Here is a 221,099-nt window from a genome sequence, read left to right as displayed (position 1 = left end):
ACTTAAAACAATAACTTGATATTTGAAAAATGATCAATTTCAACAAATAAACATAAATGATTTTATCCATTCCCCTCTTTTCTGAATGCAAAAATGCGGTACAATTAAATGGGGTGTGTCACCCTCCTGTACCTTACCCAAGTGGGCATTATTCATGGTGTAAACCTTGGCAGTTAGTGTCAGCATAATATCCATCTATTGAAGGCATCAGTCAGTACTGATCCTGTCCTTATCCAGATATATTTACATAGGCACCCCTTCTACCTCTCCACTTTTCTATTGTCCCCATCCCTATTTGCAATCCCATCCTTTGCCATGTTTTCTCTGAGCTCTCTGACCTTCTGCTCTCTGAATCCAGGTGATCAGTCATCGGGAAAGGTCTCCGCTTCATCCCCTTACAGCCCTGCCTCAATGAATTGAGATCTAGGCCCAGTGCCAAGCTTCCCCCATCATCATCGCCCCTGCACCCACTTTTTTGGCCAGAAGTTCCCCGACTGTACAGTGGACCCTTTCTTCCATCTTCAGAATTCCCATTCCACCTGTACTGTTCCCTCTAGCTACTTACCCTCTCTAGATCTTTTATTGGGAATTGCCAGGGTGTCATCAGCTCTATCAATTTTTCTACTCTGCACACACATTCTGGCTTAACCGAACCCTCCAAACTTACAGCACTCTGTTCTCAGGTCCAACCCTAAGATTTTCATTAAACCTGCCAACAAGGGTGTTGTTGGTCAGCAGACCTACCTCTGCCTTTGAGAGGCTGAATGTCAACTCTCTGACTTCCTGCCTCCCCCTGGAACATGGCCCCACCACCAAACATCCAGGCATAATTTCCCAGACTGTTACTAACCTCACCTCCTTCAGATACCTTTGCTCCACAACCTCCAATCTCAGTCTTCCAACTCAGCACAGCCCGCCTTTCCCTCTTTCCCAAGATCCACAAAGCCCTGGTAGAGCCATCAGTTTAACCTGTTCTTGCCTCATGGAACTAATTTTTTCTTATCTCCAGGGCTAGTTGCAGCTCCTGAAAACAGAGAAAAATCCCCTTCCGCCCAACTTCTTACATATGCCCATCAGTTGATGGGGCCATTCACTGCGGGGGGAAAAAATCCACATTCGTATCAGAATGACAATTCCCAACACACTTTAATATCAAAATTATTTTATTTTCTGTTACATCAAAGTTTAAATCCAACATTTCTTTCAAGCGTAAATGAAAAGGCATCAGCTACATTTCCCAGGTAGGCAGAAACTGCAGGGTGTACCTTGTCTGAATTCGCCCCACCCCACCAGGCTGTTTCTTTTTCATGATTGTTCCTGAGGTCTTCGACCCCTTTAGGCATTCTCGCCAGTTGGCATACACCAGCCAAGAACCATGGAGCTTCAAAGACTTTGCATGGTTGTCTTGCGTTCCAGAGCTTGTGAAGAAGCTGGTGGTTGTCTGTAAGCAGCAATGCTTTCCTCCATCGTTGTCCTTCAGCTGTCTGGCTTCCCGGAATGTGGCATGCTATTGAGAAGAGGGCTGCTGTTGAGTGGTGGGCAGACATGGAGAGGAAAAGTCACTGGAGCCTGCTGATGATCACTGCACGCAGGTTACACTGATTTTTCCACATCTTATTCACAGCCTCATTGGTAAAATTTGCATCAAATGCCTGTAGACCTGCATGTGAGTCTTCAATGTGCTTGAAAGTAGTGCAGCCCACTGTGGGGTATCTGGAAAATAAATTGCAATCAGATATGGAGCTCAGCTTGGAAATCACAGAATGGTTACAGCACACAAGGAGGGCATTCGGTCTGCTGACGCTGTGCCAGCTCTCTGGAAGGGAATTTCAGCTAGCTCCACTAACCCACCCTTTCCCTGTAGCCCTGCAATTCTTTTTCTCTTTTGAAAGGCACAGTTGAATCTCAGGCAGTGTTTTCCAGACACTAACTACTTGCTGCATTAAAAATGGTTTTCCTCAACTTGCTTTTAGTTCTTTTACCATCCACCTTAAATCAGTGTCCACTCATTCCCGACCCCTCCATTAACGGGAAGTTTCTCCCTATCTACTCTGTCCAGACCCCTCATGATTTTGAACAGCTCTCTCAAATCTCCTCTCGATCTTTTCTACTCAAAGGAGAATAACCCCAGCTTCTCTAATCTATCCTCGAACTGAAGTTCCTCATCACTGGAATTATTCTCGGGCATCTATTCTGCACACTTTCAAACCCTTCTCCAGTGTGGTGCCTAGAATTGGACACAATGCTCCAGTTGAGTCCGAACCAGTGGTTTTCTAAAGGTTCGCCATAACTACCTTGTTTTTGTACTCAATTTATGCCCCTATTTATAAAGCCCAGTATCCCATGCACTTTATTACTTGCTTTCTCAGCCTGCCGTGCCTTCTTTAATGAACTGCACACATGTACACCCTGGTCTCGCTGCTCCCGCATCCCTTTGAGAAATGTATCCTTTGTTTTAAATTGCCTTTAAGAGGAAAGTTCTCATGTTCTATAATCTCCCAGAATAGGCGGGGGTATCCTGAACTACTGCTAACCTCTAACTTTGACCTTGCCAGGGAGTTCACTGTCTTGAATAATGGGGGTGGGACCCGCATCAGCAAAAAAATTGGTTAGCTGCATTCTGCGGTGGAGACAGGGACAAGGATGGGGGTATTGCGGGGAGAGAATTTGCAGGGGACAGTGGTGGGGTGGAAAAGTAGGAACGGGACAACCTCAGGGATTGGGGGCGAAGGAAAGGGGGCAAAGGAACTGGGTGTATGGGTGTGGGAGTGGGGTGGGTGGGAACAGGGAAGAGGACCGGGGGGGGGCCAGGAGGGGGAAGGAATCCGGGGGAGGGGAGTGGGCGAACAAGAGAGGGAGAGTGTCCAGAGGCAAATGAGAGAGGAAGAGAAAAAACAAAAATAAAAATACCTGGAAAAACTCAGCAGGTCTGGCAGCATCTGTGGAGAGGAACACAGTTAACGTTTCGAGTCTGTATGACTCTTCAACAGAACTAAGTAAAAATAGAAAAGAGGTGAAATATAAGCTTATAAGTGCCTAGTCGGAAGAAGAGATGCTGTTCCTCCAGTTTGCGTTGAGCTTCACTGGAACAATGCAGCAAGCCAAGGACAGACATGTGGCCATGAGAGCAGGGTGGAGTGTTGAAATGGCAAGCGACAGGGAGGTCTGGGTCATGCTTGCGGACAGACCGAAGGTGTTCGGCAAAGCAGTCACCCAGTCTGCGTTTGGTCTCTCCAATGTAGAGGAGACCGCTTTGGGAGCAGTGAATGCAGTAGACTAAATTGAGGGAAGATAAAAACAAAAAGCTAAAAGCTACTGCGGATGCTGGAAATCCAAAACAAAATAAAAACAGAATTACCTGGAAAAACTCAGCAAGTCTGGCAGCATCGGCGGAGAAGAAATCAGTCAACGTTTCGAGCCCTCATGGCTCTTCGGCAGAACTGAAGCATAGTTTCAACAAGGGAGAAATATAAATTGGTTTAAGGTGGGTGGGGGGGAAGAGACACATTGAGGGTGTGGTGTGAGCAGATAATCAAAAGATGTCAGAGACAAAAGGGTCAAAGAGGTGTTGAAGGTGGTGGTCTTTGTCTGAGAAAAGTGCTAATTAAGAATGGAAAACAGGATATTCAAAGTACAGCTCTAGTGGGGGTGGGGTGGAAAGACTAAAGGTTTTAGTTTTAGATTTAAAAATAATGGAAATAGGTGGGGAAAGAAGAATCTATATAAATTATTAAAAAAAAAGGCGGGTGAAAAAAGATGCAACACCTGCCCCTTCACTTCCTCTCTCCTCACCGTCCAATGGCCCAAACACTCCTTTCAAGTGAAGCAGCATTTCACTTGCATTTCCCCTAACTTAGTCTACTGCATTCGTTGCTCCCAATGCGGTCTCCTCTACATTGGAGAGACCAAACGCAAACTGGGCGACCGTTTTGCGGAACACCTGCGGTCTGTCCGCAAGAAAGACCCAAACCTCCCTGTCGCTTGCCATTTTAACACTCCACCCTGTTCTCTTGCCCACATGTCTGTCCTTGGCTTGCTGCATTGTTCCAGTGAAGCCCAACGCAAACTGGAGGAACAGCACCTCATCTTCCGACTAGGCACTTTACAGCCTTCTGGGCTGAATATTGAATTCAACAACTTTAGATCTTAAACTCCCCCTCCCCCCATCCCCACCCCGTTTCTTTCCCCCCCCACCCGCCTTTTTTTTAAATAATTTATATAGATTCTTCTTTCCCCACCTATTTCCATTATTTTTAAATCTAAAACTAAAACCTTTAGTCTTTCCACCCCACCCCCACTAGAGCTGTACTTTGAATATCCTGTTTTCCATTCTTAATTAGCACTTTTCTCAGACAAAGACCACCACCTTCAACACCTCTTTGACCCTTTTGTCTCTGACATCTTTTGATTATCTGCTCACACCACACCCTCAATGTGTCTCTTCCCCCCCACCCACCTTAAACCAATTTATATTTCTCCCTTGTTGAAACTATGCTTCAGTTCTGCCGAAGAGCCATGAGGGCTCGAAACGTTGACTGATTTCTTCTCCGCCGATGCTGCCAGACTTGCTGAGTTTTTCCAGGTAATTCTGTTTTTATTTTGTTTTAAATTGAGGGAAGTGCAAGTGAAATGCTGCTTCACTTGAAAGGAGTGTTTGGGCCCTTAGACGGTGAGGAGAGGGGAAGTAAAGGGGCAAATGTTGCACCTTCTGCGGTTGCATGGGAAGGTGACGTGGGAGGGGGGTTGAGGCAGGACACGGTGCATGTGGAGGTGACGTCACCACGCAAGAGTCTGTATGCGGTGGTCAACGTGGAGTTCCTTGCTGCGTGATGGCGTCACGGCGGGCTACGCAACGGCCATTTCGGAAACGCCCTGGCAAAGGGCAATCCCGGTGACGTCACTGAACAAATTGCGCCTGCGCAGATCCTTCCCGGCGCCTGGTCGGGGGGTGTGTTTGGGGGCGGCGCGTGTCACGTGGCTTGAGGCAACCGATTGATCGCGCGCCCCGACCAATGGCGTGGGAGGTCGTAGGGGAAGGGTGAGAGTTGAACGCTGGGCTGGAGGAGGAGAAGGGGGGGGGTGGTTGGTGTTAACGGCAGCGGAGAGTTTGCCCTCCCTCGGGGGTTGGAGCCTGGAGCTGGATGGAGGCCGCTTGGTTTTAAAGCTGGCCGCGTGAGTTTTTCGCTCCTCAAAAGCCGGGGTAACCGCGATGGCGGCCAACGAGGAGCAGACGGTGAGCAGGGCCGGGGGCTGGGGGCCGGGGGCCGTGTTTAACAGGCTGTGCCGGAGAGCGAGGGACCTGTGGATCGGGGGGGGGGGGGAGGGGGGGGCGCGCGGAAAGTGGGCGGTTATGAGAGCGGAGAAACTGGGTGGCTCTGTCCAGCCTTGTGGCGGCTTTAAGAGGGGAGGGGGTTCCTGAGGGAGGCAGGAATTTGACACCTGGGCAAACGTGCCCGAGCCCATGACTAAAGGTGTTGAAGGTTGAGTCTTTGTAAACTAATGGCCCCGGTCATTGGAAATGATGAAGCTACCGGGCATCAGCCAGGAATGTGAATGTTGAGGTTTTCTTATTCCTTACCATATAGTGGAGGGGTAGCATTGACAACTCTGTGACAGTATGGAGCTGGAGAAGCATTGGGGTAGGTGTGTTGTACATTTTCACGCTTGTCTCAGTACAAATGCTGCTCCTGAGACTGGTGTATTGACGCATAGGACATTTGAAATGCAATAAATTTGGCCTATTAAATGCGCTATACTCACAGCGTACGTCGGTGATTATTATCCTACCAACGGAAATAGATTGCTGATCCACTTTTACTGTTGAGTCAAAATCCTGAACTCCCAACCTGATACCACTGTAGAAATATCTTTACCACATAGGCTGGAGCAGTACAAGAAGAAAGCTCTATGATGACCACCTTCTAGGAGACAATTCGGAATGAGTAATAAACGTTGGCCTAGCCAGTGCAAGAAGGCGACTCTATGATGACCACCTTCTAGAAGACAATTTAGGATGGGTAATAAATGTTGGCCTAGCCAAAGATGCCCAAACCCTGTGAGTGAATAAATGAAAATACATAATGGGCATATATAGTAAAAGTCTCCGTGTGCGTGTGTCTCTCTGACTGTTTGAAACCTATCAAAAATATTTGGATCACATGGAAATTGAGTTAATATAGCTCTTTCATTTTCTGCATTATTCTTTACTATTCCTGAAGTGAAGGACCCATTAAACTACATTCTGTATTTGAGGGTTCCAGAAATTCTACTCTTTATTCATAAAAGCAAAAAACTGCAGATGCTGGAAATCCAAAACAAAAATGAAAATACCTGGGAAAAACTCAGCAGGTCTGGCAGCATCTGCGGAGAGGAACACGGTTAACGTTTCGAGTCCGTATGACTCTTCAACAGAACTAAGTAAAAATAGAAGAGAGGTGAAATATAAGCTGGTTTAAGCGTGGGGGTGGGGGTGGGGGTGGTGGGGGGGGGGTGGAGACAGGTAGAGCTGGGTAGACGGCCAGTGATAGGTAGAGATAACCAAAAGATGTCATGGACAAAAGGACAAAGAGGTGTTTAAGGCGATGATATTATCTAAGGAATGTGCTAATTAAGAGTAGAAAGCAGGACAAGCAAGGTACAGATAGCCCTAGTGGGGGTAGGGTGGGGTGAAGGAATCGAACTAGGCTAAAAGGCAGAGGTAAAACAATGGATGGAAATACATTTAAAAATAATGGAAATAGGTGGGATATTGGAAAAAGGTGGGGGGGGGGGGGGTCGGAAAGGGGGTGGGGACGGAGGAGAGAGTTCATGATTTAAAATTGTTGAACTCAATATTCAGTCCGGAAGGCTGTAAAGTGCCTAGTCGGAAGATGAGGTGCTGTTCCTCTGGTTTGCGTTAAGCTTCACTGGAACAATGCAGCAGGCCAAGGACGGACATGTGGGCATGAGAGCAGGGTGGCAAGCGACAGGAAGGTCTGGGTCATGCTTGCGGACAGACCGAAGGTGTTCTGCAAAGCAGTCACCCAGTCTGCGTCTGGTCTCTCCAACGTAGAGGAAACTGCATTGGGAGCAACGAATGCAGTAGACTAAATTGAGGGAAGTGCAAGTGAAATGCTGCTTCACTTGAAAGGAGTGTTTGGGCCCTTGGACGGTGAGGAGAGGGTAAGTAAAGGGGCAGGTGTTGCACCTTCTGCGGTTGCATGGGACGGTGCAGTGGGAGGGGGTTGAGGTGTAGGGGGTGATGGAGGAGTGGACCAGGGTGTCCCGGAGGGAACGATCCTTGCCGAATGGCGCCAGGGGTGGTGAAGGGAAGATGTGTTTGGTGGTGGCATCATGCTGGAGTTGGCGGCAATGGTGGAGGATGATCCTTTGAATGCGGAGGCTGGTGGGGTGATAAGTGAGGACAAGGGGGACCCTATCATGTTTCTGGGAGGGAGAGGAAGGTGTGAGGGCAGATGCGCGGGAGATGGAACGGACACGGTTGAGGGCCCTGTCAACCACCGTGGGTGGAAAACCTCTGTTAAGGAAGAAGGAAGACATGTCAGAGGAATTGTTTTTGAAAGTGGCATCTTCAGAACAGATGCGACGGAGGCGAAGGAACTGAGAATGGGATGGAGTCCTTACAGGAAGCGGGGTGTGAGGAGCTGTAGTCGAGGTAGCTGTGGGAGTCGGTATGCTTGTAAGGGATATTGGTGGACAGTCTATCACCAGAAATTGAGACAGAGAGGTCAGGGAAGGAAGGGAAGTGTCAGAGATGGACCATGTGAAAATGAAGGGGGAGTAGAAATTGGAAGCAAAATTAATAAATTTTTCCAGGTCCAGACAAGAGCATGAAGCAGCACAGAAGTAATCATCAATGTACCGGAGAAAGAGTTGTGGGAGGGGGCTGGAGTAGGACTGGAACAAGGAATGTTCCACATACCCCATAAAGAGACAGACATAACTGGGGCCCATGCGGGTACCCATAGCCACACCTTTTATTTGGAGGAAGTGAGAGGAGTTTAAGGAGAAATTGTTCAGTGTGAGAACAAGTTCAGCCAGACGGAGGAGAGTAGTAGTGGATGGGGATTGTTCGGGCCTCTGTTCGAGGAAGAAGCGGAGAGCCCTCAGACCATCCTGTTGGGGGATGGAGGTGTAGAGGGATTGGACGTCCATGGTGAGGAGGAGGTGGTTGGGGCCAGGGAACTGGAAATTGTTGATATGATGTAGGGTGTCAGAGGAATCACGGATGTAGGTGGGTAGGGACTGGACAAGGGGAGAGAGAATGGAGTCAAGATAGCAAGAACTGAGTTCCGTGGGGCAGGAACAGGCTGACACGATCGGTCTGCCGGAACAGTCCTGTTTGTGGATTTTGGGTAGGAAGTAGAAGTGGGCCGTCCGAGGTTGGGGGACTATGAGGTTGGAAGCTGTGGAAGGAAGATCTCCAGAGGAGATGAGGTCAGTAAGAGCCCTGGAAACAATGGCTTGATGGTCAGTGGTGGGGTCATGGTCCAGGGGGAGGTAGGAGAAAGTGTCTGCGAGTTGACGTTCAGCCTCTGCGAGGTAGAGGTCAGTGCGCCAGACAACAACAGCACCACTCTTGTCAGCAGGTTTGATGACAATGTCAGGGTTGGACCTGAGAGAACAGAGTGCAGCAAGTTCAGTGAGAGACAGGTTAGAGTGGGTGAGAGAAGCAGAGAATTTGAGACGACTAATGTCATGCCGACAGTTCTCAGTGAAAAGATCAAGAGAAGGTAAGAATCCAGAGGGAGGGGTCCAGGTGGAGGGAGAATATTGGAGGCGGGCAAAAGGATCCGTTGAACGGGGAGAGGACTCCTGCCCAGAGAAGTGAGCACAGAGACGAAGGCGGCGGAAGAAGAGTTCAGCATCGTGCCGAGCCCGAAATTCATTGAGATGAGGGCGTAAGGGTATAAGTCCTTTGCTGAGCACTGAACGTTCAGCATCGGAGAAGGGAAGGTCAGGGGGTATGGTGAATACACAGCCAGGGCTGGGATTGGAAGAGGGGATGGGGACAGAGGGACAGGCAGGGGTGGAGGGTCCTGGATGGGTGTTGGTGTCGATGAGTTGTTGGAGCTTGCGTTCCTTTGCACCTGAAAGAAAGGGACAAAGTTTCTTGCTGAGGCGTCGGATGAGACGAAGAATAAAATGAAACTGGGGGCACGTGCAGCTTAGAAAAAGGGTGCGGCGGTGCTGCTGGAGGGAGCGGTCGAGTGTGTTCATATGGAGCGCATGGCACTGAGTGTGGATCTCAGAATGCGACGAGAACAGCAGTCCGAGGAGCATTGTATGTCCCAGAGATACCTGTAATCCTGGGTGGGTTCGAAACATGAGGGATGGAACTTCAGTTGAAATCCACTTGGGGTAAGTCGGAGACGGAGACAGTCACTGAGGAAGAAAATATGGCTGTGAAAGCGGGTTTTAGTAAACACCTTGTCAAACACCAGGGGAGAAATGGAAAGCAATGAAGGTGAACAAGGCAAAAGAGAGATACGGAAATCCTGTCGGAGAGAAGAGCAATACTTCAAGGTAGGCATTCCTTGAAGAGAAGTGGCAGTCAATTAAACACTAAGATAAAAGCAAAAAACTGCAGATGCTGGAAATCCAAAACAAAAATAAAAATACTTGGAAAAATTCAGCAGGTCTGGCAGCATCTGCGGAGAGGAACACAGTTAACGTTTCGAGTCCGTATGACTCTTCAACAGAACTAAGTAAAAATAGAAGAGAGGTGAAATATAAGCTGGTTTAAGGGTGGGGGGTGGTGGGAAAGGTAGAGCTGGATAGAGGGCCAGTGATAGGTGGAGATAACCAAAAGATGTCATAGACAAAAGGACAAAGAGGTGTTGAAGGTGATGATATTATCTAAGGAATGTGCTAATTAAGGGTAGAAAGCATGGCAAGCAAGGTACAGATAGCCCTAGTGGGGGTGGGGTGGAGGAATCGAAATAGGCTAAAAGATAGAGATAAAACAATGGATGGAAATACATTTAAAAATAATGGAAATAGGTGGGATATTGGAAAAAGGGGGGGGTGGGGATCGGAAAGGGGGTGGGGATGGAGAAGTGAGTTCATGGTCTAAAATTGTTGAACTCAATATTCAGTCCGGAAGGCTGTAAAGTGCCTAGTCGGAAGATGAGGTGCTGTTCCTCCAGTTTGCGTTGAGCTTCACTGGAACATTGCAGCAGGCCAAGGATGGACATGTGGGCATGAGAGCAGGGTGGAGTGTTGAAATGGCAAGCAACAGTGAGGTCTGGGTCATGCTTGCGGACAGACCGAAGGTGTTCTGCAAAGCGGTCACCCAGTCTGCGTTTGGTCTCTCCAATGTAGAGGAAACCGCATTGGGACCAACGAATGCAGTAGACTAAATTGAGGGAAGTGCAAGTGAAATGCTGCTTCACTTGAAAGGAGGCATTATTCATGATTCCTCAGATACTGAAGCAGTCCGTGTCCACAAGCAGTAAGACCAAGACAGCCTTCAGGCTTGGTCTGATAAGTGGCAAGACTGATGGGGCAGTAATTGACTGGGTTGGATTTGTCCTGCTTTGTGGACAGGGCATACCTGACCAATTTTCTACATTTCTGGGTAGATGTCAGTTTTGTTGCTGTACTGAAACAACTTGGCTATGGGCGCAGCTCAATCTGGAGCACAAACCTTCATTACTATTGCTGGAATGTTGTCAGGGCCCATAACATTTGCAGTATCCAGTACCTTCAGTTGTTTCGTGATATCATTGCTTATGCACATACTGCTGCACATCCAGGAAACTTGCGACAAAAGCAAAATGCAACAGTTGCTGATAATTTGAAATAAAAACAGAAAATGCTGGAAATACTTAGCAGGCCTGGCAGTAACTGTTTAGAGAGGAACAGTTAATGCTTCAGGTCATTGACTTCTGGTCAGAACTTATGATCTCGCTTGTTCTAGCATTCTTTCAGATGAAATTAGATTTGCATTTAATTATCTAATCTGAGTAGGGTATCAGGAGATCACATCGAAATATAAAGTGCTTTCCTCTCTGCTTTAATGACCTTATAACTGGCTTTGGTTTTTTTCTTTCAGATGGAGCTTGAAGCTCTTCGCTCCATTTATGAAGGAGATGAATGTTTTAAGGAACTTAGTCCAGTATCTTTTCAATACAGGGTGAGTTATAGTAAGCCATTTGGTGCAAATACATTTGGTGCACTTGAGTTTGCATTGATTAGCATTGAAGTTAATGTTTTTGCACTTCGGAGTATTATACCTCAGAATTCTATGTGAGTGATGTAGGAGCATTAGGGATTAACTCATTTGCAGAGCAGACTTTCCCTGTGGTATCCACATGTGCAATGGTGTTCTGAATTATAGGAAGCTAAAATGCACAATATACACAATGTATTTGTCAGCAGATTGATCTTGAAGCCAGGTTGTGATTGATAGGCTCAGAGGCATCTTCTTCCTCTAAGACGTTTGTGGTGCAGTTTTATTACAGTTATTGACTCTTTCTCAAAACATGTAACTTTTTCCCCCAAAACTTGCCATGGAAATTTGGCACAGCCGTTTGAGACACGGGATAAATTTGAGCATTGTCACCAGGGCAATAAACTTAGTGAAACAATTTGCTCATATGTTGGAGGGGATCAGCTCCACCGTGTTGTCACTCAGATGACGAGGTTGGAATTCCACCTTCCCCCTTGTGCCCCTTGTTTTCTGAAAAAAGGAAGCCAGATGTAACTTTTGACTTAGAGTAATGATAGTTGCAAAATAAATGACTAGAGGCGATTGTTGAATGTTTGAAGGAGATGTATCCAATGTATTCAATAGTCAACTATAAAGTATGTTGTATTTAGAATGTCTTCCCTTCTCTGCCAATACTGAATCACAGAATCACAGTGCAGAAGAGGCCCTTCGGCCCATCGAGTCTGCACCGACACGTGAGAAACACCTGACCTACCTACCTAATCCCATTTACCAGCACTTGGCCCATAGCCTTGAATGTTGACTGCTTTTAACCTTTTGTTTGTTTTTCTATTTTATTTTAGGTAGGTAACCTTGGCGACCCTAAAGCCTTTCTGCTAGAAATTTCATGGCCTGAAATGTATCCAGAACTGCCCCCAAACATATCATTGAATGCATTCTTCAACAATAGCATGTAAGAGTTCTAATTCTATTTATCAGAAAATGCTGGATAATTATTTTATCCTCCTTGCAATTTTAAAGAGATCTGTAATTAATTGATTTGTAAATTAAAATCCAACTTTATTCTTTGAATACAAGTGCTCTGTATTTAAGATTTCTGTAATTTAAAAAAAAATCACATAACACACACCTTTTGGTACAAGATCTCTTTCAGTTTGATTCTGCCTAAAATCAAATTGGTAAGGCAAATTGTGTTTAACTAACTTGCTAGAGTTTTTTAATGAGGTAACAGAAGGCTGATGAAGGTAATGCTGTTGATGTGGTGTACATGAACTTCCAGAAGGCATTTGATAAAGTGCTGCACACAGACTTGTGGGCAAAATTTTAGCTCATAGAATAAAAAGGACAGTAGCAACCTGGGTATGGAATTGACTGAGTGACAAGGCACAGAGAGTAGTGAGGAAGGTTTGTAGTGGAGTTCCCCAGGGGTCAGTGTTGGGACCTTTGCTCTTCCTGATGTATATTAATGACCTAAACCTTAGTGTAAAGGGCACAAATTTCAAAATTTGTGCATGATATGAAACTTGGAAGCATTGTGAACTGTGAGGAGGATAGCGTAGAATTTCAAAAGGACATAGACACATTGTTGGGATGGGCAGACAGGTGGTAGATGAAATGTAATGCAGAGAAGTGTGAAGTGATTCATTTTGATAAGAAAAATTCAGAGAGAGACACAATATAAAATAAAGGGTACAACTCTAAAGGGGTTGCAGGAGCAGAGAGACCTGGGTGTATATGTACATCATTAAAAGTGTCAGAATCGGTTGAGAGAGTGGTTAATAAAACACACAGTATCCTAGACTTTATTAATAGGGCATGGAGTATAAAAGCAAGGAAGTTATGTTAAACTGGTTTGACCTCAATTGGAGTATTGTATACAGTTCTAGGCAGCACACTTTAGGAAGGATGTGAAGGCATTAAAGAGAGTGCAGAAAAGATTCATGAAAATAGTTCCAGGGATGAGGAACTATGCATATATAGATTGGAGAAGTTGGCACTGTTTTCCTTGTAGAAGAGAAGGTTGAGAAGAGATTTGATAGCGGTATTCAAAATCATGAGGATTCTGGATAGAGTTGATAGGGAGGAACTATTCCCATTGATGGTAGGATCAAGGACAAGAGGCCTCAGATTTAAGATAATTGGCAAAACAAACAATGGCCTCATGAGGAAAAATGTTTTCACATAACGAGTGGTTAAGATCTGGAACTCACTGCCTGAGAGTGTGGTGGAGGGAGATTCAATCAAGGCATTCAAGAGGGAATTGAATTCTTATCTGAAAAGGAAGAATGTGCAGGATTATGGAGAGAAGGCAGGAGAGTAGCACCAGGTAAATTGCTCCCATGGACAGCTGGCGCAGACATGATAGGCTGAAGGGCCGTTCCCTGTGCTGTAAGTATTCTGTGATTCTATAATGCCAGACTTTGTTGAGCTATTTTTGATGTGCCATAGGACTGTCCCAGAAAGGTGCCTCAGAGCCAACCTATAAAAGAAAGCCTAAACAGAGAAGTTAATGCAAACTTAGCTAAGACAGCTAATAAACTAACACTAATTCCCATACTTTTACCCTATGTACATTGTGGCAAAAACAGTTGACCATGAAGCTTTAATTAAAAGTCTTATTTTTTTCTCCCCCCTCCCCCTCGCCAGCCCGAATGAAAGCAAGACTTTGCTTCGCTAGCTGTTCCATTATTAATGACCTATGTTTCACCTAATACTTTTAGTTGGAAAGTTCCAATTAGATAGGTAAAGAACTGGTACAATGTATTGGATCATATTTTTCAGTAAAACTGGCAACTAAAGTTTTAACCACACTCGGTTCCTCGTTTTGGTAATCAATCTGGTTACATCTTTTTTGTTGTGTTTGTGTGCTCTTCAGTTCTTCATCAGTAAAGCAGAATATATTAGCCAAGCTGCATGAACAGGTTGAAGCAAACCTGGGGACGGCCATGGTGTACACACTCTTTGAATGGGCTAAAGAGAACCAAGAGCAGCTCATGGAAAATCACCACCCAAAAGTTAATGCAGTGGTAAGTCTGATATTAAGAATGTTCTAACTTTGAGATGCTTAATTCCTAAGTGTTCCGTTTCTACTGAAATGCTGCATTTTGAATTTAATCATTTGAATTGTGACTATGCAGCTTCAATATAAGGAAACTATTGTGCATTCATGTTCATAGTTGAATTAATATTAAAATTTAATTTGTTTTGAAATACCTTCAAGATATTTAAACCTTTTTGAATCTTGAATGTTGTCTTCTGTTAGTCACCTCTTCAGGCAGTCACACCACTTAGGATAGGGTCCCCTGATTTGGACAGTGGTCAGGGACAGGAGGGTGTGACTGCGAGTGAGGAAGGTAAGGGGATCCAGAGGGCAGGAGCCTCAGTCTTTGCAATTGTCCATTGGGTTTGAGGTGTTTTCAGCTTGTTTGGATGAGAGTGGGGGCTACAGGGTGGATGAGCAAACCAACCATGGCACCGTGGTACAGGGAGCCATTCAACTAGGGGGAGAAAAAAGGTAGAAGTAGTAGGGGACAGTATAGTGAGGGGGATTGACACCCTTCTCTGTAGCAAAAAACAAGAGTCCAGATGGCTATGTTACCTGCCCAGAGCCAGGGTTCAGGACATCTCCTCAGGGCTGAAGAGGAACTTGCAGTGCGAGGGGGAGGATCCAGTTGTCATGGTCCATGTAGGTACCAATGGCATAGGTAGAACTAAGAAAGAGGTTCTGTATAGTGTATGAGGAGCTAGGCACTAAATTAAAAAGCAGAGTATCAAAGGTAATAATCTCTGGATTATTACCTAAACCACGTGTAAATTAGCATAGGGTACATAAAATTAGAGAGGTGAGTACGTGGCTCAAACACTGGTGTGGGAGAAATAGGTTCTGGTTTATGGGCACTGGCACCAGTACTGAGGAAAGTGGGGGCTGCACTGCTGGGACGTTCTATACCTTAACTGTGCTGGGACTGGTGTTCTAGCAAGCCATATAGATTTCTAGACTCTAAAGGCGTCAAGGGGTATGGGGACAGAGCGGGAGCATGGAGTTGAGATAGAGGATCAGCCATGATCATGTTGAATGGTGGAACAGGCTTGAAGGGCCGAATAACCTACTCCTGCTTCCATTTTCTATGTTTCTAACTAGGGACATAGAGAGTTTTAAACTAAATAGTGGGGGCAAAGAATCAAATTTGGAACATTTGGTAAATCAAAGAGTAGAGAAAAGACAAGAGAGACAGGTATGAATGTGGGAAATGATAAACAGACCATGAAAGGGAGTACAAATCTATGACTAAATCAGAGATAAGGCTAGAGGTTACAAAAATAATAAAAGGACAAAAAAACTGAAGGCTCTATCTAAATGCATGTAGCATTAAAAAAAAAACAGATGAACTGAGAGCACAAATAAAAATAAATATGTACAATCTGATAGCCATTACAGAGAGATGGCTGCAGGTTGACATAGATTGAGACCTGAATATGGAAGGGTACATGATATTTAGGAAGGACAGGAAGTCAGGAAAAGGTGGAGGGGGTGGCTGCAGGTTGTAACCAAGTTAGCTGGCATTTTAACATGAACAAACAAACTTGCATTTACATAGTGTCTTTCATGACCTTGGGATGTCCCAAAACACTTCATAGCCAGTGATATCCTTTTGAAGTGGGGTCACTGTTGTAGTTTGGGAAACAGCGCCCAATCTGAATGCAGCAGAGTCCCATAAACAGTATTGATGTAAATTATGAGATCTGTTTTCAGATGTGTTGGTTGAGGGATAAATGTTAAGCAGGAACAGAATGCCTCTACTCTTTTTGAAAAGTGCCACAGGATCTTTTATGAATCATTTAGCCAAATGATTGATATTCAGTCAGCTGTTTCCAGGCATAAAATACTTATAGCTACAAGAATAGTTCCTCTGTACTATATGTTCTGTTACAGAAGAGGTTAAAATGATTAGCGTAAAAATATTGAATTTAAGCCAATGTATATTTTTGGGGTTCCCTACAGACCATATCAGTGACTGAAAATACTGTAACATCTAATACTTCTGTGGCTAAGAAAAAGGAGAAAAAAGAACAGCTGTCAAAATCCCAAAAGAAGAAATTGGCTGATAAGACAGGTTTGGAATATTGCTTTGAAGGCTTAAAATTAGTAACTGCTGTGTGCATACAAATGAATGAAGCTAAGACTGTGCAGCCTTTTTCGCTTCCCCTGCAATGCAAAAGGGTGGGGCCAAGATGTTTTGATGTACGGTATTCTGGTTATCTAAGGTTATCTATGGGGGAGGCGATGACCGCGTGGTATTGTCGATGGACTAGTAACCCAGAGACCCAGGGTAATGATCTGTGAACCCGGGTTCGAATCCCGGCACAGGATGGTGGAATTTGAATTCAATAAAAACCTGACTAAATGGGATAGATTTCGAACAGATCTAGCAACTCAAGACCATGAGGCGCTGTGGTCAATCAGCAGCAGAATTGTACTCGAACACAATCTGTAACCTCATGGCCTGGCATATCCCCCACCCCACCATTACCATCAAGCCAGGTGATCAGCCCTGGTTCAATGAAGAATGCAGGAGGGCATGCCAGGAGCAGCGCCAGGCATACCTAAAAATGAGGTGCCAACCTGGTGAAGTTGTAACACAGGATTACTTGCGTGCCAAACAGCATAAACAGCAAGTGACAGAGCTAAGCAACCCCACAACCAATGGATCAGATCAAAGAACAAGAACAAAGAAAAGTACAGCACAGGAACAGGCCCTTCGGCCCTCCAAGCCTGTGCCGATCATATTGCCTGTCAAACTAAAACATTTCAGGGTCCATATTCCCATCCTATTCATGTATTTGTCAAGCTGCCTCTTAAACACCACTATCGTACCTGCTTCCACCACGTCCTCTGGCAGCGAATTCCAGACACTCACTACCCTCTGCGTAAAAAACTTGCCCAGCACATCTCCTCTAAAGTTTTCTCCTCTCACCTTAACTCTATGTCCCCTAGTAATTGACTCTTCCACCCTGGGAAAAAGGTTCTGACTATCTACTCTGTCCATGCCACTCATAATTTTGTAAACTTCTATCAAGTCGCCCCTCAATCTCGGTCGCTCTAGTGAGAACAATCCGAGTTTCTCCAACCTCTCCCCATAGCTAATAACCTCCAGACCAGGCAGCATCCTGGTCAACCTCCTCTGCACCCTCTCCAATACCTCCATATCCTTCTGGTAATGTGGCGACCAGAATTGCACGCAATATTCCAAGTGTGGCCTAACCAAGGTTCTATGCAGCTGCAGCATGACTTCCCAGCTTTTATACTCAATATCCCTGCCGATGAAGGCAAGCATTTCATATGCCTTCCTGACTACCTTATCCACCTGCGTTGCCACTTTCAGTGACCTGTGGACCTGTACACCCAGATCCCTCTGCCCGTCGATGCACTTAAGGGTTCTGCCATTTACTGTATAATTCCTACCTGTATTAGACCTTCCAAAATGCATTACCTTGCATTTGTCCGGATTAAACTCCCATTTACCATTTCTCCGCCCAAGTCTCCAACCGATATATATCCCGTTGTATCCTTTGACAATCCTCTTCACTATCTGCAACTCCTCCAACTTTAGTGTCGTCTGCAAATTTACTAATTAGCCCAGTTACATTTTCCTCCAAATCATTTACATATACTACAAACAGCAAAGGTCCCAGCACTGATCCCTGCGGAACACCACTAGTCACAGCTCTCCATTCAGAAAAGCACCCTTCCACTGCTACCCTCTGTATTCTATGACCAAGCCAAATATTCATTTGGCCAGCTCACCTCTGATCCCGTGCGACTTTACCTTCTGTACCAGTCTGCCATGAGGGACCTTATCAAAGACCTTACTGAAATCCATGTAGATAACATCCACTGCCCTTCCATCATCGATCATCTTTGTCACTTCCTCGAAAAACTCGATCAAGTTAGTGAGACACAACCTCCCCTTCACAAAACCATGCTGCCTCTCACTAATACGCCCATTTGCTTCCAAATGGTAGTAAATCCTGTCATGAAGAATCTTCAATAATTTCCCTACCACTGACGTAAGGCTCACTGGCCTGTAATTTCCTGGATTATCCCTGCTACCCTTCTTAAACAATGGAACAACATTGGCCATTCTCCAGTCCTCTGGGACCTCACCCGTAGCCAATGAGGATACAAATATTTCTGTCAAAGCCCCAGCAATCTCCTCCCTTGCCTCCCTCAGTACTCTGGGGTAGATTCTATCTGGCCCTGGGGACTTATCCACCTTAATATTCTTCAAGACGCCTAACACCACCTCTTTTTTGATCTCAACATGATCCAGGCTATGTACACACTCTTCCCTAGACAAATCGATCGCTAAGTCCTTCTCTTTGGTGAATACTGATGAGAAGTACTCATTTGGTATCTCTCCCATTTCTTCTGGCTCCACACACAGATTCCCACCTCTGTCCCTGAGTGGGCCTACCCTTTCCCTGGCTACCCTCTTGCTTTTTACACATGTATAAAAGGCCTTGAGATTTTCCTTAATCCTGGTTGCTAATGACTTTAAGTTCTGCAGTCCTGCCACATCCAGTCGTGAATGGTGGTGGACAATTAAACAACTCACTGAGGAGCACAGCACATCAGTGCAAAAGATAAGGCCCGGCATATTCCCCAACCTACCTTCAGCCAGAAGTGCCGAGTGAATGATCCATCTCGGCCTCCTCCGGAGGTCCCCAGCATCACAGATGCCAGTCTTCAGCCAATTTGATTCACTCCACGTGATATCAAGAAACAGCTGAAGGCACCGGATACTGCAAAGGCTATGGGCTCTGACAATATTCCGGCAATAGTACTGAAGACTTGAGCTCCAGAACTTACCGCGCCCCCAGCCAAGCTGTTCCAGTACAGCTACACCACTGGCATCTACCCAGTTATGTGGAAAATTGCCCAGATATGTCCTGTACACACAAAGCAGGACAAATCCAACACAGCCAATTACCACCCCATCAGTCTACTCTCGATCATCAGTGAAGTAATGGAAAGGGTCATCAACAGTGCAATCAAGTAGCATTTGCTTAGCAATAATCTGCTTGCTGACACCCAGTTTGCATTCCGCCAGGGCAACTCAGCTTCTGACCTCATTACAGCTTTGGTTCAAACATGGACAAAAGAGCTGAACTCCTGAGGTGAGGTGAGAGTGACTGCCCTTGGCATCAAGGCAGCATTTGACTGAGTGTGGCATCAAGGAATCCTAGCTAAACTGGAGCCAATGGGAATCAGGGAAAACTCTCCGCTGGTTGGAGTCATACCTAGTACAAAGGAAGATGGTTGTGGTTGTTGGAGGTCGGTCACTTCAGCTCCAGGACATCACTGCAGGAGTTCCTCAGAGTAGTACCCTCAGCCCAACCATCTTCAGCTGCTTGATCAATGACCTTCCTTCCATCATGAGGTCAGAAGTAGGGATGTTCGCTGATGACTGCACAATGTTCAGCACCATTCGTGACTCCTCGGACACTGAAGCAGTGCATGTCCAAATGCAGCAAGACCTGGACAATATCCAGGCTTGGGCTGACAAGTGGCAAGTAACATTGGCACCACACAAGTGTCAGGCAATGACCATCTCCAATAAGAGAGAATACAACCATCGCCCCTTGATGTCCAATGGTATTACCATCGATGAATCCCCCACGATCAACATCTTGGGGGTTACCATTGACCAGAAACTGAACTGGACTAGCCATATACATACTGTGGCTACAAGTGCAGGTCAGAGGCTAGCAATCATGCGACAAATAACCCACCTCCTGACTCCCCAAAGCCTGTCCACAATCTACAAGGCATAAGTCAGGAATGTAATGGAATACTTCCCACTTGCCTGGATGAGTGCATCTCCTGCAATACTCAAAAAGCTTGACACCATCCAGGACAAAGCAGCCCGCTTGATTGGCACCACATCCACAAACATTCACTCCCTCCACCACCGGCGCACAGTAGCAGCAGTGTGTACCATCTACAAGATGCACTGCAGGAATTCACCAAAGCTCCTTAGACAGCACCTTCCAAATCCACAACCACTACCATCTAGAAGGGCAAAAGCAGCAGCTAGTTGGGAACACCATCACCTGGAAGTTCCCCTCCAAGTCACTCACCATCCTGACTTGGAAATATATCGCCGTTCCTTCACTGTCGCTGGGTCAAAATCCTGGAACTCCCTTCTGTTAGGTGTTCACTATAGGTGTGCCTACACCTCATGGACAGCAGCAGTTCAAGAAGGCAGCTCACCACCACCTTCTCAAGGGCAACTAGGGATGGGCAATAAATGCTGGCCCAGCCAGCGAAGCCCACATCCCATGAATGAATTTTTTAAAATGCAGCATTTCTCCACTGTTACGATCATTATCTTATGTCAAGTAACACAATTCACCCTTTCCTTCTCTAAAGGACACAATGAAGCAGGTGGGTTTTTACCACAAATCTGTAGCTTCAAGGTCACTTTTCTCCTTCTTGATTTATTTAAATAATGGAATTTAAATTCCATAGCTGCCATGGTTGGATTTAACTCATGTCTTCAGATCACTGGTCCGGTAGCAAAGCCATCGTGGCCTCATAGCTTTTCGAGCAACTTGTTGCTCCTTAATTTCCCTCTTGGTTTGTTTTTTTTAAATAGCCTCTCTCTCAGCCTTCACAGAGATAGAAAAGGTTTCCAACACCAAGGTATGAAGTGTCCCTCTCAATAGCTTGACATGATTTAAAGATTTAGATCTCTGGGAAATATTTCTTATCAATTGCACCAAGCTTTACAATTAAATTCGCCTGGCAGTGTTTGGGAAGGAGAATTGGGTCCTGGTCTCCACTCATCCTTGTTGATCCATGCTGACAGAGAGATTGGGTGAAACCAGGATTGGTCTTGGTTTTGATGCTTCCAAAGTCAAATAGCTGACTGCTTGCTATTGAAGGCTCACACACAAATCATAGCCAAAAGTTGACTGGAATCCATGGTCAGTAGCCCAGGAAAGAGCGGTGGGAGGAAATTGATGTGGAAGAAACAAATGCTCCTCTTTGAATCTAATGCTAAGGAATTTTAAAAAAATTTTCTACTAGATAACCGAGGGGAATTGCCACGTGGATGGAATTGGGTGGATGTCATTAAGGTAAACTTTGACTTTTTTTTTGTAAAGCTCAATGATTTGAGGCACATAATACCTGGTAACAGTCTGACTGTATTTTAGTGCACAGAAGCTTCATCAGATATGATCACAGTTGTAATTATTTTGAAAGATTTAAAGGAAATCGTCTTGCCCTAAAAGGATTTGCAAATTGATATCACGCGTTTCGATTGCTAACAAGCTTTTCCATTTTCTCTCAAATAAAATCTGCTGATGCTTGATGGATGACTTTGTTCTGGCAAATACAGCATGTAAGTATTTTTTTTTTAATTTTAAAACCTCCCCCACCACCCACCCATACAGAGTATTTTGTGCAAGGCAGATTTCATTAACTGAGCCGACTGTTGGACATACCCAGTCAACTGTGAATAAGTGATACTGTATCCAGTAAAATTTGACTTTGCAGTGAAGGATGGATAAATTGTCGGTTTGTATATTTCTTATTTGGAATGAAGCCCGTCAAACATGTGATTTAAGTCCCTGGTTGAATGTACCTCACCCCCATGGATTACGGGTGGAAATTCCTCCCCACCTCACCAAAGTTTCTCTTTTCGGTTGCTTGCCTTACCCAAATTTTTTTCCGCTACTGATCAAGCCCCACTTCCCATATTTTCTTTCTTATGCCCTCCCGCAATTTGCCTTCGACTCCATGTCAAGTGACTCCTTATCTTCAGTTACTTTATCCTTCACCAAAATACCTAGTCCCATGCAACAACTTCTCTGTACTTTTATCTTAACTCATTTCATGAAGCTGCACTTCTGCCTTAGAATTAGTGCTGCTATTTTTCGGGAATGCAAAAGGGGGCATTGCTGCGTTCTTTTTAAAAAAGGCAGTCTGAAAGTCAATGAAGAAAGTTTAGGGTTAGCAATAATTTCAAGTCGAAAGGAGGTTGTGTCTAGCAAATTCAGTGGCTTACTATTAAGATCATGAGAAATGGGAGCAGGAGTAGGCCGTTCGGCTCATCGAACCTGCTCAGCCATTTGATAAGATCATGACTGTTCTGATTGTGGTCTTGTCTCCGTTTTCCTGCCCATACCCCATAACCCTTAACTCCCTTGCCGTTCACAAATCTGTAACTCGGCCTTGATTATATGCAATGACCCAGCCTCCACGGCTCTCTGTGGAAGAGAATTCTGAAGACTAACGGCCCTCCTGAGAGAAGAAATTCCTCTTCATCTTAGTCTTAAATGGGAGACCCCTTATTTCTAAACTGTGACCCCTAGTTCTAGATTCCCCCATGAGAGGAAACATCTTTCCAACATCTACCTTTTCTGCCCCCTCAGAATCTTATGTGTTTCAATAGGATCACCTCTCATTCTTCTGAACTCCAATGAATATAGGCCCAACCTGCTCAATGTTTTCTCATAAGACAACACCTTCACACCAGGAATCAGCAGAGTGAACTTTATCTGAATTGCTTCCAATGCAAGTATATCTCTCCTTAAGAAGCCCAAAACTGTACGCTGAGATGAGGTCTTGCTTTTATACTCCATCCCCCTTGCAATAACGGGCAACATTCCATTTGCCTTCTTAATTACTTGTTGTACCTGCATGCTAATTTTTTGTGATTCATATACGGGGACACCCAGATCCTTTGTACTGAAGCATTTTCCAGTGTCTCTCCATTTAAATAATAATCTGCCATACTATTCTTCCTGTCAAAGTGGACAAGCTCACATTTTCCTGCATTGCACTCCATCTGCCAATTTTTTGCCCACTCACTTAACGTATCTATATCCCTTTGTATCCTCCTCACAGCTTGCTTTCCTGCCTATCTTTGTGTGGTCAGCAAATTTGGCTACGATACAGTACGTCCCTTCATCCAAGTCATTAGTATAGATCAGAAATAGTTGAGGTCCCAGCACTGATCCCTATAACTCCACTAGGTATAGTTTGCCAACCTTCAACAGCACCTTCCAAACTCCCGACCTCTACCACCTAGAAGGACAAGAGCAGCAGGTGCATGCAAACATCATCACCTGCAAGTTCCCCTCCCAGTCTCACACCATCCTGACTTGGAATTATATCGCCGTTCCTTCAATGTCACTTGGTCAAAATTCTGGAACTCTCTCCCAAACACCATATGGACTGCAGCGGTTCAAGAAGACAGCTCACCATCACCTTCTCAAGGGAAATTGGGGATGGGCAATATAAATGCTGGTCTAGTCAGTGACACCCACATCCTGTGAAAGAATTTTTTTAAATCCCGACTCTGTTTCCTGTCAGTTAGCCAATCCTCTATCCTTGCTATTATATCAGCCACAACACCATGAGCCTCTTATCTTGTGCAGTGACCTTTGATGTGGCACCTTATCGAATACGTTTTGGAAATCCAAGTACACCACATCTACAGGTTCCCCTTTATTCACCTTGCTTGTTATATCCTCAAAGAACTCTAATAAATTTATCAAACACAATTTCTGCCTAATTATATTATGATTTTCTAAATGTCCTGCCGCTACCTCCTAAGAAATGGATTCTAGCACTTTCCCAATGACAGATTTTATACTATAAAGCCTGTAGTTTCCTGCTTTCTGTCTCCCTCCTTTCTTGAATAGCGGTGTTACATTTGTAAGTAAAATTTAAGTAAATTCAGATTTTTATCACCTGAAAATTGAGTTACATGTTAAAAGCAGTTTTGGAAACTGATTCACAAGCCTCTATAATATTCTGGTTTCATTTCCTATTTTGGGAATAGAATAATATATATTGTACTATTTATTTTATTCTTTCTTCCCCAGTTGAGCAAAACTGGCAGCAAGGATGATGACTAACCCAAATTTATGGATTGGTGTGAACCTAGAATGTCAGATTTATTTTGCTGGAGCACATTCATTTCCCGTGTTTGTGTGGAAAACCTCTTTGGAAAAATTACAGCATCTGTTTGGTATGAAATCATTGTGGGTTTTGTTTTTACTCGACAGACTATCTGCACATTTCAATGGCAATTGATGCACTAAATCTGACAGTCAACTGGGTCTGTCCACTTACAAAGCAAAATAAAAAATATAGAATAACTTGAGGTCCTACTAAGTTGGACACACGGTAACAGATTGCTTTATTGCACATATTTCTTGTGGAGTATACCTCTGTTAAAATCATGTTTTGAATTATAAAGCCATGGTTTAATATTTTCCCGAGCAGCATGGTTAAGATGGTGACCTATCTGCAATCATGCTAACTGTTATGCTATTTTAACGAGGGTATTATGGACTGTACCTCTTTTCCTCACTCCCCCTTTTGATATCCTGAAGTATCATCATGAGGAAATCAACCGGAAATATTTAGGATTTTAATAAAGCTTTTAATATTTGTTATCGCATGGACTCTTATTATAAAGCAGGAAAAATTTCCCACACATGCGTATGTGACCTGTGCAGTAAGGGAGAGATCATGGATGTTACCTACCTAGATTTCAGGATCATATTTGACATAGTCCATAGCCAATCAGTTAGTCAGGAAAATTGTTAAAATGGATTGACGAATGGTTGGCAGGCAACAATGAATAGTAGTGCATGCCTACATGTCTGGATGCCAGTTACTTACTAGTGGAGTGACGCAAGTTTCAGTACGGGATCTTCTAAATGATTTTCAGAAAGGATTTGCGGCTGGGGTGTCAAATTTTAAATCCATGCCAAATTGGCAGCGATCATAAATGATGAATATCCAATGTTCAAAAGGATTTTGAAAAGCTTGATCAATGTCCAGAGAAATATCAGATACAATTCCATGGATTCAGTTGCAAAGTTAAGATTTAACAGAGGGAAAGTTGACGTGGATTATGAGGAAAGATATGAAGACAGGCCTTGGACTAGGGGTTTTAGTGACCAGATCATTAAGATCTATTAGCATAATGTTCCCAGGCTGTTGGAAAGCAAACCAAGATTGTTAGGAAGCATAGCATGGGTAGAAGTATAAATCCAGAAAAGTCAACTTAAAACTCTATTTGGCCCTGATGAGATACAAATTGTATATAATGCAGCCGATCATGTTGTGAAACATGGCAGTCAGGCCCACTTAATCGCGGGAGTGGCCGCACATCAGTCTCCCATCAGTGGGAAAACTGCCTGCAATTAATTTGGAGGCGGGAATGGGCCCATGGGAGAAACTTACCCACTTTCAGCAGGTTGTCAATTAGGCTTATTATTGACACCACTTATCCATGAGCCCAGCGGAATTTAGTGGTGGCTTGGGGATTACATGCAAGTGGCACGGCTTTCCTGTGCCTCCAGAAGGCTGCCAGGCAAACCCTGTCAAAGGCACTCAATGTCTGATCGAGGGAACCAGCATTGGGAAGGGGATAGCCATTGAAAGTCACCCCGCTCCTATCCTGGCCTCCAACCCCTTCTCATTGGCCAGCAGCTATGGGAAGTTGGGTGGCGGGGGAGAGGTGGAGTGTGGATTTCTGACCTCCTGGGTCCTAAATTCAGAAGAAGGTTCAGCTCTGACCTGTTAATTTGGTCAGGTTTCCCTTTTAGAAGCCACACAGTCTTTCTCTGGTTCTCCAGCCGATGAACGGGACCCACTTCACTTATGTTAAATTCCACCCCACATCCAGAGTATTGTGTGCCGTTTTGGTCTTCCTGCTATTCAGTTATTGTGGGCATAGTTGTACAGAGAGGCTATGCAACTAATCCCAAAAATTAAGGGAATGCCATATGAGGAAAGATTTGACTGCCTTAGGTCTTTTCTCTCTCAAAACAATACTAAGTGAGAATTTGATGGAAGTGGTAATAATAGACCGATCAGGGACTCTGACATTTGAGCTTTTGTTTGCTGGTCATCATCCCACTCTTGGCCCGAAGTGCCCAATTCTTTTTCTTTTACAAAGAATGACATTTTACATCCCCATGCTGCAAAAGTTAAACTTCTACTTGTCTTTGAATTCACCAAAGCAGCAAAGCTTGGATCACCTCTGAATTGAAGTCTTTCATCCGTGAACATCAAAGGCACCTTCACACCGGAGACTCCCAGGAGTGGAAGGAGAACTGTAATAACGTACAGCATGCCACTTCAAATGCAAAAGCTGCTTCTATCTTGACCAGATTATGCAGTTGAAGAAGGATAATCCGTCATTGTGGTATCAAACTAATGACGTCATCTGCCCAGTCCTCTCAGCGTATTGCAGTTCCTACTGGAGATCAGTCCCAGCCGCTCTTCAACACCAATATCATTCATAAATACTTCACAGGGGTTGCTGGTGACATGACATCTCTGAACTTTTCCCAGTTACTGACAATTTTACCAGCGAGAGAGCTTTCTGTTATCCAACTGTGGGAAGTCTATTGAGAGCTCTTGAGAGTTAAACCTGGAAAGTTAGCTAGTCCAAATGGAATTCCAGCCAAATGAAAGTTTATCCAAGTCTTTGCCTGGGAGTTTAGTGTTCCGTTATGCAATGTCTTGAATGCTTCTTTTATCTTTGAATGCTTACCACAGAAAGTAGTTGAGGCCAAAACATTGTACGTTTTCAAGGAGTTAGATATAGCTCTTGGGGTGAAAGGAATCAAAGGATTTGGGGAGAAAGCGGGAGCAGGCTGTTGAGTTGGATGATCAGCCATGATCATGATGAATGGCAGAGCAGGCTCGCAGGGCCAAATGGCCTACTCCTATTTTCTATGTTTTTCCGAGGGAATAATTCAACGTCATTGGAAGCGAGCAATTCTTGTTTGTGCTGAAACAACAACCAGCAGCATTGGACAAACTACATCTGTAGTTTTACAGCCACAAAACCCCAGTGAAGATTTACTTCTGTCTCAACATCAAGGTTTCTTGCTTGGGTTTTCTTCTGGTGGACTGCTGAGGATTCACTAAATGCTTTTCTTCAGCTGGTATCTCTTCCTGAGACACCCAAAAAACACAATCTAAGCTCACTATTACTTCAACTTCAGCGCAAACACATGATTCCCTGAACTTAGTTCCCCAGCAGGCTTGCAGGATTTCTTATGTGAGAGATTATACCTTCAGCCTGCAATCTCTGGTATACACACACTAACTGATTGCTCTTCTGTATTTCCGCCTGTGTGTGTCTCTGGACCACCTGTGGCTAGGCAACAGCACTTTTTTTCTACTTTTTTTAACCTCCTGAACTACTAAGCCCTTGGTAACCCACTTCACTTCAAAAGTTGTAAAACCTCAATAAAAATGCATGTGTACCAACAGGGCCCCAGACTTGCTGGCATCCAGCTCACAAACACCTCTAAATGAAACTAAAACCAGGTTTCACCTTTCTTCACACCAAAATACGAAATATAAATTAAACTTAAAGCTATATGTTCCTAACACCGGGTAAATGTAGATGGGATGTTTCCCTTCACTGGTGCATCTAGAACTAAGACACACAGTCTCAGAATATGGAGCAGGCCATTTAGGACTGAGCTGAGAAGGAATTTCATCCCTCAGGGGGTGGTGAATCTTTGGAATTCTCTACCCCAGAGGACAGTGGAAGCTCAATCATTAAGTATGTTCAAACCAGAAATCGATAGATTTCTGAATACTAATGACATCAAGGGATTGGGGGGTGGGGTAGTGGGGAAAAATGACAGGTAGATGATCAGCCATGATCTGTTTGAATGGCAGAGCAGGCTCGATGGGCTGAATGGCCTACTCCTGCTGCTATGTTCCTCAGATGGTGGAAAACTAGGTCTCCCACTCAGTTGCCTTCCACTGCCTAGCGTATTAGGGCAATGGAGGAGCAATGAGGCCCCTCATTGCCACTTAATTGGGCAGCTGAATTTGCTCTTAAGAATTATGCATTTTAAAGAAGGAACTAAAGTACAGTAAAGTCCCGTTGTTCGCGGATGGGTTACATTCCCGCGATATCTCGCAAACGGCAAAATTGCGAATGGGGATCGTTTTTAAAACAGGGGATTTAATTAGATCGGTTCCAGACACGCGAGTGCAGTACTGACTGGACTCTCCAGCAAAAAAGGTGCGGTGCAGTACCTGTAAAGGACAGACAGGGGCGCCTCTGAGCAAGACATCAGTGAAGCTTTAACATTGAACCGAGCCGTTATTGCAGCTCTGGACCCAGAAATTCTGACATTTCCGAGTTGGTCCCTTGGCCTGAGCTGCACTTCGGCTGGAGCCATTTCAGTCTCTGCTTCGACATGGCTGCCGCCTCCCCGGGAAAAGGAGGGAGAGAAGGGACCATGGATAAGTGAGAATTTCTCTCACAATGGGCGATGTTGTCTACAAAGTAAAAGGTGAATGAATTCACGAATAAGGAAGTCTCAGACTGCGGGACCTTACTGTATCAGATTCTATCATGAGCCAGATGGCTTTGGATTGGTGAACTAGATTTAGCACCCACACCTAAATGGGTTACCCTGAAAGATCAATGCACTGAGCAAGTCTCCCTGGAGTCCCAATGCCTGTCAAAACTTTCATTCAAACTGTTTGAATGTTTGCTGACCAGAACTTTTCTAACACCTGACTTTTCTGCTTCCAAAGACTTAAGTTAACTTCTCATAGCAAACGAAACAGGACATGGAAAATATGATGTTAAATTTGATTTCAGAAGGCATTGCTTTTTGGGTGAATTTTGAACCACACGTTTGCTTCAAGAATTGTCTCCGCAGTCCATAAAGTTTGTATTTGCTAGACTTTGAAGCTGTCCTCTAGTTTACTTGTTGTCTACCAATGAAAATAAAAAAAAAAGTTTTTAGACTCTGGAATTCGTGGGAGCTGTACCAGTCTTCTTCAGGGTTTCCGCTGTTCTTCTGGAGTTGCCAGAAACCTGGAAAATTCCCTATAATTTCAGCGCCATATTATCTATTCCATTGTGGCTATGCCCCAATGTGTGACGTGGGTAGTTGTGAAGTTATCCACTTCGGTTGGAAAAACAGAATGGCAGAGTATTATTTAAATGGTGATAGATTGGGAAATGCTGCTGTATAAAGGGAACTGGATGTTCTTGTACGCCAGTCACTGAAAGCAAGCATGCAGGTGCAGCAAGCAGTTAAGATGGCAAATAGTATGTTGGCCTTCATTGCAAAAGGACTTGAGTACAGGAGCAAGGATGTCTTACTGCAGCTGAACAGGGCCTTGGTGAGACCACACCTGGAGTGTTGTGTGCATTTTGGTCATCTTACCTAAGAAAGGATATACTTGTCATGAGGAGAGATTGGGCCAACTAGGCCTATATTCACTGGAGTTTAGCAGAATGAGAGGAGGTCTCATTGAAACATAAAATTCTGACAGGGATGGGCAGACTGGATGCAGGGAAGATGTTCCCTCTGGCTAGGAGGTATAGAACAAGGAGTCACAGTCTCAGGATACGGGGTAGATCATTTAGGACCGAGATGAAGAGAAACTTCTTCATTCAGAGGGTGGTGAACGTGTGGAATTCTCTACCACAAAAGGCTGTGGAGGCTGAGTCACTGAATATATTTAATGAGGAAATAGATTTCTGGACTCTAAAGGTGTCAAGGGCCCATGGGGAGAGTGCAGGAGTATGGCGTTGAGATAGAGGATCAGCCATGATCATGAATGGCAGAGCAGGCTCGAAAGGCTGAATGACCTACTCCGCTCCTATTTTCTATGTGAATTTGCAAATGTAAGTTCACTGTTTCCTGCACCATTTTATTTCTCTTTTAACCTGTTGTTATCGGCTGGAGTTCATCTTCCATTTCTATCCAAATTCTCACACAACAGGTTAGCCATCACTTGCTGAAGTAAGGTTGTTGGAGTATGCACTTGGGTGTTAAGAAATCTGAGTGTCACTTCCAGGCATTTCTGTAAGAAATGTAGTAGCTTTAGGCTAATTAGTGATTGCCCAAAGTGTGGCATTTTGGCTTTTCAAACATGGGAGTTGTCCCAATTGTTGCTTCATAGTATTACCTTACAAATTACAACTTCAGTGCTGACACCATCCCTTAGAATCGTGTTGAGAAGGAGCAAAGGACACTTCATGTCTTTCTTCAATGATTGCAAATTCCCTTTAGATTAAACATTTGCTGCGCAAGACCTGTCCAGTTTGTCTTCGTGGTTAAAAACTCCTGTAAATACAATGGTTGGGTAGTTTCCCAGTTCATTTGAGATTCAGTATAGAACAGGTTTAAAGGGGGAACCTGTTCAAAGGAGGAGGGCTGTACTAAAGTCCCCTTGCAATGAAGGTCAACATACCATTTGCTGCCTTAACTGCTTGCTGCACCAGCATGCTTGCCCTCAGTGATTGGTGTACAAGGACACCCAGGTCCCTTTGTACGTCAACATTTCCCAATCTATCACCATTTAAATAATACTCTGCCATTCTGCTTTTCCTACCAAAGTGGATAACTTCGATTTCCCATAGAGGGATCACTTCTCTCATAATAGATATTGTTTTTCCCAAAGTTCCTCACAAGAACCTGGATTAAGTATCACAGAACTGGTATGGCGCAAAAGGAGGCCATATGGCCCATTCTTTCTGCACTATCTCTCATGAATAAGCAACTCACCTATTGCCATTCTGCCTTCTCTCCATAACCCTACACATTCTTCCTTTTCAGATAACAGTCTAATTCCCTTCTGAATGCTTTAATTAAACCTGCCTCCACCACAGTCTCAGGCAGAGCATTTCAGACCTTAACCATTCACTGCATGAAAAGGTTTTTCCTCATATCACTATTGCTTCTTTTACTAATTACTTTAAATCTGTGCCTTCTCTTTCTCAATCCTTTCATGAGTGGGAACATTTCCCCCTATCTACTCTGTCCAGAACCCTCATGATCTTGAATACCTCTATCAAATCCCCTCTTGGCTTTCTTTTCTCTAAGGAAAACAGTCCTAACTTCTCCAATCTATCTTCATAGCTGAAGTTTCTCAACCTAGGAACCATTCTCATGAATCTTTTCTGCAGTAGCAGTTAAGTAGCAAGTGAATGAATGAACCAAGTAAATAGAACTGAAATTATAACATCACGGTGACTGGGACATCATAAACTGCATTGTTTCTTTTGCAATGCTAATCACCAATTCCATTCTTCCTTTAAGATACATCAAGCACAAGCACTTACAACATGCCCCATGTTGCTCAAAACCAGAATAATTTTATGTGCAGCTTGACAAGCATCAATGTTTAGGAGAAGTAGTATCACAAAGCATTGCTAAGGTGCCTCCCACTTGCCCAGTTGGCTCCAGATAAACAATAGTTGATCCTACAGTTTACCCGGAGTCAGGTGAGAAGTCAAATTATCATTAGGATAGCTCTCTAGATTGGAAGTTAACCCACAACAGCAGTGTCCTAAGCTACTGTGGATCTCACTCAGTCAGGTTTTCGATTGCCTATTATGTTCTACTGTGGGGTTGCTTTGATTGCAAACCGGATGCACGCTTATCTGTCGGCGGATGAGTTGATAACAATATACTGCAGACGCAGGGACCAATATGAGGTGAAGCACATGCTATTTATTTACACAGGCATCAGAGCACTAACATGATGTGTGCTTCTCCAACCAGACCCTACTCTAGGCTAACATTAACATTGTAGCCCGTGCTACACAGGCATTGGGTAGTACAGTCATGTGGTCAATCTGCTCACATTCTCTTAAAGGTGTATTGCACCTCAGATTACCACACCTATTATGCCATAGCCTTGCATCAAAACTCTCCTTATCAAGAAAATCATCTTCGATCAAAATACATACCAAAATTACTGCTGATGCCCAGACAGACCATAGGTGAATTTTTAAAATATTGATTGATCACCAGATGGTGCCATTGATCAATCCAACCCATAATTTCTGATGAGTCAGGAAATTTCTTAAATAATTTTCTTTTGTAATTCGGGGGTTTCACAGAAACATTTGCAGCAGTTACATTGGCCCCTATTGCCTGGATCTATAGCCTGGAATACTGACGTATCAACATGTTTGTCTAATAAGCAGCTACGTGATTATGGAGCCGGAAGGCCTTGTGTTAACTAAAGGAAAAACTTGCATATATATATAGAACAAAAACAAAAATACCTGGAAAAACTCAGCAGGTCTGACAGCATCTGCGGAGAGGGATACAATTGACGTTTTGAGTCCGTATGACCCTTCATCAGAACCAATGTATAGTATATAGAACTATTTGCAACCACATGACATCTCAAAGCTCTTTACAGCCTATAAAATACTTTTGAAGTGTAGTAACTGTTGTAGGAAACAGCAACCAAGTTGCACACAGCAAATTCCTGCAAACCACAATGGAATAATGACTGACTAATTTGTTTCTTCTGGTGTATGATTTTGATTGAGAGATGAATATTGGCCAGGACACTAGGCATAACTTCCCAGCCGTTCTTTGAAATAGTAACATGGGATTTTTTTGCACCCACCCCAAGCAGGCAGATGGGACCTTGATTTGACATCACATCCAAAAGAAAGCACCTCTAACAGCTGGCACCCAGGGGCTTGATGCAGGATGGCCGAGGCACCGAGGGAGAGCGTGCACAGATTCTCAGGTGACCCAGGAGGTCCTAGTGAAGGTCCAGATGACAACGTGTCCTGTACCCTGCCGGGGAGAGATCAATACCTTGCCCTTTCGGCTCCCAACTACCCCTATTCCCCTCCCCTCTCCTGCAGTAGCTGATGCTGCTGTGCCTAGCCTTGTGGCTTCCTCCTATTCCTCATCCAGACTAAAGGAAACCTCTAGCATCACGTCCATGACCAAATGTTCCATTTCTCATGGTGATATGGACTAGCACAGCTTTTTTTCAGGTGAAGTCCTCAGAGAATTACGAACATATATGTGCATTCAAACATATAAATTAGGAGCAGAAGGAGGCCATTTGGCCCCTCAGGCCTGCTCTGCCATTTGATAAGATCATGGCTGATCTGACTGTGGCCTCAACTCCACTTTCCTGCCTACCCACTATACCCTTTGACTTCCTTAACAATCAAGAATTTACCTAACTCAACCTTTGAAATATTTAATGACCCTGCCTCTACTGGTGTGAGAATTCCACAGACTAATCATCATCTGTGAGAAAATAATTCTCATCTCCATCTTAAATGGGAGACCCCTTATTTTTAAACTGTGTCACCTAGTTCTAGTCTCTCTCATAAGCAGAAACATTCTCTCAGCATCCACCCTGTCAAGTCCCCTCAGGATCTTACATGTTTCAATAAGATCACCTCTCATTCTTCTAAACTCCAATGGATACAGGCCCAAACTCCAACATTTCCTCATTAGGGTAACCCCTTCATTACAGGAATCAGTCAAGTGAAACTTCTCCAAACTGCTTCTACTGCAATTATATCCTTTCTTAAGTAAAGAGGCCAAATCTGTACAAGTACAGTACTCCAGATGTGGACTCACCAACAATGACACGCTCAGCCCTATTGACTCTGCAAAGTCCTCCTTACCAACATCTGGGGGCTTGTGCCAAAATTGGGAGAACTGTCTCAGACTAGTCAAGCAACAGCCTGACATAGTCATACTCACTGAATCATACCTTACAGACAATGTCTCAGACGCCACCATCACCATCCCTGGGTATGTCCTGTCCCATCGTCAGGACAGACCCAGCAGAGGTGGCACACAGTGGTATACAAGCAGGAGGGAGTTGCCCTGGGAGTCCTCAACACCAATTCCGGACCCCATGAAGTCTCATGGCATCAGGTCAAACATGGGCAAGAAAACCTCCTGCTGATTACCACCTACCCTCCCATCTTCAGCTGATGAATCAGCATTCCTCCATGTTGGACATCACTTGGAAGAAGCACTGAGGGCGGCAAGGGTACAGAATGTACTTTGGGTGGGGACTTCAATATCCATCACCAAGAGTGACTCGGAAGCACCTTTAAGTTAATGACCTGGTTTTTAAAAGCACTAGTTGAGGTCTAAATAACATTGCTCATCTTGGAATACTGCGAAGGGATCTTTCATCTCCACCGGAGTGACAGGCCAGCTTGTGTACTCAAGGCTCAAGTGGGGCCAGAACCTATGACCTTCTGCTCAGAGGTCAATTCTACCATTGACCCTCCGCTCAAAGGTCAGTACCAGCATTGAGACAAGACTGACACTTGCACAATACATTAATTATACACTAATAGCCACCTTGTGCTAAGTGTTCCTCATCCAGAAGGCATACAAAATAATCAACAAAACATGTGGTGATAACTATACATTGTGGAAAGTAGCAATAAATGTTGTCAAACACATTGTAAAATAGGTGATGAGCATTTCAACAAATTCAAAGGTTATTGGTTTGGCTTAAAATAATAACCAGGCACAGATCTTGACTATACATCGCTACCATTACTTTCACTACATACACATTGCCATAATTACTATCACTACGGTTCTTAATTATTCCTGTATCAAGGTGCAATGCACTTTTCAGACTTTGCACCACCGAGCTGGCCGAGTCATAAGTGACAGCTGCTGGACAGGGTTCGCGGCAGGTGATGAGGAAACCAACAAGAGGCGAAAACACACTTGACCTCATCCTCTCCAACTTGCCTGCCACAGATGCATCTGTCCATGACAATATCAGTAGGAGTGACGACCGCACAGTTGTTGCGGTGACAAAGTCCCATCTTCACATTGAGGATACCCTCCTTTGTGTTGTGTGGCACTACCACCATGCTAAGCGGCATAGGTTTCAAACGGATCTAGCAACTCAAGTCTGGGCATCCATGAGGTGCTGGTGGGTCATCCGCAGCAGAATTGTACTCGAACACAATCTGTAACCTCATGGCCCAGCATATCCCCCACCCTACCATTACCGTCAAGCCAGGTGATCAGCCCTGGTTCAATGAAGAGTGCAGGAGGGCATGCCAGGAGCAGCACCAGACACACCTAAAAATGAGGTGTCAACCTGGTGAAGCTGCAACACAAGACTAGTTGCATGCCAAACAGCACAAGCAGCAAGTGATAGACAGAGCTAAATGATTCCACAACCAACAGATCGGATATAAGCTCTGCGGTCCTGCCACATCCAGTCTTGAATGGTGGTAGACAATTAAACAATTCAATGGGAGAGGAGGCTCCACAAATATCCCCATCCTCAATGAGTGCGAAAGATAAGGCTGACACATTTACTACAATCTTCAGCCAGTGCTGAGTGGATGATCCATCTCGGCCTCCTCCGGAGGTCCCCAGCATCACACATGCCAGTTGTCAACCAATTCAATTCACTCCACGTAATGTCAAGAAATGGCTAAAGACATTTGATACCACAAAAGTTATGGGCCCTGACAATATTCCAGCAATAGTACTGAAAACTTGTGCTCCAGAACTTGCCATGGCCCTAGCCAAACTGTTCCAATACAGCTACAACACTGGCATCTACCTAGCAATGTGGAAAATTGCCCAGGGAGGTCCTGTACACAAAAAGCAGAACAAATCCAACCAGACCAATTACCAGCCCATCAGTCTACTCTCGATCATCAGTGAAATGATGGAAGGGGTCATCGACAGTGCTATCAAGCAGCACTTGCTTAGCAAGAACCTGCTCACTGACGCTCAGTTGGGACACTCATTTTGGGTTCTGCCTGAGCCACTCAGCTCCTGACCTCATTACAGCCTTGGTTCAAACATGGACAAAAGAGCTGAACTCCAGAGGTGAGGTGAAAGTGACTGCCCTTAACATCAAGGAGGCATTTGACCAAGTGTAACATCAAGGAGCCCTAGTAAAACTGCAATCAATGGGAATCAGTGGGAAAACTCTCTGTTGGTTGGAATCACACCTAGCACAAAGGAAGATAGTTATGGTTATTGGAGGTCAATCATCTCAGTTCCAGGACATCACTGCAGCTGTTCCTTAGGGTAGTGTCCTAGGTCCAACCATCTTCAGTGGCTTCATCAATGACCTTCCTTCCATCATAAGGTCAGAAGTGGGGATGTTCGCTGATGATTGCACAATGTTCAGACCATTCATGACTCCTCAGATACTGAAGCAGTCCATGTCCAAATGCAGCAAGACCTGGACAATATCCAGGCTTGGGCTGACAAATGGCAAGTAACATTCTTTTTTTTATAAATTCATTCAAGGGATGTGGGCTTCGCTGGCTAGGCCAGCAATTATTGCCTATCCCTAAGTGCCCTTGAGAAGGTGGCAGCGAGCTGCCAGAAAATTGCCAGGATATGACCATCTCCAACATGAGAGAATCTAACCATCGCTCCTTGTCATTCAATGGCCTTACTATCGCTGAATTCCCCACTATAAACATCTTGGGGTTTACCATTGACCAGAAACTGAACTGGACCAGCCATATAAATACTGTGCCAACAAGAGCAGGTCAGAGGTTAGGAATCTTGCGGTGAGTAACTCACCTCCTGACTCCCCAAAGCATGTCCACCATCTACAAGGCACAAGTTTGGAGTGTGATGGAATACTCTCCACTTGCCTGGATGAGTGCAGCTCCCACAACAGCCAAGAAGCTTGACGTCATCTAGGACAAAGCAGCCACTTGATTGTCACCCCATCCACAAACATTCACCCCTCCACCACAGACGCATGGTGGCAGCAGTGTGTACCATCGACAAGATGCACTGCAGCAGCTCACCAAGGCTCCTTCGACAGCACCTGCCAAAACCACAGTCACTACCATCTAGGAGGACAAAAGCAGCAGACACATGGGAACACCACCACCTGGAAATTCCCTTCTAAGCCACTCACCATCCTGGCCTGGAAATATGTCGCTGTTACTTCATTGTCACTGGGTCAAAATCCTGGAACTCCCTCCCTAACAGCACTGTGGGTGTACCTACAGCACAGGGACTGCAGCTCATCACTACCTTCTCAAGGGCAATTAGGGATTGGCAATAAATGCTGGCCCAGCCAGTGACACTGACATCCCGTAAATGAATTTTAAGGAGTCACATGCCATCCTGTGTTGGAAATATATCGTCATTCACGCCTTCACCGTGTCAAAATCCTGAAACTCCCTCCCTAACAGCACCGTGGTGTACCTACATGGACTGGAGCAGTTCAAGAAAGCAGCTCATCACCATCTTCCGAAGGGCAATTAGGGAAGAGCAATAAAAATGCTGGCCAGACAGCAACGCCCACATCCCATGAACAAATAAGAAAAAAACTTGTGGAATCCATTTCTTTCACCCCTTTCATCCCAATTCATCCCTCTGAAGTATACAAGGTAATCAATCTATATAGAACAAAATGAAAATATGGTGGATGATGAAAAACTGAAATAAAAACAGCAAACAACAAGTTGTAGTTCATGAACACCTTTAGCAGAGTAAAACATCTCAATGCACTGCAGACGAGCCTTAGAAAGTAAACACTGAACCACATAAGAAGGTATTAGAGCAGATGAGCACAAAGCTTGGGTTTGAGAGCTAGGTTTCAAGGAGCATTTTAAAGGAGGAAAGAGAGGCAAAGAGGGTTAGGAAGGGAATTCCAGAGCTTAAGGCCTTGGCAGCTGAAGGGACAGCCACCAGTGATGGAGGGATTAAAATCAGGAATGCACAAGATGCCAGAATTGAAGGATTTGAATTATAATTAGAAATGTTGGAAAATACTCAGCAGGTCTGGCAGCATCTGTGGAAAGAGAAATAGAGTTAATGCTCGAGGTCGGTGACCAGCTCTTTCATCAGAACCAGCAAATGTTGGAGAGTAACAGATTTTAAGCCAGTGCAGACTCAGGGGGAAGGGAGGAAAGGACAAAGGGAAGAGTTTGTGATAGAGTTGGGTGGGGTGGTGGTGTGATTAAATGCAAAGGGCTGGTAATGGGACAAATAAAAGAACAAAGATGGGCCTAGAGGAGGTTTCAGTGGTTACAACAGAATAAGAGAGTGCAGGGAGGCATGGAAACAGTGGCAAAAAAAAACCTCCCATGGCCTGGAAATGAGGCGGAACAAAGTCCTGTAGGCCACAGGCATTGCAGACCGCCCCATTGGGGCCTTGTATCAATAGGAGTCTCCACCCCAAGCACTATTCCACCCCCAATGGCTCAGGTGCAGCCGCCCTTCATCACCTGATGTCTTGAAAAGTTGGGAACAGTGATTAGAATCTAAAGTTTTTAAATGTTAAGGCCACAAGAATGCCCAACAGAAAGCTATGGTGTTGTTCCTTGAGCTTATATTGTTGAGCTTCTTTGGAACAGAAGGTCATGGACAGAATGGTCACTGTACATATCCAGGCTCATTAATGCCAATGACTGCTCCTTTTGATTGCCAATTGCAGGGGGTCTTTCATCCTGGGCCATTTCCTTGGTGTGTAAATGTGGTTTCCATGGTAATCTATCTGAATGGATCACAGTTTTCCAGGAGGGGACTGGCTTGCCCCTGAACAGAGCCCTCTTTCCATCAGATTGTCCCCAGTGTTACCTGGTGTCGATGGCTGCGGATGGGAGCAGGATTCGGGCGTGAAGCTGATGGTAAGGGTGGGTGGTGGGGGGTGTCGGGTACCGGCTCGGACTCTACACAGCCCGGTGGGGGGGTGGTTACCGAAGAATCGCTGCCTGATTTGCAGTGTACAGTACACTCCATGTTGCTCAGGCGCTGTTGACACTTTCCTTCGGTTATACGGTCGGCAGAAATCGTTTGCCTCTCTCTCATCCGCTCTGGATGTTTAAAAATGAACCCCAGCTACTTCGGAACTTGACCAGGCATTGGGAGTGAACTCTGTTCAACACCCCCAAGATTAACTGACCCGTAAAATGGACTGTTACAAAACGTAGTTCGACTTTATTCTGCATTTTCGAGCTCTCTCCATATACGTGCCAGTTCTGTTTGCTGAAATTGAATTGAGCTGCCTTTGTGTTCTTGTTTGTAATTACAGGCAACAAAATGAAGCAGCAGCTCTCCGGAGAGTTAAATCACCCACAAAAACGAGGCGTCGCTCTTCTCCCTCTCTCTCCACCCCCACCCCCCGCAAAAGCTAGTTTTTTTCTATCCTTCATGGAATGTGGCAATGCCAGTATTTGTTGCCCATCTCTAATTGCCCTCCAGAAGGTGGTGGTGAGCTGCCTTCCTGAACTGCTGCAGTTCATCTGGTGAAGGTTCTGTTATAGGCAGTTCCAGCATTTGACCCATTCACACTGAAGAAATGGCAGGCGATATATTTCCAAGTCAGGATGGTGAGTGACTTGGAGGGGAACTTCCAGGTGGTGGTGTTCCCATGGCACCTGCTGTCCTCGCCGTTCTAGGCGGTAGAGGTCGCAGGTTTGGAAGGTGCTGTCGAAGGAGTCTTGGTGAGTTGCTGCAGTGCATCTTGTAGATGGTAGACACTGCTGCTACTGTGCGTCAGTATTGGACAGACTGAATGTTTGTGGTGATGACTGGGTGCCAATCAAGTGGGCTGCTTTGTCCTGGATGGTGTTGAGTTTCTAAAGTGTTGTGGGAGCTCCACTCATCCAGGCAAGTGGAGATTATTCCATCACACTCCTGACTTGTGCCTTGTAGATGGACAGGCTTTGGGAAGTCAGGTTAGTTACTTGCTGCAGAATTCCCAGCAGTATTTATGTGGCCAGTCCTGTTAAGCTTCTGGTCAGTGCTGACCCCAGGATTTTGATGGTGAGCGATTCAGTGACGGTAATGCCATTGAATGTCGAGGTGGTTTGACTGCCTTTTGTTGGAAATGTTCATCGCCTGACACTTGTGAGCCTCGAATGTCACTTGCCAGCTATCAGCCCAAGAGGTGGGTGTGAATGGAAGGCTGCTAGTGAAATAGTGGGGAGCTGTGTCAGGGAGCCCCCCCAATGCAGTCCGGCTGCTGGAAACTTTTACCAGTGGAGGGAGCCAGTACAGATTGCCTCCCCACTCCGAGGAGTTGGGCCAATGATCAGCATAATTAAAGGCTCAATTTGGGGCCATTTTACAGAGTCGCCACTGGCATTTTGCCAATAGCGGTCCTACCCTCCGTTGCATGGGGAGGCTGCCAGCTAAATGGAGGCCATAGGAGATGGAGACTTGATGCCCCAAAGAGGAGATCACGATCAGGGAAGGCACACCCCATGGCACCAACCATTTCCCCGTGAGGGGTTTCCCCTCTGCCCAGTGGCTCCCTGAATTTTTTAATTTAAAACTTGCCTGGCCCAGCTCCTGAGGTCTCTTGCATGCCTCAGTGGTGACCACCTCGCCCTGTGGTGCTGCTGAGGCTTCAGGGCTACCGTCCTTCAGATCGGGCCTGCAGCGTAAGGACGATGGGCCCACAGGCAGCCAATTACGTGACCAGCTTTAGTAAAATTGCTGAGCAAGTCCCACTGCTGGTAAACGCGGGCTTGGGACCTGCTTTTTGCTGCAACATCAAGGTCCCAACATCTGTGGTAAAATTCAGGCCTAACCCCGTTTCTCTTTCCGCAGATGCTGCCTGACCTGCAAAGTATTTCCTGCATTTTCCATTTTTATTTTAGATTTCCTGCATCTGCAGTATTTTGCTTTTGTTTCAAAAAGGTCACTTGCCTTGTAAATTAAATCTAATACAGTGACGTGTGCTCTTCACCATTTTCATTTTCTTGTTACAGAGCCATGAATTTCGAAAGCGGATTTCACCCACAAAATAAGTATGAAGAGTGATTTTTTGCTGTTGGGAGTGGGAAGCACATGATCTTTATAACAGTATAGAGCAAACTTACATTTATATAGCGCCTTTACTCACCAGCTCACCACCACCTCCTCAAGGGCAATTAGGGATGGGCAATAAATGCTGGCCTAGCCAGCAGCGCCCACACCCGGTGAATGAATAATAATAAAAAAACACTGTCCTGGGTGTGACCCAAAATGCTTCATTTGCACTTTGACACCAAAACAAAATACTGGCGATGCTGGAAATTTGAAATAAAAACCAAAAATACAACAAGCCAGGCAATACCTTTGCAATGTGCTTTCTGCTGTTAGCTGGCTAAAGCAGTAGCCAATTTGCACACAGCAATAACTCACAAACCTGTTTTTGATCTTGGGCTGTTGGCAAGGGCACCAGGGGTACATTTTGGAATAAACCTATGGCATCTTTTATATCGACCTGAGAGGGCAGACACAGCCATTCGAAAGGCACAGCGACAGTGCCGCACTCCCTCAGCACTGCACCAGAGAATCAGCCTAGATTATATGCTGGAAGCTCTGGAGTTGAACTCATAACCTCCTGTATCAAAGACAAGAGTTCGCTACTGCTAATGGAGACAGAGGGTTTGTATAACATGGTGATTTGGGAACAGCTTGTGGATGGCTAATGCAGTGGTTTACAAGTCAGGTGAACTTGTTGCAAGTTTGGTTTGCAAGGCTCTTGATTCTCTCCTCAGAACAGGATTACCACCAAGATTGTCATATTTATACCTATGTTTTATTTGTAAGTGTGGTTATTTATGCCAGTCTGAGATAGGTAGCAGTTTAAAGTCCTTTGTTTAAAGTAGAGTTCTGTACAGTACATGTCTGGTTCCAATCCTGTACTATGCCTTTTCTTTTAGCAGTTGGCAATTTAAACACCAAGAGTGGTGGGATTCCGGGCTCTCAAAGACCTTTACAGAATCAAAATTACAGAATTGTTGCAGCACAGAAAGAGGCCATTTGGCCCATCATGCCTGGACTGGCTCTCCGAATGAGCAATTCACCTAGCACCATGCCCCCACCTTCTCCCCATAACCCTGCAGATGGTTCCTTTTCACATAACAGCCTAATTCTCTTTCCAAAGCTTCCATTGAACCTGACTCCACCTCACACTCAGGCACAGCATTCCAAATCCTAACCACTCACTTGGTGAAAAAGGTTTTCCTTATGTCCCTGTTTCTTCTTTTTGCCAATTATTGCCCTCTCGTTCGGATCCTTTTAGTAATGGGAACAGTTTCTCCCCATCTACTCTGTCCTGACCCCTCGTGATTTTGAATACCTCGATCAAGTCTCCTCTCAGCCTTCTTTTCTCCAAGGAAAACAGTCCCGGCTTCTCTAATCTATCTTCAAAGCAGACGTTCCTCATCCCTGGAACCACTTTGGTGAGCCTTTGAGGTAAAGTAGGTTTTAAAACTCCCAGAGAGCCCTTGAGTACTTTATATATGAGGTTTGATACCACACTGGAATTATACTTCATACAATGTCAAACTGAAGCGATGCGAATCTACTCCTTCAACCGAACCTCAGTCCGAGTCACTCTGGAGAAAGATCCGGCTCTCACTCCAGATTAACCCTGGGACTTATCTGGTAACGCTGCTCAGGCTGTTGCAGGGAGGAGCCTCGATATTCTAGGGTGACAACAGTGCAAGTTAAAGTTTGGAGCATAACCCATTTCTGTCGGCTTGCCACTCCTTTCTGGTCCCACTCACAAATCTAGACAAGAGGCGAGAGATTCTTCTTTCACTTTTCAGGTCGAGAGGACCATGTGGGAATTCCCAGTGCTTCGAAAATGGCAAACTTTCTAAATACATCAAACTTTTATTATATTTATCAGGTGAACAAAACGAGGTGGCTAAAAGTTGCCGTCCCCTTTTCGGGACAGCGGTCTCTCTGGGCTTTGGACAGAGGGCTGTGCTATAAGGGATAGCTTTAGAATGAACAGAAATAGCAGCCAGCATCGCGCCTCAGCACATAGTGGAAACTGCACTTGTCTATGTCCCCAGCCCCGTCGGGCGCCCCTGGGAGATTTAAATGCAGTCTGCTAATCTTATTCTATCGGTGTGGTTCGTCGTTTACGGAATAATGAAAATGTGACAGAAAATGTTTTTGTGCCAACTCCCCGGTAGTCCTGCGCCTATTTTTAAGAGAGAAGGAGCCATTTAAAATGTTCCCACTTATTTGCGTGGAAGTGTCAGGCTTTCCCGGCGAAATCTAATACAGATATTCCATAAGACCCGGGGAGGGGGCGGCATCAGTTGTCGCCCATCGGGAGCTTTCTATACCGGAATATACCCAAAATTTAGTTGGATTGATAAAGGCTTTGTGAATGATCAAATGTCACCATATAACAGGCAGATGCTCATATCGGATCTGTGGTATCTAGTTATCTGATTGTAAAACTGCTCATTGAGACTGTGAGAGCGTGGGCGATTTAATTATTACATTGGAAAACTGCTCAAACCCTGGAAGCATCTACCTGAAAGGTACGTCTATTGCCATATGTAGGACCTAAAGAATAGTCAAAATGTTTGCAAAACTTTCCTTGCACTAATCGTGCTAAGTTTTAAAATTATGAATCGAAGGGATGTTTCTGAAATCCATGCTGATGCTGTTGTTAGCATATTTATTATATCCTTCAGACAGCCGTCAGCTGTCCTATAATTACTACACTGTGTACAACACGTTGGAATAAAAAAAAGCCTCAAAGAATTGGAGGGCGGGAAAGTGGGCCAGATAGAAATGCGAGGTAGGTGTTGGTTGCTATGACTAGAATTACTGTTTGGTGTTGTAGGTAACGATCTGAGCTTTATTGAACTGGTTGGACGTTTGTGTCGGCTCTGTTTCTGTAACAGGGATCCACCTCTCAAAACGTATTGCTAAGCACCTCCAAACCCATCCCACATTCCCCGTGAATCACGCTAACTCTGGATCCAGTTGTCTATAGCTGAGATAGTGTGAAGACACAAACATGCCCAGAAGAGGCTGAATTTTAAAAGGCAAAACTCCACATTCCGTGCCCAAGTGCTAACTTTCATTCAACCTCCCCTTGCAAATCCGCCTAATCGTTTTTGCAGTTGATCCGATTTGAGCAGCGACGGAAAGTCCTCTTCAACCAAATCTGTGTTTTCTTTGTTCACAAGAGCCCGACCTGAGTTTAGATTACAATTACCGAGCGAAAAACACAGCAAGCGCCTGAGAACAAGCAAGACGCTGATTAGAACCGGAGCTCTCAACATCAGACCATGTGGACCTCGTACATGAACGGGATTCTACCGCAGAAGAAATTGCGTAAAGTAAGTAAACCTTTCCAGTTTATTTAACCTATTTTTATTTTTCTCAAACGAGACGAGTATCTGGAATTTTGACTTTTCTAAAATTATATTGCCAAGTGTGTGGGAGCTTGCTGTGCGCAAATTGGCTGCAGTGTTTCATGTCTTACAACAGGGAATACATTTCATAAGTGCCTCTCTAAAAGTTGTTTGTAAAATGTTTTGAGTGGTCATGAGGTCATGATATGTGCTATATAAATGGAATTCTTTCTTTAGTGCCTCTAGAAAGGGGATTCTGTGATTTTGGTCCATGGCCAATGAAAAGTATTTGTCAGTATGTCCAATATATATATGCTGGAGACAGGAGGGTGTGTGATGTGTGGGGATCTTTCAGGTAGTGATGTTCCTGTGCATCTGCTGCCCTTGTCCTCCCTGGACTCTGTTTGGCTCTGCCAGGCTCTGTTTGTTTCTGTTTGGCTCAGCCAGGCTCTGTATGGCTCTGCCAGGCTCTGTTTGGCTCGGTCAGGTTCTGTTTGGCTCTGCCAGGCTCTGTTTGGCTCTGATTGGGTCTGTTTGGCGCTGTTTGGCTCTGCCAGGCTTTGTTTGGCTCTGTTTCGTCTGCCAGGCTCTGCTTGGCTTTGTTTGGCCCTGTTTGACTCTGCCATGATCTGTTTGGCTCTGCCAGGATCGATTTGGCTCTGCCAGGCCCTGTTTGGCTCTGTTTGGCGATGTTTGGCTTGGTTTGGCTCTGCCAGGCTCTGTTTCGCTCCGCCAGGCTCTGTTTGGTTCTGTTTGTCTCTGCCAGGCTTTGTTTGGCTCTGCTTGGTTCTGCCAGGCTCTGTTTGGCTCTGCCAGGCTCTTTTTGGCTCTATTTGGCTCTGCCAGGATCTGTTTGGCTCTGTTTGGTTCTGTTTGGCTCTGCCAGGCTCTGTTTCGCTCTATTTGGCTCTGCCAGGCCCTGTTTGGCTCTGCCAAACTCTGTATGGCTCTGCCAGGTTCCGTTTGGCTCTGTTTGGCACTGTGTGGCTCTGCCAGGCTTTGTTTGGCTCTGTTTGGTCTGCCAGGCTCTGCTTGGCCCTGTTTGCCTCTGTTTGGATCTGTTTGGCGCTGTTTGGCTTTGTTTGTCTCTGCCAGGCTCTGTTTGGCTCTGCTTGGCTCTGCCAGGCTCTGTTTGGCTCTGTTTGGCTCTGCAAGGCTCTGTTTAGCACTGCCAGGCTCTTTTTGGCTCTATTTTGCTCTGCCAGGCTCTGTTTGGCCCTGTTTGACTCTGCCAGGATCTATTTGGCTCTGCCAGGCTCTGTTTGATGCTGTGTGGCTCTGCCAGGCTTTGTTTGGCTCTGTTTGGTCTGCCAGGCTCTGCTTGGCCCTGTTTGGCTCTGTTTGGATCTGTTTGGCGCTGTTTGGCTTTGTTTGCCTCTGCCAGGCTCTGTTTGGCTCTGCCAGACTCTGTTAGGCTTTGTTTGTCTCTGCCAGGCTCTGTTTGGCTCTGCCAGGCTCTGTTTGGCTTTGTTTGGCTCTGCCAGGCTCTTTTTGGCTCTATTTGGCTCTGCCAGGCTCTGTTTGGCTCTGTTAGGCTGTTTGGTTCTGTTTGGCGTTGTTTGGCTCTGCCAGGCTCTCTTTGGCCCTGTTTGGCTCTGCCAGGATCTGTTTGGCTCTGCCAGGCTCTATTTGGCTCTGCCAGGCTCTGTTTGGCTCTGCCAGGCTCTGTTTGGCCCTGTTTGGCGCTGTGTGGCTCTGCCAGGCTTTGTTTGGCTCTGTTGGGTCTGCCAGGCTCTGCTTGGCCCTGTTTGGCTCTGTATTGGCTCTGTTAGGCTCTGTTTGTCTCTGCCAGACTCTGCTTGGCTCTGTTTGGCTCTGTTTGGCCCTGCCAGGCTCTGTTTCACTCTGTTTGTTTCTGCTTGGCTCTGCTTTGCTCTGTTTAGCTATGCTTGGCCCTGTTAAGCTCTGTTTGGATCTGCCAGGCTCAGTTTGGCTCTGTTTGGCTCTGTTTGGTTCTGTTTGGCTCTGCCAGGCTCTATTTGGCTGTGCCAGGCCCTATTTGGCTTGTTTTGGATCTTTTTGGCTCTGCTGGGCTCTATTTGGCTCTGTTTGGCTCTGCCAGGCTCTGTTTGGCACTATTTGGGCCTGTTTGGTTCTGTTTGGCTCTGTTTGGTTCTGCCAGGCCCTGTTTGGCACTATTTGGTTGTGCTTGGCTTTGTTTGGCTCTGCCAGGCTCCTTTGGCTCTGTTTGTCTCAACCAGGCTCTGTCTGGCTCTGCCAGGCTATATTTGGCTCTGTTTGGCTTTGTTTGGCTTTGTTTGTTTCTGCTTGGTTCTGCCAGGCTCTGCCAGGCTCTGTTTGGCTCGGTCAGGCTAAGTTTGACTGTGCCAGGCTCAGTTTGGCTCTGTTTTGCTATGCCAGGCTGTTTCTCTCTGTTTAGCTCTGTTTGGCTCAAACAAACTCTGTTTGGCTCTAGCAGCCTCTTTTTGGCTCTGTTTGGCTCTTTTTGGCCCTGTTTGGCTTTGTTTGGCTCTGTTCATCTCTGTTTGGTTCTGCCAGGCTCTGTTTGGCACTGTTTGGCTCTGTTTGGCTCTGAGTGTCTCCGCCAGGCTCTGTTTGGCTCTGCCAGGCTCTGTATGGCTCTGCGAGGATGTGTTTGGCTCAGTTTGGCTCTGCCAGGCTCCTTTTGGCTCTGCCAGACTCTGTTTGTCCCAATTTGGCTCTGTTTGGCTCTGCTTCACATCCGAATCCTGCTTCCATCCACAGCCATCAACAGCATATAACACTGGGGACAATCTGATGGAAAGAGGACTCTGTTCAGGGGCAAGCCAGTTCCCTCCTGGAAAACTGTAATCCATTCAGATAGATTACCATGGAAACCAAATTTACACACCAAGGAAATGGCCCAGGATGAAAGACCCCCTGCAATTGGCAATCAAAAGGAGCAGTCATTGGCATTAATGAGCCTGGATATGTACACTGACCATTCTGTCCATGACCTTCTGTTCCAAAGAAGCTCAACAATATAAGCTCAAGGAACAACACCACAGCTTTCTGTTGGGCATTCTTGTGGCCTTAACATTTAAAAACTTTAGATTCTAATCACTGTTCCCAACTTTTCAAGACATCAGGTGTCGAAGGGAGTGGAATAGTGCTTGGGGTGGAGACTCCTATTGATACAAGGCCTCAGTGGGGCGGTCTGCAATGCCTGCGGCCTACCTGCTTTTGTTCTGCCTCATTTCCAGGCCATGGGAGGTTATTTTTTTGCCTTTTTTTCCATGCCTCCCTGCACTCTCTTATTCTGTTGTAACCACTGAAACCTCCTCTAGGCCCATCTTTGTTCTTTTATTTGTCCCATTACCAGCCCTTTGCATTTAATCACATCACCTCTCCCCACCCAACTCTATCACAGACTCTTCCCTTTGTCCTTTCCTCCCTTCCCCCTGAGTCTGCACTTCCCTAAAATCTGTTACTCTCCAACATTCTCTGGTTCTGATGAAAGAGCTGGTCACCGACCTCAAGCATTAACTCTATTTCTCTTTCCACAGATGCTGCCAGACCTACTGAGTATTTTCCAGCATTTGCTACTTATAATTCTAATCCTTCAATTCTGGCATCTTGTGCATTCCTGATGGCTGTCCCTTCAGCTGCCAAGGCCTTAAGCTCTGGAATTCCCTTTCTAAACCTCTCTGCCTCTCTTTCCTCCTTTAAGATGCTCCTTGAAACCTAGCTCTCAAACCCAAGCTTTGTGCTCATCTGCTCTAATACCTCCTTGTGTGGCTCAGTGTTTACTTTCTAAGGCTCGTCTGCAGTGCATTGAGATGTTTTACTCTGCTAAAGGTGTTCATGAACTACAACTTGTTGTTTTTTGTTTTAATTTCAGGTTGTCATCATCTACCATATTTTCATTTTGTTTTATATAGAGTAATTACCTTGTATACTTCAGAGGGATGGATTGGGATGAAAGGGGTGAAAGAAATGGATTCTACAAGATTGGCTCCATTTGGCTCTGTTTGGCTCTATTCAGCTCTGTTTGGCTCTGTCAGACCCTGTTTGGCACTGATTGGCACTGTTTGTCTCTGTTTGGCTCTGTTTGGATCTGCTAGGCTCTGTTTGCCTCTGCCAGGCACTGTTTCACTCTACCAGCCTCTGTTTGGCTCTGTTTGGCTCCATTTGGCTCTGTTTGGCCCGGTTTGGCATTGTTTGGCTCTGTTCATCTCTGTTTGGTTCTGCCAGGCTCTGTTTGGCACTGTTTGGCTCTGTTTTGCTCTGATTGGCTTTGCCTGGCACTTTTTGGCTCTGACAGGCTCTGTATGGCTCTGGCAGGATGTGTTTGGCTCAGTTTGGCTCTGCCAGGCTCTTTTTGGCTCTGCCAGACTCTGTTTGGCTCCATTTGGCTCTGTTTGGCTCTGCTTCACATCCGAATCCTGCTCCCATCCACAGCCATCAACAGCATGTAACACTAGGGACAATCTGATGGAAAGAGGGCTCTGTTCAGGGACAAGCCAGTTCCCTCCTGGAAAACTGTGATCCATTCAGATAGATTACCATGGAAACCACATTTACACACCAAGGAAATGGCCCAGGATGAAAGACCCCCTGCAACTGGTAATCAAAAGGAGCAGTCATTGGCATTAATTACCCTGGATATGTACACTGACCGTTCTATCCATGACCTTCTGTTCCAAAGAAGCTCAACACATAAGCTCAAGGAACAACACCACAGCTTTCTGTTGGGCACTTTGCATTCTTGCGGCCTTAACATTTAAAAACTTTAGATTCTAATCACCGTTTCCAACTTTTCAAGACATCAGGTGATGAAGGGCGGCTGCACCTGAGCTATTGAGAGTGAAATAGTGCTTGGGGTGGAGACTCCTATTGATACAAGGCCCCAATGGGGCGGTCTGCAATGCCTGTGGCCTACAGGCCTTTGTTCTGCCTCATTTCCAGGCCATGGGAGGTTTTTTTTTGCCACTGTTTCCATGCCTCCCTGCACTCTCTTATTCTGTTGTAACCACTGAAACCTCCTCTAGGCCCATCTTTGTTCTTTTATTTGTCCCATTACCAGCCCTTTGCATTTACTCACCCCACCACCCCCCACCCCCCAACTCTATCACAGACTCTTCCCTTTGTCCTTTCCTCCCTTCCCCCTGAGTCTGCACTTACTTAAAATCTGTTACTCTCCAACATTCGCTGGTTCTGATGAAAGAGCTGGTCACCGAGCTCAAGCATTAACTCTATTTCTCTTTCCACAGATGCTGCCAGACTTGCTGAGTATTTCCAGCATTTGCTACTTATAATTCTAATCCTTCAATTCTGGCATCTTGTGCATTCCTGATTTTAATCCCTCCATCACTGGTGGCTGTCCCTTCAGCTGCCAAGGCCTTAAGCTCTGGAATTCCCTTTCTAAACCTCTTTGCCTCTCTTTCCTCCTTTAAGATGCTCCTTGAAACCTAGCTCTCAAACCCGAGCTTTGTGCTCATCTGCTCTAATACCTTCTTATGTGGTTCAGTGTTTACTTTCTAAGGCTCGTCTGCAGTGCATTGAGATGTTTTACTCTGCTAAAGGTGTTCATGAACTACAACTTGTTGTTTTCTGTTTTGATTTCAGGTTTTCATCATCTACCATATTTTCATTTTGTTGTATATAGAGTAATTACCTTGTATACTTCAGAGGGATGGATTAGGATGAAAGGGATGAAAGAAATGGATTCCACAAGTTTGGCTCCGTTTGGCTCTGTTTGGCTCTGCCAGGTTATGATTGGCTCTGTCAGGCTATGATTGGCTCTGCCAGGCTCTGTTTGGATCTGCCAGGCTCTGTTTCGCCCTGCTAGGCTCTGTTTAGCTCTGTTTGGCCCTGCCAAGCTCTCTTTGGCTCTGGCAGGCTCTGTTTGGCTCTGCCAGGCACTGTTTTGCTCTTTATGGCTCGGCTAGGCTCTGTGTTGCTCTGTTAGACTCTGATTGGCTCTCTAAGTCTCTGTTTAGCCCTTTATGGCTCTGTTTGGGTCTGTTTGGATCTGCCAGGCTCTGTTGGGCTCTGTTGGGCTCTGTTTAGCTCTGATTGGCTCTGTCAGGCTCTGTTTGGCTCTGCCAGGCTTTCATTGGATCTGCCAGGCTATGTTTGGCTCTGTCAGCCTCTGTATGGCTCTGCTTGGCTCTGCCAGGCTCTGCCAGGTTCTGTTTGGCTCTGCCAGGCTCTGTTTCGCTCTTTATGGCTCAGTCAGGCTCTGTGTGGCTCTGTTAGGCTGATTGGCTCTGTAAGTCTCTGTTTGGCTCTTTGTGGCTCTGTTTGGCTCTGCTTGGATCTGCCAGGCTCTGTCAGGCTCTGCTTGGCTCTGCCAGGCTTCCGTTGGCTCTGCCAGGCTAGATTTGGCTCTGTCACCCTCTGTATGGCTCTGCTTGGATCTGCCAGGCTCTGTTTGGCTCTTCCAGGCTCTGTTTGGCTTGGTCAGGCTCTGTTTGGCTGTGCCAGGTTCTGTTTGGCTCTGCCAGGCTCTGTTTGGCTCTCCTTAGCTCTGTCAGGCTCTGTTATGCTCTGCCAGGCTCTGTTTGGCTCTGATTGGCTCTGTTTGGCTCTGCCAGGCTTTGTTTAGCTCTGTTTGGTCTGCCAGGCTCTGCTTGCATCTGTTTGGCTCTGTTTGGCTCAATTTGGCACTGTTTGGCTTTGTTTAGCTCTGCCAGGCTCTGTTTGGCTCTATAAGGCTCTATTTGGTTCTGTTTGGCTCTGCCAGGCCCTGTATGCCTCTGTTTGGCTCTGTTTGGCTCTGCCAGGCTTTGTTTAGCTCTGTTTGGTCTGCCAGGCTCTGCTTGGATCTGTTTGGCTCTGTTTGGCTCAATTTGGTGCTGTTTGGCTTTGTTTAGCTCTGCCAGGCTCTGTTTGGCTCTGCAAGGCTCTATTTGGTTCTGTTTGGCTCTGCCAGGCTCTGTATGCCTCTGTTTGGCTCTGTTTGGCTCTGCCAGGCTCTGTTTTGTTCTGTTTGGATCTGATTCGCTCTGCCAGGCTTCTGTTGTCTATGCCAGGCTATATTTGGCTCTGTCAGCCTCTGTATGGCTCTGATTGGCTCTGCCAGGCTCTGTTTGGCTTGGTCAGGCTCTGTTTGGTGCGCCAGGTTCTGTTTGGCTCTGCCAGGCTCTGTTTGGCTCTGTTTGGTCTGCCAGGCTCTGCTTGGATCTGTTTGGCTCTATTCGGCTCAGTTTGGCACTGTTTGGCTTTGTTTGGCTCTGCCAGGCTCTGTTTGGCTCTTTTGGCTTTGTTTGGTTCTGTCTGGCTCTGCCTGGCTCTGTTTGGCTCTGTCTGGATCCATTTGTCTCTGCCGGGCTCTGCTGGGCTCTGTTTGGCCCTGTTTGGCTCTGTTTGGCTCTGCTTGGCTCTGTTTGGCACTGTTTAGCTCTGCCAGGCTCTGTTTGGCTCTATTTGGCTCGGCCAGGCTCTGTTCCGATCTGTTTGGCTCAGTTTGGCTCTTATTGGCTCTGTTTCACTCTGTTTGGCTATTTTTGGCTCTGTTTGGCTCTGTTTTTCTCTGTTTGGCTCTGCCAGGCTCTGTTTGTCTTTGTCAGGCTCTGTTTGGCTCCGTTTGGCTCTGTTTAACAATGTTTGGCTCTGCCAGGCTATGATTGGATCTGCCAGGCTCTGTTTGGCTCTGTTTGGCACTCTTTGGCTCTGTTTGGCTCTGCCAGGCTCAGTTTGGCGCTGATTGGCTCTGTTTGACTCTGTTTGGCTCTGATTGACTCTGTTTGGCCATGCCAGGCTCTGTTTGGCTCTGTTTAGCTCTGTTTGGCTCTGCCAGGCTCTGTGTGGCTCCTGGGTGGATTTGGGCTTCCTGAATGTTGTAGCATCTATGCCCATCCAGATAGATAGAGAGTAACCATCACATTCCTGAGCTGTGTTTTGAAGAATGAAGAGGCTTTGGGGAGTTAGGGGACAAGAAACTCACCATTTACACCCAGCCTCTGACCTGCGGTCTTAATTTTGGCAGCTATGTGCCTGGTCTAGTTAAGTTCATGGTTAATGGGGACCACCAGGATGTCAATGTTGGGATTTTGGCATAAGTGATACCATTGAATGGCAAAGAGATGTGGTTAGGATTTCCCTTGTTGGAAATAGTCATTACCTAGCAATTTGTGTAGCACAGATGTTTGTTGCTACTTATCAGCATAAGCCCAGATGTTTTTTGGGTCCTGATGTATGTGGACATGGATTGGCTCATTATCTGAGGAGCTACAATTAAGAGGTGAGCGCTGAGCAATCATCAATAAACAGCCCCATTTTAGACCTAATGATGGAGAGAAAGTTATCAATGAAGATAGTTGGTTTGAGAATACTGCTGTGAGGATCTGCTAGTGATATCTGGGAAAGACACCCACCACAACCTTTGTACTAGGTATCCTTTGTACTAGGTATCACGCCAGCAACTGGTGAGTTTCACCATTATCACCATAATCACCATTGTGTTCAGTTTTAAAAAATAAAAGTAGGCTCATTGCATACTACCCTCAGTTGAATAATGCCTTTATGCCACTGTCATCTTACTTTTGGTGGCTTGACTTAATGAACTAAATTGATTATATATTCGCATTAGCTTAACCTGGGCATTAGAAGCATTCCCGTTAAATACATTATTGGATTTTATTGTCAGGCTAGTCAAGTTTTCAATATAAATGAAAGGAACTGGAATGAATGGTACTGGAGATTGTTTGTGATGAACAAATGTTGCTTCAGGTTCTCTATGATTATAGGTTGGCACTGGATTCCTGGAAGATGGTGAACTTACTGGAAAAAGTCTCTCTGAACAGATTGCAGTCAACTCTATTGTTTGTAGTTTGGGGATAATCTCAAAAAACGATTTGACATGATTTTTCTTATCATGATGATAAGGAACATATTTTGTGCAATGCTAAAAGCAACTGTAACTGTGCAACTGTAAGGCTTTCACATAAAGGGAAAAATGTAGGCATATCTAAACAGCCATTACTGACTTCATTTGGGTCCATGTTCAAGATGTGCAAAGACTGCTTAATGTAACTTTAACCGGACTCCAGGTCAGCTTGTCTCTACTGCTAGTTGGATTCAAAATCTATCCATTTCTTGTTAAATGCTTTAAAGGAGTCTGCATTCACTGCTCTACGTATCATTTTTCTTTACATGTTAACATCTCTGCACAAACTATGATGCAAGGCATTGGAACAAACTGATATGAATCATGATGGTCAAGAGCATCCAGTTAAAAAAGCTTTGGCAATAAATAATGAACATAACACAATGTGGTAACAAAATGTGGCTTATAGTGGTTAAGTAGTTCATATTGTGTAAAGATCATATTCAAAGTAATTTCAGAAAATCCATCATCAGTAATAAATTTCGCTGAAGATGTTTGGGGCACCGAAGATGGGTAATGCAGACGTAATGGCTACAAAAATGTTGACATTTATTAATATAACAATATTGTGTTACAGGAATATAAGCAGGTGAAGGATTCCACTGCTTTTCCACCGATTGGCAAAGATCTTCTGGGGAACTCCTTTCCTCCTGTAACTCGAAAAATACAAGTATGTTGGAAATGATTATTTGTTTTGTTGATTTATTCAAATATTTTAAAACAGATTTAACTGCTCTAAAGAGTTCCCCATCATATTTTGGTGATTTTTCTGTGTCGAAGTATTTTGGGTATTTTTTATTTTTAGCTTTTAACTCTGGCACAGGAATGTCCAACTGAAGAATGGCCAGACAAGATTGAAACATATAAGATCATGAGGGAGCTTGACAGGGTGGATGTGGAGAGGGTGTTTCCCCTTGTGGGAGAATCTGGAGCAAGGGGTTACTGTTTAAAAATAAGGGGCCGCCCATTTAAAATGGAGATGAGGCAAAATTTTTACTATCGGAGAGTTGTGAGTCTTTGGAAGTCTCTTCCTGAAAAGGTGGTGGAAGCAGAGTCTTTGAATATTTTTAAGGCAGAGGTGGATAGATTCTTGGTAAACAAGGGGGTGATAGGTTATCGGCGGTAGGCGGGATGCAGATTTGAGGTTACTATCAGATCAGCCATGATCTTATTAAATGGTGGAGCAGGCTCGAGGGGCTGAATGGCCTACTCCTGCTCCTTGTTCGTGTGTTTGTTTATAAATAAACACTTATCAGCATACAGGAGTCACAGGCCTTTTGTTTTCACAATTGAGCACTTTTTATGTACCTCGTCCTAGAACAAGTTACATTTTCTAAAAATAGATCCCAATAAGATTTGGCAAATAACTAAAAAAATGCAGGAACCAGAAATATTGAGGATTTGTCACAATGCTGAGAAGACCAAGTCAGTAATAACTCCATGTTGCACACACTTCTAACTGTATCGTGGCACCAGATGCCAAAAAACACTTATTTGCTTTGGCATGCTGCAACAGCAATTAACAAATAGCTGGGCAGATAAGGAGGGGTGGGAATTCACAACAATACCCTGCAACTGTAATATCAAATTTGCACACTACACAAATATTTGTGCTAGTGTTAGAACCTTGAATGAGAGAAAATACAGTGAATGTCTGGAATTCTCTACCCCATAGAGTTGTGGAGGCTAGATCACTGAAAGTATTTAAAGAGGAGGTAGATAGATTTTTGAAATATCGGGAAGTTGAGGGCAATGAGGACCTGGCACGAAAGAGGAATTGAGGCCTGGGGCAGATCAGCCACGATCTTATTGAATGACGGGGCAGGCTTGAGGAGCCAAATGGCCTACTCCGGCTCCTATTTCTTATGTTCTTAAAAAGACTGCAATTAGATCTAGATATGATGGGGCAATGGGCGCATGTCTGGCAAATGACATTTAGTGTGGATTAGTAGTTCCCAAACTGTGGGTTGCAAAAACAGTGAATGATGTCGTGAGCTCCCCTCTTCTGCAACTGCACCCCGCACCAGCACCAAAGCCCAGGCGGTATCTGGCCCTGCCCATCTCTTGGGGTCTCTCTCTCTCTCTCTCCGGGCCATGGGCTCTTGCCCGTGGTCATTTCACTGAGTCTCAAAGCCTGGCCCTGACCATGAACCCAGTGGTGATGTCTCTGCTGCTGAGCTGCGGCCTATCTGAGCCCACCCTCATCACCTTGGCTCTGCGGTATAACCTGGGCTCTAATATCAGCCACCTCATGACCCCCAACCTGCACCTCTGCTGCTTCCTGGCCAAGGTTCATGAGCTGAAGCAGCTCAGATGAAGTAATGGACTGGTGAGTACATAAAATAATGATATTTGTACAAAGTACTTTAAAAACACAGATTTTTATATTATATGATTACATTCATGATGTATTATATGTAGACCTATAGTATGTGAACTTTAATAATTATATCCTGAATGTGACTGTGCTGCTTTATTGCTGTTTTGTTTTTGTTGGTGTCTGGGGTTGCATTAATTTTCAAATGTTTAAATGGGCTTGTTTGTTATGGAAAATAGATTGGGAAGCACTGATGTAAATAAAACTAGCATTGTGTGTGTGAGTAGGGCTAATATAAAGCATGTACATAGCTGACAAGATTCTAAACTATTGTCTGTTGAGCAGGAATGATAATTAGTTGTTGTGGTGCATGAGGCTCTAAAGGTTTATGACCAGTGCAACAAGATTGTTGCAAGTGTACATAAAATACTAGAATAGATCACTAACATGATCCAGTAGAAAAGAAAAACCAATTATTGTAGTATCCTTGGTCAGTTTTTGCCCTGGAAACTATACGGAGGAAGGTCACTAGATTGATATCAATTTTAAAAGCTCTTATTTATCATGGTAATCTTAGAGCTGAGTCTATTTACTCTTGAAAAGCATTGATTTTGGGAAAATTTGATTGGAGAGTTTAAAATAATGAAGGGGCTAGACAGTGTCCATATGGAGAGATTGTTTTCATTGAAGAATTTAAAGTTAATGATGGAACATGCATATAAATTACATTAACACAGATCTAGATTCGATAGCAAAAAGCTTTTCTTTTCAAAGAGTACAAGACATTCGGAATAAGTTGCCAATTCCTGCAGAGAAAGTGAATCCATTGTAAGCCTTCAAAACTGAGCTGGGTGGGTTCATGGGTGATGCACATATCACAGTATACAAAAGTTAGCTGGGCTGTTGGGTGATGTACCTGGCGGCGCAGGTTTCTAGGAACTTGTTTTGTTCACCTTTGCAGACTGAGTGAGGATTTTCCCAAAATTTATTTTCCCTGAATTGTCCAAGGGTTTTAAAATCTTCTTAAAATCTCTCCCACGTTATTCCATGATTGTTATTGGGTGAGAGCATTGGACATTATGATGCTCCAATGGAACTTGACTGCATGGGACTCAATGAACGAGCTTTCCATAATATTTTAATGTTCCTAAACTAGAGTTGATATTTTGTAGCTCAGGCTGGCTGGAAACAGAGTGGACTCAGATATTGTTACTGGATTCAATACTGTGCAAGCCCAGTAGGACCAATGGAATATGTGCCTGGCCTACTGCATGCCAAAGTTCATAATACACATTTTCCAAAGTTACGACCAAGTTGCCAGTCCTTTGTACTTTAATGTGGGTGCTATAGCCTTGACAGAGAGTTGGATTCACTCAGAGTTGGACTGGGAAGTATATACTCTCGGGGCAGCATTTTCTTCCCATCGGGGGGGGGTTGTGCGGGAGCAGGCACGGGCAGGCAGGTTCCCAATTGGCTCCCCCGGTCAGGGGCGCACCACCATTTTAAGTGGGCGGGCCAATTAAGGCCTACCCAGCGTGACGCCCGCCCGGAAGCGCTGTGTGCTCCCTGTGCGGGCAGGGGGGGGGGATTCCCTGAGCCGGGAGTGCATTCTTTCGCGCATACGCACGAAAGAGCTCACAGATCTCCCTGAGGCTAAGTGCTGCCTCAGGGAGATCGGCTCAAGTGTGAAAACGTTACTAAAGGCAGAAAAAATATTCCTGACATGTCCCCTCATGTGACACTGTCACATGAGCAGGGACATGTCAATTACTTTTATTTAAAAATATTACACACATTTTAAATCCCTCATGAAGCCTCATCCCACCCGTTTCATGCCTTTTTGGAAGGCTGCCTGGGCTCTTCGCCTGCCCTCCAACCTTAAGGTTGAACAGACAGGTCCATTAATCATTTTAATTACTTTTTTAATGGCCTTAATAGGCCGAGCTGAAAATCTAAATGACGCGGGGTGACGTCGGGACACATGCCCGATGTCACTCTGCGTCATTTTACGCGTCGAGGAGCGGGCCCCGCCCCCACCCCCACCCCCACCCCTGCCCCCGCTCGCCGACCGGAAAATGCTGCCCTTGGTTGTAATTTTTGAGAGAGGTAGAAGGAAAAGGGAGTGAGGCTGGTCATGTGTAGAAAGAACATGATTAGAGCCTTGGAAAGGAAAGGTTTTTTTAATCAAACTTCATTCGGACAGACTACCTGAACACAATCAGAGTGCAGTTTAGAATTAATAAGGGAACAATTACTCTATTAGGAATATGCTATAAACTATCAAATAAAATATAATATTTGTAGACAATTTAGAAAAGTTTTCAGTCGTAACAGAATTCTAATAATGGATGATTTTAACTATCTTGTGTTAAATGTTAATAGTTAAAATGGTGAAAGATCTTTTAATACACCCGGGCTGTTTCTTCATGAGTATATAGTAGTCCAACAAGAATACAATGCTTGATCAAATTCCGGGTAACATCACAACACAAGTAAAGCAACCTGAAGGTAGGAGAGTACTTGGAAAATAGTGACCTGGTTAGGTTCACATTGAAAATATGCAAAGTCAAAGATAAAGCAGAAAGGTTGTAAATTAACTCACTTTCAGACCATGAAAGAGGATGCAGCTCAAATTGGGTAGGAGACATTGCATACCAGCAATTTGGTATTTTGGGCTTGAAATTCTGTGGCAAGATGCAACAGAATGGCTGAAAAATAGACTGAGACTCAAATGTACTCGAACCTGGCTTGTGCTGGGAGGTCCCAGGTCAGAGACTTTGCCTGTCCTCAAAAAGCCAATGACATAGGGTGGCAGGAACCCTTACAAAGGGAACCAAAGAGAGATGTATCAAGCAATTTTAGAGGGGCCCGCAAAACCCCTCACACCAGCCTGAGAACCAAGGCCATATTGTGCACCATTCCCACATAGGGCTGGGTGCTGGTTGTTCATATTTAAATGAGGCGATCACCCATTGATCCCACAAACTCCAGTGGTGTGGTATCCCGATTCATGGCCCTGAGAAATCTGGGGGTGAAAAAGGTACAGGTGAAAAAAGAAATTCTGAATAATTCTAGAGAAAGACAATCTATCACCCCAAGAGCTGAGGGACTAATTCCATCACCTCAGCCTCCTTGGGGAGAGGCACTTGCAGGGAGCATGGGGTCGAGAATCAGGGGTTACAATGGTGATGCTCTATATCTGATCTGCACTTCCTTTGAACACTGGGAACATGGAATCATTGAATCACTTGTACAGCCTTTATAATCTCCAAATGCCGCTACACTAATGTGCAATCGTTTTGTTCCCAATAGGAGAACAGCTCAAAGAGTCAAAGTCTCTCCTATAGCTTGCAGGACCTATTCTTTATGCCTCGGAGTTTGGACTTTCACAGAATTTCATATACACTTAACGACCTTAAAGACAGCAGAGTAAGTAGGTGCAAAATGTTCAAATGGCAATACCTGTAGTAAGAAGTATTAGAATGTTAATTTCTAATAGATTTTATGGATTTTTAGGCAGCAGAATGTCATTGGAAGGTACCTTACAGAAAAGTCAGCAATGATACAGACTGCAAGATCAAGACTCATTTAAAGGTATGGACTACTTATTTCTTTTAAAATTAGTTTTGTTCTTAATTAAACAATGGTAATTAAACAGTAAGTATATAAATCATGACATAACTGTCAGCCAATTACATAATTTAGCAATCCATCTGCCATCATTTAAGGATTTGAATGTGACATAGAATTTCATCAAGTAAAGATCATTTCCTCACTTTCTACAAATGACGTTATGGGAAAGCAGTTTAACTGTGTGGGACTCAATGGACAAGGCTCATCGCTCCGGATTATTATTATTATTATTTTATCATCCAGCTCCACATTAAAGTACAGAGGACTGACAACTTGGTTGCAACTTTGGAAAATATGTTTTATGAACCTTGGCATACAGTAGGCCAGATAAGTATTCCATTGGTCCTACTGGAGTCCAGTAACAATATCTGAGCCCACTCTGTTTCCAGCCAGCCTGAGCTACAAAATGTCAACTCTAGTTCAAGAACATAAAAATATTATGGAAAGCTTGTTCATTGAGTCCCATATAGTCAAATTCCATCTGAGCATCATTATCCCCAATTCTCTCACCCAGCAACAATCATGTAATGACTTGGAAGAGATTAAAAAAAGATTTAAAAACCCTTGGACAATTCAGGGAAAATAAATTCTGGGAATGCCCTCACTCAACCTCCAAAGGTGAACAAAACAACTCCCTAGAAATCTGTGACCACAAGGCACATCGCTCCCGGAGGGAGAATCCAGCCTGTTAACTCTGCTTCTTCCTCCTGCAGCTGCCAGACCTGCTGAGTTTTTCTTGCATTTTCTGTTCTTTATTTCTGATTTCCAGCTCCTGAATTGCTTTTCATGTTGACTTGAAAATCTTGCTCTGTTATCACAGAAGTATGGTAATTTGAGGACAGAAGGAATTCATTTGGCCTCATGCTTGTGCTGGTTTTTCGCTAACACAATCCAAAACTATTCACACAGAATCACACAATGCAGAAGAGGCCCATCGGCCCATCGAGTCTGCATCGACACGTGAGAAACACCTGATCTACCTACCTAATCCCATATACCAGCACTTGGCCCATAGCCTTGAATGTTATGATGTGCCGAGTGCTCATCCAGGTACTTTTTAAAGGATGTGAGGCAACCCGCCTCCACCACCCTCCCAGGCAGTGCATTCCAGACCGTCACCACCCTCTGGGTAAAAAAGTTTTTCCTCACATTCCCCTAAACCTCCTGCCCCTCAACTTGAACTTTTGTCCCCTCGTGACTGACCCTTCAACTAAGGGGAACAGCTGCTCCCTATCCACCCTGTGTCCATGGCCCTCTTAATCTTGTACACAGAATCTTGTATTCCTTCTGTCAGGGTCCCTCTTTAAAGTTTTGTATCTTTCTGTGCTTCCAATATTATCCAACTTTCCCTTAAAAGATGCAATGGCTCAGCCTCCAACACCTGTTGTGGAAAAACATGCCATATTGCAACAACCCTCTGCATAACGAAATTTCTCCTAACCCCTCTCTTCAATCTCTAACCTGCTGACCCCTTGACACCGAATTCCCTATTCACTCTTATCAAAACTCCTTTGCAGTTTAAAAACCTCTACTAAACATCTTCTTAACCTTCCCTGCTCCAAGGTACATAGCTACAATATCTGATGTCTCCCCTCACGGGTTTAGCTTCCCAATCCTGGTGGATTTACACTGTACAGTCACTATGGCATTAATTTACAATGATATTGAAAAAGAATCATGTTTACAAATACACTTTCTTGTTAATACACAGCTTGTTACTAGTAATTTAAGTCAGCGTCTTTCCAATAATCTACCTTATAGAACCCAAAGTGAGCTTGATTGGTGTCACCAATGGTATTTTATAATAGAAAAGGCTATCTGTTTGGGTTGAGCGGAGAGTGGAAGCAATTGTGTTTTGCAAGAGCAAAGGTTTATCTAATTATAGAGGTGGGGTGATAGCAAAGGACAAAGGAAAGTGTTACAGCCAGGTGAGGAGGCGTGCAATGACTCCTCTCTTTTCCCACTCCGCCTTTAGTTATAGCAGAGGCTTTGAATTTTAAAATGATGCTGCATTGCTAATTTGGTATGTACTTGAAACAAAAACAAAAATTGCTGGAAAAACTCAGCAGGCCTGACAGCATTTGTGGAGAGAAAGACAGAGTTAACATTTCGAGTCTGTATGACTCTTCTTCAGAACTAAAGAGAAGTAGAAATGTGGTGAAATATATACTGTTTAAGGGGGGTTGGACAGATGAAGCTGGATAGAAGGCCAGTGATAGGTGGAGGCAAAGGAGAGATTGCAAAATATGTCATAAACAAAAGTTCAATGGGGTCTTGATGGTAGTGATACTGGCTAAAGGAGGTGCTAATGGTGACATTAAGGGCAGGATTTTACCATTGGCGAGCGGGGACAGGGCCCACTCACCAATGTGTAAAATGACGCGGGATGACATCAGGCGGAACTCCTGACGTCACCCCGCCCCATTTAAATTTTCAGGAAGGCGGGAGCATAGCAAAATCAGCTGTGTGCCCGCAGACCTCTCAATGGCCAATTGAGGCCATTGACATCAATTAAAGTAATTAGTGGACCTGCCCGTCCAACCTTAAGGTTGGACCCAGGAGCCCCGGTGGCAACTAGAAAAAACATGAAACTTCATCCACAGGCGAGACGAGGTTTCATGTAGGGTTTTAAAAATTTTAATAAAATTTTGTTGGAAATTCCCTTACATGTCCCATTCTCTATTTTTAATATTTTTGCACGTAGAGCCGATATCCCTAACGTTGCACTTAGCCTCAGGGAGATGAGTTCGCTCTTTTGTGCGCGTGTGCAACAGAGTGCACTCTTGATTTTAGGCATTCCCCCCTGCCTGCACAGAGAGCGCATAGCGCTTCCCTGCAGACGTCACGCTGGGCGGGCCTTAATTGGCCCGACCATGTAAAATGGCACTGCGCCTCCAATCAGGGGCGCCGATTGGAAGTGTGCCCACACCTGCCCACCCATCAGCCTCCCCCCACCGACAGGGGGAAAATTCAGCCCTAAGAGTAGAAAGCAGGATGAGCAAGTGACAGATGGCCCTAGTGGGGGTGGGGTTGTGGGAGGGGATGGTGTGGGAGAAAAGATCAAAATAGGCTAAAAGGTGGGGATAAAACAATGAATGGAAATAAATTTTAAAATAATAATAATAGAAATAGGTGGGGAAAAAATGTAGATATAAAAATTTAAAAATAAATATTTGAAAAAAGGGGATCAAAAAGGGGTGAGGATAGAGGAGAGAGTTCATGATCTGAAGTTGTGAACTCAATGTTAAGTCTGGAAGGCTGTGAAGTATCTAATCGGAAGATGAGGTGCTGTTCCTCCAGTTTGCATTGAGCTTCACTGGAACATTGCAGCAGGCCAAGGACGGACATGTGGCCATGAGAGCAGGATATGTGTTGAAATGGCAAGCGACAGGAAAGTCTGGGTCATGCTTGCAGACAGACTGAAGGTGTTCCCTCTGGCACACCCTGGTCCACTCCTCCATCACCCTCTACACCTCAATCCCCTCCCACAGCACCTTCCCATGCAACCGCAGAAGGTGCAACACCTGCCCCTTTACTTCCCCCCTCTTCACCGTCCAAGGGGCCAAATACTCCTTTCAAGTAAAGCAGCACTTCACTTGCACTTCTCTCAATTTGGTCTACTGCATTCGCTGCTCCCAATGCATTGGAGAAGCCAAACGCAGACTGGGTGACCGCTTTGCAATTAGGCACTTTACAGCCCTCTGGACTTAATATTGAGTACAATAACTTCATATCATGAACTCTCTCCTCCATCCTCACCCCTTTTTGATCCCCTTTTTTCAAATATTTATTTTTTAATTTTTATATATACATTTTCCTCATCTATTTCTATTATTATTTTTAAAATTTATTTCCATTCATTGTTTTATCCCCACCTTTTAACCTATTTTGATATTTTCTCCCACACCATCCCCTCCCCCCACCCCACCCCCACCAGGGTCATCTGTCACTTGCTCATCCTGCTTTCTTAATGTCACCATTAGCACCTCCTTTAGCCAGTATCGCCACCATCAACACCCCTTCGAGCTTTTGTTTATGACATATTTTGCAATCTCTCCAGCTTCATCTGTTCCACCCCCCTTAAACAGTATATATTTCACCACATTTCTACTTCTTTTTAGTTCTGAAGAAGAGTCATACGGACTCAAAACGTTAACCCTGTCTTTCTTTCCACAGATGCTGTCAGACCTGCTGAGTTTTTCCAGCAATTTCTGTTTTTGTTTCAGATTTCCAGCATCCACAGTATTTCGCTTTTATCTTGGTATGTACTTGACTGTGTGCAGTTTGTAATTAAGCCAGGCAGGTAATCCTGAGTTAAGCATGTGAGGTGATAATTTTATTGTACTAAAACCCACCCAGATAAATTATTAAAAATGTTAAGAATGTACAATTGTGTCCTACTTCCTCACTAACGGGTGCAATCACACACTTAAACTCCAAACATGCAGAAAAATTACAACTTTACAGAGTACCAGGTGTTAAACTCGGCCAAGTTTAAGTACAGATTTTAAAAAAGGAAAGTCAGTAAAGATTCACAGATTGTATTCAGAGGCATTGGTTCTTCAGCTGAGGCCATTAGTTGAAATAAAAGCAAAATACTGCGGACGCTGGAAATCTGAAATCAAAACAGAAAATACTGGAAAAACTCAGCAGGTCAGCCAGCATCTGTGGAGAGAGAAACAGAGTTAACATTTCGAGTCCAACATGATGCTACTTCAGACCGTTAGTTAAAAGTCATGGCTGGGTATCCCTTTTCTTCTGGAGACACTGTTGTAGAAATCCAGTGACTTTCAGTAGAGAGTCTCTGTCTGCTGTTGGGATGTAGACATGATTTTAACTCAGCAAAACAGGGTTCAAAGCTTAAATGGAATAGAGAGAGAGAGAGGTGCAAAAGACAGCTGCTCTCTCAGGCAGCGAGAATATTGCTTAAAAATCCAGCAGTTACACACAAGAGCTGGGTCACATGACCGCTCTCTGGTTTAGTCACAGCAGTTCAAAGCATTCAATTGTGAATTCCAGCAGGAAATTGGTTGCCCATGTCTGGGGGATCTTTAGCCATTGTCTCTTTTAACCAAGGTAATTGTTTTTTAATGTCCCAACTGTTAACACCTGAATGATCGATCCTCCATCTTGATGAGATAGGAAGGAGCTGTTCACACCTCCAGGGTTGCCATTGTTTCTGTCGGGTTCTCTGTAGATTTTGCATCTCCACAAATGCAAATTGGCAGCCATTTTAAGTCAGTGTCTGTGTCCGTTTGAAATGAACCTTTTAAAAAAATGTTTAATATATGAAACGAGCCGATGAGATATCAAATTTATTCCATATAGCACATATTCGTGACAAAAATCAATTGAAAAATACAAGAAAGGGGGGGTAATATTTGAATTTTAAGAAATGTTTTAAGAAAACCTCATGAAGGTTTCAAAAACACAGTATGTGTGACTTTAATTTTCCCAGTGTTGGACTGCTATTCTCGTCACATCCTGAGATCCACACTCAGTGCCATGCACTGCCATATGAACACATTCGACCTCTCCCTCCAGCAGCACCGACACACCCTATCTCTAAGCTGTCCTTGCCCCCAGTTTCATTTTATTCTTCGTCTCATCCGACGCCTCAACAAGAAACTTTATTTCTTTCTTTCAGGTGCTAAGGAACGCAAGCTCCAACAACTCATCGACACCAACACCCATCCAGGACCCTCCACCCCTGCCTGTCCCTCTGTCCCCACCCCATCTTCCAATCCCAGCCCCAGCCGTGTATTCACCAGACTCCCTGATGCTGAATGTTCAGTGCTCAGCAAAGGACACAGTTTCATACCCTTACCCTCATCTCAATGAATTTCAGGCTCAGCAAGATGCTGAACTCTTCTTCCGCCGCCTTTGTCTCCGTGCTCACTTCTTTGGGCAGGAGTCCTCTCCCCGTTCAACAGATCCTTTTGCCCGCCTCCAATATTCTCCCTCCACCTGGACCCCTCCCTCTGGATTCTTACCTTCTCTTGATCTTTTCATTGAGAACTGTCGGCATGACATCAGTCGTCTCAATTTCTCTGCTCCTCTCACCCGCTCTAACCTGTCTCTTTCTGAACTTGCCGCATTCCGTTCTCTCAGGTACAACCCTGATATTGTCATCAAACCTGCTGACAAGAGTGGTGCTGTTGTTGTCTGGCGCACTGACCTCTATCTCGCAGAAGCTGAGCGTCAACTTGCAGACACTTCCTCCTATCTCCCCCTGGACCATGACCCCACCACTGAACATCAAGCCATTGTTTCCAGGACTGTTACTGACCTCATTTCCTCTGGAGATCTTCCCTCCACAGCTTCCAACCTGATAGTCTCCCAACCTCGGACGGCCCGCTTCTACCTCCTACCCAAAATCCACAAACAGAACTGTCCCGGCAGACCGATCGTGTCAGCCTGTTCCTGCCCCACGGAACTCATTTCTTGCTATATTGACTCCATTCTCTCTCACCTTGTTCAGTCTCTTCCCACCTACATCCAGGATTCCTCTGACACCCTACATCATATCAACAATTTTCAGTTCCCTGGCCCCAACCGCCTCCTCTTCACCATGGACGTCCAATCCCTCTACACCTCCATCCCCCACTGGGATGGTCTGAGGCTCTCCGCTTCTTCCTCGAACAGAGGCCCGAACAATCCCCATCCACCACTACTCTCCTCCGTTTGGCTGAACTTGTTCTCACACTGAACAATTTCTCCTTAAACTCGTCTCACTTCCTCCAAATAAAAGGTGTGGCTATGGGGACCTGCATGGGCCCCAGGTATGCCTGCCTCTTTATGGGTTATGTGGAACATTCCTTGTTCCAGTCCTACTCTGGCCCCCTCCCACAACTCTTTCTCCGGTACATTGATGATTACTTCAGTGCTGCTTCATGCTCTCGTCTGGATCTGGAAAAATGTATTAATTTTGCTTCCAATTTCCACCCCTCCATCATTTTCACATGGTCCATCACTGACACTTTCCTTCCCTGACCTCTCTGTCTCAATTTCTGGTGATAGACTGTCCACCAATATCCATTACAAGCCTACCGACTCCCACAGCTACCTTGACTACAGCTCCTCACACCCCGCTTCCTGTAAGGACTCCATCCCATTCTCCCAGTTCCTTCGACTCCATCACATCTGTTCTGAAGATGCCACTTTCCAAAACAGTTCCTCTGACATGTCCTCTTTCCTTAACCGAGGTTTTCCACCCACGGTGGTTGACAGGGCCTTCAACCTGTCACGGTGTCCGGCCCATCTCCCGTACATCCGCCCTCACATCTTCCTCTCCCTCCCAGAACCATGATAGGGTCCCCCTTGTCCTCACTTATCACCCCACCAGCCTCCGCATTCAAAGGATCATCCTCCACCATTTCCGCAAACTCCAGCATGAGGCCACCACCAAACACATCTTCCCTTCAACACCCTGGCGGCATTCCGCAGGGATCGTTCCCTCCTGGACACCCTGGTCCACTCCTCTGTCACCCCCTACACCTCAACCCCCTCCCATGGCATCTTCCTATACAACCGCAGAAGGTGCAATACCTGCCCCTTCACTTCCCCCTCCTCACCGTCCAAGGGCCCAAACACTCCCTTCAAGTGAAGCAGCATTTCACTTGCACTTCCCTCAATTTAGTCGACTGCATTTGTTGCTCCCAATGTGGTCTCCTCTACATTGGAGAAACCAAACGCAGACTGGGTGACTGCTTTATGGAACACCTTCGGTCTGTCTGCAAGCATGACCAGACCTCCCTGTCGCTTGCCATTTCAACACACTACCCTGCCCTCATGCCCACACGTCCATCCTTGGCCTGCTGCAATGTTCCGGTGAAGCTCAACGCAAACTGGAGGAACAGCACCTCATCTTCCGACTAGGAACTTTACAGCCTTCCGGACTGAATATTGAGTTCAGCAACGTTAGATCATGAACTCTGTCCTCCATCCCCACCCCCTTTCCAATCCCCCCTTTTCCAATAATTTATAAATTTTTATATATATATATAATTTTTATATATATTTTTCTTTTCCCACCTATTTCCATTATTTTTAAATGTATTTCCATCCATTGTTTTATCTCTACCTTTTAGCCTATTTCGATCCCTTCCCCCCATCCCACCCCCACTAGGGCTATCTGCCACTTGCTCGTCCTGCTTTTTACCCTTAATGTCACCATTAGCACATTCCTCAGCTAATATCACCACCATCAATACCCCTTTGTCCATTTGTCTATGACATCTTTGGCAATCTCTTCTTTGCCTCCACCTATCACTGGTCCTCTATCCAGCTCTACCTGTCCTCCCCCCCCCTCCCCCCCACCCCCTGCCCCCAACCAGCTTATATTCCACTTCATTTCTATTTTTCCAGGTATTTTTGTTTTTGCTTCAGATTTCCAGCGTCCACAGTATTTTGCCTTTATCTTAATGTTTTCTTCATTTTATAGACTTGGTATTTGCATACATTCAATATGTTCTGATGAAGAGTCAGCCGGACTCAGGGTGTTGGCTCTGCCTTCCTCTCCGTGGATGCTGTCGGGCCTGCTGAGTTTTTCCAGCGATTTTTGTTTTTGTTTCAATATGTCTTTCTTTGATTTACATTTTAGCATCACTTGCATCATCGGCACGTGAAGAAGATTACTCAGAGTTACGAATGCGAGTCAACAGTAAATGAGGACGATGGAAGCCATTCAGGGAGTAACAGGACTTTTCTGCAACTGGGACAGGTTAATATGGGAAACACTTACTGCGAGTAATATAATATAATCCCAATAATTTATGTAACTATTTAAAGACACCATTTCCCTTTCCCGTGAATGATTTATCAGTCCCAGTTTAATTTGGTAGCTTTAAAGCCAACCAACTCTGACTAGTTAATGGCTTATGTACCTGGACTGATGTAGAAATCAGCCTTTCACAGATTTACAATAAATGAATGCCAAATATGACTGGATGCACAATCGACAGTAAGGTGACTTAAGGCGTCTACTTAGCTTTTCCAACCAGGTGGCGGTGAGCAACATTTGCTGTCACATGAGTAAAGTCCATGGGCCAGGTATTTGTACATTAGTGTTTTGTTTTCATTAAAGCTAATATTGAAAATAGTTGGCTTAGAAATTCTACTATGACACCCCCAAGTCCCCAGCTGTAGCTTTGGTGGGAGTTGCCGGAGCCCTCACAGAAATAGCATTGACAGGTGTTTCCAGCCTTTACACTGGAGGTTCCTCCAGTCTCCCGATGGAGGTACAGCAGGGGATCAGGAGGACCCTCATGGAATTTCAAGTTCATGGTATCCATTGTATCAGCCATGCACAAACTGGGCGTCATTATCTGTTAATTGTCATGGCACTTGATCAGGATTTAAGTATTCAATCTATCTCATTGTAATACAGTGTTTACATATAGCACATTAAACTATTATTCTGACTGTACGGCAATATTGACCAGAACTGATCCACGGTACAATATGTTAATGTTGCAATCCTGTCACAATGAAGTGCATGCTCTACTTGTAAGTGGGAGCAACTGTTCCTAATTGGGGAAAGGTTAGGACACTATTCTTAAGTATATATAAAAACCAGTTTCCGCCTGTGCAGGGGGTGGGGGAAGAAGAAGGGAGTCTGAGTTCTCTGGATTTTGAGAATAAACTTATATTAAGGAAAGACTGGCTCCAGATTCCTCTTTTACTCAGTGAATTGACAACGAATTATAACACAATACACAGGTATATTAATGTTCCATATCTCTGGGCATCCAGCTTCTGTTCTAATAGGATCCACCCCACTGAATGCAAACCCTGTGTAAATCTTTCTTTTGTAGCTTGTTGCTCACTCAATCTCAGAATGGGATTTCTTCTGTCCTCAGGAAGAACTTAAAATTGATTAATTACTGTTTAGAATTTTATTGCTCATGAATGAAAATTAATGGTTCAGCAAAGTCCTATCAATCTAATTATTTTGAATTGTATTTTTTTTAACAGTCAAATGACATTTCATTATCTGAGCCTGGCAGCTGTATATCACCTCGGCTCCAGAATAGTCCAGCTGATGATTGTGAACAATTATTGTCCTCTAGCCTGCAGGATGAATTAAGACACCTTGGAGAAACAAAGCTGAAACAGCAAATGAGCCAGCGGGATGACAATAAACCATTTTCATTACCAGCTGATCCTGTCAGTCGGGTAGATAGTTTGGTGTCAGCTTCTTACAAGGACCTGCAAAAAGAGCAGGGTTTAGAACCATGGCAGACAGAAATTTCAGAAGCTGGTGTCTCAACTCGTTCTGCGGCTGCAGACTCAACAAGTTCTGAGGATAAGCAATGCGTGTCCGTAGCTGACTGTCCAAAACGAAGTCCGACATCGCAGGCAACCGACTGTGAGGGACAGGAACCTCAGAAAACCTCCAACTTACCGAGTATGGTAGTGTCGAAATGTTTGCCGTGCCCACAAGCAGGGGAAAACCACCTTTCAACAGATAACAATCCTGTAAATGAAATAATGAAAGGAAATATCAATATAGCCTATTCGCCCAAGAAGAAAAGGTTTATGATTTATATTTGTGGTGGCTACAAAGGTAATTCTTTCTGAGACACATTTTTACACTAGCAAAAACACAAAATTTGACTACACTGAAGTCAAAGGACAAAAGAATGGTGAGGGATATAAAACGATGCGCGGATTCCTTTTCACTCATTTTACACGATCGTAGAAAGTCAAAATTGCGCCCCCACGAGTAGTGAGACAGACCATGTAATTGCCTCAGCAAAAATCTAGACCTACAGCGAATTGTCCAGTTTTTTTTTATTCCTGTTGCTGGCACAAATCAAAGGTTATAAGATATTGCCAGAAAACTGGAATTTGTATAATGAAACTTGTCAATTGAGAATTTAATATTGTGCCAAGTGCTAATAGATGCTAGTCAAAAACAAACTGGTGGAACTGTCTTAGGTTTCATTACTTGGTTTTGCAATGCACTTTACAGAAATGTACAAAATTCAAATGAAAAACATCCTTCAGACCCTTTATAGTACAATTTTAAAACACCTAGCTGAACCACCCATTCATAGAATCATAGCATTTTACAGCAGGGAAACGGGCTATTTGGATGATTGCACCCATACAAGATATCTAAAAGAGCATTCATTTAATCCCTTTCCTCCACCCTTTCCCACATACACTTCCAAATTTTCTTTTTCAAATATTAAAAAGTTATTTTAGATTCTGTTTTTACCATAGTTTCTGGTATGGTGTTCCATTTCCTAACCACCATCTGGTGTTAAAAATTCTATTGATCTCTTGCTTCAAAGTTTGGCGCATTGTTTTAATATCTCAGTTGAAGGATGCCATCAGTCATAATGCAGCATTCCCTCAGTACAGTTCGGGAGTATTAGCTTCCCACCGGAATGCTGTTGATGAAATGTTTCAATTTAGGAGCATTTTGATTATTTTTTTTATATGAATTGGGCCAAAATTTTAATAACTTAGATTTTTAAAAAATTCCAGATACAGAACATGAAAGAAACACCTTAATGAAGAGAGTGTACCCGCAACTAAACACTTATTGCAAAGAAAGGGGTTATGACTTCATGATGGTTGACCTCAGGTGGGGAGTGAAAGATGGAATTAGCGACAACCATATAATGGCTCGACTACATCTTGAGACGCTTAGGGAATGCCAAGCATCAGAAGGCTCCAGCTTTATTGTAAGTATTCTGTGTAGAAATTGTTCTGGCCCTGTTTCTTTTTATTTGCTCATGGGATGTGGGCATCGCTGGCTAGGCCAGCATTTATTGCTCATCCCTCATTGCCCTTGTTCAGAGGGCATTTAAGAGTCAACCACATTGCTGTGGGTCTGTGTTCACATGTAGGCCAGACCAAGTAAGGATGGCAGATTTCCTTCCCTAAAGGACATTAGTGAACCAGATGGGTTTTTATGACAATTGGCAATGGTTTCATGAAAATTCTACAAGAACCTGCTCAGAATGACACCAGGTTGGTAGGTCCAAGTTGTCCCTGGTGATGTAAAACAAGCTTGGAATCCCTTTTTCTAAACCTTTACACATAGCTGGTTTATACCAGGTTAATGTTAGTTGAGTAACTGCTACTATCATAACACATGTAATATAATGTAACCTAGAGAATGGTCAATTCCCCGCAGTCACTTGATGAATATGATTATTATGACATAATTATTTGTTGGAGATATTATATTTATTATATATAGTTATTTGTAATATGTAAGATGTGGGAGAGGCATCAGAGATTTGCTCCACAGAGCTTCGTCATAGTCAGAGGTTGCAACTATGTTATGTTAGTTGACATACTCAAATCGAATAATAACTTATGTTGTCAATACTGACTGAAACCTGTCACTAAAAATTATAGCAATGGAGAATAAGGTTTGCTGATAGGGAGTATGTGTTCAACACAAAGGTTTTAATAGTATATAGGTACTTTTAAAAATGTTCAATTTACTGGAAATTTTTGAAATGTTGAGAAATGTTATCCTTTCCCTTCAGAGAAAGAACAAAGCAGCATAGAGATTGCACACAGTGTAGGTGATTCAGTATTGTACTGTACGAAGGTTATTTACAGTTTTGCATTCCAATGTGATTTCAGTCACAAATCCCTTTTTCATATTGAGGAAGATAAATAACGTATAGTTAACAATGACAGAGGAGATCCATTAGTATTTAATAGCATTATTCGACAAATTGAATTTCATCTATGATTTGCTTCGGGTGTTAGCCCTGGATCTCATTTTGAAAGTAATTGTTCATGAAGCTACTGTACAATGAGGCTTTCTTTTGTTGTTGCAGCTTTTAATTGGACAAAAGCACGACTCGCCTTTCCTTCCCGACAGCATAATTAAAGATGACTTTGAAGCTATTTTGAACTCCATTGGTGCCAAGAAAATGGAGACAATAAAACGTCAGCATCAAAATCACAATCCTGAACTCCACACTCGGACTGAGGGTTCTGGATTCCATGGGGAATCTCACTGTGGACAACCTGATCTGACCAACAATTCAACACCACTGAATGCGGAGTTGCCAGAAAGCTGTGACACTGGTGCCAGTGAAATCCTGTCTGCTCATATCCCACAGACACAGAACATGAATGACCCTCTAGCTCACTCTGCAGCAGACTTTGCGAAAGCTATTGGGCTACTTCGGCAGTGGTACAAGCTAGATGAAAACTGCATTCCCAGTGTTTACAGGCTTCAGCCCATAAGGTTAGTCTTAAAATGAGCAATTACCATAAAACTTTTATAAGTTGCGCAGATGACTCATATGCTGAGCGGTCAAGATGCATGTATAAATTGCAGCTCCAAATTAACAGGTAATGTAGCTGACTCCTTCTGAAGGTGAGACCTATGTATCATCTTTTAAAGTAGAGACATTCTGTACGGTATTTATTAGTAACTAATAATGTCTAGAACAGCTGCACCACAAGTGTACCACAAAAAACATTTAGTTTTAAACAAATTCAGTGGATCATTAAAGAGAAATCAGCACTCATCATACAGCTCAGTGTGTTTCCTAAAAAAAATATATATGTTCCAATAATGAATGCACATAGTGCATGACCAGAAACTGAACTGGAAACACTGTGCCTACAAGAGTGGGTCAAATGCTGGGAACTTTGAGGTGAGTAACTCACCGTAGAACCATAGAACCATAGAACACTACAGCACAGAAAACAGGTCATTCGGCCCTTCTAGTCTGTGCCGAAATATTATTCCACTAATCCCATTGACCTGCACCTCACCTTCTGACTCCCCAAAGCCTGTCCACCATCTACAAGACAAAAGTCAGGAGTGTGAAGGAATGCTTTCCACTTGCATGGATGAGTGTAGCTCCAACTCAAGAAGCTTGTCACCATCCAGGACAAAGCAGCCTACTTGATCGGCACCCCATTCACGAGCTGAAACATTCACTCCCTCCACCACCGATGAACAATGGCCAGAAGTGTGCACTATATATAAGATGCACTGCAGAAACTCACCAAGATTCCTTCGGCAGCACCTTTCAAATCCACCACCTCTGCCACCTAGAAGGACAAGGGCAGCAGATGCATGGGAACAACACCACCCGCAATTACTGCTCCAAGCCACACACCATCCTAACTTGGAAATATATCACTGTCTCTGGGTCAAATTCATGGAACTACCTTCCTAACAGCACTATGGGTGTATCTACACTACATTGCCTGCAACGGTTCAAGAAGGCGGCTCACCGCCACCTTCTCAGGGAATTAGGAATGGGCAATAAATGCTGGCCCAACCAGCGATGCCCACATCACGTGAAAGAATTTTTAAAAAACTTTTTTAAAAGCTTGTTTGGAATTAAGGTGACCAGAGTTGTTGGAATTTGTAAAGAAAGCTAAATGGAAATTCTTCCAAATGGATTAGCATCTCTCATAGTTATTTAAAAGGCATCTAAAATACTGACAGTTTTGTGTCAAAGTCTGAAAATAGTGTGGTAAAAGAGGGAGTTGGGAAGATTCAAAACTTAGCAGTGTCTGACCTCGTCTTGAACAAGGGTCTAACCGGTCTCCATTCACCACTATTCTCTTCCACCCAGCCAAACTTGTTCTCTTGTTGAATAACTTTTCTTTTAAGTTTGCTCACTTCCTCATATCAGGTCACCGATCTCTCATGTTTTCATTACTCCCTCTCTTTTTGCTGGCTCAGTACCTGCTATAAGCTTTTCATCTGCAATACCTTCCAAGTCCAATGGATGGTCATTGACCTGAAATGTTAACTTTGCTTCTCTCTCCACAGATGCTCCCTGACTTACTGAGCACTTACGCCATTTTCTGTTTTTATTTCAGATTTGCAGCACCTGTGATATTTAAATTTTTATTATGTTAGAGGTTGAGAAGAGTTGATTCATGGACAAAAGTGTAAAGGCCTGAAAAGAAGATCCATTAGAATGTGGTCAGCTTGGACCAATTTCATTGCTGAGTATAGATTGTAAAATAATCTTTGGAGTTTTAGTGAGGCGGTTGACTGGGTTGTCATTGGTTAATAGCAGAAAAGTACAAAACTTGGTTTTTTTGTGCTGTTTGAAACTCACTCAAACTGGCACATTATTGAGTGAGTAAAGGAGGAAGTGAGGGGTTTAGACGCTACGTGAGATAGTGTGGAAAAGCAAAGTGTATCACCTCGGTAGCTTTGGCCAATGTGTCAAGCTAGATGGGGATATCCATGCATTGCTGGGTGAACCTGGAAATGTGAGGCATCTTAAGGAATATGGTATCCAGGCAGAGGATGGTCAATTTAAAACATAACATGTGAACTTTGCTTGGAAATACAGATGTGGCCCTATAACTGAGCAAAATGTAGTGCAACAGCACAAGGAACAAGTAAAAATTAGTCATCAAAAAGGCAGGGAGCAAATGAAGCAGATGATTTATAGGAAGGAGGGAGCCAATGGTGGTTGGTGATTGGTGTGAAAGTTTAGAAATTGACAGCAAACCTTGGTGGGAGCTGTTTCCTCTAGTGCAATGAATGACCACCAGTAGGAGGCTGAGCACAGAGATATGGGGCGGAGTTGTCCCAGATTTGCACTAAGTGAAGTGGCGAGTGGGAAAAAGGATGTTTTACCCACGGCCACAATGGCAGCTTTTCACGCTGTATCGTCCAATTCCTGGTATATCCCGCCTCATTACTGATTCATTCCGAGGAAACACGCTGGGTCGCTGGCGGGCCAGCCTCTGATTCCCCTGCCCCACCATCACCTCAGGCCTTCAGTAAACCGGGCACCATATTTAAAGGCCACCCCTGCACAGAGCTAGAACTCTTCAAGGGATAGGAAGCTGCTGGGTGCTGATGGCTGCCAAAGGGAGGAAACATGTTGCCCCCAAATTTAGTGACACCTCCCTTGAGCACCTACTAGACGCAGTGGAAGCCCATCATGATGTCCTCTAACCCTGCTCTGGGTGAAGACCAGCAAGCAAGGTCACCCACCAATCCAGCTTGGGTATGGGGTCAGTGGTGGTCAGTGCCAACACTTGCAAAAAAGGACAGCCACCCAGTGCTGAAAGGGGATAAGAGATCTCCTCTGTTCTGCCAGGGTAAGTCACTCTTTTCATCGCTCTCAACTCACACACTCACAAGCCCACCACACATCCACAGGGATCTCCCTCACTGCCAGGTCAAGGGACATCACTATTCACTCTCCCACACCTTCATTCACCCTGCAGATCATTTCCTCATCCCGTCCATGGCATCACTCACCACTCACACACATGCCAGGTATCCTTGTTATCTCTCTTGGCAGGCGTCCTGCTTACACTCTCCATCTGTGTTCATGCAGGACAAGCTGGCACACAACAAAAGGGAGAGGTCACAGATTGGTGGAGGATTGCCTGAAGTCAAGGTCCTCACAGACTTTGAAAATAGAATCATCCAACAGGCGGGTGATGATCTGGACCATTCCTGTGCTGATGATGAGGTCAGCGGTGCCCAACCAAGTGAGGAGCCAGCAGTGCAACATCCATCAGACAATTATGCTGTGAGTGAGTTCCCTTGTTCCACAGTCATGCACTAATTATCTCTCCTTGCTTTCGCAGGCACGGCTGTGAAGCAGCTGAGCGGGTCCACAACCCAGGTCCTCGAGTCAAGCTCGAGAAAAAGAATCTGATGACACTCTCATTGAAGACCCGTCACATCGCTCACCCACAGCCTCCACCAGCGCAGAGACATACACCTCGGTGGGACCTAACTCTAGAGTATCCTCGGGGTCACAATCTGATGAGCACATTGCAATCTCTGATCCACAGCAGGCAGTGGCAGGGACTTCCCAGGTTTCCGGCACTCGGAGAACTGCCAGAGGCCAGAAATCTGCTGAGTCCGAGTCAGATGAGGAGCCTCTGGACTCGGTTATACCTCAGTTGCTGGAGTTGCAAAGGCAAGCTTGGGAACATCAGGAAGGGATATACGCTGCACTCCTCAGATTGCAAGGCAGAATGGAGAAGCCTGGGCATGTGTGTTAATCACTTGCATTTAATGTTCACTATTGTAAATAAACTCCCAAGAATGTCTCCCTGCCTATGGCTTCTTGTTATGATGAGCAGTGCTCGTGTCACTTAGATGTGAAATTATGGTTGCTGCACAAGATAAAGGGAAGTGTCTCACTCCAGGGCCTCCTCTCTGTGCTTTGTACAACCTTCCCAGCACACTGATGGTGCACCTTCACAGTCACTGGACACAGCAGTCATGCCTGCACCTCGATGGGGTTTGTCATTGCTGCTAGAATGTCCTGGGCCAGCGGCAGAGAGTTCCGTCATTCTCTCTGTGTGCTCCCAGCACCTTTGAGGTGCAGCTGGCCCCCCCATCTCATCAGCACCTGTGCCTGGTGACAGTGTGGTCTTGAAGGGCTTCCTGGCTTTTTGATCCCAGGCAAAATGCACAAAGTTGTGTGCCTTCACAAATATGGTGCCCGTGACCTCCTGGATGCACCTGTGTGTGTTGGCTTGCGAGATCCTGCAGAGATAACCTGTGGAGCCCTGAAAAGAGCCACTGGTGTAAAAATTGAACACCGCCGTCATTTTCACTGCCACTGGCAGTGGATGCCCTCCATGTGCCCGTGGCACCAAATCCCGCAGCAGGTGGCAGATGTGACCCACCAATTCCCTGGATATGCAAATTTTTCAGCGAATTCACTGGTTCTCGATCATCTGCATGAACGACAAGCACTGTCTAGACCCTAGGTCTAGCTGAGCACTGACCTGTGACGGCTTGCTGAGGCTCTTCAGCGGCGTGCGCAGGAGCCCCAGCCACCCCTTCTTCTTAAGGGTGCTGCTCCTCCTTCTGCTCGGCCAGGTGCCTCCATCGGTCTCTTCTTCGTCTCCACTCCCTGTAAGCCGCGAGGCATACAGCTAGTTCACCAGGCTCCATGCTCCTGATGTACTCCTCCTGCAGGATGAAAGAGAGAGACACGTAGGTTAGGATGGGTGTACTAATAACCTGTCCTGGTTAAGCCTGAAGACCCCTTAATGCATCCTGGAGAGTGCTAGCCACCACTTGGAAGGCCAGAGTTAAGTGCACTGCAAGGCTGCCTGAAACCCCACCCACCTCCAGCCCTCTCTGATTGACAGCAGCTTTGCCCATTAGACTGTATGCTCTGCCCTCAGCACAGGCACAGGCATTCTCCTAACCCACACTGCAAGGGTGCACTGTTAGCTTGAACCATGGGGGAGACTGGTCCAAAACTGAATGAAGACGTTGCAGGGGGCTGTGAACACCTCCACCAGTGACTGCTCCATGGCCAGCTTTCACATGGAGATTGTACAACTTGCCCAATCATCCAATTGTTCTGCCATCCACTAAAATGCTCATGAGTTTGCAGTCTGTGCCCGAGGGGTGAAACACTCTGGTGCATTTGGTGGCACTTTGATGCCTCTGTATTGCTTGAGTGGGCAGGTAAGCTAGAGGCCCGACTCCAAGCATGTCAACGTGACTGAACTGTCTCAGCTGCAGAGGAATGGTCACTATATATGAGATTTCCCTAATGCATGGCCGCTCCCCCCCACCCCCGCCGCCACATGTGCTTGTGCACTACCATCAGACCGTGCTGCCGTTCCCCCAACAACTCACCCCAGACGCAGTGCAGCCCTTGCCCCGGCACCGTACTGTCAGTCAACCGGGAAAAAGCGACTTGCCTGTGCCCTCGCCTGCAGCGCCGTTTCCTTGAAGACAAATGGGTGACCCTCGCGAGTGCTGTGCAACGTTAGTGTGCACTCATCTCCAAAGTCCCCTCAAAGTTCAGCTTACCAGGTGCACATTTTTTAAATGCTGTTGTGAAACACGCAACGTGCCCGGATGATCCAGAGTAAGGGGATGATTCCAGCGAGCAGGACTTATAATTATATGCAGATGTATTAAAGTGATGTTCCAGACGTGCGGTGGTGGGAAATGCGGCCCACCGTTGACGGATGGAGCGGACGATTGCAAACTGGTTTCACAATGGCGTGAAACTAATTTTTGGCCTTCTCGCCATATTGTCTGCTCGTGCTGGCCATGATGCCCGATGCCAAGGGGATCGGAAAGTTCCAGCCATGGTCAGAGCAGATAAGAAGTGTGCACATGTGGAGCTAATGGCTTCAATATTGACAGAGGTTGGTTGCGTAGGAGGGGTGAGGAGTTGGAGGAAAAGAGTTTAGGAATGTTCCATGTTTCCTCGCATGCTAAGGAGTTTTAACGCCGCAGTGTAAGACCTATCTCCTCGACAGGTTCCCCACCTGGAAGCCAACCTAATTGACAGACTTAGCTTCTAGTCAGGTGCGAAAGGACCCTGAAGGAAGCCACATGAGCAAGTAGGGAGTTGGCTACTGGGACTGAGTGTGCTTAGGGGAGGTCTGATCCGCATGGAGAAAGGATCTAATCCTTGACCTGGGGGAGTCCAAAACTCAACACTTGGGGAGGTGGAGGTGGAAGGGTTGCCTGATCCTGATAGGGTGAGTCTATTCTTCAGATTCCAAGGTTTTTGTATGGGGGTGACGCACCTAATGGTGGAGAAGCACTCCTACTTTCTCTGGCCCACAAGCTGTGCTAAAAAAGCACTTACCTGCTCCCCGAAGATGTTTTTGCTTCCCTTCAGCTACTGGGTTTCCCAAAACCTGGGAAGCCCAGCCGGTGACTGTTAAACCTACAAAGCAGGTTAAATCAGAAGCTACCAGCCTCATGAGAATATTTAATTTACTAAACTTCATCCTGAGAGCAGGCTGGCTGCCCCTCCATTAAATCCAGAAGTGGGTGCGTTGGAGATAAGTTGGGGTCAAGTTGAGATTTTTGAGAGCCACCCTTTCTGGAGGTTAAAATTCATCCCAGTGATTATGTGGGAAATGAGCTTGAAGGAGGCATATGATAAAATGGAGTATTTGTATTTATATAACGGCTTTTAGGACTTCAAGACACCCCAAAGCATTTTGCAGCCAATTAAGTACTTTTTCTTAAGCGTAGTCATTGTTGCATTGCAAGAAACAAGAAACAAGAAACTAGCGGACAGCTAATGTGATAATGACCTGATAACCTTTGCCACTGACTGCAGAGGTGAAGGCTGAAAGTTTAATGTGCTTACCCAGCAGCTGAGTTAGCAGAGATTTTGTGGACGGGGAGATTTTAAAAAGGCTGAGAAAAGAGGAATTAAGGTCGACCATGTGGTGAAAAGATTGAAGAGTCAGTAGTAACTATGTCAGGGTGGGTTGTTAACTCTCATATGAGAAAGTGTTCAAAGCAATCTTTACTGTGCAGATACAGGAGAGAATGATGGATACTGGCTAGCATCATGAGTGTAGGAGTTGAAATTATAATGCTATCTGGCACCAGCTGGGGTAAAGTTATATGATTAAAAAAGTAGCAGTTTTGCTATTTGTATGATGAAGGATTCCTGCATTTGTGAATAGAATAGAATAAAATTAAATGGCTCAATTTGGCCACAAATCAAATTTACCTGTATACGATCTATTAAATTTGTGCCCGTTACCAACTGTGGTTCAATAACTGTGCAGAAATTTGGAAGTAGGCTGATTGCATTGTTAAACGCTTTGTATCTGTGCTTTAATTTGCTTTGTAGGATACACTTCAGAGATATTTACAGCATGGATCCTTCACGCAGGCAACATGCAAGGAATAACTGGTCAAGTTCTTCACAGAAACTATGCAGTATCCTCCAGGAATATGCACCATTGGCACTCGGTAAAGAAGCAGCCTCAAATCTGCTTCGAACAGGTAATGATGGAGAAGTCAGAAGTAATGGCTTTAAGTACTAACCATAATAACTTTACATAGAATGATCAATGGAGCATTTTCAAACTACTAATTGTTAGCAGTCAGAAAGGGGCCGTGAGCAGACAGGCAACTACGCTGGAGTGAGACAGAGACCGAGTGAGTAGCAAATTAGGCTTACGTGGGAATTTGGTGCACCAGGAAAAGACGTGTGGTACACTTAGGAATTATTCTAAATCAGGAACAGGAGCAGCTGAGCAGGAACGGATCTGGGTGTAATCCTCACCTTCAGAGCTGAGTTTGAAAAAAAAAAATCGAACAGTAACTTTACAGGAAAACCATAAGTTCATTGGTTGGTAACGAACTGCTCTTAGAGAATGTCTTTAAATATCTGTAAATTAGAAAAGTGTATTATTTATAAGCAAGTAGCTATTCGGTTTTGAGTAAAAACTATTAGGAATAAGGGGAGGTTAAGGCCAGTAACTTTATGTAATATAAGTAAACCAAAGTAAAATGAAGTTAGCGTAAGGGAAGTAAAGTTAAGACATGGCAGGGCAGCTCGGTCATGTGGAATGCCTATTCTGTAATATGTGGGAAGTAGTGGACACTACTGGTGACCTAGACGACCACATGTGGAGAAAGTGCTGCCAGCTGCAGAAACTTGAGCTTTCAGAGCTCGAGCAGTGGCTGGAGTCGCTGTGGCGCATCTGCGATGCTGAAAACGATGTGGATAGCACATTCAGAGAGGTGGTCAGACCAGACCAGACGGAGGCAGAAAGGTAATGGGTGACTGCCAGGCAGGTAGAGCAGGCATCCACTGGGGTCCCGCTTGCTAATCGGTTTTCCATTTTGAATACTGGTGAGGAGTGCAGCCAGAGCCAAGTTTGTGGCACCACGTACGCTCAGCTGTACAGGAGGGGGTGAAGAAAGGAAGAGCATTAGTGAAAGGGGATTCGTTAGTTAGGGGAACAGACAGGTGTTTCTGTGGCCGTAGACGTGACTCCAGGATGGTATGTTGCCTCCCTGGTGCCAGGGTCAAGGATGTTACTGAGCAGCTGCAGGGCATTCATCTGTGGGGAGAGTGAACAGCCGGAAGTCGTGGTCCGCGTTGGTATCAAGGACTTACGTAGGAAGGGGGATGTGGTCCTGCAGACAGAATTTAGGAAGTTAAGTAGAAAATTAGCAAGCACGACCTCAAAAGTAGTAACCTCCAGATTACTCCCAGTGCCATGTGCCAGTGAGTGCAGAAATAAGAGGATAAGGCAGATGAATGCATGGCTGGAAAGATGGTGCAGGAGAGAGGCCTTTAGATTCTTGGGACACTGGGACTGGCTCTGGGGGAGATGGCACCTGTACAAGCCAGATGGGTTGCACCTGAACAGAGCCGGGACTGAGCTCCTTGCGGGGCATTTTGCTAGTGTTGTTGGCAAGGGGGTGGGGGGGCTTTAAACTAACTCAGCAGGGGTGTGGGAATCAGGAGAAAATAATAGGGAGTAATACCAAGGTGTACCAAATACTGGGAGAGACAGATAGCACTAGAATAGAGAATGGTAAGTTAACAGATGGAGTTGGAGTAAGGGAAAAAGTAATGAAGTCTAAATCAAGGTTATACTGTATGTGTTTGAATGGACAGAGTGTAGTAAATAAGATTGGGGAGTTACAGGTCCAGATTGCCATGCAGAATTATGATGTTGTGGCGATAACAGAGACTTGATTCAAGGAAGGGCAGGTCTGGGTGTTAAATATTCCTGGGTACAAGGTGCCCAGGAAAGATAGGAAAGGAAGAAAAGGAGGAGGGGTGGCGGTCTTGGTTAAGGAGAGCATTGCTGTGCTGGAGAAGGAGGATGTCCCAGAGGGCTCAAGGACAGAATCAATTTGGCTAGAGCTAAGGAACAAAAAAGGTGCAATTACATTGCTCGATGTAGTCTATAGGCCACCAACTAGTGGGAAGAATGTGGAGGAACAAATCTGTAGGAAAATTACAGAGAGGTGCAAACATTATAGAGTAATTATAATGGGAGAACTTTAATTACCTGAATATAGACTGGGATAGTGGTAGTGTACAGGGGAGAGAGGGGCAAGAATTCCTAGAATGTGTTCAGAAGAATTTTATACAGCAGTTTGTGTCCAATCCAACAAGAAAGGAAGCACTGCTGGATCTGGTTTTCGGAAATGAGGTGGGCCAAGTAGATCAGTTGTCAGTGGGGGAACATTTAGGATGCAGTGATTATCGTATCATAAGGTTTAGGAATACGGTAGAAAAGTACGATGGACAGTGCAGAGTAAGAATAATTAACTGGGGGAGAGCCGGTATCAATGGGGCAAGAATGGAGCTGGGCTGGATAGACTGGAACCAAAGGTTGGCGGGGAAAACTGTAGCTGAACAATGGGCTATCTTCCAAGAAGAAATGATTCAGGCACACTCAAGGTGTATTCCCACAAAAGGGAAATGTAGGGCAAACAAATTCAGAGCTCCCTGGTTGAAAAAAAGAGATTGAAGTTAAGATAATGAAGAAAACATGTGTTTATGACAGGTGTCAGGTAGAAAATACAATTGAGAACTTAAGCTGAATACAGAAGGTTGAGGGGACAGATGAAGAAACAAATAAGAGAAGAGGGATAGTGAGAAAAGACTGGCAGCCAGTGCAAAGGGGAATCCCAAAGTCTTCTATAGGCTTATAGATAATAAAAGGGTGGTAGAAGGAGTGGGGCTGATTAGGGACCAAAAAGGGGATTCACACATGGAGGCATGGGCCATGACTGAGGTGTTAAATGGATACTATGCATCTGTCTTTACCAAGGAAGCAGATGCTACCCAGGCCAAGCTAACAGAGGAGGAAACTCTGTCATTAGGAGGGTTCAAATTTGAGAAGGGGGAAGTATTGGATAAACTGTTAGTGCTTAAAGTTGACAAGGCACTGGGACCGGACAGGATGCATCCAAGGATATTGAAGGAAGTGAGAGTGGAAATTGCAGGGGCACTGGCCATAATCTTTAAGTCTTCCCTAAACTCAGGCGAGGTGCCAGAGGACCGGAGAATTGCAAATATTACACCCTTGTTCAAAAAAAGTTGCAAAGATAAGCCCAGCAATTACAGACCAGTCAGTTTAACTTCTGTGGTGGGGAAGCTTCTAGAAACAATTATTTGGGATAGAATCAATAGTCACATGAAAAAATGTGGGCTTATTAGGAAGAGCCAGCATGGATTTCTTAAAGGAAAATCATGTTTAACTAACTTACTGGAGTTCTTTGAAGAGGTAACAGAGAGCGTTGATTAAGGTAATGCTGTTGATGTGGTGTACATGGACTTCCAAAAGGCATTTGATACATTGTCGCACAACAGACTTCTGAGAAAAGTTATGGCTCATGAAATAAAAGGGTAGCAATATGGATACAAAATTGGCTGAATAATAGGAAACAGCGAGAAATGTTTAATGGATATTTTTCGGGCTGGAGGAAAATAGTGCAGTTCCCCAGTGTTCAGCATTGGGACTCTTGCTTTTCCTGATATGTATTAATTATCTAGATCTTAGTGTGCAGGGAATAATTTCAAAGTTTGCGGATGATACAAAACTTGGAAGCATTGTAAACTGTGTGGAGGACAGTGCCGAGCTTCAAAAGGACATAGCTAATTTGGTGGAGTGGGCAGATAGGTGGCAGATAAAGTTCGATGCAGAGAAGTGTGAGGTGATTCATTTTGGTAGGAAGAACATGGTGAGACAATGTAAAATAAAGGGTACAACGCTAAAGGGTATGCAGGAGCAGAGGGACCTGGGCGTACATGTGCATAAGTCATTAAAGGTGGCAGGACAAGTGGAGAGAGCAGTTAATAAAGCATACAGTATCTTAGGCTTTATTAATAGGGGCATAGAGTACAAGAGCAAGGAGATAATGCTAAACTTGTATAGGACAGTGGTTTGACCTCAGCTGTAGTATTATGTACAGTTCTGGGTGCCACATTCACCAAGGCTCCTTAGACAGCACCTTCCAAATCCACGACCACTACTATCTAGAAGGACAAGGGCAGCAGATAGATGGGAATACCACCACTTGGAAGTTCCCCTCCAAGTCACTCACCATTCTGTCTTGGAAATATATCGCCGTTCCTTCACTGTCACTGGATCAAAATCCTGGAATTCCCTTCCTAACAGCACGTTGGTGTACCCATGCCACATGGACTGCAGCGGTTCAAGAAGGCAGCTCACCACCACCTTCTCAAGGGCAACTAGGGATGGGCAATAAATGCTGGCCCAGCCAGCGAAGCCCACATCCCGTGAATGAAAAAAACTTTAGGAAGGATGTGAACGTATTGGAGAGAGTGCAGAAGAGTTTACATTAATGGTTCCAGGCATTAGAAACTTCAGTTATGAGGATAGATTGGAGAAGTTGGGTCTGTTCTCCTTGGGGAGGAGAAGGCTAAGAGGAGGTTTGTTAGAGGTGTTCAAAATCATGAGGGGGCTGGACAGAGTAAAAACGGAGAAACTGTTCCTGCTCGTAAAAGGATTGAGAACGAGAGGGCACAGATTTAAAGTGATTTGCAAAAGAAGCAAATGTGACGTGAGAAAAAACTTTTTCAGACAAACAAGTGGTTTGGGTCTGGAATGCGCTGCCTGGAAGCGTGGTGGAGGCAGGTTCAATCGAGGCATTCAAGAAGGCATTGGATTATTACTTAAATAGAAACAATGTGAAGGGTGATGGAGAAAAGGCAGGAGAATGGCAATGAGTCATAATGCTTATTCAGAGATCCAGTGCAGACATAATAGGCCGAGTGGTCTCCTTCTACACTGTAACAATTCCATGATTCTGTAATCTATCATTACAAATCCCCACACTAAATAATAGAAGAAGCAGTAAGAGTGTTAACTATAACAGGACCTATCAAATTTTGTTAATATGTTTGGAGTGAATCACTGGAAATGCTGGGAATACTCAACAAGTCAGGCAGCATCTATGACAGGCACAGCTGATGAAAGGCCATTGACCTAAAACGTTGGGCCGAATTTTTCTGCCCCACCAATGGAGGGAGTGGAGGCTGACGGAGACTGAAAGTAGCTCTGATTGGCTCTCCAGCTTTGAGAGCCCACCTGCTGCTTTTGATTGGACAGGGAATCTGCCTTCATGCCTCTGTTGTGAGGGAATTTATATTCCTGGGTTGTTTGGGTGTATTCTCAGGGTGCAGTCCAGGCCCTGGTTAAAGACTACAGCCCCTGGCATGCCTGGGGCTCTAGCGCAAGTGCAGAGCGCCGGAGGGGGACAGGCTGCGCTTGCTCGGTTTCTGGATTCCCTCTGTCGGCTGGCTACAATGGAGCCATTGCATGAGTTTGTTCAGCAGCCAGAAAACAAAGTAGTTCTAGTTAAAGAGCTGAATGGTGCCCTGACTGCAATGCAGGATATACTTAATGGGAGTAGTAAACTACTTTGCAAACCATGACCTGAGCAGAGACTGATGGGGCATTGTGCCATCATGGTGTCCTTGTGTGAAAGAATGACCACGGGACCTAGTGCAGTGTGAAAAGCGAGCCCATGTGAACAGTTTTTAGTCTGGAGCTGAAGAGGCAGCCGAAGGTCGCTAGCTCCGTGCAACTGGGACTCAGATAAGCCAATGGGGAGTTGAGGCTCAGGAAAGCTCAGGGCAGTTGGTACCTCCATGCTACTGAAGAGCTAGGGATCAGAGAAGCCCAGGAGCAGTTGTCTGCTAGGCAGCTGGGAGGTGAACAGAGCTCTTAGTATCAGTGTGGCTGAAGAGCTGGGACCGTGGCCATGTTTAGACACTGGAGACTAGTCTGGCCAACACAGTGGGACACAGTCTCCGAAATAGGTCAACTCATCTGGTAAAGAATACCAAGTAGGCTGGATCTAGGAGCTGATCTGAGAGGGATCTGGAACAGCATGCCTTTTAATGAGGATTGTGCCCATGGAACTTGAGTGGAACAAAGCTGTTGTCAGCTGGGGATCAGGGTGACTCCTAGAAGGAGAGGAGCTGAAATTCCTCATGAGGAAGACAGAGTTTGAAAGCGTTTGTGACTCACTGTGATCACTGACATCTAGGTGGGTAGCTGAAAAAATCCATGGAATCTATCTTGGTTATGTCTGCCATTTAATGTGCAGTTTGTGGTGTGTTTGACCACTGTTTACCTGTTAGTTCAGGTTTATTGCATGTTAATTCTGGATGTTAGAGTATAAGATAGGTAGTGTTGACTGTTTGCTCTGCTGACTTTTGTATAGTAAAACTTAAAACTGTGAAAGATTTTGTGGCTTTATTCTCTTAGTAAGTAACTGGGGTTTTGAATTTCCTGTAGTTTAAACAAAAAGTTAGAGGTCCCTAACCAGGTCGTAACACTGTGAAGATCCCAAAGAATAACTGTTTCCCTACTCCCTCTCCACCCCTCACCCCCCACCGCAAGGATGTGTTTGGGACCCAGAAAAAGTCCCGATTCCTGTCTCCCATTCCCGGAGAGAAAAATTCAGCCTCTTACTTCCATTTCCGTCTCAAAGGACCTGCAGAGTGCTTCCAACTTTTTCTGTCTTTATTTCAGCTTTCAAGCGTCCTCAGTATTTGGCTTGTGTGGAGTTAATCACCGTTTAGTTGATTCCTGAAGTACAAAAAATTAATTTGCTTTCAAATGCAGTCAATTTTTTTTATTTGTCTGGGCATAGGTAGCATTTGGCACTGGAAAGCTGCTGCAACATGATAAAAACATATGAAAATCTAAATATAAAAGGGCTGATTTCTTGGTAGGCAAGGTCAATCGCACCAAAGTGAACAGAGAATGGAAAATCAGGTGAATAGCCGCCTCACCATGGGCTGGACTTTTCGGGGTGTGCCGTCTCAGGCCCCCCTCTATCCCCTGGCTAAATGTCGGTGGGAGGCCAGCCCACAATCCCAATGGTTGCCCCATTAGCAATTTAATGCTGGGAGCAGCATGAATTACTTTAAGGCAAGACTTCTACTCCTATCTCAAGAGAAAGTCCCACCTTAAAAGACAACCGGGCAGGCAGATGACCGAAATCTCTGTAGTCCCAGCAGCACCAGTGGGAGTGCTGGCAACCGCAGGGACTACAGGCAGTACCAACACGCTGAGGAGTCCTGGCAAATCTGCAGTGAGGAGTCTTGGAAAGGGGAGAGGGGGAGTGTGGGAGGGTGGGGTTTTATGGGGCAGAACTCAAGAGGTCAGAGGAGAGGGTTAAAGGGGAGATGATGCCTCTGGTGGGCCTAGGGCACTCCCAGAAAAGGTCTCCACACCCCCCACCACTCCCCCCCCCCCCCCCCCCCCCCTCCCACCACCACCACCACCAGACACCAGCCCACACAGCTAAAGTTGCCAGGCTTCCTGCAGAACGTGGGCCTACCTCACCATGGGTAAAATGATGATGGCGGTGGGATGAGGCCCTTAAGTAGCCATTACTCAATAGGCTCAAGTGCAGGCAGGCCACCTGATGCCTCCCCACCCCTAAAAATTTAGGTAGGATGGGGCGATTGAGTAGGCGGCAGAATGGCCACCCGTTGGATTTTAGGTGATTCCCACCTTCAAACCCACCAGCTGGGGAGTGTAAAACCCAGTCCCATATCTCTGTCACTTTGGGCTGTGCATGTGAAGCATGCACAAACTCCCAACTACCTTCCACATGTGCTTCCAGTTCTTTTTAATGTTTTCAGGCTAAATTTACTCTATCTGCCATCTCCTCCCATACAGTTCACTCTTGGTCTCTGGTGGGGCATCCCAAGTGGGGCAATCCTTCTTTTGTCCACTTCCTGAGGTAGTAGCTTCATGGCTGCATCCATAAAGTGTGGGGCTGTAGCCTTCCATTGCTTTATTGTTTCATCTGATACAGCTCTGGAGCATTTTCTGGTGCCAAAAACAAACCTACTTTTTAAGTGGCTACTGCAGCCTCATAAGAGCTGCAGCAATATTAAAAATGTCATATCATCATTCTCCACTCATTGACCAAGCTCCCAACAAGATGCAAAGCCAATAGAGGAGGCTGCTATGCATGTAAAATTCAAGAAAATCCAACAGGATTGGTTTTGTGCAGGGTGAGGATATAATATCAATTTAACTGTTTTAGTGGTTCTCGATGTTTCCACCATGGTTAAAAGTGAACAAAATTTTTAAAACCTGTGTAAAATAGCATAACAATGGCAAGAGTGTAAGAGCTGTATCATAGTGGAGGTAGTGACTGGGTTAAAAGATTATGCATCATGCCATGAAACATGTTAATGTCAAAGTTCCATTTGGAATCATGCACAGGTACAAATGCACATTTTATTTTTTTAAATACATCAATGGTAAGTAAGAAATGAGAATTATATTCAGAAAGGATGGACAGTATGAATGTGACTAGCAGCTAAAGCCTTCATTGTGGACAATCGTTAGTCCAGTTTGTTCTCTATCAGTTTGTGGTGATTGCCAACTCACTAATTAACATGGAAAAATTCAATGGCAGGTTAAAATCTTGGACTAGAATTGTAATTCCGACTGCATCTCCAACAACACCCCTACCCCAAATGGAAGAAGGCCTTTGGAGTATTTTGTCTCAAAGATCAGTTAGGCTCTCTCCCACCTCTGCTTTCTCTGCCCCACTTTCACCCCCCCGGCCCTAACCGCTCATTACTCTGAAACCTTTCCCCACTCTGTTTTCAGCCAGTTCATCTCTTCTGACACCCAACTCCTCAAGAATCAAATGAGGCTCCTTGTCTTAGTGCCTACAGTCACCATTCCATGCAAAGCACTGGATTTCATGGCGTGCTGTATTCCCCACCCTACTCCCCCTGCCCCAAGTGAAAAGTCAATCATCAGCCTGCCCACCATCCTTGATACCCAGTTCATTGACCCTGTCAGATAGAAATTCCTTAAATCAGCTGCCTTTTCCAGAAACAAAAATGGATAATTAGACCTCCTTTTCTTTCTTTTCCTCATAATAAAACCTCAGTTATAGAATGTGAGGTTAAACAGGGTCTACAAACAGAAGGACCTCCGGAGGATCATTGCCATTGGTTTAAACGGTATATCACTGACATCCAATACAACCTGTCAAGTGAGAAAGCTTCAGATTATATTGATGTCTGTCCACGGAAGCCAGAATTCAACAAGCCATTGTACGAAGCCCACGCAAAGTTTCTGGAAAGCATTCATGCCAGGGTAAGAAATTGATCATTTATAATTGCTTCTGTTATTGAATTGAATTGTTTCTATGTAATGCCATACGAGATCTAAATATACTAATAAATAAAAGGAATCATTTAAACACCGGTATCTATTTTCATGATGCTCATCTTTTTACACATCTCTATTCCTTCCAGTTTTTTTCTCTCATTGCATATGCCCTCTTTTAGCTTGAAGAATGAATTAAATTTTACTGTTATTACAAATATGATGTTTGTGAGATTGTGTTTTGGGACTGTGTCAAAAATTTAGGGATAATGGAGGAATGGAGGAGGTCATGTGACCTGTGCTGAGCGCTGCTGACAGCAAACCTGAGTGATTTGATTGTTAAAGATTAAAGGGGGTGACACAAGTTGTTTTACTGGGAAGGAGGTGCAAGATGTTCACACTTGTGGATAATGACAGAAACATCTGCACTGACAGTGGATAGTCTGTTAGTCTCCAAAGTCCCAGGAAGGTATCAAGAATGTCAGGGTTTGTAAATGGTTATGCTTTAACTATCTATTTAGCTTTAGATGGAACGGAGTTGGGAGTCTAAATGATAGCTAATTAGCAATTCTACCTGGATAGGAAGACCTATTTGAGTCACATTGCCATGTAGATGGGCTTTAAGATGGGAAGGGTTTATAGGAAGGCATTGTAGAATTAGATTACAGGCTTTCCAAAAGATATCTCTGAAACTCGCTGACAGATCAGTGTGCCAGGATGTTATGTATCTGGTAAGGCTGAGTTATTTAAAAACCCTAGAGGGAAACTTTAAACAACTGTCATAACCTATACAAAAACAAAAATAGGGATCATTCCCTCCGGGACACCCTGGTCCACTCCTCCATCACCCCCTCCACCTCAACCCCCTCCCACGGCACCTTCGCATGCAACCACAGAAGGTGCAACACCTGCCCCTTTACTTCCCCCCTCCTCACCGTCCAAGGTCCCAAACACCCCTTTCAAGTGAAGCAGCACTTCCCTTGCATTTCCCTCAATTTAGTCTACTGCATTTGCTGCTCCCAATGCGGTCTCCTCTACATTGGAGAGGCCAAACACAGACTGGGTGACCGCTTTGCGGAACACCTTCGGTCTGTTCGCAAGCATGACCCAGACCTCCCTGTCGCTTGCCATTTCAATACACCACCCTGCTCTCATGCGCACATGTCCTTCCTTGGCCTGCTGCAATGTTCCAGTGAAGTTCAACGCAAACTGGAGGAACAGCACCTCATCTTCTGACTAGGCACTTTACAGCCTTCCGGACTTAATATTGAGTTGAACAACTTCAGATCATGAACTCTCTCCTCCATCCCCACCCACTTTCCGATCCCCCTTTTTCCAATAATTTATAAGTTAAAAAATATATATTTTTCTTTTCCTATCTATTTTTAAATTTATTTCGATCTATTGTTTTATCTCCACCTTTTAGCCCATTTCAATCCCTTCCCCCCCACCCCACCCCCACTAGGGCCATCTGCCACTTGCTTGTCCTGCTTGCTACCTTAACGTCCCCATTAGCACATTCCTTGGATAATATCACCACTGTCAACACCCCTTTGTCCTTTTGTCCATGACATCTTTGGCAATCCCTTCTTTGCCTCCACCTATCATTGGCCCTCTATCCAGCTCTACCTGTCCCAACCCCCCTCTACCAGCTTATATTTCACCTCATTTCTCTATTTCCTTAGTTCTGATGAAGAGTCATATGGACCCGAAATGTCAACTATATTCCTCTCCGCAGATACTGTCAGACCTGCTGAGTTTTTCCAGCTATTTTTGTTTTTGTTTCAGGTTTCCAGCATCCATATTATTTTGCTTTTGTCATAACCTATATTTTAACTTGCATGTTTGAGATGCTGCTCTAAATTTAGGAATCAGACCACCAGTTCTCGAGAGATTTTATATCAAAATACATGAGACATTTATTAATTTACACAAGTTAAACATATACACATGGCTACAAATTAATACTGTCATTACTTTTAATAAATTCCCAGACTGATCTCCATTAAGGCAACAGCAACTCATAGACTTTCAGCAGACACCAGGCAAAGCATTTTTCACCTTACAAATTCAAAATGAGGTTCCTTTCACTTTGGTTCCTTTGCAGACACAATGGTCGGCTTACAGGCTTTGATCTTACAATGTCTCTGCTCTGCACACACAAAACTGCTATCTGTTATACCTAGCACATCTCATTGAATGTAAATACTCATTGTATCACCAACCCCTTTGAACTCCACCTCTTCTAACAATAAAACTCCTTTCATAGTATCAATTTCATTAATAATATAAACATATTGCTTGGTCTCTGCTCACTAGGTGTCAGATTTCACCCCCTTCTTGAATGCTCTATTCAACAAAATGCAAATGTTCTCTTACATCTTAAAACTAGCATACATAAAAGCACCCAGACTAGCTGGCTTTAATCCAATTAAGACACACCCACAGACTAACCTTCTATTTTAAAAAAAATAATTTCCAATAACGTTATATTAATAGCTTCATGACACGGGATCCGAGAGAGAGATCGAGAGAGGCAGGAGCTAGAGGCAGCCAGTTTCTCTGATTTTTCATGCAGGAATATGGGTGGGAGCTTGCACTTGGATTGAAAGACCAAACTCGGGAGAATTTAGAATGAGGCTGCAAGATTTACCTAGCTTGAGCTAGAGAATCTCTGGGGAAAATCCTCACCGTGAAAACAGTTCTGTGGCAAAAGTTACCTGGTTGGGAAGGAAAAAGAACAGAATGGACCCATCAGGAGCTAAGAATCATTTTGGACTGGTTCTGGGAGAATTGAGGACAGCATAAAGTGTAACCGTGAAGTGGAATTTTCAGTTGTGTTAAAAGTAAAAGGGGAAAGTTCTATACTTTAAAGTATAAGTTGCCTACTGAAATAGTATTTAGTCAATGTTGCTTTCAGTCTATTTGTTAAAGTAACACTTTCAAAATGTGAAATCTTGTTGTGTGATCCTTTAAGTTGGTCAATGGGAGTTTAAATTTCTGTTTAAAGGTTATTGGTCTCGATGAAGATCGCAACACTGTTACAGTCTCCATGACAGGTCATAAATAGGCCTTTGCCAGCTGAAAAGCATCATAAGACACGATGGCCAGGATGATATCCAGTGATCAAGTAGCTAGCACTTGGGGCATAACTTACTGAGCCCTAGGGTGGCGGCTAGGAGGCAGAGTGGGGAGCCGGGAAGTAGCGGAGAGCCATTTTGGGATGGCTCGTTGATGATTTTCCATCGCTGGAGAAATTTCTGGGGGTGGCCTGGCTTTCGGAGTGGCTGCCTGTTCAGTGGAGGAAGGTAGTCAGTTGAAGTAATTAAGGCCCCAATTACGGACAATTGTTCATGTGCACTGGTATTTAGCCAATTGCAGAGTGACCCCCTGCCATGTGGTGAGGCTGCCAAATAAATGGAGGCAATAAGCTGGGGGGGGCCATCAGAGCCTAAGGCTCCATTCCCCACAGAGGGTGCTACGAGCAGGAAAAACCTCCCTATGGCCCAAACTCAGCCGTCAGAAGTGTTTCCCCAACTGATCAGAGGGGCCTACTAGCTTTGTTCCTTCGTAACCTTCCCCCAACTTCTAGGGCGCCTCCATTTTGAGGGGCCCTCAAATTCTCCAAGCTGCAACAGCAGCCCCCACCTCTCCTGTTGGAGCTGCCAACCCTCTGATTGGGCCACCAGTATTGGGAGCCCACCCACTGCCCTGAATTGGATGGTGAGCTCAGAGGTATCCACATGAAAATAGTTGCGTGAAAATAACTCCCCTAATCTGGCTTCCAGCAGGTGTGACTTCGAGACCCCCATTTAGTCCCTATGCAGGGTTCCAAAGCCTGTGTGAAAATCATGCCTTCTGTGTCCAGATTGGTACATGAAGCACAACCACAAAGGTTGACGGCATTACAGCACGGCAATGGACACCTGCTTTGAATTATTTCAGTATGATTTGCTGCCTCCCATCTTTCTCCTCCTCATCTCCACCTTCCAAGATGGAATAGATTACTATTTGAAAAATCTACAAGCCCAGAACTGACAAAACCTACGCTGGCAGAGCAAGACATGCACATGACAGGCAGCTAATTTTGAAATTAGAACTGATAGGATTAGATTGCTGTGTCTGAGCTGCCTTTAAAGCAAAAGGAAACTGTTTCCTCCGTAATTGGACCAAGGCCGGAAAATGAAGTGGCGACTCTTGCCACTGCATGACTGTCACCATCCAGTCCTTTATACCTGGCACATGGAAATGCTGATGCAAGGGCAGTGTCGAGCAGATTTCCTTTGCATCGACATGTGTAAGCACTACTCCCTGGGGCCACACGAAGCATGCAGTGGTGGACCCCAAAAAGTGGTGGTAACATCTCCAATGAGCCCCTGTGCATGGGAGAAGGCCTTAGTGCAATCTTCTCCCTTGTTCTACAAACTTACCAGGTGGTGGTCTCATCCAATGACTTTCAGCTGAAATCTCCTGTACTCCTCAGGATGCTTCTGCTACTTCAAGGTCACCCGTCTGGTGTGACAATGGCAATGCCACCATTGGAATACTCCCTTTTTGCACTGGTCAGCTCCCACTCAATGGCTATGTCACCTGATATATTTACTGTGCACACGTTATGAGCCCCAGCCCAGGAAAATGGACTGGAGCTGAGGTGGTCACAGAAAGCCGCGCCTCAGTTCAATTCCACCGAAACCCTGGACAGTGATCAGGAACAAAGGTCTCGCCCAAATTTTCCCCTCTTTCTAACCTTGGGACTGTGAGATAAGTTACAATAGCCCCGGGTGTGATCAGCCAACAGCACAGGTGGGTCCATATAGCTCAGCAACATGTCACCTGATATATTTAGCATTGGAAAGGAGGAATAACAGTGTTAGAAGGAAACAAGTTGCACCTATTCGGCTATGGAAACAATGTGCTACACAATATAATTTATATCTAACTGAATTATATGAACACTTTAGCTAAATTGGATATGCCATTCTACACCTGCACAATAGGCTATATTCATTCCAGCTATTCATAATTCATGGTGGGATTAGGAGCTGCAGTGTTCCTTTGCCAACACTGTGCTTGCCAAATTTTAAGTAAGCTTTATTCCATTCAAATCAACCAACTAATGACTTTTGTACTCAGGCTGATTTAGAAATCGGCCCCTTGATAAATAAATTGTAGCAAAATAATTGAAAGGGTTTGAATTTGTTTCAGGAAAGTTGGAATGACATAATAAGCTCTTAAAGGAATGCAGACATAATTGTGTGTGTGTGTGTGTGTGTGTGTATGTGTGTGTTTGTGGTGGAGGTGGTAGTGGGGGAGTGGGAATTCAACTGGTCACCATCTCCTTTTTCTGGGCAGCTGGCTGTTTATAATTGCTGGCAGGAAGGACTTTTTCTCTCCCTCTGAAGTTTAAATATGAAAATCAGGATCCCGAACCTGTTTGCAAAACTCAGGTTCTGCATGTGACACAGGCATTCACTGTCCTCACTGACATTCCTTAAAGAAACCACGCAGGCTGTTCAAAAGATGGCGCAGGGAATACTCAGTCTTCATGTTGGTGGGCCCAGGGCAGCAGGCTTGCTCCATCGAGGCCTGCAGAAAACTGTGCCCCACTGCTCCTGCACTGAAGCATCAGCCTGGATTATAATCGTTGTATAAAATTCATGTTTTAATCAAATTTTATGCATTACTGATAGCTTTGCCTTCTCAAATACGGATATGCTATATCATTAGCAACAACGCTGGTGACTGTAGCACTAATGATAAAACGTATGCTAAGCACCCCATTAGGGTGTTGCAACATGTAGAGTCATGCCCATCAGAATAGCTTAAGGTTTACAGCATTTTCCTTGTCACTTCATCCATTTATCTCTGCTGCCCCACATACTGGTTTTGTCCATTTAAGGTGACTTCATGCTCCATCACATCCTTTGTGCTGGAACTCCAGTTCTGAACGGGCATTAACAGTGCTTTTATGCTTAAGTCAAGCTTTAAGAATTGAAGAGGAAATCCTCCAATTTTTACTTAGCAAGGTGTCAGCCTGTGGCTCAGTAGTAGCAGTCTCACCTCTGAGTTGTACATTCAAGCCTTGCACTAGAAACATGAGCACAAAAGCTTTACCAACACTTTAGCACAGTACTGAGAGCTCTGCAATGCCAGAGGTGCCACCTTTCGGATGAGAAATTAAACTGAGGCCCCTTGTGCCCACTCGGCTGGGCATAACAGATCCCGTGGCACTGTTTGAAGAAGATCGTAAGAGTTCTCCTCAGTGTCCTGGTCAACATTTATCTCTCAACCAACATTATAAAAGCAGATTATCTAGAAATTATCACATCACTGATTGTGGGATCTTGCTGTGCACAAATTGGCTGCCACATTTCTTACATTACAACAGTGGCTACACTTTAAGAATATTACATTGGCTGTAAAGTGCTCTGGGTTGTCCTGAGGTTGTGAAAGGGCACCGGGTCAGCATTTCAACAATTATCACCTGCTTGCTCTCAGGAGCAATTTGAAGAGATGGAGGATAACATTTGTGCCTCTAAAACTAATATACAAAATTACTACAGCTTAACCAACAATTAGCACATGTATCATGGCCATTGATTTAACAATAACAAGTGCACATTTAAAATATTCTTTCATGGGATGTGGGCATCACTGGTAAGGCCAGCATTTGTTGCCCATCCCTAACTGCCTTGAACTGAGTGACTTGCTAGACCATTTCAGAGGGCAGTTAAGAGTCAACCACATTGCTGTGGGTCTGGAGTCACACTTAGGCCTGACCAGGTAAGGATGGCAGATTTCCTTTCCTAAATGACATTAGTGAACCAGATGGGCCTCTACAAATTGATTTTAATCTCATGGTCACTAATACTGAGACTAGTTTTCAACTACAAATTTTATTAATTGAATTTAAATTCCACTGGGCACTGTGGTAGGATTTGAACACTTGACCCCAGATATAGCTTGAGCCTTTGAGACATCGCTACCTCTCCCAATTTTAAAGTTCAGTACCCAGAGGAAATTCCTTTCCTTTTGTCCCTTCCTCTATTCCTCCTCCTGGAAGTTCATTCTTAGTTTACAGCTACTTTCACTTCTTTCGATTAAGGTAGCTCTTTGTTAATTTATTTCTTTAATGACCTAACAATTTTTCTGCCTGATATATCTGGACTAGAAGGTAATAAAAAATGTTATTGCTCCACAGCTTCGCCACACCAATATTTATGAGTACAAGGTCAGCTGGGGACGGGATGGAATCAATCCACAGCTGAACAGGTCTCACTCATTCTACATAGAGCACCTCTGTACTGACTTCCAAAGAACTTTCGCCACCCACTTTAACAGGTCAGTGCTTCCGAATCACTCTGCCAAAGCAGAAATTAAAATGCTCTATGAGGAACAGCAACATTCCTTCAGCAGGCGGAGCTCCTGCTCCTATTTTCTAAGGTTCTATTCCTTTTCCTGAATGTTAAATGTGTAGGTGATTGCTTAAATGGATGTGTGAAACTTCAAGGCTGCATCTAAAATTAATTCTAAGGGAAAACTAAATAAGGACATGAGGGAGGAAGGAATAGAAGGATATGCTGATAGGGTTCGATGCAGACATGTGTGAAGAAGCACTTTGTAATTCCATGTATGTAATTCTTTCTTTATGACCACAGCAACATTAACCCACTTTCTGCTTCTCTGCTCTCTCAGGGACTTATTACCATTATAAAACATGTGAGAATCCATGAGCAGGATTTTTACCTCGTTGGGCGGGCGGGCCCAGGAGTGGACGTGAAACTGACTGCTGACCGCGATTTCACGCTGGCTGGCCAATTAACGGCCAGTCAGCGTGAATCGTGCGCTGCAGCGTTCAGTGCTGCCAGGGTGGGGGCGGGAGGAGGACGAGAGCAGGAGTTTGCGCATGCGCAGGGGTGCGCGCACTGAGAGCTCTCTGAAGGCACAGAGCTGCCTCAGGGAGCTGAAGATTTGTAACATTACAAATAAAGATTTAAAAAATAAGGTAAACATGAGGGACATGTTACAAATGAGATTTAATCATTTTTATTTTATTTTTAATTCCTGTTGGAAACCTCATCCCATCCATGGATGTGGTTCCATAAAAAATCCAAAGGCCGCCTGGCCAATTTGCCTGCCCGCCAACCATCAGGGCAGCGTAAAATTGCATTTCACTGTTACGTTAATGGCCTTAATAGGCCTGTTAATTGTCGGCGGGTGTGCTGCCGACTCTCGCATGCGCCTGCCGACTGAAATATCGCGTGAGTGCGCAATGACACCGGGACACTTGCCCGACGTCATCTTACACTTGAAGGTGTCGGGCACAGGCCCGCACGCTGAGCAATAAATTCTGGCCCATATCTTAAACTGCCCTTAAAAAAAGCAAATTTATACTTCTCATATTTACTAACCTCCTTAATTTGTTACAATTCAGTAACTAGAATGCCATTAAATAGGATAAATATATACAACAAAATGATTTCATTTTTAAATCACCAACTTACCTCTTTATTAAAGATATACTAAGGCCTGTTGTCAGAAGCTGATGGAATTTTCCAGTTGGCTTCAGTTGGTCTGCAGAGGCATTAGGGGATAATCTATCTGCCAGGAGGTGGCTTGTCAGCGGCAGACTAGGGAGGGGGCAGCAGTCTAGGCAGGCTTTGAGGCCCTCCCCGCCTGCCTGCCTTCTCCTCGCCTCGAGGGTCTCCTCACTCTCACTTACCTGAAAAGGCACCCTAGAACTGGCCCTCCATTTTGAGTGCCTACTCGATCGCTGTCCTTAATTGGACGCTGAGCCCACCCTCTGGCCATTAATTTGCCAATTCGGGGAAAATCATAGCTGAGTGAATGTTTCCCACACAATTTAGGTGTCTGACCCCCATTTGACCCTGATGTCGGGATACTGAAACCTGCAGGGAAAATCCCCCCATGAGAGATCAATTGTATGTGCCAGGTTTCAAACGCAAAGTGAGAGTTAGTGTTCAAAATGGAAGAAGCATTCAATTCTCCTACATTGGCATCAATTCCACTAATAAGTACAAAATTGCTATTTGTACAAAGAAACTGTAATCGCGTTTCATTGGAGGTCCAGATTTAGTCATGCAAGGTTTGCTCTCTAGTCAGACATACGCAATTCTAGATTACATTTCAAATGCTGAAGTAATTACATAGATTGAAGGCAAGTGACAATTTTTCTGACAGTAACCAAGTAACGATTGCTATGGTGAGACCTCTTTACGAAGTGCAAATGTTAAGAACAGGGCTGATGATTCACCAAGTTAAAGTAAAAAGTCAATGTTCGCGGTTGAAGCTTTTTTATAGACCCTCTTTAGTAGGAGGTGGAAGTCACCATCTTAAAACCAATTTATTCTGTCTTCTGTGGGTTTACATGGTGGGTTGTTTGACTGGCTCAAAGAAAAGTTGAACTTGTACATACATCAGTCTGTTTCTCTTGGGTTTTAATAAGGGACCCTTAAGAACCGATGGAGACTAGAAAATCTGGAATGAAGACATAGGTTTTAATGAGGTGATCAACTTTTATAGATAACAGAAAAATATATTTCATCTGTTTCTCAAATGAGATTAATGTCAAGTAGAAAAGAAATCCCATCAAAAGCACTGGAGGTGAATGTGGGAAGATTTCCTCTGCACATTAATGAAATAAGAAATACATCTACAAAACAAAGGCCAGCATTTTCCATGCCTGCTGACGTCAGGCGCGTTCAGTAGCGTGAATGGACAATATGGGGCAATCGTTTTCACGATGGCGTGAAACCAGTTCGCAATCGTCTGCTCAGCCCGCCAACGGCAGGCCACCTTTCCCGCCATCAGACATCAGGAACCTCATTGTAATACATCAGTATATCATTATCAGGCCAGCCCACCGGAATCGTGTCCCCCCGCCCACCCGCTGGATAGTCTGCCCATGTCAGCGGGAAAGCACGCTGACATGTTTCACAACAGCATATTGAAGGCGTGCACTTGGCAGGCTGCACTTTGAGGGGAACTCGGAAGTGAGTACACAGTAACGTTGCATAGCGCTCACCAGGGTAGCTTGTTGGACTTCAAGCTTGAGGCGCGTTGGGAGACAGGGGCAAGGGCAGCCCCGCGGTTGTGGTGTCTTAGTAGGGGGTGGGGTGCAAGGGCAGCTCTGAGGTTGAAGTAACTTGAAGTTGGGGGGGCTGGGCAAGGGCAGCACTGCGGTTGAGGTGACTTGTCGGGGAGGGGGGAGGGTGGTGGTGAGGGGGCAAGCGCAGCCCCGTGGTTGAATATAGCGCACAAGCATTCAGGGTGGGGGGTAGGGTGGGTGAGGGAAACGGCCATGCACTAGGGAAACCTGTATAATGTGACCATTCCACTGCAACTGAGATAGTTCAGGCACAGCTGTTGTGATATGATTGGAGTTGGGCCTCTAGCATATCTGCCCATTCAAGCAACGCAGAGGCATCAAAGTACCACAAAGTACCCCTCGAGCACAGACTGCAAGGTCATGGGCATTTTAGTGGACTGCCGAACAGTTGGATGACTGCGCACGTTATACAATCTCCTTGCTAAAGTTGGCCATGGAGCAGGAACTAGTGGAGTTCCTCACAGCCCCTTGCAATGTCATCATCCCGGTTTGGACCAGTCTCCCCCATGGTTCAAGCTAACAGTGCAGCCTTGCAGTGCGGGTTAGGAGAATGCCTGCACCTGAGCTGAGAGCACAGCATGCAGTCCAATGGGCAAAGCTGCCGCCAATCAGTTGGGTGGAGTGGGGAGGAGGTGGGTGGGGTGCCCGGCAGCCAGCAGCACATTAATCTCTGGGCATCCAAGTAGTGGCTGGAATGCATTAAGGGGCCTTCACACTTAACCAAGAGAGGTTATTAGAACACCCATGCTAACCACGTATCACATCCTGCAGGGGGAGTACATCAGGATCATGGGGCCTGGTGAACCAGCTGTATGCCTAATGACCTACAGAGAGCAAAGACGAAGGAGGAGAGAGCAACTGAGGCACCTGGCTGAGCAGAAGGAGGAGCAGCACCCTCAAGAAGAACGGGTGGCTGGAGCTCCCGCACACGCCAACAAAGAGCCACAGCGAGCCGTCACTGGTCAGTGCTTGATGACACCCAAGGTCGCCTTTCATTCTTGCAGATGACTGAGAACCAGTGTCGCCGAAGAATGTGCATGTCTAGAGAACTGGTTGGTAACATCTACCAGCTGCTGCAGGATTTGGTGCCACAGGGACATGGAGGACATCTACTGCAAGTGGCTGTGAAAGTGACCACGGCGCTCAATTTCTATGCCTGTGGCTCCTTTCAGGGCTCCACGGGTGACCTCTGTGGGATACCACAAGCCTCCACCCACAAATGCATCCAAGAGGTCACGGATGCCATCTTCGCGAGGGCACACAACTTTGTGCATTTTGTCCGGGAGCAGGGCAGCCAGGATGCAAGAGTGATTGCAGTTGCCTGGATCTCGGGTTTCCCACAGGTGCAGGATGCCATCGACTGAACACACAGTCAACTAGAACAATCACAAGGTCTTTCATTTGCTGAATGTGCAGCTGGTGTGCGACCACCACAAACGTATCCTGCAGGTCTGTGCACAGTTTCCAGGGAATGTGCACGACTCCTAGGTTTCTCAGTCAGTTACACATCCCTGACATATTCCAGGGCCCACAGAAGCTGCAGGGATGGCTCTTTGGGGACAACGGCTACCCACAGAGGCTGTGGCTGATGACATCCGTGCAGCGGCCTCAGACTGTAGTAGAGCAACGCTATAATGAGGATCATGCTGCAGCTCACAACTTGGTGGAGCAGACCATCGGGATGCTGAAGATGAGGTTCCAGTGCCTGGACTGGTTTGGTGGAGCTGTGCAATACAGTTCACAGAGGATGTCACACATTGTCATTACCTGCTGCGCCCTTCGCAATCTGGCACTGCAATGGTGAGAGGAGCTGGCTGAGGAGGAGATGGAGCAGCTGGAGGTCTCCCCGGATGAGGGTGAGGAGGTCCTCGAAGGCCACGATTAGGCCCTCGCACTGGCCAGACGAGGCAGGCGCGCTCGGGAGGCCCTCATAGCTGCTAGATTTGTGGAGGATGATGACGACATGCAGTGAGGGTACCCCATAGACCCTCACATTGTATCTGTGAATGTTTGACTCCAGTCTGGCTAATGGCAGCGCACATACCCTCTGTGAGAATGCTTCTGTCATAGAGAGCACAGTGGAGGTCCTAATAGTCGCTCGATTGCAGGAGGATGATGACGACATGCGGCAAGGACACTCCATATATCTTCACGTAGCCTCTGAGGATGTCTGACTCCTGTTTGGCCGAGGGCAGCTTGCTTGCGCTCTGTGATCAGGGTCATATCATAGAGACGCAGCCATGAAGCTTTAGAAGCATCTGATCCTTTGTCCGCCTTCAGCACCTGAATCCCTCAGGAGTACAGCGTCACTGGTCACAGATGCTAAAGAGATGGGGGCCAGCCCCACCTTCTTAACCTTCCTAACCCTGCCGCTATGCCTTGGTGCTCCCTGGACATCCACAGCGGAGTTGGAGGCAGCCTGCTAACTGTTATGCCCTGTCTGTGATGACCTTGGCAGGCGTCCTCTGTAGAGCCGAGACCTGGCCTGCTTTCGGGGTCCTGTCTGGCAGTGGCACCCTCCACTGGCACAGCGGCCTGTGGAGCTGGAGCTGTTGAGGTCACAAGAAGAGGGGATTCGGATGGGCCGGACACTCCCGGAGTCACCTGGATGGATGGCCCCGGAGCGTGCACCTGCTGATCCCCCTCCCTATGGGTGTCCGAGGGACCTTGACTGACTCCTTCAAGAGAAGGGGTAGCTGGAGTGAGATCAAGCTGCCACACTCCCCTCTCACGTACACACTGTTGGATGTCAACTATGGCATCAGTGATGGAGTTGAGCCCGCTCAGCAGTACAGGAGTGATGTCTTAGACCAAGATCTCCATGGCGGCCGCCATCCTGCCAGTATTAACCTCAGTGCGTTGTCATGCCAGCGCTATCACCTCAGACTGAAGGCGGACGGACTCCTCCATTGTGCCTCGCAATCTGAGGAGTGCAGCAGACATCCCTTCCTGATGTTCCTGAGCTTGCCTTTGCAGCTCCAGCAACTGAGACATGACCGAGTCCAGGCGCTCATCATCTGACATGGGCTCAGCAAATTTCTGGCCTCCAGCAGCCCTCTGAAAGCCGGACACCTGGGAAGTCCCTGCCTTCGCCTGCTGTGATGTGCTCACCAGATAGTGATCCTGAGGATGCTCTAAAGTTAGGTCCCACCGAGGTGTGTGTCTCTGCGCTGGTGGAGGGTGTGGGTGAGTGCTGTGACGGGACTTCAAGTGGGATGCCTTCAGATTCCTCTTCAGAGGCTTCTTTGGGACTTGTTTGGAGGCTGTTTCCCAGTTGTGCCTGCGAAAGCAACGAGAGATAATTACTGCATGGCAGTGGCCTGTGAAACAGGACACATCACTCACGGCATGGATGTCTGATGTATGTTGCACCGCTGGACCCTCCCTTGGTAGAGCAGCTCCGACCTCACCTTCAGCACAGGACCGGTCCCGGTCATCGCCGGCCAGCTAAATGTCTGTGTTTTCAAAGTTGGTGAGGACCTTGATTTCAGGCATTCTTCCACCAGTCTGCGACCTCTCCCTGTTGTTGTGTGCCAGCTTGCCCTACATGAATAGAGATGGAGAGAGTGTAAGCAGGACACTTGCCAGGCCAGATGATAAGTATGCCTGGCATGTGTGGGTGGTGAGTGGTCCCATGGACAGGACAAGGACATTGAGGGTGAGTGTGAAAGAGTGAATGGTGATGTCCCTTGAACTGGCAGTGAGTGAGGGCCCTGTGGATGTGTGATGGGTTGGTGAGTGTGTGAGTTGAGAGTGTGAGAAGGGTGACTTACCCTGGCGGAATGGAGGAGATCATTCATCCTCTTGCGGCACTGGGTGACTGTCCTCTTTTGAAGGGTGTTGGCGCTGACCGCCACTGCCACAGCCTCCCAACCCTGGTTGGTCATGCCGCTGCCCATCCTGCAGCCAGAGTGGGGGTGGAGGACATTGTGGGAGGCCTCCATGGCATCCAAAAGGTGTTCCAGTGATGCGTTGCTGAACCCGGGGGCTGCAGTCTTTTTGCTTTTCATGGACATCTTCCTTGCAGCAGTCGTGGGCTGGAAGCAGTGAGATGTGTGCACACGGCTGGACTTTAAACCCAGAGGAATGCCCGGTGTGATGAGGGCCTGAGGTGATGGCGTGGTGGGCGAATGAGAGCCCACCTGCCATGGAAACAGTGTGTTTTCCGGGAATGCATAAGTAATGTAGTGGGTTTGAGATGATATGGGATAAAAACCCGCCATCGCAGCCAGTGGGTAAAACATCGTTTTACCTGCCTGTTACCACACTTAGTGCAAATCTGGCATGATTCCGCCCAAAGAATTTTAACTTTTGCTGCAAGTCTATATCTTACAGTTGTGGAGGTTTAGATTTTTCAGGTCCCGTTTGTGATCCAAAGGCTCAGAAAAACTCTTACGTTGTCAGAGCTAATTCCTGTTGACAAATGTGAGGCTTTCGCTGAACTAGTAATCCAGAGACCCAGGGTAATGTCTGGGGACCCAGGTTCAAATCCCACCTTGGCAGATGGTGAAATTTGAAATTCAATAAAGAGCCTGGAATTAAAAGTCTAATGATATCATGAAACCATTGACGATTGTTGTAAAAACCCATCTGATTCACCAATGTCCTTTAGGAAAGAAAATCTGCCGTCCCTTACCTGGTCTGGCCTACCTGTGACACCAGACCCACAGCAGTGTGGTTGACAATCAAATGCCTCTGAAATGGCCTAGCAAGCTAATCAGTTCTCAAGGGCGATTAGGGATGGGCAATAAATCCTGGCCTAGCCAGCAATTCCCATCTCGCATGAACGAATGAAGAAAATAACCTTGTTCTACGGACAGATCCACATACTGGGTTATACCAGGTCTTGAGGACTTATTTTGGTCACTGGTTGGAAATGAAGAGGCAACCTGAATTTTCCTGATTTCCAGTTGTTCACCTTCAAAAGCACAACATTTACAGTTAAAAAAAACAAGCTGGAAGTTGCGCGATATTAGCAAAATTGGGGAGGGGGTGCAGTGGGGAGTTGAAAACAGTGGGTGTAGGTGGGGGTTGCAGAACAGTGAATGCAAAGCTTTTCCTTTCTCCTTAATAGTTAATGTTTCAATAATTGAATCCTCATATATAAAAGCGCAAGGTAATTTTGTATGAGTTATATAAGTGAAACATGGATACTGTTTTGGAAATTTAATGAATCAACTTTGAAGCACCCTCACCTGGGAAAAAGTGTAAGATGGCCACATTCCTGTACCTACCCCCCCTCCGCCCCCACAACATTTTTCCTAACCTCAATTCAGGCAGGAGAATGCTGTGTGCCCCAGAAAAAGGGAGGACCTAATTTCATTGATAGTGTCATGTTCCAATGGCAGTTGCCCTGACTACGAACACCATGACCTCTGGTCTGCTAGCAAAAGCTAGCTGCAGCAAGCGCCCAGGTCCAGGTCCAGGTGTGTGCTTTAAGGTCCCTTATTAAAGGTTCCTTTTCTCCAGGCCCACATGCTCCAGGTAGTTGGACAGGTCAGCACACTTCGGGCCCCACACTCCCAATTCCCACCTCAAATTAAAATCAGCTCTTAACTCTTTCTACACTTAATTAATTTTATGATCAAGTGCAACTAGGGGGTGATGCTGACATAGCGGTGATATCACTGACCTAGCAATTCAGAAGCCCAGGCTAATGTTCTGAGGACACAAGCTCAAATCCCACCGCGACAGCCGATAGAATTTAAACTCAATTGAATTAATCTGGAGTATAAAGCTAGTCTCAGTGATGGTGATGCATCAAACTATCATTGATTGTTCTAAAAGCCCATCTGGTTCACTTGCATGTGACTCCAAATCCACAATTAATGTGGTTGACTCTTAACTGCCCTTTGCAATGGCCTAGCAAGCCACTCAGTTTAAGGGCAATTAGGAATGGGCAACAAATGCTGATCTTGTCAGTGACCCCCACATCCCATGAAAGAGTAGGTAAATAATTTATTTACATGTTATTCTAAATAAAATTGTGTTTTTGCTGTATCTATTTATCATTAAATAGATGTTAAAATAAGGTCTTGTTTTATCTGTGGCAAGAAGACATAGTTTTGAATAATTAAATGTGTAATTTTTCCTGGACTTTGGTGGAAGACAATTTTGGCTCAACATTGAAGTTGTTTTTTCCAAAGGAATGTCGATGCACAGAATACTAAGAGAGTGTCAGAAAGAAGAAGTAGGTGCTACGCAACGAAGTGTTGGATTAAGGAGGAGGTGCTAGAACATGTACAGCATTGCCAGACACTGTGAGTCTTACACAAAGTTCACAGAACGTATCGGTGACTAAGAACTTCATAATGACGAACGTTTTAAATTAGAGCCAATTCCTTTTATGGTGTTAAGATAAGTTTATGAGAGTTAAATAAAATAATTCAGTAACTAGAGCATGTTTTAAAAAATTTATTTGTTCGCGTGATGTGAGTGTCGCTGGCTAGGCCATCCCTAGTTGCCCTTGAGAAGGTAGTGGTGAGCTGCCTCCTTGAACCGCTGCAGTACATGTGGTGTAGGTACACCCACAGTGCTGTTAGGAAGGGAGTTCCAGGATTTTGACCCAGTGACAGTGAAGGAACGGTGATATAGTTCCAATCAGGTTGGTGTGTGACTTTGTGGGGTACTTGAAGGTGGTGGCGTTCCCTTGCACTTGTCCTTCTAGGTGGTAGAGGTCACGGGCTTGGAAGGTGCTGTCGGAGGAGCCTTGGTGAGTTGCCGGTGATTTAATTGAACCCTATAAAAATTTGTTTTGTTTCAGAACGTGCTTTGTTCTGATACTATTGTAAACTTTTGTTGTATTTCCTCTGGCTGCTCATACTATGGCGTGTGGGATTCAACCTCAGGACAAAAGTGGCGCAATATAGTTCAGTGAGGGAATGGACAGTGTGAGATGGGTTTGAGCATTACAAAGCAAGAATGTCCAACATTTGTTACTTGGATCTGAGCTGGTGGCAGACACATCACAATTGGCCTCTGTGCCAGCAGGCTAACAAAGAATGAAGAAAACTATGGTTTACACGCCTGATAACTAACCAGTGCCTGTGCTGGAAGAGAAGCAAGTCTGGAGAGGACATAAGCAAGCTCAACTGTGATGACCTCCAGGGTCATCATAAGAACATAAGAAGGTGTAGGAGGAGACCATTTGGCTCTTTAAGCCTGCTCTGCCATTTAATACAATTATGGCTGATCTTCTGCCTCAGTTTCCCTTTCTCACCTGCTCCCCATATCCCTTGATTTCCTGGGAGATCAAAAACCTATCCCCTTCTTCTTCTTAGATAGTCCATATGAATGGAGGACTTCCACGCTGGTTTGATGAGTTCTGAGATGGCTGATAATAGTCCAATGCACGATCTGCAGACTCTACCACCCGCTGGGCAGGTGGTGCTTGAAGGGTTAGGTAGATGAGATGTTTAGTGGTTTGTGCACCCTCTCCAATGCCTAGACTTCACCTCTACACATTCCCCATGAGGTCTCTCGATGTGTTCAGTGTCTTTGTGAATGATCCTTCTCCATTTTAGTCAGTCACAAGCTAGCGTCTCCCCATGCATCAGTGGGGATATTTGACATCTTCAGGGTTGCTTTCATGACATCCCTAAAGGGTTTCCACTGTGCTCCTGTGCATCTTTTGCTGCAACCTAGTTCCAAATAGAGCAGTTGTTTTGTGAGTCTAGTGTTAGGCATCCCAATAACATGTTGTGCCCAGCAGAGCTGGTTTTCAGTGATTAGCGGCTCGATGCTGGACATGTTGGCTTGGAAGAGGATGCTGCTTTTCTTGCCACCAGATTTGGAGGATCTTGTGAAGGTACCACTGGTGCTTTTTCTCCAGTGCTTTGAAATGTCTCCTGTTGGTTGTCTAAGTCTCTGAAACATGTCTGTTTCAGCCTCGAATATATTCAATGATGGAGCATCCACAATCCTCTGGGATAGAGAATTCCAAAGATTCCAAACCTTTTGAGTGAAGAAATTACTCCTCATCTCAGTCCTAAGTGATCAACCCCTTATCTTGAGGCTTGTGCCCCTGTGTTCTAAATTCCCCAGCCAGGTGTAAAAACATTCAGCATCTATAAGCCCCTTCAGAACGTTATATGTTTCAATGAGATCACCTCACATTCTCCAAAACTCCAGAGAAGATGGCCACAATTTACTCACCCTCTCATCATAGAACAAACCTCTCATCCCAGGAAGCACTATTCATTGGTCCTGCCCCTCCACCCCCTAGCCAAGGCGCAGCCAGACAGCCTCTCACTGATGTACCATATTCACTGCTCTGGCTCACATATCAAGAATGGTCTCTTAGCTAAAGTGTTGGATGACCATGAAACTATAATGTAACATGGGTCACTGTGTTCACGGGAAGGGAGATAAGAGGAGAATTTGGTGGCCTAAGAGGCAGCTCAGTAAAAACAACAACCTTCATTTATATCATGCTTTTAGCGTATTGAAACATCCCAAGGCTCTTCACAGGAGCATTATAAAACAAAGTAAGAGCTGAGCTGCAGAAGGAAACACTAGATCAGATGACCAAGCTTAGTCAAAGAGGTAGGTTTTAAGAAGTGTCTAAAAGGAGGGAATTCCAGAGCTTGGAAAATAGGCAACTGTAGACGTGGCAACCAGTGGTGGAGCCATTTGAATCAAGATGTGTAAGAGGCCAGACTTAGAGGAGTGCAGATATCTCAGAGGGTTATAGGGTTGGAGGAGATTACAAAGATAGGGATGGGCAAGGCCATAGAGGGATTTGAAATCAAGGACGCAAATTTTAAAATCAAGATGTGGCTTGACCGAGAGCCAATGCACATCAGCAAGCACAGGGGTGATAGGGGACCGGAACATGCTATGAGTTAGGACACAGGTAGCATAGTTTTGGATGACCTCAATTTTATGGAGGATAGAATGTGGGAGACCAGCCAGGGGTGCATTGGAATAGTCAATTCTAGAGGAAGCAAGGACATGGTGGAGGGTTCCAGCAGCAGATGAGCAGAGATGTCGAGCAATGTTACAGAGGTGGAAATAGGCAGCCTTAATGATGGCCCAAATCTGAGCTCAGAAGCTCATTTCAACAGCCTGGCTTAATCTCAAACCACTGGCAGGGACTTGGATGGAGTTGGTAGTTAGAGATAGGTGTTTGGAGCAGTGACAAAAAGTAATCGCTTCAGTCTTCCCAATATTTAATTGGAGGAAATTTCTGCTCATCCAGTACTGGATGTCAGATAAGCAGTCTGATCATTAGTAAGTAGCCAGTTAAGTTACTTGTTATTGTGGCTGCACGTTTCCAGCCAAGAAAATCTTCAGTATTTCTAAATATACAAATTACTTGTTGCGTAAAAACATTGGAAATTTTAAACCCCAGAAAGGGACAGGGAGGATGTTAAATAATTAAAACCTGAAACTCAATCACAACCAGTCTTGAACACATCTGCTTTCTGTTTGACCAAGGTGGGTTGGGCGGAGGGGTGGGAGGGTGTTGGCGAGCGAGTAACCTGCTCTTGAGAGGTGGGTCAGTCAATTTAAATGGTGTTAATGAGGTTGCATGACGCAGATTTTAACATGAGTTTAGATATAATGGCTGTGGGCCATGTTTTCCAGGGCTTGGGAATTCAGGCATCTGACGAAAAGCAAGAGTAGCCTGGTCCAGCTAGCGCTGTTTGAGGGCCAGGATGAGCAGGCCCACCAAACTAACTTGCTGCAATCAGCCTCCCATTTGACAGTCCAATGCTGCCCGTTTTCCAGGCTGAATCCTTCCCCCCCATGCAAACCCCTCCCCCACCATCGCAATTACCCCCGGCCCCAAACTCCTTCCTCTGCTCCCAGGCTATGCCCTTCTAGCACAGGCCTTCTCAGCCACCAGCCAGTCAGCCAGCCAGCCTCTCAATCTGGCCAGTTGCTTGCCAGAAAATGTAAAAGAAAATTCACATGAGGTCCTGCTGTTAAATTCGGAAGGAGCTCCACGTTCTCCTAATTTCAGGGTTTCCTGGTTGCCCCCTCCATGCCTTCCCATAAATATCAGGGCCTATGTATCTATATTCTGCCTGACCCACTCCCTTGAATATTTAAACATACCACAGGACAAAAACTTGGGCTAATGATTTTTAATTGAAACATTCGGAGTGGAAAGTTAACTATAAGTGAGCTGATCAGAGTAAATAAAAGATAGAATGTTCTTTCTTCATTATACCTAATTTCCTGGAACTGTCCCTTGCACCACAAACTGACCAACTATTTTCCAGATTTTCCTGTTTTTAATCCAGTTTTATTCGAGTTCGCGCTAATTTTGCAATGCATCTTTCAGAGGGTAGTTATATCAACTTTAATCACGTTGCACCTTAGTGGATATTGTGAGCTATTAGTCTAAAACCTTCAGTGGAGTCCAGATGATATCATAAATTATAAAGGCAAACCTCTTTGAGGCATGAGATGGGAGGTGGTGGCAGTCTCAGAATCATGTCCATGTATCTGTTGTTTTGACTATAGACTCAGACGTCAGTGGTTGTAGGAGCTAATTTTAAAATTCTGTTTGTGTTGTGTTTTTGTGCACATTTCAATGAATGTCAATCCATAAGACCATAATAAGATGTAGGAGCAGAAGTAGGCTATTTGGCCCATCAAGTCTGCTCCGCCATTCAATGAGATCATGGCTAATCTGATAAACCTCAACTCCACTTTCCTGCCTTTTCCCCATAACCCTTGATTCCCTTACTGATTAAAAATCAGTCTTTCTCAGCCTTGAATATACTTAACAACCCAGCCTCTACAGCCCTCTGCGGTAAAGAATTCCACAGATTGACTACCCTCTGAGAGAAGAAATTCCTCCTCATCTCTGTTTTAAATAGGCACCCCCTTACTCTGAGATTATGCCCTCTGGCCCTAGACTCTCCCACAAGGGGAAACAACCTCTCAGCATCTACCCTGTCAAACCCCCTAAGAATCTTATATGTTTCAATAAGGTCACCTCTCATTCTTCTAAACTCCAATGAGTACAGGCCCAACCTACTCAACCTCTCCTCAGAAGAAAATCCCTCCATCCCCGGGATCAACCTAGTGAACCTTCTCTGGACTGCCTCCAACACCAGTATATCTTTCCTTAGATAAAGGGACCAAAACTGTTCACAGTATTCTAGGTATGGTTTACATTCACAACAGTGTGCAGCATGCAGTTGTATATGATGTTGTTCACGTTGAACAATAATTGCAAATTTATAGATTATACCATATTATGTAGCTAATAAGTTTTAAAATACTTGTACATGTTGCTCTTTACTGATAAAGAAACCCCACACTTTGAAAACCCTACACTCTTTCACTCCCTCCATCACTAACGCACAGTGGCAGCAGTGTGTACTACCTACAAGATGCACCGCAACAACTCACCAAGGTTCCTTCGTCAGCACCTTCCAAACCCACAACCACTGCCATCTAGAAGGATAAGGGCAGCAGATGCATGGGAACACCGCCACCTTCAAGTTCCCCTCAAAGTCACACACCATCCTGACCTTGGAACTATCTTGTCATTCCTCACTGTTACTGGGTCAAAATCCTGCAACTCCCTCCCTAACAGCACTGTGGGTGTTTCTACAACACATGCACTGCAGCATTTTAAGAAGGCAGCTCACCACCACCTTCTTAAGGGCAGTTAGTGATGGGCAATAAATGCTGGTCTAGTCAGCAACACCTACATCCCAAGAATGAATAATAAAAGAAATGTGGTTGTAATTAACTTTATTAATTATTTCAACACTGCACATTTTGCACTGCTATTTAAATGAAAAACATTACAAACTCAGTACAAATTTGTTGATTGATGAATGAATGTGCAACAGTCAAAAAGTTTCATTGAAGATTCTGGGGAGTATAAGGGCTTTCTGCATAAAATCTTTTGGGATCACTGCTGTTGTAATTGGAAATTTCTTATCATTAATCAAAAGAGCTGCATTTTTCATTGGAAGAGAAGTTTTTTTGCTCAACTTGAAGGAATGTCTACAGCATTCGAAGCAAAAACCGATTGTCCTTCTCGGAGAGGTGGGATGTGGCAAGAGTGCTATCATGGCCAAGGCATCCCTGCTAGCTTCCAATTGGGTCTCAGGGTAAGCGTCTGATCTTTAATTTGTCATATTAGCTCATTTGCAATAGAAAAAAATCACACGAATAAGGGAACAAGAGTAGGCCATTTAGACCCTTGAGCCTTTAGGTACCTTCCAAACCCACGACCACTATCACCTAGAAGGACAAGGGCAGCAGATAGATGGGAACCTGCAAGTTCCCCTCCAAGTCACTCACCATCCTGACTTGGAAATATATCGCCGTTCCTTCACTGTTGCTGGGTAAAAATCCTGGAACTCCCTCCCTAATAGCACTGTGGGCAGACCTACAGCATATGGACTGCAATGGTTCAAGAAGGCAGCTCACCACCACCTTCTCAAGGGCAACTAGGGATGCGCAATAAATGCTGGCCCTGCAAGCGAAGCCCACATCCTGTGAATGAATAAAAAAAAACCCTTGAGCCTGTTCTGCCACTCATTGATACCATGGCTGATCTGCAGCCTCACTCCATGTCCTTGCCTTTGCCCCATGCCCCTTCAATCAACATTGGGCAACAGTCCATTAGGGCAATCAGGTAGTTTAGTGCTTTGCCAACCTAATGATGACAATCTTTAGTTTCAGGACTGCCTTTCAGTGAGCAGTTGGGATATTATGATATTCTAAGATAGTTTCAGTTCCCTAGTTGGAATACCAACTGCTAAAACAATTCAAAATTGTTCAATGCATCCCTGCCAAGTAGAATATCAAGCCTACTTTACTTCAAACCCAGATTCAGATAAAACAGGCAAAGGGGAATTGATATAAAACATTGTAAATGATTTATTCAATGCTTTGCTTTGAAAGTAATCAGCTTCAAGGATTTTCATGTCTATGGTTACAAACTATGTTTAAGTGAAAACATGTTTGTGTGAAGTGCTTAAGATAGCTTTGAACTAATGAATGTCTATTGGTAGGTCAACAATGATTTATGTCCTGTGTAAATTGAGCCATAATACTGAACAAACAAAACAAAAAGACATGGTTAAGCTGGTTAGGACACAAGTTCATATAAATACAGCAAGTAGATTTTAGCTTGCTTATTTCTAATAATTAAAAAATCACTTTGGAAGCGATTGAGGTGACTAATGAAAGTCAAGGCCTGAATTTACACTTACAAATGTCAACATCTGAAACCTGCTTAAGTGAATTAACATCACGACTAAAATAATTGGAAAGGAAACTTAATACATTAGTTAACATCTATGACTTGATTGACTTGAAGGCCCAAGAGAAAGGAAGCAAGGAATTCAAAGAAGGGATGCTCACCTTCCAGATAGAAATAATCAAACTTATTGCAGAGGGTCTAAACTTGTTCAGGTATTTTTGGGAGATTTGACAGTCTCATCAGCATTACTTCCATTAAAGAGTCGAGGCCTTTTAAACTGCATAGATGCCTATCTCAGTACACAATCTAAATTGTTTTTAAATGATTTTTGTGGGCTGAGTCTACATGCCACAGTAATTGATTGATCCGAATTAAGGTTAAGATTATAATTTATTGGTACATGCAAATACTGCTAGCAGCTAGCCTACTGGTAGCTTAGCATTTACAACACTGGCTTTCCATTTGGTGAAGTTCAATCCCAGGCTAGTTTGTTACTCAGAGTGTCAGTGAGAGCAACGGGGCTATAAACAGTGGCTACAGAGAGCGGGACTTCCCAGAGTCAGTGAGAGCACAGTGGGGATATAAACAACCAGAGAGCAGGCTATTCTAGATCTGGCAATGTGCAATGAGACAGGATTAATTAATGACCTCATAGTTAAGGTGTCCCTAAGTAGCAGTGATCGTAACATGATTGAATTTCACATACAGTTTGGGGGAGAGAAGAGTGGCCTAAGTCTTGTGTATTAAACTTAAATAAAGGCTATTATGACACAAAGATAGGTAGGACAGTAAGTTGTGAAGAGGCTAAAAGGAGTCTACAAAGGGATATAGATAGTTTAAGTGAGTGGGCAAAAATTTGGCAGATGGCATATAATGTGAGAAAATGTGAACTTGTCCACTTTGGCAGGAAGAATAGAAAAGCAGCATATATTTAAATGGAGAGAGATTGCAGAACTCTGCAGTACAGAGGAATCTGGGTGTCCTGCTACATGAATCACAAAAAGTTATTATGCAGGTACAGCAAATGATTAAGAAGGCAAATGGAATGTTAACGTTCATTGCAAGGGGAATGGAGTATAAAAGTAGGAATGTTTTGCTATAGTTGTACAGGGTATTGGTAAGACCAAATCTAGAGTACTCTGTACAGGTTTGGTCTTCTTATTTAAGAAAGGCCATAATCATATTAGAAGCATTCCAGAGAAGGTTCACTTGACTGATTCTTGGGATGGGGGTGCTAGCTTATGAGGAAAGATTGGACAGGTTGGGCCTGTATCCTTTGGAGTTTAGAAGAATTAGAGGTGATCTTATTGAAATATATAAGATGCTGAGGAGACTTGACAGGGTGGATGTTAAAAGGATGTTTCCCCTTGTGGGAGAGGCTAGAATTGGGGAACAAAGTTTAAAAATAAGGGGTCTCCCATTTAAGACAGAGGTGAGGAGAATTTTTTTTTCTCAAAGGATCATGAGCCTGTGGAACACTCTTCCCTGGAGAGCGGCGGAGGCAGGATCATTGAGTATATTTAAGGCAGAGCTAGCTAGACACTTGACCAATAAGAGAGTCAAAGAGTGACGGGAGTAGGTAGGAAAACCGAGTTGAGGCCACAATCAGATTAGCCATGAGCAGACTTGAGGGATTGAATGGCCCACTCCCTCTCCTAATTCACATTGATGTATATTCAGATGTATGTGTGTATGTTCAAGTCTACTTGGTATAGTGGAAATGAGCTTGTCTTTCTCTGTTCACTATTTTAGGTAGCTGGCAATAGTGAAATATTCTAATTGGAGTTAAAAGAGCACCAAACTGACAGTAGCAGTCTCCTTATCATACAGTTTTATTTATTCCAAAGCATAAACGAACCCTGTTTCACAGCATATTCTTAGAAGTTGCTTAAGAGTAAACCCCTGTACCGGTTAATACAATGCTTGCAGTGAAATATTATGGTGAGAATACTTTTTTCAAAAATTCTTTCATGGGATGTGGGTGTTGCTGGCTAGACCAGCATTTTTACACCTCTTGAGCCGCTGCAGTCCATGTGCTGTAGGTACGCCCATGCTGTTAGGGAAGGAGTTCCAAATTTTGGCCCAGCAACAGTAAAGCAATGGAAATATAGTTCCCTGTCAGGATCGTGTGTGGTTTGGAGGGGAACGTACAAGTGGTGTTGTTTCTATGCACCTGCTGCCCTTGCCCTTCTAGGTGGTAGAGATCGTGGGTTTGAAAGGTGCTGTTGAAGGAGCCTTGGTGAGTTCCTGCAGTGCATCTTGTAGGTGGTACACACTGCTGCCACAGTACGTCAATGGTGGAGGGAGTGAATGTTTGTGGAACCAAGTGGACTGCTTTGTCCTTTTTTCTTTATTCATTCATGGGATGTGGGCTTTGCTGGCTGGGCCAGCATTTATTGCCCATCCCCAGTTGCCCTTGAGAAGGTGGTGGTGAGCTGCCTTCTTGAACCTCTGCAGTCCATGTGGTATAGGTATACCCATAGTGCTGTTAGGAAGGGAGATCCAGGATTTTGACCCAGCGACAGTGGGTCAAAATACCAATGGATGGTGTCGAGCTTCTTGAGTGTTGTTGGAGCTGCACTCATCCAGGCAAGTGGAGAGTATTCCATCACACCCCTGGCTTGTGCCTTGGAGATGCTGGGCAGGCTTTGGGGAGTCAGGAGGTTTGTTATTCTCCACAGAATTCCTAGCCTCTGATCTGCTCTTGTAGCCACAGTATTTAGATGGCTGGTCCAGTTCAGTTTCTGGTCAATGGTAACTTCCAGGATGTTGATAGTGAGGGATTCAGCAATGGTAATGCCATTGAACATCAAGGGGCGATGGTTCGATTCTCTCTTGTTTGAGATGGTCATTATCTGACACTTATGTGGTTGTTACTTGCCACTTATGAGCCCAAGCCTGAATGTTGCCCAGGTCTTGCTGCATTTGGACATGGACTGCTTCAATATCTGAGGAGTTGCAAATGGTGCTGAACATTGTGCAATCATCAGCGAACATCTCTATTTGGTACAAAGAAAGCACATTGAAATCTGGCAGCCTAGAACACCTCTTTCTTTCCTGTTATGCTGCAATGTGCAGCAGCTTTAAAACTTACAAGTTTTCTTCTTTCCCCAGAGACCTGCGGAAAATTATCCGTTTCATTGGCATTACTGGAGAAACCCGAAATATTCGCTTGCTTCTTCAGAGCCTGTGCTTCCAACTTGCTGAGATATACAATAAAGCAATGCTTTTCTCAGAGGTATTATAATTAGATATAGAATACCTTTCATTAATGTGGGTATAATTTTCACCTTCAATGCCTGGTCAATAATGTAGAGGAGCAGATCGCCTGATTATTTTAGAAATGGCTCAGTTTTCATCCTATTGATTCCAGTGGGGTGGAAATTGAGCTGGTACTACACCAGGTTGTTAACCTGCCCTGCCACATTACCGGCCAGGACATGAAGATGAAAACGACCTCTATATGCTACAGAAAATGACCTCCTGCTAAAGAATAGCCCTCTAACATCTAACCTTACAGTTGAATGTTGTAACAATATTGTGCGTAGATGTTTTATAATCCAGTTACTAAAAACATGAAGATTGCAGCTGACATTTTCTTTTCAATTTATTGCTGAAAAAAGGGACATGTCAAAGCTTTTCGTCTTGCACTTACCAGGCCACGTCACAAGAATACCAGTATAAGGGGAAAACAATAATTTATATTGTGAAGAGAGTGCTGCTTGGTTGGCAAGTGGCATTGCCATGGAGAATGCACCAGTGACTGACAGTTAACTGCCAAGCATTGTTTGAAATTTAAACCAGGCAGCTTGATCCTGATTGGTCAAGGCATTGCCCTGAGGAACGAGTCAGCATGTGGCTGTCACTTGAGTGGTGTCTCGGCTGGCCTCTGAGTTAGACAAGGGTCAGTTCTGCAAGGGGGGCCCAATTAAGAGAAGGGAGGATCCAGGACAGAAGTGTCCCACATTAGGATTTTGGGGATGGGGTGTGAAGCAGGGTGGGGAGTTGTCCGGTGGGGGGTGGGGGATGGTAATGAGGGGAGCAACACAAATGTTCCTCAGGCCTCACAATAATGAAGAAGTATTCACCTTTTGGGACCTTTCGACCTGGACTGCTATTGGATGCTGCTGCACAGTCTGGCCAAATCAGTCCCAAAATAGCTCTGGGGTCATATTGATAACATGGGACCTGGATGAGAAAATTTTATTGAGCTGGCCACTCTCTTCAGGCAGCAGCTTGGACTACTCAGAGGACCCCAAAAAAATAGTAAATGGCCATCATGATGGCGGTAATGAGTTTTAACACTTCATTCAATCCGTTTTCACCAGGCAGACGCCAGTTCATAGAATATAGCCATGGATCTAATAAACAATGATATCAAACTGTCTATAGATCTACCAAACACCTTCAGTTCCACAGAGAAAAATAATAATCCTGCTCTTCGATTGTAGGATTTCTCAGGGTTGTTAAATGAGTTTACATCGCTGCTGGAGTTTGCCACTGAAGACGAGCCTCTCTTGATCACTTTGGATGGCTTGGAGGAATTTTCTGATGACTACAATGCTTGGAACCTTTCCTGGTTTCCAAGAGAACTGCCAAAAAATGTCTATTTCATTGTTTCCATGTCAGTGGAGGAGAATCATGCAACACTAAAGGTAATAAAGTCTGCTAAGCAACGAAGGTTGTCTAATTGACCTTACAGTACAGTTTCCACAAATCAATCTGGACATGTTTGGGAATGTGCCTATGTTTAGATCTCTCATATCATTCAACGTTTATAACTCAATAAAAGTAACTGAAAGGTTATCTGTCATCAATTTGTAGTCTGGCGTTTGTGGTGCCAAATATCAATGCAGCGCAATTCACCTTAAGCCAGATAGTTTCCAAAGTTTGATTACAAACTTGGTGCTTTTCTGACAGTGTGTTGAATGCAATTTTAATATATTACTACATTTTTTGATAAGATAAATATTCGGGTGATGCATTGTTCTAGCTGATAGCTGGAAAAGTGGATAGATTGCTACATATAAAGGGTGCAAGACGGCTTACTCTGTTGTACGCACAAAGTCTTCTCAGAGGACAGCTGGGCACCTTGCCAGTCACGAGATAGGTTTGTACTGTGTGTATGCCAACTTTGACAATGTTCAATCTTATGAATGCTGTAATCCAAGAAATGTTCTATGGCTTATCAAAGTGATGCTCCCTTTCCACAGAAAAGTGACAGGCATGTTGTCCTTGAAAGTATTCATCAACTACATTGAGGGTCAACAGAGATTTTAATCGCTAACTCCTTGTCATGAAGGGCTGTATTGTACACCAGTAGTAATTGCTCAGAAGCATTTTTCTGATTGCCGTGATCAGTTGCACGTATCCTCTTCATGACACAAAGCTGCCAGCAGTACTGGCCAGGTTTACCTGGTCAAGTGGTGAACTGAGATATCTGAATCATTTCCATGACCATGATTATAAACAATCAAAAGCTTGTTGAAGGTCAGAATTTCTGAAATTCTCACAGAAGGTCAGCATGCAGGTACAGCAAGTAATTAAGAAGGCAAATGGAGGGTTAATCTTCAATCCAAGGGGGACAGAGCATATAAGTAGGTAAGTCTTGCTACAGCTATATAGGACATTGATGAGCTAGAGTACTGTGTCCAGTTTTGGTCACTTTACTTAAGGAGGGACATACATGCATTGGATTTATTTCAGAGAAGATTCACAAGACTGATTCCTGGGAAGAAGGGATTGTCTTATGAGGAAAAATTGGCAGGTTGGACCTTTACTCATTGGAGTTTTGAAGAATGAGAGGTGATCTTACTGAAACATATAAGATTCTGAGGGGGCTTGACCAGATCAATGATGAGAGGACGTTTTCCCTCATGGGGAAAGCTAGAGCTAGGGGCCACAATTTAAAAATAAGGGGTCTCCTATTTAAGATGGTGCTGAGGAGGAATTTATCTCTCAGAGGACTGTTAGTCTTTCCAACTTTCCCCCCAACAGCGAGCAGTGGAGGCTAGGTCATTGAATATATCCAAAGCTGAGTTAAACAGTTTTTGATTGACAAGGGAGTCAAAGATTATGGGGGACAGGCAGGAAGGTCAAATTAAGGCCACAGCCAGATCAGCCATGATCTTATTAACTGGCGGAGCAGGATCGAGGGACTGAATGGCCTACTCCTGCTCCATTTCTTATGTTCAGATATTCTTACCTTTTCTTCCACATTTTCTGGTGAGTTGAATGTCTGACCCATAAGACCATAAGACAGGAGCCGAAATTAGGCCAATCGGCCCATCGCATCTGCTCCGGCATTCAATCATGGCTGATAAGTTTCTCAACCCCATGCTCCCGCCTTCTCCCCGTAACCTTTGATCCCCTTACCAATCAAGAACCTATCTATCTCGGTCTTAAACACACTCAATGACCTGGCCTCCACAGCCTTCTGTGGCAATGAATTCCATAGATTCACCACTCTCTGGCTAAAGAAGTTTCTCCTCATCTCTGTTCTAAAAGGTCTTCCCTTTACTCTGAGGCTGTGCCCTCGGGTCCTAGTCTCTCCTACTAATGGAAATATCTCCCCCACGTCCACTCTATCCAGGCCTTTCAGTATTCTGTAAGTTTCGATCAGATCCCCCCTCATCCTTCTAAACTCCATCGAGTATAGACCCAGAGTCCTCAAACGTTCCTCATATGTTAAGCCTTTCATTCCTGGGATCATTCTTGTGAACCTCCTCTGGACCCCCTCCAGGGCCAGCACATCCTTCCTGAGATACGGGGCCCAAAATTGCTCACAATATTCTAAATGTGGTCTGACCAGAGCCTTATAAAGCCTCAGCAGCACATCCCTGCTTTTACATTCTAGTCCTCTCGAAATAAATGCCAACATTGCATTTGCCTTCCTAACTACCGACTCAATCTGCAAGTGAACCTTAAGAGAATCCTGGACTAGGACTCCCAAGTCCCTTTGCACTCCAGATTTCTGAATTCTCTCCCCATTTAGAAAATAGTCCATGCATCTATTCTTCCTACCAAAGTGCATGACCTCATACTTCCCTACTTTGTATTCCATCTGCCACTTCTTTGCCCATTCTCCTAACCTGTCCAAATCCTCCTGCAGCCTCCCCGCCTCCTCAATACTACCTGTCCCTCCACCTATCTTTGTATCATCTGCAAACTTAGCCAGGATGCCCTCAGTTCCTTCATCTAGATCATTAATGTATAAAGTGAAAAGTTGTGGTCCCAACACTGACCCCTGCGGAACTCCACTAGTTACTGGCCGCCATCCTGAGAAGGACTCCCTTATCCCCACTCTCTGCCTCCTGCCAGACAGCCAATCTTCTATCCATGCTAGTACCTTGCCTCTAACACCATGGGCTCTTATCTTACTGAGCAGCCTCCTGTGCGGCACCTTGTCAAAGGCCTTCTGGAAGTCCAAGTAGATAACATCCATTGGCTCTCCTTTGTCTAACCTACTCGTTACCTCCTCAAAGAATTCTAACAGATTTGTCAGGCGTGACCTCCCCTTGATGAAACCATGCTGACTTTGCCTGATTTGACCATGCACTTCCAAGTATTCTGAAATCTCATCCTTAATAATGGACTCTAAAATCTTACCAACGACCGAGGTCAGGCTAATCAGCCTGTAATTTCCCGTCTTTTGCCTCACTCCCTTCTTAAACAGGGGGGTTACATTAGCGATTTTCCAGTCCTCTGGGACCCTCCCTGACTCAAGTGATTCCTGAAAGATCACCACTAACGCCTCCACTATCTCTTCATCTATCTCCTTCAGAACTCTGGGGTGTCCAGGTGATTTATCCACCTTCAGACCTTTCAGTTTTCGTAGCACCTTCTCCTTGGTAATGGCCACCATACTCACCTCTGCCCCCCGACTCTCTTGAACTTTGGGGATGTCACTCGTGTCTTCCACCATGAAGACTGACGCAAAGTACCTATTCAATTCCTCCGCCATTTCTTTGTTCCCCACTACTACTTATCCAGCATCATTTTCCAGCAACCCTATGTCCACTTTTGCCTCTCTCGAAATCTAAAAAAACTCTTGCAATCTTCTTTTAATTTACTGGCTAGTTTACCCTCATATTTAATCTTCTCCCTCCATATTTCTTTTTTAGTTGTCCTCTGTTGGTCTTTGTAGGCTTCCCAATCCCCTGGTTTCCCACTGCTCTTCGCTGCATTGTACGCTTTCTCTTTAGCTTTTATGCTGTCCCTGACTTCCCTTTTCAGCCATGGTTGCCTTGTCCTCCCTTTAGTATGCTTCTTCTTCCTAGGGATGAGTTTTTGCTGTGTCTCCCAAATTACTTCCAGAAACTCCTGCCATTGCCTGTGCAGAAATGAACCCATTGTGCGGAATGGTCCCATATTTGCAAAAGCGCAATGCCAGCTTTTCACACTATATTATCCCAAACTTGCCACATTAATTATGCATTCCAGGGAAACATGCCCTTTCCATGGCGGTAAGGGTCTCATTCACCCGCCACGCCATCACCTCACTGCTTCATCATGACGAGCAGCTTATTTAAAATGCAGTCGCGCATACACCTCGCAGTTCTTCCAGCCCACAACTGCTGCCCGGAAGACATGGCCCTGAAAGGCAAAAAGACTGCAGCGCCAGGTTAGTGATGCATCCTTGGAGTGCCTTTTGGATGCCGCGGAGGCCTGTTGTGATGTCCTCTACCCCTGCTCTGGCCGCAGGAGGGGCAGCGGTATCTCCAATCCAGCATGGGAGGCAATGGCAGTGGTGGTCAGCGCCAATGCCCTGCAAAAGAGGACGGCCACCCAGGTCCACTACAGGATGAATGGTGTCATCCATTCCGCCAGGGTAAGTCACTTTTCTCATCACTCTCAACTCACACACTCACAAACACATCACACATCCACAGGAATTGCACACTTCAAGGAACAACACCACTAATTCTCACACACACCTTCACATCTTCCTCAGACTCATATCCTCTGGAGCTTGTGTCCTCATCCTGTCCATGGTCCCGCTCACCACACAAACACTCTATGCAGTGTCATGTGTCCTTCTCACTCTCTCCTCTGTTTTCATGCAGGAGAAGCCTGCTCACATCAGCAGGGAGAGGTCCCAGACCGGGGTTCGAGTGGCCCACATTAGGCCCCTCACTCACTTTGAGGAGCGTGCCATCACACTGACTGATGAGGACATGGACCCTGCCTGCGGTGACGGTGAACATTCACCTGAGGATCTGCACTGCATCAGCCCTCTCTCAATGCAACTGTGAGTGCTCTCCCTCCTGCTTTTGACTCTGCTGCCATGCACTGCTTATCTCTACTTTGGTTCACAGGGAGCTCTGCCAAGCGACCGACACCCTCATCCAGCCAGTCCCTCAGCTCCATCCATGTCCTCACCTCCAGCCAAGAGGACACCTCCTCCATTGAAGAGCTGGAAATAAGCAGCCTGGAAGATCTGTCACAGCCCTTACCCACACCCTCCACCAACGGTGGGACCTAGATCTATAGCAGGCTCGGGTTCACAATCTGCTGGTCACTGCATGGACATGTGTCTGCTACACGAGGAGGCAGGTTCAGCCGAGCTCCCCAGCACTCTGAGGACTCCTGGGAAGAGGCATCTGTGAGGTCTGAATCAGATGATGAGCCTCTGGATTAGGCCTTCCAACTCAGTGTGGAAAGTCAACAGAAGGCTTTCTGATGAAGTGGTGCCCCACATTTGCGCATATGGAGGTCTCATGGGTAGGATGGAGACCCTCGTCCAGCAGAATGCGGAGATGTGCGCAGACCTGCACTCCATCACAGGAGCGATGGTGAGTTCCCGCAGTGGCAACGCAAGAGGGAAACGAGGCACCTCGACATCCCTCCAGGTGCTCCTTCCCCTCAACGAGTCAGGCCAGGGCCCTTGGGCACCCGAAGGGAGGAGGAGCAGTAGCGGGACACCCCTGGGATATCCACTCAGGAATCTCAGAGGCTGTTCTCTCCTTCCGAGTCACCTTTGCCTGTGAGTTCCTCAACATCTTCCTCTGTCACCGCAGAGGGAGCAGCTGGCCCAGGAGTAATTCTGGAGGGAGAAGTGTGTGTGTGGCAGGGCCTTTCAGAGCCTTGTGCAAGCACTCTCCCACTCACACAGATCCTTCCCGTTTCACACTCACCTCACTGTCCTAAGCATTTTCAATGCTGCCTGCTGGGGTTCACTTTCAGTTGTCCATCTGAGTTGACCTGCATCTCCGCCCACACTCCCATGCAGCACCTGATCTCACCCACCATGACTCTCGTTTCACTTTCGATTTGGGCAGCATGATGCTAATTCAGTTTTACTTTCACTCCCCCATCCTTTACCCTCCCCCAGTCACCCATTTCCTTTCCCCCATCACTGTCGACCCCCCTGGCATCACCTTCCACCTCCTCTCCTTGACCTATCAGCTATAACCCTTTTCCTTCAAGGATGTCCAGGTGAAGGTGCACATTCCCTTCCTTCCCGAAAATCCCATCCCCAGCCACATTCACCTACCCCAACTTCCTCCTTCCCACCCCCAGGGTCCATGCCTTTGAGTCCCCACAAACCACCCGTGCCTTCCCTGCTACTACTACTACCTTCAAACTCTCACCCTCCCATCCTACCGCCTCACTCTGCCCTTGATCATTCGCACCATTCCCTCATACCACACCCACCCTCAGTTCGCTCCCCAGGAGGCAGCCATGGACCCACCATACCCTTCCCTTGCACATTCACCTGGACATCTCCCCCTCTGAACCCCTCCTCCCTGCCTCTGAACTCCTTGCCTCTTCTGGACCCCTTCCCCCCACCCCAGAAGCCCTTCCCCCATGGAACCCCTTTTCCCCCACTTAGTCCTCGCGACTCCCCATACCCCAGACTCCCACGTGTCCTTCCCCCTTCCTGACTCCTTCAGATACCTTTACTCCTTCCGCTACCCTTAATCCTCCCCCTCCCCCCGAGTCCTTCCTCTAGCCTTACCTCTTCCTCCAGCCTCACTTCTTCCTCCAAGCTTTACTCCTTTCCCTTTCCTGACTCTTCCTCCACCCTTACTTCTTCCTCCACCCTTACTCCCTCCTCTCTCTGCACTCCTTCCTTCAACTGGACTCCCCTCTCCATACTCCTTCCTCCACCCTTACTCCCTCCTTTCTCCGCACTCCTTAACCCTTCCAAACTCCTTCCCTTACTCTTTCCACCCCCCTTACACCTACCTCCCCTGTTGCCATCTTCTCCCCTGTTAACCACTCCCCTGTTGCCCACTCCTTCCCTCGTACTCCCTCCCCCCACAACCTCCCACCCCAACACCTTCATTCCCCCCTCTCAACTTCAGCACCTGACACCTTCATTCCTCCCTCCCAACCTCACTCCACCAACACCTCTTCCTCTCCCAGTTGATCTGAGACCTTCCTCTCCCACTCCCTTGACCATCATCCATTGTGAACATCAACGGTGACTTTCCAACTTCCCTGAGCTGTTTTGCAGCACAGCCATGTCCATGAGAATCCACCCAGCATGCCATGGACATTCCTCCAGTGTGCCATTGCTGTAGGGCTCCAACATCTTCTGCTCCTCAGATGTCCGCAATATGAGCAAGACCCTGGAGGTAAGGCCCGACTTCTGCATGTCACACTCATCAAGACGTGTTCTGCATTGGCATGTTTTCCCGCCAATGTGGGCAGCCAATCCAGCAGGGAAGGTGGGTCCAGTGGGCTATCCTTATAATGATATGCTGATGTATTACAATAAGGTTCCCGACGTCCGATGGCGGGGACTGAGGTCCGCCATCGACGGGTTGAGCGGATGATCGCAAACATCGTGAAATTGATTTTTGGCCTTCTTGGCATATTGCCTGCTCATGCCGCCAAACATGCACAATTCCAGTGGGCATGGATGATTCCACCCCTTGTATTGAGGGTCTGCAAGTTAAGCTGCTATCTTTGAAATCTATACATGCACTATTTCTATTTCTCTGTCATGGAGCGAATAATCTCTTTCCACATGGACACCCACCCCCAGCCCCCTTCCACTCCCCACACTTACCTCAGTCTGGAAAGGTTGGACACATGTTGACACAGCAAATTTTGCACTGGAATTTAACCAGCAAAAGTGCACAGGTTAACATACAGTGTATGTTGCTTGCCCAGCAAGGGCCACCTTATCTGTAAGGGCATTGGTTGGCTGGGTTTTCCAGAGCCAAGTAAGTAGAACGACTCACTTGATTGAGAACAAAACTCCCTAAAACTGCCAAACATTAAGTTGGCCTTAAAAATAAATAATCTAGGCTAAGGTAGTGGTGATTCACAAGACAGCAAAATGTGGGTATGTTATTTTTCTGATCTCATTGGTGATAACTTGGAGACCTGGCACTTGCCCATAGGAAGAGGTTATCTTCCATGGGTAAGATTGCTGGATAAGACGGTCGCTTAGATACATTTCAATTAATCTGCCATCCTCTTGTTAGAGATAAGCCTGGCAGGGAGGAGAAATATGAAGAGGAGAAGAGAGCAAAGATAATGAAGAATACAGGAAGAAGGATCTGAGCTCCTCAATAATGACATTAAAAGAATACATTTTGATACTTGTAGAATTTAATTCATTATAAATATTTTTTTCATTTGCCCCTTATCTACATCTCTGCTTCACACAACATCCTTTGTCAAGAGGGTTGGAAGGTGCCATTTTTTTAAACCTTCATCAGTGGTCCCTGAAGTTGGTGGAAAATATGGCAAAATTGGCTTGAGCTGACTTTAACTTCCTCTCCAAGCCACCCATACAAGTAAAGACCTAATCTCTTCTCAGCACCTTCCATAATTGTATGCTTAAAATCTATAACGTATCTTTGAATGGTTACAGCACAGAAGGAGGCTGTTCAACCCGTCATGTCTGTGCCAGCTCTCTGCAAGAGTAATTCCCCCGGCCTCAAGGGCAACGAGGGATGGGCAATAAATGCTGGCCCAGCCAGTGAAGCACATATCCCGTGAATAAATAAAAAAATGGTAGATACCAGGGGCTCAAAACAGCGGAAGCCCTAGAAGAGTACAGAAAGTGCAGGGAGTTACTTAGAAAATAAATTAGGAGAGCAAAGAGGGACGAAAAAATGCTGGTGGGTAAATAAAGGAAAACCCAAAGGCGTTTTATAGGTATACTAGGGGCAAGAGGATAACCAGGGAAAGAGTATGGCCCATTAAGGACCAAAGTGGCAATCTGTATAAAGAACTGAAAGATTTAGGTGAGGTTTTAAACGAGTACTTTTCATCTGTATCCACTATAGAGAAGGATGTGGTAGATTTAGAAATCAGGGAGGGGGACTGTGATATACTTGAAAAAATTAGCATTGAGAGGGAGGAGGTATTAGTGGTTTTACTGGACTTAAAAGTGGATAAATCCCAGGCCCAGATGAGATGTATCCCAGGCTGCTGTGGGAGGCAAGGGAGGTGATTGCAGGGGCCCTGACATTAATTTTCAAATCCTCTCTGGCCACAGGAGAGGTGCCAGAGGACTGGAGACAACTAATACGGTACCATTATTCCAGAAGGGTAGTAGGGATAAACCAGGGAATTATAGACCATTGAGTCTAACATCAGTGGAAGTGAAACTTTTGGAAAAAATTCTGAGGGACAGAATTAATCTCCACTTGAAGAGGCAAGGATTAACCAAGGATAGTCAGCATGGCTTTGTCAGGGGGAGATCACCTTTAACAAATTTGATTGAATTTTTCAAGGAGGTGACTAGGTGTGTAGATGAGGGTAGTGTAGTTGATGTAGTCTACATGGACTTCAATAAGGCTTTTGACAAGGTCTCACATGGGAGACTGTTCAAGAAGGTAAGAGCCCATTGGGATCCAGGGCAATTTGGAAAATTGGATCCAAAATTGACTTAGTGGCAGGAGGCACAGGGTGATAGTTGAAGGTTGTTCTTGTGACTGGAAGGCTGTGTCCAGTAGTGTACCACAAGGTTCAGTGCTGGGTCCCTTGCTGTTTGTAGTGTACATTAATGATCTAGACATGAATGTAGGAGGTATGATCAATAAGTTTGCAGATGACACGAAAATTGATGGTGTGGTAAATAGCGAGGAGGAAAGCCTTAGACTACAGGATAACATAGACAGCCTGGTCGGGTAGGCAGAACAGTGGCAAATGGAATTTAATCCTGAAAAATATGTGGTAATGCATTTTGAGAGGACTAACAAGGCAACCAACATGATGAATGGTAGGACCCTAGGAAGTACAGAGGATCAGAGGGACCTTGCTGTGCATGTCTAAAGCACCTTGAAGGCAGCAGGACAGGTAGCTAAGGTGGTTAAGAAGGCATATGGGATACTTGCCTTTATTAGTCGAGGCATTGAATATAAGAGCAGGGAGGTTATGTTAGAGCTGTATAAAGCGTTAGTTAGGCCACATCTGGAGTACTGTGTGCAGTTCTGGTCACCACACTATAGGAAGCACATGATTGCACTAGAGACGGTGCAGAGGAGATTCATCAGGATGTTGCCTGGGCTGGAGCATTTCAGCTATGAAGAGAGACTGGATAGGCTGGGGTTGGTTTCCTTAGATCAGAGATGGCTGAGGGGGGACCTGATTGAGGTGTATAAAATTATGAGGGACATAGTTAGGGTAGATAGGAAGAAACTTTTCCCCTTAGTGGAGGGGTCGATAACCAGAAGGCATAGATTTAAGGTAAGGGGCAGGGTTAAAGGGGATTTGAGGAAAAATATTTTCACATAGAGGGTGGGGGTATCTGGAACTCATTGCCTGAAAGGGTGGTAGAGGCAGGAACCCTCACAACATATAGGAAGTATTTAGATGAACACTTGAAACACCATAGCATACAGGGCTACAGGCCAAGTGCTGGAAAATGGGATTAGAGTAGATAAGGGATTGATGACTGGTGCAGACATGATGGGCCAAAGGGCCTCTTTCCATGCTGTAAACTCTATGACTCTATTCTTGTGAATCTTTTCTGCACCGTCTCTAATGCCTTCACATCCTTACTAAAGCATTGGGTCCAGAACTGGATGTAATACCAGTTGAGGCCGAACCACAGAATCACAGAATTGTTACGGTGTAGAAGGAGGTCATTTGGCCCAGTGTGTCTGCACCAGTTGTCTGAGCATTTTAACTTAGTACCAATCTCCTGCCTTTTCCCCGTAACCCTGCACATTGTTTCAATTTAAATAATCATCCAATGCCCTCTTGAATGCCTCAACTGAACCTGCCTCCACCACTCTTCCAGGCAGTGCGTTCTAAACCCTAACTACTCGCTGTGTGAAAAAGTTTTTTCTCACCTCGCATTTGCTTCTTTTGCAAAACACTTCAAAATTGTGAGCTCTGGTTCTCGATCCATTTACGAGCGGGAACAGTTTCTCCCTATCTACTCTGTCCAGGCCCCTCATGATTTTAAAAACTTCAATCAAGTCTCCTCTCAACCTTCTCCTCTCCAAGGAAAACAGTCCCAACTTCTCCAATCTTTCCTCATAACTCAAGTTTCTCAACCCTGGAACCATTTTCGTAAATCTCTTCTGTGCTCTCTCCAATGCGTTCACATCCTTCCTATAGTGTGGTGCCCAGAACTGTACACAATACTCCAGCTGAGGTATAACCAGTGTCATATATAGGTTCATCATAACCTCCCTGCTCTTGTACTCTATGCCCCTATTAATGAAGCCTAGAATAGTGTATGCTTTAGAAACAGCTCTCCCTACCTGTCCTGCTACCTTTAATGACTTACATACATGTACACCCAGATCTCTCTGCTCCTGCACAACCTTTAGAATAGGATCCTTTATTTTATACTGTCCCTCCATGTTCTTTGTCCCAAAGTGTATCACCTCACACTTCCCCACATTGAACTTCATCTGCCACCTATCTGCCCACTCCACCAATGTGACAATGTCCTTTTGAAGCTCTACACTGTCCTCCCCACAGTTTATAATTCTCCCAAGTTTTGTGTTATCCGCAAACTTTGAAATTGCCCCCTGCACACCAAGATCTCGATCATTTAAAAATATCAGGAAAAGCAAGGGTCCCAATAGCAACCCCTGGGGAACTCCACTACAAACCTTCTTCCAGCCTGAAAGATACCCATTAACCATTATTCTCTGTTTCCTATCTCTCAGCCAATTTTGTATCCACGTTGCTACTGCCCCTTTTATTCCATGACCTACAACTTTTCTCACAAGCCTGTTGTGTGGCACTGTATCGAATGCCTTTTCGAAGTCCATATACACCACATCAACAGACTTGCCTCTTCAAAAAACTCCAGCAAATTCCAGCAAAGCCGGTGTTTTATACAGGTTTATCATAACTCTCTTGCCTTTGTACTCTATGCCCCTATTGATAAAGTCTAGGATTCAGTATGCTTTATTAACTGTGCTCCCAACCTGCCCTGCCACCTTCATTGAACAATTTGTGCACTTATACCTCATTGCTATATGAAGTACATGTTACCTCTTTGTTTTGATATTCCAATGCATCCTGCCCTATATTACATAAATTAATGTTAAGAAGAAAGTACCTTTATCAGTGAGATTCTTGGATTGATTTAAGAAGTGGGTGCATCAGTTTTGTTATAAAGTCTTGACTCTTTTAACAGATGTTGAAGGAGCAAGGGAACATTCTTCATGTCCCACCACTCAGTTCCACAGAAATAGAGAAAATGATCAACTATTGGTTAGAGAAAGACCATCGAAGACTAACAGCTGACCAACAGCATTTACTATTGGAAGCCTGCTCTGCCTGTCCTAACCCTCTCTATCTCCAGTGTGCATACAGAGAGTCCCTCAACTGGCAATCCTCCATCCCAGTCTCAGACATATTTCTGCCACAAAGTCTACATCAGTTGTATTCAGCGATTTTCAGTAGATTGGAGAAAGAACATGGAGGAGAGCTTGTGAAGAAAGTAGCAGGGTTACTGACATTGTCAAGAAATGGTATCACATTTGATGAACTGATTGACCTTCTATCTTTGGACCAGATGGTCATGCAGGAGATCCAGCAGTTCCAAAGTGTTTCTGTTTCCAAGTTCCCTCTGGTGCTTTGGATTAAACTTCAGAGAGACTTGAAAATTCACATAGTAGAGTGCAGGACGGACAACACTTATACATTTAACTGGGCTCATTCGGCACTGAAACTTAACTGTTTGAAGAGGTACTTCTTATCCAACGATGCCCAACTATCTTTGCACATGGCTATCGCAAGCTATTTTTTCGGGAAACCAACTCTTTGCTCAGGAGACTCGAGCAACTGTAACCAAGAGGAGCTGAACAGCCAACCTCTGGCCTGGGTGCTCAAAAAGGATTCTGAAGTGAACCGTGTATTCAATCTACGGAAACTGAATGGAATTCCTTACCACCTGTTGAAGTCGAATCAAGTATCAACTATGATAACTGACTGTCTTTTTAATTTTGAGTTTTTGTTACACAAAGCATGGGGATTGTCTATTGTCAGCGTGGAAGAAGATCTGAAAGCAACAATAGTGCTAGAAAGGTAAGGTGATGAGTTCCATTCAAGACGAATAAATCTCAAACATAACGCATCCAATGTTATGGGTTTTCACAGGGGACATAATGTGGAGCTTCTATTATGGGGCAGCTTTTATAATTGTTTCTTATAAATGCCTATGTCTCTGGAAATCAGAATTTACCATGTCCCATTGGAGTGAAATGCCAACTGATGCTAATTGGATCTGCTTTTTAAGGGTTAAAACTGAGCATAACTCCCTCAACTTCTTTTAATCTTTCCTGTGTAATGGCATCTATATCACAGCCAAACAATAGGAAATTTCAATAGTACTGCTTAAGTAATAATATTTTTTCTAAAATTATCCTTTATTGTATCCATGTGATGAATTAAATCAAAGTGGTTGAACACATTCCCTCATCCTTATATGGAAGGATTGTTTATTTAAAGCTGCAGTACACAGATTGTTTTCATCCTCCTAACAACTTCCTTCCTTTCCATCCTCACCAGAAGGCCTTGACTCCTTACTGAGGTCCAGTCACATGGTATTGGCTATCCATTGCCTTGACTAAGCACCTACTACTCACGCGATGGCCTGGACATTGAGTGCCAGGGGATTATTTAACCACTTTCCTGTTTCCAATCCTTTCCTAACCCAGTGTTCATGCTTGGACTTCCAACAACAGCTGCTGGACAATGATCAGAAGGTGAAATGTTGACTGGATTTTCCTTTCCTAATCCACAGGTTTGAGGCCAAATGGAGTATTTCTATCACAGTGCTTAATAAAATCATCAAACCCAGCACAGACTGGACATATAAACCAAAGCTTTCTTGTTCTCTATAGCTCAGCTCCTCAGTGGATAAACTTTAAGAGACAATTGGGAAAGTCTGCTTGTTGCAACTAATGGTAAATGCCCTGTTAACACTATTCTGATCAAAGAGTAATTCTTCTTCTGTCTAGATGGACGGTTCCTGTTTTGAATGAGAATGAAACTTGAGTCATGTGACATGATGTGTAGCATAGTGGTTATTTTGCTGGGCAAGTAATTCAGAGGCATAGACCAATGATCTAGAGACTGATTCTACCATGGCAGCTGGGGAATTTTAAATTCAGTTAATTAAATAAATCTGCAATTAAAAACCTAGAATCGGTATTGATGACCATGAAAACTATCTGCTTCACTCATGTACCAAAGGAAAGGAAATCTGCCATTTGTACCCAATCTGTGTGACTCCAAACCCACAGCAATGTGGTTGACTCTTAATTGCCCTCTAAAATGGCCTAGGAAACCACTCAGTTGTATTCAAGGCAGCGGCTCACCACCTTCTCAAGGGCAACTAGGAACAGATAATAAATGTTAGCCTTACCAGTGATATCCACATCTTGTGAATGAATAAAAAACAATGTGGGGACCTTTGACATTGCAGCAATCCTCCAGTACAACATGGAAATGCCACCCTAGGCTGTAGTTGGGATTGAGACATAACCATATAACTCCATGGAAGGATGCCATAAGTTGTCACAGTGGTATGAGTGAGCCAAACTGACATGATGCAATAGTATCAATCTGTGGCTTAACACATTGGTGCTGCCACCCAGCTCTGAAGTGGTAACTGCGGCACAAGCACACACTTCTGTGGCTGGCACTGGATGCCATTTGGTGAGACGCAGTGAGCATGTGCTGGAAGTATGCAGAGTAATATGTAACGCTGATTTGACATTAACGCTGTAATTTTTGACTTCAGCAAGGGGGAGGTGGTGGCGTAGTGGTATTGTCACTGGACTAGTAATCCAGAGACCCAGCAAAATGCTCTGGGGACCTGGGTTTAGGGAAGGAAATCTGCTGTCCTTACCTGGTCTATCCTACAAGTGACTCCAGGCCCTCGGCAATGTGGTTGACTTTTAACTGCCCTCTGAAATGGCCTAGCAAGCCATTCAGTTCTCAAGAGCAATTAGGGATGGGCAATAAATGCTGGCCTAGCCAGCGACTCCCCCATTTCATGAATGAATTTTTAAAAATGTTCCAGTTAATGTTTCCTCTTGACCTTGCACAGCTGACCATGAATTCAGCAGCAGGAAGGGCACTCCACGCCAGTGCTATTTAAAGAGATCATGAACTACTTTCAGATTAGTTATTGGTTGATTTCTTCTGGCTGTTGCTTATTTGTAGAAGTATTTAGGGATTTGTGCTGCTAATTAAAGTTGCTGAAGTCTACAAGGACTGGTTTGGCATGTGGTTTTCACTTCAAGGTTTTTCAAGGACATGGAAGCAGTAGTTTCTAGCCCGTTTTGGCCTGACTGGCAGAATGGACAGAGGTTATACAGAGGAGGACAACCTGCTTGAAGAAGGAGGAGGGGGAGAAGGGTTCCTGATCTTCAGGAGCAATTCTACCTGTAGCTCAGCGAAGAACAGTCCTTTAGACACCTCTGCTCCATTAAGCAAGTGCTCTCTGAAGTCTGCAACATGATGCAGCCAGAACTGCAATCTCAGGGCAGGCCCAGGGCAGCATTACCAGCTGCTGTGAAAATGACCGTGGCCATGAACCTTTATGCATCTGGCTCCTTCTGGGCTAGGCAGATGATATTTGCAAAGTAGCCCATTCATCCTGTCCACTGTTGCATAAGGGAGATCACTTGAGGCTCATTGTGCAAAGAGAGCTGAATACATTTCATTCTCTCTTGCCGTAGAAACAGGAGGACTGAGCACACAGCTTTGCCAGGATTGCAGGCTTCATTATAGTCCAGGGTGCCATTTATTGTACATGTCACTTTATGGGCACCACTTGTAAATTCTGGAATGTATCACAAGCGGAAGGGATTCCACACCTTCACTGTCCAGCCGGTGTGTTATTATATTCAGTACATCATTAGTGGGTTAATGCCTAGAATCCCGGCAGTGGTCATCACGGTGCATTATGTGTTGGTCCACTGCACCATCAACATATGAACGACCACGACATACCAGAGAGTGACTACTGGGCAATAAGGCCGATCCGCTGATCATCTGGCTCATGACTTGGAAGTATTGTGAACTGTGAGCAGGATAGTGTAGAACTTCAAAAGGAGTTGGACAGGTTGGTGGAATGGGCGGACAAGTGTCAGATGAAATTTAATGTAGAAAAGTGTGAAGTGATTAATTTTATAGGAAGAAAGCGGAGAGATAATATAAAATGAATAAATGGGGGTTCAGGAGTAGATGGAGCTGGTTGTATATGTGCATAAGTCATTGACAGTGGCAGGACAGGTTGAGAGACCTGCTAATAAAGCATACAGCATCCTAGGCTTTATCAATGGGGACATAGAGTACAAAAGCAAGGAAGTTATGTTAAACTTGTCTAGTACACTGGTTCAGCAGAAGAACAGTTCTGCTGAAGGGTCATGAGGACTCGAAACGTCAACTCTTTTCTTCTCTGCCGATGCTGCCAGACCTGCTGAGTTTTTCCAGGTAATTCTGTTTTTGTTTTGGATTTCCAGCATCCGCAGTAGTTTTTTGTTTTTATTATTGGAGAATCTATCTAGGTAAAGGGCATCGCCACAGTACCAGTGTCTTACAGGCAACAGACAGCCCAGCGGCCTGTGATAACAGTGGAAGGAGAAGGACCCAATCTTTTAGGCCAAGATTGGTTACAGAAGATCAAGCTTGACTGGTCTGAGATATTTCACCTGAAAGTGTGAGGAGCTCCTGAACTGCAAAGGAAATACAACATGGTATTTCGGGATGAGTTAGGGAAGTCAAAAGGCATGCATGCCAAGATATATGTGGATCCTCAGGTGATACCACGTTTCTTTAAGGTCTGACCTGTGCCATTTGCGTTGTAGGAGAAGGTAGGTGCAGAACTGTGCCGGTTGGTAGAAAAGCTGGGCATCGTTCAACCTGTCCAATTCTTGGAATGGGCAGCACCCATTGTTCCAGTGGTTAAGCCTGACCAAACCATGTACATTTGTGGGGACTATAAATTGACCGTAAATAGGGCAGCAAAACTAGACAAGTACCCCATTCCAAGGATAGACGACTTATATGCAAAGCTGGCTGGAGGCAAGTCCTATAGAAAATTGGATATGAGCCACACCTACCAACAATTAGAACTGGATAGCACGTCAAGAGAATACGTGACTATTTACACACGCAAGGGTCTTTATCAGTACACTCGCCTACCCTTTGGAGTCTTGTCTGCATGCGCTATCTTCCAGAGAACAATGGAGAGTCTTTTGTAAAGACTTCCCCGAGTGGTAGTACACCTATTAATTTTCTAATCACGGGGTCAACTGAGACCAAACACTTGGCCCACCTGGAGGAGGTGTTAAGAAGATTCATGGAAGCCAGCGTACTGTTAAAGAAGGAAAATGCACGTTTAAAGCACCAGAAGTCACTTATCTAGGTCACAGGATGGACTCCATGGGTTTGCATCCGGTAGAAGTGAAAGTTTGGCAATACAAGATGCACCCTCACCATCCAATGTAACAGAACTCAAGCCCTTCCTGGGTATGATCAACTACTATGGCCGCTTCTTGCCTAACTTATCAATGGTGTTGTCACCATTACACTTGTCGTTAAAGAAGAATCACCATTGGTCATGGTATTCACAACAGGAAAAAGCCTTTGTGAAAGTAAAAGAACTGTTGCATTCGTCACATTTATTGATACACCAAGATCCATCGAAAGAATTGATATTAACATGTGCTGCCTCTCCTTATGGTGTAGGGGTTGTGTTATCACATAGAATGGAAAATGGATCAGAAATACCCATTGGGATGTCTCCACAGTTGAGAAGGGTTATTCCCAGCTAGAAAAGGAAGGTTTATCAGTGGCATTCGGGGTGAAAAGATTCCACCAGTACCTACATGGACGACATTTCACCATCGTATCGTACCATAAACCATTAATGGGTTTGTTCAGTGAGGATAAGGCCATTCTGCCAATAGCATCAGCAACAATACAATGTTGGGCTCTGTTATTATCTATGTATGGGTATACTTTTATGTACCGTCCTGGCTTACACATTGCAAATGTGGACACACTCAATCGTCTCTGGTTACCAGATAGCATTGTACATGCTCCTGTTTCACAAGAAGTATTGCTGTTACTTAATTTCTTGGATTCTTCATTTGTGTATGCAAAGCAAATTAGAAATTGGACGAACAGAGATCCAATATTGACAAAAGTCAGAGACTTTGTTTTGCAAGGATGGTCAGATTTGCCTGTATCTAAAGATTTGAGATCATTCCATGCCAGAACACAGAATTAAGATGTCAAGATGGAATTTTGTTATGGGGATCAAGAGTTGTCATCCCATCACAAGCTGGAGAACCACTCTTGACAGAGATTCACAGTGCGCATCCAGGCATATCACACATGAAAATGCTTGCGCGAAGCTATGTCTGGTGGCCAGGCATTGGCAGTGACATTGAAAGCATGGTGAAGCACTGTCCCCATTGTCAGCAACAACAGAAGTTGCCTGTTTCAGCTCCCCTGCATCCATTGCAGTGACCTGGTCGACCCTGGGTTAGAATACATATCGATTATGTAGGACCATTCTTAGGTATCATGTTTTTGTTGATTGTAGATATGCATTCTAAATTGATGGATGTTTATGAAGTCAAATCGTCAGCGTTGAGTGCAGCTGTCAAGAGGCATGCTTTAGCATACATGGCCTAGCTGAAATCGCCATTTCTGATGATAGTACAGCCTTTACCAGCACAGAGTTTTAGAAATTCATGGACCTGAATAGAATCCACCATATACAGTCAGCCCCTTGGCATCCCTCATCAAGTGGTTTAGCCAAGAGAGTTGTACAAATTTTCAAGCCTAGTATGAAAAGGTTAACAGAAAGTGATCTAGAATCTCAACTTTCCCACTTTCTTTTCAGTTATCATACAACACCACATTCGACTACGGGTTCAACACCATCTGAATTTTTAATGAAATGCCACCTACGTACATGGTTAAGCCTGGTCTTTCAAATTTAGAGGGGAAGGTGGAGCAGAATCAGACTAATCAAAAATTTAACCATGACATACGCAGCAAAGCTCGCACATTCAGTGTAGGTGACACTGTATTCGTACGAAATTTCGGAAATGGACCTTGTTGGGCTCCTGGAACCATTGTCTCAGAGACTGGTCCATTATCTTTCCAAGTACAAGTGGAAGTTAGAATTGTCTGTAAGCATGTGGATCATATTCATGCTTGAGAGACATTCCAACAACTAACAATTCCTGAGGTGATTGATCGACCTAGAATAGACGTACCTGATGTCCCTGTAGAGTTGTCAAACCCTCAACTGCCACTTTCTGATGATGTGTCTCATGATGCAGTTCCAGATCCTGTTGAGGAACCTCCAGTGGTAGAGCTACCCCCCCTCTAGCTGTATAAGGAGAGCACCTCAGAGACTTCATCTTTAATTACCTGAAGTGGTATATCTGTTTATGTTATTGGATATTGAAATGTTTCCCTGTAAATAGAAATTGTAAAAAACTAAAAGGGGAGCAAATGTGGCAACTGAGGGTATAGCCCCTCCTGCTGTCTTTCAGGAGTCACATGATGTTCTGTGGAGGCTCCGACCATTGGGCCTTAAGCGCGGGCAATCCAGGGGGGTGGGGCTTCCTGGCGAGAGTCCTGATCGAGCAGGTAGCAACTGAAAAGCTCTCTGTAATAAAGTTTGGCTGTTTCATGTTGAAACCTGTCCGCTCTGCCAAGTCATTACAGCACTCACCTCCTATCATTGAGCGACATCACTGTGACATAGCTCCTTACGCACATGCTCAGTAACTATCATTAGAGTTAACCCTTTACTCTCCTGCTCTCGTGACCTCATATTCAACCCCTTTTATCTGACATTTCTTTTAAGCACGCATTCTAAATGCTATCATTTTATGTTTGTCTTTCTAACCAAAAGCTCCAACCTATCAGATGAGGACTATGCTGCCAAGCAGAATTCCTACAGCCAGCTGAAAACCAAAAGCTGGGATTCACTAGGCCAAAGGCTGGTGGCTGGAAAGACCTGCTTATGCTGGGTCTTGCTCGCTGCCAGCTTTAGTTTACCTTCTGTCTGGAGCCAGCATAAGTTATCTGCGAATCCTTGGCCAATGCATGGCACTAACATGATACAGTCTACAGGCTGTAGACGTACCACAAGTGTACCTTCTCAGCCTGGTAAATGTTTCTCTCCTAACCAAATCTATTGTTTTTTTCAGTGGTATAGATTGAGGGGTAAATATTGGGTGGGACACCAAAGAGAGCTCCCCTGTTGTTCTTCAAAGTCATGCCATAGGATGATCATATATCACGAGATAGAAGGCAATGCCTCATCCAAAAGATGGCACTGCTCATAATGCAGCACATTTGGGGCTAAAGCAGGCAAAGTAAATGATGATAAAAACAAAAAGCTAAAAGCTACTGCGGATGCTGGAAATCCAAAACAAAAATAGAATTACCTGGAAAAACTCAGCAGGTCTGGCAGCATCGGCGGAGAAGAAATCAGTTAACGTTTCGAGCCTTCATGGCCCTTCGGCAGATGATGAATTTGAGAATATTCTGAGCTATAACTGAAATTCATTTAAGAGAAAGAAAGGAATGCTTTACTGACCTCAGAACATCCCAAAGTGTTTTACAACCAGTGAGGTACTTTTAGAAGTGTGGTCACTTTTTTAATTCGGGAAAGTGGCAACCAATTTGCACATAACAAGCTCTCATAAACATCGATGTGGTAATAACCAGTTAATCTGTTTTTGTGATGTTAATTGAGGGATAAACATTAGCCAGGAGATTGGGTTAAAATCTGCTGCTCTTCGTTGGAGCAGTGCAGTGGGATCTTTTACGTCTACTTAAGAGATCAGACGAACCTCAAAAACAGCGATTCTGAAAAATGCAGCACCCCCTGACTGAAATGGAGTGTCAGCCTAGATTTTGTGCTCAAATCTTTGAAGTGGGACTATGAACCCAGAATTTCCAGACTCAGAGGTAAGTGTGCTACCCACTGAGTCACAGCTGGCAGTGTAAATGTAGAACTTAACAACTATTGAAGGAAAATCACATTCTCTTTGAGTAGAATATGTCTGATTGCGAAAGCACAATGGTTCAGTCCTTGTGTGCTTGATGCCAATCTTCTGAGCAAAACAATTTGTTTTCGTTGTATGATGTTAAATTTTAGATAGATTTTTGATAGACAAGGGAGTCAAGGGTTATGGGGGGAGCAGACAGGAAAGTGGAGTTGAGACCACAACCAGATCAGCCATGATTTTATTGAATGGCGGAGCAGGCTTGAAGGACCAGATGGCCTACTCTGGCTCCTAAGTCATATGTTCCTATGTCCTAGCACTCAGCAAAAGCTGTACAAAGAATTAATTCTCTAAAATTTGCAGTAACGGATGAGTGACTCTTGGGGTGGGGTTTTCTGGCCCCACCCACTGCCGCGATCATCCAATCTTACTGATTGTCAATGTGCTTTTGTCTGAGCCATGGAATCTCCCACAGTGGGTCCCACCACAACGGGGCTGGAAAAGCCCAGCCCTGGACTGAGTAAACTCATAACTTGTGGGATGTCACTAATCCCAATTCTTTTTTAGTGCAATTGAAAGAATGTCCAAGATGCAAAATCCATGGCCTAAATTTTTAATTATATTCTGGAATATATGAAAACAAGATAACAAGATAACAAGATTTCAAATACAGTTCAATAAGGACGAAAAGCATACAAATGTACATATTAGGAGCAACGGAGGAGTAGGTCCCTCGAGCCTGCTCCGCAATTTGATAAGATCATGGCTGATCTGATTGTGGCCTCTACTTTCCAGTCTACCCACTAAGATTACTCTGATTTCCAGTGATCAGACATCATGAAGCCTACTTTCTCCTCAGAAGTAAGAAAAATGGCTGATATTCTCCCCCCTAAGACAGTGGTGCCAACATGAATTAGAAGGACAAGGGCAGCAGATAGATGGGAACACCACCACCTGGAAGTTCCCTTCCAAGTCACTCAACATCCTGACTTGAAATATATCGCCGTTCCTTCGCTGTCGCTGGGTGAAAACCCTGGAACTCCCTTCCTAACAGCTCTGTGATTGTACCTACACCACATGGACTGCAGTGGTTCAAGAAGGCAGCTCACCACCAACTTCTCAAGGGCAACTAGGGATGGGCAATAAATGCAGGCCCAGCCAGCAAAGCCCACATTCTGCGAATGAATAAAAAAAAATTAAAAATATTGAGTGTTAACTAATGGCGTCTTTACGTTTACTTCAGTTATTTATTGCATTCTTTGCTTATTATTGCACATTCCACGGCCAAAGAACCAATTGTGTTAAGTGTAAACATAGCTCTAATCTATTACAATTTAGTTTAATAATCTAAATACTTTCAGTGCTTAGCATTTCACCAAATTTTGCTAGGGCTCATCTTTTGAAAAAGGCTTTATGGCTCCCCAATGGTTCTGTTGGTTAAGGCAATGCGTAGCTCAATAACATGGACCAAGGAAGTTCCAAATTTGACCAGTGATATGTGCTCAGTTAGTTTTTTTATTCTTTCACAGGACGTGGACATCACTGGCTCGGCCAGCATTTGTTGCCCATCCCTAATTGCCCTTGAGAAGGTGGTGGTGAGCTGCCTTCTTAAACTGCTGCAGTCCATGTGGTATGGATACACCCACAGTGCTGTTAGAGAGAGAGTTCCAGGATTTTGACCCTCAGCTTTTATTCTCAGCTATTGCGACAGTAGGCACTCTACAATTAATCTTGGCACCACTGTCTTAGGGAGGAGAATATCAGCCATTTTTCTTACTTCTGAGGAGAAAGTAGGCTTCATGATGTCTGATCACTAGAAATCAGAGTAATCTTAGTGGGTAGTCTGGAAAGTAGAGGCCACAATCAGATCAGGCATGATCTTATCAAATTGCGAAGCAGGGTCAAGGGACCTACTCCTAATGTGTACATTAGTATGCTTTTCATCCTTATTGAACTGTATTTGAATTCTTGTTATCCTGTTTTGCCTCACTCATTTCTGCTTGTGTTAGATTCCTTTATGTTCTCCATCATCCATACCTGGAAACTAAATGCAGTATCCTTCAAGGCCTGTGTGGATTAACTTATCCTCTGATTGCTCCATTTCTCTCTCTCTCTCTCCCTGGTGATGTGCATTGCCTATGCTATCTGCATTTCCAGGTAGATGGGCTGAAATCTGTGGTTTGCCATGTGGAGAGTTGCAGCCTATCTTCAATCTTCCTGACTGTCACATCTAATCCCTTAACTCTTTGCTTCAGTATTAGTGACTGTAGATTCCCGGTATATGAATTACCTCACATCTCAATACTGTGTGAATGACTGATTTTTTTTTTAAATTTCAAAATATATGCACTGTTTCCTGGAAGGTACTTCTGCACAATGTCGATAAAATGAAGGCAGTTTAAATACCGTTTTATATTTTCTGAACAGGAAGGTTGATGACTTGAACATACTGAATGAAGCTATACACTTGTCCAAAAGAGTCTTGCTTCAGGATCCTTGTCAGTTGGCTTCACAGCTTCTCGGCCGTTTACAGCAGATTATTGCAGAGGATAAACCAGTGGCTCCAGGTACAGATGAAAGGATGGCTAACATATAGAACATCAAATACAAGCACAATCCTCTTTTCAACATCCGGCATATGACAGTTACTTTATGATGATGACCAGACTGTAGCACCAAGTATGAGTTAAAATGCAAAAAAAGCAAAATAGTCTGTATCAAGAAAGAAAATGGTGAAAAAAATTAATGTTAGATTCATTCTTCTCTGCTGTAATGTAGAACTTTTGTAGGTTTACAAAATTATGAGTGGCATGGACAGAGTAGATAGTCAGAAGCTTTTCCCAGGGTGGAAGAGTCAATTACTAGGGGACATAGATTTGAGGTGAGAGGAGAAAACTATGGAGGAGATGTGTGGGGCAAGTTTTTTTATGCAGAGGGTAGTGAGTGTCTGGAATTCGCTGCCAGAGGAGGTGGTGGAAGCAGGTACGATAGTGGTGTTTAAGAGGCAGCTTGACAAATACACGAATAGGATGGGAATAGAGGGATACGGACCCCGGAAGTGCAAAATGTTTTAGTTGACGGGCAATATGATTGGCGCAGGCTTGGAGGGCCGAAGGGCCTGTTCCTGTGCTGTACTTTTCTTTGTTCTTTGACATAGGGTTTCAGAGTGACATGAAGTGAATTTCAGTGAGGCTATTGGGAGTAACAAAGTTCTCCCAGTGCATTAGTGGATGAATGCCTTGGGTGATGTGATATTGAGAATGTCCCAGGTTGGGTCCCTGGTTTGTACTGCATTTGTTGATGCAAGCTGGGACATACAGCAGCTGTAATAGTACTACTGGCCATAGATTCCTCAGTCAAGGAGGGGAAAAAACAAAATGGATTCCTGTCCCTGCTTGCTTTTCAGTGACTCGAGCTGAGAGTTGCACGGAAAGATGGCAAGTCGAGGAAGGAAGAAGAGAAAATTGAAAAATAAAACATGGGCCAGGGTTTTAAAGCCCTTCCCATCCAGCAGGATATTATGGTCCCGCTGAATTGAATGAAGATTTAAATGGCTCACCGCATCTGCTGAGGGGAGACACACCGCGACAGGGCGGTAAAGTCCTGGCCATAAAGTAGATGGCACTGAAGGGAAAGGCTACTTCTTCACAGGAACAAATGGAAAATGAGAATGTATTAACCCAGCCCACTTTACCATGGCTACTAAGGATGGGTGATTGAGCAATGGTGGTAACCTAGCTCAGTGTCTGACCATTGGATAATGTGTGATCGGGGGAGGCTCAGAAAAGAGAGGGTGAGAATATAATTTGAAAAAACTTCTTAACAACAGGAATGGATAGGTGGAAGAGTCAGAAAGCATCATTGAATAGGAAAGATGCTTTCCCATGGGAAGCATCAGTGCTGTAATCCAGCCAGTCTTCTTGTGATTTCCGAGCAATTGGTTTAGAGAAATGGGAGAGGGAGGCCACCAGACCAGCTCTTTAGGTTGAAACTGATGTTGGACATAAATGAGGAATTCTAACAGAAGGTGGTGAGTTTCATTTTGTTTTAAACCAAAAACGAAACTACTGACTTTGCTTTCAGATTTCTTAATTTAATCAAGTGTAATGTAAACATTTCTATTATACTTCAAATATATTTATGTTCATATCTTAATCATGACTTTAATGTGGAACCTGCATTATCTGTTCTTCAGATGACCCGAAAAAATACCCACACCTCCTGCGTTTGCTCAATCAGTGTCAAAGATCTTCAATCCCTTTCCTCGTACCTTCATTCACCTGCCTCTTGCCCCCAGGTGGCTTGCTGTACGATACCTTGACAGGTAAGAGAAGCAGTCTCCCTAGGATTCTACACAACCTTAGCTTACAACATTATATTTTGCTTCAGAACAAAAGCAAAATACTGCAATTGCTGGAAACCTGAAAGCCAAACAATAAATTCTCACTCCACAGATGCTTTCTATCCTGCTGAATGTTTCCAGCACTTTCCATTTTTATTATGACATTTTGGTTACTGGCTGGTTCACATTTATGTAAGTTTAATTACATTTAATAACTTATACCCTTAAACTATCTCCAGCCTATTCACAATTTCTGCTGAACGCTTTAAAAGCCATACTTTCCTCTATTTCTGATAAGTGCCTGTTGTGTTTCATGTGTAATTAGACCTCTATTTCTTTTAGATGTAGGCCAGAACTTCCATTCCCTGGTGGGGAGGGAGGTACCCCAGAAGATGCGGTGGAGGTCCACACACAGGGCCTCATGTAAGGAAGGCATGAGAAGTTTAAACTTCCGATAGGCAATTACCCTGCACCTGGAACCATCCGATAGTCCGATTTAAATCAGAGGCTTCAGATGGTTCTGACTCTCTTAACAGAGTAGTTACTCAGAAAATGTTAGAAGGATTAAAATCACTTCTAACTCCTGGGTAATACTAGTGATCCCCCTGATCCCCCACTAGAACCGCCCCCCCACCCCAAATAAGCCCCCCACCCCACAACTACACACCACACCGACCCTGACTAGCCCCACAACCCTGATCATCCTCTCCAATCCCCACCCCCAATAACCCCTACTTCTCCTGACTACCCCCCACACCCTGACTACCCCCAAAACCTCGAACAGCATTCCCACCCACCAACTACCCTCCCCATCCTCCGATCACCCTCCTGACTCCACTCTGACCATCTAATCCTGCCCCCACCCCCCCAGGACCACAGAAACCCCTTCCCTCTGACCACCCAAACCACCCCCCCGATCACCCAAGAACCCCCCCGATCACCCACCTCCCCCGGACCACCTGTCATCCCTCCCCCTGACCAGCAGCTAGTCCTGTAAAAAGAGGGTGGGGCTTCATTTCCCCCAATGCTGCTGCCTCACACCAGAAGGTAAACTCTTCTCACCAGGGCTGGGTTGGAAATTTTTAAAAATTCGTTCATGGGATGTGGGTGTCGCTGGCTAGGCCGACATTTATTGCCCACGTTCAGAGGGCAGTTAAGAGTCAACCACATTGCTGTGGGTCTGGAGTCACGTGTAGGCCAGACCAGGTAAGGACAGCTGATTTCCTTCCCTAAAGGGACATTAGTAAGCCAGATGAGTTTTTACAACAATTGACAATAGTTTCACAGCCATCATCAGACTTTTAATTCCAGATTTTTATTGAAATCAAATTCCACCATCTGCCATGGCAGGATTTGAACCCAGGCACCCAGAGTATTATCCTGGGTCTCTAGACTATTAGTCTAGCAAAAATACCACTACACCATCCCACCACAAAGTGAGAAGCATGTAGCCTCCGACTATAGTAAGTAAAAAGGAGTGCAGTGGCAGTCCGACTCTGGTTACCGCTCCACAGACGTCCTGGCCAGTATAGTTGTCCAGTATACCTCCATCTCCCATGAATTCCGTCATTGTTTGGAAGAAGCAAGGCAATGTTATAACTATCCTCAGCTGGCATCTCATCATCCATTAGGCTTCTCTATCCTTAGGAATTAAAAGAACCTAAGTTACCTATAACAAAATCTGTTACCCTGGAATAATTCTTACACTTCTTGTAAGTATGCACAGGAAGCATGTCAGCACCTGTAAAGATAAAGTAGTCTTGGTGAAAGGACTACACTCAAAACATAAAATTCTCTTTTTTTCCTTTTTGGATGCTGATGGACTGTTTATTTATACAATTTCTGTTGTTTACCTTAGATTTCCAGTGATTCTTGCTTCTTTATTACTTCTTTTGCCCTAATGAAGTAACTGGTGTTTTCCAACATCACCAGCACCAGTTTTATTTTTAAATTATTAGCGTTCTCCAATATAGGCTACTCTCAACCCCACTAAAATAACGACTATCTCAAGAATCATAGAATCATAGAATGGTTACAGCAAAAAAGGAGGCCATTCAGCCCATCCTGTCCCAGCCAACTCTCTGTCAGAGCAACTCAGCTGGTCCCACTCCACTGGCCTTTTCCCCGTAGCCCTGCAATTTTTTCTATTCAGATATTTATCCAATTCCCTTCTGAAAGTCACGATTGAATCCACCACCACCACACTCTCAAGTAGTGCATTCCAGATCCTATCCACTCCGTAGAAACATAGGCCAGAATTCTGATGTCAGAATTTGGGCCCTGCACGCCTACACATAAAATGACGCGCGGTGACATTGGGCGTGCGTCCCGACTTCACCGCACGTCATTTAGATCTTTCCTTCGGTGGAAATGTCAAAGGCCTGTTAAGGCCATTAGGGAAATAATTAAGATAATTAACAGCGCTGCCCGTCCAACTTAAGGTTGCCGGGCAGGCGAAGAGCCCAAGCGGCCTTCCCGTTTTTCAGGAAATCTGATCCATGGGCGGGATGAGGGTTCCTGAAGGTTTAATAATATCAATAAATAAATTCTGATAAATTGTCAAACATGGCCCAGTTCATGTGACACTGTCACATGGGGGAATATGTGTAAATAATTTTTATGTTTATTTAAAATTTCAATATGAACTTAATCTCCCTGAGGCAGCTCTGTGCCTCAGGAAGATTTCTGCGCTCTTTCATGCACATGCGCGAAAGAGCGCAGGCCCCGACTCTCCCTCCTCCACCCACCCGCACAGGTAGCGCTGAGCGCTACTAGCCATGTGTCACACTGGGCAGGCCTTAATTGGCCCACCCATGTAAAATGGTGGCGCGCAGCTGTTCGCAGGCAGCGATCAGCTCCGTGCCCGCTCATGCCCACTCCCAACCGACCCGCCTGACATTCAGAAGGTTCTCCCCAAAGAAAAGTTACATCACGGAAAGAGACCATTCTGTGCCATCCAAAAATGAGAAGAAAAAAAAACAAAAATTTTAATCCCACTTTCCAGCACCTTACTCATAGCCTTGCAGGTTACAGCACTTCAGGCGCAGATCACATTTTCTATACCCTTTCATTCCACTTCCCTTCATTTACAAATCCAATCTAATCTTAAGTGCTTTCACATAGTTTCTGCCTCAACCAGTAACTTCTGCAGCCTGAATCAGTGCCGTATCCTTTCTATTATCTAAACACCTTTCCTATAGTGTGAAGCTCAAAACTGCAGGCAGTGCTCCGACTGTGGCCTTAGTAAAGCTCTACATAGGTTCCCAGATACATCTCGATTTTTATATTCTTTACATCTCCGCATAAAAAAAAATTCCATTAGCTTTCTTTATAACCTTAATGCCTGGAAGAATTTTAATGTTTAGAAGAATGAGAGGTGATTTAATTGACACCTACAAAATTCCGAAGGGGCTTGATTGGGTCGACACTGAGGGATTGTTTCCCCTGGCTGGGGAATCTAAAACTTGGGGGCACATTCTCAGGACAAGGGGCTGACCATTTCGGACTGAGATGAGGAGAAATTACTTCACTCCAAGAGTTTTGACTCTTTGGAATTCTTTACCCCAGAGGGTTGTGGATGCTCCATCGTTGAATATGTTTAAGGCTGGGATAGGCAGATTTTTGGTCTCTCAGGGAATTAAGGGGTATTGGGAGCAGGCAGGAAATGGAGTTGAAGACCTAGATCAGTATTGAATGGCGGAGCAGGCTCGACAGGCCATATGGTTTACTCCTGCTCCTATTTCTTGTGTTCTTGTGTCTTGTGAATCTGAACCCCCAAATCCTGTTGTTCATCCATATCTGCAGCTTTCCAATTATTCATAGAATGATTTTACCTTTTTTTAAACCAAAGTATATCACCTCGCATTTACTGATGTTGAATTCCATCTGTTACCATTTTACCTATTCAACTTTCTTATCAACTATCTCCTTGGTCCTTGGAATTATTTCTACGCCTCCTATTTTAGTATCATCTTCAGATTTGGAATCCACCTCCATTCGCTTAAATCCAAATCATTGATTGAGAGCAGAGGTTACCATAACTTTTTGAGGCAATTTGGGCAGGTTTCAGGGTGTTGGATATATATTACACTGAAGCCATCTATTCAGTATATCCAAATTTGTTGTAGCTATGCTTGAAAATTTGTTTTGAAACCAGAAAACTCAACAGCTTTCAGAAATTTCCTAAAGTTGACCCTTCAAGTTTGAAATGCTGTTCATCATAAAGAAACTCTCCATTTATAACGACCAAACATGGGATTGTTTTGCTTCAATTTTTTAAAGGTTTTAAAAACAGTGGCATTGTATGTTGAAGCTCTATCATATGCCATCATTGAATGGGCATGGGATGGCACTCATGAGATCCTGATTTCAGAAGTGCCACAGTGGGCAGTGTTGAGTGTGCGCTAAAACAAGAAAAGTCAAAAGGACAGTGCTCCTGACCACCCCTAATACATCTCCCATTGAAAAGATCTGGTACAACCTGATGCCTTTTCCCACATAATAAGTTATTTATAAATGCTTTTTGTAATTGCTGCAATGAGTGGTGCTGGTTGAGGCCTACAGCAGTACCTCCAGCCGACCTCCAGCTTCCCCATCTGCTGGGGAAGCTGTATGTCACAAGTAACTAAAAACAAACTTGACTTTTTTTCAAATTGCACCACATCAAAGAAGCTGTGAATTTTTTTTATAAACATATCTGTAAGTATACCATAATTCACAAACAACCAGAGGCACCTTTCTCCATTAGAGAAAGGGTATTAATTGGTCAGGAATAGCTTGATAGGCACTAGCCCACAAAGGTAGGGCAAGTCTCCCATCAAGTACCACAACCAGTATGAGGATTGAACCTGTGCTGTAGGTATCACTTTACATCACACACTAGCTGTCTAGCCAACTGAGCTAATTGACCACCCATAGAGCTACCTACCTATACAAAACCATGCAAAAACAGTCTCATTTGTACAATGCTGTGACTCAAGGATATATGTAAATTTTGCAAACTCAATTAAAATTTAGAGAAAAATATAGTCCCCGTAGTATCCATATTGTGTAAAGTCCAGCACAATATAAATGACATATGTGCATAATTTACAGCTTTTCAGTGCTGTAAATTATTAGTTAATTGTCTGTATATAGCTACTTAATGGTTGCCTATTGTGATCATTCAGGTCACACTGACAAGATTACAGCTGTAACAGGTATCCAGAAAGGTCTTCAAGCAATCACTGCAGCCAGGGATAGGACTCTGAAAATTTGGGACCTCAAAAGTGGCAAAGTTGTGCGGACGGTTCATGGAGTTGGCAAGAATATTGATTCCATAACTATCTGCATGCAGAATAGTCTGGTTGCTGTTACAGAGGACAAGTCTCTCCAGGTTTGGGATATCTGTTCAGGAAAACAGATCTTTACAGTCAGTGACTCTCTGGATCCTCCCATAGTAACATCTGCAATGGATGGACATCTATTACTGGCCTTCTATGATGGAAGCCACTCTGTTAAAGTAAGAAAATCTATTGCTACTAAAACTTAATAAAATAGTAATAAAAGTACTTGATTCACAGTTCAGAAGCCATGGCTTCAAACACTGGGGCTAATAGAATTTCACAAGTTCAGTTGTACCTATTGGACTGAGACATTCACATCAGGGTTCAAATATATGACCTGTTCTGACATAAATCACCCTTACAAATGAACACAACTACATTGGGTAGATCTTGTTTGGACCCATGGGCTGGAGTCATAAAGGAAGGTGCACAATTTAATTGGCAAAATGAAGCTAGACTACAGACATGCAAAAACCTCATTTAGATAACATATTTTTGGAAATCTAGTTCAGATGAGGCTTCAGTCACAGCGTGAAGCTGGTTCATGTAACGAGTGTGTATCTGGAGTTCTGGGGCCTACATAATCTTCACATAGGTTTCTTATAAGGGAGATCATGGTTTCAGTTGCTGGTAAAAATGTTTTTCCACATTTGCAATTGAATTTTGTTCCATAGGAACATAGGGCAAAATTTTATGGCCCCACTTGCCAGTGGTATTTTCCAGTCCCACCAAAGCCAATGGATTTTTGAATGACTCGCCACATGGAGGCATGATGGGGCCATAAAATTCCGTCCATAGGACTTAGGAGCGGAAGTATTGCTTAATTTTGCTGCATAACAACTTCATATGCTTTTTTGTGCAAATGCTTCAGTTTTCTACAAGATGGTAACCCATTGGTTCTATATCAGGTCATTGAATCTATTCAAGGCTGAGTTAGAGTTGGTGTGATGGGGATAGGCAGGAAAGTGGAGTTAAGGCCACAATCATATTAGCCATGATCTTGTTGAATGGCGTGCAGGCTTGATGGACCAAATGGCCTATCTTGCTCCAGAATTCAAATTCAGTTTAAAGAAATCCTGAAAGAAAAACTTGGCATTAATAAGTGACCATGAAGCTGTTCAACTGTCAATTTAAAAAAAACAACTGGTTCATTGATGTCCTTTAGGGAAGGAAGCTTGCCATCCTTTCTTGGCCTGGTCTATATGTGACTCTAGTCCTATATCAACATGGGCTGGCTCTCAACTGCCCATGGAAGAGGCTAGCAAGCCCCCCAATTGTATCAACACACTATGGGCAGCTAGGAAAAAGTAGTGACTGGCCTGCTTCGACAGTGATATCCACGTCCTGAGAATGATAAAATAACATCTAAGTAGCATCAAAGAAAGTGAGGAGGCTGTAAATGCTTTGGATGCTCCCGCAGTACCATCTGATTTAGTTTTGGAGTACGAGTTCACGAGATGACTACAAACAGGGATAGAAGAGTGAAGTAGGTCAGGCAGATACAGCATTGATTCCCACCAGTAAAGAAAAAACTTGCTATTATCCTGGGAGCAACGTGTCAATGGCCACAGAAATCCAGACTGCCACATGCAAATGAGATTTAAATACAGCTTAAAGTAGCAATGTGACATTTTCTTCTATTGCTACTGGTTGTTCATCTCATGAAATTGACTCCTGTATAAAGGGGGCTTTGAGTATTGCTAGATGGCTGTGATTCAATGGAGCATATGACCATAGGAACAGAATAAGTTATTTAACCTATCTGTTCCACCATTCAATTAGATTCTGGTTAATCGGAATATTATAACTCAAATGACCCATCCACCCAGAGGAATTGAGTTAAGGACCTCTTTTGAAAGTTTGCTGCTGACACCATCTCACCCAGGCTGATTGTGTCAGGATTGTTGCTGGTGCTGTGGTCATTCATTTTGTTTTCATCATTACTCTTTCATCACAAGAGGCAAAGGTGTTTGACTTCAGCTGATACCTGCTCGTAAACATCATGGATGGAATTTAATACCCTCCTTCGAGGTGAGTTATGAGGCGGGGGGCATTTAATTGGACAGGAGGATGCCTGATGGCGATCCCAGCGCCTTCCACCTTTGTCCCGATTAAGTCTTGGATAACCTCCCTGCCCCAACTCCAATTGAAACTTTTAAGTGGGCAATTAATGCCCACAACAGAGGGTGGGGCAGTTATCAGGTGGGACGCCCAAAAAGCAGAACCCGGCCGGGTTTGCTTGCTGGCTTCTTGTGGGGGTCTTCCTCGTTCACAGGCGCTTAAAGCCTGATCGAGAGTCCCAACCAGGAAGGGGGAGGGCTGCTGAGAGCCACAGCCCTGCCCTTTCTTCCGACCACCCTGACCCCCTCTCCTTTAGCCAGCAGCCCCTTCCCTACGGTCCCCATTCTGCCTTCACTTAACCTGTGCCCTCAGTCCCTCGCTGATCCTGAGCCACTGGTGGGTACATTGCCAGCAGCTACCACCACTCCCCCAGTAGCACTAATGACAATGAGGAGCTGCTGGCCACTGATTATCCTGCAGCTCTTGGGGAGCATGATTTCTGACTCTGGAGTCCTTTTATCCTGGACCACTGGCCACTTAAGTGCCTGACTGGCACCTGATATGGCGGGCTTTTCCCAAAGGAGACAACGCAGGGCACTTTCCGGCCCTCCAGCTGGTGGGTGAGACCCCCATCGCCTGGATTAAATTCTGCCCCATGTAGCATGTAGATGGCCATTACTAAAGGAGCAACCATTTAGTGATATTTAATAGTGATGTTATTGTAAGGTCATATGGATAATGATATTTTGGTAAAAATTGAACAGGGAGTCACACAACAGAACACACAAGACTGGAGCTTTAGATATGAGATAAGCTCAAATCTGTTAGCTATTTGTAAAACAAGATAAACTGGAGGCAACATTCAACAATGAGTTTTGTTCCCCATGCTATGTTGTATCTGTCAGTGCCGGCTCATCCCACTGCGTAAAAGTAAACTGTACAATTTGGTTAGTCTTGAAATAATGCCTGTTTCTATAAGTCATCAGTGCAGCAATGAACTCTGCTACTCATTTGAGACAAAAACAAATCAAAAACTGACCTTTAAATCTTTGTGATTTCAGGTTTTTGATTTGTCCAACTCCTGCAGACTGTTGCACCAAGTGAACATATCACCAGAGGATGAGCCAATACACAAGGATCACACTGTCCTGGTATCTGAGAACTCACTGAATGATTATGTTCTTTTTGCCTATAGGTTAGTATTCAGTCTGCTCTTTCTTTCTATGCACCAGTATAAAAGTAGACACATTAAATGGATTACAGGTGGCTTCTGTATTTTCATTCATCTGTGAATGCGCGAATATATGGAAAGGACATGCAGGAGAAACTTACTGGTTCATCCAGACTGTGCTACACAGATGTGATTCCTTATGAATCAAAATGCTTACATTTCCCAGCCACCTGGAGCCATGTAATCACCTGGGAGAGGTGAAAAACAGACCAATTAGGGAGAAAAATCTGGAAAGTTCCCCTTCTCTTCCATTAGGTGATCAAAACAGGTCCAAGAGGGGGAGATGGTGGTGTAGTGGTAATGTCACTGGACTAGTGATCCAGAGGCCCAGACTAATGCTCTAGGGCATGGGTTCCAATACCACCAGTCAACTGGTGGAATTGAAAGCCAATTTCAGTAATGGTGACTATGACAACTATCATCAATTGTCATCTGGTTCAGTGATACCCTTCAGGGAAGGAAATCTGCCATCCTTACCTTGCCTGGCCTACATGTAATTCCAGATCCACAGCAGTGTGGTTAATTCTTAACTGTTCTCAAGGGCAATTAGGGATGGACAACAGACGCTGGCTTTACCAATGACAGCCACATCCCACAAAAGAGTTTTTTAAAAAAGACCACATTGTTTATGATCTACATTAGAGGATATCCATCTCTTGTATGAAGTCATAACCATCCTAGCCAGAAAGAGGTCCAGCTCTTGCTCAAAGGAATACAATGAATCAGCAAATGTCTCATGAGCTGGCAACCTATTCATCCATTCTCTGGGAAAAGAAGAACCCCACCTAACATCCAACCTCGTTCTGCCCTTACAACTATTAAATGTGACCCCAGTCCTCCCTAACCTGTTCAGTTGAAGTAATCAGTCCACATTAACACAATCTACACCCTTCATTATTTTATAAACCTCAATCAAATCATCACTAAGTTCACAGCTCTCTAAAATATAGAGGCTCAGCTCATAACGAACGTACATTTTAAACTGGGAATTAATCTTATGGTAATTACAGTAACTCCAGGATTGGTCACAGTACATTGAATTATCCAACACTGTTATTCCACTCTGTAGTTAGAGTTTCAACAATGCCACCATGATCATCCACACACCGTGCTTCTGCACTGTGACCAAGGATATTGTAACATTACACTGAGACATAGTTGTGTCATTGAGTCTGATCCTTATCTAAAGAGTCAGTGAACTGTTTCCCAATTTGGATCAATGTGTGCCAAGAAACCATCATACTGTAGTAAACTATTGTATAATGATAATCATTTTTATTGTTTGTCAGCATGATAATTGCTCCAATTCAGATATTTAAATGTTCTTTAATAGATTCATCGTCACATAATGACACAGTTGAGGGTTATGCAACATTTTGGCATTTCTGAAATGAAGTAATCAGTATGGAGATCATATTAACCTGAGTACTAACATTTTTGTTGCCACGTAATACATAGTAAATTTTATTCATGTGCCAACATAAAGAGAGAAATTATTAATTTTTGTGCTTGTCAACATCACATGCAAAGCATGATACCATGAGGGAGTTGATGAGTGCCATAATTGAGTTATTAAAATATTGGTGTTTACAGCACAGAAAGAGGCCATTTGAAATCCAATTAGTGTAGTCCCACCTCCCTGCTGTTTCCCAATACCCTCACAATTTTTTTCTTTGCAAGTTCTTTTAAAAGTGATGGATAAGAGACATGGTGAAGCAAAGGAAGATCTTTAGTCAGACTCTTGTACGCTATCAGATTTCACTCATTAGTGAAATTATCATGGAACCCTGCATTCTGCTGTTGTTACTGAGACTTCTCCTATTAGATTAGAAGAGAATTGAAGATTACTGCCAGTGTATTATTGTTTAGAGATAGCAAAAAGGAACAATTCCTCATTTACTAACAAGTGCAAAGAAAGGGAAAATTTCTCGTTTACTAACAATTACAAAGGATGACATTGGCCTGAATTTTCCCGTCAGCGATTTGGGGGCGGGGCCCGCTCGCCGACAGGAAAATGACGCAGGATGACGTTGGGAGGAACCCCCAATGTCATCCTGGTCCCTTTAAATTTTTAGGAAGGCGGGCAGACAGCGAAATCAGCTGTCCGCCCGCTGACCTGTCAATGGCCAATTAAGGCCATTGACAGGCTAATTAAGATAATTAAAGACCGGCCCGTCCAAACTTAAGGTTGGCTGGCAGGCCAGGAGCCCCAGTGGGCTTCTGATAAAGCATGAAACCTCATCCACTGGCGGGGAGAGGTTTCAAGTCCGTTTTTAAAAAGTCTAATAAAGTTTATGTCATTTTTATTAACATGTCCCATCTCGTGTGACATTGTCACATGAGGGGGACATGTTAATAATTTTTTAATTTTTCTATTTTTCGACTTTTCTTACCTGTCACTAATCTCCCTGAGACAGCACTTAGTCTCAGGGAGCAGTGCGCACTTTCGCATGTATGCGCGAAAGAGCGCACTTTGACAGCTGGGGAATCCCTCCCCCCCGCACAGGAAGCACATAGCGCTTCCTGTCGGGCAGGCCAAAGGCCCGCCCACTCAAAATGGCGGCAGGCCCCGTTTCGGTGGCGGGGGCCGGCTGTCTGCCCGCCGCTGAGCTGGTGGGGCCCACACGCCCACCAAGGGCAAAATTCTGCCCATTAGTGCAGTAGGAAGAGATGACTTTAGCTCAAAAGAGCAAGATGTAGAATCAGTTTGGGTAGACGTAAGAAATAAGAAAGGTAAAAGGTCAATTATAGACTTCCTAATAGTAATTATACTGTAGGACAGGATGAAATAAATGGGGCGTCTAAGAAAGGTACCACAAAAATGATGGGTGGCTTTAATCTACATGTAGATTGGGCAAATCAATTGGCAAAAGATAGCCTGGAAAATGAGTTCATAGAGTGTTTCAAGAGAATTTCTTAGAATAGGCTATTCTAGACCTAGTAATGTGCAATGAGACAGGATTAATCAATAAGCTCATGGCCACTTATCACCCTGACTTGGAAATATATCGCCGTTCCTTCACTGTCGCTGCGTCAAAATCCTGGAGCTCCCTCCCTAACAGCACTGTGGGTGTACCTACACCACAGGGACTGCAGCGGTTCAAGAAGGCAGCTCACCACCACCTTCTCAAGGGCAATTAGGGATGGGCAATAAATGTTTGCCTAGCCAGCGACGCCCACATCCCATAAAGATATAAAAAAAAGGTCCTGAGGTGACAGCAATCATAGCGTGATAGAATTTCACATTCAGTTTGAAGGGGAGAAGTGTGGATCTAAGACCAGTATTTTAAACCTCCATTAATGTAACTATAAGGGTATGAAGGCAGAGCCTACTAAAGTGAACTAGGAATCTATGGTAAAAGATATAAGAGTAGAGATACAGTGGCAGACTTTTAAGAAGCTATTTAATCACTCTCAGCAAGGATTTTTCCCAGTGAGAAAGAAAGACTGTTTGGGAAGGATGCATCTTCCATGGCTGAATAAGGAAGTTAAGGATTGTATCAAATTGAAATAAACACTGTACAAATCTGCAAAGATGAATAGTAGGTCAGAAGATTGGACAGATTTTAAGAACCAACAAAGACTGAAAAATAAGACAGAGGGAGAAAGTAGAGTATGAGAGAAAAAAAACTAGTAATATTAAAACAGATAGTCAGAGTTTCTCAGAGTATTTAAATAGGAAAAAGTAACTAAAGCTAGTGTCGGTCCTTCAGTGAGTGAATCTGGGAAATTGATAACGAAAGACTAAGAAAACTTCCCAAAGATATTGAAAATCAGGACATGAAAATGAGGGAGGAATTTAAAACAATCAATCATTGTCACCAGGGAAAAGTTACTGGGAAAACTATTAGACCTAAGGCTGACAACTCCCCAGGACCAGATGGCCTGCAGCCTAGGGTCTTAAAAGAAGTGGTTGCAGTGATAGTAGAAGCATTGGTTATAACCTTCTAAAATTTCTTAGATTCTGGAAAGGTCCCAATGGTTTGTATTTAAGAAGTATTTAGATGGGCATTTGAAACGCCAAAGCATACAGAGCTATGGGCCAAGTGCTGGAAAATGGGATTAGAATAGATAGGTGCATGATGGCTGGCATGGACACGATGGGCCGAAGAACCTGTTTCTGTGCTGTATAACTCTATGACTCTATGCTAGGAAAATAGCAAATGTAACGCTTTTATTCAAGAAATTAGGGAGACAGAAAGCAGGAAACTATAGGTCAGTTAGCCTAGCATCTGTCATAGGGATAGTGCTAGAATCCATTATTAAGGAGGTTGTAGCAGGATACTTAGGAAATCATAATATGATCAGGCAGAGTCAACATAGTTTTGTGAAAGGGAAGTCATGTTTAACTAATTTATCAGAGTTCTTTGAGCAAGTAACAAGCACCCTGGATAAAGGGGAATCTATAGATGTGGTATATTGGATTACCAAAGGCATTTGATAAGGTGTCACATCAAAGGCTACTTCATGAGATACGAGGACATGGTGTAGGAGGTGTCACAACTCCCTGGGGATAGTACGCTGTAGTATCAAGCCCCACTGTTCCCCAAGCCGCGACAAATGTGAAAAATTTGACCAAACCAACAGATTGCTCAATTCTACCTAACTGTTTAATTTAGGTTAACAGAATACGAGCACCAGGTTTGTAAACTTAATAAATAAATAACTATTTATTGAACAAACTGTCGATAACCAGTGGCAAAAGAAAGAAATATGAACTGCTAATTTCTAACACTGTAGCTTAAACTCTACCCCTTCTTAAATCCCTATACACACACATACAAGACACATAAGACACACAAAAACATGGATTTTAAGGGTGGGATAAAACAGTTCAATAGCACCGATTCTAGAGTACAGGATTCGATGGATTGATTTTGATCGATGTCTTCCAAACTCCTTTCAGCCTTGTTGATGACACAGCATTTTCAGTATTTAGTTCACTGATTGAACACTTGCCTTTCAATGTCTCTAATGGTGATTTTCCCCTTTTGCCCCTTGACAGGGGTTTTCAGGAAGAGAGCAGGTTATAGAGATATGAGAAGAAAAAGCCAGCTAGCTATTATTGTGGAATTACTGGAATCTTCCACACACAGGAGAAAGAGGTTTTAGGTTTTGTTCCTTTCAGGCTAGGAGCTATTCAGCTGCACTCCCCTCACACAAAACCCTGGTCATCTGGTGAGGAGTCAATTAAAATGCTGTCGGTAGGCAGCTCCCTTGGTCCAGTACTCCTTTCTGGCACCATCCTGTTTTTCATGGTACACTCTGTTCCAGGCCTGCAACATTGTATATATCTCTCATCCTGTTCCAGTGGACATGTCATTCAAACTGCAACCATTGTAATTTTAATACATAGTCCAACAGAAAATAAAAAAGATATGTTCTTTACAATAGTCCAACAGAAATAATAAGATATGTTCCTTACAGGGGTAACATAATAGCATGGATAAAGGATTGGTCAGCTAACAGGAAGAGGAGAGTAGGGATAAATGAGTCTTTTTCTGAATCAATGCTGTGGTCTTAACTATTTATAATCTATATCAATGACTTAGATGAAGGGACCAAACGTATAGTAGCTAAATTTTGTAGGGGGTGGTGGTGTGTGTCAGCTTCAACTCTGACTTCTGAGCGGTCCAAATCGCTCCCACTCCCTGGGTTCCAGACCTTGGACTTATTTTGGGGTTGTGACAAAGTGGCACAGACAACTGGTTTTGGTGCAAGAAACAAAACTGGGTTTATTGAAGTCACAAATGAACTTATAACATTAGGATTACACTGAGATTATACAGACCTACAAAGTACACTTACTTAAGAATGGGGAACACACGGCATAACGAGGGAAAATCACGCTACTAATCCCCTTACCCTTGTCCCACCCTCAAAACCTAACTAAATTGAACTAGGAGAGGTCAGGGATCATGCTCACCAACCAGAGTTTCTTGACAGTTCGAAATACAGCCAGGTAAGCCAGTTGCAGTTTTGGGGTACGCTCTTTGTGTCCTTTGGTGCCTGCCATCCCCACGTGGTCCTGGTCTGTGGAATCTGCGAAGGTTCTTCAGTTGGGTGGAGGGCGCGGTTGTGGGTGGTCGATCTTCATGGAGGGCTGCAGTTGCGGCCTTGTTGTCTTTGGTTGAGCCTGCCACCCCATGCCCCTCGCCGTGATGTTGCCTGCGGGCCTGCAAACCTCCAGATCTCCTCCCTCCGCTTGGCTCAACTCCCTGCTTAAACTCTGCTTCAACCACTCCAAAAACTGCTCACCCTGAAACTGCTCACTTTAGATCTGCCCCCTTTCGTAACTGGTGGCCCAGTTATACTGTTCTTTCAAATTTCTTATCTCAATCAAATCAAGGTTAGTTCTTTGTTTGATTTTGGTGGGCTTCCCCAGGTGATTGTTGTCTCGTTTTTAATGGGTGCGCATGATGTTTATCGTTGTCTTCCTGTCCCCATAACTAATTTTGAAGTGAAAGCCATTATATATGTGGAGTATTGATGGGTTCGCATAATTGCATTGATTGCGGCCTTCCTGCTGTAGTAGTTAGTAGCGATTATTTATGCAAGATTTTGATGGGCTTTAGTTTTGTGTATGATGAAGTCTTTCTCTGGGTTGATTATTTTAAAGGGAAGAATGTGTATTCTGTCTCCTCTTGTCCTAGCCTCCTGCCTGCAGGGTTCTACACTTAACCCAGCAGTTGGGTCCTCTGCCATAAAAGTCCAAAAGTCATATCTTTGTTGATGATATGAAAAATGTGGGAATTTTGAGAACCCTTCAATTTGCCGATGGCACCAAGATACTATAGGTAGGAAAGTAAGTTTTCAGGAGGAGATAGAGAGACTGCAAAGGGTTATAGACAGGTTAAGTAAGTGAACAAAAATTTGGCAGATGGAGCATAATTTTGTTAAAATGTGAATTTATCCACTTTGGCAGAAAGAATAGAAAAGCTGTATATTATTTAAATGGAGAAAGACTGTAGAACTCGATGGTACAGAGGGATCTGGGTGTCCTGGTACATAAATGACAAAAAGTTAGCCTGCAGGTACAGCAAGTGATTAGGAAGGTAGATGGAATGGTGATGTTTATTGCTAGAAGAATGGAATATAAAAGTGGGGAAGATTTACTTTAGCTGCACGGAGCCTTGGTGAAACCACATCTGGAGTGCTGTGTGCAAATTTGGTCTCCTTATTTGAAAAAGGATATAATTGTGTTAGAAGCAGCTCAGGGAAGGTTCACTCAACTCATTCCTGGGATGGAGGGCTTTTCTTATGAAGAAGGGTTAAACAGGCAGGGCCTATACCCATGGGCATTTAAAAGAATGAGAAGTAATCTTATTGAAAGATCCTGAGGGACTTGATAGGGTGGACACTGGAAGGGTGTTTCCTCTTGTCGGAGAGAGTAGAACTAGGGGGCCACAGTTTAAAAGTAAGAGGATTCCCTTTTAAGATGGAGATGAGGAGAAATTTTTGCTCTCAGAGGATTGTTGGTATGTAGGATTCTCTTCCCCAGAAAGGTGGAGAGGCTGGGTCATTGAATTTACTCAAGGCAGAGTTAGATAAATTTTTGATAGACAAGGGAGCCAAGGTGGCAGACAGGAAAGTGGAGTTAACACCACAACCAGGTCAGCCATGATCTTATTGAATGGCAGAGAAGGCTCAATGGCCTACTCCTGCTCCTAAATCCTATGTCTTAGAGTAGAAATTACTATTGGTGATAAAAACTGGCAAATGCTGTGTTGGTATGTCATTCCTTTATCCACTATTTAGCTGAAGTTAAAGCTTTTTTAAAGCAAATGGGAGAACGCCCGTATTAAAATAGCAGAAAAATGTCATATAAACGAGTTAAACAGTTGTCCAATAATATTGGCAATGTTAGGTTCATTTCTCTTGGAGTGAAAGAAAATTGTGGCTCCAACATTTCTTTTATATTTCTTTCACTATTAGCTTCATGCTTTATTTATAACATTTAATTTGCTTAGATTATTGCACATTCTTCACAACTTGAAGTGTTGAGTTGAAGGCGGGAGGAGGCATACTTGGAGCATAAGCGCCAGCATAGATCTGTTGGGCCGAATGGCCTGTTTCTGGCATAAATTCTAGGTAATTCTACATAATATTTTCAACTTGCTTTTTATATTTTGCTGTGTTGCAAGTCTCACCATCATTCCTGTGGGATTTAAAGCTAAAATCTCCCAAAGATGCTTGAACATTATCCCCTGGTTTAACTTTTTGATTGGCTTAATTATTTTAATGTATTGATTGACCAAATGATGAATTAACTCCCAAATAAACAAATGTACTCAATTAAATAAGGCTAAAGTTATATGTAGTTAACCTCCTGTCTTAATTCCTGAAAGGTAGATTGAGTGATTGATTCCAATTATCGAGCTAACACTGGTTGGCTGAGCTGATTAACAAATGGGTCAAACTGACACATTTTCTTTTTGACATGACCAATTCACCATGGTTGATTCCAAATTGAAAGAACCATACTTTTGGCCCATTTAGCCCAAGGAGGACCAAAATTGGGTTCATACTGGATCATTTTTTTCTCAAGGCACCGGAAAGGAAGATTTGCTCTCCGCATTAGTTGTGGAAAGATCATAAACACACTCGGAAGAAACCTGCTTCTTCCTCACATGTAACTGATCAATTATCTCAAAAAACCACTACTGACTGTGCGATGGATCAGCAGCTGCTCTCTGTAACTGTAGCCACAAGAAAATATAGACACTGCTGATCAGTTAGGGTAGGGAAACAGTTTATACTAAGGATAATGTCCAAAAGTCGCTTGCTTTGTGATGAGCTTTATGACTCTACTAAAATTTGGACCTTGAGTTCAGATTTATCTTGGAGGAAGCTAAAATTTCAACCCCCACTGAATTTATGCAATCTTTCATCCCAACTTATCTGTAGATGCGCTCTTCTCAATTACTTACTAATTATCATACATTTTTAATTCAGTGGATTTATTGAATTTATTGATGATAGTTAAGATGACAAGGAAAGAGAGCTATCCAATTCTAATTTAACCTAAACTCAGATATAAAAACAGAATTACCTGGAAAAACTCAGCAGGTCTGGCAGCATCGGTGGACTTCAGTTCTGCCGAAGGGTCATGAGGACTCGAAACGTCAACTGTTTTCTTCTCCACCAATGCTGCCAGACCTGCTGAGTTTTTCCGGGTAATTCTGTTTTTGTTTTGGATTTCCAGCATCCGCAGTAGCTTTTAGCTTTTTGTTTCTAAACTCAGATATGATTGAAGAGCAAAATGTTGTACATCTACTACAATACAGTAATCTTTCTAAGTAGATATGGTAGTTACTATGCATAAACCCAATATTCTGTGCACCAACAATGGCCATACATTGTTGCTAGCATCTCAGTAAAGTGTCAGATTCTATTCCTCCCTCACACCTCTAAAGGTTTTGGAAGCTTCATGAATTTAATGTAGTTTACCAGCTGTTCATTGTTGCACAGGCACTCCGAGTATAACTTAATCTCAGCTAAATCTCTATAAAAACGCTTTCATTTTTTGTTTAGCTCATTTTCTACCATGTCCCCCAACCCACCTTAAGCTTTTCATTGGAATATATTCCCACCTTTCCTCCCTCAGCCTCTGCACTGATTCAGTTGCTCAACCTTAATAATTTGAAACTCCATCACAACTCACCTTTTCTTCACTCTTCTGATGTGACATCAGTGACTGCTCTCCTGTCCTCCCTTAACTTCTCCCTTTATATACACTCTCCCACTCATATTCACGGCCACTCCCACAACCATGTCACCTCAATCTTTACTTTCATGATCACAATCACAGGTAAGGCTATCTCCACACTAGTGCTAGACGATGACAATCTCCAACAAGAGAGAATCTAACCAGCCCCCCTTGATACTCAATGACATTACCATCACTGAATCCTGCACTATCAACATCCTGAGGGTTACCATTGACCAGAAACTGAATTGGACCAGCCACTTAAATACTGTGGCTACAAGAGCAGGTCAGAGACTGGGAATTCTGTGACAAGTAACTCACCTCCCGATTCCCCAAAGCCTGTCCACCATCTACAAGACACAAGCCAGGAGTGAGATGGAATATTCTTCACTTGCCTAGATGAATGCAGTTCCAACAACACTCAAGAAGCTCAACACCATCCAGGACAAAGCAGCCCATCCACCACCTTAAACATTCTCTCCCTCCCCCACTGGCACATGGTGGCAGCAGTGTGGACCATCTACAAGATGCACTGCAGCAGCTCACCAAGGCTCCTTCTATAGCACCTTCTAAATCTGTGGGCTCTACCACCTAGAAGGACAAGGGCAGCAGATGCATGGGAATGCCACTACCTACAAGCTTCCTTCCAAACCACGCACCATCCTGACTTGGAACCATATTGTCGCTCCTTCACTGTCACTGGGTCAAAATCATGAAGCTCCCTTCCTAACAGCACTGTGGGTGTTCCTACATCACATGGAGTGCAGTGGTTCAAGAAGACGGCTCACCACAACCTTCTCAATGGCAATTAGCATTGGACAATAAATGCTGGCATAGCCAATGACATCCACATCCTGTGAAAGAATTAAGAAAAACACTTCCCTTTTATCTCACTATTCACATCACCTTACCCTTTTACATTTTCAAACTCCCAACTGGTTAGCCTTTGGCCCTCTATTTACGAGAATACTTTTACCCCATCACACCCCAGTTTCCCGTTGTCCACAAAGCCAGACCGCCCCAAAGATTCTTCCCCACCCTAACCTTGAACCCCTGCCTTTCTCTAGTTTCTCTTCTTTCTCTCCATCTTTGAGTTAACCATCCAATTTCCTTTCAAGGCTTAAAGTATCTCAACTATCCTACATAGTGCATGGTTCTCCATTATTCATTAGAAGTCATTGTGTGCAAAATAGAAAATGTTTTTCACCAACATCAGCAACTGAATGGACATAAATAAAACAACTCTTGATGGCTGACACATACATAATTAAACTAAAAAGGTCTGGTTACTGCTAAAGGCAATTAAGCTGAAACTGTTCACATGTAAATAATAAATTCACATGTAATAAAACAACACAACAGTGTGTTGCTGTTTGCGACTGTAAGTAACTTAAAAGTTAAATTCAAGGATACTCTAACAAATAATTTCTAACTACAGTGTTGGCATCTGCAACGTGTTCACTACAGTCTACTAGAATCTGAATAATTCATCTTTGGAAAAATCTACAGGCAAGTTATTTTCCCATTCAGACCACTGGGAATCACAGTGGAGCCTGATTTTATACTCTCCCAGCATCCACACACAATCCCCTCTAATAGCATTCTTTGGAGAATGACAGTGTAGGAACCCTGGCCAACTTTTCTTTCCCTCCCCTGAGGGTACTTATCCTGCCATTGTCTCAGCATGTACCAGTGGTTAAACCTGGGATTTTCCTAATCTATAAAACTCAGCTATTCGTTGAAGGAGTCCATTTGTAAATAACTGCTTACCTGTAAATAATATCTGTAGCTCTAAGCAGGGAAAGAGCATTGATCTTTCCAAATACAGAGAATTTATGGAGAGTGCAATCTGCTCCGATTAGGATATTTGGTTCTTTTCTGGTTGAATGCATCCTGTATTTATAATAGTCAACTTTATTATATTATATTTTTGTTATATTATATTCATGAAATGTGGACATCATTGACACAGCCACATTTAATGCCCATCACAAGTTGCTCTGAGAAAATGATGCTGGGCCTTCTTGAAGAGTTGCAGTCATTGTGCTGACAATGCTCACAAAGTAATTTTAGGTACAGTGTTTGAGGATGTGAAAACAAGGATGATGAAGGAGTGGCAATCCATAGTCAAACCAGGATGGTGTGTGACCTGGAGGTGATTTTGGGGGCGGTTGTGTTCCCATGATGATGCTGCTATTGTTTTTCTTGGTGATGGAGGCTACAGGGCTAGGCGTTGCTGTCAATAGGTGTGGAAGTTGCTGTTAAATTAAGGGGAGATGATAGTGTAGTGGTAATGTCACCAGGTTAGTAATCCAGAGGCCTAGGCTAATGCTCTGGGACACAGGTTCAAATCACACCATAGCAGCTGGTGAAGTTTAAATTCAACTAAGAAAGCTGGAATTGTAAGCTGGTCTTATAATGGTGACCATGAAGCTATCATTGATTGTTGTAAAAGCCCATCTGGTTCACTAATGTCCCTTTATTGAAGGAAATATGGCCTTAATTTGACTGCCCTTTGAAATGGTCTAGCAAGCCACTCAGTTCAAGAGCAATTAGGGATGGGCAACAAATGCTGGCTGTGCCAATGACACTCACATCCCATGAACGAATAAAAAAAATATAAGTCTGATGAGCTGCTGTAGTACTCAGCTATATATAGTACATACTGCAGCCATAGTGCACCGCTAGTGAAGGCTGGGGTTAGATATTGAGTCCAGTGACAGGGTCCTGATTAAGTGCACTGCCTTCTCCTGGTTGGTATCAAGCTTCTTGAGTTTCGTTGCAAGAACACCCATGAGTGATGTGTGTGCCATAATACTCTTCAGCTGATACTTGGAAGTGGTGGAGAGGCATTGGGGAGTCAGGAGATACCTTATAGAGTGCCTAGCCTCTGCGTATTCTTAGTGCTAAAGTTCCCAATGTGTTTAGTTTTATTAAGCATCTGGTCAGTGGTAACACCTCAAGGTATTGATAGTGGGGCATTCAGCAGAGATGATGCCATTGATGGCCAGGCTGGACTGTTGGGCTTTTTCTTGGATATAATCATTACATTGCAATTACCGAGTATGAATGCTAGCTGACGCTTGTCAACCAAACCTTGACGTTGTAAAGGTCCAGATGTAGGCTGTTTTGCTTCCAGAGGAGTTGTGAATGGAGCTGAACACTGTGGAATCAGCACACAGCTGAATTCCTAACTGAAATATCATAGATTATGAGCATCCTCTCTTCCCTCTGTACTTCAATCAGTGGAAGAACTTGTGACTAATTTGGCCCCTTCTCTTTAGAACTTCCTGCTTAAACCTTTTAGTTTCACTAACTCCCACACCTTTCAGTCATTGTGAGAGTGAACAAAATAAAAATCACAATAATTATGATTGCTGAGACTCTGTAACAATTAATAACTTGAATACAGATAAGAACAGAATCCCAATCTCATGAAGCTAAAATTAAAAATTGAACAACTTGTAAATTATTGCAGTGTGTTTAATGGATATACCTGGATTGAACCTGATAAACGAAAGGCCATTCTAATAAATGTTGGCTTTTAGTAATTTAAAATGAATACAATTAGATGTGAATTATATCTGAAAGCTGCACTGAGAGAGAATAGATATTTAACCTTTGTTGTGTAAGATGAACAACAGCTTTGCCAACAACACGATTGTTCTCATTGTGCCGACAGATGGCACTACACATGTCTGCTAAATGATACATAAACAGCGCTTAAGTCTCGTTCCCTACAAGAGCAAGATCAGAAAAGACCAATTGCCCATCACTTGTGAATTATTTTTCCCCATAGGAGCATTAACCTGATCACACTGTATTTGGACAATGTAATCGATATATAATGGTCTGTTTACACTGCCTTTGGAAACACTCTTTTTATGTGCTCTAATTATTGTTTTTATGACTTTGTCAGGAGTGGAAAAGCAGCTATGGTGTTGAGTGCTAAAAAAGGAAAAGTAGTAGCCAAGTTATCAGCCTGTGATGCTGTAGCATCTATCCAAGGGGTGGCAGTTACCAAAGAGTACTTCCTTTTAATGTGCAGGTACAGTACCGTTTCACACCTACAATTAGTCCTCTATAAATAAGGTGAAAAATAACAGAGAATAGAATGAAACTTTGGAGCTCTTCATGGGGGGGCGGGGGTAATTTCCTTTGTTTGCTATTTTGTAGTTGAAATTGTACTGCACCCAAAAAAGTTGTTTACGATTTCACTGCAAACAAAGAATGATTTAAATCTTCCAATCCTATCACACATGGACCAGTATCACTGAACTTGAGGGAAAAGAGACCTGTAAATACTGGAAATCTGAGGTAAAGCCATAAAACGATGGACAGTCGCAGCAGGTGTATTAGTATCTGAAAGAGAAAGATGGATTCACATAGGCCCAGATTTCCATCCCTGGGGCGGAAGCACAGAGCCGGGAGATTTCCCAGCCCGGCGATCCCGACCTTTAAAAATGACCACCCGCAGGTCGGGTTTTGGTCGGGGTGGGGGGGGCGGGCTGAAATAGAGGTTGGAGCGGGCGACCCTGGAATGATTGTGAAGGCTGCCGGGTGTGGAGGTGGGCTGGGCGCAAGGCCTGCCTCTGTGCTCCAGCACTGAGTTCAAATTTTTTTTAAATTATAAAACAAAAACCATCCCTCCGGTCCTCACCCACCTCAGCCCCCACCCACACATTCCCATCCATGCCAACCCATGCCCCCCACCCACTTGCCATGATCCCCATATTCTCTATGCCAACCCATGTCCCTCTACCCATCCCCACTGCCCCAACTTAGTGACCTGCCACTCACCCCCATTGCCCCATTCCCCTATGCCAACAGTGCCCCTCTACCTCCCATTGCTCCCATGCCCCTTTTGCCACTTAGTGTCAACTAATGTCAGCCCATGCCCTCCACCCATCATGCTTTGCCCTTATCCCCTCCATGCCATCTCACCTAGTACCTTGGACAGTTCCTTGAAAGCTTTGATACTTCCTGGGCAGCTTTGACAGCTGGACAGCTCCTTTACAGTACCTTGACAGCTGGACAGCCTACTTACAGTTACCTAATAGCTGGACAGTTCCTTGACAGCTGGACAGCTCTTTTAAAGTTCCGTGACAGCCAGACATTTCTTTTGACAGCTTGACAGTTCCAATGAGTTTGTGCGTAAAAAGTACGTAATCATATTCACAGCTAACAATCTCAAAAGGTGCCTTGCCACTCCCAAAGGATGCCTTACTTCTCCCAAAAGTGCCCCAGGACGCTATCCAAAGGGGTACCTTACCTCTCCAAAGGGTGCCCTGGCTATCCAAATTAATCCACTGAGTTCAGACCTCCTCTTACCTGTTCTAATCCGGATTTCACTCATGGCCTTCCAAAATGCCACTTCAGTGGAGGCAGTTGGTGATTTAAATGGCCAGCTACCTTCGCAAATCATGCATGCGTGAACCCTGGCCCGACTTCAGTCCTGCCCCCACAAAGATGGGAAATGCCAGGTGCGGGGGCAGGATTTAGAATTTTCAGCCATTTCCGAGATTTTTGCCGCCACAGACAGCCTCTCCATGGTGGCAAAAATCCAGGCCTTAATGTTTTTAAGGTGTTTAGGGATCTTTCATGAAAACTATTGCAAGGTTACAACCTAGCTTTATTTTTCAGATGTTGATGGACTTGCTGTGCATATCTCATATTTTCTGATTTTTGTCACTGAATTCCCCTTATTTTTTGTATATTATTACACTAAATTTAAACATTAAATTATTCTCTGTGCCTGGCAACATAATGCGTAGTATGCTAATGTAGAGAATTCTCAATGTCCTTAGTCTAGGACTTATCATTTGTCAAAAAAGAACAAAGCTGGAGATTCTCATTGTTTGGTTTTACAAAAACTAAACCACCATATCTAAGGAACCAAAATGATTTTCAGACCTGATTCAATTCAAAGAACTTGATTAGAAGTTAAATATCTGGTCAACAAATAGAGGACAACATTATACAACTGTTCTTCTCTTGGGCTGCCTTACCTAATGAAAGCATGTATCAGAAAATTGCAGCTATGGGCGCTATGAATTTCCATTCATAAGGAAGCACTTCTAGCAGGTGAAGCTGGACAGTTTCAATATATAATTTTAGATCCTGTCTGTCGCACAAGCTTTTGATGCTGGATTGCTTGTGGTTGCACGCAGAGTCACAAATGTTGATTTTATGTCACCAGCTCCAACCACCTTTCCTCACATAAAGCTAGTGGAGGAGGTGGACCTCTGCTGCCTTGGCTCTTCTCTTAGGGAAACAAGCCTAATGTCCTGTGTTGCTTTGCTTCTCGCTCGGGATTTTGCAGGGTTTGTAGCCAAAGTCCGAGCTTCAGTCAACTACAAGGGCAATAACTGAAAGGTGAGATTTGAGAGCTGTCCAGGTGGAAGGTATTCATTTCCTATAGTTTCAATATGTAATTATGAGCTGATCATTTAGGTTTACCCACAGACTCCTGGTTTGGAATTAACTTTGGATGGTCTGAAATTTGAACACTCCAGCTATAAATCCAAATCTTAATTTCAAGTTGCTATGTATAACCTGGATTTCAAGGACTCTTAAACCCATTAATTGAAGCCACGCTGTAAATTTGTAAGCAGCATTCAAATTCAGATTAAATTATGTTTCCTTCATTGAAATGTCATTCCAGGTATCCATCCTCAAGATTGTGTGAAGTACTCCATATTGAATTATTTGGTGTGAAGAACTTTGCTTATATCCGCACAATAAAAGGCTGTTGTAATCATCACCTTTCCGCCCTGTCCGTAAATCACTTGGGTTCTCATGTAGTGGCGTTGTGCTGCTCTTTTAAAACGAATATTACTGAGATCATCTCCTGGAACCTAGAAACTGAAGACCACAAACACTTGGCCAGGTTCTCTTCTACAGTGATTGGAGGCAAGCAAGCTTTCCTAAAATGCTCTTATTTAAAAAGACACGATTGGCAGATGACTACCAAAAGTAAAATGTTGAAAAAATTGAAGTTTAAGTTCCCAAACAGGCCAACAGATATGGAATTTCTTGATGTTTTGCTTTGTTCCTGTTGTATCTGCAAGCTGCTCATTGTCATCTGCATCAAAATTCCTCACATTGTGAGTGGTTGAGGGCTAGGACGAGGGAGGGATTAGCCAGGCAGTGAAAGGGCTCTGCGGAGTTAGATCCTGTCTGTCACACAAGCTTTTGGTGCTGGATTGCCTGTGGTTGCGCGCAGAGTCACAAATGCTGATTTTACATCACCAGCTCCAACCACCTTTCCTCACATAAAGCAAGCAGAGGAGGTGGACCTCTGCTCCCTTGGCTCTTCTCTCAGGGAAACAAGCCTAATGTCCTGTGTCGTCTTGCTTCTCGCTTGGGATTTTGCAGGGTTTGTAGCCAAAGTCCGAGCTTCAATCAACTACAAGGGCAATAACTGAAAGGTGGGATTTGAGAGCTGTCCAGGTGCAAGGTATTCATTTCCTAAATTATTTTTGAGTAATATATGCATAATCATTTTTTGATGAATATCTCATTCCTTTGTGTATTCTTTTGTTTGTTTTTAAATTCTTGGATGGATTGCAAGATGGATTGAATATGTTTTCAAAAATGTAAATCAAACGTATTTAATTTTAACAATCCTACATAGGCTGTTTAGAAAGTCAAATTAGTCTTGGTTTTGGATTATTGTCTTGTTAGGTCCAGCTATAAATTGTTTTTGGAGTAGGTGGTCAAAAACTGAATCCTACAGTACAATGAATTAGCAAGGTGAAGTACAAAATAAGATAAGAAATGAGTAGCAGTGCAGTATACTCCACTTCACTGCTATAGGTTTCATATGGCAAGTTTGATGAGTGCACAAGGAAATGCCATTGAGTAAAAGCCTGAATTCCGGCCACACAGACTGTTCTGATTGCTTAATGCTCACAAGATTTGGGTACATGTTGTTTAAATAATCTAAAGAGATTGGTGAATGATTGAAATGTTCTTGTTGATCTGGAACCTGGGTGGGAGATCTGGCTAGGAAAAAGGAGATTGCTTGCAGCATTAGTAAGTGTTGAAGAACTTAAAAGAGTTTCTTAATGTGAACATCTCAGGCAACACAATGTTGGGAATATCACAGCTAACCTCTACGTTGCCCGATGGGGGAGGGACGAAATATTGGGATATGGTTCCCATTCCTGACAATTGTTTGACTTTGCTGGAATTACGTGTGTGCATATGTAGGGTTGGGATCTCATTGGACTCAGCTGAGTTGAATAGTTCACAGACATTCACTACCCAGGCTTTCAGGTAAGGAGCGAAAAGCAAAAGCCTGGGTTTTCACTCCCGAGGCAGTTGTGCAGAGCTGGGAAATCTCTGGGCTTGCTGCAATCACTTCGGGACAAAGTATCCTGATTACGGGACCATCATTCTGGAGTGGGGGGGAGGGGGGTTGGGTGACAATGTTAGAAATGCAAGTCCGTTTAAGAGTAAACATTTTCAGTTTGAGAGTGAGAAACCTGGGTCGGAAACAATTGTGCTAAACTTACATAAGGGTAATTACAATGGAATGAGGGCAGAGTTGGCTGGAGTGGACTGGGAAAGCAGTTTAGCAGAAAAGAGAAATAAAAATACCTGGAAAAACTCAGCAGGTCTGGCAGCATCTGCGGAGAGGAACACAGGTAACGTTTCGAGTCCTTATGACTCTTCAACAGAACTAAGTAAAAATAGAAGAGAGGTGAAATATAAGCTGGTTTAAGGGGGGGTGGGACAAGTAGAGCTGGAACCCTCTCTTCTATTTTTACTTAGTTCCGTTGAAGAGTCATACGTACTCGAAACGTTAACTGTGCTCCTCTCCGCAGATGTTGCCAGACCTGCTGAGTTTTTCCAGGTATTTTTATTTTCGTTTTGGATTTCCAGCATCCGCAGTTTTTTGCTTTTATTTTTATTATAGCAGAAAAGAGAGTTGGTGAACAAAGGTAGACGTTTAAGAAAATAGTTCATGACTCTCAACAAAGGTATATCCCAGTGACACAGGGATGACACAGGGAGTCTACAGAGGGATATAGACAGGTTAAGTGAGTGGGCAAAAACTTGGCAGATGGAATATAATGTGGTAAAATGTGAGGTTATGCACTTTGGCAGGAAGAGTAGAGGAACCGAATATTATTTAGATGGAGAAAGACTGCAGAAGGCTGTAGCACAGAGGGATTTGGGAGTCCTTGTGCATGAATCCCAAAAAGCTAACATGCAAGTTCAACAGGTAATAGGGAAGACATATGGAATGTTGGCCTTTATTTCAAAGGGAATGTTTGTATTCATAACTCTACATCAAGGACAGCTAATTCTTTAATAACCTCTTTGGGCTGTGAATCAGACTTTGAACTTACAACTGCCCCACTGTGATAATGATAGTTGCGAAAGAGCGCACTGCTCCTTGAAACTAAGTGCTGTCTCAGGGAGATCAGTGAAAGTGCTACAAAGTTAAAAAATAGAAAAATTAAAAAATTATTGACATGACCCCCTCATGTGACAATGTCACACAAGATGCGATATGTTAATAAATATCACATAAAATGTATTAGTTTTTAAAAACGAACATGAAACCTCATCCCACCAGTGGATAAGGTTTCATGTATTACCAGGAGCCCGCTGGGGCTCTTGGCCTGCCCGCCAACCTTAAGGTTGGACGGGCAGGTCTTTAATTATCTTAATTACCCTGTCAATGGCCTCAATTGGCCATTGACAGGTTGGTGGGCGGACAGCCGATTTTGCTGTCCCCCCCCGCCTTCCTATAGATTTAAATGGACCGGGATGACATCGGGGGTTCCTCCCGATGTCATCCCATGTCATTTTCCCATCGGCGAGCGGGCCCCAACCCCAAATCGCTGATGGGAAAATTCTGCAGATAAAGTAGTAGAGGTCTACAGCACAGAAAAAGGCCCTTCGGCCCAAAGAGTCTGTGTCGGTCAAACAAGTACCTAACTATTCTAATCCCATTTTCCAGCACTAGGCCCATAGCCTTGTATGCCATGGCATCGCAAGTGCACATCCAAATACTTCTTAAATGTCATGAGGGTTTCTGCCTCTACCACCCTTTCAGGCAGTGAGTTCCAGATTCCCACCACCCTCTGGGTGAAAAAATTCTTCCTCACACCCCCTCTAAACCTTCTGCCCCTTACCTTAAATCTATGCCCCCTGGTTATTGATCCCTCCACCAAGGGGAAATGTTCCTTCCTGTCTACCTTATCTATGCCCCTCATAATATTATATATCTCAATCATGTCCCCCCTCAATCTCCTCTGCTCCAGGGAAAATAACCTCAATCTATCCAATCTCTCCTCATAACTAAAACTCTCCAGCCCAGGCAACATCCTGGTAAATCTCCTCTGCTCTCTCTCTAGTGCAATCACATCCTTCTTATAATGCGGATTCCAGAACTACATGCAATACTCTAGCTGTGGCATAACCAGCGTTTTATACAGTTCCAGCATAACCTCCCTGCTCCTATGTTCTATGCCTCGGCTAATAAAGGCAATTATCCCATATGCCTGCTTAACCACCTTATCTACCTGTCCCACTACCATAAAGGACTGGTGGGTATGCACACCAAGGTCCCTCTGACCCTCGGTGCTTCCCAGGATCCTACCATTCATCGTGTATTCCCGTGTATTGTTTGTCCTGCCCAAGTGCATCACCTCACACTTATCCGGATTAAATTCCATTTGCCACTGATCAGCCCATCTGACCAGCCCGTCTATATCCTCCTGTAACCTAAGGCTATCCTCCTCACTATTTACCACCCCACCAATTTTCATGTCATCCATGAACTTACTGATCAACCCTCCTACATTCAATTCTAAATCACTTATATATGCCACAAACAGCAAGGAACCCAACACCGATCCCAGTGAAACCCCACTGGACACAGGCATCCAGTCACAAAAATACCCCTTGACCATCATCCTCTGCTTCCTGCCACTCAGCCAATTCTGGATCCAATTTGCCAAATTGCCTTGGATCCCATGGGCTCTTACCTTCGTTATCAGTCTCATATGCGGGACCTTATCAAAAGTCTTGCTGAAGTCCAAGTAGACTACGTCAAATGCATTGCCCTCATCTACACACCTGGTCACCTCTTCGAAAAATTCAATCAAATTGGTCAGACATGACCTCCCCTTAACAAAACCATGCTGACTGTCCTTGATTAATCCCTGCCTCTCCAAGTGTAGATTAATTCTGTCCCTCAGAATTGCTTCCAATAGTTTTCCCACCACTGAGGTTAGACTAACTGGCCTGTCGTTCCCTGGTTTATCCCTTCCTTCCTTCCTTCTTGAATAACAGTACCACACTGGCTGTCCTCCAGTCCTCTGGCACCTTTCCTGTGGCCAGAGAGGTATTGAAAATTATTGCCAGTGCCCCTGCTATCTCCTCCCTTGCCTCACTCAACAGCCTGCTATACATTTCATCCAGGCCTGGAGATTTATCTACTTTTAAGCCTGCCAGACCACTTAGAACCTCCTCCCTTTCTATGCTAATTTCTTTAATTATATCACAGTCGTTCTGCCTGATTTCCAGACCCATGTTGTCCCTTTCACTTCTGAACACTGACACAAAGTATTCATTTAGAACCTTACCTACGTTTTCCAGCTCCACGCACAAATTACCACTATGGTCCTTAATGGGCCCTACTCTTTACCTGGTTATCCTCTTACTCTTAATGTGCTTGTAAAATAACTTTGGATTTTCCTTTATTTTATCTGTCAATGTTTTTTCATGCCCCCTTTTTGCTCTCCTAATTTCCTTTTTAAGATTCCCCCCTACATATTCTATACTCCTCTAAGGCTTCTGCTGTTTTGAGCCCTCGGTATCTGCCATAAGCCTCCCTTTTTCTCTTTATCCAATCCTGTATATCCCTCGACATCCAGGGTTCACTGGATTTGTTGGTCCCACCCTTTGTCCCCACCATTGTCTTTGAATATGTTGGCCCTGTATCCTCCCTATTTCCTTCTTGAATGATTCCCACTGCTCTGACGCAGATTTACCTAAAAGTAGCTTCTCCTAGTCCACTCTGGCCAAATCATATCTGATCTTATTAAAATCGGCCTTCCCCCAATTTAGAGCTCTGATTTCTGGCCCATCCTTGTCCTTTTCCATAACAACCTTGAATCTAATGGAGTTATGATCACTATCTGCAAAATGCTCCCCCACAGATGCCTCTACCACTTGCCCAGCTTTATCTCCCTAAAATTAAGTCCAGGACTGCCCCCTCTCTTGTAGGACCTTCTACATACTGGCTTAAAAGGCTCTCCTTGATGCATATTAAGAATTCTGCTCCCTCTAAACCCTATCACACTATGAGTAACCCAGTTAATGTTGGGAAAGTTGAAATCCCCTACTATTACTTCCCTATTATTTTTACACTTCTCTGAAATTTGCCAACAGATCTGCTCTTCTATTTCTCTCTGGCTGTTTGGGGGCCTATGGTCCGTTTTTTGTTTTTGAGTTCTATATGGCTTCATTTGAGGAGCCTTCTAAGATGTCATCCCTCCTTATTGCTGTAATTGATTCCTTGATCAATATTGTGATACCCCCTCTTTTACCTCCTTCCCTGTCTCGCCTGAAGACCCTATATCCTGGAATATTGAGCTGCCAATCCTGCCCCTTCTCAACCATGTCTCTGTGACAGCAATTACATCATACTTCCATGTGTTAATTTATGCCCTCAATTCATTTACCTTATTTGTCAGACTCCTTGCATTAAAATAAATACCATCCAACCTTGCTAAACTCCCTTGTGCCTTAACTGGCCTATAATTTCTATGCCTTCCAGACTCACTTGCTCTCTCTTCTAATTTTGGCTGTGCATCTCCCCCTGCTGAACCTCCTCCCAGGATCCTATTCCCCTGCCATGTTAGTTTAAACCCTCCCCAACAGCACTAGCAAACCTGCCGGCAAAGATGTTGGTCCCATTCCGGTTCAGGTGCAACCTGTCCGCCTTGCACAGGTCCCACCACCCCCAGAAATGGTCCCAATGTCCCAGAACTCTAAAGCCTTCCATTCTGCACCATCTCTCCAGCCACGCATTCATCTAGATTAGCCTCCTATTTCTATACTCACTAGCGCGTGACACCAGGAGTAATCCAGAGATTACTATCTTTGAGGTCCTGTTTTTTAATCTGCTTCCTAGCTCCCTAAATTCTGCTTGCCGGACCTCATCTCTCTTTCTACCTATGTCGCTGGTACCAATATGTACCATGATTTCTGTCTGTTTGCCCTCCCCCTTTAGAATGCCCTGCAGCTGTTCAGTGACATCCTTGACCCTGGCACCAGGGAGGCAACACACCATCCTGGAGTCACGTCTACAGCCGCAGAAATGCCTGTCTGTTCCCCTTACTATCGAGTTTCCTACCACTATTGCTCTTCCCCTCTTTTTCCACACCTCCCATCCCCAACCCGTGCAGCTGAGCCACTCATGGTGCCAGGAGCATGGCTGCACTCCCCAGAGGAACCGTCACTCTCACCATTTTCCAACACATAAAAACGGTTCTCGATCATGATGCACCCTGGGGATTTCCTGACTACCTGCCTGACACCTTTCTTCTGACTTATGGTCACCCATTCCCTCTTTGTCTGCACTTACGTAAGCTGTGGGGTGACCACATCTAAAAATGTGCTATCCATGAAACTCTCAGCCTTGTGGACGTGCCTCAATGCCTCCAGCTGCCGCTCAAGCTCCGAAACTCAGAGCTCAAGTAGCTGCAGCTGGTGGCACTTCCTGCACACCTGGTCGGTCAGAGCACAAGGAGCGTCTAGGACTTCCCACATGTTCCAGGCGGTACATAACATGGGACTGAGCTGCCCTGACATGCCTCTAGTTGAAAAAAACCCACTTACTTTAAATAAAATACAGTAAAAAAACATTAAATTTGAATCTTAACAGCTGAAAAGTCAAGTCCCTACTTATAATGCAAATTTCAAACCCAACCTATTTATTCGTACATTCAAGTTCACCATAGCCTCTCATTACAAATGCATGCATTGAGCTCCTTTACCTTTCACCTATTTACTCCCAAAGACAAGTTGTCTTTACTAACCTTCCCCCAATTTAATTCAACACATACTCTCACTGACAGCCTTCTTTACAGAATACCACCATATTCCCAAAAATATTTTTTGAAAACATCCATCTTCACACTGGCCATTAAAATAACTTGACTGCTGACAGTTCTCCACGAGCATTAATGATTTCTCAAAAATTCGTAGCTCCCACACTGCAGGATAAAGCCCTTGGTGCAGCGAAAATGGGATCTGTTTGTACTCAGTACTGAGTTCAAATCGGCCTGCTTTGTTCAGGTTCCCCATATGTGGAGTCATGTCCACCCCTAATACCCTCACCACCGAAAATGGTTTCTGCCGGAAATTGGGGTGGGACTTCTGGAACCAGGGTCCACCCACCATTTTGAATACGTCACGACTCTGCAAAAATCCAGGCTAAAGAGTCAGTGGTAGAGGTGGCTGCAGAGATAGTGGATGCATTATTTGTGATCTTCCAAAATTCCCTAAATTCAGGAAAGGTCCCAGTGGATTGGAAGGTAACAAATGTTAAAACACTATTCACGAAATGAGTGATAGAGAAATAAGGCCCTGCAGGCTTGTTAGCCTGAAATCATGGGGAAACTCCTGAACTACATTATTAAGAAAATAGTAACAGGTATATAGAAAATCATAAAATGATTATGCCAAGTCAGCACTGTTTTATGAAGAGAAGTTGTGTTTTACAAATGTAGCTAGCAGAATAGATAAAGGGGAAACAAGTTGATGCAGTATATTTGGATTTTCAAAAGGCACTTAATTACATGCCAAATGAAGGGATGTTAATAAAGGATAAGGGCTCATGGGGTTGGGGTAATATATTAGCATGGATAGAGGTTAAACGACAAACAGAAAGTAGGAATAAATTAATCATTTTCAAGTTGGCAGGTTGTAACTAGTGTGGTGCTGCAAGAATCAAATCTAGGGCCTCAGCAATTTGCAATCTATATTAGTGACTTGGATGAAGGAACGGATTGTAATGTATCCAAGTTTGCTGATGATACAAAGCTAGGTGGGAACATAAGCTGTGAGGAGCACACAAAATGACCTCAATTGGATAGTGACAGGTTAAGTGAGTGGGCAAGAAGGTGGCAGATGTAATATTGTGGAGAAATATATAGTTATTCACTTTGGTGGGAAGAATAGAAAAACATAATATTTCTTAAATGTTGAAAAACTTTTAAATGTAACTTTATAAAAGAAACTTTTAAACTTTTAGCCATATAAATACCGTGGCTTCAAAAGCAGGTCAGAGAATTCTGTGGCGGGTAACTCACCTCCTGACTCCCCAAAGCCTGTCCACCATCTACAAGGCTCAAGTCAGGAGTGGGATGGAATGCTCCCCATTTCACTGGATGAATGCAGCTCCCACAACACTCAAGAAGCTTCACACTATCCAGGACAGAGCAGCCTGTTTGACTGGCACCCCATCCAGTGCCTTGAAAATTCACTCCGTCCATCAGTGACTCACAGTGGCAGCAGTGTGTACCATCTACAAGATGCACTGCAGCGAGGCTTCTTCGACAGCACCTTCCAAACCCGCAACCTCTAACACCTCAAACGACAAGGGCAGCAGATGCATGGGAGTACCACCACCTTCAAGTTCCCCTCCAAGCCACACACCATCCTGACTACGAACTATATCATCATTCTTTCACTGTCACTGAGTCAAAATCCTGAAACTCTCTTCCTAACAGCACTGCGGGTATACCAACACTGCATGGACTGCAGCGGTTCAAGAAGGTGGTTGACCACCACCCTCTCAAGGGCAATTTGTGATGGGCAATAACTGCTGGCCTAGCCAGTGAAGCCCAAACCTCGTGAAAGAATAGAAGAGAATGTTAGTGTTCAGAGGAAAGTTAATTTTTTTAAATTCATTGATGGGATGTGGGCTTCACTGGCTGGGCCAGCATTAATTGCCCATCCCTAGTTGCCCTTGAGAAGGTGGTGGTGAGCTGCCTTCTTGAGCCGCTGCAGTGCATGTGGTGTGGGTACACCCACAGTGCTGTTAGGAAGGAAGTTCCAGGATTTTGACCCAGTGACAGTGAGGGAACGGCGATATATTTCCAAGTCAGGATGGTGAGTGACTTAGAGGGGAACTTCCAGGTGGCGGTGTTCCCATCCATCTGCTGCCCTTGTCCTTCTCGATGGTAATGGTCATGAGTTTGGAAGGTGCTGTCGAAGGAGCCTTGGTGAATTCCTGCAGTGCACCTTGTAGATGGTACATACTGCTGCTACTGTGCATTGGTGGTGGAGGGAGTAAATGTTTGCGGATGTGGTGCGAATCAAGCTTTGTCCTGGACAGTGTCAAGACTTTTTGAGTGTTGTGGGAGCTGCACTCATCCAGGCAAGTGGGGAATATTCCATCACACTCCTGGTTTGTGCCCGCCGACAACTAAGAGGGCGATTTCACCCCCAATCGGGTACGTCCACCTGATCAACGTAAAAATTCAGCCCCTGGAATACTTGGTACAGTTTTGGTCTTTGTATTCAAGGAAGGCTATACTTGCTGTAGAGGCAATGCAATGAGGGGTTCAGCAGATTAATTCCTGGGGTGATTTCATTGAAACATATAAAATTCTGAGAAGGCTTGATGGTAAAATCCTGACCGAGGAGCCTGTAACGAGGGGTCATAGTCACATGATAAGGAGTTGGCTTTTTAGGACATGAGGAGATGAGGAGAAGTATCTTCACTCAGAGGGTTGTGAATCTTTGAAATTCTCTATCAAAGAGCGCTGTAGATGCTGGTTAAGTATATTGAAGGCTGAGATAAAATTCTGGATATTAAGGGAACCAAGGGCTCTTGGGATAAAGCAGGGAAGTGGGGTTGAGGTGGAAAATCAGACATGATCTCATTGAGTGGTGGAGCAGGCTTGAAGGGTGGTATGGCGTATGCCTGCTCCTATTTTTGGTTTTATGGGAGCCCTTTCAGGATACCAAGTTGAATAATGGATATCTCAATATTTCAGGGTCATGCCTTGACCTGCATTTCTGCCTGGCAGCCTGTCGTGGAGAGAACTTCCTGCGGGTGTGGAACTTGGCTTCCAAGATCAATGATCAATCATTGAGTATCAGCGTGAATAATATGAAGAACATTGAAGGGATTGAGGAAATTACACCTATGAAGAGCTATCCCAGGTAAAGTTACTGCACCTGCCATTGGATTCATTGATGAACTGATTGTTTTTTTTAATTTTACAAAATGGCTTTTTGTTGTGGAATTGTTCCACTCCACATTGGAGGTGGGAATGTGAAAAGAATGTTTCGTCTCTGAATCCCTCCAAAGAGATTTCCACACTGCAAAAATACCAAAGTCATAAATAACATCCTATGTGACAGTGACAAAGGTAAACTGTCCCTCCTTGTCCTTCTCAACCTGTCTGCAGTTGACTACACCATCCTCCTCCAATGCCTTTCCACCATCATCCAGGTGGGACTGCACTCACCTGGTTCCATTCTTAGCTGGCCTGCCGATGCCACAGAATCACCTGCAATGGTTTCTGTTCCCACTCTTGCACTGTTATCCCTGGAGTCCCCCAGAGATCTATTCTTGGCTCCCCTCCTATTTCTTTTCCACAAGCTGCCCCTCAGCAGCATCATCCAAAAACACAGCAGGCTTAATTGTAGTTGCAATGCCCTGCTCCTGATGCCGAGCTGAATTCCAGATGGGGAACCTGGAAGTGGCCATGGTGGGACCCTGAAGGAGATTATCAGCCAATTGAGGGGTTGCCTCTGGGAACCCCATCCACTTAAGGATGGTGGATGGGCTCCACAGGTGGGAAAGCCAATGGGAGTGCCCAAGTCTCTGGATGGCCGGCAACGCCAGCTGGGGAAATTCTTGCTTCCAAACCTGTCTCATCCTTATTTTCAGATCCCTCCATGGCCTTGCTTCTCCCTATCTCTGTAATCTCCTCCAGTTCTACAACCCTCTGAGATATCTGCATTCCTCCAATTCTGGCCTCTTGAGCGTCCCTAATTACAATTGCTCCAGCATTGTCCACTATCAGCTGCCAAGGCCTTAAACCCCTATGTTTTCTCTCCTCCTTAAGGACACTCCTTAAAATCTAGCTCTTTGACCAAGCTTTTAGTTGTCTGCGCTAATATCTCCCAATGTGGCTCAGTGTTGAATTTTGTTTGATAATGTTCCTGTGAAGTGGGATGTTTTATTAAGTTAAAGGTGTTATATGATTTTGGTCATTGTTGAAACAAAGTGCATGTTGGAAATCTAAATTAAAACAGAAATGCTGGAATCTACAGGTATTTGAGCATTTACATGAATGTTTTAGATGTCTTCTGCTTTTGGCCTGGGGACCTCATGGTTGTTTCAGTGGACTGACAGGAAACTACTTAATCCTTGGGATATAGATTGGGAGAGCAGCCCTATAATTGCAAAGTGCCCGCCCCTACCATAGCAATCCTTTCTACTCTCCCTCCTCTTTTAAGATGCTCCTTAAAACATACATCTTTGGACAAGTTTTTGGTCATCTGTCCTTAGGTCTCCTTCTTTGGCTCGGTGTCAATGTTTTGACTGATTGCACTCTGATAAAGCATCTAGGGATGTTTTACTTTGTGCTGTTAGGAAGGGATATTCCCATCTATCTGCTGCCCTTGTCCTTCTAGGTGCAAGTGGTCGTGGGTTTGGAAGGTGCTGTTGAAGGAGCCTTGGTGAATTCCTGCAGTGCTGGGTTGAATTTGTCCTGCTTTTTGTGTACAGGACATACCTGGGCAATTTTCCACATAGCCGGGTAGATGCCAGTGTTGTAGCTGTACTGGAACAGCTTGTCTAGGGGCACGGCAAGTTCTGGAGCACAAGTCCTCAGTACTATTGCTGGAATGTTGTCAGGCCTCATAGCCTTTGCAGTATCCAGTGCCTTCAGCCGTTTTTTGATATCACGGGGAGTGAATCAAATTGGCTGAAGAGTGGCATCTGTGAAGCTGGGGACCTCCAGAGGAGGCCGAGATGGATCATCCACTCAGCATTTCTGGCTGAAGATTGTAGCAAATGCTTTGACCTTATCTTTTGCACTGATGTGCTGGGCTCCTCCAGCATTGAGGATGGGGATATTTGTGGAGCCTCCTCCTCCAATGAGTTGTTTAATTGTCCACCACCATTCAAGAGTGGATGTGACAGGACTGCAGAGCTTAGATCTGATCCGTTGCTTGTGGGATCGCTAAGCCCTGTCTCTCACTTGCTGCTTATGCTATTAGGCGTGCAAGTAGTCCTGTGTTATAGCTTCACCAGGTTGACACCTTATATTTAGGTGTGCCTGGTTCTGCTCCTGGCATGCCCTCCTGCACTCTTCATTGAACCAGGGTTGATCCCCTGGCTTGATGGTAATGGTAGAGTGGGGGATATGCCGGGCCATGAGGTTACAGGTTGTGGTTGAGTACAATTCTGCTGCTGTTGATGGCCCACAGCGCCTCATGAATGCACAGTCTTGAGTTGCTAGACCTGTTCGAAGTCTATCCCATTTAGCACGGTGGTAGTGCCACACAACACGATGGAGGATATCCTCAATATGAAGGTGGGACTTCGTCTCCACAACGACTGAGTGGTGGTCACTCCTACTGATACTGTCATGGACAGATGCATCTGCGGCAGGCAGGTTGGTAAGGATGAGGTCAAGTATTTTTTTCCTCTTGTTGGTTCCCTCACCACCTGCAGCAGACCCAGTCTAGCAGCTATGTCATTTAGCACAGTGGAAGTGCCAAACCGTGCCAAAAGGGCCATCTGTTACTTGTTCCATGTTGTTCTTTCACAGGGAGGTTACTCTTGTTCTGCTATTAACACATTCTGCTTTCTTACCTTTATGCCACTATCAGCACCTCCTTTTGCCTTTACCACTACCATTAACACTCCCTTTCTCTTTTTGTCCATGATATCTTTGCCAATCTCTCCTTAGCCCCCAGCTCTCGCTGGCCTTCTATCTAGCTTCATCTACTCCACCCTCCCCTTAAACAGGCTAAATCTCATCACATTTCTACTTCTCTTTAGGTCTGATGAAGAGTCATACGGACTCTAGACATTAACTCCGTTTCTCACTCCACAGATGCTGTCAGACCTGCTGAGATTTTCCAGCATTTTCTGTTTTTATTTCAGATTTCCAGCATCCACAATGTTTTGCTTTTATCTTAGTATTCAGTTCACTGCCACTTCATTTCCAGGAATGCATATCTTGTAGAAGTACTGCTTTTCTCTCCAACAGGATTTCCGTCTCTTTCGCCCTGTTCATCTTCATTGCTTTCCATTTCCCTCCTGGTGTTTGACAAAGTGTTTACCTAAACTTGCTTTCACAGCTGTATTTCTTCCTCAGCAACTGCCATTATCTCCGACTTACCCCATGTGGATTCTGACTGAAGTTCCATCCCTCATGTTTCGAATCCACAGAGGAATACAGATATCTCCGGGACATACAATATCCCTTGGACTACTGTTCTCACCGCATACTGAGATCCACATTCAGTGCCATGCGCCGCCATATGAACACACTCGACCTCTCCCTCCAACAGAACCGACTCACCCTATCTCAAAGCTGTCCTTGTCCCCAGTTTCATTTTATTTGTTTCATCCGATGCCTTTCTTCGGTACCTCAATGACTGTTTTGGTGCCGCTACATGCTCTCGTCTTGGCCTGCAAAACCTTATCAATCTTACTTCCAATTTCCACCCTCTATCACCTTTACATGGTCCAGTTCCGACACTTCCCTTCCCTTCCTTGACCTCTCTGTCTCTATTTCTGGTGATAGACTGTCCACCAATAAGCATTACAAGCCCACCGACTCCCATAGCTACCTCGACTACTGCTCCTCATACCCTGCTTCCTGTAAGGACTCGATCCCATTCTCTCAGTTCCTTCGCCTCCGTCACATCTGTTCCGATGATGCCACTTTCCAAAACGACGCTTCTGACATGTCTCCCTTCTTCCTTAACTAAGGTTTCCCACCCACTGTGGTTGACAGGGCCCTCAACTGTGTCCAACACATCCCCCGCGCCTCTGCCCTCACACCTTCCCCTCCCCCCCCAGAACCATGAGAGTGTCCCCCTTGTCCTCACTTTTCACCTCACCAGCCTCTGCATTCAAAGGATCGTCCTCACCATCTAAAGGTGATAGAGGGTGGAAATTGGAAGCAAAATTGATAAATTTTTCCAGGCCCAGATGAGAGCATGCAGCGGCACTGAAACAGTCATCGATGTACCAAAGAAAAGCATCAGATGAAATGAAGAATAAAATGAAACTGGGGACAAGGACAGCTTTGAGATAGGATGAGTTGGTGCTGCTGGGGGATCCATTTCTGCCAAATCCAGCACGATGCCACATCTTCCCCTCCCCCCAGTTAGCATTCCGTAGGGACTGTTCCCTCTGGGATACTCTGGTCCACTCCTCCATCACTCCCAATGCCTCACCTCCTTCCCACGGCACCTTCCCATGCAATTGCAGGAGGTGCAACACCTGCCCCTTTACTTCCCCCCCCCCTCACCCTCCAAGGGCCCAAACACTCCTTTCAGGTGAAGCAGCACTTCATTTGCACCTCCTTCAATTTGTTCTACTGCATTCGCTGCTCCCAATGTGGTCTCCTCTACATTGGGGAGACCAAACGCAGACTGGGTGACCACTTTGCAGAACACCTTCGCTCTGTCTGCAAGCATGACCCAGACCTCCCTGTCGCTTGCCATTTCAACACACCACCCTGCTCTCATGCCCACATGTCCGTCCTCAGCCTGCTGCATTGTTCCAGTGAAATCCAACGCAAACTGGAGGAACAGTACCTCATCTTCCGACTAGGCACTTTACAGCCTTCCGGCCTTAACATTGAGTTCAACAACTTCATACCATGAACTCGCTCCTCTAGCTTCACCCCTTTTTTAATCCCTTTTTAAAAAATTTATTTTTATCTTTTATTAACTTATTTCATTTTTATTCATTTATTCATTGTTTTATCCCCTTTTTAAAATCCCTTATTCAATCCCTTTTCCCCAACCACCACCCCCTCCCCCCACCCCACCCCCAAAAGGGCCATTGGTTACTTGTTCCATGTTGTTCTTTCACAGAGTGCTTACCCTTGTTCTGCAATTAACACATTCTGCTTTCTTACCTTTATGCCACTAACAGCACCTCCTTTTGCCCTCACCACTACCATTAACACTCCCTTTGTCTTTTTGTTCATGACGCGTTTGTCAATCTCTCCTTAGCCCCCACCTATCGCTGGCCTTCTATCCAGCTTCACCTGCTCCACTCCCTTAAACAGTATAAATTTCATCACATTTCTACTTTGCTTTAACACTGAAGAAGGGTCATACAGACTCGAAATGTTAAGTCTGTTTCTCCCTTCACAGATGTTGTCAGACCTGCTGAGTTTTTCCAGCATTTTCTGTTTTTAATACTAGCAGCTATGTCCTCGGCCAGCTCGGTCAGTAGTGGTGCTACTGAGCCACTCTTGGTGAATGAAATTGAAGCCCCTCACCCAGAGTATATTCTGTGCCTTTGCCACCCTCGGTGCTTCCTCCAAGCGGTGTTCAACATGGAGGAACACTGATTCATCAGCTAAGGGAGAGCGTTACATGGTAATCAACTTTTTTTTAATTCATTCACGGGATGTGGGCTTCACTGGCTGGGCCTGCATTTATTGTCCATTCCTAGTTGCCCTTGAGAAGGTGGTTGTGAGCTGCCTTCTTGAACCACTGCAGTCCATGTGGTGTAGGTTTCCTTGATGCAGGTTTCCTTGCCCATGTTTGACCTGATGCCATGAGACTTCATGGGGTCCAGAGTCAATGTTGATGACTCCCAGGGCAACTCCCTCCCGACTGTACACCACTGTGCCGCCACTTCTGATGGATCTGTCCTTCCGGTGGGACAACACATACCCAGGATGGTGATGGTTGTGTCTGGGAAATTATCTATAAGTTATGATTCCGTGAGGATGACTATATCAGGCTGTTGCTTGACTAGTCTGTGAGACAGACTGTCCCAATTTTGGCACTAGCCTCCAGATGTTAGTAAGGAGAACTTTACAGGGTCGACAAGGCTAAGTTTGCCATTGTTGTTTCTGGTGCCCAGGTCGATACCGGGTGGTCCGTCCGGTTTCATTCCATTTTTGAAACTTTATAGCAGTTTGATACAACTGAGTGGCTTGCTAGGCCATTGCAGGGGGCAGTTAAGAGTCAACCACATTGCTGTGGGTCTAGAGTCACATGTAGGCCAGACCAGATAAGGATTGCAGATTTCCTTCCCTGAAGGGCATTAGTGAACCAGATGGGTTTTCACAACAATCGACAATGGTTTCCTGGTCATCATTAGACTTTAATTACAGTATTTTTTATTGAATTCAAATTCCACCAACTGTCATTGTGCAAACATTCTGACCTGATGATGAAGGGAAGGTCATTGATGAAGCAGCTGAGGATGGTTGGACCTAGGAGATAAGTGGCCCTGGGCAGAGCCCAGACTTAGCATCCATGAGCACATTATTGCTAAGCCAGTGCTGATTGATAGCACTGTTGACGACATCTTTCATCACTTTGCTGATGATCGAGAGGAGGCTGATGGGTGGCAATTGGCCTGGTTGTATTTGCCTTGCTTTTTGTGGACAGATATACCTGGGTAATTTTCCACATTGCCAGGTAGATGCCCATGTTGTAGCTGTACTGGAACAGCTTTGTGAATAGATCCTCGAATATACAACAGGGAGAACGGAACCTATCTATAATTTTTACCTCCATGCAGAAGCATAAAATAACACTTGATTTTTTAAAAGAAGGAAGTAAAACAGGTTCTGCAACTAATAGCTATTACTGATTTGATTAAGTTGTTTCAAGATGTTATTTCACTTTTTATTATAGGTATGTAGTGTGCATGAGTTTAAATGCCGAAGTTATATCCGTCTGGAACATAATAAAATCCAAGTATAAAGGACGAGCAGTCAAGTTGGAACGTGGGCTGGTTGAAAGTACAAACACTGTACTGGTGAGGGATATGGAACTCTACATCCTTTCAGATAAGGGCACAGCTACTTTCACGGAAGCACCAAGGCCCATTTTTCAGGTAATTTACTCTCTTTGTCTGTTATAATGTAAAATTATATACAATATCAGCCTGGACCGCATGTAAAATATTACAGCTTATTGTAACTCTCAGTGGTTAGAATTTGACTTTGGCAATAGTATAAAACTGGTGAAAGCGAGTCGGCAGCCGGTCTTCCATCTCATCCAATATTCATTTCCACTGATTTCACTGGAAATGAAAATGGAAAAAGATGTAGAAAGGGTATCAATGTGACATCCAGATGCAGCTTGCCACATTTGGCCAAGGAAAATGGGCTGGAGGGGTGGGAAAGGGCTTGTGGAGAGTATGGACCCCAGGTCAGCATTGGCTCAGGTTATTTTTGTGATTGCTGGAGCTTGTGATACCCTGGTGGTCCTCTGGGGGCCCACATAAATAATCCAAGACATACCTTTGCAGGACATCTTCTCTTTCATCACCTGCTGAACTGGTCAAAGCCTGCACTGCATGTTTCTGTCTATTGTAAAGGAAATATTACTTTTTCCTAATATTACTGTGGGATACTTTAAAGCAGGCTTGTGGGGCTGTGGTGTATGGTTAATTTAATTAAACTAAAGACGGTCAGACTGCAAGGTTTGAATCATCAAAGGGGTTAAGTGTAAAACGGGCATTTTAAAATGGAGATGGGTGAGCTAAGAAGAAGCCCCAGTAGATGCAGTGTGAATGGAATTTGCCTTTGAGAGGTTGTTTGATTTTCAAATGGACGTGATAAGATGTTTTACAACTGGCAAGATAAATAAGGCAAAGTTATTAAGTTTATTTTTCCTGAAATGGCTGGCCATAAGATGTTTATATTCTGGGAAAAGTAACTTCCAAAGCAAGGGTGAAACAATGGGATTTACAAATCAAAAGGGAGAAAATATATTTAAAGAAAGATGGAAAGCTGTGTGGTGAGTGTATCTGTGAGATCTTGAGAGGTGGACTGTATGAAATAGACCTGTGAAAAAACAGCTTCTAGCCACCCCAGAGAAGTGCTCATTTGGTCCAGAGAGCAAGGTTTTGTTAAAAGCCTTGGAATTCCATTGTCGAGTGAGAGGGAGAGAGAAGCTGTGAAATACCTCCCTTATAGCAACAGTGGGTGCTTGTGGTAATATTGCTGGATGTTTTTTATAGATTACAGATCTATCCGGACTGTTGTCTGAAAGGGGTGTATAGTTGGGAGTCTAGTTAAGTAAAAATCTTTTGGAAACATTTATAAGACTAGGTTTAACTGTAATCTTGGCCAGGATTTTCCTGCCCTGTCGTGGGTGGGACCTGCCGCAGGTAAGGTGGCGCCCCAGCCAGAAGTCCATTGACTTGCGGCGGAAACGGAAGATCCCGCAGCGGGCAGGTGCAGAAAATCCCGCCCCTTGTGTGTTTAACTTCTTTTCTTTTCTTATTAAGTGTTTTAATTTGATCTTTAAAATCTCCAAAGGTGATAATGGACTCTTTACTTCTGACTTCTGACATATTAAATGCAAATTGCAAAATTGTTGTGATAGCTTGACCAGTTTTCCCTTTGGGATTTGGTCAGCCTGGCAATTACCATCTGCCAAATCATAATAAAACTGGGGGCTCTTTGCGGAATTTTTAAAATTCCTTGATTGGCTTGGAGCTGGTGAATCCTAAGGCTATGAGCACGAGAAGAACATTGAACTCAGGACTTGGTGTTGAGGGATTTTAAAGTGGTTAGACTGCAAAAATGTATTTCACAATTGCTAAGGCTTTTCTGGGAGTAGATGACATAACCCTGATTGGTTTACAAAAAGTAATTAAGGCTCAGATAACAGAATTGGCGGATAAATTGCGGTTAGGATTAACCGTAGGGGCGAAGAAAGCAGATATAGTTGAAGTGATAGCACAGCATTTGAAGTTGGAAGGGATACCTGAAACCAGTGAGTCACAGCTGGAGGCAGTGAGATTTCATTTACAAATGAAGAAGCTTGAACATGAACAAGCAATCGAAATGGAAAAAACTTGAATTAGAGGGAAAAGAAAAAGAAAAGGAGAGAGCATTTCAAAGCGAACAAACAGAAAGGTAGGAGAGAGAAAGAAAACAGGAAAGGGAATTGGAACTGGAGACGTTAGCAATGGAAGAAAGAGAAAAGGAAAGAGAAAGAGAATATCGGCTTAAAAGTCTGGACCTTAAAAAAGAGACCTCAGAGCCTGAGGAAGGTTCTGATGCTGAAACGGCCACTTTCAACCCAAAACCCAGTGGGGAGATGTTTAAATTTGTACAAGCTCTTCCAAAGTTTGAGGAAAGGGATGTAGGAACATTCTTTATTTTATTTGAGAAGATAGCTAAGCAAATGAAATGGCCACAAGAAATCTGGACATTGCTTTTGCAGTCTAGGTTGGTAGGTAGAGCTCATGAGGCATATGCATTGCTGTCAGGAGAGGTACCTGTGGATTATGATACAGTAAAAAAGGCTATTCTGAGTGCATATGAGCTGGTTCCTGAGGCTTATAGGCAGAAATTTAGAACTGTAAGGAAACAATCTGGACAAACTTATATTGAATTTGAGAAAGTAAAACAAAGTAATTTTGACCAGTGAATACAGGCATTAAAGCTGCAATATATGCAGCTGTTAGAGAAGTAATTCTTTTGGAAAAATTTAAAGACTCACTTCCTTTGGTAGTTAGAACTCATGTGGAGGAACAGAGGGTTAAAATGGCTAGGCAAGCAGCAGATAGCTGATGATTATGAGCTGGTCCATAGATCAAAACCTTTTTTCCGTCACCCTTTTAAATCCGAGAAGCATGAGAAGTTGGAAGGTGAAAGGAAGGCAGGTAGTCAGGGAAGAGAAGGGACAGTTGGGAATTCTCGGGAAATTTCTCCTCAGGCCAGAGAGGAAGTTGCTGAGGGCAGAAGTGACACTCGAAGACTTAAATGCCCCCATTGTAATAAGGCGGGGCACAAAAAGTCAACGTGTTGGAGGTTATGGGGAAAACCTACTGCAGTAATTGGAAGTCAGAAAAGTTCTGGAAATAAGAGTACTGTAGATTCTGAGATCTAGAGGCAAGAAAAAAACCAGTGGTTTTTGTACAGGTGGAGCAGGAAGAATCAGTGGTAGTTAAAGAAATGGAAATGTGTTTACAATTTAACCAAGGGAGTTCTGAAAAGCAGGTCACAGAAATGTTTAAAGATTTTGTACGTGAAGGGAAAATCTGCCATGTGTACAAGGTGGAGCAGGCAAAGATATTAAAATTTTAAGGGAGACAGGGGCTAGTCAGTCCTTAATGTTATGGGATAGTGCTATTTGTTGTCCAGAGGGGGTATTGCAGGAAAGAGTATTAATAAGTAGAATTCATGGAGATATGAAACATACTCTATTGTGTAAGATAAATTTAAAAACCGAGTTGAAAACAGGGCGAGGTGAATGTTGGGGTAATGGAAAAACTTCCCTTTGCAGGGGTTCAATTTATCCTAGGTAATTGATATATCTGGGTCAAAAATGTTGGTAATGCCTGCTGTAATCAAGCAGCTTGTGGTGATTCAATCAACAGAGATGTTGCAGAAAGAGCTTCTTTGATTGTTTCCATATTGTGTAGTAATGAGATCACACCTTCACAGGTTCAAACTGGAAGAATTCAAACAAGAAGAAAGGTTCAAACAAGAGGAAGAATTTAAAAGACAGGGAAAAAATTCTGACATCCAGTTAGCTGGATCTGTCTTTGAGAAGAGAAGGTTGAAGAGAGTTTTTTTAAAAATTCATTCATGGGATGTGGGCATCACTAGCTAGGCCAGCACTTATTGTCCATCCCTAATTGCCCTTAATGAGGAAATGGAGACCATCTCATATTCCGGAAGATGAAAAGTGGGTGGTAGTACATTAAATAATAATACCATCGGATACAGAAATTAGATATTGAGAGTGGCTCATGAAATTCCAATAGCTGGACATTTAGGAATTAGGAAAACTCAAGCTAAAATGCAAAAACATTTTTATTGGCCTGGACTGCATAAAGATGTAGTCAAATTCTGTAAATCATGTCACACATGGCAGGTGACAGGAAAACCTCAAGCAGTGATTAAACCTGCATCTTTAATTCCGATTCCAGCATTTGAGGAACCTTTTACCAGCATCCTTATTGATTGTGTAGGGCCCTCCCTAAGACCAAAAGTGGAAATCGGTACTTGCTGACAATCATGGATGTGTCCACCAGATTTCTGGAAGTGATACCTTTACGAAATATTACAGCAAAGAAGATTGTAGAGGAGTTGACCAAAATCTTTACAAGGTATGGGCTACCAAAAGAAATACAGCTGGATCAGTGTTCGAATTTCATGTCACAGTTGTGTAAGGAAGTAATGAACTGCCTAGAAATAAAGCAGTTTAAGTCATCAGCATATCACTCTGAATCACAAGGTGCTTTAAAGATATGGCATCAAACTTTGAAAACTATGATGAGAGCTTATGGTCAAGACTATCCACAGGACTGGGATTGAGGGATTCCATTCTTGTTATTTGTTATCAGTGATGCCCTTAATGAATTGACAGGATTTAGTCCTTTTGAATTAGTCTATGGTCATGAATTAAGGGGACCATTCAATTTGATTCAGGAGAAGCTAGTGGATCAGAATTCAGAAACTAGTAACGTAGAACCATAGAAACTAGGAGCAGGAGTGTGCCATTTGGCCCTTCGAGCCTGCTCCACCATTCATTATGATCATGGCTGATCATCCAACTCAATATCCTGCTCCCATTTTCTCCCCATACCCTTTGATCCCTTTCGTCCCAAGAGCTATATCTAACTGCTTCTTGAAAGCATACAATGTTTTGGTCTGAACTACTTTCTGTGGTAACAAATTCCACAGGCTTACCACTCTCTGGGTGAAGAAATTTCTCCTCATCTCAGTCCTAAATGGTCCACCCCATATCCTCAGACTGTGACCCCTGGTTCTGGACTCCCCCACCATCGGGAACATCCTTCCTGCATCTACCCTGTCTAGTCCTGTTAGAATTTTATAGGTTTCTATGAGATCCCCCCTCATTCTTCTGAACTCCAGCGAATATAATCCTACTCTCCTGAATTATGTGACAAAATCCAGAGAAAGATTGAACAGAGCATGTGAGTTAGCTAAGGAACATTTAAATATATCACAGCAAATGATGAAGACAAGTGCAGATAAGAGGGCAAAAGATTGTAGCTTTGTTGCTGGAGAGAATGTGTTAGTATTGTTGCCAGTGCCAGGTGAACCATTAGAGGCAAGGTTTAGTGGGCCTTACAGGATTGAAAAAAGACTGAGCAAGGTAAATTATTTAATAAATACTCCAGATAGAAGAAATAATCAGAGGGTATGTCACATAAATATGCTTAAATGTACTTTGACAGGGAAGATAACTAAAAGGAGGTATTAGTAGTGGTAGATAAGGAAAAGGTGGTAGAAATGAAGGATTTGAAATTGACTTTCCTCTAATTAAATTGGACAATGAGGGGGTACTTAAAAATTTAAATATAATACTGAGTTACCTTCCTGACAAGTGTCAAATTGATTTGGAGAAGCTACTGCAGTCACACAAAGCTATTTGTGGGAATGAGCTGGGGAAAACAAATTTGGCTACACATGATGTAGATGTGGGAGATTCTGTTACAATAAGACAACATCCTTATAGATTAAATCCAGCAAAATTAGCTCAAGTGCAAAAAGAAATTGAATTCATGCTTCAGAATGACATCATAGAGTCTAGTTGCAGTAACAGGAGTTCACCTATTGTGATGGTGCCGAAGCCGGATGGAACAAAAAGACTGTGTGTGGATTATGGAGAAGTAAATGCAGTGACAAAAGCAGATTCATATTCTATTCCATGGTTGGAAGATTGTATTGAGAAAGTGGAACAATCGGGGTTTATCACCAAGATTGACTTTCTGCAAGGATGTTGGCAATACCCTTATTGGAATGAGCGAAAGGGATATCAGCTTTTGAAAGATGGGCTATTTCAGTTCAAAGTTATGCCATTTGGTATGAAGAATGCACCAGCGACATTTCAAAGACTGACAAGCAAAGTAATTGCAGGACTGAGCAATTGTGTTGTTTATATTGACGACTTGGTAGTTTTCAGTCAAAAGTGAGAGGAGCACTTACATCTAAAAGATTTGTTTGATTGACTGCAAGAAGCTAATTTGGTGATGAACTTGGCTAAGAGAGAATTTGCAAAAGCGCAAGTTACATATTTAGGCCACACCATTGGACATTGTTAGGTGGCCCCATGAGACGTGAAAGTAAAAGCCATTGTGAATTTTCCAATGCCTACAACAAAACAGAAAGTTTTGAGATTTTTAGGCACGAGTGGATTTTATCAGACATTTATACCAAATTTTAGCAGTGTGGTTGCTCCATTGACTGAATTACTAAAAAAGAACAAGATATTTCAATGGATAAAGGAGTATCAGAATGCATTTGACAGTTTGAAAACTGTGTTGACTACTGTACCAGCTTTGGCAGCACCTAATTATGCCAAGCACTTTAAGTTGGCCATTGTTGCATGTGATCTGAGTATTGGTGCTGTGTTATTACAAGGGGGTGAAACAGGGATTGAAAAGCTGGTAGGATATTTTTCACAGAAGCTGAATGTACATCAGAAAAGGTACTCAACCATCGATAAAGAGACCCTAGGTCTGGTGTTAGCAATTGTTGGAAGCAATTCTTCAGAAACAATTGTTTATACAGACCACAATCCTTTAAAATTTCTGGATAAATTTCAAGACCAAAGTGCCAGACTGTTCAGATGGAGTTTATTATTGCAATCATTTAATTTACAGATTGTACATATGGCTGGGCAAGAAAATTTAATTGCAGATGCATTGTTAAGAGTTTAAAGTTCAAAGGAAAGTGGACATTTAAAACATGGACAATGGACTGGAATGACCTCTGTTGTTATGGAGACATAGTATATATTGTCATGTTAATGCATGTACTTGATAGTGTAATAGTTTTATGTACATAGTTAAGTAAAATGATGTAAGATGGGTTGAGAAAATGAAACCATCTTTTAGAATTATGACGGCTCATTTTTTCTATAAGGATGGAGGTCCAAAGGAAATATCATTTTTTCCTAATATTACTATGAAATACTTTAAAGCAGGCTTGTGGGACTGTGGTGTGTGTATGTGTGTCTAATTTAATTAAACTAAAGATGGTCAGACTGCAAGGTTTGAAGGGTTAAGTATAAAACAGGCATTTTGAAATGGAGATGGGTGAGTTAAGGTGAAGTCCCAGTAGCTGCAGTGTGAACAGAATTTGCAATTGTAGATAAGTTAGGTTGTTTGATTTTCAAACAGACATGATAAGATGTTTTACAACTGCTAAGGTAAATAAGGCAAAGTTGTTAGGTTTATTTTTCCTGAAAGGGCTGACCATAAGGACAACATGAAAGACTTTTATATTCTGGGAAAAGTAACTTCCAAAGCAAGGGTGAAACAATGGGATTTACAGAGTAAAAAGGGAGAAAATATATTTAAAGAAAGATGGAAAGCCATATGGTGAGCGGCCCTGTGAGATCTTGAGAGGTGGACTGTACAAAATGGACCTGTGAAAAAACAGCTTTTAGCCACCTCAGAGAAGGACTGGTTTGGCCCAGAGTACAAGGTTTTGTTAAAAGCTTTGGAGTTCTATTGTCGAGTGAGAGGGAGAGAGAAGCTGTGAAATACCTTCCTTATAGCAACAGTGGGTGCTTGTGGAAATATTGCTGGATGTTTTTTATAGATTATGGATCTATCCGGACTATTGTCTGAAAGGGGTGTGTAGTTGGGAGTCTAGTTAAGTAGAAATCTTTTGGGAACGGTTATAAACTAAGTTTAACTGTATAATTGTAATCTTGTGTGTTTAACTTAATTTCTTTTGCTAATAAATGTTTTAATTTAATCTTTAAAATCTCCAAAAGTGGTGGTGGACTCTTCACTTCTGACTTCAGCGTACATACCTTCTCGTAATAAATGCAAATTGCAAAATCATTGTGATAGCTTGACCAAGTTTCCCTTTGGGATTTGGTCAACCTGGCAATTACCATCTGCCATATCATAACACTATTTAATTCTTGTTCTGCGTTTCAAATCATTCACCTTTCTTGGATAAAATGATTTTGTTCAATGACATATGGGACCACTGTTGCTTTCATACCAGTATAAAGCTGCAAATCTCAACAGATATTAGATCCAACTGACATGATAGACCATAATATCTCAAAGCTTTGCTAGCTAAAAACAACATACTCTTGTAACTCATTGAAACAAGTTTCATTCTGCTTACCAAAAATGTATAATTATCATTTGCAAAAACAGGAAATGCCACAAATACACAACAGTCTGGCCATATTGTTTGAAGAGAAAAGTCAGGCTTTGGGTAGGACCCTTCACCATATCCATAATCAGAAAGAATAAATGTTGAAATATTACAAATTCCTATGCTCCTCACAGCTCAATCTACCTTAACTCTATCTTACACCAATTACACATGTGTACCCACACACACATGCAGATGTGAAACTGTAATTTTATTATTAATTACTTTGTGTTTACTTCAGACACTTTTAATGTATGATCTTCTGAAGAAAAAGTTCTCAAAGAAGTTGACTGGCCTGTATATTATCCCTTGTCCAAAACATGAATATAGAATCCTGCCAGGAGATCTGCTGCTAGGGTTGTCTGAATACAGGTGAGGATACACTTCCTGGGTGACACTTACTATGGAATGTAATGCTTGCCAAGGATGAAAGCTGCCAAAGTATTTTTTCCCCCCATCGTGTTGTACAGGACATAATCTAATAACAGCTTTCCCTCCTGATAGAAATTAATCTTTTGTTGTTTTGTGACTGTGAAATATTAGCCCTTTGTACAGTAAGGGTAGTATATTCAATCAATGGCAGGTTCTGTTAAATATGCTCCTTTGGAAAACTTGTGAGGGGGTAGGTTGTTTTCACTTGCCCCATTTACAGGTTTACATCTTTTTTCTATTTGAGCCAGTCAGGATATTTCTCATTCCTTATTATTTGTCTGAATTCACATGAGCTGTGTAAGGAATACATAAGATACATTGTGCATACTTTAAACTTAGGCTTATACAATTTTTTAAAACAGGATAAATTTTAGTTTTAAACCCAAGTTATGGGATCAAGGGTTATATTACTGGAGAACGTAGCTTTGCATTGATATCGGGAGCAACACTGGGTTAGATTTTACAGAGTGCCATAGTCCCCTCCTCCTCTGGCTAAAAAGATAGGGTGGGGAATTGCAGGGGAGTTGGGAGGTGGTGGCAAGCCTGCCCACGATCCTAACAGCTGCCCCACTGGAAGCAGCACCAATTGGTTGGCGGCACAACTTCCACTGGATGGCCAGCAGTTCTGTAGTCCCAGCAATGCCACCAGGAGCAGTGGCCACTGATGGAACAACAGACAGTCCACCACACCGAGGAGCCTGACTGACATGTAAGGAGGTTGAGCGGGTTGGGGGGTGGGGAGCTGGGTTTGAGAGGTGTGGGGGAGGGTTAAAGGAGTGGATGACCTTTGAGGGGGTTGGGTGGGGGGGTGGGGGGGTGCCTCTGATGGGCCCAAGGAGGCTGCAAAGGATATCCCCCACCCCTCACCTTGCCTAAGACCAGCCTGCACAGCTAAAGCTGCCAGGCTTCCTGACTTGCCTGAGTCTCCCCACTGCTGGTATAATACCAGCAGCAGCAGAATGAGGTCCTTCAATGGCCATTAATTGGCCACTTAAGGGCCTCAATAGGCTCAAGGGCGGGTGGGCCACTCAATGACTCCCCAATGTCCCCGTGGACAAGTAGGTGGCAGGCACAGAAGCCATTAGATTTCATGTGCCACTCCTACCTTCAAATCCATTGGTGAGGGATCCAGCCCATTGTCTTCAGCTTGCACTATTTAGGAGAGGCTAGTGTCAAAACATCTCTTCCTATTGTGTTATGTGACTTTGCAATAAAACTAGTCTCAGTTTTAATAATGGATTATAAGATTAGATTTATATCCAAGAATGTTGATGATTGGGGAGATTCCATGACAGGGCATTTATAGCCTGTAGGTGGACTGGTCTCTTTTCACCTACTCTTACATATTATATTCCTATACAAACAAAATTCACAAAAATATTTATTTTTGAAGTAAATTGAGTCATAATGCTTATTTCTATCTATGGAAAGAGATCACCTTGTTATCTGGAACTTGAAGACTGGATCAATAAAGGAGCGGATCCGACCCACGTACAAAGACAAGCTTTCCTTAAACGCCTTCCCTTCCTACTCAAAGGACAATCTCTACAAAGAGCTTCTGGCCATGAGGAAAAAAGGAAGAGAGACAAAAGGATCAGGAGGTAAAGATATTCCATGCTGTGTTACGAGTGTGAATGTTTTATAGAGGGACAGAAATGTTGCACATTGGTTATTTGGAATGAACCCAAGCCCTGCCATCTATGAGACACCTCGAGTTAATAGGGAAGAATACTGGAACTTATGCATTGTAATTTTGAGATAACCTTTGGAAACGGGATGAAAATCTAATATTGATGCTATTCTGTAATACTGTGCTGAACACTTTTTGACCAGGATTCAATTTGGTTTCATTCAGAGAAAAGAATATTGAAGGGGTACTTGATTAAAATACTGCAAAAGAGGGATAATGCTCATATCAATAGGTTGTTCCATTTGGACCATAAGCAGAGAACTAGAGAAGTCAGGTATCAAATGAAAATATCTTATAATGACATTAAAAGTTAGGAGACTATTTGGCCGTACCAATACATGTTTGTAATGAAGTCCCAGGAAAGTCAGTCAATATGATGTTGATTAATTCTTTCAGAAAGGGATTGTATGGATATCTGGTTAGGGATGAGTTTGAAGATTATAGTCAGAGGTCCTTAAATATGGTAGTGTTAAAAGAAACTTGAAGGATTACACATCTACAAAATGTCTAGGCTTGGTTAGATATATATTAAAGGAAGGAAATTAGTAATGCTTTGGGGTTTTTTAGAGCTCTATAAATGTTGAAATATTCAACGACTTGACAAAGGAGTACAGCACAAACCTCCTCAATATAGATCAGTTTCCCCAGCGGGGGAGTTTATCACATATGGCATGTGAACATTTCAAGAGTGCAAGCATCAGAAGGAGCAGTTGGCATAGTTTCAGAAAGAATAGATCATGCCTTACAGACCAACTGGATAACTAATAGGTGAAAGTTTAGTTCACTTGGATTTTCAGAGGTTGTTTAACAAAGTTATTTAATTGAACTAAGTTGAAAAATTGTCCAGCTGACAAAATGACTAGCTAGACAACAGGAAGAAAATACCGAGAGTAGGAAATTCATAACATGGGAAAAAAGGTGCCAGTGGTGTTCTGCAAGAACCTGTTCTGTTATCCTTGCTCTTTACAATGTTTGTGATGTTTTTATTTGTTCATGGGATGTGGACATCGCTGGCTGGACCATCATTTGTTGCTTATTCCCAACTGCCCTTGAGTTGCCAAGGCTGTTTAAGCAATAGTGTTACATTCGAAAGTAATGATGTCATAAGAGTCCTGGCCAAATCATAGAAATAGGCAGCTTTGGCAAATGGATTTTAATGTGGATAAATGTAGATAGATTAATGCATGTAAGGAGCTAGAAATAGTAAAAATACATAGAACAGCAAGTTCTATTTTAAGTAGGCACCTGAGAAAACCCATTCCCATGTGGATTCAACAAATCCCTTTCCTTAAAGGAGCAACACAACTAGAAATTCAGGAAGTTAAAGGCAACAAAGTGCTTTAAATAATTAAAATCAGAAAATCAAAGGGAAATGGTAAATTGTGAATAAACCAAAATCATCACTGAAAGCATCTGGTGAGCCAGTAGATAATTGGGGTGAAATTGGTCTTTGCCACCAGTGCGAAAAGGACTTGTAGCGAACTGACAGCCCGGTTTATACCACATTCGATTTTCTTTTCCTTCATGTAGTATCCATGAATGCAATAAGGAGGAGTGCTCTATGGGCCCCCCAAACCCCAGCATTGCCTCTTCTGCCCAGCTGCAGGACCTTAACTTAAACCTCCGCCCCCGCACTAATTTTAGGCTGCGAACTGTTCCCTTGCATGCCCAGAATCTGCAGGTTCAAGATCTGATTTACGCTCTTCCTCTCCTATCGGCCTTGACATCACTCCTATCAGTTAAGGAGTGATGGGATATGTAAATGAGGTCCAGAAGTTAAAATAGCCTGATGCTAGAGCTGAGCTCTGCATGGAGTTGGGCATCACACTGAACAGTCTGGGGGTTGAACTCGTCACAAAGCTTTTCCTGCCACCCACAACTTGCCCACACTGAAAACACTAATGCTAAAATCGATTCTGCCGTTTCTGAGCCGCAAGGAGCAGAAATGCCCTAGGATCAATCTCCAGCTTGTATTATATTGGCCGATCTCAAATATATGCAGCAAGCTTACTTTGCGGAAGAAAAAATTGGCCAACTCCCCTCCTGATTGCGATAAAATTACAGTTTGCACTTTTGGATACTGGGTGAGGACATGGCTTTGACGTTCTCTACGGTCAGGGAGCCTTCTGACACTCACCATCAAAAGGCAAAATTGAATAGTGGCCAATTGGGTGAGATCCCAGTGGAGACCACTATCTGTGGAACTATTACCCAGTAAGGGAGTCAACATCTTCGAGGGACGGGGAGCAGAATGAAAGTGAAGGAGAAGCAAAACAGCATCACCTAATGAACATGGGGCAGGTGCATCTGTGCATCGGGTACTAGGACTAAAAGGTAATTTGATTGCTGGATCAGTACCATATGCATTTGTGGCAACTCATTAAAGGCTCCATTGACAGCACCTTCCAAAACCATGATCTTTACCACTTAGAAGGAAAAGGGCAGCAGATTCATGGGAATAACGCCATCTGCAAGTTTCCCTCCAAGCCTTACACCATCGTGACTTGGAACTATATCGCCGTGGTTTCACTGTTGCTGGGTCAAAATCCTGAAACTCCCTTCCTAACAGCACCGTAGGTGTACTTACACCACATGGACTGTAGCGGTTCAAGATGGCGGCTCACCAGCACCTTCTCAAGGGCAACGGCAGATGGGCGATAAATGCTGGGCTACCCAGCGATACCCACACCCTGTGCAAGAATAAAAAAGAGAATCCAATGGGCATGTGTTTCCTACTCTAATCATGAAGCAATAACACAATGTCCCTGTGTGATTTCAGCATTTCTCACCCCCTGGGAAAAGCGTAATGAGACAAAGACAGCAAAAAAAAGGAGGCTGGAAAAGGAAGTGCAGCAAGAAATGGAAATATTACAGCAGTTCTCAAACGAGAAGTCTAACCCTATTGACCAGTACCTGCTAAGTGGTGATGAGAAGGTGAGAATGTATCTTTAAATGTATCCTTTTTCACCAAATCAAGCAATATTATCCTGCTAAAATATCGAAAACATTCAAGCAGTTCAAATATTCTAAGCATTTAAATTTTGCAGCCCCCATCTGACGAAAGAAGAGTAAAATTACGCAGGTTTCTCCCAATCTCCCATCATAAGTTAAGCTGAAGATCAATGAAAACTCTGGAGAAATGACAGAAGTGGCTGGTTGCCCTGGTTCTCCAAGGTTTCTACAGATCTTCCACCAAAGTTATAGCAGCAAGTTTGACATCATAGTTTTCACCCTTTCAGTCTTGAACACTTTATTTGGAGTGCAGCAGAAAAATGTGGAGAGTGTGGTGGAGGCACTGGAAGACAAGACATGACCCAGGTATGGCAGGTCCCCCATGGATGGACATAGTTCTAGCATATGCAATAGGATCACAGTGTGTGGAATTTCAGGGCCAGCATGTCAGCAAAGGGTGAATAGTGTGATAGGGTTTTATTTAGGTGCGGAAGTCAATGCTGACAACAGCACACTGATCACTCATCTCTAGCTAATGCATGTTTTACAACCGAGCGACTTGCTAAGCGACTCCTGTCCTTCAGATGAGACTGAGATGGACATAACAGATTGCATGGTGCTGTTTCGAAGTGCGGGGGGGTAGTTCTGCCTGGTGCCCTGGCCAATAGCCAACCCTCAACCTACATTACTGAAAAAAGGTATATGGGGGAAGATAGTGGCATAATGGTAAAATCACTTAACTAGTAATCCAGAGGCCCAGGCTAATGCTCTGGGGACATGCCAATCAATGCCATCTTATGCCCCCACCCACCACCCATGCCCCCTCATCCTCTATGCCAACCTATGCCCCTCTACCCACCCCCTTGGCCCCTCATACTCCCAATGCCAAACCATGCCCCTCATGCATTCCCATGGCCCCTCCTACCCCCATGCCACTGTATGCCCCTCTGCTCACCATATGGCCCCTCATATCCCTTATGCCAATCCATGCCCCCACTCCACCCCATTGCCCATACCCCCTCCAGACCAACTTAGCTAGTATCCATCATAGGCAAACCTCAGGAGCCATGCTGACATAGAATAAAGTTATATGTCTATTAATGATATAACTATTAAGAAAACTTTCATTGATTAAAAAAACATTCAACACAATGAAATTCCTTTAACTAATCTCTATGAAAACAAACATTTCTATTCCATAAGCACTTGGAGCTGTCAATAAACTACTCACTTAACAGACCCTCCACTGTGATAATGTTAGGTTGTAAAATCAGTCATGCAGCACAAGTCCTATAATGATAACAATGGGCTTATGTCAACAGACAGAGTAAAATAACATTGTTTTTAAACTCCATACATTTTTAAGTTAACAGCCCAGCAGAGTTAATGCCCTTGACAGCTTTGACAGTTCCAATTAGCTTTGACAGTTCTTTGACAGCTTGACAGTTCTTTGAGGGCTTTGACAATTCTTTGACAGGTTGACAGTTCCAGCAAGTTTATACACTTTTTATGCACGATTATGTCTACTTTTAAAAACCTCAAAGAGCACTTGGCTTACCATTCCCAAGGGTGTCCCAGGACCTTATCCAAAGGGATACTATACTTCTTCAAAAGGGTACCCTGGCTATCCAAACGAATCAACAAGGTTCAGACCTGCTCTTAATCTGCACACTTCGCATTTCAGACACATACCTCACCAAAATCACACAAGTGAAGGCATACAAACATACATGCTAACATATGAATTAGGAGCAGGAGTAGCCACTCGGCCCCTCAAGCCTGCTCCGCCATTCAATAGGATCACTGCTGATTTGATTATGACTACCACCTACCCCTGATAACCTTTCACCCCCTTATTTATCAAGAATCTATCTAGCTCTGTCTTGAAAACATTAAAAGGCTCTGCTTCACTGCCTTTTGAGGAAGGGGCTTCCAAAGACTCACTACCCTTTGTGAGAAAAAATTATTCTCATCTCCATCTTAAATGGGCAACCCTTATTTTTAAGCAGTGACCCCTATCTCTAGATTCTCCCACAAGAGGAAACATCCTTTCCACATCCGCCCTGTCAAGACCCCTCAGAATCTCAAACGTTTCAATCAAGTCACCTCTTAATCTTCTAAACTCCAATGAATGCAAGCCTAGCTTGTCCAACCTCTCCTCGTAAGACAACCCATCCACTCCTGGCATTAGTCCAATAAACCTTTTCTGAACTGCTTCTAATGCATTTACATCCTCCCTTAAATAAGGAGACCAGTACTGTATATAGTACTCCAGTTGTAATCTCACCATCCCCTGTATAACTGAAGCATCATCTCTCTAATTTTGTAATCGATCCCCATCGCAAGAAATGATAACATTCTATTAGCTTTCCTAATTACTTGCTGTACCTTCATACTAATGTTTTTGTGATTCATACGCTAGGACACCCAGATACCTCTGAATCTCAGTGCTCTGCAGACTCTCACCATTTAGATGATATACTTTTTTTTAATTCTTCCTGCTAAAATGGAAAATTTCACATTTTCCTACATTATACTCCATTTGCCAGATCTTTGCCCACTCACTTAACTTATCTATATCCCTTTGTAACCTCCTTATGTCATCTTCACAACTTACTTTCCTGCCTATTTTTGTATCATCAGCAAATTTAGCAACCATGCAGTTGGTCTCTTTATCCAAGTCATTTACATAAATTTTAAACAGTTGAGGCCCCAGCACTGATCCCTGGCACCTTATCAAATGCCTTCTGGAAAACTAGGTACAGTACATCCACCAGTTCCCCTTTATCCACAGCATATGTTACTTCTTCAAAGAACTCCAATAAGTTGGTTAAACATGATTTCCCTCTCACAAGACCATGTTGACTCTGCCTGATTACCTTGAATTTTTCTAAGTGCCCTGCTATAACACCTTGAATAATAGCTTCTAACATTTTCCCTATGACAGATATTAGGCTAACTGGCCTATAGTTTCCTGCTTTCTGTCTCCCTCACTTTTTGAATAAAGGAGTTACATTTGCTATTTTCCGATCTTTTTTTTATTATTCATTCACGGGATGTGGGCTTCGTTGGCTGAGCCAGCATTTATTGTCCATCCCTAGTTGCCCTTGAGAAGCTGGTGGTGGTGATCTAATGGAACATTCTCCGAATTTAGGGAATTTTGGAAAATTAAAACCAACGCATCAACTATCTCACTAGCAACTACTTTTAAGACTTTAGGGTGAAGTCCGTCAGGACCTGGGGACTTGTCAGCCCCACAACTCCAACAATTTGCTCAGTACCACTTCCCTGGCAACTGTAATTTTTAGTTCCTCCCTCCTTTCCATTTCCTGATTTACAGCTATTTCTGGAATGCTACTTGAATCCTTTATAGTAAAGACCAACGCAAAATACCTGTACAATTCATCTGCCATCTCCTTATTTTCCATTATTAATCCTCCAGACTCACTTTCTTTAGGGCCAACACTCACTTTGTTATCTCTTTTTAATATATCTATAGGAACTCTTACTATGTGCTTTTATATTTCTAGCTAGATTTCTCTCTACTCTAATTTTTCCCAACATTTTTTTATTCATTTATGGGGTGTGGGCTTCGCTGGCTAGGCCAGCATTTATTGCCCATCCCTAATTGCCCTTGAGAAGGTGGTGGTGAGTTGCCTTCTTGAACCACCACAGTCTCTATGTTGTAGATACACCCAGTGCTGTTAGGCAGGGAGTTCATGGATATTGACCCAGCGACAGTGAAGGAATGGCAATGTATTTCCAAGTCAGGATGGTGAGTGGCTTGGAGGGGATCTTCCAGGTGGTGGTGTTCCCATGTGCCTGCTGCCCTTGTCCTTCTAGCTGATAGTGGCCGTGGGTTTGGAAGGTCCTACCTAAGGAGCTTTGGTGATTTTCTGAAGTGCATCTTGTAGATGGTGCACATTGCTGCCACTGTTCGTTGGTGGTGGAGGGATTGATGTTTGTGGAATGGGTGCCAATCAATTGGGCTGATTTGTCCTGGACAGTGTCAAGCTTCTTGAGTGTTGTTGGAGCTGCACTCATCCAGGCAAGTATAGAGTATTCCATCACGCTCCTGACTTGTGCTTTGTAGATGGTAGACAGGCTTTAACGATTCCTAGCTGCTGACCTGCTCTTGTAGCCATAGTATTTATGTGGCTCGTCCAGTTCAGTTTCTGGTCAATGGTAACCCCCAGGATGTTGACAGTGGGGATTCAGCGATGTTGATGCCATTGAATTTCAAGGGTCAATGGTTAGATTCTGTCTTGTTGGAGATGGTCATTGCCATTAATCTTTTAGTCATTCATTGCTGTTTTTAATATTCATCTAACCTTCTGACCTGCCACCCATCCTTGCGCAATTTTATGGTTTTTCTTTAAGTTTGATACTTTCTTTAACTTTTTTTGTTAACCATGGATGGTGGGTTCTCCCCTTGGAATTTTTCTTTCTCAGTTGAATGTATCTATTCTGTGTATTCTGAAATATCCCTTTAAATGTCTGCCACTGTATCTCTACTGACCTATCCCTTAACCTCATTTTCCCATTCATTTAGCTAGCTTTGCTTTCATGCTCTCATAACTGCCCTTATTTTGGTTTAAAATACTAGTCTTGGACCCATTCTTCTCTCACTCAAACTGAATGTAAAATGTGATCGCTGCTATCTAGGGGTGCCTTCTCTATGAGAACATCAATTAATCCTATCCCATTGCACAATACCAGGTCTAGTATAGCCTGCTCTCTGGTTGGCTTCAGAACATGCTGTTCTAAGAAACTACCCTGAAAACATTCTATGAACTCTTCATTTAGGTTAACTTTCCCCATCTGATTTTTCCAGTCTATATGTAGATTAAAATCACCCATGATTAAAGCCGTACCTTTCTGACAAGCTCCCATTATTTCTTCCTTTATACTCTGTTCTACTGTGTGGGTACTGTTAGGAGGCCTGTACACCACTCCCACAAGTGACTTCTTGCCTTTATCATTTCTCATCTCTATCCAAACCGTTTCCATATTCTGCTTTCCTGATCTTAGATCATCCTCTCTATTGTGCTAAAAGCATCATTAATTAACAGAGCCACCCCTCAATCTATTCCTAGCTTCCTGTCCTTCCTAAATGGCACATACCCTTCAACATTCAGGTCCCAATCTATGACACCCTGCAGCCAAGTCCCTATACTAGCTATCACATTGTATTTATTTATTTCTATCTGCAAAGCAGTTCACCTGTTTTGTTTTGAATGTTATGTGCATTCAGATATAGAGCCTGTAGTTTAGTCCTTTTATTATTTTTGGAATCTCTAGTCTTGTCTGCTGACTTATTCTTAGATTTATTCTCTCTATCACTTCCCGTTCTGTTTATCATTTCCCATATTAATACCTTTCTCTTGCCTTGTCTCTACTCTTTGATTTACCACATCTTCCCAAATTTGATCCCTCGCTCCCACTATTTAGTTTAAAATCATCTCTACTTTCCTAGTTATGCAGCTCACTAGAACACTGATCTCAGTATGGTTCAGATGTAGACCATCCCAAAGGTACAGCCTCCACTTTCCCCAGTACTGGTGCTAGTGCCTCACAAACCGGAACCCACCTCTACCAAACCAGTCTTTGAGCCACGCATAGAACGAGAGTAGTTTTAGGAACTATTACAATTACTTAGGGTGTAAATACTCATATGGTGTGATTTTACAGCCATACAAACCAGGAATCCAGATGCATCCATTCTGGTCTCTGCTGATGTTTATTTTTGTTTATGTGATGTGAAAAGGCCATCTGCATTCCCCTTGCCAATTAACCAGATTGAGGGGCTTCTCCTGACCTGCTGCACTCCTTTTAGTTTCCCATGTTTCCGTGGTGGTTTGGTGATCTCAGTTGAATTGGCAGTCAAGTGAGATCCCAGTAACTCATGGGCTATGGAGGAGAAAGAAATTAGCAGCATTTGTGCTCCTGATCATTGGAGACCCATATGTAGATGAAGACAAGAGTAGGCTGAACTCCAATACATTCCAACAGATAGATAGTTGACCATCAACTCCATTTAGGCTCAGCTCGGCCAATAGAAAGATATCAGAGGGGTGCTAGCATCTGAAAAACTGTACACCAGTGTGAGTCAATGTCTTCAAAAGAAACGAGGTAAGGAACGGAGGGGGAAAGATCTTCTATAACAATATTAATTCCAGGCTTTAACTGCAATCTCTGTTTCAGATAATTGTCTGCTCCTACTTTGCACATCATCTTGCTGTCTTCAGCTTGGAGACCGAGTCTCACATCCAGACCATTGAAGACAGGACATCCATGCTGTTCTTGCACATTGCTGCATTGACGTACAGTGGCAGCTATCTAGTGCTGTCAAATTACAATGACATTGAGAAAGTTAGTTACGTCACTTTGTGGGACTTACAGACTGGGAAGGTAAAAGCATTAATTTCTTCATAGCTGTTGTAGTATGAAAAGGATATGGTTAGCATCTTAGAGAATCTTTTCATATTTTAGAAATAGTGTGCTTCCTTATTGATTTACTCTGATCATGGTCAGTATATTCAACCAAAAGCAAAATACTTGCTGGATGCTGGAAATCTGAAATAGAAACAGAAAATGCTAGGAATACTCAGCAGGTCTGGCAGCATCTGTGGAGAGAGAAACAGTGTTAATGTTTCAGGTCATAAACTTTGGTCACCAATTGAAACCTTGGGCAGGATTTTTCAGATCGTGGGGCGGTGAAAGAATCCTGGCCGACATTGGCAGCCCCACAGCCATTTAATGCTTTGTGTAGTGTTAATTGACTGGAGACCTCACCTCACTCAGGAGGAAGTCAATTGGCCAACAGCTCAGGAGCCTCAACTGTGCCATCAGGTAGAGTAGCCACTGCTTACAAAGGAAGGGGCCTAGCAGCCTACAGAAGGTAGACTGAAGATAATTAACAAAACATAAAAATTATATTGATGGAGGGGAACATAAGAATATAAGCAGTAGGAGCAGAAGTAGGCCATTCGGCCCCTTGAGCCTGCTCTGCCAGTCAATAAGGTCATGGCTGATCTGATGTGGCCATAACTCCACTTACTTGCCTGTCCCCCATAATTCTTGACTCCGTTGTCAATCAAACCCCTTTGAGGTAATCGCTGTGATTCTGGGGGCTGTCTTCCCGGCCTGTAGTGCCATCCTCTTTGAATAAAAAAATACTTCCCTCCCCGAGCTGCCACTTGGGAGGCTGCCTGCATTCAGCTAGCAACCTCCCCACTTGACAGGGCGGGGTCCAATCCAACATCCGCAAATTGTCGACAGGCTGGTAAAGTGGCCCTCAATAGGGCTTTTGAATATTTAAATTTACCTCCCGCCTCCTTAAGGTGGGAAGCCTATCCAAAGCCATTCCACTGTTGGTAAAATTCCCTGACGGCAGAATGTGGCTGGGAGGCTAATTAGGCACAGCTTCCCCCCTGATTGATTTTATCACCACCACCACCCCACCCCCCCAACCCAACCCAACCCAACCCCATAGTGCTTCGTGCAGGATGGCAAAATTCTCCCCATTAACTTTGTTTCTCTTTCCACAGATGCTGCCAGACCTGCTGAGTATTTACAACATTTTCATTTTTAATTTCGGTATACTCAACAGTGGATATTTATGTTACTGTCCTAACTCACATATAGGCGAGCAATAGAAGTATTGCATTTGGCTGCCCAATGTCACCACATTCTGGATTTTGTTAAGTATAGTGGGTCATTGCTGGCGGCCATGTTCTCTGCCCAACTGGAGAGAAATAGAGCGGGAAGGGACGGAGAAAGGTTTTGAGAATGCTTTTGAAATTCCAGAGGAAGAGTGAAGGATCTAGGGAGTGAATTCCAAAGAAAAAGAAAGAAAGAGCAGTCTTGATTCTTGCCTCGAAGCCAGAAGGTAGTGGTTTCAAGCCACGTTCCAGAGACTTGAGCACATACTTTGGTCTGATGCTTCAGTGCAGTAGTTGTCAATGTCAGGGGTATTTCATTAAACCAAGACCTCATCTGTTCTCTCAATTGAATGTAAAACATTCCATTGCACCATTCAAAGAAGAGTAAGGGCATTCACAAGGTGTCCTAGTTAAAATCTATCCCTCGTCCAACATCTTTGGAAGAAATTGCCCAGTCATGAATCCCATTGCTGTTTATGGAACGTGTGCAAATCTCCCAACATTACAACAGTGACCACGGCCGGGATTTTCTGTGCCCACTGGCATCAGGTGTGTTCGGTGGTGTGGCAGAGAATATGGCAAGAAGGCCAAAAATTGGTTTCATAATGACATGAAACCAGTTTACGATCGTCCACTCAGCCCATCGATGGCGGGCCATGTTCCCCACCATTGGACATCGGAAATTTCATTGTAATACATCAACATGTCATCATAAGGCCAGGCCACTGGACTCATCACTTCTCTGAGAACAGGTGGTGATGTCCCTTGAGCTGGCAGCGAATGAGATGCCAGTGAATGTGTGATGGGCTTGAGTGTGTGAGTTTAGAGTGGTGAGATGTTTGTCATACCCTGGCTGCACGGATGAGATCATTCATTGGATAGTCAACCTCTTCTGTGCAACATTGGCACTGATCACCATTGCCATCACCTATCAAGCCAAAGTGGTAATGTAGCTGCCCCTCCTGCGGCCAGAGCAGGGGTAAATGACATCACAGTGGACCTCCACGGCATCCAAAAGGCACTTGAGGGTTCCAGTCTTCTTGCCTTTCAGGGCCATGTTTTCTTTGCTGCAGTCCTGGCCTGGAAGCACTGAGCATGGCTGTACTTTAAATTTGGTGCCTGGTGTGATGAAGTGGCGAGGTGACGGTGTGGCAGGCGAATCGAAGCAATGTGTATCCCGGGAATGCATAATTGATGCAGCGGGATTGGGACAATACGGTGTGAAAAGCCGCCACTGCGACCGGTGAGTAAAACGTCATTCTTCCCACCCGCTACTGCACTTGGTGCAAATCTGGGATAATTCCACCCCACAATTCGATAGCACTTCATTGGCTACAGAGCACTTTGGGATGTCCTGAGGACATCAAGGGCACCAGAAGATCTTTTTCTTACTTTGACTTTCAGTTAAATAAAGATGGTGAATTATGATCGACTGTACAAGTCAAGTCATTTGGAGAAGACATTAACTAAGGCATTATTTGAAACAGATTTGGGAGTTTTCCAAGTGTCTTGGATGACATTCCTTTATCAATGAAAATAGATTTGCCAGTAGCTTACCTTGCTGTATGCAAAATGGCTGCCATGTAATAACATTCATTACACTGAGTAACTTGTCTTGTATGAGAGAAGAAAGACTTGTATAAATATAGCGTTTTTCATGATCACTGGAGGCCTCAAGAGGTTTGCAGAAAATGAAGTACTTTTGAAGTGTAGTCGCTATTATAATGTAGGAACCGTGTCAGCCAATATGCACACAGCAAACTCCCACAAACAGCAACATGATAATGACCAGACAATCTGGGCGGCATCGTCTCAGATTTGCACTAAGTGCAGTAGCGGGCAGATAAAACAACATTTTACCTGCCGGCCACAATGACTGCTTTTCACGCCGTATCGTCCCAAACCCACCGCATTAATTATGCATTCCTGGGAAACACGCCATTTCCATGGTGGGCAGGCTCCCATTCCCCCGCCACACCATCACCTCGCCACTTCATCATGCCGGGCGCCATATTTAAAGACCAGCCACACAAACACCTCTCTCTGCTTCTAGCCCAAGACTGCTGCAAATAAGACATGGCCCTGAAAGGCAATAAGACTGCGGCCCCCAGGTTCAATGACACATCCCTCAAGCGCATTTAGGACACAGAGGTGGCTTGCCGTGATATCCTCTACCCCCGCTCTGGCCACAGGATGGGCAGCAACCTCACTAATCTGGCATGGGGGGCGATGGCAGCGGTGGTCAGTAACAATACCCTGCAAAAGAGGACAGCCACCCAGCTGAATGTTCTCATCCATTCCGCCAGAGTAAGTCACTCTTCTCATTACTCTCAACTCACACACTTTCAAACCCATCACACATCCATTGGGATCTCACACCTCAAGGGACAACATCACTAACTCTCACACACGCCCTCACATCTCCATCAGGCCTCCTGAGCTCACATCCTCATCCCGTCCATGGCTCCGCTCACCACACAAACATTCCACGCAGTGCCATGTGTTTGGCTCACACTCTCTCCATCTGTTTTCATGCAGGCAAAGCCTGCTCACATCAGCAGAGGTCCCAGACCACTACAGGGGGCTGGAGTGGCCCAATTAGGCCCCTCACTCACTTTGAGGAATGTGCCATTACACTGATTGGTGAGGACATGGACCTGCATTGATGGTGAGGTCGGAGGGCGAACACCCTCGTAAGGATCCTGCACCACATAATCCCTCTCTCAACGTAAATGTGACTGGTCTCCCTCCTGCTTTTGACTCTGCTGCCATGCACTGTTTATCTCTAAAACAAAAATAAAAATACCTGGAAAGACGTCAGCGCGGGGGAGCACAGAATGAAAGCTCCCTGAAGGCAGAGCGCTGCCTCAGGAAGTTATAGAATTTTAAATCCAAAAATAAAGATGATGAAATTCTGAAAAAAATGTCCCCTCATAGGACTCAATCACCTGAACATATAGATAATAAAAATTCTGCCCAAAGATTTTTTTAAATTAATATCGGAAACCTCACCCCGCCCTTGGATGAGGTTTCCTCAAAAATGCAAAGGCCGCCTGTCCGATTTGCCCGCCCGCCAACCGTAACGTTGGACGGGCAGTGAAAAATCCACATTAATTGAAACTTTAATGGCTTTAATAGGCCTCTTGTCGGCAGAAGCACTGCCAACTCTTGCGCACACCCACCGACTGAAATATCGTGCGAGTGCACGATGACGTTGGGACGCTCGCCTAATGTCATCGTGCGCTATTTCACACCTGATCGGGTCGGTGCACGCCCACCCACAGGATGTAAAATTCTGCCCATGGAGGCAGGTAGCCTAGAAGCTCTGCAGTCTTTAGGTATTGGCCCATCCTTAAACAATTAGATATGTGAATTCCACAAATGGCTGTGAGGGACCCTTCCCATGCTCATTTTTAAATTCATTGAGGGAGTGTGGGCTTCATTGGCTGGACGCATGTTTATTGTCCATCCCTAGTTGCCCTTGAGAGGGTGGTGGTGAGCTGTCTTCTTCATAGCAGTCCATGTGGTGTCGGTACACCCACAGTGCTGTTGGAAGGGAGTTCCATGATTTTGACCCAGGTATTCGCCAGAGACTTGATACTGTCTATCGTCCAAATGCCATAAGATTTGCAGCAGCCATTTTAACAGCTTGTTTTTGTCCGATTTTTGTAAGTATTAACTGAAAGTTTATAATTTGACATGCCTATACTGTGTATGTCAAGTGTCAGCCTTGATTTTTTGTGCTCCTGGAGTAGGATTCAAACCCAGAACTTGTGATTCAGAGGCAAACATGCTACCAACTGAGCCACAACTAACACTGTGGTACAACTGACACTGTACCATATGTTTTGAATGTGAATGTATCCAGATGTAGGAAGGTGTCATACAAGTGCAAGTCATATAAGCATGTACGTTCTCACAGATGGATAGAAAAATGCAAACATTCATATGTGTTGTAAATTAAAACTTTTTAAAAAAATTATGTTTATGTTTAGGTGAGAAAGCGTTTAAAAAATGAACCAAACGTCTGTTGCATTGCAATCACGAGCACTGCTGACCGGATTGTGTTTGGTGTTGTGAAAGCAAACAGGTAATGCATGATGCAAGCTCCACTTGACAATACAAATGTTTCACTGCAATTAAACAAGACAAGAATATTCTCCAGCATATAGCCAGTGTGGTGGGACAAGTGGGCAAGGAAGACATAGTGGGGAGAAGAGCCCTTTGACTAAATTAAAAGGTCACTTCAGGCTTAAACCGTGAACAGCACGAGTGGGATCTTGTCAGCACTCTGGAGATGGGCTGGGAGGTCGGTAGGGCTTGGAATGACATGGCACTTGGCACTTCTAGCTAAAAATGCTTGCAAACGCTTGGCCTCATCTCTGTCCGTCTCAGTTCATCTGCCAAACACTCTTCCACGTCTTGATTGGCTCTCGGTTATATTCCAACGCACTCCTGGCCACCTACCATCTTCCACTCATCCTAAACTTGAGCTCATCCAGAACTCTGCTGCCCATGTTTTTACTCATACCAAGCACTGTTCACTCATCACCCATGCTCACCAGCTTGGCTTCTGGTTAATGGCTCAATTTTAAAATTCACATTCTTGTTTTCAAATCCTTCAAGAGTTATGCTTCTGCCTAACGCTACAACCTTCTCCAGGATAAATGTGCTCCTCAAATTCAGAACTCTTAGACATCCCAATTTTAATCGCTTCATCCATGGTGGTTTTCAGTGCCTAGGCTGTAAGCTTTGGAAGTGTCTCCCTAAACCTTCCCATCTCTGTTTCTTCCTTTAATATGTTTAGAACCTACCTGTTTAATCATTTTCCCTAATACCTCATCTGCTGTGGGCTCAAATTCTGCTTCAACATGTTCCTGTGAAGTATTTTACTACCTTAAAGGTGCTATATAAGTTGTCATTGCTGCAATCAAGTCATATTCAGTCCACTTCATCGGTTGGATTAGATTATCCTTTGCTGCCTTCTATTGGTGATGGATTCAAATTGCAAATGCTTTTAAGAAAAACAGTTTGATAGATGGTCATTATCCCGAAGGTGCAGCTCAAGACTGAGGGCAGCAAGCCCAGCTGTTTAAATCTGGTATTTTGGTAAATGAGGGAATTCAGTACAAAAACAGAATTACCTGGAAAAACTCAGCAGGTCTGGCAGCATCGGCGGAGAAGAAAAGAGTTGACGTTTCAAGTCCTCATGACCCTTCAGCAGAACTGAGTGAAGTTAGGAGAGGGGTGAAATATAACAAGGCAGAAAAGACAGGCAGGCGGAAATCCGGTCGGAGAGCAGAGCAATACTTCTTCAAGGTAGGCATTTCTTGAAGAGGAGTGGCAGTCAATTAAACACAGAGATAAAAACAAAAAACTACTGCGGATGCTGGAAATCCAAAACAAAAACAGGGAATTCAGTGTAGCAAGGGAGGAGGTGCTGTTCTGTCCTTTTACAAAAAGGAAGTGGCCCAAGAGAGGGAGCCGGAGACAGCAAAACCAAAGACCTGAAGCCTATAGGCATTAATTAGATGAGCAGGTAGGTGATTGGTGGATTTTAAAAGAAAATTCTCTCTTAACTGGGGCAGTAATTTAAACGGATACTGGGGATAAAAAGTATTATAGTAAATTTATAGTGTACTAGTTTAACTCCATGACTACAAATAATCAGAATGATAATTCTAAAGTTGGAACCTAATTAGTTAAACACAATAAAGATGGCAGGGCAGATGATGCAGTGCAGCTGTAACATGAGAGACCTGGCAGACACGTGTGTGAACGGCCATCACATCTGCAGCAAGTATCCACAGCTCGAGGAACTGACGAGCTAGAGTCTGAGCTTTGAACGCTGCAATGAATCATCCAACGGATTTGACATTCTTGCAGATTATGTGGACGAATGCAGAGACTGCATGGAGGATGAGCAGACTAACCACAGCACCATGGTGCAATGGGTCATTCAAGTGGGGGGAGTAAAAAGGATCGTAGTTGTACTAGGCAATGATATAGTTAGGGGGATACTGTTTGTAGCTGAGAGCATGAGTCCTAAAGGCTGTATTGCCTGCCTGGTGCCAGGATTAAGGACATCCTCTCCAGGCTGAAGAGGAACTTAAGAGTGGGAGGGGAAGTATCCAGTTTTGTGGTCCATATGGGTACCAATGAATAGGTAGGACTAAGAAAGAGGTTGTTGCGCTGAGGGAGTATAAGAGGCTAGTGGACCACAAACAGATAGGCATAGGGTAAATAAGATCGGAGAGCTGAATACATGGCTTAATGACTAGTGTGGGAGAAATGGGTTTCAATTCATGGGACACTGGCATCAGTTCTGGGGAGGGAGGAATACCTTTGGGACAGCCTTCACGTGAACTGTGCTGGGACCAGTGTCCTGGTGAATTACATAACTAGGGTTGCAGAGAGGGCTTTAAACTTTATAGTGGGGATGGGTGAAGGGTTCAGATGAGGGGATATTTGGAAGGTTGAAGAGAAAGGACAAGGCAAAAGTGTAGGATAGTGTTACAGGTAATGATAACCAGAGTGCGAGAGGAAGGGACAGAGCATACGAACATAAAAGTGCACCAACAAATAATATCAGAGTAGGGAAAAAAGTTACAAGGCAAAATTAAAGGCTTTTTCTGAATGCACACAGCATTTGTAACAAAATGGATGAATTGATTGCACAGATAGAAATAAGTATGATATAATAGCTAATACAGAGACCTGGTTGCAAAGTGGCCATAGCCGGGACATGAATATTCAAGGGTATTTGACATTTCGAAAGGACAGGTAGCTCTGTTGACAAAGGATGAGATCAGTACAATAGTGAGAAATGATCTTGGTTTGGAAAATCAAAATATAGAATCAGTTTGGTGAAATATAGAATCAGTTAAAAAATAACAAAGTAAGTCACTGTGGGAGTAGTTTATAGGCCCCCTAACATTAGCTACACTGTAGAACAGAATATAAATCAATAAATAATTGGAGTTTGTAAGAAAGGTACTGCAATAAAAGTGGGCAATTTTAATCTTCATATGGATTGGAAGGATATAATTGGCAAAAGTAGCCTGGAGGATGAGTTCATAGATTCTATTTGGGACAATTTCTTACAACAATACATTCTTTCTGTCACCATTCTTAATCTTTCATATTCCATTTCTCAGTGTATGATTATTTTTCACCTTTGTGAAATACTTTGAAAGTATCTAATGTAATCTGTCACTGTAGAAATGTACTCCTGAAAGAATCATAGCCTCCAGCTAAGATGAGATCTGAGAAAAAAATCAAAAGCATTTTTGGGTTTCTCCGTTATACTTTGGGGACACATGCATAGATGCTCTGTGAGGCACAATCATGCAATCCATTTCCAGGTTCCTATATATTTACATGTGTTAAGGAACAGTGTTTTACAAGAGCTGTTGAGCTGAAAACACTGTACTGGAGTGGTACCATCCGCCTGTATTATTGACCAGGGACACTTCAGGCCTACAATACACCTGTTACATTCTATGTCTACAATGCAAGTAGTGTACTACACAAGGCCTCCAAAAGATTCAAACTGTGGTACCTGTTAATTACAATTGATGCTTCAGGGAAGATTGTATAAAACATGTGGGCGGCCCCTTTGAAAGACGCCAGGTTGCCATTACTTGTTTCCGGTCTTTATCAGCCAATGCCACAAAACCCCTCATGTCACCCCAGTGGTCACAATGCACCAAAAATGCACAATAGCAATGAGCAATTAGCCAGCATCATTTCCAGATCTGCTGACACCCGACAGGATGCTGTTCAGCAACATGATGCTCTCAGTGCACCATGCACGTTCTTCCAGGAATATCACCAACTTAACAAGCTGACTTTGTATTTTGCTATGCAGTCAGTTCATTCAGGCACAGAAGTGACTAGCCTTTCTAGAATAGCAATCTTAACACTTCACCACTAGGGTCACAACATGAGCTCTTTGGTTTTTAGATGCACGCCAAGTCAAAATGTAGTGAGTGTTTTTTCTCCTCCCTTTCATTAAAAAGGCTGAAAGTGTGGGATCCATTCAGAAAAGGGCACAAGACTATCCCAGGATATGAAAACCTTAAATTTACAACAAACAGTACAGTGCACTTGACAGATGATGGATCGAAAGCTATTGTTCTGGCAGGTATGTGCAGTTGATTCCCTTTTAAAAATAGTATGTCTGGCTTTAACCACGTTTTTTGGGATTAAATTCTTCCTTTCCCCACCAAAAGTAATTTTCTTATTATTCATCACTAATCTGTAGCTTAAAACTATAGTTTAGTGACCTGCCCAGGTCTCAGTTAATATCTTACTATAGAAGGTAGCAGTTCCTTGGCTGCCGAACAGCATGGAGAACTGCTCTTGTTTTCAGCCACACCATTTTCTTCATTGACTACAGGGAAGCACACAATGGAATTGGTTACTGACTCCATATGAACACACTGGAGGCTAGCAACTCCAAAGTGGTGGACCACAGGCATTCCATCAAGTAAGCGGTGATCCAGGTCTAATAGCCTGCAGCACAATACAAATGTATAGGACTTGTAAAAGCTAATTATCAGCACTGAATTAACATAAATTGTCACTTGCTAAGGGCTAAATAGAGAAGCAAAAAGTGACAGAGCTCCATTAAGCCATACTATGATGATGGTAAAATGTAGATCTGTAGCTATGGTTCTCCATATAGGGAGATAACTTGAACTATAAATGCCTTAATTAGGAACAAAGCAAAAGCCAACTATCATCAGGCACCTCTGTCCACCTCAGAGCAGCTGAAGAACAGTACTGGTAGAGGCCAGTTGCATCTGGGCCATCCGTAACATGTATGATGAGATTGCTTCTTCAAACGGAAAGGAGGCAAGAGAACAAAATACTAACTTCAAAAAATTATGTGTCGCTATCTCCCACTAAATCAAAGAGTGGAGCAACTTTTATATTTCAAAAATCTTCACACCACCTCCCCAATGAAGACTTCAGTCCTCTTCCCTCCTCTTTGCTTGTGGTATTTTAATTGGAGAATCAGGACCTTGAACTATGGGGACCCATACACAGTGGTTTGACCTTGGAGTACTGTACCTATTCTATGGTAATAGTACTGTATCTATTAGCACCATAAATACTTGTTTAATTGTATTAAAATATGATGTTCACCAATTCCTTCTCTCTCCTGTCTCAGGTGATGTGAGTATATGGGACCTTGATTGTGGCACAGTACTGTCAGTTTTTACACCTGACAGTGTCATTCAGAGCATGACTCTAGCACTTGACAGCAACCTCATTCTTCTTGGCATGAGCAACACTCCTGTCCTAATCACCTTAAAGCTGACATCGAATAACAAACTTCAATTAAGTTCCGCAGGACGGGATATGTTTGAAGAAGCATCTAGTGGCAGTGAGGAAGACGACAATTCTAATTAAATAAGTGTCTTACCCAAGCCCAAGTCTACATATTTTAACCATTGGTTGGGCTGAACAAGCTGCATTGAGTACATCGAATTGAGGGGATCCTGTGATAGATGGTGCCATTTTAACATTATTGAATTTTGAAGGAACTTCTGCTTGTACACTTTGCACAAGTTGCAAAAAGTCTATAATAGTAGTCATTAATGCTGAAACAGAACAGTTCCACTGAAATACAGACACCCTATTTAATTTCTAGAATTGAATGCTTCCAGGATGAATTCTTGCTGTTCAGTATCTTTTAATTGCCAGATAATGAATTAAATCTTCATTCAGAACAATCTGTTTACATGGTTTGAAATTTCCAAATAAAATCTGAGTTTGTTGTTGTTGAACTGTTGTTGAACATTCGATGTTAGTGAATGGATTGGTGCATCATCTTATGTTTGTTTAGAAGCCAGCAGCATAAGTGATTCGTTCACACTATCTATACGTTTCCCTTACAGCAGCACCTGGACTATTTTAATTAATTATTTTTCAATGTCCTTAACTTGTGTACTGAATGAACAGTTTCTATTTCCTTATTATCTTCACATTTCATATCTCAAAACAAAATAATGCTATTGTTCTATCAGTATATTGTACAAGGAATCGATATAACTAACGTAGTCATGGGATTAACCGCACCTTGAAGGGACTTTGTCACAATGTTCAGAAAAACTCAATTTCTGAAAAAAACCAGCTTAACTACTCCATTACAGATCCTGTGATTTTGACTATTGTAAAATGGATTTGCATTTTGTTTTAGGCAAGTAGAGAGATGATCAACACTGATATCACTGCACAATCCCACATCTTTTTGCAAACCACTTTAAGTGTCACACTATACATAGTACTATAGCGGTACTATATAATATGCCCTTTTGTATGGACATAAAATGTTATTTTCTTCCTAGCTCCAAGTGCCTGCAGCTAGATGGATGGTTGGGTAGGGGAAGGAAGGTCATATATGCCTACATCAATGTTGATGCTATTAGCTGACCAGCCTGACAGACACATGAAGGGCCCTCCAAATTTCCTTATCCTGTGGAGTGGCTCCCTGTTGCAAGATCAGTGGCTTGAGAGCTTGAAACTACATGTCAACATTATGCTGGCACAGCAGTGCTCAAAGGTACCAGGCCACCGACACAACACTATCCATTAACTGTACACTGAATCCACCCACTAACAGCTTTGTTAGTATTTGTTCTTGGGGTGTGAATGTCACTGGCAATCAGAGCATTTATTGCCCATCCCTAATTGTCCTTGAACAGTTGGTGATAAGCCTTTGAGAACTGAGTTGCTTGCTAGGCCATTTCAGAGGGCAGTTAAGAGTTAACCACATTGCTGTGGGTTTGGAGTCATATGTTGGCCAGACCAGGAAAGGATGGCAGATTTCCTCCCCAAGAGGACATCAGGTTCATTATTATTAACAAGTCTAGCATTTTATTCCAGACTTATTAACTAAATGAACTTAAACACCTCCCAGCTGCCATGGTGGGATTTGAACTCATGCCTCTGGAAGATTTAGCTGGGCCTCTGGATCACAAGGCCAGTAACATTACCACTATTCTACAATCACTAAGGATATGCAATTCAAAGAATTTAAAAATTATTGCTGATTGGTTGCTTACCCAAGATGATTAAGTTAGGTTTCTCAGCTTTGTTTAGTTTTTCTACACTTCCACATATTTTAATTTATACACTATCATTCCTAGAAATGACAATGGCTTTTTCATGAGTTTTGGGATACAAGAGAATTTCACTTGCATTTATTGTGGGGATTATGAAAGCCAAATGAGGATAAAAGTGCTGACCTACATGGACTTCCAGTCCAATGCCTCACAGCTGACTTTCATTCTGGCGATGATGTGATAGTGGTTGAGGTACAAATATGAGCCAGGATAAAAATAATTTTCTGCTCCTCTCAGAATAATGATGTTGGAACTGTCCTCACACAAAAATGCAGCTTCCTGTAAGAAACCACTTGTCAAGTACAAGCTAAAAGTTATACTAAATAGGGCGCCAAAATCTGAAAAGTATTGCAATACTCCGGTGCTGGCACTTAATCGTTGTTAGTCAGACTAACCTGAAGGACTACAGGCTATACTACAGCTTACATAAATTATATCTGACCCATCTACTGTACCATTACACTAAACTGAGATAATTTACTGCTCCCGGTCTCAACTTAAAGATGGTACTGTCCAGTTTAAGTGTTATAATCTTTCTACACATTATGCCACAGATATATCTGAATTCAGCTACTGAAAACATTTCTGCCTATTTAAAATCTGTTTAAATAAGCATTTCTTCACAAACACTGTTTAGGTGCACGAGTCAATATACATTAGTCATAATTCAGCAATGTTTAATAGTAAAAATTATTGCATAGTTACACATACAATTTAAGCTAATATTCTTATACATGATGACAGAAGTAATGAAAAACTTTTAAAATTTCTGGTAGGCACTACCTTGACTTCCTATCTTTTTTTGATTTTTCAATGCATTTGTCCATTGTCTTTTCTGTATCACCTCTGCATTTTGGACAATACCATTTACCTTTTGGCTTGTACGTTAATCCTACACAAGAAAAATGAAACCACTCGATTGGACATTCGTCATTATCACAACCTATCATTTCACCATAAGACACCTGGTTGCAGAGGCAGTAAGTGGGTTCATTAGGATCGATTGGAAAGTCAATAGGAGAGACTTCCCTTTCTGGTCTAGCTTTCGAGCGCTTCTTTTTTGCAGATTTTGATTTTTTCTCTTTAGGGGGCTCCTCTCCCTCTTCAGTTTCATTACCAATATGGCACAATTCACGATTTTCACCATTTTTCGGTCTACGCAGCCTTCTGGAAGGCCTTTCTGTTTGAGACACCTCCATTTTGACTTTCTCAATAGACTTCTCATGTTCGGTTGGGTCCTCAAAACATTCTGAGTGACTATCCATCTCCCTTGCACAATTCTCCACCTGCTCACTCATGTGTGAGACAATCTGAATTTTCTCATCTCCCAGCTCTTGGCTGTTAATTAGTGCTCGCTGAAGATGATGCAGCAGTCGCTTCCTTTGAGTAATGTCTGTTTCCTGCTTATACTTTTCATAAGCATCATCGAGTTCCTTCAAAACTTCTGAAACAGGGAAATAAAATCTATGTTTGCAAATTAAGTAGCAATTAGCGTGATGTTATTTTAACATTCATCAGTACTCTGGGCTGTAATCGGTTCCCAGTATATTAAAATAAAATTAAACTACATTTGACCACACTTACAGAAATTTCTACATGCAGAGGAGCTACAAAGCACAGAATGAAAGAAATGAGGCCTCTTCAGCCTTTTATTTTTGAATGGCTGCTACATTTTATGTTAACATTAGCTGGTCTCTCACTGCCAATACACACATTTTTATACTGAGCCAGCACAAATTGCAGCGATATAAACACCAGTCAGCTTCAAAACTTAAATAAAAACTAAAAAGATACAAACAAAAATAAAAACAAAAAGATTTACTAGAATAATACCAGAACTGAGAAGCTACGCCTATCAGGAACGATTAACCAGACTGGGAGGGATGGCTTGGGAGGGGAAGACTGAGGGGTGACCTGATAGGGAAGACCAAAACTAGAGGTCATAAATACATGATAGTCACTAATAAATTCAATAGATAATTCAGGAGAAACGTCTTTGGAATGTGGACCTTGCTATCACAAGGCTTATTTGAAGTCAAAGCACTGATGCATTTAAAGAGAAGCTAGATAAGCAGGAGAAAGAAAGAGAAAAATACATTGACGGGTTAGAAGGAAGCTCATGTGGAGCAATGTTGACAGAGACCTGTTGGACCGAATGGTCTGTTTCCGTGCCACAAATACTACGCAACTTGTTTTTAAGCCACAGCAGTTTATAAGAAACAAAATCATGTTAGTTTAGATTTGCACCCTCAGTATGTTCGAACAAACGCATTACCAGAAGCTAAGCTGTCATAATAAAACTTCAGGACAATTTGTACCAAGGATGAGAGTAGCTGTCTGACATCAAGGTGTCATTCAACGATGTGTGACACCAAGGAGCTCCAGCAAAACTGAAGTCAATGGGGGTCAAAGGAAAAACTCTCCAAAGGGAAACATCATACAGGAAACAAAGGTACATGACGGCTCTGGCTGTCAGAGGTTAGATATCACAGCTGCAGGATATTAGGGACAACCATCTTCAACGGCTTCATTCATTGCTGATATCAAGCTATTCTATCTTCAGAAACTCGCTCCCCCCCTCCCCGGGGATCGATCGATCGATCCCTCCCTCCCCGGGGATCGATCCCTCCCTCCCCGGGGATCGATCCCTCCCTCCCCGGGGATCGATCCCTCCCTCCCCGGGGATCGATCCCTCCCTCCCCGGGGATCGATCGATCGCCCCCTCCCTCCCCGGGGATCGATCGATCGCCCCCTCCCTCCCCGGGGATCGATCGATCGCCCCCTCGCTCCCCGGGGATCGCCCCCCCACCTCCCCGGGACTCTCTCTCTCTCTCTCTCCCCGTGTCTCCCACCCCCCCCCCCCCCCCCCCCCCACCTCCCCGGGACACACTCTCCACCCCTGTGTCTCTCTCTCTCTCTCCCCCCGTGTCTCCCACCCCCCCCCCCCACCCCCCACCACCAACATCCACGAGGATCGCCCCCTCCCTCCTTTCATTCCCCCCCCCCTCCTCCCCGGGACTCTCTCTCTCTCCCCCCACCGTGTCTCCCCCCCCCACCCCCCCCACATCCGCGGGGATCGCCCCCTCCCTCCTTTCCCCCCACCTCCCCGGGTCTCTCTCTCTCTCTCCCCCCGTGTCTCTCCCCCCACCGCCCCTCCCCGGGGATCGCCCCCTCCCTCCCCGGGTCTCTCTCACTCTCTCTCCCCCCGTGTCTCTCCCCCCCGCTCCCCTCCCCGGGCCCCGCTCTCACCTCGGTACTGCGTGTCGATCTCCCTTAGCCGGGAGACATTCCGCTGCAGCTCCAGAGGCAGCGCCTCCACACTCTCCAGATAATCCTCCACATAGCCGGAGAGCCGGGCCTTGGGGCACTGTCCGAGCCCGAGCATGATGCCGGCTCCGGGCCCAAGCTGCCTCCCTGGTCCCAAACAAACTCAGCGCCCGGCCCCTTTCCACGCCTGCTCACTCACACCGCCCGCTGCCCGCCAGCACGTGACCTCGGCCGAGCGCCTCGATAAAATAATTCCTATCCCGGTTTTCCGATCGCTTTTATTATATATAATTATAGAGAGAATTTATTTTGGATTTTTAAATTCATTTCGTGTTTTTTTTTTAAAAAAACGATGACGCGATACTGACAGTACAGGAAGCACGTCGCATTCCCTCCAACGGTCACCATAGCGACGCCATAGCAACGAGGTCTCCATGGCAAGCAGCTGGAGGGTTGGGGGGTGGGGGGGGCGGGAAGAGAGAGGAAGAAAAAACGGACATTCTGAGAATGAGCCCCGTGCTGTTGATGTACCCCGTACATTACCTGCGTAACTTCCGGCTCGGACGGCTACCCCGTCTGCGCTCGCGCGCTCAGTCCGGGGACCTCTTAGCGCTTTCAATGCGAAGCTCTGCAGACAGGGATGATCGCTTCAAGGCGGGACACTTACTGCCCACGGGTCCGGGGACTTTCCCCTAGGCTGGGTTTAGATGAGAGAAACTGTGTTCTCCGTTGGTAGCCTAGCAAGCAGGTCTTCAGAATGTCTGAGTTCAATAACGCACACTTGTCCTATATATATCACCAGCAGGGCAACCACTTTACTGTTGTGGTTTCCGGAGAACAATGATATGGTGTGAAAGGGCTGGCCATTAAGTTCATCAAAATTATTGAACATTTTTGTTTAGTTTTGCCTGTTTATTAATTTAGCGCAAAAATACATAGGAATCGGAAAACGCCACATCTACGAATAAATTATGCTAATTCTGTTTGCTGTTTCCTTCCCTCCCCCACCACCGCCAAATAAAAATCCGGCAAAATGCTGCATCTACTAAGTAGGCTTTGGAAAATGAATGCAGACAAACTAAGTAATTGCGAGTGAATAACATGTACAATAGAATGTAAAAGGGAAAACACGTGTCTGAAAGTGCTTGAGGAGAAGGTGGCTCACAAATGTGCCAAGAGAATCTTTGCTGTCACTTTAGAAAAGTGGGTTTAAAGATTGTATCCATAAATGTGCGTAGCATTAAACCTACTGCGCGATGTGTTGCGACCTTGGACTACCTTGCCAAGGTCAAAGCTGACCTGTTGTTTCTGCAGGAGTGTGCGATACCGCACCTCAGCTCCTACAGGCAATGGTCACGATAGTGGTCCCATGGGCCATCGATCTGGTCGGGCGGAAACGACTC

The 221,099-nt window shown here is 44.1% G+C and overlaps 3 protein-coding genes across 5 annotated transcripts; 2 read left to right on the top strand and 1 right to left on the bottom strand.

Moving 5' to 3' along the window:
* Nucleotides 1–5,035: 5,035 nt before the first annotated feature.
* Nucleotides 5,036–24,649, top strand: rwdd (RWD domain containing 4). Of its 3 annotated transcripts, XM_078561915.1 has the most exons (7): nt 5,036–5,233; nt 11,057–11,137; nt 12,016–12,125; nt 14,049–14,199; nt 16,176–16,287; nt 21,267–21,316; nt 24,074–24,649. In XM_078561915.1, exons 1-7 carry the CDS (start codon nt 5,210–5,212, stop codon nt 24,104–24,106), a joined length of 561 nt encoding a protein of 186 aa, XP_078418041.1. In that variant the 5' UTR covers nt 5,036–5,209; the 3' UTR covers nt 24,107–24,649. The 3 variants fall into 3 exon arrangements, with proteins under 3 accessions (XP_078418041.1, XP_078418038.1, XP_078418042.1); XM_078561912.1 differs by having other exon boundaries at nt 21,267–24,649; XM_078561916.1 differs by lacking the exon at nt 11,057–11,137 and having other exon boundaries at nt 5,066–5,233; nt 21,267–24,649.
* A 19,106-nt stretch (nt 24,650–43,755) lies between these two features.
* LOC144689893 (uncharacterized) lies at nt 43,756–215,088 on the top strand. The gene is made up of 31 exons (XM_078557388.1): nt 43,756–44,100; nt 53,508–53,600; nt 58,560–58,676; nt 58,764–58,841; nt 67,483–67,602; nt 68,856–69,447; nt 70,377–70,576; nt 71,693–72,108; nt 79,457–79,611; nt 88,540–88,748; nt 95,962–96,101; nt 105,036–105,149; nt 110,814–110,972; nt 115,187–115,310; nt 116,524–116,727; nt 128,643–129,535; nt 139,933–140,072; nt 141,701–141,829; nt 147,016–147,347; nt 150,294–150,427; nt 164,092–164,220; nt 166,837–167,278; nt 177,169–177,374; nt 184,074–184,275; nt 192,798–192,928; nt 194,420–194,589; nt 197,458–197,612; nt 203,835–204,041; nt 209,290–209,384; nt 213,316–213,440; nt 214,473–215,088. The coding sequence occupies exons 1-31, from the start codon at nt 44,050–44,052 to the stop codon at nt 214,712–214,714; spliced, it is 6,504 nt and encodes a 2,167-aa protein (XP_078413514.1). The 5' UTR covers nt 43,756–44,049; the 3' UTR covers nt 214,715–215,088.
* A 2,001-nt stretch (nt 215,089–217,089) lies between these two features.
* ing2 (inhibitor of growth family, member 2) lies at nt 217,090–220,114 on the bottom strand. Its single transcript, XM_078561855.1, has 2 exons — nt 219,679–220,114; nt 217,090–217,873 (listed from the first exon to the last, which is right to left on the bottom strand). Exons 1-2 carry the CDS (start codon nt 219,812–219,814, stop codon nt 217,209–217,211), a joined length of 801 nt encoding a protein of 266 aa, XP_078417981.1. The 5' UTR covers nt 219,815–220,114; the 3' UTR covers nt 217,090–217,208.
* Between the last annotated feature and the right edge of the window lie 985 nt (nt 220,115–221,099).

The sequence above is a fragment of the Cetorhinus maximus genome, chromosome 2, assembly GCF_964194155.1.
Source record: "Cetorhinus maximus chromosome 2, sCetMax3.hap1.1, whole genome shotgun sequence".
Lineage (NCBI taxonomy): Eukaryota > Metazoa > Chordata > Chondrichthyes > Lamniformes > Cetorhinidae > Cetorhinus > Cetorhinus maximus.
The sequence above is the reverse complement of the archived record's forward strand: the minus strand, read 5'-3'. Positions and strand labels throughout refer to the sequence as shown.

What these genes read in the sequence shown, in the direction of transcription:
- rwdd (XM_078561912.1), top strand. Translation starts at nt 5,210, where the DNA reads ATGGCGGCCAACGAGGAGCAGACG. An exon ending in CAGTATCTTTTCAATACAGG is followed by an intron (nt 11,138 to 12,015) that starts GTGAGTTATAGT and finishes ATTTTATTTTAG; the next exon opens with GTAGGTAACCTTGGCGACCC. An exon ending in GAAATTGGCTGATAAGACAG is followed by an intron (nt 16,288 to 21,266) that starts GTTTGGAATATT and finishes ATTTTCTACTAG; the next exon opens with ATAACCGAGGGGAATTGCCA.
- LOC144689893 (XM_078557388.1), top strand. Translation starts at nt 44,050, where the DNA reads ATGTGGACCTCGTACATGAACGGGATTCTACCGCAGAAGAAATTGCGT. An exon ending in TACTTCCTTTTAATGTGCAG is followed by an intron (nt 164,221 to 166,836) that starts GTACAGTACCGT and finishes ATGTCATTCCAG; the next exon opens with GTATCCATCCTCAAGATTGT. An exon ending in CCTATGAAGAGCTATCCCAG is followed by an intron (nt 177,375 to 184,073) that starts GTAAAGTTACTG and finishes TTTTTATTATAG; the next exon opens with GTATGTAGTGTGCATGAGTT.
- ing2 (XM_078561855.1), bottom strand. Translation starts at nt 219,814, where the DNA reads ATGCTCGGGCTCGGACAGTGCCCCAAGGCCCGGCTCTCCGGCTATGTG. An exon ending in GATCGACACGCAGTACCGAG is followed by an intron (nt 217,874 to 219,678) that starts GTGAGAGCGGGG and finishes TCCCTGTTTCAG; the next exon opens with AAGTTTTGAAGGAACTCGAT.